General features: G+C 40.0%; 3 protein-coding genes across 6 annotated transcripts; 1 reads left to right on the plus strand and 2 right to left on the minus strand.

Annotated features, from left to right (window-relative positions):
* Positions 1-62,004: 62,004 nt before the first annotated feature.
* On the plus strand, positions 62,005-171,987 carry znfl2a (zinc finger-like gene 2a). Of its 3 annotated transcripts, none has more exons than XM_079876504.1 (3): positions 62,083-62,389; positions 106,460-106,531; positions 170,058-171,987. In XM_079876504.1, the coding sequence occupies exons 1-3, from the start codon at positions 62,140-62,142 to the stop codon at positions 170,843-170,845; spliced, it is 1,110 nt and encodes a 369-aa protein (XP_079732630.1). In that variant the 5' UTR covers positions 62,083-62,139; the 3' UTR covers positions 170,846-171,987. The 3 variants fall into 3 exon arrangements, with proteins under 3 accessions (XP_079732632.1, XP_079732630.1, XP_079732631.1); XM_079876505.1 differs by having other exon boundaries at positions 106,460-106,507; XM_079876506.1 differs by lacking the exon at positions 170,058-171,987 and having other exon boundaries at positions 62,005-62,389; positions 106,460-113,329.
* Positions 73,592-99,438, minus strand: LOC307161634 (uncharacterized protein). The gene is made up of 8 exons (XM_079876493.1): positions 99,365-99,438; positions 95,473-95,581; positions 89,727-95,241; positions 89,161-89,229; positions 86,480-88,469; positions 86,299-86,367; positions 84,768-84,896; positions 73,592-76,688 (listed from the first exon to the last, which is right to left on the minus strand). Exons 3-8 carry the CDS (start codon positions 89,763-89,765, stop codon positions 76,465-76,467), a joined length of 2,520 nt encoding a protein of 839 aa, XP_079732619.1. The 5' UTR covers positions 89,766-95,241; positions 95,473-95,581; positions 99,365-99,438; the 3' UTR covers positions 73,592-76,464.
* Positions 119,836-133,994, minus strand: LOC307161645 (tripartite motif-containing protein 16-like protein). 2 transcript variants are annotated; one of them, XM_079876515.1, is made up of 4 exons: positions 133,921-133,994; positions 127,292-127,489; positions 123,388-123,423; positions 119,836-123,190 (listed from the first exon to the last, which is right to left on the minus strand). In XM_079876515.1, exons 3-4 carry the CDS (start codon positions 123,419-123,421, stop codon positions 122,670-122,672), a joined length of 555 nt encoding a protein of 184 aa, XP_079732641.1. In that variant the 5' UTR covers positions 123,422-123,423; positions 127,292-127,489; positions 133,921-133,994; the 3' UTR covers positions 119,836-122,669. The 2 variants fall into 2 exon arrangements, with proteins under 2 accessions (XP_079732641.1, XP_079732640.1); XM_079876514.1 differs by having other exon boundaries at positions 127,292-127,486; positions 133,917-133,985.
* Positions 171,988-288,358: the final 116,371 nt, after the last annotated feature.

The following is a 288,358-nucleotide window of genomic DNA, read 5'->3' on the forward strand; positions in this document are numbered from 1 at the left end:
CAGGATCCAGAGGCAGCAGTGTTTTTATTAAATAAACTTGAATTATGACAAAGACTAAGAATAAACTTGAACAAAGACTAAGACTCCAGGGGCTCGTTCTTCGTACGTTGCTTAAAACATCCGAGATCAAATGAGACATCCAAGATGATTTCATTGTGCTAATCGTGATCCGGCTAATTAGGTTCTTCGAACACACTTGCCGGATATGATTAGTATCGCTGGATTGAGTTATCTGAGATAATTGCGCGTTCATGCGCTGGTTAAAAGGGGATATGTGTCGATAGTAGAAACATTGATCAGCAACGCTGCTATTGGCTGCTCAGTGTGGCCAAAGAGCGCGCTCAGTTTTTCTCCTCCGCAGAGCAAGAACTAATAGTCGAAGTTTATTCGGAATTTTAATGTTTAATCAAAACGCCAGGGAACACCTCATAGTCTGCAAAAGCCAGGAGAGAGGGCTGGCAAAAAGTAGCAGACAATTTAAATCCGTTAGAAGTGGCCATGTTAGATGTTTTTATCACTTATTAGCCTATATTTTTGTATTTTAATAATTGCATAATTACTTTGTTCATTGTAATGTCAGAGTCACCACACTAGAACATGGGAACAAATAAAAGTGAAGTACAAAAATATTCTACATAATGGTAATTTTTAGTTATATTATAGTCTCTTTTATAAAAGGCACTGTTAAATAAATGGTGTTCTGTTTATAAAAGCAACCAAGAAAAAGGCTGAGAAAAAAGAAAATATCTTAGTAGCCTACACTGTAAAATAATTTTTGCTGCATTAAATTAAGGCTGTATAGTCATTTCAACTGTTAAAGGTCCCATTCCATGGATTATTTTTATTATTTTATAATGTTTCCAGGGGTGCCCTTATAATGTTAGTATGTTTTTTAGATCAAAAATTGTTATAATTTAGAAATAAAAGGCATATTTCCTAGCCTGATTTCATTCCCTGGTTTGAACACTCTGTTTGAGGGGGCGTGTCTGCTGTGAGACTTCAGTGTAAACGCCCTCTGCTGTGATTGGCTGACATGCTTGCATATGAAATATCTGGCATTACATGTGGAACTATCTGGAAAACTTTTACTATTACAGCTATTATACGTTTTTACTATTACAGCTATCGGGATTAACGAATCGTGAGAAGTTTTTTAAGTATTTAGATCTATTCCCATCAGATAAAAGGTTGCAGTTATGAGCATTGAGCAGATGACAGCCTGTTGATCGCGTGAAAGATCTTATCATTGCAACACAGTTTCTGCACTCTCACTAATGATTTCACCAATGCAAACATGAGGCATATAAATACAGTAAGAGCTTCGTTGTGCAGTGTAACAGCGTCATTGATTTCATAACGAGTTTTGGCAAGTGTCCAGATAAACTTGCGCTGTGTGATTGACAGCAGGTTTGGCCGATTGGAAAGGGATTGTTCTTTGATCGCTTTCTGTATATTAATCACAGTTTAAGTAAGATTATTTTCATCCTACTAAGAGAAACGATGTGAAGTTGATCGCTACTTCCATATTAAATCACTATTTACCGCTTGCTGGAATATAGTTGAAATAGTCCCCTTCGTCAGTATGAAACGCTGAGAGAAGCCTGCTTGATATTATCCCAGGTTAGAAAAACAGTCCGTGGTGAAATGGACAGAGCAAACTAACAACTTCGAATTAAACTTTTGCGGTATCCGATTATAGATAAACATCAACCACGTCTGTTGACATTTCGCCATCAATACGCCTGTGTTCCTGTGGGCGGAGGTTACGGTTCTAGTGACATCATTAAAGCAGGAAGTAGAGGGGTGTAGTCCAATCCAGCCGTTTTTTGTAGGCGACTTCTGTTAAATAAAATATCTCGCTTGGCATTGAACTTTGAGCTTTATAATTTTACAGATATTATTTATACTCTAACAACAACATTACACACTAACTAAAGTTTGAAACATGGGATCACATAGAATGGGACCTTTAAATCTTGAGTAATGATGAATTGCTTTGACTTGTGAAAGTGAAAACTGATAAACTTATGTTAATGTAAAAATATTTTGCCATGAGTTATTGACCACATTTTTCCCGAGTGTAGTTCATTGTAATGACATTGTGCCCTATCTTGCACCCAGCGCAATTGACTTTGTACACCGACGCATGTATCATTCCTATTCCTTTTCCCTCCACAGAAGCACGTCGCTAAACTAAGGAATGAACTTGCGCTCCCTGGGCGGTTCAGCGCAAAAAAGGAGGCGTGTTCCGGCGCAAACGTTCCCTCATGCTATTTTGCAGGTTTAGAAAACAGTTGCGCCACTAACCAGGAAAAACTAGTCTAAAGTCAGTGGCGCGTTGCGCATGTTATTCATATGCTATTTTAAGGGCGCATGCTGGGCCATAATCAATGTAGTGTGTGCACAACGCGCATACACTTTGATTCTCTCATCTACACAGAAGCAGCAGTTTCCATTTTTGCAAATCATACATTATTACGATAGATAGATAGAGATAGATAGATAGATAGATAGATAGACAATTTATTATAAAAGCATACATCTAGCTTACACATTTACCCAAATTATCATACGCCTTTTTTACCGAAGTTAATTTGGGTGGGTTTCTCCATCCCCAACGTCCCTGACGAGAGCGTTGCTCTCCTCGGCTGTGAACCGATCCTGGCAAATCCGCCGTTATAATAGGAATCCGCTTTAGAACAAGCGCACCTGCTCTTAAAGGGAATGTGAGATGTTGCTCTGATTGGTTTATTTCACGTTACGCCCAAACCACACCTATGAGTAATGAAGCGACTTCAGACCAACCCCTTTTAGATTTGCGCCTGGCGCAAGAGTCATTTATCCCGCCGGGAAAATAGCAACAGAGCCGAGACCCGCCCACAAAGTTACTTGCGCTTTGCGCTTTGACACTTGCGTTTCAGATCGTTAAAATAGGGCCCATTGTGTTTTCCTCTTTTGTGCACTTTTACATAATACACCAACACTTGTATCTGTTCCCAAGAAAGTGGTGGCTGAAATATGTGCAGTAAGTGGACATTTTCTAACTCTCCAAAGGAAAGAAAGTATAAGACTTTGTAATGTCCATTTGTTTCCATTGCACTGGACAGTGAATAAACCCTCTCAGATAACTGTCATATGGAGGAACTAGCCTACCTGCAAGTGCATAAATAACTTTACTTCATTTATACTTGTATGCTTTATGGCTGCAATATAAGTTGCAGGATTCCACATCTACAGAAAGGCCTACAGAAGAGTCTGCCCAGACAGAGGAGACATAGGCCTACAGGTGGGCAGTGGATAGACAACTTTTCCTTTTTATTTTTTGCATGAGGCATGTGTCTAATATCTCTTGTTGCAGGCACTTGACCACTGGCTCTTCTTTACAAAGAACAACTGAAATAAAACTCAAGGAACTAAGCATATTTGTCTTTTATTATAAACATTTAATGAAAAGTGTTTTTTTTTTGGCAGTGTTGTGTAATATGGCACATGCAACAATGTCACAGGCCCTGTCAGGTGTGCAACCCTCAGACTTTTCAGACACTGAAATCTTCCCTTTAGTTAGCCAAAGTTCATTTCATTGTGTGCCCTTGTCCTGGCTAGAGCTGCATTGTAACATGCATTGCCCCAGGACAGAACAGGCAACATAACAACATCAAGAGCTCACCAAGACTGAACTAGCGACAGGGCTTAAATACAAAGACAAACAAGCTAAACAAGATAACAAGGGGGCGTGGCTAATCAGAGACACCTGGGAAGACTAATCAACATAATGGGAGACAGCTAAACATGAAAAGACAGAGGAACACATGACAGACAAGTACAAGACACAAACCCACACCGTGACAGTAACGAATTACAGTTTAAAATATATATTTATATTTATAATGAATTTTAACGGATTATAATTAATCATAAATTTTTTAGTTATTTTTAGAATTGACTGTAGAAGAAATAATAGCACAATTATTTAATCAGTTCATCCAATGAACAGAAAGCATAATCAATCATTAATTTGTATATTATCTTCCTGGCCCAGAAAGTTTAACCTTTTTCAGCTAAAGTAAATAAAGTTCTAGCAGGGTAATAGCGTAGGTATCGCTAGGTCAAGGTGTCTAAGTGACTTCAATATGTGGCAAACAGAGACAAGTAAGTGAGGATAGGAGCAGGCTTCACTCAATGCATATACTATTAAACTTTAAGAGTGCTGGCCTGGAAAGTAGGAGAGAGGCCGCACTATGCATAAATATACTTTAATTTGCACAGACGCGTTTCGACGCATGCCTTCTTCAGTGTGCAACAAGGTAACAATGTAGCCAATCTTATATGCCCACACCCATTGACACATCCATATTAACACCAGCCAATGATGTTAAAACTATTATCCAGTCCAATAATGTCACTAATGTGTCAAACAGTCCATTAATGAAAGACAACAACTGTTATACATACCAAAGAATCAACATATAATACACACATTAGTATTCTGTTTATAAGAAACAACTTAGTGACAGATCTTCATTCATCCCATTCGGGATACATGTGTTTAAGTTAAAAATATACCAAGCCTCTTGTGGCGGCGCCGTTTGTAAAGCGGCTCACGCTGAAAATAACAGCAACATTTTGTCACATTTAGCTTCAAACAATGTTTAAAAAACTGGTTTGAATTTTTGACGATCACTTTTTAGCACATTTACAACAATATTTGTCAACTTAGAGATATTTTAAATAGTTAAATCTAAATATTAAATGTTACACCTAAATGTTAAATGTTAAATCTAAATGCTAAATCTAAATGTTAAAAGTAGTACTTATGCTATACCATGTGTCAAAATGATTGTTGACTTCCGGTCCCGCCCACTAGATATGACATCTGGTCACCGCCCTTCCGGTTGTCCGTTGAGCTGTCCCGCCCTTTCTGGCGTGTATAGATATGGATATGGATTGTCCTATCGAGCGTTCGATCATGAGTTTTGACAGTTTTATCTACCGGTGTCTTTCCGGCATATGTTGTTATGGTTTGCCCTATTGTCCTAGCTAGTCGTAGATCATGTGGTTTTGACAGAAAGTTTTTGACCCTATTTGACCCTTTTTATCCGTAGATCATGTGGTTTTGGCAGAAAGTTTGAAGACTGTGTCACACAAGCATTATCTCTTGTGCACACAAGCTGGGTGTATTTTCTGTGTTTGTGATAGACATCTGTTTTGACAGAAAGTTTGAATTTGTTGTCCAGTTCAGTTATGTGTTTGTGTGTGTGTGTGTGTGTGTGTGTGTGTGTGTGTGTGTATGTGTGTCTGGCTATATGGCATCACAAGTGCTGTTAGGAAATGTGTCAGCATCTGATATGATCCCCTCCACATTCCTGAGGTAACAGCAAAAGTGAGAAAAAAAGAGAGTTGTCCCTAAACATGTTTTATATTTCACACAAATGATATACAATAATATCTTAGCAAAAATCTACTGAAACCATTTTAATTCAGTTTTAGAGAAACAAAAGAATAAAATGAATAAGGATTTTACTAAATACTAAAGCCTATCACAAAAAAAGTTGAAAACATACTGTTCTTTAAAAAGTATAAATGAAAAGATTATAAAATAATTTTAACCAAGGTTGAAAAAAACATACCGTTCTTTTAAAGTATAAATGAAAAGATTATAAAATAATATAACATAAATGTCAGTGTTTCTCTCTCTCTCTCCTCCTAGGTTTATTCAGCGATCAGAATGAGACAATAGTGCTAAATTTATTTCAAAGTTTAAATGATATCTTTATAAAATGTTGTTTTTATTTTATTTTATTTTTTTAATTAAATTTAATACATTTATTAAAAGTCGTAATAATGTTTTTAAATTCAATACATTATTAAAAGTTGTAAAACAAAAACACTGTTTTTTCTGAATGCCTCTCCAGCCAGAGTAGTGTGCCTGTGGGTGTGTGTGTGTGTGTGTGTGTGGGTGTGTGTGTGTGTGTGTGTGTGTGTGTGTCCTCTGACATGACCCCCTCCACATTCCTGAGGTAACAGTGAAAGTGAGAAAAAGAGAGTTACCCTAATCATGTTTTATATTTCACACAAATAATATGCAATAATATCTTACTAAAAATCTACTGAAACCAATTAATTCAGTTTTAGATAAACAAAAGAATAAAAAAATCATATTACATAAACATTCCGTTCTTTAGGCCTATAAGTGTATAAAATAAAATAGCTATCTTGCTAATTTAACTAAAGTTGAAAACCATTCAGTTCTTTATAAAAGTATATAATTAAATGCTTATAAAATAAATATCTTATTGATCCAATTGTTTTTGATAAACAAAAGAATAAAAATCATATTACATAAAAAAGGGTATACATTAAAATGGTTATCTTGCTAATTTAACTAAAGTTGAAAAACATTCTGTTCTTTAAAAGTATATAAAAAAATAAAAATCTACTGAAATTTCAGTTTTAGATAAAAATAAAATTCATCTAAGTCTGCTGACTGAAGATTTCATGAAGCACCAGACAAATGGTATGTTTGTGTGTGTGTGTGTGTGTGTGTGTGTGTGTGTGTGTGTGTGTGTGTGTGTGTGTGTGTGTGTGCGTACGTGTGTCTGTGACAGGTTCCGGTAAATTAGCGTGCCGTCATCTTTCTGAATTTATTTCAAAACATAATCGTAAAAGTTTAAATATGATCTTTTAAAATTAAAAGACTGTTTAAAAATATTTAAAGTTTGAATACATTCATATCTTCTATTTATCTTTTAGAAGATTACTGTAATGATTTTGTTTAATGGTGACCTAAAGTATAATTGTTATTAAACAATGTCTGTCTGTTCAAAAACTTTAGATTGTAGAAAAACTGTACTTTTTAGTCGTTTTAAATCTCATTTATATGAAAAGATTCAATCAGCATTTTTTTGTCCATGCGGGGTTTAAATTTTTATGGTGGGGGCTTTCCATAGCTATAATGAATTTTGTACCGTACACCTAAACACAGAAAACTACATTTGTACATTTTCAAAATGAAATAAATAAATAAATAAATCATTTAATATCATTTTGTGCACACACACGGTTCTAAAAAATAAACTAATCTCTATTTTAAATTAAATTATTATTAATAACATATGTTACTAAAATGTAAACAAAGTTTTAGCTAAATAAATATATAAACAAAAACACCCTACAGTCCCAGATCCTTCAAAGATAAACCACAGTGTGATCTGAAGCTTCAGGAAACAGGGTATCAGACCAGATGAGTCTCGGGGGACAATGTCACAGTAAATCTAGTCTGCTAACGCCTTTTACAGAGTACATCCAGAGTTTATACTAAATTCATTTAAAAGCATAATCATACAAGTTTAAATAAGGTATTTTAAAATTAAAAGAAATCTTTAAAGTTTTATTAAAATCATATCTTCTATTTATTTTCTTAGAAGATTACTGTAATGATTTTGTTTAACGGTAACCTAAAGTAGAATTTTTACTAAACAGCGTTTAGTTGTTGATTGTTGAAAAACTGTCCTTGGGCATCTTAGATCTTTTGTCCATACAACATGTTGTCATAGTTTGTCACAATGTTTTGTTGTTGTGTTGTTTTTAAGAAATCCGAGGACTCCACATTGCTCTTATTTAGACTAAGTTGTATCATCTGCAAAATCACTGATGCGGCATAAGTAAAGTTGGTCTTGAGCGAATATTTAATTTTATCAGTCATAATTCAAAGTATAAGTATACGATCGTATAAGATCATTTTAACTTGTATTCCCCGAACTATCCTTAATCAGTGTGGAATCACACAGGGTGAAACCCTTTACTGAGAATATACTATCGGTTATCTACTCAAAATATATGTAGAAGTGTAAAATCGGTGTTTAAAATCTGTCTGCTGGCCGCATGAATAGACTTTGGGGAGAGCTGATGATACTATCTATAGCAGGAAGCATACCCTTTGACCTCCTCCATTGTGGAGGCTTGTTGTTTTTTTTTTTTTGTTTTTTTTTGTTAAAGACCCAACTACAAGTTAGTTCTCCAAAAAGAATTTCTCCCATCTAGTGGTTCTCCCATCTACTCGCTTTTTCAAATGCGTGTTGCAACTGCGGTAGCCGTAATGTGTCAAGAAGCTATGACAACATGGCTTCCAATAGCGCTTCATTGAGTTTAACGATACATGTTTTTGTACTGTTATGGCAGCTATATAATGATTTACACAACCAAGCAATGAAAAAAGCTTGTAATTTAGACCATACCTTTGACTTGCCTGTCGAGAAGAAATCAGGCAACTTCCCTTTCAAAGTCTTTCTCCTTCATTAGATCTTTCCACATGGGGAAAAGCTATCCTGATATTTATTTACATACCGATAAATTAAATGTTAGCTTTTAGGCGATGAGGATTCCTTCTCCCGTGGCTCGGCATAAGTATGATCCTGCATTATAATGTACTGTGCAGTGCAGCCTTTCAAATTTGCCGGGGCAGTATCATTGCCTCCCATATGGTCTAGCGGTTAGGATTCCTGGCTTTCATCCAGGCTGCCCGGGTTCGACTCCCGGTATGGGAAGACAATTTTTTTTTTACATTGTCAACAAAATTCAAGTTATTCAATAATCATTTTTAGTAATTCATAGTCTTAGAGGCCTACACGAACTGCAGAAACAAGCAGTTTATTGAAGATTCGGTACTGAATCATTTTCACAAATACAATTATATAGAATTCAGAAAATTTCACTATGGAATATTTACTTTATCTATCATAATTTCAATTTAGTACATCATCATTTAAACTTTTCATCTCATAATTATGACGCATAGTCATAATTGTAATTTCAACTTTTTGTTATAATTATTACTTAATTCAGAATTACAATTTTTGTCAATGACGCCTTTTTAATGTAATACTTAAAACGTGTTTAAGTCATAATTTGGTGGTTGACTATAGTAGTGTTGATGATGAAACGTGTTGAGTTAGGCTAGCGCTTTTTGTCCCTCTCTGGTATTATAGTGTTTCAAGATGGCGGAACGACACGGAAGCCTCCTTGGTCCCATGCAAATAAAGATAAGAAATGATCTTTCTTAAAATCAGATCATTGGCACAGATCATTTTACACCCGTGAGGACTTATTTTATGAATACAGACAATGATTTTAGCTAATAAAATAAAATTTTTTCAACGAGCGAATCTAGGCCTTCAGAAGTCATAACTTCAGGGGTCAACGGTTTAGGCCCGTTGGTTTAGTGTTATGTGGGAGTGTTTTAATCTGTGTTTCGTTGCAGTTTCCCTGGTAGCTCACCTGCAATCATTGGGTTAATTGGTACCACCTGAAGGGAGCCACTTAAAATCTTGGACACATGCTCTCTCTCTCTCTCTCTCTCTCTCGTCTTGCAGCCAGCACTGCAGCAGTAGTGTTTCTGCTTCTACAGTCCCCTTTTTCTTTAATACTAAATAAACTTTATTTTGATTGGCAAACTTTTGTTGTCGTGTGCTTTATGTTGCATCCCTAGAGCCAGGGTTGTAACATAATGGGGGCTCGTCCAATTTGGTTGGTAAAAAACATTTGTTTCTTTTGATATTTTGGGGACTGTATTTGTTTATTCCCTTTGATTGAGATCATTTGGTGAGTATGGTTGTTTGAGTATTTTTGAGTATATGCATGAGTTTTCCCGGTTAGGAAGGGTGAGAGTTCCAGCTGGGTTGATTATTCGATCCTTCCATCGGTTCACTCTTTTGTTATTTTTCCTTTTTTGTTTTCGAGGTTATTCTGGGTGGAGACTTGTTCTCTGTCGGGGGTAAGCATTTCAGAACTGTGACCTTTGATTAAATGGCTCACAGTTGCTGAGTTTTTGCTTTTAAAGTCGCCTCGTGCCCGGTACACCTCAGAAGATAGATAGGAGTTAGAAGTGTTAGGCAGGTATCCGGGTGTATCTCATGTGTTTTATATTGTGTTTGAGCTCAGCAACCATGCTCACTTTTTGATGGAAGTGAAAGAGGAATACTTAAGTTAGGTGAGTTAAACATTTTTTGAGGTACTGTAGTGTTTATTTGGTCCATGATCCTAACTTTAGTGTGTTAGCAGTGTTTGTGTGAAGTTCCTTTGTGGACTTTTTGTGTAGACTAATGCCCAGTATTGCCTTTAGATATTCGTGATTGCTTGGGGTGAGTAATCTTCTGTGGTTGGGTTAGTTCTACTTCTGTTCAAGGCTTTAAAAGCTTTGTTTGAGAGCATTTTTGCTGCTATTTGTCATTTTTGTAGCTCTGTGCTATTGGACCTGTTGTGTTAGCTGAACTTCTGTGTAGGAAGTAGTGTTACTACTTAAGTGTAGTTAGTGTTGAGTTTAGTAATGGCTTCTTTAGAAGACTTCCTAAAGGAACCTTCAGAAGAGTTACTTGAGTTTTTCACAAAGGATCAACTTTTGCAGTTGTCCTCTCATTATGATATTCACATCACAAGTAGTGAGAAGCGACTGAAGGATAGTGTGAAGGAAATCATTAGAAGTGTTTTGATTGACAATGGTGTCTTGAAGGTTAAGCAGGTTCCCCCACAATCCATGACTGCTCCTTTGTCTGAAGCTGCAATTGACCTTAGGCTCCGAGAGCTAGCTTTCCAGGAGAAACAGCTAGAGGTTAATAGAAAATTAAGAGAGAGTGAACAAGAGGCTAGGGAGAAGGATAGAAAATTAAGAGAGAAAGAAATGCTTCTTGAACATGAACGGTCTCTTAAAGAGTTGGAATTAAAAGCGGCTGCTTTAACTCCAAGAGGTGATGTTTCTCCATTTGATGTTGGTAGACATATTAAGTTGGTACCTCCTTTTTCTGAGAAAGATGTTGAGAGATATTTTTCTCATTTTGAACGGGTGGCAACCACATCAAAGTGGCCTAGAACTATGTGGACTTTGCTTTTACAAAGTATCTTGGTAGGTAAAGCTCAGGAAGCTTATTCCGCTCTAAGCCTTGAGAAGAGTGCTAATTATGATGAGGTTAAAGCAGCTATATTGAAGGCATATGAGCTGGTTCCTGAAGCTTACCGCCAGCGCTTTCGAGGTTGTACAAAACTTGCTCACGACACTTATGTTGAGTTTGCAAAGCAGAAGGAGAATCTGTTTGATCGGTGGTGTACATCTCAGAAGGTGGAAAGTAAGGAACATCTTAGACAACTCATTTTGCTTGAGGAATTTAAAAACTGTCTGCCTGAGGTTGTTTCTGTTTATTTGAATGAGCAGAAGGCAGTGACTTTAGAACAAGCTGCAATCTTGGCAGATGAGTTTGTCTTAACCCATAAGGTACATTTTGGTGACAAACAGACTGAGTTTCAGAACCAGATTAAGTACAATAGGTCTCGGTTTGTAGAGTCTGTGCCCTTTGCCTCATCACCTCCCAATAAAATGACTAATGATGGTTTGATTTCAGAAAGGGCTTGTTTTTATTGTAAGAGACCAGGCCATCTTATCGCAGATTGTCCTGTTTTAAGTAAGAAACAGAAGTCCGCAAAGACTGTAGCATTTGTAAGCCCTGTGCCAAGCCTTCCTTTGGCATCTTCAGTTGCTAATGTTTCATGCAAGAAAGGTGAGTCAGCTGGCTCATCATCATTTCTGATGGATGGTTTTGTGTATCTGTCTTCTGACCCTGAACACAGGCAAGCTATCAAGATCTGGAGAGATACTGGAGCTTTTCAATCTGTGATTTTACGTGATGTCTTGTCCTTCAATGAAAAGTCAGCTCAAGGTTCAGAGGTAATTGTTAAAGGTTTTGGTGGGGGATTTTTGTCTATGCCTTTACATAGCATTAATCTCCAATCAGATTTAATCTCTGGTGATGTTGTTGTGGCACTTAGTTCCCAGATTCCCATAGATGGGGTGTCCTTTATTCTAGGGAATGATCTAGCTGGTGGGAAGGTGCTAGCTGTCCCTGAAGTAACCTCTACTGTCCTCAAGTCAGATGGTCCAGACGAACTTGAATTGGCATTTCCAGAAACTTTTCCTGTCTGTGCAACTACTCGTGCTATGTCTGCTAAGAGGCAAGTTGAAGACCAATCTTCCAGCAGTCAATCGGTGATACCACTTTATGATACTTTCATGGCCCAAGGTGACATGAACTTGGCAGGGAGTGGAAAGATGTTTCCATCCCGTGAACAGTTAATACTTGAGCAAAAACAAGACCCCACTTTGTCACCCATGTTTGAAGATTTAGTATCTGATGAAGTGCTATCAAATGTTGCTTCTGGCTATTTTCTTAGTAATGGTGTTTTGATGAGAAAGTGGACAGATCCAAAAATACCATGTGAGGATGACTGGAGTAGTGTGTTTCAAGTGGTGGTTCCAGATGTTTATCGATCTGACATATTGTATCTCGCCCATGATCATTGTCTGTCTGGCCATTTGGGGGTCAGGAAAACTTTGGATCGTGTGTTAAGGCATTTTTTCTGGCCTGGGGTGAGGTCCGATGTGGCTCAGTATTGTAAATCATGTCATGTTTGTCAGGTTGTAGGCAAACCTAACCAGTCTATTCCTACAGCTCCATTACATCCTATTCCTGCCATTGGAGAGCCATTTGAACATGTTTTGAGTGATTGTGTTGGACCTCTTCCTCATACCAAGTCAGGTATTAGTTCTGCATTGCAGGCTCAATATAGTGGACCGTATACCATTGATCGGAAAGTTGGTGAGTGTGACTACTTGGTTAAGACTCTGGGTCGTAAAGAGAAAGTCCGCATGTGCCATGTGAATTTACTCAAACCATACTTTGACCGTAATCAAGCAGGCTCTACAGAAGTCAAGGCCTTGGCTGCACTGAATGCTCCATCTGCTGAGACCGTAGAAGGTGTTGCTGTCTCTGAGATTGATCAGAGTAGTTTGCCAAATTTTAAAATCTCGGCTGATTTAGACATTCATTTGTCGGATCTAAATCTCTCTGAGCGCTCTCGTGTTATTCAGTTAATTGGTCAATATTTGGCCTTGTTTTCTGATGTTCCATCTTGTACAAATGTGCTTGAGTATGACATTGATGTAGGCCAAGCTAACCCTATTAAGCAACACCCATATAGATGGTTAGTGGTTAGTGGCATAGGTTAAAGTGATGGAGCCTGTTTTTGCAGGCAGGGGGGTGAGCTTTTCAGTCCGCCACATTCGTGGGAATTCGTTTGGCGGATGCTTTGTCAAGGTCGTAAGTGCTTGTTTAAATTTCATGTACTTGTTGACTTTGCCATAGGTTATTCTATAGCAATGTTTTAAGGGTGGGAGTGTTATGTGGGAGTGTTTTAATCTGTGTTTCGTTGCAGTTTCCCTGGTAGCTCACCTGCAATCATTGGGTTAATTGGTACCACCTGAAGGGAGCCACTTAAAATCTTGGACACATGCTCTCTCTCTCTCTCTCTCTCGTCTTGTAGCCAGCACTGCAGCAGTAGTGTTTCTGCTTCTACAGTCCCCTTTTTCTTTAATACTAAAACTTTATTTTGATTGGCAAACTTTTGTTGTCGTGTCCTTTATGTTGCATCCCTAGAGCCAGGGTTGTAACATTTAGGTATTTGTAAAAATCAAATACTGTATGACACTTTTCAAAGTTAGAATAACCTGTTGTGTTCTGACACAAGGCCATTAACCGGTTCTTTTTTGTTTTATAAATGTATTTTGCTTATTTCTACAAATATCGACCTGAAAAATGAAAATCAGGAAATAAGAAAAACAGTGTTTTAAAATACAACAAAACCATGATAATGTTTAGATGTGGATGATTAAGTTTTAGGCGTAGTGCAACCAGATTTCTCTAACATTGCGAGGTATCACGACACACAACGTTGTAAATAAACATTTTCAAAATGTAATTTAACCATATTTTATTAATATTATGTTAATTTAAAGTTTTTGTTATTAACAAATACCTTTTAACATCCGGCACAAAATTAAAGAGATCTCAGATCACAATCTACAGTTAGAAATTCTCCTACTTAGTATCTTTGGGTGTATTTTGTCACACCGTAGTGATGCAAAGTTCTACACTCTATGGACTAACTTATCAGACACTCACCACACTGATGTTAACATCACCATAAATTGTCTTTTCTACCATGATTGGAGCAACTATTGTCCCACCATTCTTTTGGTCAATTGTGAAGGTAAGCTGATTAGGGATCTGAATTAATAGCCGTCCGAATGATGTAGAATTATTATTATTATTAGTATTATTATGCTGTCGTTGTAGATGGTTGTTAGGCTGTTGGTTTGTCATGTTTCCAGAATGTGTTTGAATGCTCAGCGTCTGAACGTCACCATCTGTTAAAAAAAAAAATTAACAATTAAATACACAACCAAAACCATGTAAACGTTATAGTAAAACTTATTGAAGATTGAGAAACATATTCACTACTAACAAAGTAAAATGATAAATCTTTTCCTACATTTGATATTCTTTTTTCTGATTTTTTTCACTATAGACTTGATCCTTTTTAATGCTGTTTTCTCTCCATATTTATTCTGTAGTTCCTCTACTGTGTCTTCCAACCTCCCTGTTGTTCTTCTCCAACTGTGTTAACCAAAGATAAACAGTTAGAAGAATAAAATGTATGTACAATAGCAAAAATAAAGTTAACATAAAATAAACACATTCATACACCAGTTCAAAGTCAATGAACAAGCTGATGCTGCAGTGTTAGAGCACAAGATGGACGGTGAACAGACGCACAGCAGGTTAAACCAGAGCTAAAACAATAGTCTATGTTAGGACAAAAGTATCTGATAATAGCTGATAACGGTCATAAAGTGCTAGATAAGGTGCAAGTAGCTAAACTAAACATTTCATATTTGACAAATGTTTTGAGAAATGTTAAACAACTACAAAAATAATCAACTTGTTTCTAATTTCTTTTTTTTTCTAAATTGTGATTTAATGTGAGAGGAGAAGAAACACATAACATGTGTGCATGAATGAATGTGTACAATTTAATAAACGTATTTACCTAACACCCATAAAGTAAATTAAGGCTAAGTTCCTTTTTGTGGACAAAGTGAACTTTGGAGTGCTTACAGGGTCAAAAATAAGTGCCATTTGGAACTCTTTTATCAAAAAAATATATGTTGATAATGATTAGTTATGCCAAATGATAGTTTGGCATGCATGGGATTGGTTGTCCATAGTGAGAGAGAAATACTTTTATTATAGAAATGGCTATTTTTTATTCTATTCTTTAATCCACAAATAAAATAGGTTTTTATACCTGCTCAAGTACTTCTTGATGAGTTTCTTCTGTATTAAACAGCGAATCTTCTCAGTCAGATCGTCGCAAGATCTCAGGAATCCTCTCACACTGCTCGTGTTCACGCGTTCCATCGCTGCACTTGTGTGTATGACTCGAACGATTCAAACTTCTCTCTGGTGACATGTAGGACTTGTTGGTTATGCAGGAACTAGTTATTTATGGCTTTCCTGAGGCCAACCTCCATACATTCTACACAACAGGGTGGGTGGACCCCAGCCTGATAAATATTTCAGGACATTACACGCTCTACTCTAGCTCTACTAGCCTCGGACTGCTGCGCCACTGCAAAAAAAGTTGAAAGTCCTGTTTGTCTGAACCTGACGCAAACTTCTGACCCACAAACTTCTGCGCATTAACGCACGATTGTACCGCAAGGGAGATTCCAGGAACATTGCAGGAGATTCAGGAGACTCTTCGAAAAGCTGAAAAAATGGCGACGCAAAACCTAAAGGAGAGCGACTCCCCGTTGAGTTCTGGCGATACGGGGTACAATTATCCTCCGCCGTGTGAGTGTGCCACGGGCAAAGAGTGTCGTTTAAGAGCTATGCTGGACTCTATGTTTAAAGATTATTTTAGAGGCCAAATGGTTGGCTTGATGCACAGGATCATCGACGCTGCGTGTGATATGAAAAAAGATTGTGCGCAGGACACCAAACGTGTGACAAATCTCAAAAATGAAATGGATGACGTAAGAGGCTTGACAAAGCCATGGCCTGATGTAACGCCCATGTTTTTTGACGGCAAAGAGCCGAACGGCGTAATCCTCAGAAAAGTTATGGATGTGTTGCGTGAATGTTGTGACAAATTCGAAATCATTGAAATACTCGCTATATGGACATTTGTAACGGATCTCTGTGTGTCACTGGTGTCAAAAAATGCAAAAACTGACGTTGGGGAATTAGTTGAAAGTCTGGTCAACTATACCCTGGAGCAAAACATGATAGCCTGCAGAGATTTTCTATTCTGGTTAAACCATCTGTAAATGTCTTTCACTCAAATTTCTTCTTCAATGTATGAAAGTATAATGTTGAAATAAAAATTTCTGGTTAAAAAAATGTCTGAGCTCATTAAAATAGAATACATAAAAATAATAATATTTAGAATAATAAAAAATACTACACGATTTAAAAGATTAAATATTTAAATATTTGTATTCCTGAGGCGGCAACCATTTCCAAGATGTGAATACCTGAAATTGTGTGGTGATTTTTCAAATGATACAACTAAATTGCCCGCTGTGTACAGAACAGAAAAAGGACATTTTGTGTTGTTGAACAAAATTTGATTTTGTTCTTAGCATCGGGTCCTGCATCATAGACGGTATTTAAGCGTTTTTTATTTATTTAATTAAAAATTACTATCAGATTTAATGTTATACCTTGACAAACTATACATCATTAAAAAGATATAATACTCAAGTTTCAGTATTTGACCACTATTGTATTCTGAGAAACTCATAGTGACAGTTATGTCTTAATTTGTGTCAGGAGTTATGAAATGAAAAAATTAGTCGATACCTTTAATATGAATTATGCGCGTCAGCCGCTTTCATTCATAAAAAAATCCGTGCTGTCGTCATGACAGCGATACACAAAACAACGTCCCTCAGGGCTTTAGCTCAAAAATGTGCAAATTTGGAGAAATATTGATAGATTATTTTAGATTTACATCATATTTCTATAGACAGGAATAATATTTATTGAATTTATACCCAAATGCGTCAATGTAATCATTATAAATGCTTAGAATCTCTGATACTGTGTTTTCAATCCATACCAACAGCCTGAGGGCGCTATATGCACAATAATTGTCCATATATAGAACATGAAGAAGAGCCATGATCATGTGATTCCAGGACGTCACTGATACACACAAAGCTACAGAGTTCGCGCTGTAAAATGCAGATACAGATGTTTTGAAGATAATAAACATGATTGCAATGATATTTGAGTTACCTGTGTTCTTCAAGCCATGCCAGGTATTTTCATAATAATAGATTATATTTATAATGTAATGCTAATCTATATAGACTATCATTGTGCAGAACAGTATACAATAGTATATTTTCTGTCTGATTTTTTTATCTGAAGCCAAATTAGATCACAGAAGATTATTTAAAACACTCATCTTGCGTTTTAAAGTAAGTTTGGAGCACAAACATAGTTTTAATCTCATAAATTGTCGTGTATTGATGGTGTGCTAAGCTAACATGCTAGCTAGCCCTAGGTGCACCTGCAACCTAGAAGTTATACTTTTATGTTTTTTTGAATGCTTACTGAAAGTTTCTTTATTCAAGAATGTTCTTTATTCTTTATTTAAAATGTGAGGTGAACTTTGAGAAAAGAAATTAGGGATTGAAACCCTATGAATAGCATGTGAATAGCCAGTCGTTAGTAACTATAATGCAGACAAAAGAAATGCATATTTCGAGCCATAACCAGGCTGGAGAAGTGTGAATGTGTGCAGGGGGAGACTGAGACTGAATGGGGATCGTTTGCACCACAAAACAATAGAGACAATAAGACTGAATGGATGACTTAGAAGACGACTAAACATCAGCAGCATTTTAGTGTCAAATCAAAATAAAGTAATTTGACATGGTCTTGAAAAACATGTAACTAAATACAGAGTTTTGGACTTATTATCTTCAGATTTTAAATATAAAATGTTTAGACATGTGGCCTTAGCTGTAGTGCATTTCTAGATTGCTCCAGGGCCAACTTCAATTTTATTTTCATGAGGATGTTTCATAAAAATTAATTTCTAATAACTTTACAAAAAATTGAAGCTATTTATAACAATTTTTTTCATTATGACAATAATTAATTCTACATTTACAATAAACTGCCAGGTGTCAGCTTTCAAATGAGATCATACTTTTGCTTTTAGTACAAAGGGTTCATGAACTGTATCTGTTTCAGTTTGGGTATGTCATTTCTGGGGATTTTTCAAAAGTGGGGTTGCAGCTTAACAGGTTAATAAGATTATGTGTTCAGACGACTAGACACTAGTCATGGGATGTCCGGCAGAGAGAAGGGTTTGAGTGGTCACAATTTTATGTCTTCATCCAGAGCCTTCATCAAAAGTGCCTTTTCCCCGCTTCGCAATGTAAATGTTGGACTATATGTCCACACCCGTAACATCGACCACCACGGCATCCGTTTCAGGCCAAACAGAGGAGCGGGTGGGTTACATGGATATGTCTCACCAGGATATGTCTCACCAGCGCCCTCCGGCTTGTCACAATCTTGGCATGCGTCGGGAACAGGAACGCCTTGACACCTTTAAGAAATGGACTCCTGCTGCATTATCTCCGGCCGAGCTTGCCAAAGCTGGTTTCTACTACCTTGGCCAGGGCGACAGAGTGGCTTGCTTCAGTTGTGGAGGCCAGCTTAGCAACTGGGAACCGGGAGATCGTGCAGTATCAGAACACCAGAGGCATTACCCCAACTGCCGTTTCGTTCGAGGTGACTGTGCAGATAATGTACCTTTATCTAGCCCTTTCAATGTATCGGCAATGCAACGGTGTGAAGAAAGGTTGCTCACATTTGTCTACTGGCCCTCAAGAATAACTGTTCGACCAGAACAATTGGCTAAGGCTGGTTTTTACTATGTTGGTCGTAATGATGACGTGAAGTGCTTTTGTTGCGATGGTGTACTCGGATGTTGGGAGTCTGGTGATGATCCATGGGTAGAACATGCCAAGTGGTTTCCAAGATGTGAATACCTCTTGCAAGAAAAGGGCCAAGAGTTTGTTCATCAGATTCAAGCAAGATTGCCAAGACTATTTGAGCAGCTATTGACTAATGGAGACAGCGACTCAAGAGAATTTGTGAGAGAACAAGAGAACAATCCTGTGGTGAAGTCTGCTTTAGAGATGGAATTTGAGTGTGGCCCGACGCCCCAGACAAATGAAGCTGCATCCCCTAGTCAAGATCTTTCAGACTTGCCTATGGAGGAACAGTTAAAAAGACTTCAAGAGGAGCGCACATGCAAAGTTTGCATGGATAAGGAAGTGAACATTGTCTTCATCCCCTGTGGTCACCTAGTTGTGTGCAAAGAATGTGCACCTTCTCTGCGCAAGTGCCCCATATGTAGAGGATTGGTCAAAGGCGCTGTCCGTACTTTCCTATCCTAAAGTTTTCCTATCATTTGCATTTAACTTAATAAATAATAAAAACAAAGGAGAAGTTTATTATTTTCACTCAGTCCAGTAACAAAATTTGTTTAAACATTACACGTTTAAAACATATGGCTAAATTGTTCACCATAAGTTCTGTTACACACATTTAGAAAGTAGCTAGGATGCGCAGGCTTTAAGTTAATTTGACCAACAAGATGTTAAAGTTCATAGAGTATTGAGTTAAAATTAAAACGTGATAAATATCGCATCATAACTTCAATAGTTATCAAGCACCAGCTGATTTAAGTTTTTCTTCAAACAAAAGTAATTTGCTGATAAATCATCGTACACCTACATGTGTTTTGTTGTATGCACAGATTTTAAGGGTCGCTTATAGAAAGAGGTATCCTTGTCTTTATTTTTAAAAACACAGAACCAGAGAACAGAGAACCTTGTGCGGCATATCCGCATAAAGGGTTAAAATATACATTTTAGCGCTATTTAAAAACTAGGACGGTATAATGTAAATGTCTCAAGTGAAGATGATGGTTTAAAACATAATTTTATCAAATCAAGCCAATTCATGCGAATACTGTCGTATATGAACAAAGAGAAGACCTAGAGTTCACTAACATTACAGCTAACTGCAGGAAACAGATATCCGGGGTGAGTGTAAAGAAAACGGCATACAAAACATTACAATCCCAGCCGGCAATACGATAAGTGTTGCGATAGTGATGTTAAAAATTGTTGTTTCAGAAGAAATGCAAAGATGTGCTTTTTACGAGCGCCCGCTCGACACATGACGTCACATCTCCGCGCTGCTGTTTTGGTGCGCTTTATGGAAGTTTGAATCGTTCGAGTCATACACACACAACTGCAGCGATGGAGCTCGTGAACACAAGCAGTGTGAGAGGATTCCTGAGATCTTGCGACGATCTGACTGAGAAGATTCGCTGTTTAATACAGAAGAAACTCATCAAGAAGTACTTGAGCAGGTATAAAAACCTATTTTATTTGTGGATTAAAGAATAGAATAAAAAATAGCCATTTCTATAATAAAAGTATTTCTCTCTCACTATGGACAACCAATCCCATGCATGCCAAACTATCATTTGGCATAACTAATCATTATCAACATATATTTTTTTGATAAAAGAGTTCCAAATGGCACTTATTTTTGACCCCGTAAGCACTCCAAAGTTCACTTTGTCCACAAAAAGGAACTTAGCCTTAATTTACTTTATGGGTGTTAGGTAAATACGTTTATTAAATTGTACACATTCATTCATGCACACATGTTATGTGTTTCTTCTCCTCTCACATTAAATCACAATTTAGAAAAAAAAAGAAATTAGAAACAAGTTGATTATTTTTGTAGTTGTTTAACATTTCTCAAAACATTTGTCAAATATGAAATGTTTAGTTTAGCTACTTGCACCTTATCTAGCACTTTATGACCGTTATCAGCTATTATCAGATACTTTTGTCCTAACATAGACTATTGTTTTAGCTCTGGTTTAACCTGCTGTGCGTCTGTTCACCGTCCATCATGTGCTCTAACACTGCAGCATCAGCTTGTTCATTGACTTTGAACTGGTGTATGAATGTGTTTATTTTATGTTAACTTTATTTTTGCTATTGTACATACATTTTATTCTTCTAACTGTTTATCTTTGGTTAACACAGTTGGAGAAGAACAACAGGGAGGTTGGAAGACACAGTAGAGGAACTACAGAATAAATATGGAGAGAAAACAGCATTAAAAAGGATCAAGTCTATAGTGAAAAAAATCAGAAAAAAGAATATCAAACGTAGGAAAAGATTTATCATTTTACTTTGTTAGTAGTGAATATGTTTCTCAATCTTCAATAAGTTTTACTATAACGTTTACATGGTTTTGGTTGTGTATTTAATTGTTAAATTTTTTTTTTAACAGATGGTGACGTTCAGACGCTGAGCATTCAAACACATTCTGGAAACATGACAAACCAACAGCCTAACAACCATCTACAACGACAGCATAATAATACTAATAATAATAATAATTCTACATCATTCGGACGGCTATTAATTCAGATCCCTAATCAGCTTACCTTCACAATTGACCAAAAGAATGGTGGGACAATAGTTGCTCCAATCATGGTAGAAAAGACAATTTATGGTGATGTTAACATCAGTGTGGTGAGTGTCTGATAAGTTAGTCCATAGAGTGTAGAACTTTGCATCACTACGGTGTGACAAAATACACCCAAAGATACTAAGTAGGAGAATATCTAACTGTAGATTGTGATCTGAGATCTCTTTAATTTTGTGCCGGATGTTAAAAGGTATTTGTTAATAACAAAAACTTTAAATTAACATAATATTAATAAAATATGGTTAAATTACATTTTGAAAATGTTTATTTACAACGTTGTGTGTCGTGATACCTCGCAATGTTAGAGAAATCTGGTTGCACTACGCCTAAAACTTAATCATCCACATCTAAACATTATCATGGTTTTGTTGTATTTTAAAACACTGTTTTTCTTATTTCCTGATTTTCATTTTTCAGGTCGATATTTGTAGAAATAAGCAAAATACATTTATAAAACAAAAAAGAACCGGTTAATGGCCTTGTGTCAGAACACAACAGGTTATTCTAACTTTGAAAAGTGTCATACAGTATTTGATTTTTACAAATACCTAAACCAATGGGCCTAAACCGTTGACCCCTGAAGTTATGACTTCTGAAGGCCTAGATTCGCTCGTTGAAAAAATTGTATTTTATTAGCTAAAATCATTGTCTGTATTCATAAAATAAGTCCTCACGGGTGTAAAATGATCTGTGCCAATGATCTGATTTTAAGAAAGATCATTTCTTATCTTTATTTGCATGGGACCAAGGAGGCTTCCGTGTCGTTCCGCCATCTTGAAACACTATAATACCAGAGAGGGACAAAAAGCGCTAGCCTAACTCAACACGTTTCATCATCAACACTACTATAGTCAACCACCAAATTATGACTTAAACACGTTTTAAGTATTACATTAAAAAGGCGTCATTGACAAAAATTGTAATTCTGAATTAAGTAATAATTATAACAAAAAGTTGAAATTACAATTATGACTATGCGTCATAATTATGAGATGAAAAGTTTAAATGATGATGTACTAAATTGAAATTATGATAGATAAAGTAAATATTCCATAGTGAAATTTTCTGAATTCTATATAATTGTATTTGTGAAAATGATTCAGTACCGAATCTTCAATAAACTGCTTGTTTCTGCAGTTCGTGTAGGCCTCTAAGACTATGAATTACTAAAAATGATTATTGAATAACTTGAATTTTGTTGACAATGTAAAAAAAAAATTGTCTTCCCATACCGGGAGTCGAACCCGGGCAGCCTGGATGAAAGCCAGGAATCCTAACCGCTAGACCATATGGGAGGCAATGATACTGCCCCGGCAAATTTGAAAGGCTGCACTGCACAGTACATTATAATGCAGGATCATACTTATGCCGAGCCACGGGAGAAGGAATCCTCATCGCCTAAAAGCTAACATTTAATTTATCGGTATGTAAATAAATATCAGGATAGCTTTTCCCCATGTGGAAAGATCTAATGAAGGAGAAAGACTTTGAAAGGGAAGTTGCCTGATTTCTTCTCGACAGGCAAGTCAAAGGTATGGTCTAAATTACAAGCTTTTTTCATTGCTTGGTTGTGTAAATCATTATATAGCTGCCATAACAGTACAAAAACATGTATCGTTAAACTCAATGAAGCGCTATTGGAAGCCATGTTGTCATAGCTTCTTGACACATTACGGCTACCGCAGTTGCAACACGCATTTGAAAAAGCGAGTAGATGGGAGAACCACTAGATGGGAGAAATTCTTTTTGGAGAACTAACTTGTAGTTGGGTCTTTAACAAAAAAACAACAAAAAAAAAAACAACAAGCCTCCACAATGGAGGAGGTCAAAGGGTATGCTTCCTGCTATAGATAGTATCATCAGCTCTCCCCAAAGTCTATTCATGCGGCCAGCAGACAGATTTTAAACACCGATTTTACACTTCTACATATATTTTGAGTAGATAACCGATAGTATATTCTCAGTAAAGGGTTTCACCCTGTGTGATTCCACACTGATTAAGGATAGTTCGGGGAATACAAGTTAAAATGATCTTATACGATCGTATACTTATACTTTGAATTATGACTGATAAAATTAAATATTCGCTCAAGACCAACTTTACTTATGCCGCGTCAGTGATTTTGCAGATGATACAACTTAGTCTAAATAAGAGCAATGTGGAGTCCTCGGATTTCTTAAAAACAACACAACAACAAAACATTGTGACAAACTATGACAACATGTTGTATGGACAAAAGATCTAAGATGCCCAAGGACAGTTTTTCAACAATCAACAACTAAACGCTGTTTAGTAAAAATTCTACTTTAGGTTACCGTTAAACAAAATCATTACAGTAATCTTCTAAGAAAATAAATAGAAGATATGATTTTAATAAAACTTTAAAGATTTCTTTTAATTTTAAAATACCTTATTTAAACTTGTATGATTATGCTTTTAAATGAATTTAGTATAAACTCTGGATGTACTCTGTAAAAGGCGTTAGCAGACTAGATTTACTGTGACATTGTCCCCCGAGACTCATCTGGTCTGATACCCTGTTTCCTGAAGCTTCAGATCACACTGTGGTTTATCTCTGAAGGATCTGGGGCTGTAGGGTGTTTTTGTTTATATATTTATTTAGCTAAAACTTTGTTTACATTTTAGTAACATATGTTATTAATAATAATTTAATTTAAAATAGAGATTAGTTTATTTTTTAGAACTGTGTGTGTGCACAAAATGATATTAAATGATTTATTTATTTATTTATTTCATTTTGAAAATGTACAAATGTAGTTTTCTGTGTTTAGGTGTACGGTACAAAATTCATTATAGCTATGGAAAGCCCCCACCATAAAAATTTAAACCCCGCATGGACAAAAAAATGCTGATTGAATCTTTTCATATAAATGAGATTTAAAACGACTAAAAAGTACAGTTTTTCTACAATCTAAAGTTTTTGAACAGACAGACATTGTTTAATAACAATTATACTTTAGGTCACCATTAAACAAAATCATTACAGTAATCTTCTAAAAGATAAATAGAAGATATGAATGTATTCAAACTTTAAAGATTTTATTTAAACAGTCTTTTAATTTTAAAAGATCATATTTAAACTTTTACGATTATGTTTTGAAATAAATTCAGAAAGATGACGGCACGCTAATTTACTGGAACCTGTCACAGACACACGTACGCGCACACACACACACACACACACACACACACACACACACACACACACACACACACACACACACACACACACACACACAAACATACCATTTGTCTGGTGCTTCATGAAATCTTCAGTCAGCAGACTTAGATGAATTTTATTTTTATCTAAAACTGAAATTTCAGTAGATTTTTATTTTTTATTTTTTTATATACTTTTAAAGAACAGAATGTTTTTCAACTTTAGTTAAATTAGCAAGATAACCATTTTAATGTATACCCTTTTTTATGTAATATGATTTTTATTCTTTTGTTTATCAAAAACAATTGGATCAATAAGATATTTATTTTATAAGCATTTAATTATATACTTTTATAAAGAACTGAATGGTTTTCAACTTTAGTTAAATTAGCAAGATAGCTATTTTATTTTATACACTTATAGGCCTAAAGAACGGAATGTTTATGTAATATGATTTTTTTATTCTTTTGTTTATCTAAAACTGAATTAATTGGTTTCAGTAGATTTTTAGTAAGATATTATTGCATATTATTTGTGTGAAATATAAAACATGATTAGGGTAACTCTCTTTTTCTCACTTTCACTGTTACCTCAGGAATGTGGAGGGGGTCATGTCAGAGGACACACACACACACACACACACACACACACACACACACACACCCACACACACACACACACACACACCCACAGGCACACTACTCTGGCTGGAGAGGCATTCAGAAAAAACAGTGTTTTTGTTTTACAACTTTTAATAATGTATTGAATTTAAAAACATTATTACGACTTTTAATAAATGTATTAAATTTAATTAAAAAAATAAAATAAAATAAAAACAACATTTTATAAAGATATCATTTAAACTTTGAAATAAATTTAGCACTATTGTCTCATTCTGATCGCTGAATAAACCTAGGAGGAGAGAGAGAGAGAAACACTGACATTTATGTTATATTATTTTATAATCTTTTCATTTATACTTTAAAAGAACGGTATGTTTTTTTCAACCTTGGTTAAAATTATTTTATAATCTTTTCATTTATACTTTTTAAAGAACAGTATGTTTTCAACTTTTTTTGTGATAGGCTTTAGTATTTAGTAAAATCCTTATTCATTTTATTCTTTTGTTTCTCTAAAACTGAATTAAAATGGTTTCAGTAGATTTTTGCTAAGATATTATTGTATATCATTTGTGTGAAATATAAAACATGTTTAGGGACAACTCTCTTTTTTTCTCACTTTTGCTGTTACCTCAGGAATGTGGAGGGGATCATATCAGATGCTGACACATTTCCTAACAGCACTTGTGATGCCATATAGCCAGACACACATACACACACACACACACACACACACACACACACACAAACACATAACTGAACTGGACAACAAATTCAAACTTTCTGTCAAAACAGATGTCTATCACAAACACAGAAAATACACCCAGCTTGTGTGCACAAGAGATAATGTTTGTGTGACACAGTCTTCAAACTTTCTGCCAAAACCACATGATCTACGGATAAAAAGGGTCAAATAGGGTCAAAAACTTTCTGTCAAAACCACATGATCTACGACTAGCTAGGACAATAGGGCAAACCATAACAACATATGCCGGAAAGACACCGGTAGATAAAACTGTCAAAACTCATGATCGAACGCTCGATAGGACAATCCATATCCATATCTATACACGCCAGAAAGAGCGGGACAGCTCAACGGACAACCGGAAGGGCGGTGACCAGATGTCATATCTAGTGGGCGGGACCGGAAGTCATCAATCATTTTGACACATGGTATAGCATAAGTACTACTGTTAAATATAAATATAAATGTTAAATATAAATGTTAAATCTAAATATTAAATCTAAATCTAAATGTTAAATCTAAATCTAAATGTTAAATCTAAATATTAAATCTAAATCTAAATGTTAAATCTAAATGTTAAATCTAAATCTAAATGTTAAATGCTAAATCTAAATCTAAATGTTGAATCTAAATGTTTCGGGTGAAACTAAATATTTAACTAATATGCAAATTCAAAATGCCGGTAACCGGAAGTGACAAAATAAAAGCTCGAGGAGGTCAGTGTGTGTTTATAGCATGGTTTATAGTGTCAAATAACGAATAAAAACCATCTCATAATAATAACTATAATATAACGATAATAACTACCTAAAATAATAAACACGTTTGGAGAAACTGTTTCGTGATGAGAATGACAGAGTGATGACATGACATTCAGTCAAAGTGAGCCCCCTCGTGGCTGGCTATTATGGCTACAGCCTACAGGTCATAAGTCCCGCACTTTTCATAAAAGTGACACTAGCCTACTCTTCAAATACAGTTTCTCCAAACGTGTTTATTATTTTAGGTAGTTATTATCCCGATAATCCATGTCCAAGAGTCTATTTCCTCGGATGAGATGGTTTTTATTCGTTATTTGACACTATAAACCATGCTATAAACACACACTGACCTCCTCGAGCTTTTATTTTGGCACTTCCGGTTACCGGCATTTTGAATTTGCATATTAGTTAAATATTTAGTTTCACCCTAAACATTTATATTCAACATTTAGATTTAGATTTAACATTTAGATTTAGATTTAATATTTAGATTTAACATTTAGATTTAGATTTAGATTTAAGATTTAGATTTAACATTTAGATTTAACATTTAGATTTAGATTTAACATTTAGATTTAGATTTAACATTTAGATTTAACATTTAGATTTAGATTTAACATTTAGATTTAACATTTAGATTTAGATTTAATATTTAGATTTAACATTTAGATTTAGATTTAACATTTAGATTTAACATTTAGATTTATATTTAGATTTAACATTTAGATTTAGATCTTCTCTTTGGCTCTCAACGAAGGCGGTCGCATTTTCTTACCCTCCTCTCCCTTATCTCCCCTGCTTTGCTCCTCTCATCTCGTCTAGTCTACTGTCTTGTACTTTGAGAGACTCTCTCCGCACTGCTCTCCAAACTAAGAAATTATGGATTTGATCAACTGGTCTCTCAACTCAATTGACACCATCTTCTCGACGAGAAGCTTGGGTTCGGGGGAACCTGACTGCCCTGCCGGAACGTTCGCAGCTGGCTACACGATGGACGCGTGGGAGAGGTGGCGGGTCGTGTGTCTGGCGGCTCTTTCCGTGGAGGACATTGAAGATATCTATCTATTCGGAACCATGATAACAGGTTTTCTGCTGTTTGGATTAGGCATTGCCCTGGTTTATCGAGGAATTAAGAAGACGGTGACAGCTGTCCAAAACCCCACAAGGCTGCCCGTCATGATTGAAGCAGTGGGCAGAGCTGTCAGCACTCAGACTGTGACTTTGGTGACTATGAACAAAAATATTGATAACATCTTGGAGAAGCTTACAGCTTTGCAAAGGCAAATGGATCGTTTCAGAGACCCAAATGGACCAGGAGCTGTGTAAATTGGAATGCGGCTACTCGTTCCAAGACCAAACAATCCCAATCTTATCTGCTTTCGGCCCCCCTCTACCAGCACTGGCCTTGGCCTTGGCTGCTGCTGCAACAACAACTCCTCCGGATGAGCACTGCAGCAAGACGCTCTTGCGTTCCTTCCCCCACTCCCCACTGACACCTGCTGATTGTTGACTCTGCCTGGGACCTGATCAAGGTTGACTCCATGGCAACTGCTGTGTATCGCTATGACATCCTGCGGACTGAGGCACCTAGATTAGGATGCCAGGCGTAGCGACTCTCGAGGCCTACACATACACGGACTCTTACATATACACAGATATGCAATCACCCTCCCCCACCCCCCATCCCTCGCCTTCGACGCTTTGTACCCCCAGTCTGACAGGCGGGTCTGTGACCAGCGCCGAGAATGGCTGCAGGACCGGATGGCTGCTTGCCTGTGCTGGGTTACCTCCACCCCCCACTCCCCTCCCCTGTTGCAAGTCTTGTGTGTTCATGTTGTGTACTGATTATGTGCTAATGTTGCTGAGGTTTTTTTACTGTTCCCAAACTGTACTCCTTACAGGAGCATAGTCTGGGGGTTGCCTTTTTTTCTCCTCACCTCTCCTCATGTTATGCTGTATTTTTTCCTCAATGCTCTGTCTTCCTGTTCTGTCTACCCCCTTGTCATATTGTATGTATGTTTGTATGGACAGGTTGATGGCGGAATTTCGCTGGTACCTGTGACTAGTGACCAATAAAGCTACTACTACTACTACTAGATTTAGCATTTAGATTTAACATTTAACATTTAGGTGTAACATTTAATATTTAGATTTAACTATTTAAAATATCTCTAAGTTGACAAATATTGTTGTAAATGTGTTAAAAGTGACCGTCAAAAATTCATACCAGTTTTGTAAACATTGTTTGAAGCTAAATGTGACAAAATGTTGCTGTTATTTTCAGCGTGAGCCGCTTTACAAACGGCGCCCCATAGCCTCTCGCTGCAGGAGGCGGTTCTCATGGTCTCCCCCTTTTGGAGAACGATTGACAAGCTCTAAGCCCATGAATTTGAGCATATTGATATCATGTCCCGCAGAGTTAAAATACCTTGCGACTGATGATTTGTCATTTCGGGTTTTTAGTTGTCGCTTAGTTTTGCCCACATAAAGCACAACAAGGGCACGTCAGTAAATACACAATAAAAGTAGATAAACGTGATTCTGCCCTTTACTTTGTATATCCTGCCTGGTTTTGGATGTGTAAATACATTTTCTGTGAGCATGAAGTTACATGCTGCACAGTTAAAACACTTAAAATTGCCGTGTGGAATTTTAAAGGGAAAAGGCGACTGGGGAGGTGCAGGGAGGTGCGATCGCACTAACCGGTCTCTCAGGCTGGGTGTTCGTTTATAACAGCTGCGCGGCGGATCCTGGAAAGTGTGATCTATGTCCGGGTCACTGCTTAGAATGTGCCAGTGGCGATGCACAATGTTCTTCAAGCTATTTGAAATCTGACCATAAGTGGATACAAGTGTAACTGTAGTGTTGTTAGAGCTATTCTGATCGATACGTTTGGTCATCAAATCAGCACGTTGGATACTGCGCGCGTGCTCTAGACAATCACGCACCAAGTTATCTGAATATCCCCTGTAGCAGCCCTTGGATCCAAAAAGAGAGTCTCGACTGATGCATAAGGTGTTTCTTTATTTAGTTCGCCAAACCAGCATGACGTTCAACTTTCAATCCATCACCTCAGCACCGTGAAAACTGTATTAAAAAACATACATACAACAAACATTTCACACACTTGTTTTCACGGCTACAAACGTCATTACATGAACAAACATTCAAGGTGACAAACATTAATTACACAGCAAAATAAACCATACATATGTGCAAACAATTTTCTGAATTATATGAACGAAACATATCGTACCTCGCTGCGCTCACCAAGGAATGCCAAACAATATACGATAGTCCTTTCTTCCGTCATGAAACGGGCGTCGAGTTCAAGTTCATGAATAAACAAAATCTCAGATAAAATCCACATGTATGCTCAAACACAACTGCATACCATTCACACCCGCCAGCTACCTTTTAAAAGATCATCTTCTCCTGTGCAAACTACGGTGCCACAAAAGGAACTAATTTCAACATCACAGGTGCACAGAATTTCCGGTCAATCACATACAAATAACATTAAAGCGCATACAAAAGATAGAATTATTTGAATAAGTTACCAACATTTACACAAATATTTTACCAATAACCCAACCAATATTTCATTTAAAGGGTAAGTTCGGTATTTTACACTTAAAGCCCTGTTTACAGATCGTTTCTGATGAAATAGAACGGTTAAGATTAAAATGTGGACACATGCTGCTGGCCCGAGAATTTTAGGTTTATTTCGCTTCCCCCCCCACCTACACAATGGCAGCCTATGTGCACTGGAACAATCCTTCCTAAAACGCATTAAACTTTCGATTACAAAAACGTGAAACTCACCGAGTGGTCAGGGGTGTTCACTGATATGCTCACACAAAAATCGCTGCAAAAGAAAGCGAAAGAAACCTAAAATTCTCGTGCCAGCAGCATGTGTCCAAATTTTTATCATAACCGTTCTATTTCATCAGAAACGATCTGTAAACAGAGCTTTAAGTGTAAAATACCGAACTTGTCCTTTAATCAACAGCATACATTAAAACTCCAAAGTGGTCCTTTACATCCCCTGTCAAGGAATCTTTGACATAGTTCCCCTGCTTGTCGCTCAAATACCTCATCGTCATTACAGATCCGGCGCACTCTCAACAGTTGACTGTAAGGCAGGCTACGTTTGAGAGAGGGTGGATGGAAACTCTGGTAGTGCAGAAAGGAGTTACGATCCATTTATGATCCCTCCCATGAACAATTCGTCAGTTGAAACGTTCTGCCGGCTGGGAGAACAAGATGTTTTAGTACTAGGTGAGTTATAATCTGTCAAATATAATTCTTCTGAAGGAAATCAACTAATTTCAGGGCAGAAATAGCCTTTCAGTCAATAAGTAGAGGCTTCAATCACTTTCTGGCAGGTGAAATGCTGCATTATAATGGTTGTATTGGCCATCTAAAGGTATTTTAAGAGGTAAACAGTACTAGGTGAGTTATAATCTGTCAAATATAACCCTCATGAATATAGTCAACTAATTTCAGGGCAGAAATAACCTTTCAGTCAATAAGTAGAGGCTTCAATCACTTTTTAGCTTCAATCACTATTACCACGGACATAAGCTGATTTCTGCACCACTCCGAAGAAGTTAGTAGCATCCACTGACCCCTTGGCTGAATCTGCCACCATCAGATTTAATGTGTGGGCTGCACAAGGTACATAGAGAGCTCGAGGATTCTTCTTCAAAAGCCTGGCTGTGTCCCTTTATTTCGGCCTTTCATGTTGGCACCATTGTCATAAGATTGTCCCCTGCAGTCCTCAAAGGGGATGTTCAGCTCCTCTAGCCTTCTTAGAATCAGTGTGGATAAGCCGAGTCCAGTTGATTCATGGGACTCGGCTTGATTCATGTAACTGCACCCAGGACATTAAACAGTGGCTTTCTCAAAACTTCCTTCATTTAAATGAAGGTAAGACCGAGTACATACTGTTCACCCCAGACTCACCTTGCAGCTCTTACAGTTTTGGCCCTTTCACGCCCCAATTTGCATCCACTGTTCGTAACCTGGGTGTTGCTTTCGACAATAGATTGCATTTTGACAAACAAATTGGTGCAGTCGTTAAGATTGGCTTTTTCCAGCTAAGGCTTATTAGTAAGGTGAAATCATTCCTGTCCCGTGCTGATCTAGAAAAAGCCATTCATGCCTTTATCAGCTCAAGGCTAGATTACTGTAATGCCCTCTACACTGGGCTTAACCAATCACTTCTCAACCGTCTTCAGATGGTTCAAAACGCAGCAGCGCGTCTCCTTACCAATACCCATAAACATTCACACATCACCCCCGTCCTCTGCTCACTTCACTGGCTCCCGGTACGGTTTAGGGTGGAGTATAAGGTTCTGATGTTTGTTTTTAAGGCCATCAATGGTCTGGCCCCGGCATACCTTTCCGAGCTGGTCACTGTATACCAACCTGCCAGAACCCTCCGCTCCTCTCAGAACACCTCTTTGATTATCCCTAAGTTTAGATGCAAAAAGTTTGGAGGCGATTCCTTGAACTCTGACCTCACAATTGTAGAGGTTCGGAGCGCCATTGCCTCCCTAAAGAGTAATAAGGCGCCTGGTCCTGATGGACTTTCAGGGCAACTATACAAAACATTCAGTGAGAATTTATCCCCATACCTGTTGAAATTATACGAACATGCTCAAATGCAGGGTATTTTACCCCCCACCTTAACTGAGGCTGTGATCACATTAATTCACAAAAAAGGGAAGGACTCACAGGAAGTAGGCGCTTATCGTCCTATTTCCCTCCTTAAAGGGCACCTATTATGCAAAATTCACTTTTACATGGTGTTTTAACATAAATGTGTGTTGGCAATGTGTGAGCAAAACCACCCTAGAATGATAAAAATCCACCCAGTAGTTTTTTTACTATCTCAATAAATCATAAGCACTGTCTCAGAACACCCTGTTCTAGATTTTCCTCATTGTGACGTAGAAATGAGCTAAGCCCCACCGACGTGATTTGATTGACATCTGGTTTTGGCATAGACCCCGCCCTCGGTGATCTGCATCCTCCATTGTTTTCAACAACAGCCGGTAATGTCTCCTAAGAAGTGTAGGTGTTCTGTTGTGGGATGTAAGAATGGACATAGTAGTCTTCACTGACATCAGAGCCACTGAAAACACAGCAGATGGATTTTATTTATGAAGAAAAGGCACCACTTAAACTTCCTAAATACAAGAATCATTTTCTGACTGACTGTTTAGTGAACGAGGGTCAAAGTTAATCCTCAAGTGTGGATCGTTGCCTACTGTTCGCGATCCAACGTCACCTCCAGAAGAAGTAAGTGTATTTTATGATTTTTGAGCAAATAGTCATTTCAATCGATGTCAGCCAGTTCAACAACAAATGCGTCTAAAGCTATTTATTGTCGTTGTCATAGGATGTCTCAACAAACAACGTCAGGCAGTTTTATGTCACGTAGGCATTTTTTTGCAGCATTTACAAATGTAAATAAATTAAGGTCTGCTCTATCTCCATTGACAGTATGCTATATAAACGTCTATCTCCCTCCCCTTAAGAAATAAATAAATAAATCGTTTGTACTTAGCAAACGTTATCACAGTAGTGTGTGTGTGTGTGTAGTTTCAAAAAATTGCGCGAACGTTATCACAGTTCGTGTGTGTGTGTTGCACATCCATAATGGCAAAGGGGACGCGACTAAAACTTTGTAAGTACATAAATGTATCAAATAACCATTCCGAGACGTTTAGTCCATTTTCATTCGTGTTTATTCTGTGCCGGAGTCTCTTCATCATCTAGGTCCAGCAGGGCGGGGATATGCAGCTCATTTACATTTAAAGTGGTAGACGCCAAAACAGCTCTTTTTAAAACAGGCCCCAAAAATGACATTTTCAAATGGTTATAATAAATTAACTGTGGGGTATTTTGTGCTGAAACTTTACAAATACATTCTGGGGACACCCAAGACCAATATTACATCTTCTAAAAAGGGGCATAATAGGTGCCCTTTAATGTCGATGGGAAATTATTTGCCAAGATACTAGCTAACAGGCTGAATCCTTTATTGGGAAAGCTAGTTCATATGGACCAGACGGGTTTCATACCAAATAGGAGTGCTAATTTTAATCTTAGACGCCTTTTCAATATTATGTATACAAAGAGAGGACCACCCACTGATCTTGTCATACTTGCACTTGACGCCGAGAAGGCATTTGACCAGATTGAGTGGTGTTACTTATTTGAAGTTCTTAATAGGTTCAATTTTGGAAATAAATTCCTGTCACTAATCAAACTCATTTACAAGAATCCTACGGCTCAAATCCTAACGAACCGGACAATATCCTCCCCGTTTAGCTTACATAGAGGGACAAGGCAGGGGTGTCCACTATCCCCTTTAATTTTTGCGTTGGCTATCGAACCTTTAGCCCAATGTATTAGAATGGAACCCCAGATTTATGGTTACTCCACCAAAGACACAAATAATAAGATATCATTATACGCAGATGACATCCTTTTATATATAACGAGGCCTCAAATTACCATCCCTAATCATCTCGACAAAATCAACCTGTTTGGGACCTTTTCGGGTTATCATATTAATTGGTCAAAAAGCGTTTTAATGCCGGTCCAAATGAGTGACTTAACACACCTAGATCACTTTCCATTTACAGTCTCTCCAGACAGATTTACCTATTTGGGGATAGAAGTGACAAAACAGTATTCATCTCTATTCCAGGCAAACTTCCCCCCTCTAATAGAGCGATTACAGACTAGAATATCATTCTGGGACACGCTCCCAATTTCTTTAATTGGGAGAACTAATGTTATAAACAGGGGTGCACATAACATTTTTGGTCTTGTTCTCAGGGGAGAACCTGGGGTTGTTGCTTGGTCCTCACATTTTCAAATGCATTTTTTCCTTAACCCACCTCACGGGAGGAACAAATTAGAGGGATGCATAATATATTGTTAAATATTGTTATCTGACTATACCTACATCCAAATTAAAAAATAAATAAAAAATCGAGCACACTTTAAAATACTCAAACTTTTATCAGGCAGTAGGCTAATATGGCCTAGTCGAGTCTATGCAGACTGCTTGTTATTATCAGAGATGGCAACGCCGGCGAAGGAGGTAACTTTACGTGACAAACTCAAAAAAGGAGAATTAAAAACAAAGGCAATAGAAGGTCATCCATCCATTTTTTCCCCCAAAACGCTATAAATCCATCCTTTTTTTATATATATATATTTTTTAAATTGATGGTTTGTCTTTTTTTTTAAAAGTATTTTGTCATTTATGAGGAAAAAACAATCTTACGTGAGTGACAGTTCTCCATTACGGACGCGACCACTCTGAAAGCGCCGCGGCACTAAAAGACTTTCAAACTTTCACAGAGACCTCAAACAGAAAGCACAAAGCCTTTCTTTAAAGCGAATTTCGTTTTGTATTAATTGTATCTTAATTTTAATCCATGTTTCATTAACCAATTTCCTGGTTTTAATAAATAAAAAAAGTAAATAGGCTATCTTGATTGTTTAGGCTATTTTTTAATTATAGCCTAAGTGTAAAATATTAGGCTGTGTATACCGACATGGATCAATTATTAATATTAAATTTCATCTGTCTTTTGTAGGCATAGGCTAGCTGATGGCGCACCAACGAAAAATCCTAAATGATGTGCCAAAATGCGTTTTCTATTAGGCTACAATGAAAATATTGTACGGTCAGGTTTGCCGAAGTTCGTTTAATTTAGGCTATTTATTTATTTAAATCATTTATTTATTTTTGTCCATGTGCGCCGATCGGAGACGGAGTTCACTGCTGATATTCTGAGGTAAGAGAGTTTTCTAGTCTCGCGGCTGTCATCAGCAGCGCCTTGCATTGCCCAATCAGCAGATGGCGGGCGGGTGCGGTTTTGAAAATTGGTCAAAAACGTTGGTGCGGATGGATGGCGGACGGATGATGAGTTTTGCGATGCGGTTGTGGATGAAATAATAGCCCATCCGCGCATCTCTAGTTCTGAGGCCTATCCAACACCACAGATTGCGCACCTATCTATCCCCAAATCTTAGGTACGCAAATGAGGGTTGCGGCAATTCATCTGGTACGCATTGTTTAATTGGGTAGCGCATGCGCACCTGCGCACCACTTATGTGCATCCCTGGTTATAAAGATGATTTTCCTCCCGCAATTGCTATATCTTTTTCAAAACATAAAAATCTTTTTTTTAAAAACTTAGATTCTTTAATAGTTCCTTTTCTGTGGGGACATAAAGTTCACAGTATAGGTAAAAAACATCTCTGTAGGCCAAAGCCAGACGGGGGATTGGCACTTCCAGACTTTTTGCTATATTACTGGGCCTCAGCGATTAAGATGTTTACCTTTTGGTTTAACACATCAATACCAATGTCTGATTGGCTAATGCTGGAGCGGGAAGACTGCCACCCATATTCCATGGCCGCAGTCCTACTAGCTCCAGTCGCAGTTAATAAGTCCCTGTATAATAACAATCCCATCATTCATAGCATGATTCGTATCTGGAAACAAATCAAGACCACCTTTAATCTTAAACCAATCTCTCTTTTGTTACCCATCAATAGAAATCCCACATTTGCCCCCTCCAGTCTGGATGGAGCCTTTTCTACATGGAGTGAGAGGGGTGTCCACTGTATTGGTGATTTATACGTAGGAGGCGTCTTTGCTTCATTCACGCAACTACAGAGGAAGCATGAGCTGGGGAAAAACAATTTCCTTCGTTACCTTCAAGTTAGGGACTACGTTCGGAAATACTCGAGAGAATTTGAGACTGAACCACAATCTAAAATAGATGATTGTCTGAAATTGTCTCCTAACGAAAGTAAAATTATATCCTGTGTCTATAACAATCTCTTACTAATAAGCTCCCCGTCAACTGAAAAGTATAAAAGAAAGTGGAAAGAGGAATTTGGTGAATCTATTCCAGATGATTTATGGAAAGAAAGTCTTGAAAACATACATAATTGTTCAGTTAACACAAGACACTGTCTTGTCCAATTTAATATCATACATAGACTTCATTATTCAAAAGAGAAACTACATAACATATACCCAGAAGTGTCACCCATGTGTGATAAGTGCCACTCTTCCGTAGCAACACTTCTCCATAGTTTTGTTTTATGCCCAAGGGTTCAATTATTCTGGATTGATATATGTAACGTTATGTATGAGGTCATAAATACTTCAATCGAACCTGACCCCCTGTTTATCATTCTTGGAATATCGGAGACCTTCAGAAAACTGAGTGTGGCACAACAGCGTTTTCTCTCTTATTGCTTCATAATAGCAAAGAGATTAATCATCATCTTATGGAAGAGCGCAACCGTACCTACCTCTAAGATGTGGTTAGAGGATTTAACTAACACACTTCATTTAGAAAGGATAAGATATACACTGAGAAACAGGCTCAACTTATTCAATAAAACATGGAAACCCCTCATATCATACCTAAAAACTACAAATCCAGTACAACAGTCCGCATCCTAGCACACAATATAGGACAATGGTAATGGTTTTTGAGTGAAGGTCTCTATGGGGAAGGGTGGAGATAAATGGGGAGGGGTTAGTCGGGTGGATAGGGGGTTGGGATAGTGTGGGTGATTGTGGCCAGTGTTGTGTTTTTTTTTTTTTTTTTTTTTTTTTTTACTCTTACTTTTGTTACTCTTGTTTTGTTTTGCCTTTTGAATATACCACTTTAAGCTTACTGTTTGTTTTTATTTTTTATTGTCTTTGTTATTTTATTTTGAATTAGTTAAAAAAAGCTCTCAGAATGTACAAGTGAATTGTATGTCAAATCATATGCTTTAATAAAATACATTTGATAAAAAAAAAAAAAAAAAAAAAAAAAGTTTGGAGGCCGCTCTTTTGCCATCCAGGGACCTACTTTGTGGAATGCCTTACCTACTCCCCTTCGTAACGTAACTGTGTTTAGTGTTTTTAAATCGCAGTTAAAAACGTTTCTTTTCAGGAAGGCTTTCAACATGTAACCACTTGTTTTGTGTTTTTAGTCTTTGTGTTAGTTACTTTGTTTTAACTGCTTAAATTAGCTTTAATTTGCTATTTTTATATCCTGCTGCCTTTTTTATGTGTTTTATGGAAAGCGCTTTGTGCACCGTTCTGGTTGTTGTAAAGGCGCTATATAAATAAAAATTGATTGATTGATTGATTGATTGATGGGCTAATAGGAACCCCAGGAAGTGCTCTCTGATTTCTGGTGTGTTTTTTAGGTCGACTGTACGGATCACAACAGACATCTGCTCCTGGTGGCTGACATCTGGAGTGCAGTCCAAAATCAGGGAAAAATACTTTGACTCCTTGATTTGAACCACAATTGTACGGAGAATGCTGTCACTGATGCAAGCGATAAGCTCATTTTGTATTGTTTTCCCTAAGTATGTTGTGTGATTCGCCCACTGTCAATGCGTCGTACATGCTCTTTTAAAACAGTATCAAACTTCGCTAGTAATTCCACCTCTTTTAGGAAGTTACCATTATTGTTGGCATGTAACGGATCAACAGATCCTCTAAGACCCATGTTCCTCTCTGCTAGAGATTGTATGATTGACACAAGCCTAATGAGGACCTCTCTCCACCTGTTTCTCTCTGCCTCTAAGAGGGACAATTCAGTCTGATCTATTGTCTCCGCTTTTCGTAGACGGACTTCTAGCTCCTTCAAAGACAGCAAATTTTTAGCATGATCTGGGCTGTTTTCATGTTGCTTAAGTAATGTGCCAATATTGATCCAGTCTTGTTGACTCAGTACAGCTGAGCTTTGTTAATTTTTTTAAAAACAATTTACAACAAAAACAGTAGACAGCATTACTTTTCTGTGAATATGTTAACCAGCATCTCCTAACCTTTTCACCATTTGTGAGAGATCGAAACATGAAATGATAGTGAAATCTTCTATTGTCTGATTGTCCTTTTGGAAATGTGAAGTGGTGGTCAACATGTGCTGGTCCTCTGCTCACCAGATCAATGCGTACTTTGTCATTAATGACTGTTGGCCAGTCAGCTGGATCCAATGGAGGAGTAGAAAGAGAGCCAGGTGTGGTGGAAGGCATGGGGGTACTGCTCTCCACTTCAACAGGAGAAAGACCTAGGTGGAAGATTAACACAAAAAATTCTTAATTTTAGTAAGTTGACATATGTTGGATGTTAGTTTTCCTAGCAGTGAATAATTGTTAATTTATTGTCCATGTAGGACTTACCAGCATTGTCAGCTTGTTGGGTGACACCAGAGCTGGAGGTAGAGGTTGATGGGCCTGCTAATGAAAAAATTAAAATGAAATAAAATAATGAAATAAATTGACTGAATTGAAATTACTTGTGTTCTTAGCATCAAACCTAGAGAATCTTAAAATGCAAAACAATCTGCAAGAGTTTGATGCCATCTTCTTTTAAAAAGTTACTTTAGATCAAATGTCTTTTCAACATTAGCAGCTTTGGAGGAAACTCCATCATGTTGCTCAATAACCAGTCCTTAAAAACAGCTACTACACGCTCTCCTCATGACAGATTTCATTTATGAGCAAATGACAGGACACTACAACAAGTGGGGAATGTATCTATCTCTATAGGTTAAACTAAAGCACACTTACCAGCATTGTCAGCTTCTTGGGTGATATGACTGTGTTGTGAACCAGGAATAGAAGTGGTTGATGGAGCTGCAATGAAATAAAGAAAATAACTATACATAAAGTTAGACTTAATTTTTAAAATGCAGAAGGCTATCATTTTACAGCCCCTTTATACTCACCAACAGCTGGAGCTTTGCTTACTGGCAGCACATACTTTAATAGTGCTCCTGGAAAGGGGACATAAGGAGTAAATTAATGTTAGCCCTTTAGTGTAGAAGCCAAACTGGGTTTATATTGTTCTGTTAAATGCTTTAACATCACAGCATGTTATAAGCATGTAAACAACTGTAGCATAACGAAAGTTAATACAAGCACAATTTAGGCTAATGTTAATATAAGACTTTTAGTGCAGATTATCCATACAGGTATTGGAAAATTAAGCCTACAGGCTTATGTACCTTTATCTTCTTGCTTCTTCTCTTCTTCCAGCCTCTTCTTTTGTCGTTTTTCATGGCCAGAAAGATATTTTCGTTTCTTGTCAGACATCGTCGGAGTCACTGACCCTATCTTGACCCTGACTGACCCTATGACCCTAAAGAACTAAATAAATAACAACTGTGCTTATCATGATGCCTGATAAAGAGCCCTGTAGGCCCATTTCTTTTTATTTATTTATTTTATGTTACTTTTAATGTATGATTTTTTTCACCCACTAGCTAGCAGTGACTCTAGTGGGCCCTCTGCTGGCCACGGGGCCCTATGCAATTGCAAGGGTCGCTTAGTGGCTTGGCCGGCTCTGCAGCGAGCAAAAGCAGCAGGCGAGTATGGCAAGCCAAGTGGTTCAGAATTACGCTATAGAAATAACGCGCGCTCTGTGCAACCAAAACGCGTTTTTTACACCATCATATGGCGAGATGAACGGCGTGAAAAGCGGCGCTTTCCATGCACACTAAACGTTTGACGTTTGTATTTCGCACGTTTTTTACGCGTTAATTACAACGGTGTATTTTGCGCCATCAAATACGGTTTAAAACGCCGTATTTGATGCCGTTTGGCTGTAAACGCGATTAATCTATAGTGTAATTCTGAACCACTTGGAGATCAAGCGCGAGAGCATGGGGAATGATCATGCGCACACAAGAGCTTGTATTGCGTGCAGAGGAGATGTCATGCGCGCGCGCAGGGTTTGAATGAGCTCACGAGTTCCCGTTTCCTCGCGTGTAGATCTGTTATCCTCTCACGAATGTCATTTACTGCGCGTGCCAGCATCAGAGGTGCGCTCCGTTAATTTTCGCCATACTATTATCAAAGTTTAACAATAACTAAATCAGCTATTATGCACAGCTGAGTGAACAACACAGGTTTACTGTGTGTGTGTGTGTGTGTGTGTGTGTGTGTGTGTGTGTGTGTGTGTGTGTGAGTGACGCATAAGGTGATTTTCTGCTGCTTGCAAACGAACTCTTTTGAGGAGACAGAGGATTTCCATTCATTTGTTGTCCTGATTCCACACGCTATGCGCGAATACACTGCAGGCTCACTCTCGCTCGTATCCAAGGTCAATCATCAACACTATCATCCCTAACATTTGTTTAAAGCTGCAGTCGGCAAGTCTGGCAGATTGCGTCGACTTAGCCAAAATTTTGAATGTTTACAACTCTCATGCTCCTCCCCCACTACCAAGAGCACCCTCCCATAGAGGTCGTGTTCGTCAGTGCGTGTGTACCTGATTTTCTGTGAACGCGCACGTCTCTTCAGCATCGATCAACACCATGGACTCGGAGGTAGGCTGCCCTGGCTAATCTATCCATAGATAGCAATAACCGAGGAATTTGAAGCTTGTTAGTAGATTTTCTCTCCGCCATCACACTTCGTACAATCTTCAGGCGGACTTCAGGCGTGTCGTGTGCATGTGATATTGTAATGTGCGCGCCTGCGCGAGGGAGGGGGGATCTGTCTGTGGCGTGTGCACGACCTGTGATTGACAGTCAGATCTCACACCCCCCTGCGCTGATTGGACCCGATGATCCGGGAGCGGTGGATTTTTGCAAAACAAATAACACGCTCCAGGTGGAGTTAGAAGCTCGGGTTTTTTTCTAAAACCACTTTATTTATGTTGTTCTGTCGGATTATAGTGTATTATTATTTCACTGAATATGATCAAAAAAATGTTGCCGACGGCAGCTTTAATTTAAAGGTCCCGTATTATGCCCCTTTTCACAAGATGTAAAATGAGTCTCTGATGTCCCCAGAGTGTGTATGTGAAGTTTCAGCTCAAAATACCCAACAGATCATTTTTTACAGCATGTTTAAATTGTCATTTTTTGGGGCTCAGAAAAACGCGCTGTTTTAGTGTGTGCCCTTTAAATGCAAATAAGCTGCTGCTGGACGACACAGGGGGCGGAGCTTCACGAGCTCGCGCTCAGTCTCTCAGGACAATTTCATCTCACGGAATGATGATAATATCAGAAACTCTCAGTAACGGCGTTCATTTCGAGTCGGACAATAATGCCTACAGAGTCAGAGTGCTGTATAGAGATGAAACAGGTATAGTTTAGTAGTTTAATTACGGTTATTATAACGTATTTGTCATCTGCTTGTATGTATCCATTATTTATTAATAGCCTACAAGTCTGCTGTCTGAATGATGATCAAACATATACTGATGAGTATAATAAAGTTTATTGTACATCACACAAAAGATGAAGCGTCAGTTTTACTTCAGAAAATCACCGTAAGAGCTGAGTAAACACAGTAAGTTATAAGAAGTGCGCAAGTAGCCAGTAGAGTTGAGGGAGCATTCCTGTGGGCGGAGGTTAGTCAAAAAACGGTTCTTGTGACATCATTATAGAAGGAAGTAGAGGGATGTAGTCCAAACGAGCCGTTCACTGTAGTCGACTTCTGTTAAATAAAATATCTTGCTTGGCATTGAACTTTGAGCTTTATAATTTTACAGATATTATTTATGCTCTAACAGCAACATTACACACTAACTAAAGTTTGAAACATGGGATCACGAAGAATGGGACCTTTAACTAAATACATAACCATCAGCTGAAACGCATGGGCAGGATACTTTACTTCCTGAACAAGCTCGCACCCGAGTCCGGGAGCAACCGAACTCAGAGCGCCTCCTCCAGGTAGTCTCGGGTTCGGGACCCCAGTGTGCGCCCGGGTCCGCATGACAGCGTTCACATTAGCGATCTTTCATCAGTTCCGGACTAAACTGCCAGTGTGAAAGCACCCTTACAATCATGTGAGGAAGATACTGACGATTCTAATGATGAAAACATTCCCAAAATAAGTAAAGGAATAAACATTTTTATTTTAACAGAGGGGATAAAAACTGACAGCATACCATGAGGGGTATAGTGGATCACACACACACACACAGACACACACACACATACACACACACACACACACACTTTGTTCACTAATACCCAGGACATGCAGTCAAAAAGATTTATGACCTTTTATGACGTGACTTATGAGCAACAGGTGTGTGTGTGTGTGTGTGTGTTTATGACCCCATATGTTGTGTGATCAGGAAGTGCATGTTTTTCCAGGCTGTTTTTGTCTCTCTCTGGGTAACGTCCACAGGTCTGTGGATTTATGAGCAGAGGAGATATGGTGTGTGTGTGTGAGTGAGTGTGTGTGTGTGTGAGTGTGTGTGCGTGTGTGTAAGGTCAGCAGAATAAGATGTTTATTGCTGAGTCTTCAGGAAACAGTCAGGAGTCACACACGTGGTCAGGAAGCTCCTCTTCAAACACTCCTCTTCACTGAAACAGTGTTTTAAATAATCTCTTTGATCGTGTTTAATAGTTATCTCTCATCCATAACTAACACATTATTTAGATATGTCTGTCATATTACAGGTCTCGGTCACACACTTAGTCACACATTAACTTTCTGACAAGTCACGTTTACAAGCTTATACACACACACACATTCATAAGGGTTAATACCAGTTCTCTGTTGTAATAATGTGGCAGAGGATCATGGGACTCCACACGCAAACCTCATGCATTATATGACCTTAATCTCATTACTATCATGTTTCTAAGATGCTATGAATATAAGAAAATGCAAACATATAGAACATATTCACAAAGTGTGGTCCATTGTCTGAGCTGATTCTCCTGGGGATTCCCCATCCGACACTATTGCTGCCAACACTCAACCAAACGCCGGTTGAATTCTCTGGCTCTAGAAAGACTGCATGCCTGTCAGATAACAGTCAGATAACTGTCAGATAACAGTGTGCACTCAGTCTCCTCTGGTTGTCCCGCTGCGTCTGCTCTGGCATTTCCTAGAAACACAATCTTGTTTGTTAGTATGTGCTGCACATCTGCAAATAGAAATCCTGTCAGGGAACAAAATAGCATCCAGCAAATTGGCCAGTAAAGGCGGGCATACACTGTGCGATGTCTGTGCGATTTCAGCAAGGTTCATACTCACACTGAACGAGTAGATCGCATGCGATGTAAAGCCAAAGCTCAGGATTTATGTGCTCACACTATACGGTCCGAACGTCGAGCTGTGACTGCACTGCTCACACTATACGTGTGAAATATGCACGATAACCCGGGGTGCGCCAATAGACCATGATATCGTGTATCCAGAGATATTGTCAAAACAAGCATCAGCTATACATATTAAGATGATTTAGCATTTCCAATTTATGTATTAAATTATTATTAGTAGTATTGTATTATTAGGGAAGGCCAAGGCTATACTTTATTATTAAATTGATAGGCTATTAAAATTAAATTGCCACGCAATAATTGCATAACGCATCACCGCATAACCGACACGCTGCGAGTATAATACAAGATTACATAGAAGCTTACTCCTCCTTATTGAAAATTGTCTAAAACATTTAGGTCGATTACAATAAATTATAGGCATATATTTAATTATTAACAGTCTATAATATGTCCGAACACTGCAATAATTAATCAATGAAAATTAAAAACAGCTTTATTTTCAAAAAAATTGTTTAACAAATTAATAAAAGAGGCAGGGTGTCGCTACATCGCAGGTGGCTTGGAAGATGTGGGTATCGTTTATCCATTTTGCAACACGAACTGGAGATAAGCAACAGTCATTTGAAGTTTGCTTGTGTCACATCCACCGTCTGTCTTCCTCATCTGTGTGTGCACTACACTTCCCATGATCCTCCTTGGCGCACACCTGCATTCACTCTCCTCTAAGTAATTATCATCATCACCTGTACCTCGTCATCTCACCCCTTTATATTCAGCACTCAACCTTCAGTCATCATCTGGTCTCGTCTATACACGTCATTCCATGACACACAGACTCTCTTCATTACCTACCTGCATACCAACCGTTCCCGATCCTCTTCAGTCCATCTTCAGTCCATCTTCAGTCCATCTGCAAGAGAAAGAGAGACTTTGTTATCATTCAGTTAAGCCTCATCCAATTATCTACTTCCTGTTTACTCACCTTTCACGCTGTGTCCGATCCATTCTGCTATTAAAATATCAAACTTACCATCTTGCCTGCTTCGTTTGTACGAAACCTGACAGAAGACCAGATCAAGATGCAGAATCCTTCGGATTCCAGGATGAGTCAGCTTTCATTATTCTCCGCAGCCCCGTTCATCATCCGGTTGGTTCCTGCCGAGCCGGCATTCCAGTTCGGGTCCGGAACGCCACCATCTCCAGCCATCTTCACCACGCCACCCATCATCATCCGGAAGTCAGCCGAGCCTGGACTTCACGCCAGTCCAGCCGAGCCTGCACTTCACGCCAAAGCTGCCGAGACCAAGGCAGTATGTGTCGTGCCCGCTGCCCCTGAGACTGTGAGCTTCGTGCCCGCCAAGCCTATGTCCGAGGTTGATGACTTCAGCGATCTTCCTCTCATCGGCCCTGACGATCCAGAGCCATTCGCCTGCCCGCCAGAGTCTGTGAGCGTCGTTCTCCCCGAGCCAGAGCCAGAGTTTTCAAAGCCCTCTTCATCGCTGGTCCTGTCCAGCTCAGAGCCCTCTTCGCCGCTGGTCCTGTCCAGCTCAGAGCCCTCTTCGCCGCTGGTTCCGTCCAGCTCAGAGCCCTCTTCGCCGCTGGTCCTGTCCAGCTCAGAGCCCTCTTCGCCGCTGGTTCCGTCCAGCTCAGAGCCCTCTTCGCCGCTGGTTCCGTCCAGCTCAGAGCCCTCTTCGCCGCTGGTCCCGTCCAGCCCAGAGCCCTCTTCGCCGCTGGTCCTGCCCAGCTCAGAGCCCTCTTCGCCGCTGGTTCCGTCCAGCTCAGAGCCCTCTTCGCCGCTGGTCCCGTCCAGCTCAGAGCCCTCTTCGCCGCTGGTTCCGTCCAGCTCAGAGCCCTCTTCGCCGCTGGTTCCGTCCAGCTCAGAGCCCTCTTCGCCGCTGGTTCCGTCCAGCTCAGAGCCCTCTTCGCCGCTGGTCCCGTCCAGCCCAGAGCCCTCTTCGCCGCTGGTCCTGCCCAGCACAGAGCCCTCTTCGCCGCTGGTTCCGTCCAGCCCAGAGCCCTCTTCGCCGCTGGTCCTGTCCAGCTCAGAGCCCTCTTCGCCGCTGGTTCTGCCCAGCACAGAGCCCTCTTCGCCGCTGGTTCCGTCCAGCCCAGAGCCCTCTTCGCCGCTGGTCCTGTCCAGCTCAGAGCACTCTTCGCCGCTGGTTCCGTCCAGCTCAGAGCCCTCTTCGCCGCTGGTTCCGTCCAGCTCAGAGCCCTCTTCGCCGCTGGTCCTGTCCAGCTCAGAGCCCTCTTCGCCGCTGGTCCTGCCCAGCTCAGAGCCCTCTTCGCCGCTGGTTCCGTCCAGCTCAGAGCCCTCTTCGCCGCTGGTCCCGTCCAGCTCAGAGCCCTCTTCGCCGCTGGTCCTGTCCAGCTCAGAGCCCTCTTCGCCGCTGGTTCCGTCCAGCTCAGAGCCTTCTTCGCCGCTGGTCCTGTCCAGCTCAGAGCCCTCTTCGCCGCTGGTTCCGTCCAGCTCAGAGCCCTCTTCGCCGCTGGTCCTGTCCAGCTCAGAGCCCTCTTCGCCGCTGGTCCTGCCCAGCTCAGAGCCCTCTTCGCCGCTGGTTCCGTCCAGCTCAGAGCCCTCTTCGCCGCTGGTCCCGTCCAGCTCAGAGCCCTCTTCGCCGCTGGTCCTGTCCAGCTCAGAGCCCTCTTCGCCGCTGGTTCCGTCCAGCTCAGAGCCCTCTTCGCCGCTGGTCCTGTCCAGCTCAGAGCCCTCTTCACCGCTGGTCCTGTCCAGCTCAGAGCCCTCTTCGCCGCTGGTCCTGTCCAGCTCAGAGCCCTCTTCGCCGCTGGTTCCGTCCAGCTCAGAGCCCTCTTCGCCGCTGGTTCCGTCCAGCTCAAAGCCTTCTTCGCCGCTGGTCCTGCCCAGCTCAGAGCCCTCTTCGCCGCTGGTTCCGTCCAGCTCAGAGCCCTCTTCGCCGCTGGTTCCGTCCAGCTCAAAGCCTTCTTCGCCGCTGGTCCTGTCCAGCTCAGAGCCCTCTTCGCCGCTGGTTCCGTCCAGCTCAGAGCCTTCTTCGCCGCTGGTCCTGTCCAGCTCAGAGCCCTCTTCGCCGCTGGTTCCGTCCAGCTCAAAGCCTTCTTCGCCGCTGGTCCTGTCCAGCTCAGAGCCTTCTTCGCCGCTGGTTCCGTCCAGCTCAGAGCCCTCTTCGCCGCTGGTTCCGTCCAGCTCAGAGCCCTCTTCGCCGCTGGTTCCGTCCAGCTCAGAGCCCTCTTCGCCGCTGGTTCCGTCCAGCTCAAAGCCTTCTTCGCCGCTGGTCCTGTCCAGCTCAGAGCCCTCTTCGCCGCTGGTTCCGTCCAGCTCAGAGCACTCTTCGCCGCTGGTTCCGTCCAGCTCAGAGCCCTCTTCGCCGCTGGTTCCGTCCAGCTCAGAGCCCTCTTCGCCGCTGGTTCCGTCCAGCTCAGAGCCCTCTTCGCCGCTGGTTCCGTCCAGCTCAAAGCCTTCTTCGCCGCTGGTTCCGTCCAGCTCAGAGCCCTCTTCGCCGCTGGTTCCGTCCAGCTCAAAGCCTTCTTCGCCGCTGGTCCTGTCCAGCTCAGAGCCCTCTTCGCCGCTGGTCCTGTCCAGCTCAGAGCCCTCTTCGCCGCTGGTCCTGTCCAGCTCAGAGCCCTCTTCGCCGCTGGTCCTGTCCAGCTCAGAGCCCTCTTCACCGCTGGTCCTGTCCAGCTCAGAGCCCTCTTCACCGCTGGTTCCATCCAGCTCAGAGCCCTCTTCGCCGCTGGTTCCGTCCAGCTCAGAGCCCTCTTCGCCGCTGGTTCCGTCCAGCTCAAAGCCTTCTTCGCCGCTGGTTCCGTCCAGCTCAGAGCACTCTTCGCCGCTGGTCCTGTCCAGCTCAGAGCACTCTTCGCCGCTGGTTCCGTCCAGCTCAGAGCCCTCTTCGCCGCTGGTCCTGTCCAGCTCAGAGCCCTCTTCGCCGCTGGTCCTGTCCAGCTCAGAGCCCTCTTCGCCGCTGGTCCTGTCCAGCTCAGAGCCCTCTTCGCCGCTGGTTCCGTCCAGCTCAGAGCCCTCTTCGCCGCTGGTCCTGTCCAGCTCAGAGCCCTCTTCGCCGCTGGTCCTGTCCAGCTCAGAGCCCTCTTCGCCGCTGGTCCTGTCCAGCTCAGAGCCCTCTTCACCGCTGGTCCTGTCCAGCTCAGAGCCCTCTTCACCGCTGGTTCCATCCAGCTCAGAGCCCTCTTCGCCGCTGGTTCCGTCCAGCTCAGAGCCCTCTTCGCCGCTGGTTCCGTCCAGCTCAAAGCCTTCTTCGCCGCTGGTTCCGTCCAGCTCAGAGCACTCTTCGCCGCTGGTCCTGTCCAGCTCAGAGCACTCTTCGCCGCTGGTTCCGTCCAGCTCAGAGCCCTCTTCGCCGCTGGTCCTGTCCAGCTCAGAGCCCTCTTCGCCGCTGGTCCTGTCCAGCTCAGAGCCCTCTTCGCCGCTGGTCCTGTCCAGCTCAGAGCCCTCTTCGCCGCTGGTTCCGTCCAGCTCAGAGCCCTCTTCGCCGCTGGTCCCGTCCAGCTCAGAGCCCTCTTCGCCGCTGGTCCCGTCCAGCTCAGAGCCTTCTTCGCCGCTGGTCCCGTCCAGCTCAGAGCCCTCTTCGCCGCTGGTCCCGTCCAGCTCAGAGCCCTCTTCGCCGCTGGTCCCGTCCAGCTCAGAGCCCTCTTCGCCGCTGGTCCTGTCCAGCTCAGAGCCCTCTTCGCCACTGGTCCTGTCCAGCTCAGAGCCCTCTTCGCCGCTGGTCCTGTCCAGCTCAGAGCCCTCTTCGCCGCTGGTCCTGTCCAGCTCAGAGCCCTCTTCGCCGCTGGTCCTGTCCAGCTCAGAGCCCTCTTCGCCACTGGTCCTGTCCAGCTCAGAGCCCTCTTCGCCGCTGGTCCTGTCCAGCTCAGAGCCCTCTTCGCCGCTGGTCCTGTCCAGCTCAGAGCCCTCTTCGCCGCTGGTCCTGTCCAGCTCAGAGCCCTCTTCGCCGCTGGTCCTGTCCAGCTCAGAGCCCTCTTCGCCGCTGGTCCTGTCCAGCTCAGAGCCCTCTTCGCCACTGGTCCTGTCCAGCTCAGAGCCCTCTTCGCCGCTGGTCCTGTCCAGCTCAGAGCCCTCTTCGCCGCTGGTCCTGTCCAGCTCAGAGCCCTCTTCGCCGCTGGTCCTGTCCAGCTCAGAGCCCTCTTCGCCGCTGGTCCTGTCCAGCTCAGAGCCCTCTTCGCCGCTGGTCCTGTCCAGCTCAGAGCCCTCTTCACCGCTGGTCCTGTCCAGCTCAGAGCCCTCTTCACCGCTGGTTCCATCCAGCTCAGAGCCCTCTTCGCCGCTGGTTCCGTCCAGCTCAGAGCCCTCTTCGCCGCTGGTTCCGTCCAGCTCAAAGCCTTCTTCGCCGCTGGTTCCGTCCAGCTCAGAGCACTCTTCGCCGCTGATATGACGTGGGGTTAACTGCGGGTTGTGAACCAGTGACGATTGTTCCAAAGTGTGATTACAGACCGTGCCAACAACAACACGCCAGTGTTCCAGTCACTACATTAAGAGGGGATAATTGTGCATAACTCTCCTGTGCTTACATTATTTACATTAAATCTCATTTAATGTAATTTAAACTGTAATGCAGAGTTAAAGATAGAACAAATAGATACAAATGGTTGATTCATAAGACACTACTAGCTATAGAGTATTTAAAATGTATGTAAGCAACAAGGGCATAGTGTTTTGAATTACATATAACCTATGTATTATTATTATTATTATTTGTTTAATTTGTTTAATTTTGTCCTTTATGAATACAAATAGACTGAAAATATCTATAACTACTGTCTTTATTTTTTCCACTCATAGTCTGTCTTATATAGTCTTCTTTGTTATTTGTTTAATATTTCTGTAATGTAGCATTTATTCGTTCATGAATGACTCAAATATATTAATTTTCTCTCTCACTCGCTGTGCTATAGCCAACGTGACAGATTATAAGAGTTATACTAAATAAAATATGTGGATATACATCGTTTTTTAATACCATACCAGATTTAATAAATGAAGAGAAAGAAGAAAAGGGATCTTGCGTCTGGTATCCGATCTGATCCCAGTGTCCAACAAATCCACAAACTGTTGGGGACAATGTCAGGTAATAATATTAATATGATGAAAACAATTATATTTTTAAGCAAATTAAACCCCTAGAGATAGATCAACGTTCTAATGAGTGAAGACATTGTATATCTATTGATATAGCGTTGAATGCTCTACAAATAATAATTATTAGTTGATAACAAACGATATAGCGTATTAATTAGCCCACATTTAACTCAATCTCTATAGACTTTGTCCTTCTACATATTCTGAGATTGAGTGTGTAGCCTACAGTTAAACTTATGATCTCCGGTGTTGTTTTGAGTGTTTTAGACAATTATGAAAAGCAACTAAACATTTATTTGATTTGACTCATGTGAACCCATCTTTTCTTTAATTTTAATTGTCATTTTTATTGATGAGAATGTTTATATAAAAATCGATATACATAAAATGGATGGCATTATGTCTGTGGAAAATTACATGATGGATAAAAACAGACAAAGAGAAGTTTTTAAACTCAACTAACTAATCGTAATTGAAACCTACTACAGCGCATGCGTATTAACACGTCAACCACGTATTTGATATCAGTGACGTCAGCGAGGACTTTTGGAAAGGACTAGTCTTGGGCTGTGTTCGAAACCGCATCCTTGCCTACTATATAGTAGGGGAAAAGAGTAGGCGAGCGAAAAAAGTATGTACGAATCCTCTGTATTCATAAAAGAGTAGGCGAGAATTACCTGGGTGACGTACTAATTATCGCAAGATTCGGACGTATGTATACTTACAGTGCGCTCGAATATGCCTACTTTACTACTCTATAGTAGGAGAAAACAGTACGTGAAGGAAGCAGTATGTTCGAAACATCAGTATTCATAAAAGACCATTGCTTCCGGACAGATTTTCGAGTGATACTTTTCTATCCCAGTAGGGCACGTGAGAGGATACATCATAAAGAAAAAGAAGAAGAAGAAGAAGAAGAGGATACGTCATAAAGAAGAAGAAGAAAAAGAAGAAGGATACGTCATACTCGAACATGACGGAAAGGATGACGGATGAGAGTGTTTTCAAATGTGAGTATTACAAACCCAATGATCGCATGTGTTGAACTACTGTACAGTAAACTGTTGAGTTGTTGAAGGTGTAAAGACGCTATATAGTATGGTAAATTTGTGATTTTGCTGTAAATCACATTTTATTATGTATAGCTAACAGAGGAGCTCCAGTAAGGACACATACGTCTCCAAAGTGGATTTGCATACATTTTAAACCGTATACATCTTAAATACAATTACTAAATGTCTATTTAATATCTGGCAAAAAAAATCTTCTATAAGAATTGCAGATTACTATGTCTAATAGATATGAAATAGACATCTGAGTGGTGTATGTGTGCTGTTGTGTAGGAGAATTCACTGTTGTCAACACTGTTTTCATTAGACGAATGTTTAATACATTTACATAAAGTAACTAAACATAAGTAATCTATTTCATTTGTCCATTAGTGCTGTTGAGAAATTGTGGAACATTTATGATCAACATGTAAATGTAGTGTTGAGCTCATAAATCACAGAGGTCACGTGAATCTTATTATAATAAAATAAAAAATAAAAATCATTTTTGCAGGATCTGAAATGTCCGCAGACAGGGGTGAGCACTGAGGATGAGGAGGCCGGAGCTGATCCTGGAAGTGGAGCCATGGATGAGGCCCTCCATCACTCCATCTCTCCTCCATCACTCCTCCATCACTCCATCTCTCCTCCTGCCCTCGGTGCCTCATGTGGGCCGGATGTTGCTGTGGCCTCTTCATCCTCAGTGAGGCCAGAGCCATCAAGAGCCAGGAAAAGGCCTAAAGACATAAGCCGCTTTCCGACCGGAGGAACCTTTTCACAGTTCCTAGAACTATTGGCTAAAGTACCCGGATGTCGGCGTGTTCGCACCGCAGGAACTAGGAACGATTTTAGTTCTAGGAACTCCATTTGGAGGAACTAATTTAGGTCCTACTTCAGAGTAGGGTATAAACCAGCACTATAGGAACTACCCGTGACGTTAGTGTTCGCTGATGACCGAACGCACGCAGAACACCAGCACCCGCCATTTTTAAAACAGCTGTAATGTAAACACACAGATTATAGCCTATATATTTACTCCATAAACTAACTATACAAACATGGAAAACAGTGATAGATGGGTCTCTAAACCTTTATGCTGAAGAGAAAATCCAACGCAACTTTGAGGGGACCAAGCCAAACATGATTATGTTTATCTGCCCAGCTAGCAACACTGGACATCAACCACACGGCATAGGCTAATAACCTTTTTCATATACTGTCTACTTTCTATAACAGTTCTATCTAATAAGATATTAAACAGTACTGTTAGACAGATCGCTAACTAATAAACACAGAGAATGCGAGCATTGTTTGCTCTGGCGTTCTCAGCGCCGCCAAAATAAAGGTCCGTCGCTCCGTCAAAATAAAAGTCGCCGTGCTTGCGTCACTCCCTTACCCCTCCTACCAGTTCCTATGGCCACTTGGCCAGTGCGAACGCAAATAGCAAAACCGAGTTTGGGGGAGAGTAGTTCATAGAACTGTTTAGAAGTGGACAGTTCCTATAACTAAGTTCCTGTAACTACTTGGTCGGAAAGCGGCTATTGAGGATCTTATCCGGGAGATGGAGGAGCGAGAAGAGGAGAGAGAGCGAATAGCAGCTGAGAGGGAGGAGAGACTGTGGAGGAGAAGGAGGACCGAAGAGAACAGGAGAGACGAGAGAGAGAGGAAAGAGAAGAGAGAGAAGAGAGGTGGCACCGGGAGGCAAGCGAGAGAGAGGAAAGGAGAGAAAAAGAAACTAAAGAAAGGGATGAAAGATTTCTTAATGTCCTTGAAATCCTTGCCAAAAAATAAATTCTATGACAAAAACATCTTATGATCATTTACACATTTGGGTTAATGTGAATTAAATTATATATACACATACATACACAGTACTGTGCAACAACAACAAATGGTGGCCTAAGACTTACAATACTATAAAACAAACAATTTGTAGGCATTCACAGTACATTATAGACTTCTAGAAATGTAGTGATACTTTAAGATTGTGATCAAATTCATAAATTAAATATTTATGAAGTGATGAATAATTAGTGAATGTGTGGTGTAATGTAAAAAATAATAATAAAAAAACACTTTAAAACAAGTTTTATTGGAGTGTATTTATGACTTCTAACTGCACACAGAGCTCAAGGCAGGTCATGGAGGGTTCAGTCCAACACTCCTGTCTGTAATCTTCAAGTTCTCAGTTATTAATTGGTTTAAATTGATTCAGGTGTGGATAATTAGGGTTGGACAATAGCGCTCCATGACCTAAGCTGAACTTGAGACTGTTTACACAAACTACCTTAAAGGGTTAGTTCACCCAAAAATGAAAATTCTGTCAGTAATTACTCACCCTCATGTTGTTCCAACCGCGTAAAACCTTCGTTCATCTTCGGAACATAAATTAAGATATTTTTGATTAAATCTGAGAGCTGATCACTCCTCCATAGGCTTCTAAGTGATTGAAACTTGCTGGCCCAGAAAAGTTATTAAAGACATTGTTAATATAGTTCAAGTGACTCCAGTGGCTCAATCTTAAGTATATCAAGTGACGAGAATACTTTTTGTGTGCAAAAACAAACAAAAATACCGACTTTATTCCACTATTCATTTCCTTCTCTCTGGGCCTCTAGTTGGTTCATGTAGTGTTTTTGCGCTGCACGTCTGTGTTACACGTCATCACGCATCACACACATGACCAGCATCGACCAATAGTGAGCCTACGTGGTGACGTGTAACACAGACGCGCAGCGCTAAAACACTACGTGAACCAACTAGAGGCCCAGAGAGAAGGAAATGAATAGTGGAATAAAGTCGTTATTTTTGTTTGTTTTTGCGCACAAAAAGTATTCTCGTCGCTTGATATACTTAAGATTGAGCCACTGGAGTCACTTGAACTATATTAACAATGTCTTTAATAACTTTTCTGGGCCAGCAAGTTTCAATCACTTAGAAGCCTATGGAGGAGTGAGACATAGCTCAGATTTAATCAAAAATATCTTAATTTGTGTTGTGAAGATGAACGAAGGTCTTACGGGGTTGGAACAACATGAGGGTGAGTAATTACTGACAGAATTTTCATTTTTGGGTGAACTAACCCTTTAAGTTTTGCATTAACTACACACAGTAAAACAGTGACTAAAGGGTTAGTGAACACAAGCAAATAATCCAGTCATTATTTACTCACCTTCATGTTGTTTGATCCCTCTGTGTTTTTGTTTTGTTTTCCTGAACACAAAAGGTGATTTTGGTCAGGTTTGTACTGTTGGTTTAATACAATACCAGTCTTTCAGACATTCAGAAGCTTCTAAAGCATCATCTAATGCCAGTACGCTTCTGAAAGTTGGGCTCCAGTGACTGATATTGTATGAAACCAGCAGAACAAACTTGATGAAAATCCCCTTTTGTATTTAAACAATAAAACAGAGGGATCTAACAGCATGAAAGCACGTAAATAATGGCTGTATTTATATGTTGAGGTGAACTAACCCTTTCACCCACCAAATAGAAATTGTAGTAAATGTATGCATGCATTTTGTATTCTAGTAATACCTTGATGAAATAAGCAGCTTTGAGCATTTATGCACGAGACCCTTTCAAAAAAAGCTTTACAAAAATCAATCACATTTATGCATTTGCCAGATGTTTTTATCCAAAGTGACTAAATGCATTTATTACAGGGACACTGACCCTGGACCAGCCTGGAGTAAAGAGCCTCGCTGATCGACCATCTTCTGCTAACCAGTTCAGGGGTTTAGCCCACTACACCACAGAGGGAGTAAAGCTCTAACAAATATTTGCATGTAATTGTAAACCTATAAAATTACATTTGGCAAGAAACGTAATGCAGGTGGGCACGTGGTCCGCCGCTTCATCAGAGCCGCAGAACGGGAACAGCTCTGTTGAGATGGCAGTGAGATGTGGGGTTCACCGCCTGGAAACACATGATAGTTTGTTAGAACAATACGCTTGAATAAAGCAATGTTTCATGTGGTATTGACTTGTATAAGTATTTATTTATTGTGATGATTTCTTTTATTCATTCATTTACTTATTTTTATTCATGTTTCATATTGTTGTCAGTAAATAAAATATATTAATGAATTCATGCATTAATCATTGCTTGAATAAAAATGTCAGCTGCATTTGTCTGGTGTGTATTCATGCATAGCTATGTCATATGACAATACAACAGAATTAAGAAAATGTTATATAATTAAGTGTTGGTCAGCATTTGTCATTATTATTGTGTGTTGGGGTGGGCTAGTAATGCAATTCATTCTGGGGTAATCTTAATACTTGCTTTGCGTGAGTATAAATCATCAGTCTTCTCCACAGGCGAGATCTCCGAGAGCTGCCCGACGTCTCCTGTGTGCACACATTCGTCTAACTACTGCAGACAGGCCAACCGTTTCAGACGCGGATGAAACCCGCTCTGGTTAGGTGTACTGATGCAGTCAGATGTCATGCACCTGTTGCTCATAACTTTTAAATGGTTGCGCTTGTGATAACCATGGTTCGGATTACGTGGGAGCTGAGCTCCTATAGAGCGAGGATGAGCAGTAGAATCACACACCTGTGGGGGTCTCTAAACATCATCAGCACCATTATTTTAAATAAGACTTAAAAGATAGGACAAGATGCCAAACACATGGATCTCGGATCGTCATCATACTACATCCTTATGCTTCGCCTTCTGCCAGGACTCTTACTGACTTTTCTCAACTCACAGAAGTGACGTCGACGTCCGATCTAGTGTAACAGGTACAGAAAGTGTTCTGTTAAAACATATGTATTGGTTGTTATAATTCACACAAAATGGTTCTTCATATATCTGGTGTACCTGCCTGAATGAGCATCTTTCCCCTTTAATTGCTGTGATGTCATCATGAGCCTACATCATTTCCTGTTTTGTCTCCTCCTCTTCCTCATTGCGTTGTTAATGCACGGAAGAGGTGGGTTATTTTTGGCTCCTGTTAATCTTCATTAATCTTTATTTTAATTGTTGCTTTTATGTCTATATCTTCATTGCAATTTATGTGTATTATGTTATCTTACTTACCTGTGTGGTTATTTTTGTCAGTAGCATAACCCATCAGGCAAGTGTTATTTTAACATGGGCGTAGTTTCCCCACCACTTTTTGCTAAGGTCGATATTGTCCCCACCATTTTTGAAACAAGCTAGGACTTTTATTTTTTTATAACTTTCTGAATGTGTAGACAAAACGGCTAATATTTGAGATTTGGGGGGCTCTTATTTTGGAAGACAACATCAGAATGTCCCGAAACATTGGAGTTGACACCGTGAGAAGGTGTCCTCTCCATCTGAGGTCTGTGGAAGCTTTTTATGATTTTCTGAACGTGTAAACAAAACAGCTAATATTATATGAGTTTTGGGGGACTCTTATTTTGGAATTCAGCATATCATGCAGTGACAGGCTGTGAGGTGTGCTAAAATCTTTCTTTCTTTCTGACTGACAGAGAGACAGACATACAGACTAATGCTGAGTCCCAATTCGCATACTTTCCGTCCTAAATAGTATGCGAAACTAGAATTAGTACGTCTCAAATCGTAGTATGTTGAAATGAGTATTCCAAAGATACTCGGATGGTCTACTATTTCCGGTTAGAACTCGAAGTGCAGATCAATGCACACTCTAACGGCTAATATTTCCCACAACCCATTGCGTGCGGGAGGGAGGAGCTTTGTGGTGATGTAAACGTCTATGTAAACATGGCAGTCGGACGCAGCAGCGGAGATGAGCCCTCAGCTTTTAAGTGTAAGAATTCAAATGTTTAACCCTAATTAAAGTTATATTTTATTGTCTCGTAATATTAATGGGTTTATTTTGTACTAAAAAAGTACGGTGTTTATCTTGTAGGGTCCGATGAAGATACTGAGCGCCTCATTAACTGGCGCATTGCCAATGACGCCCTTTTCACTGGGAAAAGAAACACAGCAATCAAAGGTTTTGAGTAGCCTAAGTAGCGCTCATTGATATTTGTATGCTTTTGTAGATGCTGAAGTAATTGGTATTTTACTTTATTTGTTATGTGTCATAGGCTTATATATTTGCTGTTATATTGTGTATGTAGGAAAAGTCTGTCCCAATGTCTATCCCTCTGATTTGTTATAGAAATATTATAGTGAGTAATTAAATACATCCACTGTACAACTCCTGTAAAATGTTCCTCTGGGTTTTTTAGTCCAAAAGTGAAAAGTCTAGAAAGGAGTAAGTTAGTGTGAGAATTATTGGAGCTCTAAACACTCTCATTTAATGTCTGTTTTATTACTATTTTACGGTCTACAAGTGATACTCATAGGGTTTTAACTTAGTAACGCATGTTCTGTGTTTGCTTTATAAATTCAAAAACTTCCAATGATATTGTTGTGAATAACTTGTAAATGTGCTTGCTGTGTTCTCTTCTGGGTCCACAAGAGCCTTCGTTCATCAAAGCAAGGTTTCAGGGGCATGGGTGAAGAAAAAGTGGGAAAATCTTAAGCAAAAGTACAAAGTAAGTAAATGTGATGTTGTATGTTGTCTTCTATTTTTCCATAAATATAAATAATTGGTACTATACGGTTATCCGGACCACATGTGATGACCTACCCCAACCCCGCCCCTAAACCTGCCCGTCACTGGGGTTACGACCAACCAAGAGCGGTTGTGGTCACGTGTGGTCACGTGTGGTCCGGATAACCGTATAGTACCAAATAATTAGTTAAATAAAATGTAAGTAATTGTGAGTCTTTTTCCCACAAATGTTCTAGGATCTTAAGTGTCCACAGTCAGGGGTCAGCACAGCGGGAGGGGAACTGGAAGTGGTATGGGGTGACGGATGCTGCATTAGGCTCAAAGCCATCCATCCATCACCCCACCAGTGTTAATGCAGTCAGGTGACCAGGATGAGGCTGTGGGTTCCTCTCCCTCTGTTCCTGGCCCTTCTAACACTGGAGGCACACAAGGGAAGAGAGGGTCAGGAGAGAGTGAGCTTCTTTCCTATTCGAGAGAGCTGGAGGAAAGGGAGGCTAAGAGAGAGGAAGAAGCACAGCAGCGAGAGGAAAGAGGAGAAAGAGAGTTTGAAGAGAGGGAGAGAAGAAAAGAGAGAGAAGAGAGGGAGAGAAGAGAAGAGAGAGAAGAGAGGGAGAGAAGAGAAGAGAGAGAAGAGAGGGAGAGAAGAGAAGAGGAAGAGAGAAGAAGAAGAATTTAGAGTGAGAATGGAGATGAGGGATGAGGAGATAGCAGCTAGGGAAGAGAGGCTCCTTAATTTGATGGAGGTCCTGACAAAATCTTTAATTAATAAATAATTGTAATTAATTAATCAGTTTGTATAAAGAGTTAATCAGTTATTATAATGAATAAATAAATTAATCAAATTGTAAATTAAGACCATCTCTGGTATGATTTTTCATTCTGTTTGAGTGATTATGGTATTAATTCGTTCTGGCTTACATTATATTCCAGGAACAAAAATATGACCATTCTTTAATTCTACAGTAAATGTAAAATCCATTGATAATATACATTTTATATATACTTGTGCAAAATCAGTTTTGTGTGTGTGTTTCTAGTAATTGTTGGTTTGGTGTGTTTGAGAGCTCATTGTTACAATTACACAGCAAAAGTTCTGAGACATTTTTATTTGTGCATGGTAGAAAGCAAATACTGATCCTGACATAATGACATACAATAAATGTGGAAAACTGAGTAAAAATATAATATTCAGAAGTAAACAGTATAGCTGACTTAATGTTAAGCTGACAGAGTCTTTATGCCAGAATGTTTATTTTAAACCACTACCCTCTAAAAATGATATATTTAACCAAATCATTTGCATTTCTCATCCAAACAACGCCATCTCAAACTTGGCACTGCACTTACTCGTGCCCGTAGCGAGACACCTGGACTAACGGTTCGAGAGATATGCGGTTAACAGACAGACAGACGCTTCTGTGTATATATGACATATTTAGTTATACCCGCTGTCACAGTCCACCATAGTTAATATCAGTTAATTATGTCCATTGGAATGAATGCAGAATCTGAAAGGGTTAATATAAAAATTAATTGCCACTGTATTCAGTTGTTGACAATTGATTGAGTTTATGAAAATCAGTATAGCATTTATGAACAAATTTGATTGACACACTACACAGAGTATTGTTTTTCATATATAGTAGACATCTGAAATCAAGGGTTGAGTAGTGGTTGAGAAGCAGCCAGGACAGGAACATCACCACCTCTATGTCTTTTGACCATCCATGGTCAACCTGATAAGGCAGTGCCTCTGTGCGGTTGTTTATGGATGGTCTGGTCAGGGGCAGATAGGGGCGGAGGTCAGGCGCAGATAGGGGCGGAGGTCAGGGGCAGATGGGGCGGAGGTCAGGGGCAGATAGGGGCGGAGGTCAGGGGCAGATAGGGGCGGAGGTCAGGGGCAGATAGGGGCGGAGGTCAGATAGGGGCGGAGGTCAGGGGCAGATAGGGGCGGAGGGCAGATGGGGCGGAGGTCAGGCGCAGATAGGGGCGGAGGTCAGGGGCGGAGGTCAGGGGCGGAGGTCAGGCGCAGATAGGGGCGGAGGTCAGGGGCGGAGGTCAGGGGCGGAGGTCAGGCGCAGATAGGGGCGGAGGTCAGACTCCCTGTCCAGAAACATCCTCAGGATGGGGCCGCTGCATTCAGCTGACAGTATGGTGTGGGGTTATCAGGCTACAAAACAATAAATAAAAAGGCTCTAGTACAGTGTCATGCAAGTGTCTTTTTTTATGTATTTCTTTTGATGTTTCTGTCTTAGATTTATACCTTACTATAAACCCTTATGAAAATAAACACCTTTTACTACACTAACCATAGTTAAACCACACAGACTTATTTGTAGTAATACTGTGGCTGTACAAATGTCAACTTTATCAGTCCAACCAAAGAAACATGGTTACTACACTTTTACTATAGTAAAAGCATGGTTCATTTTCATCTGGGTATTTTTGAGTATTATACATAAGTATAAAATTAAGTATAAAATACGTTAAACAATAGTTACACTATAAACTTTAAATATTTTAACTTTAAAATAAGTAGCTTTCACACACTGCACATGAACGTCAGAACCAGCCGCCTCACAGACGACCTGCGTTTGGTTGATCTACGACGACGCCCTGCTTCACTCCTCAGTTTGGTAGAACACGACATTGTAAATGTATTGTGGAAAAAACGATGAGGAAAAAAGATGGGAATAGTAAATAAAATGATATTGGACATATAAGAATGAATGAAATGTAAAATGTTTTGTTAACAGTCTCGGTGTGCGTAACTAGGCAACCACGTTCTCGTTCACGTTGCATGACGTCATCGAAGTATGTCCCAGAACGTGCATACTCTTTTGCTACACACTCAAAAGTATGTACTTTTTCCTCACAAAAAAGTACATACTTTTAGGTCGTAGTATAAGTAGGCGAATTGGGACTCTGAGAATTGGGAATGTGAAATTGCCTTCGCCGGAATATTACCTGTTTTTAGTTCTGACGGTCTTACCGTAATAGGGTCATTCTACAGAAACGTCCACTTTTGGTATGGCAAGATGTCTTAAAATTGATTTCTTTTTCTAACATTTAAACTTACACCACATTATTAGATTACCCTTTGACTTTATGAATACACATAAATTACAGCTTAATGATTTTTTATATTTTTTGTACATTTATTTAAAGACCGCATGTACCATTTTTTTTGTCACTGGTGTTACCTTACTTCTTTGGCAATATTAAAGGTTTTTATGAAATATTAATTATTTTTTTTTTCAGCACACGTAGACAGAGTTAGCGAAAAATAATAATAATGCAACAGATAAGGAGATTATGTTTTATTTATTTTAATCAGGTTTGTTAAAAGTGTGCTTGAATGAGGTTAGTTCATCTGCACTACCATCTATTTACTATAATAATGAAAATATTTGAAAACCAGTTAAAATCAAGTAATGATGCAATCCTTTAAATCTTAACTTTTGAGTGTAGCAGAATAAAATGGACGTAACATTATTACTGTCACATGTGACATTGCATTTAATGTGAGAGAAAAAAAGACAGTAACACCAGTGACACAATAAAGTTTATCTATAAATGGGAGTCACCGGTGTTACTGGTGTTACCCATAAGAAAGGTGACACCAGTGACAATTTTCATGAAAAATTAATTTTACAAAATGGCTGCTGCAAGGTAACAAACCACATGTTGTCAATCATGGTATACTAACTAAATTAAGTAGTTTAATCCATTTGTATTCTAGTTTTTTTTTACAATTACCTAACAGTAAAGGAGGTCATACCAGTGACTTCAACTAAAAGCTTCATATGAAATCACGAGATAAATGAGAAGATTTCTGATAACTGAGAAGAGACAGTGGATCTACCATGGGCTTTTCTTCATAGATATGCAGGAAACTGGAAGAAGGAAGTAAAGTGATGTCATCAGTGTGATTTTTATTTCAAAATAAGAGATTTTTGTTTAACGGTAACACCAGTGACACAACTCCAGGGGACCACTACTTCCATTATACATTTTATAATATTTATTCTGCATTTTTTTTATATATATCATTTACATAATATATTTGATAGTTATGTATACATTATTGTATTTTAAATGGTGTAAAAATCTGTTATTGACCCCAAAATAAAGCATTTTCCCTCTGTACATGACTGTGGGGACGAGCACTTCTGAGGTGCTTGGAATTATATATAATTAATAAAAATCAAATATTGCCACATTGATGGCTCAAGAGGGTGTAATTGTTCAAATAACATATTGTTTTATTTTAAAATGTAAAGACATTGTAACCCTAAAGTGTTTTTTAAGTGTAATAATTCTGTAAAGGCTAGGGACAGAAAAATGGACATTTTCATAGAATGACCCAATAGCCAGTGTATACGCGCACCGCGAAATATAGGGGCGGCTAGTTTGACCGCAGTGTCAGCACACACTCTCTCTCCCACACTCTCTCTCTCTCACACACACACACACACACACACACACGGGGAAAGGACTAGTCTTGGTTTCCTCCCCCATCAGCACGCACACACACACACACACACACACACAATTCCAACGCTCCTCTAACACAGAGATTACAGAGCAGTGTTTGACTGATGACCGTCATTCCACACACACACACACACACACACACACACACACTTAAGCCCGGACAGTGTCCATTCATCAGAGCTTCAGTTCGTAGGTATAAACACAGATCAGATCCTCCTGATCACCACACACACACACACACACTGGAGAAGAAGAGCGAGTCTCCTGCTGCTGAGATGAAGATGGAGTTTGTTAAAGAGGAGTGTGAAGACATGAGTGAAGGAGTGAGAGATGAAGACACTGAGGAACAAAGAGGTTCGTGATCTTTCTTCAGTAGCGATAGTGACTGTGTGTGTGTGTGTGTGTGTGTGAGAGAGAGAGTGTGTGTTTACAGGGATTAAAGTTCTCCGTCGCTATGACGGATTTCCGTTTATTGCAGGGTTCCCGCCTGTCCTTATGTCTTAAATTCACTTTTCATAATTTTAAGGCCGTAAATATGCTTGCATTTCTCAAATGGTGTAATATTTTTCTCTCTGTTCTGTCCGTCCGTCCACACTGAGACGCGTTTCTGTTAATGAAAACGCACTCCAAAGTGGATACATTTGAAAACGCCGTCTTCGCGTTGTAGTCATAGACTGTATTAAGATAGGTTGTTGTAGTGAGGACTGAAACCGGTGTTACAATATATTCGGTTCATAAAAAAATATCTGGTTCCAGTGGGTGGAGCTATCGCGGATATCCTCGAGACCATAGCGTGGGCGGGGCGAGGGGGACAGAAGTTATCAGCGCGAGCGCTTCGTTTTGTTTTATGGAGTATTTATTTCAAACAGGTAATAAAGTTGAACGAAGTTAAGCTTAAACTAGCCTACTCGTATATATTTTTATAAATAATTCATCGTTTTGTAGCATGTGTTTCAGTACTCTGAGTTTACCTGAACTGTACAGACCTGATCCTGTAGGAAGCGTTGGAAGACCTTTTTTTATTTTATTTTATTTTAGTTAACGAAGCAAATACAAACAAATCAGGTACAATGTAAAAATCTTACTACGAACCTACAGTGCACATCTTAGAAAATAAATACATAAAAGAACAGAAGAACAAGGAGCATGTTATAAATGGCAAAAATAGCATTTACATATTCCAAAGAAAATGAATCAAAAAGGCAATTATTCAATAAGATGGTTTATAAAAGAAGCCATAGTTTCTCTGCATTCTTGTTATTAATCAATAATAAAGAGTTATAAAAAAAGTTTCAGCTCATTCCTCCATTTTGTCTTGAAAAAACGACATTTATGTATGAAATGTTTACTTAACAAAATTACATTGTTAATGCCAAAATCACTGTGATCATTGCGAAAAATACCAAATTTGATTTCATTAATTGTTAGATTCATCATCTGAAGTCCTTTGGAGACGAACAATTGTTGAAGGTCCTGCCAAAACCTTTGTACAACTTTACTCGAACAGAAAAGGTGATCCAAATCTCCGGGTTCATCTTCACAGAAGCTGCCGTTTCCTACATCCTTTTTAAATCGCTGTTTAAAGAAATCATTAGTTGGATAAATCCTATCCATAATTTTAAACTGCATTTCTTTCGTCTTTGGCGGGACTGGGAATTTTAAGTATTTACATCTAATCTTTTTTATTATCTCCTTTCCAAAGTGTTTGAGAATATAATCTGTTCTGAGAGAGCTTGCTTGGCAGTTCAGTAAACAGTTCCTCATAAACTTGCTGTTACATTTGTAATTCTGAAAATGAATGCCATTAATGTAAAGTTGTCTTAAGGAGTGACTTTTGAATATATTATATCCTGCTTAATCATACAAGTGCTACTGGGAGAGCTTTCACAGTCTGCTTAAACTTCATTTGGGTACAACTAATTAGAAATCTGTCACAGAATTCCACATGTTGTAAAACATTTCCTTCCACATCCATGAAGTGGGAAATAGCCCAGACACCTTTAGAGAACCATGCTGGAATAAAGAGAGATTTTCTATTTACCAATACCTATTATTCCAGATTGGTGTATTGTGTGGTGTGAAGTTATGCTTGAATATTAGTTTCCAACACAGAAGGACAGGTGGAAATCTGGAAGTTTCATAGGAAGTTTCTTAAAATCAAAATCACATTTTAGAAGAAAACTAATGCCGCCTACTTTTTCAAAACTCCGACTGGGGATATAAGACCACAGTGAATTTTGATTTTGAATATAGTTTTTCAACCATCTAATTTTCAACATACCATTCATACAATCAAAATCTATTGCATTACCACCTCCGTCCTCGTAAGCAGCCCCTTTAGGCACAGGATCAAGGGGTTAACCTTTGACCCGACAAGCCCTTGATCATGTAGTTTTGACAGAAAGTGTTGATCGTTTGAAGTTGTTGTTATAATAATAATAATTCATGGTATCTGACAAAGTGTTGAAGTCTTTTGAAGTTGGTATAATAATAAATAATTCATGGTTTGACAGTTAGTTTTGAAGCCTTTTGTTATCTGACAGGAAGTTATCGCAGGATACTCCTCCACATTCCTGAGCGCATCCGGGCTGTACTGTGACACTGATAAGGAAGAACTGTGGAAGTTTATCTCACACAAACGTTGAACAGCCATTCAGTTCTTTTAAAAGAACATAAAATAGCTTACTAAAACTCACACAAAAAGTTTAAATAAATTGGAGTTACAAATTGCAATGAGTCTCTCAAAGCGTGTGTGTGTGTGTGTGTGTGTGTGTGTGTGTGTGTCTGTGTGTGTGGAGATCAGACATCAGAGGAAACGTGACCATCTCTCTCTGTGTGTGTGTGTGTGTGTGTGTGTGTGAGAGAGCTGATGATACTATAGCAGGAAGCATGACACTGCTAGATGGGAGAAATCTTTAACAAAAAAGCCTCCAGAATGGAGGTCAGAGGTCATGCTTCCTGCTATAGCTCTCCCCAGAGTCTGTTCATGCGGCCACCAGACAGATTTTAAACACCGGATTTACACTTCTACATGTACTTTGAGTAGATAACCGATAGTATATCCTCAGTAAAGGGTTTCACCCTGTGTGTTTCCACACTGATTAAGGATAGTTTGGGAGATACAAGTAAAAATGATCTTATACGTGTAATAGATCATAGCTACCAGTAAGATCATGCTTTGAGTTAAGACGAGTAAAATTAAATATTCGCTCAATTCGCTGTGAATAGGATGTTGTATCAACTCCGAGCCACGAGGTGGCAACCATTTCCATCCCATGCCTGGATGCGCTGCGCCACGGACCACAGAGGCACGTCCCCTCTCTGAAACATGTGTGGGGATTTTCCAAATGATGCAGCTTAGTCTAAATAAGAGCAATGTGGAGTCCTCGATTTCTTAAAAACAACACACTGTGACAAACGTTGACAACATGTTGTATGGACAAAAGATCTAAGACGTCTGAGCACAGTTTTTCAACAATCTAAAGTTTTTGAACAGACGCTGTTTAGTAAAAATAATACTTTAGGTTAAATTTACGCAAAATCATTTATATCATACATGAGTCTTAGAAGATAAATAGAAGATATGAATGTATTCAAACTTTAAAGATTTCATTTAAACAGTCTTTTAATTTTAAAATATCTAATTTGAACTTTTAAATGTATTTAGTATAAACTCTGGATGTGCTCTGGAGCGCAGACTAGCTTTACTGTGACATTATCCCCCGAGGCTCGTCTGGTCTGTAACTCCTCTCGTCTCTGTATACGGGTCAGTTCACACTGTGGTTTATCCCTGAAGGATCTGGGGCTGTTTTGTTTATGACAACTGAAACTATTTGCTTTTTGGATTGTTTTTTATCATTGCATAAAGAACTACTTCACCTCTCTGGAAATGTAAGGTTTTTTATTTATATATTTATTTAGCTAAAACTTTGTTTACATTTTTTAAATACATTTTAGTAACATGTGTTATTTTTCATTGGTTATATATTTTATTAATAATTTAATTTAAAATAGAGATTAGTTAATTTTTTAGAACCGTGTGTGTGCGCGCACAAAACAGCTTAGAAATGATATTAAATTATTTATTTATTTATTTATTTCATTTTTGAAAATGTACAAATGTAGTTTTCTGTGATGGTCGTGTTTAGGTGTACGGGATAGCATATGCAGTTACGGTACAAAAATCATTACAGCTATGGAAAGCCATAAAAATTGAAACCCCGCATGGACAAAAAATGCTGATTGAATCTTTTCACATAAATGAGATTTAAGTCGACTAAGTACAGTTTTTCAACAATCTAAAGTTTTTGAACAGACATTGTTTAATAACAATTATACTTTAGGTCACCGTTAAACAAAATCATTACAGTAATCTTCTAAAAGATAAATAGAAGATATGAATGTATTAAAAACTTTAAATATTTAATTTAATCAATCTTTTGATCATATAAATAAGATCATCTTTAAACTTTTACGATTATGCTTTGAAATAAATTTAGTGTGAACAAAACTTTGCATACGCTCTGATTTTATTTTTTATTTTTGTTTATCTAAAACTAAAACAATTGGATCAATAAGATATTTATATTATATATTTTATATACTTAAAGAGAACTGAATGTTTTATGTTGTTTTAGGTGGTCCATCAGTGTACGCGTAGGGTCCCCGGGAAAAGGCTTGCTTCCCCGCTCTTCTCGTTAGGTCAGCCGACGGCCACACACGCTCTCGTGCCTCCGAATCCTCTTTGGGGAACATCTCCGCAAAGCTGATACCTTCCGTACCGCATACTGGCGAGTCTTTGGTTTTCAGCCATACTTCATCCTTCACATGTCTCAATGCAAACAGGATAATGACTTGCCTGGTGCGGTTATCCTCTCGTTCGCCAAGTCTATGAACAACATCCACCGCGCGCTCCATGGGCCAGTTTTCTTCCGTATGGGAATGATGGTCGCTCTGAGGTTTTCATCTTTCCTCTCCTTTAGCCCCCTCACTCGGAGACACGGCCTCATGCTATATCGCTTCTGTTCCATCACTTTCTTCTTCAAGTCTTTGTTTTCCTCCAGTAAATGGCTATTAGCCCTCTCCAATTCCAACACTCTCTTTTTAACCTCATTTAGCTCTTCCGAGTTGAACTGGTTAAACTAGCAATTTTAAAGTCTTACTTGGAGTTGGCGGCGTGGAGTCTGGTCCGCGTTCCCGCTTTGATTGCAGAGCTACATCCATTGCACAATACTTTTGCTCTCCGTCCTTTGGCTTTTCTGATATTATAGGATCTGAAGAGGTCGGCGGCTGCAGTATTGCTGGTTTAAGTATCTGCTGAATATTCATCGTTTTAATTCGGGTGGAGTAAATTAGTTTAGATCATGAAAATCTGCGGTCTTGAAGAGAGCTCTCAAAAACTCCGCCGCCATCTTGGTACCCGTTGGAAGACCTACAATAAAGGCATTTCTCCAGATTTCCCCAGATTAGTTGTTGCTGACATTCTATGATATAGAACTGTTCGTTTCTCATGAATGACAAAGGTTAAGATTTTTAAAGGTGTGTGTGATTGCCTTTTAAATAAATATTTACTAATATATTTTTGTTTTTATTCTGTCTCCCAAAGTTGTCTGCATAATATTAAAATAGCCTTTAAATTATAGGCTGATAGCTCAAGACAACATAAGAACTGAAAATCTTTTTCATACACAACCTTTACTTTATCAAAGGTTGTCATAAATGTTAAGCTTCAGATGCATTAACAGTTGCTTTCTCTAGCAACGCTTTAGAACGTTGGTCAAATTAAGTGATAATGACTAACCATTAATCATAAAAATAGGCCTACATCTGATCAGTTTAGTAATGTTATCATTCTTATGTAATCTTTTTGTAAACAAGTGAACACAAAAACACACTGGTGTAGAAGGCATGGGTATACCAACAAATTAAGGAAAGGTATATTTATAAATACATATTTTAATAATATAGTAAATATTTTATTAGTCCTGCTGTATTCATTTTGTCCTTGATCCCATGTTTTTCTCGTTTTTACAGATGAATATGAATAAAATATGTAATTTTAAGACACTATCTTACTATAAAAGTAATTTCAAGTTAATGAAAATAATTTTTACACAGAAATATGTTGAGGCAGATGTTTTTGTTTATCAATTTTAAACAGTCTAGATCATATTTAGGATAGGTAGATAAATTATATTATAAAAATGTTATATATATTATATTCTTTAAATGAGAATACTTTTTAATTATATGTCCATGACCCACCACACCTGAGAAACTTATTTTCTGACCTCTATTTCTGTGCAATTTACTATTGTACACAGCTTTGGCCAGTACATAATTGGTTCAGTATTGGTTCAGTACATATAGTTTGTGAAGCATTCAACATCCAATTAGCTATGGTGAGTCTCAACCACAATTCATATAAATAAACCTACCCATCTTTGATGAATTTGTCATTTTGGCTGTCACTATAGATAAGGAAATGTTTAAAACCTTGTATGAATTGAACACATCTGGAAAGGTTCCTCAGTGTTTCTAAAGAAATGAAAGATATGTCCTTCTTTGAAGGGCACAGAACTTCACAATGAGAGGCGAGTTAAGAAACACTTAGTGATTTCTCTGTCTCTTCATGATCAAAACTTCCTATTTTTAGATGAGGTCTTATACTATATTATACAGTAAGGTTTTTATTTGCCCTAGATGCAAACACCCTTTATTTTGTACTCCCATGCATGATATCAATGAAATAATATTTGAAATATGGCAGTGCCAAATAAAAAACAAAATTAAAGAATCAATTTGCTAGAGTTTTGTCTCTGTTTTATTACAATTAAGTGCACTTACCTTTGGAATGGTACATTCGAAACTACAAATTGCACAAACTGAGTATAACATTACTTTAGTTGGACCTTGCTATGTATACATCAATACAATTGAAATAATTATCACTTAATTTGACCAACGTTCTAAAGCATTGCTAGAGAAAACAACTGTTTAAGCAGCTGAAGCTTAACATTTATGAAAACCTTCGACAGTTGTGTATCAAAAAGATTTTCAGTTGAGTGTAAAGCAACATAGCATGCAACTCCAAGTAGCCTATGTTGACTTGAGCTATCATCCTGTAATATAAAAGCTATTTCATTAATAGCCTACAGACAACTTTGGGAGACAGAATCAAAACACAAGAATATATTTGTAAATATTTATTTAAAGGGGTCATATAATGCCATTTTTGTACAAGCTAATATGATTCTTTAGGGTCTAAATTAAAAGTTTGTAATATACTTTAATTAAAAATTCTCATTAGTATTGTAAGAAAACACTCTTTTTACCTGGTCAAAAACAGCTCTGTTTTCAGCACGCCGTTTCAGTGCATGTGTCTTTAAATGATAATGAGCTTTGCTGACTCCGCCCCTCTGTTCTGTGGAGCCCCGCCCCCCTGTTCTGTGCGGACACCGTTTTAATAACACAATAACCATAACGCGTTGTTTATTATAAACGTTGGATTATGAATTATATTGAGAACGTCGTACATAGAAAACATGCCGTAATGTACCCTGAGTGTAAATAGCCGCATTCATCGTGAAGCGTGCTAGCGATTTGCAAAGATTAATATAAAGATTAATATAAAGGTTAATAAAACGTTACACTCACTCACTTCTTCTGGAGGTGCAGCGGGAACACGAATAGTTGGTACCGATCCTTTTTTCAGGAGCAGCTGCTTAGTAAAACCAGCTTTACTGACCTCGTGTGTAAAGCAGTCTGGTGTGTGAAATGATTCGCGCAAACATGAAAGCATTGACGTTGATCGTGGGGAATATTCCCTTCGAAAACAAACTCAGCCACTGCGTCTTCAGGGGTTCGGATTTAGGAACATCAACATGATGCTGTGTCAGCAGCGGCTCGCCCATAGAGGGCGCTGGGGCGCCGACCTCCCTGCCAGTTTTTTATTTTTATTTAATTTTTTATTTAATAATAATAAGTTTTTAATAATCTCTCATTTAGAAAAATGATCTGTTTTAATGACATGCTATTAATGGTTTTACTTTAGAATGTCTTTAGAACCCTCCAGAATGATATTTGCATTCACTTCATGTTGGTGTAGTAGTAGCCAATAGGCTGTCTTCCCTGGGCTCCAGTTCGCTCAGCCCTACAGTGCTGGAATTTAAGCCAATGGTTCCCCTGTTGCTGCGCAAAAAAAGTTTATATTTTGCCAATCATCGTCATCGAATTTTATGGTTTGGGGGCTCTGAAAATATCGCCCGTAGTACCAAGATTAGAGCAGTGCACCTGCTGCGCGGGACATTTACCTCAGAGGAGTGCGAGTGCAGTATGGCAGCGCCGGCGACGTCGAGTAGCATTAGTTGAGTAAAGTTGGCAATAAATTCACAGATTCGAACTCCCCGGAACTAACTCGTGAGCTTAAACGTTGTTACTTCACAAATAGCACCTCTTTTTAATCGTAGTATGTAGACAAGCAGCTACAACCTAATTTTCCTCAAAACGAGCTTTCCCTCGCAGTGGACAAAACACATTGATCTCTGTGCGCAGGCGTCAGAGAGGCAGATCCGAAGGGACCGTCTGCAAAGTGCAAAACCCGAAAAGCATTACTACGAAAACAGTCAATAACTTCACCGTCACACACTATAGTGTCATCAAATTCAGTTCACACATCACTGCTGTTCTGATGGTTATACTACAACACTTATTTTGTATAAATATCTTTTTGCATAATTTTTATGATTATTATTTATGAAAAATATTCAATAACTGCACTGTAATTCACTGTATTGTTGCCAAAGTCAATTTACACATCACTGATGTCCTGATGGTTATACTACAACACTTATTTTGAAAAAAAAATTGGTTTAAAATTGTACATACAATTGTTGTCCAGAACTAGATTGTTGTATTCTCTATTATAATTTATCGTTATGCGTTTGCAGTTTTTCTATCTGGACACGTAGTATAATAAACATGCAACTTGTTCATTATAATTACCTGTGAAACTGTTGATTTCTACATGGCAGTTCAATTAATATTGTCTTTTTAGACCATAGGTATTGACTGGTTTGAGTTATTTTATTGGTATAAGCAAGGGACATGGGTGGCCTAAAATGCACCAGAATGCAGGAAATCACATCTATGAAATAAAAAAAATTCTGGGGGAGGAGCCCCCAGACCCCCGCAAAAACAGCCCCACCTAAAATATTTCTCACCAGCCGCCACTGTGCTGTGTTCATTATTACACCCAAGAACAGACACCACACTCGCTTAGACGCCATTATGCTCATACACAGTGCTCCAGGGTATCAACAATGACGCGCGGACTATGATGACAGCTCGCTCACGAGCGAGGGCGGGTCTGTGTTGAAACGCTGCTGTCAATCAACAATCGTGGGAGGGGCGTCCGACCGTGTGACGTCAGTCGAACAGCTTGATTAGAGAGAGGGGAAAACATATAAGAAGATTAAAACAAGTAATAAAAACTCAGTGAGTGTTTTAGCGCAATTTTCTCACCTCATGGGATCACAACACTAAAAGATAGTAAATCTTTTCCTGGATTTTTTTTGTGCGTTCCCGAGATTAGACCTTCCTTAACATAATGCCGAAAACCCGAAGTCTCTAGGTGGTCTGGTTGAGGAGTAGATAGAAGTGCAAGATTGGTGCGCACAGACGCACAGAACAGAAATCATGAGTTAACAATCGCAATTTGTCCGGTGGAAAATTGCGCTAAAAAACACTGGACGGATTTTTATCATTTTATGATGGTTGTGTACAGGCACTGCCAACACACACTTCAGTACAATCAACTTGTAGAAGTGCATGTACCATTATATGACCCCTTTAAACATGCAATAATAGACATTTAAAAAGCTTGATCTCAGTCAAACGAACAGTTAGGAGTAGTTTAGGACAAAATGCGATCTGAGGCGCTCACGCTAATAACTTCTGTCCCCTGGCTTGTGTTGGTCGCCCCGTCCACGCTATGGTCTCGTGGATATTCGTGATAGCTCCACCCACTGGAACCAGATATTTCAGGAACCGAATATATTGTAACACCGGTGGTGTTTAAACACGATGACGTAAGTTTAGTCATGTGACGCATATTGTACCAATAGATATTCATGTTTATACCAGTATTGTGCCTGTTATGTGCCGTTCACATAAAATATTCTACATTGCACACTCTTCATATCACAGTCCTGCAAAGATGACAGAGTTTACGCACATTTGCTGTCCTGCGGCAATACATGAGAGCAGTTTTAGACCAAACATATGGTGTCTGCGTGCGACCTGGACCGCATCAGTGAATGCTGAGATATTTTACTAAAAATGATCCTGTCAGGAGAATTGCGCAATAACTTCATTATTTATTTTTCCATCTGAATCATATCAGTGATGTTTTGTGGGGTTTTAAGCATGCGCAGTAAAGGTGAATTTAGCGTTTTTCATCCACACTGAAACGTTCAAAAACGCTAGTGTGGACCGAGAGCGTTTATAAACGAAAACGCCATTTTCAAATGTATCCGGATTAATGTAGACGTAGCATAGCCAGTATATAAACTGGACACAGCGACCCCATAGGATTCAACAGAGGAAAGTGAAGTCAAGTAGAAGCACTTCTTCCTGATGGCTGAGCGTAGCCTACCGCAAACTGAGCTTGACGACGTAGCTGTGCCGAGAGAAATCTGAATCATTCCCTTCCGAATCTTGCAGAGACGGAGAGTGTGAGTAGGAGGTGTCCATGAGCTGGAGCAGGAGAAACTTTTGCTATGTATTCTGATTCATTATTTTGTCATTTTGCCTCGACGTCCCCCCGATCGCCCGCGAGCTTCTCCTCCTGTCCATACGGTAATCTCTCTACTGTGCGACAGAGAGTCGCGTGGCTGTGACGCAATCGTTAGCCTATTTTTACAAAAACTGCTTCTACGGGGCCATAACGTAAGCTACAGAGTAATGGAGCCTTTTATACATTTTAGTGTTTCTTTAGAAATAAATAATGGACAAATGGAGTCTTCAAACGCCTCAGATGTAAAGTTATTCGCTGTCAAAGTAACGCCAAAATGAATGGGAGTCAATGGGATGCTAACAGCAGGTGGGGGTCGGCTAATCAATGGCAGCGCCTGGGGAAGCTTCAGTGTTTTATGAAACCCTGCCCCCCTGAGATGTAGCCTTAATAGGTCTTAAATCAGGGAAAGACGAGGTGTGTTCACCCTGCTGAGGGGATGTGATAAAGCCTGGAGTGGAGCGAAAGCACGGTCCTCTCTGAACTCTAAGCGCTCTGTAATCACTCCGCTCCGAGTCCACTCCGGGTCTTCCACTCACGGGAAAACTGATTTCAAAAGTTATTAATGTTTTTATTTTTTATATAGGCTATATATCATGAATGTCTTAATTTTAAAAGTTATTAATGATTTTATTTTTATATAGGCTATATATCATGAATGGTATATAGACTCGATTTCGATTCTCGATTCAATTTTTGATCTTGATTTGATTTTCTATACTCGATTCTCGATTCAACTCAATGAATATAGATTTAATACAAATACTATATTTATAAAAAAAGAATAGTGAACATAAGTTTACAAGTGGGTAGGCTAATTAATAAAAAGAAATTAAGAGTCACAAACCTGTATATTAAACACTTTTAATTTAGGTGCACTTGGGTACATTAAAACAGAACCCATCTCTAATTTTCAAATGCATACAATTATGTTAAATAAATACAATACAATTTTGATGCAAGATGAAAAATGTATGCTGAAAAAAGTCAGAACAGTCGCATTCCTTGATCAAACAGGATCAGGTTATTTCATTTTTAAGATTTTAAAATCTTACTAAATTAGCTGTAACATGGAGGCTGCAAGCCTATGAACAATGTAGGACAACTAGTACTGGCTTATTGGTGATAGTTCACCCCAAAAAAAAAAATTATGTCATCATTTATGTATGTATTCATCATGTATAATACATGAAGAATATGGGGAACCAAACTGTTTTTGGTCTCAAAATGACTTTTTTTTCAATATTATGGAAGTCAACTTTTGTGTTCAACAGAAGAAATTCATACATAATGAATGCATTCATGTCCAGCGCGCTGTTCCACCTGGTCACCACGTCAATTTTAAGTCTGCGACAGGGAAAGTTCAGTAGCGTCTGTTTTTCTTTGAAAACGTTGTTAGCGTTAGCGCTCCTGTGAAAGAATGACGCTACGCGCCTAACTCGACCCAGCAGCCGAGAGATGGCCGGAAGTTTCAGCGCAGCTGGTGACGCTAGATTTACTGTGTGAGCAAAGCAGCCGATATGGAGCAGCTCCATCATCTCCACGGCACGTATCATATTGGTAGCGTTGTCGGTCACAATGATCGGGTCTTTCTCAGTAAGCCCCCACTCTTCCAACGCATCTGAAAGCAATGCACATGTATTTGCCCCTGTGTGACTATCCTGCATAGCTCGGGTCTGCAACACGTTTGAAATGAGAACCCAGTCATCTAAATAGGGGCAGGTAATTGTGACAGGTGTCTTGATGTCTTGACGTCCACGTCACATGTGAGGGCCACTCTGTCCGCTGACTGTAGGGACAGACTAATGTTTTGCTTCACAAGGCAAATAAGAGGGTGACATCTAGTGGAGAAGACTAGTAATTAGATTAACGTTAATCTTATGTTCAATGTGTGCGGAAATAAATATGGAAAAAAAACTATTCATGGCCTTTGAGAATTGATTTTTGAATCGACCACATTTAAAAAAAAACGATTAATCGAAAAATCTGTTTTTTTTGCCCAGCCTTATTGCATTCCCACAAAGCAACCCGTTAATGAAGGTTCATCTCTTAATGGTTTCATTTAGGTTTTCCACAAGCCTGTTAGTGTGTGGATGGCATGGGGCACAGAGGCTTCTCTCCACATGGAGCGTGCCTATGTTCCCACAGCCTTATGTTCCCTAAACCTACCCATCACACACACACACACACACACACACACATACTGGTTTCCATGCTGGATGGGGACCAACTTTATGATCATCACTTGTGGGGACCACCCTTTCTAAAGGTTCTAGAGGTATGAAAAAAATTAGGGATACTTACCATAGCTTTGATAACTTATACACGCCTTCAGATATCTGAATTGATGAAGTAATGATTTGACCATGCGTTATGGGGACTTTTGAAAAATCGAGTGGACATGTCTTATAGGGACATACTTTGCATAATATTTGCATAATTCACACAACCTCCCAGTTGATTTGTGGGGACTTAATTTGCATAATTCACACAACTTCCCCTTTTGATTTGTGGGGACCTAGATATAACAAGAAGTATATTACTAATGACAAATAATAGGCATTTATACAAAGTAATTCCTCAGATTGCATTTGTCCATTTGCCCTTAATAAAAATGGGTTCAATCTACAACCAAGCTTCACTCTTGCATAGAACACCTATGGCCAGTTTCACAGACCAGGCTTAAGATAGTCTCAGACTAAAGTGTGCGTTTAAGCCGTTTTAACTGAAAGCACATCTTAAATTAAGTCCTTTGTGTCCATGTCCAAGTGCCATTGTTTTGTCTCAAGATGCACACCAGTAATGCTTATTTCTAAGACACGTTTATAAAAGCTACTTAAAATGTCCTAATTGAACTAAAGGCCTAATCCTGGTTTAATCTAAATCCTGTCTGTGAAACCAGGCCCTAGTGTTGTGCTTGTAATCATCTCCTCAACATGCAGAATATTTGTTTGGATCGATTGATTGTTCCTACAATTGATTGGAATATTAGTGTGATTGAAGTGGAATATATGTGAATGGAGAACTTTTTCACTGCAACATCAAAGGATTGCATACAAGTAGTGAATTATTGTCTGGATATTTTCCAACCCATTTCATACCCACAAGTCAAACATTTAAACCTTTCCACTTCAAACTATTCTTTCTATAATTGTAATTTTTTCAGCCAACCTCCCAGTATCAGCTGCTACTCATTCACCTGATACTTATAAAAAATAAAACAAAATCTACTACTAATTGAGCTTCAACACATTAATTCACATTACAATTGCTGAATTCAACTTTTATTGAGTTCAACTTCACAAAATAACTCAAATGAAGTCAAACCTCAAAAAGTCCTGAAATTAAAAGTATTTAAAAAATCATTAAAAAAAAAAAGTCACTTTCACACATGCTTCCTTTCACAGACATGTGAATTTAAACAAACTACAACTTTAGAACTACTTTGTTGTTCGACCAATGCTTTCCGACTGGTGGCCTTCATCACGGTCATCATAAAACATAGTGCAAACATTAAGTTATTCTATAGCCTACAAGTGTTGCTGTTGTTTTAAAGGGTTAGCAAACCCAAACATATTAACCCTTTAACATCTTTTAACAAAACCTGCCCTGACAGAGTTGCATCTTCACATTATTATTATTTGCACTGCAATTTCTTTTTGTAAGCTGTAATGCGATTATAAATGTAAAACTTTACGGTCTTCCAATTGCGGTTCTTCAGTGCTTCTGGTTCAGCTTTTAAACATTTGTCACAATCGCTCTTTGATGGTACAGTGAGCGATGTGATGAATCGCTTCATGTGCCTTTCCACCGCCTGCACCTCTGTCTGCTGCCAGGCGGTCTTCTTCTGGGAACTTTTACCTAAAAGTGGACAGAAAAAACAATTGAAATGATATAGTGTGTGTGCTGGAATTCCAATCCGAAGTTCTGAATCCTATTATCAGTATTTATTAGGTCTGCCCCCTATTTTTTTTTTTTTTTTTTTTTTTATTTAACCTTTATTTAACCAGAAAAAGCTCTCTGAGAATAAACATCTCTTTCACAGGAGTGTCCTGGCCAAAATGTGCAGCAGTACAATCAGTTCCATCACAGATAAACATCACACAGACAAATTAAAGGGACACTCCACCCATTTGCATTAAGCTTTGCATTGTTAGAAACCCAGTCATACTATTGAATGGTCGTGCAACACTCTCTCATTTTCCCCTGAGACGGGAGAAATCCGTTATTTACCTCTTACACTTCCTCCTACAATGACGCAAAAATCGTCATTTTGCGTCATTGTAGGAGGAAGTGTAAGAGGGAGGGATTTCTGTTGAGACTACAGACACTCGTTCCTCATCTTTCCCAGGGGGCGGGAACCGCTCACGCTAGACCTATTACAGATCAGTGGGTGGGACTTTACTCTCTGAAACTGAAAGCAATATCCTCCATCTTGTTTGAAGCTAAGCTAACAGGCGCTGTGGAGACAGATGTGAAGTTATGACAATAGCGGAGGAGAGTGCTCAATATGATATAGAAGAAGTGGATTTCGGAAGTCTGATGCTTGAATCAGGTGTTTGTGGCTACCTTTACAAGCCGCATTATAGCGAAGAGCAGCCGAGGCAGAAGACCTGCCTGCCGCGGACGAGGAGACCGGACTGGCTCGAGTTAGGGCGGACTGGTGGCGCCGGTGATCTCACTATGCAACTACGAACCGCTACGAACACAGAGATAGAGTCCGTCTGCGGCAAAGAATTTCAACAATGACAATTTCTCCTGGACGAAATCTCTGAATCAGACGAGGACACGGACGTTTGTGTTGAGAACTATCCTAGTTTCGCACCGCATATGTTCTGACTGAACATCCAGGTACCATGCAATAATTCACCTTTTCGAAAGAAATACAAACGAGGAGTAATGCTCTAATGAGTTCGCCAACTAAATAGACATTTTGTGTGAAATGAATATCAAGCTCTGGTGGTAGCTAGCCTTGTAGACGGAAGAGTGATTTCGCTTTCTGGATTAGTGGGAGTGGCTTGCGGAGCTGTGCAATGTGGTGCATTGTGGGAGTTGTTGTCTTTCATACAAATGCGTCCTGAAGTTATTTTTTGTCTTTCCTCGGTCACGAAGGCACCAAATTCAAAATTTATTTTACATTCCGACTACATATATGACCCACTTTAAATAAAAAACAATGTTCAAATGGGTGGAATGACCCTTTAAAAGACACTTAAAAGCAGTTGCATATTGTTAGATCAACTTCCATTTGCCGGATAACTGATTTGAAATGGTCTAGAGTCAGCAGATTTTCTCATTTTAATTTAGATTGGAGGAAATTCCAACCAAACGGCGCTGCGTACATAAAAGACTTCTTACCTAGCTCAGTTCGAGTAAAAGGAACAGAAAGAGTATAAAAGTTTTGCGAACGAAGAAAATAATTCTTGGTAATTTTCTGTTGCATAAAACAACAAAGATAAGAAGACAACAACCCCAAGATGGCTTTGTAAATAATTAAGTACCAGTGCATCTTTCTTCTGATAGACAGAGAAGGCCAACCTACTCTGTCATACAAAGTGCAATGATGAGTTGAAGATTTACAATCTGATATGAACCTTAGAGCACCATGATAAACGGCATCTAAGGAAGAAAGAAGATAAGAAGGTGCAAACTGATATACAACATCACCGTAATCAAGGACAGGGAGAAAAGTAGCAGAGACTAATTTCTTTTTTACATTAAAAGAAAAGCAAAACTTGTTCCTGAAATAAAACTCAAGCTTGATTTTCAGTTTATTCTTCAGTTGAGTGATATGAGAGCTAAAAGATAGTGCATCATCAACTATAATGCCTAGATATTTGTACTCTTTTACTAATTCAATCACTGTACCTTGAAGGGTCTGAAGAGATACTAAATTATTTTCAAGTTTTTTTGAGTTGGAAAATAACATATACCGTAAAACTTCAAATAATAGCCCGGGCTTTTATTTTCCCAAATCGCCGAACTGCACCGGCTTGTATTTGAGACAGGCGTCTATATGAGACAGGCCTTTAATTTAGTGTTGAGACTTCACCCTGTGCTGCAATATTCATTTAGTTTTACATTCATTTACAGAAATCAGCTGGTTGAATGAAAATTGCTTATGTTATCGGATTTTCAGGTGATATTCTCAATTCATTCAGTTAACGGACGCTTTGAGGTAAAGTGAATTCAGACTGCAGACTAAGCAACGATTGTATTTAATTCATTTAATGTATTTAATACAGTTCAATCATAACATAGTACAGACATGATCTTAATTCCATAATGTCCTTAAACACAACAATATTGCTGGCCATTAACTGACAAAGTGCGCGTCCGTTGTGCGATACCTCGAGTTGTCATAGACGTGACGCGGCGCTTCTCGTCCGGTGTGCGAAACCTCGAGTTGTCATAGACGCGACACGGCGCTAACACTCTCTGCCTGCCTTGCTTGCGCTAACAGCTCCGCCCAGATGCACAGGGCTCTCTTGTGCGCAATCTGCTCCATAGAACTGGCTTAAACAGACGATCTGACGGGTTTTAGAAGATTAAATACAACCCGAAACTAAAAAAAACAGACCAGGCCAGTATTTGAGACCGGCCTTTATTTATCCAAACCTGTAGCCACACCAGGCGTGTAAAAGAGACAGGCGTCTATTTGGGACTCGGCTATTATTTGAAGTTTTACGGTACTTGGTTTTATTAGTATTCAGAACAAGTTTTAAACTGTGAAGCCTTGACTGAATAATATTAAAGGCTGACTGAAGCTTAGACAAGGCTTGCTGTCCAGAGGAAGCGCTGCTATACACAACAGAATCATCAGCATAAAAATGAAAGTTGGCATCCTGAATGTCATAATCAAGGCTATTTATATAAATGGTGAATAAAAGGGGCCCCAGCACCGATCCTTGGGGAACACCTTTGGAAATCTCTAATAAATCAGATTGTTTACCTTCGGCTTGAACACACTGGGTTCTTCCGCTCAGATAGTTTTTAAACCAAGGAATAACGTAACTTGATAAACCAACAACCTTCAATCTGTGCAGCAATATTCCATGATCCACTGTATCGAAAGCCTTTGATAAATCAAAAAGCGAGGCACAAAATTCACCATTATCCATTGACCCTACAATATCATTTAAAACTTTCAAAATAGCCGTTGTAGTACTGTTTCGCCCGCGCGTTTTGCTGGATTTTCTTCACATTGTAGCACAATAAACTTAAATTTCTCCGTCATTTATGGTCATACAGAAAAAAGAAATATAAAAAAAGAATCTGTGATATTTCTACTTTTGTATGTGTCCACTTACAATCAAATCAAAACATTGTGCTTTTGTAAAATAAAGAAAATAAACAGGGTGTGCGTTCTGCCTCTCCGTCGCGGTGAACTTTTTTTTCTTGAGCACGTCTATAAACTGAAACAAAACTCAGCGAATACTTGTCACACATTTATGAGCCATATACCTTAATAAACATTTAAGTGTGTACTTTTAAATGATCTGATTCAAACTGAAAACAAATATTCTCTGTTTAAGTAATTTGTATAAAACCAACAAGATGTCCAGCTTCTCAAACGCTTCCTAATTACTTTTAATTTGAACATGCCCACTCGCGCAAAAGAGATTCACATGCAAATCTCCACATGGAACGCGATAGCGCTCATTAACTTTACCTCAAAAACAAAACACCAAAACACTTCACAAGTCTCTGCTTTTTCGTCGAGTTTGAAAGGCGCACTGTGAGCTTACATTGGATTTAGGCTACCTCAGAAGAAGAAAAATGCGATTTGAAGACAAGAAAGATACAGGTAAGAAATTCTTACATATTAGTTATTGTTGCATAAATTTCACATTGCAGTTGAACTGTTGCTAGATAAATGGTGAATATTATAATATTTAGACCCGTGTTTACCGTTACTGTGTTTGTGGATATCTGCTCAAACGTAGATATGTATATGGTAACCATAATGTTTTATATTTGAGAGCGATCGCATTTGAATGTATCATATTTGATACATTCGAAAAGCAAAACGCACCAAACGGCTTCATGTTTTTACTATTATCTCATTTCATATCATCATAACGAATGGAAACATTTGAAGTAACATGATAATCAATATATTTTTCTCTAGCTTAGTTATTATTATTTTAAGCAATTTTAACCAGAAAAATCTAAAATGTATTCCCAAAATCGTGCAGGCCTTTCTCTTGATATCAGTATGTTCAATTTTTTTTTTTTTCAGGGCCCAGATGCCACTGAGTCTTGCTGACTTCAACATTCACATGAGTCTCTGTACATGAACATGGTAAATTGAAAATCAAACACCTTGGAAATGAAAGGTATGTACAATGTTTTTAGGAATGGCACAAAGGTCTCTGTCTTTGGATTATGTTGTGTTGTAAATAAATCAAACAATCTAAAAGCCATTCTTTTTTAAATCTCCTCATTCTTTGTGAAAGGTTGCTCAGAATTATAGGGGCCTGATAGCTCCTAATAGGGCAGTTAGAGGAGGGTCTTTGTCTTTCTCAGGTGTGAAAAGCTTACATATTAATGAGCTCCCGCATAAAGTTTTGTGGCACAAAACACGTCGTAAAAATTTTAAATCAATATATTGTCTTCTCTGACTGAGCAGTCAGGGTGATTTTCACATAGTTTTAGAGCAAATATTCTAGGCTACGTCATACAATTTTCAAAAGTCTTGTGAAGAAATAATCAGTATGGGTTTCATGACCTTATTTCAGTGAGAATTTTTTTTTGTATTTTCACAAACCACGCATAAATGTCATTATCTCAAAACTACAAACTTTTACACACATGCTGCTGATATATTATTGTAGCAGAGTTTGTGCTGAATACAGTGTAATTAGACTGTAGCCATGAAAATGTCACAAGTAACAGAAATAAGCACAAATGTCAGAGCATGTCAGAACACCTCCAGGGCCCAGAAAACAGCTCAGACCCCAGAGGGTTAAAGCAATTGAGCATATGTTCTTTATCTGATACGCTAGTGGAATCCAATTTTATACATGAAGGAAAGCTAGACTTGTTTTTACTACCTGATATCAGTTTTATATTCAGCCAAAATTTCTTGGGATTATTTGAGTTAATAGTAGTATTTTCAATAAAATAATCAGCCTTTGCTTTTCTAATAGCGACTGTGCATTTATTCCGGAGCTGCCTAAAACGGATCCAATCGGAGCCAACATCAGAATGTCTAGCTTTTGCCCAAGCAACATCCCGCTCACGAATTAGAACAGAGAGGGCTTCTGAAAACCATGGATTATCCCTACCATTAACACGGAATTTTTTAAAAGGTGCATGCCTGTTGATGATTGATAAGAATCCATCATAAAAGTATTTCCAGGCAGACTCAACATCGGGAATAAGAAAAATCCTGTCCCAATCATAGCGTGCTACATCAAAAAGAAAGGCTTGTTCGTTAAAATGTCGTGTACATTGTCTAGTGATAATACGTGGTTTATGCTTGGGTAATTTGGTATCTCTGACTATGGCAACGACGCAGTGATCACTAACATCATTAGCATATACAGAGGCCAAAGAGTACTTGTGAGGCAAATTGCTAAAAATAAGATAAATTAATGTGGACTTTGTAATCCTTCAAGTTAGGTCTGGTAGGTGTCTCAACTAGCTGAAAGAGATTTAAAGAATCACAAATTGCTTTAAAACGATCAGATACTGACTGTAGCCAGTTCACATTAAAATCACAGAGAAGAACAAGCTCCTTGTAGTTCAAAGAAGTCACCGAGTGCATCAGGGAGGAAATGGCATCAGTACTAGCTGATGGAGGTCTGTAGCAACCGACTACAGTAAGATGTAAAGTCTTGGAGACGATAAGATTTAGAGCTAATAATTCATACATTTTAACTACTGACTCAGAGAGCAACACAGCAACTTCAAAACTGTCCTTAACATAAATTGCTACCCCCCCTCCCCTATTTGGTCTATCAGACCTATAAACAGTATAACCATCAATATCTATGGCATTATCTGAAACTTTTTTTAAGCCATGTTTCAGATATTACTATAACATCAGCACTGGTATTTTTTGCCCAGATACGCACCAAATCAAACTTAGGAAGCAGGCTTCTCACATTCATATGAATAAAAACCTAGTCCTGATCTAGATTTAGAATCAGCAGGAACTTTGAACGTTAGGGAAGTGTCATTAAAAGGACTAGGATTTGGTAATACATTTCCTGATATCAGTAACATGAGAACTATAAAACTCCGACGCCTTACTGTTTCACTTACATTTCCAGCAGAAAAATTCAAACAAGTGGAATAGTTGAAGACGCTGGGCTCCTTATTTGTTTGAACAGAAACTATAGAGTCCTCGTACACAAAGTTTGAAAGCAGTGACTTCAAACGGCAGTCTGAGAGGACATTAAAGTTTGTATATATATAATCAACCACAATTTTATTAGTCAGTTAGTCGCAGGACAAAAAAAAAACTCCACAGGAAGTGGAAATCACACAGGCTGTGACGGACAGATCAATAACGGCAGGAAATCCAAACATTCGCCTATCAGTCAATGACCTGGGGTGGGTGGAGGTGATTGTATGGGCTGTTTGGATGACGACACACATGCATTATATAATTGCTATATATTGCATTGCATAGAATGTGTGCTCGTCAACTAGTCTAAAATTAAGAAACCCCTACAACACAGTAAAATAAATAAATAAATAAAATAAATAAATAAAAAAGATAACATAGGAACATTGTGTACAATTAAGATAGGCTAATTAATTTATTTTCCAATATCCAAATATGATACTAAATACCACAGGGAAAAGGGCTTCTATTTGTGACGTGCTGTCTTTGCATTTAAACATTGTACATTTTAAACAGGACACGCATTAGCTGAATAAATGTTAGCCAATACAAACATATTTATAGAAAACAGTTGACAATGAATAGACAGGAGTCCAATAATAGCATAACGAATCACTTATTCTAAAAATAATATAAAGTATAAGTTCCGAATCCGACATATAATGAGGGCTGTGTTAACAGTAAAACGTCCGTCATTTAACGAATTTTAAAAACAGGGATGGATAATACAAAATGCTTTTTGACAAAAAAATCAAGCAAGAACAAAATTTAAACTTAGCCCGTCAATTTTCATTTTACAATTATCTTCTCTCTCTCTGTGTGCGCGCGTCGTGTTTTTTGTGAGAGCTTGCGCAGCACTGAGACATTGGTACTTTTTTTTATCCATAAGTAACTAACGCGCTAGTTTTCATACAAAATAAATATATGTAACAATTAACACAATAACGTAACATACGTTTCTCAACAAGCGATTTTAATAGCGATATCAAGATTTATAGTTCAGCATTACTTGAGCATTTTATTATTTGCATGACTGAATGATGTCTTCCTCTTTTCTGAGTGACCATGAATAACTTAACGGAGTATTTTAAGATAATCCATGCGATCTGTGTGATCATCGAATCCATAAGATTAAGTTAACTCAACAATCAACTTTCCACATCGAGCCCAGGCCGTTTACCTTCAGGAGTCAGAAGTACTGTACTGTCCTCACTTATGAAATCAGTCAGACGACGGCCGCGGGAGAGGAAGGGGGATCGAGCGGGAATCTTTATTGGTGTCGATTTTCAGTCTCTTTTTAATGATAGGCCTTACGCATCTGTCAATCATACCCGCTTGCTATTTGGGGATTGAACCCAGCGCTTTGATTGGTTGAACTCTTCTTCTTTTGCTGTTGCTTGATTTGAGGACAGCGCGTGCAGAGGCGTCACCAGGTTTTTGCATAGTTTAGAGTGTCAAAGCGTACCAGCGTACTTTGAAGTCAAAATGCGTATCCGCTACGCAAAATGCGTACAGGTTGGCAGGTCTGGTTAAAGTGCTCCTAAAGGGTCTAATTTAGTCTTAGAAATGTGTAAAGAGTTCACCTTTGGAAGAAGGCCTCACAGCACTGGCTCCTGTAGGCATCTCTTCATCTGATGGTGGTCTGGGTCTCTTGGGTGGTGGCGGCATGTCATTCCCCTCGGTAGGAGGAAGTGCCACCTCTGCCGATGGTTCTATGGAAAATAATCTAAGTTCAACATTTTCAGAAAGATATACACTTTACTATAGAATGCTGACAATACACAATATGTTATTTGTCACACTTATGCACTAATTATTTAAAATCATTAAAGTACAATAAACCCTAAACCTGTGCAATTGTTCATTATTGCAAGTATAATTGAACTACATCTTTCCAGCAGACATTTAATCAAACATAAGCTCAAGTAAACTGAGTATTTAACCATTTTATTTCATGTCTTAATCATCTGACATGATTCGTTTTGTGCCATGACACAACCAACACGAGAAGAGAGCGGATCAGCTAGTGTTTTACGACAAATTTACACGTTTCTCCTATGAAATAAAATTTTTATGGTAGTAAACTCACAAAACATATTCACTCCAGAATGAATGTTTAGTGTAAGACATGTTGAATAATAGCTTGGAGGCATTTGATTCATTACACAATGAGCCATTTCGTCAAAAAAGCATTTGGTTCAGCATACTGAAGCATCTCCTTTAAAGGGGTGGTATAACACGATTTCACTTTTCTTACTTTAGTTAGTGTGTAATGTTGCTGTTTGAGCATAAACAACATCTGCAAAGTTACAACTTTCAAAGTTTAAAGCAAAGGGAGATATTTGCTTTTAAAGAAATCAATTTCTAAGAACTACAAAAAACGGCCAAGTAGGGACTACACGACATTCCTGCGGGCTTGCTGACATCACTAAGCCCAATATTTACATAAACCCCTCCTCCGATGAAGGATTCGCACAACGGCTAGTCCTGAAACTTTAAAAACAAAAGCTGTTTACGGGCCACAACCTGTAAGTATGATTTATTTTTCGTACCTTTCAAACATACTTTTCTGAAACGTCCTTTAACAGCCGTTCTTGAACATGTTCTGCTCGATCCTCTCCACTAACATTCTCTGGGTCTGATTCGGGCTCAAACTGGTAACTTTTGGCAATATTGACGCCGTTGTTTACTGAAGCACAAACTACCGGTAAAGATAAGGGGGCGTGACGTTTCCGAACAACGTGCACTTGGCGCTTAACGAATCACAACACACTGGTCCAGCTAACCAATCTGAGCCCATTGCGTATTTTGAAGGGAGGGGGCTTCATAGAACGCGGAAATCATCCGACCGTTTTTACAAGGAGGGACAGAGCAGTGTAGAATAATGGTTAAATATGTGAAAAATAATGCAAATTTTTTAAAACGAAGCATGAACACGTTACAGTGCACCCCACAAACACAATCAAGCGTTCGAAAAAAGGCGTTTTACCACCCCTTTAATATTGGCTATGATGTTAGAACAATGTTTTTGTCTGTCAGGTCTTCACAAGTTACGTGACTGAAAACTATGAATAACTGCAAAATGTAGTAGTGTATTTTGACAGTAATACAAACCGTCAACAGTAGATGAACAGTGTCCCTCCTGTATGCTCCCGTCTTCCTCATCACAGTCAATAACTTTTTCTGTGGAAGTTCAAAGTACAGCTTAACAATGGTATATAATGGATCATAAACACGTGGTATATGAATAGATGGTAAACAGAAAATCAAACAAAAGTCAAATAAAATACCATACCATCAGGATCTATCCCAATTTCATCCAAGTTCTTGCCATGGAACTCAGCTAATCTTCCTTGCTCAAGAGCCATTAGAACTTTGCTGATCTTGGCAAGTTGCAGAGTCTTTTCAGGGAGTCGATAGAACTCACGATGGATTCTTATGTCGTGTCCAAGAAAGTTTGCCAGCTGGTCCATCTCGGTGTCAGTCATATTCAGCACTGTTGAAAGGGTTGCGGCATGCTTTCGCAGTCTTGTAGATGTCAGTGACTTGGGACACTTTGCGTCACACGCCTTTGCAAAGCCACGGAGGCAGTCTGACCCTCGAAAATGTGTCATGGCTTCTGGTCTTGCAAACAAATAGGAATTGTCTTTCAGAACCCCACAAGTCTCTCTCTGCTTAACAAGGAGTTCTAAGGCACATAGCATTTTTGAAGTCAGAAGAATTGGAACTGGTCGACCACGCTTTCCCCTTGTGATAACCCTTGTGAAGTGTCTGCAGAGTTTTTTTTCCACTTCAGAGAGTGCCCAGTCCACATCCTCATGTGGATCAGAAGTGTCTCTTGATAGAAATGCAGACAAAGGCATGCTCGAAACCTCTCCTTCCCTGCGGCGGTTAAAGAGAATCATCTGGGCTAGACACACCTTTGCCATCTCTATCCAGGCTTTGGTAGAGGGACTTTCAGAGAGTGTTTTGAACCACTTGTCTTGCACTTGATTGAGATATATATGCATTTTCTGGACGTCTTCAGTAAAGGGCATGATAGTGGGCACATTCCACTTTGCTTCACTGATGTTCCTCAATGCAGTAGCCGAGATCATCTCGTTCCACTTATTCGCATGAACTTCAAGAAACTCACTGGCATTCTTAACTAGCTGTTTGTCATTTGATATTAATCCCTGAGCTTTTAAGAGTTTGCTCACTTTAACCAGGGAATTCCCAAGCTTGTTTGCAAGCGATGGAATCATGAACTTGTCCGTTTCACTGTCATATCCACACGTATACTTGACAGCTTTGACAGTCTCCATGTACTTCTTTGGATTTACACAATCTTCCATCATTTTTAACGAGGTGACTCTCCTCGCCTTGTGAATCAACCTTCCCAATTCTCGCATCTTCTCCCGCACATACTGTTTATTTTTGGCTGATAGCCCTCCTTTGTTCAACAAGTGCTGCCCGATTGCAGTAATTACTCTGTCATTTTTTATTATATCTGTGATTGGGTCAGGATTCATGGCACTGATTACTCCCCACAGTTGTTTGGTCATGTTTGAAGGCACAGGCCCCGTGTATGTACACATGGACTGAACACGGTTTTTTCCTGGTTTGGGGGGGACTGACTGAGGTTTAAGTCTACAAGAACGCATATGTCGCCACAGGACCTTTCTTGTAAAAAGTCCTTGACAGTACGCACAATGCATGAAATCCTCTCCTTGCGCTTCTTTAGGTGGACGTTTAAATGGCACCAGTTCCCCCTTTCCTGATTCCATAACAGCAGCATTGTGGGCATAGTTCCCTTTGTTGCGGATATAATCCAGCTGTTTTTTTCTCTCCTTTGAACCCTTTGGAAAACTTAGAGCTCTAGCCACATCAGAATTATTTGCATGTGAACTTTCTAGATGCCTTGCCATCTTAGCGTAAGGTTTGGAGCAATACAAGCAGTAATGTCTCTTGTTGTACACTCTACTGCCATCTCTTTTTTGGTATGCATTAACAACTACGCAGTCTATTGTGTTCTGACTTGAACTGGGTTCTTCTCCTGTTCCAGATGCTTCAGACGCAAGGCTGTGCATTTTGTCTGACGTTGTTGTGTCACAGTCAGGGGAACTCGCTGATCCAGATTCATCAATATCCAGTTCATCAAGAAGCTGACGTTTTGTTGGGTTTAGTGTAAGGCTAACATCACTGTCATTGTCACTGTCAGAAGTGGTATCTGGAACATATTTATCTGAACTCTCTGGTGTAGAATCAAAGAGCTCACCAGAATCTTGAAGATCTGTGTCTTTCATCTTAAAAAAATAAATAAAATAAAAATAATAATAATTAGAAATAGGTAGAACTTCTGCATTTAATTAATTGATCAGTAAATTAACAGACATAAATTACCAACTATTGTGATAATCAGTGAACTGGTCAAGTATTTTGTCACATGTGATGATTTTCTGTTACTTACTGTATGTTATACTAAAGTTCTCAGTGTAATAAATCATTTTGGGCAGTTGCTCTGACAAAAATAAGGACATCTGATGGGTAATGGGTTTAAAGTAAAGGTGATGCAAATTTTTGATTCTCTGATATTTTGTAGTCAAAATGATTTATCACATAAGAATATATATTACATTTCACTGAGTAATTGATAATGAGAATAAAATGTTGATGGCAGCTCTAAGCAACATAACTAATCAATAAAAAATGGCAATGGCTACGTTTACATGCAACCAAATAATCCATTAGTAATCAGATTGATGGCTCGATCAGACTGAAAAGCCTTCATATGTAAACACCTTAATCACATGTAAAGAGTGAGCAGAGCGAGCTTCCATAGGAATAAATTCAAATTATGAATGCCTGTGCAGCCGTGCACATTTTACTTTCGCTTTCAAATTAGTGATTTAAAAGAGAGGAGCAAAAGAGGGAAAAACTCCAACTAGTGCATGTAAACATAGCCATTGAGTCTTTTGTTGTGACTTGAGTCCTTACCATCATACTTTTAGTCCGTCTCAGTCTTGGTACAAAAATGTCCTTTTCATTTCGGAGGTGTATCACAATCTGTAAAAAGAAAAGATAACAGTATAAACGACATTTTACATTATTATAGTATTTGAAAAATTAAAAATAAAAAAGCTGATCAGAGTTCAGAGAGAGAGAAAAAAAAAAAATTATTCCTGTCCAGCAAACCTCGCTCACACACATCTGGATTAAAACCGGCTTCATGGGGACCTTTCACACACAACGTTATAGTTCCTTATGGGGACTAGTTTCATCAAATTCAACACACAAGTTTTAACTCAAACACTGACTAAAAGTGTGTTGTGGGGACGTCGTGAGTGTCCATTTTAAAGCAACAATTAATCCAGAAAAAAATCCCTGTGAAGGATAAAACTGGCCCTAAATACTCCACTAGCACTAACCTACTGGACACATGTCGTTACACGGTTTAATTTACTAATTTACACCAGATACGCATCAAAATATGCTTAAAAATCACTAAACCATGACAAAGAGAGACATTAGACCTAAATCTTTAGTGATGAATGTGAACGTACCTGTTGAGGAGAGTTGATCTGAGCAGATTCATCATCCATCTGAGTCTCTGACTGGAGAGAAGGATCAGAAGCACTCGCTGCACTGGTTTTAATGGCAACGCTGGTTATCTGTAAGAGACAACATTCATAATGACAAGATATTAGAACATGGAAACACAAGAGAGAAATATGAAGCAGATACCACAGGATTTCAGAGAAATAGACAAATCAACTTCATCTAAAACATTTATTCCTGTCCAGTCAACCTCTGTCTGCGCTCACACACATCTGGATTAAAACCGGCTTCATGGGGACCTTTCACACACCTTCATGGGGACCTTTCACACACAACGTTATAGTTCCTTATGGGGACTAGTTTCATCAAATTCAACACACAAGTTTTAACTCAAACACTGACTGAAAGTGTGTTGTGGGGACGTCGTGACTGTCCATTTTAAAGCAACAATTAATCCAGAAAAAAATCCCTGTGAAGGATAAAACTGGCCCTAAATACTCCACTAGCACTAACCTACTGGACACATGTCGTTACATGGTTTAATTTACTAATTTACACCAGATACGCATCAAAATATGCTTAAAAATCACTAAACCATGACAAAGAGAGACAGTAGACCTAAATCTTTAGTGATGAATGTGAACGTACCTGTTGAGGAGAGTTGATCTGAGCAGATTCATCATCCATCTGAGTCTCTGACTGGAGAGAAGGATCAGAAGCACTCGCTGCACTGGTTTTAATGGCAACGCTGGTTATCTGTAAGAGACAACATTCATAATGACAAGATATTAGAACATGGAAACACAAGAGAGAAATATGAAGCAGATACCACAGGATTTCAGAGAAATAGACAAATCAACTTCATCTAAAACATTTATTCCTGTCCAGTCAACCTCTGTCTGCGCTCACACACATCTGGATTAAAACCGGCTTCATGGGGACCTTTCACACACCATGTTATAGTTCCTTATGGGGACTAGTTTCATCAAATTCAACACACAAGTTTTAACTCAAACACTGACTGAAAGTGTGTTGTGGGGACGTCGTGACTGTCCATTTTAAAGCAACAATTAATCCAGAAGAAAATCCCTGTGAAGGATAAAACTGGCCCTAAATACTCCACTAGCACTAACCTATTGGACACATGTCGTTACACGGTTTAATTTACTAATTTACACCAGATACGCATCAAAATATGCTTAAAAAAAATCACTAAACCATGACAAAGAGAGACAGTAGACCTAAATCTTTAGTGATGAATGTGAACGTACCTGTTGAGGAGAGTTGATCTGAGCAGATTCATCATCCATCTGAGTCTCTGACTGGAGAGAAGGATCAGAAGCACTCGCTGCACTGGTTTTAATGGCAACGCTGGTTATCTGTAAGAGACAACATTCATAATGACAAGATATTAGAACATGGAAACACAAGAGAGAAATCTGAAGCAGATACCACAGGATTTCAGAGAAATAGACAAATCAACTTCATCTAAAACATTTATTCCTGTCCAGTCAACCTCTGTCTGCGCTCACACACATCTGGATTAAAACCGGCTTCATGGGGACCTTTCACACACCTTCATGGGGACCTTTCACACACAACGTTATAGTTCCTTATGGGGACTAGTTTCATCAAATTCAACACACAAGTTTTAACTCAAACACTGACTGAAAGTGTGTTGTGGGGACGTCGTGACTGTCCATTTTAAAGCAACAATTAATCCAGAAAAAAATCCCTGTGAAGGATAAAACTGGCCCTAAATACTCCACTAGCACTAACCTACTGGACACATGTCGTTACACGGTTTAATTTACTAATTTACACCAGATACGCATCAAAATATGCTTAAAAATCACTAAACCATGACAAAGAGAGACAGTAGACCTAAATCTTTAGTGATGAATGTGAACGTACCTGTTGAGGAGAGTTGATCTGAGCAGATTCATCATCCATCTGAGTCTCTGACTGGAGAGAAGGATCAGAAGCACTCGCTACACTGGTTTTAATGGCAACGCTGGTTATCTGTAAGAGACAACATTCATAATGACAAGATATTAGAACATGGAAACACAAGAGAGAAATCTGAAGCAGATACCACAGGATTTCAGAGAAATAGACAAATCAACTTCATCTAAAACATTTATTCCTGTCCAGTCAACCTCTGTCTGCGCTCACACACATCTGGATTAAAACCGGCTTCATGGGGACCTTTCACACACCTTCATGGGGACCTTTCACACACAACGTTATAGTTCCTTATGGGGACTAGTTTCATCAAATTCAACACACAAGTTTTAACTCAAACACTGACTGAAAGTGTGTTGTGGGGACGTCGTGACTGTCCATTTTAAAGCAACAATTAATCCAGAAAAAAATCCCTGTGAAGGATAAAACTGGCCCTAAATACTCCACTAGCACTAACCTACTGGACACATGTCGTTACACGGTTTAATTTACTAATTTACACCAGATACGCATCAAAATATGCTTAAAAATCACTAAACCATGACAAAGAGAGACAGTAGACCTAAATCTTTAGTGATGAATGTGAACGTACCTGTTGAGGAGAGTTGATCTGAGCAGATTCATAATCCATCTGAGTCTCTGACTGGAGAGAAGGATCAGAAGCACTCGCTGCACTGGTTTTAATGGCAACGCTGGTTATCTGTAAGAGACAACATTCATAATGACAAGATATTAGAACATGGAAAAACAAGAGAGAAATATGAAGCAGATACCACAGGATTTCAGAGAAATAGACAAATCAACTTCATCTAAAACATTTATTCCTGTCCAGTCAACCTCTGTCTGCGCTCACACACATCTGGATTAAAACCGGCTTCATGGGGACCTTTCACACACCTTCATGGGGACCTTTCACACACAACGTTATAGTTCCTTATGGGGACTAGTTTCATCAAATTCAACACACAAGTTTTAACTCAAACACTGACTGAAAGTGTGTTGTGGGGACGTCGTGACTGTCCATTTTAAAGCAACAATTAATCCAGAAAAAAATCCCTGTGAAGGATAAAACTGGCCCTAAATACTCCACTAGCACTAACCTACTGGACACATGTCGTTACACGGTTTAATTTACTAATTTACACCAGATACGCATCAAAATATGCTTAAAAATCACTAAACCATGACAAAGAGAGACAGTAGACCTAAATCTTTAGTGATGAATGTGAACGTACCTGTTGAGGAGAGTTGATCTGAGCAGATTCATCATCCATCTGAGTCTCTGACTGGAGAGAAGGATCAGAAGCACTCGCTGCACTGGTTTTAATGGCAACGCTGGTTATCTGTAAGAGACAACATTCATAATGACAAGATATTAGAACATGGAAACACAAGAGAGAAATCTGAAGCAGATACCACAGGATTTCAGAGAAATAGACAAATCAACTTCATCTAAAACATTTATTCCTGTCCAGTCAACCTCTGTCTGCGCTCACACACATCTGGATTAAAACCGGCTTCATGGGGACCTTTCACACACAACGTTATAGTTCCTTATGGGGACTAGTTTCATCAAATTCAACACACAAGTTTTAACTCAAACACTGACTGAAAGTGTGTTGTGGGGACGTCGTGACTGTCCATTTTAAAGCAACAATTAATCCAGAAAAAAATCCCTGTGAAGGATAAAACTGGCCCTAAATACTCCACTAGCACTAACCTACTGGACACATGTCGTTACATGGTTTAATTTACTAATTTACACCAGATACGCATCAAAATATGCTTAAAAATCACTAAACCATGACAAAGAGAGACAGTAGACCTAAATCTTTAGTGATGAATGTGAACGTACCTGTTGAGGAGAGTTGATCTGAGCAGATTCATCATCCATCTGAGTCTCTGACTGGAGAGAAGGATCAGAAGCACTCGCTGCACTGGTTTTAATGGCAACGCTGGTTATCTGTAAGAGACAACATTCATAATGACAAGATATTAGAACATGGAAACACAAGAGAGAAATATGAAGCAGATACCACAGGATTTCAGAGAAATAGACAAATCAACTTCATCTAAAACATTTATTCCTGTCCAGTCAACCTCTGTCTGCGCTCACACACATCTGGATTAAAACCGGCTTCATGGGGACCTTTCACACACCTTCATGGGGACCTTTCACACACAACGTTATAGTTCCTTATGGGGACTAGTTTCATCAAATTCAACACACAAGTTTTAACTCAAACACTGACTGAAAGTGTGTTGTGGGGACGTCGTGACTGTCCATTTTAAAGCAACTAATTAATCCAGAAAAAAATCCCTGTGAAGGATAAAACTGGCCCTAAATACTCCACTAGCACTAACCTACTGGACACATGTCGTTACACGATTTAATTTACTAATTTACACCAGATACGCATCAAAATATGCTTAGAAATCACTAAACCATGACAAAGAGAGACAGTAGACCTAAATCTTTAGTGATGAATGTGAACCTACCTGTTGAGGAGAGTTGATCTGAGCAGATTCATCATCCATCCGAGTCTCTGACTGGAGAGAAGGATCAGAAGCACTCGCTGCACTGGTTTTAATGGCAACGCTGGTTATCTGTAAGAGACAACATTCATAATGACAAGATATTAGAACATGGAAACACAAGAGAGAAATCTGAAGCAGATACCACAGGATTTCAGCATTTAAAAAATATTTAAAAAGTAAAACATGTCTTCATTTTACATAGTTAATCATTAGTTTATTTTGTGATTACATTTCACCCATTAGTTGCAATAAGGCCATTGTATGCCACACATAACTTGGGGAAAGAAAAGTGGTCTAAGACTGTACCACCTCATTCTTTAAATGTATAAATTTTAGGAGTGGGGTAGAAACACTGACCTAAAAAGTAACTTAACTTGGATTGTAGCTTTCTGAGATTTGTACATCATTTATTGGAATAGACATAAATTAGATTCATAGATTTCTAATATATTCAAATTCTAATCTATTCAACCAACAACCTGCTTGACATGTTGCAACAATATGAGATATTCTGTACACAGTGTGCTTTGCAACATACTTGTGTTCTCCAAGGGTAGTCTTCTCCTCCATAATCATAGGCAATTTCTTCTCCTTCTTTAATGTCATCCAGGGCAAACAGACAAAGGTGAGGCTTTTCATTGACGTCAATTTTCTTCATCTTACAATTTGGATGTTTGTGGGCATCATTAACGATCCGCCCAAACGATCCATCTTCTCTTGAGGCATCAATACTTAAATATGAAAGCATGAGAAAAGGATGAATACAAGTATTACAATATACCACCACAAATCAGTGTCTTTTTTACTATAGTTTAGCATAAGGAATATAGCTTTGGTGCAACTTGACTTCTTACCACCATGTTTTCCCTCGCCACTTGAAATCAAACATAAATGCAGCACAGGATGCGTGGTAGCGTTTTCTTCTCCTCTGCAGTTCTGCATCATTTATCAGATCTCCCCTGTACTCAACGACAAAATCACCTTTGCAAAAGGCACCCTTTGCGAATAGACCACGTCCTGCAAAATACAGAAAAAAATTCTCACAAAAAATAAAATAAAATCTTATAGATAAAGGATGCCAAATACACAAAAAAGACATCAATAGTTGGCAGCAAATTTAAAATAAGCTGCAACCAGGGGTCTAATTAAATACCCAGAAGTTTTTCATTACATGTTCATAAGATTATGGTTAGGAGGACATGCATATGATGGTGAATATTGAATGAATATTGAATCACACCACCTTACCTTTCACTGCATTGATATACTTCACATCTAATTTGAATGTTTTGTCAGTCTTCGAAACAACATGATGCATGGCATCCTTAAGGGGGCTGATTCGTGGTGGCATTTCAAACTGAGAGAAACAAAATTGTAATAAATAACAGTGAGAAAATGGGGAGACATGCATAATTCAACTAGTAGGCCTATGTTCAATAAGTAGATAAGAATGTTATTGTAATGTAACACTGCACTACAATGATATCTTGTGTATCAATGTAAGACAAGAAATCAGAACTCAAGGATATAACATTTATTTACTGCTAGCCTTGAGGGCATAAACTCAACATTTTCAATTAGGCTCTAATCTCTCACAAAACCAACATCTATATAATCCCAGGTAGCCTTGGCAATTAACTACTCATTTGAACCTTAAACTAACTAGGGTAAACGTACCTATTAAGCTCAAGTACCCATTAAGCGCACTACCATCTTGGAGCTCAGATTATAAAAAGAAAAAGCAATGTATTATCCTATTTGATTTATTAACTAATTGATGTGTTTGTTACTACATACCTCCTGTAATTTTAAACCAATCAGACCATTGCACACTGATATATGTGTATATATGAAGAGCTCTTTTCCAAAACGGGATAAACGCCATTTAAAAAAAAAAAAATGAGTTTGTCATGTCATTTTGCTGTGTACTGGACCTATTTTGCTCCATCAACGTTTCATGACAAATCGCTATATTTACTTGTTTAAAATGTACTGCAAGATGCAGTTTCTTTCCAAAACGAGATAAGCGCCAAACCTATTTGTAGCCTAAACGGGATATATCCTCTCAACCAATCAGAATTCGGTGAGCGTTCTACACAATCCAAATAGGCGGCGATCTGAACAGAGGTTTGTTACTTTATGTTCATTCATTCCTCAAAATGAGTGCTTTAAACTGTAGTAACACTTTTGATGGCCTTGATGAGCCAGTGGGACCTACACCTGGGGGTAGAAAACGCAGACTGGACAAAGAAAATCACAAAAAAACAAACAAAAAAGAAGGTTCGTCACTCGGGTGGCGCGTTAATACCAACAGTGGGATGTCAACACAAAGCTGCCGCCAAAGGTTTCTGTCAGGCCAAGAGGCTGTCGCCGGACGATCTGATGGTAAATTTCAACTATTTTTATGAAAAACAAAACAAGGTTGACCAGGACCAGGCCATACTTCATCTCCTGGACATCACGCAAGTGACAAGGAAGCGTCCGAAATTCCAGGACATTAACAAACAAAAAGACCGGAACGTATCTGTTAAGTACAGTCTTTTGTGCAACAGACATCCGGAGAATGTGCCCGTTTGCAAGGCGACCTTCATAAAAGTGTTTGGTGAGTACAACTTTCGTTTCAGAATTGACTAGTATAATACTGTTTTGTAGGTTTCCCCCTCGCGATAAAGATATTTTCCTGTAAAGAAGCCTGCTAACGTGACATTAAAAGTACTGAATAGTTCTAATAGCCTAATAGCCTAAATGTGTTACTAAATGATTTGAATGTATTTTTAACATTGTTGTATTTAAGGACTGGTATTTGTATGTGTGTTATTTTTAAATTATTTGTTTTATGTGGTGGACAATATTAGAACATATCACTGGAAATATGTATTTTATTTTTACTATTTATTTTATTTTACTATTTATTTTATTTGGCTGTTATTTAATTTCATGCATTTGATTTTGCACTTATTTAATTTATATGCATTTATACTATGAGTACCTGATTATATGTTGCATGTTCTCTTGTTTGTTTTTTAAAAGACAAACCATCATTTTTTTTTTCAAAAATTGATGGATTTATAGCGTTTTGAAAAATAAATAAATTGTATATAAAAAACTTTGAATTTATCATCAACAATATTGTTGTTTGATTTAATAATCATTGTTCAACGTGTTCAGACTGAGCCAAAAAAAACATTTTAATTAGGATAAATTGAATATTCACAATGTGTGGGTCTAGGTAAAAAATGTAATTTTCCTGAAAACTACTGAAATGGATTTATCCCGTTTTGGAAAAGAGCTCCTCATATGTGTGCACACTGTCTGGTGGCCATTTTGAAAGCTGTCTGAAAACTTTCACCAGAAGAGGAGCCCTTCAAATGTGCATTTTTTGTATGTTTAAGCCTTTATTTTGGCTAAGTACATCTACTTATTGCAAAATTAAGAGATTAATGTTTAGTCTTTTGCATATTATAACCTGGAACCTGGATGTGGGAAATAATTACAGTTAGATCTAAAAGATAGTTTTAGCAACATAGCCCAGATGCTACGAACATAGCCAGCTTACTAGCTGTATAAGATTGTGTGCTACACTAATATATTACTTCACAGGCATTAATGGCTTGTACTTTTAAATCCATAATATTATACTTTTACATTTTATTGATAGTCTGTGGTTTTAAACTGCTGTAATTTTTAAATAATTCATATTATTGTTAGGTGAGCTTAAAGGGTGCACTACTGACAATCACACAGCTTTGCTGTGACATCAATTAGAAAAAGCATTTCATAGATATTGTCAATAATAGTTGTTCATATTAAAATTGGTATAAACTTAATACATTACCTAGATTATTAATTTAGCTAAATATTTTCCTTTAAATTTCATTTATTAATTAAAAATAGTTTTTGCTCCAATTAAGCACAGTGTGCTCCCTTTAAGCTCATCCACATTGAACGTCTATGTAAATACTTCATAATCAGACTTTAAATATTAACTGATGGTTATCACTATGTTAATCTTCAAAAAAAAAAAAGATTAATAAACTTATTTTCACAGTCTTAAGATGACAAAAGCTAGACAAAATGTTGCAATGAGTTTGGATGACACGTCACTATGAATAGGATAGGCTACCTGATCAAATTGAATGCCTTGTTGCTTGATATTAGTGTTCTGTTTTTTTTTTTGTGATTGACTCTGTACCTTCAAATAAAACTTTTTTCAATTATTCCTTAAAAAGGTTGTTTAAAATAAACAAGAATTTTTAATAAAACTTGTTGTGAGCTTATTGGGAACAGGGGTGTGCTTAAAGGGTACAAAATGTACCCATTAAGCACAGCCAGACTTTTTATATTTAATTATGTACATCTTAATTGAAATACTTTTGTCATTTAAAATAAAATGAAATATTATAGTTTGAGAGATCAATATTTTATTTTAAAATAACTTCTTGTACTAAAACCAATATCTTGTGCACTAAAAATGTCTCAATGTAGATTTTGGTGAGCTTAATAGGTACGTTTACCCTACTCTTTTGAACGATCTCACCATACAAACCCCAGTTTATTTTAACTACTGTCATAATCAAAACGAATTTTATTCATTTAAAGCTACTTACCATTTCAGTATTTTTATTTTTATTTTAGCCTACTTAATTTCTCTGTTAACGCACTTTGGTCAAGATCTGTGGCTTGTATATTTTGCCAATGAGTTCACTTAAATGTAAAAACAATTACTGAAATTTTATTCTTCATATCAATACTAAAAGTCAAACACAAGTGCGATAATCTTCCCCCTCATCCTGTCCTGACAAGTAATATAACATATCTTTAATTTAAAGTATAAAATAATCCACCGTCCAGCACTAACGCGAACTAGACAGAAACAAACTTAATAACCAAGTTCCTCCATTAGCAATCAGTCAGGCTAAACACCTGACGACACTTTTCAGTTGAAATGAAGTACTTAACATTAGCCTACATTGTATAATTTTGTGATAGCTAACATTACATTGATCGATTTTGTGATTGGAAAAACACAAGAAACATGTCAGGCCACACTTAGCCTCAACAATTAGCACTAACTAGCTAGCCCGCTGCCTAATCTAATTAACCTAATATAACTGGTTTCATACATATGTGCTTAACTTACCTTGAGCTTCACTTTTATCCTCTGCAGAAGTTTAGATCCTTAGTTGGCATCTCCAGTAAATAATCTTCTTCTTTGTCTTCCGTGTGAAGTATTTCATTTTGCTGTTGAATTCCTTCCTAACGAGGACCCGGAAGTGGGCGGTACTCAACCATAATTGGAAAATGTGTGTGTGGAGAAGTGAGTGCATTACCAGCCAAAAATGTTTGGGGGCGCAGCTGAGCACACACTTCACACACTCACACTACCTCATAATCGTGTGTTATGGGCCAATGCTGAAACTCCGCCCAGCACCTTCAGAATAGTTCCTCTATTCAATTCAATGGGTCATCCTTATGGGGACCTGATTTTTGGTCCCCACAACGCAAGAGGTCCCCATTACGTGACTGTGTAAACAGATTCTTGTCCCCACAACGTGATAAATACCAACTCACACACACACACACACACACACACACTAACCCGACCCCTAAACCTACCCATCACACACACACACACACACACACACACACACACACACACACACACACACACACACTAACCCGACCCCTAAACCTACCCAACACACATACACACACACACACACACACACTAAACCGACCCCTAAACCTACCCAACACACATACACACACACACACACACACACACACACACACATATACACACACACACACACACACTCACTCACTAACCCGACCCCTAAACCTACCCAACACACACACACACACACACACACACTAACCCGACCCCTAAACCTACCCAACACACATACACACACACACACACACACACACACACACACACACACACACACACACACACACACACACACACACACACACACACACTCACTCACTAACCCGACCCCTAAACCTACCCATCACACACACACACTAACCCGACCCCTAAACCTACCCAACACACACACACACACACACACACTGTGGCTGTGGGAACATAGGGCTGACCCCAGGCAGGGAGCTCTTCATTGATCTGTCTGCTAAACATACATTAACATTAATCTACAAAAAACAAAAACGTGTGAAACCATTACATTCTTGAATTTAGTTCATTCAACAAACTACAAACCTGGTTTACAAACTCAGTGCCTTGGTCAGTGAGTATTCTGTTTGGTGCTCCAAACCTGTAGGAAAAAGTAATAATGCAGCGCGAGACAACATCTGCAGATTTATGTGGAATTGCGTATGCCTCGGACCCTTTTGTGTTATAGTCAGCGAGGACACAGATGTACTCATTGATTTTGGTGACTTTCCCCACTAAATCCATGCCTAGCAGTTCCAGAGGCGTATCCACCTTTGAGTCAAAATAGCACAATCAACACATTTACATTATGTGAAGTCATGAAATACCAGTTTTAAAACCCATGCACATCTGTGGACAAGCTTACACATATTGGGATGTACTTGTGCTCCTGCTAAATTGGCATCCAGCACACTGCAAAACCTGATGTTCAGAAACAAGCACATGAGAAATGCATCTTAAAACATGATCCATTTGTATGTTTCACAGCAAAGTTAAAAGGGAATAATTTAGTATGTACCCATTTATCGATGTCCAGCCCCATCCCAGGCCAGCAGAACCTCGCTGAAATGGCCAGCTGTGTTGTTCCCGTTCCGCCGTGTGCTCCGGGGGGGCCGGTAGGGAACTCTGTGGATATTTGGTTGGCCTCTTTTTGTCCAACAACCTCTTTTTTTCTCAAACCCATAACATTTTTTGAGGAGATGTAGTAAAGTTGGCCATCTATTGAAATAGCTTTATTGTTAGTGAAATCTATAAAATAACATGCAAGGAGGTTCTGAAGGCCCAATGAAAGAAATTGGCTAACTGAAATTGGAGGATAGGATATTTATTTATTTATTTTATACTTTATTTTATAGTTTTATCACATACACACGACAAAAATAATAAAACAAACAAACCAACTAACAAAAATTCAAAAACCCATGAACAATCTGGAATGCCTTAACATTACAATTAGTTGAATGATACATCAATACTTCAGACCTCGTCCTGTCGTTGAGATGTAAATACAGTCCATTTCCCCCATTTATTTGCACATTGATCCTCTTGAACTCTCATCTCATGAGTCAGCCACTCCATTACACTTATTTCAGACACTAGTTTCAGCCATTCGTCTTGTCTGGCTGAAATGATCCCGGTTGTACAATGTGAAGATTTGTTTCATCTCTTGAAAACTTATAAAACTCCCGTCCTTCTTTACTGTACACAGTGCTGTTATTCCACTCGGTGTCCATTGTTGGAATCTCTGGTCAAGAGTATTTGGGGTGAAGTGTCTGTCATAAGCTACCCATCTAAGTAGAGGGAGATCTGCCTCTAATTTATATTTGCGTACTATGCTGTACCACAATTTTAGTGAAAACTGGGTGATAGCATCTATCTGTTTAAATAAATCCTTAGCTTCCCCTTCATCCCCAGTAAGACTTGAATTTCCCTCCCCTAACATTCAGCTCTAGGTTTTTCCATTTAGCCTCGTGATCCTTAGCACACCAGCAGACTACAGGTCTAAGTTGAGCTGCATGAAAGTATTCCTTAAGATTTGGTAGTGCCATACCTCCTTTGTTTTCCAAGCTGTAAAGTTTCATACTTGATTCTTGGCCTTTGACCACTCCATATAAACCTAGAGATTTATACCTTGATTCTCAGGTATCTCAGTAGGCAGTGATTGGAACAGGTAGAGGAGTCGAGGGAGGATATTCATGTTTATAGTCTCTATCCGGGAACTAAAGTCCAAAGAAAGGACATTCCACCTCTCTACATCATTTCTGATGGATTTATCCACTAACATAGTTGGCTTCATATAGATCATCCTTTCCTCTTGTTAAGGTTAACCCCAAGGTATTTCACTGTAGCTGCATTCCAGTTGAGATTATATTTTTTTGTTGTATATTTTTGGATGGTAGATAGTTAAATGGTAAGATCTGTGTTTTAGCCAAGATTAACTTGTATCCTGAATAGAAACCAAACGCCTCGAGTTGATTAATTAATATGGGAAGGCATGTGTCTGGGTCTTCTATGATGTGGTCTTCATTCCCAACCCTTATCTCTTTCAGATCTGTATTCTGCCTACTTGCTTGTGCCAGGGGCTCTATTAAAAATTGCGAACAATGTTGGTGATAGGCTGCAACCTTGTCTGGTAGATCTTTCTATCAGTTAGACTACCATTAATTCTTGTCCTTGCAGTCGGCTTTTGATAAAGTGTCTTAATGCATTGAACAGCTTTCTTATTCAATCCAAATTTCTTAAGTGTCTGGTAAAGAAATGCCAAATTAACGCAGTCAAATGCCTTTTCAACGTCAACACTTGAGGCTGCACTGGTATTGTTATGCTTAACATGTTCAATAATCAGGGCTCCAGACTGCGACCATTTTTCCTGCCGGTGCGACCAGATATTTATTTAGGTTGCGCTGGCGCGACCACAACGTTGCAGAGCAGCGAATGCAAAAAAAATGAAAGCGGAACGAAAATGCGCTACTTATTTATGCTTCACGGACCGTTTATTAGTTTGGACCAACAACAGACACCGCAGCGAACTTGCCAGTTGCGGGCCGATCTCGATCTCGCGACACTGTTACTTGGAGATCCAGACTCTGGAGATCCAGTGAAGAAATACAATGAATTCGCCTCAGAATTGATAACATCATCAAGACATAATTGAGAAAGACTCCGATTCGGTGCAGAGTTCTCTGTTCTAAACCATAGATATCAGATCAAACAGCGCTGACGTGGAAACCAGGAGAAACACTTACAGAAGGCTTTCAGTCCACAAATCAGCAACATTCACCATGGATTTAGGCTAATGTAGGAACTCTAACCATAACTATGGTATTATGACAGAAATAGTCAAACGCTTACAAGTACTACACATCTTTTTCCAGCACTTCAAAACTATATTATATGTTATTTTTAATGTGATGACCAACACATTTTTTGTTCATCCTTCAAAGATTGTCCTAAAAGTAAAAAAATTAAGATGTAGGAAAACTCTTTTTTTTTTTTTTACTCTTAAAAAATTACCATTGTAAACAGTAGGATGCTTATTGACTATTTTGACTCCCTAATAAAAAAAAAAATTCACTCGTTTTGCTGCTTAATTAATATTAAGACATTATTAATGATATTAAAGTTAATTTCATCTACACCCTAAATTAAGCTTAGTGCTTTATTGTCAGCCCCAGTGCCACCAGATACTCTCTGCAGAACTCAGTGTCTGCGGTGCCTCTGCCCTCAGATGCTAGTCTGGAGCCTGTGAACTTAAATGAAAACTGCACACTGTAATATCTGTACGTTAAGTCTATTTATTATTAAAGAATTTGTCAGTATTACAGTTATTTTGTGGGAAATTTGAATAATTGCATTGCAAGCTGATTTAAGGTGTGCCCCTAAATTTTCTGCTTGCGCTCCTACATTTTTTTTCAGGGGCTACGGCACTCCTAGTAAAATAAGTTAGTTTGGAGCCCTGATAATATGTAGGGTTCTTCTTATATTATCATGGGTTTGGCACCCCTCACCTCTCTTCTACACTCATGATGAAAAGAACTATAACATGTATTGTTATAACCAAACCTCTTAAGTTTCTCACATTCTTGCCCAGACAAATGTGTTTCTTGTAGATATATAATTTAAGGTTTGTCTTTAACCTGGACATTACCTTCCACCTTTTAATGGGATTATTAAGACCTTTAACATTCAATGACAGTATCTTAATGCTATTCTCTATCATTCCCACTGATGACAGATTGCAATCCAGACCTCAACATAACAAAGGTAAAGAAACCATTGAACATCAATTGAACACAGAAGTTTGCGACTTCCAAAAACAAGGATGGATTTTCTCATCCTCCATGGTCCCTGTTGGTGGGAGGAGGGAAAGGTGCCTCATTTTTGTAGGGGCCCACCTTAGTAATGATACTCATTTTCACTAGAAATGTCCAACATATAGCACTTAAGCCAGCTCCTCAGTCGGTTTCATAAACTGTTTGGATTAAGTCATGAGTCTTTTTTTCTTTTTTCTTCCAAATTGTAAATGGAAATAGTCAAAAACAAACAGAAAGGGAGTTTCCACAGGCCCATGGTAGCCTGCCTGAAAAACCTGCCCTGAATCAGATAATTAAAAGGCGTAGGCTATTTTGATAATATTTGTAGCCTCATGTATTCTTCCTCTGGGCCATACCTATCTTTCTAACTATGTAGTGGCAGGTCTCTTCTACACTCTGTAAGCCTCTCTCTTGCGCGTTGAGCTGCTCTGTCCGAAGTGTTGATGCGTTTCCACGGTGACAGCTCATTCAGACGTTCCTCTACAGCTCTTGCAGCGTTCCTCTTCGACGTGGTCATCGTCATCTGAAATCCACGTTTAATCAGGTCCTGGGCCGCTTCTTCTGCACTCCCGTAGATCCGCAGTCCTGAGTCCTAGGGCACTCGCATCTTCGTATAGGATGTCTGGAATCGGATCCCCCTCTCTTTCAGGGCTGCTTTGATTGGCCCGTATGCTTTGCGCTGTTCGACGATAAAGTAAACTTTTTGAATAAGTTTCAAAGTTTTGAATAGTTCACTTACAATAGTTCCGATTTTCCCTCTTTTACTTCTGGTACACCATACAATCGGATATTATTTCTTATAGAGCGACACTCCAAATCCACTATCTTGTCCTGCATCTCCGAGTTTCGTTTCGCGACTGTTATCAGTGTATCTTTTTTTTCCAAGCAGGCTAATTCCAGGTCCGCTATCCGTGTTTGAGCCTCTGTAATATTTGCGTTTTGACTCTGCAACTCTTGCAAAAGCTTTGAATTCAACGAGGTCATCCTTCATAGTTTACATGACATCATTTTTAAATTCACCCAGGTCCTGTCTCATTTCTTGCTTGAAGTCCTTTAGCTCTTTGGATAGCAGCGCCAGACTTTCGAGCAGAGGGTTTTGGTTAACAGTAACTTTAGCGTTAGTAGCATTACCTGAGGCTGCGTCTTCGCCGCCATCTTCGCCATGCCTAGTATCCACATCTGAGTTTACTTGATTTTTATTCATCTACTTGTCGCTCTTAACACTTCTTTGCATTCTCCGTCCTCTCATACTCGAGTTTAGATGATTTTAATGTTTTTTTCTAGTGATCGGAGGTATTTTTCTAAAATCGACTGTGAGGCACACACCACTACACGTCCATCTCGCTCTCTTGCGTCACCGGAAGTCAGGATAGGATAGGTTATTTTTGATGTTCTAGTTGCAGGCAAGTCAATTATAAGAAAGCTATAGTCCATGGACAAGTTTGGGCTTTTTGTTTGTATCACGTCTTGGTGTATCGCCTGTCTGTGGAGTTATCTCCACTGTCTAGAATAAATGTAATTTAGAATAGATTACTTGCCATCAATTTGGAATTTGGAGCAATGTCTGTGAATGACACATTTATGGTCTTTTTTTTTATGCCAAATGGGTATGTGCCTTGAGGTTTATAGTTCATGATTTCCTCATACATTTTTGAATTCATTGTTGGAATGTGCCAGCAAGAATAGAAATTCAGGTGAAAATGTTGTGTGGTGATCTCCCCAATTTATAAAACAATTTATTAACTTGATTAATTGATTGATTTAATTAGTGCCCTCTGAAATTGTGCGTCCACAACTTAACTATTCTGATTTCTCGAACACTTTTAAAGTATGGTTTTGTCCAGTTAACCCTTTTTTTACAGTACACTTTTTTTTTTGTCAGTTAACCCTTTCCTGAATGCCTAACTTCCCTGTTAGAAATAAAAGTTAAGTATGAAAAAAGCCTACTTTTCACATTCTGGGCTATCGGACCTCACAAATCACAAATCAAGCGGTTAAGATGAAACTGGTTTCAGTCTTCTAAGTGACCAATATATTTAGCTATAGGCATTATAAAATTAAAAGTTTTCAGACCGGAGAACCGCATCACTTGAATTCACAAACCTTGAAGAATCACATGTGTTGTTAGATAAATCAAGAATTTCTGCCTGAATTTCAAACTGCATGCTGGGGTCACTGATTTCATCTTCAATGTCAATTGAATTGAAATTCTGAAAAATTTTATTTAATTTGTTCCTTTCAGATTTGATTAAAGTGGAAGTGGAAAGTGAAGAACTGAGTGAAGTGGAAAGTGAAGAACTGAGTGAAGAGGAAAGTGAAGAGGAAAGTGAAGAACTGAGTGAAGAGGAAGAACATCAGAAATCTGAGAATATCACAACCAGAGGAACATCTTCTAGTCGCTCAAAGACCAAAAAGAATGTTTCACAGAAAACAACTCAAAGATCAAGAGCTAAAAGGCCATCATGCACCTGCCTTCAGTGTGGAAAGAGTTTCACATGTAAAGGAAGCCTTAGGGATCACACAAGGATTCACACTGGAGAAAGACCTTTCACATGCAGTTACTGTGGAATAGGGTTTAAACAAAGCGGATCTCTTACAGAACACGTAAGAATCCACACTGGAGAGAAGCCTTACACGTGCAGTCAATGTGGGAAGAGTTACAGGCAGAAAGGAAGCCTTGGGATGCACATGAGAACTCACGCTGAAGAGAAGCCTTTTACATGCCCGCAGTGTGGGAAATGTTTTACACAGAAACAAAACCTTAACCTTCACTTAAAAACTCACTCCGGTGAGAAGCCTTTCGTCTGTCCTCAGTGTGGAAAAGCTTTTAGTCAGCCATCACAGCTGAAAGTCCACGAGGTTGTTCACAGCGAAGTGAAGCCGTTTCACTGTGCTGAATGTGACAAGAGTTTCAGCCAAATGACTTGCCTTAAAAGACATTTAAAATCATTCATGCATAATAAATACAGGTCCCTGGAAAAATTCATGATCCCAGCTGTAGCCTCAGGTCATGGTTTTCCCTCGGGAGCAAATGTGTCCCAACAGAGCAATATAATAGGGTCGTCTACTAAAACACATTACCTGCAGTGAGAAAGGCAGTACAGGGGACATGAATGTATTAGTTCAGAATACAAACAAATCATTAAAACACGTCTGGTGTTGTGAAGGGATGCTTTTCTTTAATGTTCAGCAGTAAAAACACTTTTAACCCTCTGAGGTTGACAAACGCGCCGGCGCGTTTTGCTGGATTTTTTTCACATAGCAGCAACATAAACTTAAAAAAATCCGTCATTTGTGGTCATATAAATAAAATAAATACATGATTATAAACTATAGAGGGTCTTCTTTTTTTGTGTACACTCACATTAACATCAAAACCTTGTTTTTATTTTAAAATAAATAAAATAAACAGGGTGCGCTTTCAGCTCACTCTGTCTCCGCAAAAATCTTTCTGAAACAAGTCTGGAAAATGAACTGAAACTCAGCTAATACTTATCACACAACCATGAAACATGTGTCTAAAGAAAGCTTTAAATTTCTACTTTTAAATAAAACAATTCACATTCAAAACAAATATTCTCCTGCAATGTAATCTGTATGAAACTAAAGAGAAGTACAGTTTCTCCCGTCTCATCTAATTATCTGTAATGAGTTCACACCCACTCGCAGAGCGCGCTATTCATAAGATAATGTGCTGAGGTGATCTATGCAAAATAAGGTAAACGCCCCCTGAAATGCCTTAAAACCAGCAAGTTTCATTCATTCACTTTCCTGCGCTGTTGGAAGATGACACGATTCACTGGTGAAGAAGCCCTTGAGCTAGTCCTGGATAATGATGAAGAGTTCAAATTTTCCTCAGAAGAAGAGCGGGACTCTGACGACGAACGTTTGTATTTTGAGCGACAAACGTTGAGCGACTTGATCCAGCAGTGGATAATATTTCGGATGAGTAAGTCTTTTTAAATTTACTTGCATTAGTTGACAAGCTATTTTATATAAACGTAGGCTACATATTTTATTGGTTGGACCATTTCCATACTTGTCATTCAGAATTATTATGACCGCCGCTAGCATAGCTAGCGAAAGCGGTCATATAGGGATTGTCAAAGTTATTTTTTTTTTTTTTTTCGTCATCTACTGAATTTTTCGGCAACGATACCAGGGACACCGAAACACCGGGGAACATGAAATTTGGTGGGCATGTAGCCCCACTAGACTTTTACGGAAAAATTTCGTTTGGTCCCCGGGGGCCACTCCCCCCCCCCCCCCCGCACTGGGCCCCCCCAAACCCAAAAAATGCAGTTTTTCCTAAATAACTACCTGAACCGTGGCACCGAGGATGAAGAAATTTTTATGGTATGTTGCTCTTAAGGGCCCACATCAACCTAGCCCATAATCACTCATTTGTGATTTGCGCCCCTCCCATAAAAAATGAAAATGCAATATTATTCTGCTTTAATCGCCCCTATCTTCAGTTGAGATGTTCAGAACTGCACCATATTTCATGTGTATGATTAACTTGACATCCTCTGGGGGTATGCTAAGTTTCGTAGAATTTCATCCATGGGGGGGGTATAAAATAAATTAATTTATGTGCACATTTAGTGACTGTACACTCATCGGCCTGTAGATGGTGCTGTTGAGCGAAGGGTTGCTGGTTTAGGATGATACTGTCACACACACACATGCAGGAATACAAACAAACGCAAGCATGCACACACACTGACATCCACACGCACAGACACACACACACAAACACACACGCGCACACACATGTAAGCACGCATACATACACGCACAGACACACACATACACAAACACACACACATACACACACACACAGACAGACATGCACATACTACTACTTTTTTTAGGTATCAGCCATATACCCGATTTACCAATACCCAATGTGTTATGCTTGGGCAGTATACTAATGAGGTGGGTGGGACATGTTTCATGCCATGTTAGATCACATCCTGAGAGTCTACGCTTTCAGAAAATATATAGTTTATATAGTTGAATCAGTTTTCTCTACATGGTACAGACCAAAATGTATTATGTGTACACTTTCTTCACCTAAATCCATAAAATCCCATTAATTTCAATGGGACATTTACTTAAGTGTTCTACTAGGTACAGTGGGAATGAGTTTAATTTTGTTAACATTGTTTTTTTAAAACTCTGGGATCAGGGCTACAAGATAAAACCACTTTTTTGGGGGAAAAATGTTTTTTTATTTCAGTAAAACACAACAAACCCATGCCAAAGTCAGATAACTGACTTTTACCATCAACAGGCACCTCAACCGTTTGGTAGAGGTTTGTAGAAATTGAATGGGAGGGTCCTTTGAAAAAAAAATCACAGATTTTTCATACTTAGTATGTATAAGTATATTTTTTGTGGAAAGCCAGTGCAGGCCTGAGCGGCGGTCATATTTTGTACCGCCATGCGGTACATCTAGTTTATATTTAAATGGTCTAGGCTATTCTGTATAAAGTAGGAGAGAGGCTTCATGCAGTCTGTTTTCTTTCGTTTTTAATAGTTTTGTTTAAAATAACACATTTTGAGCTTTCTATATATTTCTCTGGTATTTTAGGCAAAGCTTATGAGTTTGGGTTCATTTATGAGACGAGCTCCAGCCAGTTCACATGCCGACTAGGGATCGACCGATATGGATTTTTTTAGTGCCGATGCCGATACCGATTTCTTTTCATCAGCCTTAGCCGATGACCGATACGGGCTGCCGATATTTGGAGCCGATACTGCTTTACTGCTGAGACTGAATTAATTCGTTTCAAACGTGTTTGAATTAATGATTCAAATTAGTTTTTTTTTATAAATAGACTGGAACATGTTATTCTGTGTAGTTGTCTGATATATGTAATCGTGATCTCCATTTTAAACAAAACAAAAACGATTTTAAACCAAATAGATTCTCAGTTTATTATGAATTAGGGACTGTTCACATATCGCGTCTAAAAAAAATGTGTGGAAAGCACGGCCGCGCAGCTTTCTCCTTTCTCCCGTGCCGTCTGTCGTTGCTATGCAACCATGAACTGCGATGTCCATGATGACGAGGAAGTAAGGATTAATTTATTTCTAGCCCTTTACAACTACATATATTTATGGAGATGAGAAATAAAAACCCGCCCTGTCCAGCTATGATCAGCTGTTCGGCCGAGCTTTCGATGTTGTCATGGAAAGGTCAGTTGTTTTTTCTCACATGACCTGCGTGCGCTTGCGGCATTCTGAAAAGTTTAAATGTTTTCATCTCACCACGGCGTAGGAGCGCCTGGACAAACGAGCGCACTGCATCGCATGCGTGCATAGACAAAGCATGCGTGTCGCAACCGCGTCGCTTCTTTTATGAGCACATGTCCAAATCTCAGCCAGGTGGTCACTGAATAAAACTCCCACAAATATCACGGAACAACGTCGGCATTATTTAATCCTATGACCAGTGTTCGTAACAGCTGCCGTATGCATATGGATAGCCTCAAACTTAGCTATTTGCAGCTCCCTAAATACAATGACAAGCAGTTCTATATATGAGGCATTTGGCATTTGCGTTTTCCATTTGGACCCACAAACTTGTTTAGCTATAGTTGCACGCACATATAGAGCAACGTGTTTCCACTTTCAAAGTGTATGGCAATATTTCAGCTAAGTCAAACAGTTAAAAGATGCTTTGAAAGTTTCAAACTTGCTGTTGTCTTGAAGAGGCTTCCAGCACTCTGCTAGTGTGGGAGGGGCAGTGCATGGGCTGCACGTGAACGGCAGCGTCTCCAGCAACACAGAGCTGCCCGCGCGGACGCCTGTCTGTAAATAATGGCGGGAAAAAACTATCGGCGAACGCAGCAGCCGCGTATCGGCCGATGCCGATACACGTAAAACCCGCAAATATCGGCCCGATATATCGGCCGACCGATATATCGGTCGATCACTAATGCCGACACGGAGCTCTATTGCCTGCTTTTTTTAATTCTTATGTATTAAATACAGGCAATTGGTTGATGAAACAACGATTAAAATTAAGATACAATTAATACAAAACGAAATTCACTTTAAAGAAAGGCTTTATACAAAAAATAAACTTAATGAAATGGTCAAAATCTTGTCTGCCCACTCCATTTGTCTCGCGATTGCGCATGATCTTACTCATGCTTTTCACTTTTCATATAATCAACATAAATTAAATAAAAAAAATAATGATTTTATTTAAACCTAAATATCAACTAAATTGTTTTATTTAATGACTAGGCTACAACACGTACGCCAATTAGCCTACAGTACAGAGAAATTAGTTGACAAGCTATTTTATATAAACGTAGGCTACAGATTTTACTGGTTGGACCATTTCCATACTTGCCATTCAGAGTAATTTATATTTAAATGGTCTAGAGTAGGCTATGCTGTATAAAGTAGGAGAGAGGCTTCATGCATAAATAAACTTATTTGCACAAACGCGTTTCGGCGCGTGCCTTCAGAAGACTTTATACAGCATAGCCTAGACATGCTGTATAATATGTACAACGATATGTTTAGATCATAGGCCTGTATAAAAGTTAGAATTTTGAAATTAATTTAGAAAATATTATGTATGTTTAGATTATATTTGGAAATGCCAGGCATGTAATGTTCACTTTTGCTTAGAGCCCGCATCAACGGGGCATTTACTGTGAGATACCTGCAAATTTAGAACATTTAGTTCCTCCACATAGAGGAATTACAATAAAACAGATTGAAAAACAAAACCTTTGAATCTCCTCTTCTTTGTTAAGGCTGCTTTACTTGATGGGCCATTGAGGGAGTGTCTATGTCACACCCCTGGTCTGAATCTCATTAATATTGATGGGCCATTACCCCTCCCATGCATAAACCTCTTCTGACAAAAAAACTGTTTTACAACATTTAAATCAATGTATTATTTTATGAGAACGATTGGGCGGGATGATTTTCACATCATTTTGAAGCCAGAACTCGAAGCGACAATTACATTAGTCAAAAGTCTTGTGGACACATATTTAGTATGTGTTTTGTGGTCTTATTTCAGCAACTTTCATTTATATTTTTTCAAATAACCACGCATAAACATTATTCTCTTAAAAATACAAACATTTACAAGCACGTTGATCAGATATTATGGTAGCCCTGTTTGTGCTATATAGAGTGAATTTACACCTTTGCCATTAATATGTTTATAAATAACTGAAAAAACAAACAAATGTCAGGGCATGTCAGAACACCTCCAGGGCCCAGAAAACCCCTCAGACCCCAGAGGGTTAAATGAATAAAAGTACGTGTATTGTACCATTCAAAAACAAGGTCTGTTAATTAATTCTACACTTTAGTAGTTTAATGTCTTAAATTAAACATGTTTGCACTGAGAATTGAGAATTTTCACTTGTAATTATATTAGGAGTCTAAAAGAGGATGCCATGATGTTGGAAAAGAAAATCAATCAAAACCAAAAATGTATTCATTTATATGCCTTTCTTATAGATTTTTACAATTGATAACAGTTTATGAAGAAATTCACTTTTCTCACAGCTATAAACACAGTCTGATAACTACACCCCAATTTGTACAAACCTCAGACTTCCATATTTCAGTCAAAAGCATATTCACTTGTAAGATCGTGACACACAAATACACAGACGACTCCACTGCCATATTTAAATATTTACTCCACTTGAAGCCTCAGTCATCAGTGTCCGAGCGTCCTGCATGTGTTTGGATTGTGTACTACAGTGTTGACTGGCTATGAGAAGAGAGCACTTGGGAGGCTACCGGCTCGACACAAAGGCTATAAAACCTAGCGAAAGTGTTTAGTGTGTTGCCCAGCCAGCAGCTCTTCAGATATATCTGTCAGGAACCTGACAATCTGGTCGTGCTTTCCCAAGGATTTTACGTCTACTGCATCGTGATGTGCGCCAATCGAGGCAACATACACTTTGAGGCTGGAGGGAGACAGCTTTCGCTCCAAGCCATCTTGGAGGAAGCAAGGCAAGGCAAGTTTATTTATATAGCACATTTCATACACAATGGCAATTCAAAGTGCTTTACATAGAAGAAATTAAAATAATAAAAAGAAATGAGAATAATTAAAACAGTTTAGAAAAATAAAAAAATAAAATACAGTACAGTACAGTACAGTCGGACGAACATTGGCACAGTGCTCATTCATTAAATGCATAGCTAAACAGATGTGTTTTGAGTCTGGATTTGAAAGTGACTACTGTAGGAGCACATCTGATTTCCTCTGGAAGCTGGTTCCAGCTGCGGCTGGCATAGTAGCTAAAAGCGGACTCGCCATGTTTAGAGTGAACCCTTGGCATTTCTAGCTGATATGATCCTAGTGATCTGAGTGATCTGTTGGGTTTATATTCAGTGAGCATATCTGCAATATATTGAGGTCCTAGGCCATTGAATGATTTATATACCAGTAATAATACTTTAAAATCAATCCTAAATTTAACTGGGAGCCAGTGTAAAGACCTGAGGACTGGTGTGATATGTTCATATTTTCTGGTTCTGCTCAGAATCCTGGCGGCAGCGTTCTGTATGAGCTGCAACTGTCTTATGGTCTTTTTGGGAAGGCCAGTGAGGAGTCCATTACAATAATCCACCCTGCTGGTGATGAAAGCATGCACAAGTTTCTCTAAGTCTTGTCTGGAAACAAAGCATCTAATTCTTGCAATATTTTTCAGATGATAGTATGCTGATTTAGTTATTGCTTTGACATGGCTACTGAAACTAAGGTCTGACTCTAGTGTCACACCAAGATTCCTAACTTGATGTTTAGTTGTTTAACCCCTAGAGTGAAGGTATGCGTTCACCTTGAGAACTTCATCTTTGTTTCCAAATACAATGACTTCAGTTTTGTCTTTGTTTAACTGAAGAAAGTTTTGACACATCCAACTGTTGACTTCATCAATGCATTGGCACAGGGAGTCAATGGTGCTGTAATCTTTAGGTGATAGGGCTAAGTAGAGCTGTGTGTCGTCAGCATAGCTGCGGTAAGAGATTTGGTTCTTTCTCATTATTTGGCTCATTGGGAGCATATACAGGTTGAACAGGAGTGGTGCAAGAATTGAGCCTTGAGGGACTCCGCATGTCATGGATGTCCACTCAGACTTATGGTCTCCTATACTCACATAATAACCTCTCCCATCTAAGTATGACCTGAACCATTTTAGGACTATCCCAGAAAGCCCCACCCAGTTTTCCAGCCTGTCAAGAAGTATGTTATGATCGACAGTGTCAAATGCAGCACTGAGGTCGAGTAGTACCAGCACTGATAATTTGCCTGAATCAGTATTTAAGCGAATATTGTTTATTATCTTTATGAGCGCTGTCTCTGTGCTGTGGTGTGGTCGGAAACCAGATTGAAAATTGTCAAAGTATCCATTCGAGCTTAAGAATTTGTTCAGCTGATTGAAGACAACTTTTTCAATGATCTTGCCTATGAAAGGAAGATTTGAAATCAGCCTATAGTTGCTTAATATTATTCAGATTGTTCTTTTTCAGGAGGGGCTTGACAACTGCAGTTTTCAGGGAGTTTGGAAAACTCCCAGAGAGAAGTGAGGCATTTACCAGTTCTAGAAGACCTGCTTCTAAACTGTTTAACACACTTTTGAAAAATGATGTGGGAAGCGTGTCAAGAGCGCAGGTTGATGTTTTAAGGTGCTGTACGGTTTCTTCCAAAATTTTGCCATCAATTTCTTTGAAATCAGACATAGTAACTACTTTCTCAGGTGGTCTGATCTGTCTGACCCCAGGGCAACTCAAGGATGTGCTGATCACCTTTCTGATATTATTGATTTTCTCAGAGAAGAAAGAAGCAAACTCACTGCACTTGTTGTCTGAGAGCATTTCACTGGGAATCTGACTTGGGGGGTTTGTCAGTCTCTCTACAGTAGCAAAAAGAGTGCGTGTGTTGTTTAAATTACTGTTTATAATATTTGAGAAGAAAGTCTGTCTAGCTTTGCCTAGTTCCATATTGAAAGCATGGATGCTGTCTTTGTAGATGTTATAATGGACTACAAGTTTTGTCTTCCGCCACATGCGCTCTGCTTTTCTGCATTGTCTTTTCATATTTTGCACTGTTGTTGAATTTCTCCAAGGTGCTTTTTGTCTGCCACTCTTCTTCCTGACTTTAACAGGAGCAATTTCATCAATTACACTTTTAACTTTTGAGTTAAAAGAATCAAGGAGAAAATCAACAGAGTCTGCAGATATGCTTGGTGTTAAGGATATAGCCTTCATAAATAGTAAACTAGTGTTCTCATTTAAGCATCTCTTCTTGACAGACACAGATCTAGCTTCAGTGGCAGGAGAGATCAATATATCAAAGAAAATACAGAAATGATCAGACAGTGCTACATCCTTAATAACAATCGATGAAATGTTTAGACCCTTACTGATAAGTAAATCTAGAGTGTGTCCATGATTGTGTGTGGGTCCATGTACATGCTGAGTCAAATCAAAAGTTTTTAAAACAGTTTTGATTTCTTTTGCCATATTGTTTTCTGCATTATCTATGTGAATGTTAAAATCCCCAGCAATGGCAAAACAATCAAACTCTGAGGTAATTGTTGATAACAGTTCTGTAAAGTCCTCAGCAAAGGCTGGAGAGTATTTTGGAGGCCTGTAAATAATGATAAGTAAAATGCGTGGAGCACCTTTTAACACAATACCCAGATATTCGAAAGACGGGTAATTCCCAAATGATGTTTGCTTACATTGATAGATATCTTTAAAAAGCGCAGCTAGACCACCACCTCTCTTAACAGCTCTGCAGACACTCATAAAAGTAAAGTTAAGAGGGGATGTTTCATTGAGGATTGTTGCACTGCAGCTGTCTTCTAGCCAGGTTTCATTTAGAAGCATAAAATCCAGGTTGTTTGTGGTTATTAAGTCGTTGACTAGAAGTGATTTATTTTTAAGTGAGCGAATGTTAAAAAGTGCTAACTTAACAGTCTTACTTTTCCCCACAGCAATATTAGTTTGACGTGTAATAGGCACCAGATTAGTTGGGTTTGCTGTACGGCTATTGAAGGCCTTTGACTTTCTATCATGTAATAGAACAGCAATAGAGAAAGATACAGGCACACTGGGTTCCCGCTTGTTTTGTAAACATTTGAGAAAGTTACTGTTATCAGAGCGGGGACCCGAAGGAAACCACAGTACTGACCAAACATCTTCAGGGGTCTTCTCGGTGAGAACAGCACTCAACGAACAGGTTCCACTTCAGAGCGTAAGCGTGCCTCGTAGAGGATGCTCTAGCGGAAGTGATGGTGTCTACGACTGCATGTGGTAGATCACCTAAGTCCTTCGTGTCCCGTCCAGGGACCAGACATGGAGTTTCCAGAGGTCTGGACGCGGGTGGCACACAGTGCCCCGTCTCTGAGAAAGCAGGTCCTTCCTCAGAGGAATGGGTCAGGGAGGGGCTGTCGAGAGGAGCATCAGTTCGGGGAACCAGGTCCGGTTTGGCCAGTAAGGCACGACTAGCAAAGACCTGCTCCTCGTGCTCCCTGACTTTGCACAGTGTCTGTTCGAGAAGGCTCAATGGGAAAAACGCAAACTTGCATAGGCCCCGGGGCAGCTGTGTGCCAGCGCATACTTGCTGAGGGTCCCCTCGGTCAGGGAATAGAACAACTGGCAACGGGTCCTGAGAGGCAAACAGATCTATCTGTGCGGCCCCGAAGTGGTCCCATACTCTGCCAGGGCCACAGGCTGTCGTGAGAGCTTGTCGGCGGCATGATTGAGCAGGCCGGGGATATAAGTGGCACGAAGTGACCTCAAATGCTTCTGACTCCATAAGAAGAGATGGCAGGCAAGTTGCGACATGCGAGGGATGCGTAGACCACCTTGATGGTTGATGTACGCAACGGTTGCAGTGTTGTCCGTACGGACCAGCACATGCTTGCTGAGCAGCGTCTTCTTGAGGCGGCTCAGAGCAAGGTGTACTGCTAGCAATTCGAGGCAGTTGATGTGCCAATGCAGTTGTGGGCCTGTCCAGATCCCCGCTACTACATGCCCATTGTACGAGGCCCCCCAGCTGGTGTTGGAGCCATTCGTGGTGAGCACAGCATGCCTGGACACTTGTTCTAGGGGCTCTCCTGCCTGGAGAAATGAAGGGTCTGACCATAGGCTGAGGGTTTTGCGACAGTGTAGGGTGATAGTCACACGGAGCATGCCGCTCTGCCACGCTCATCTCGGGACTTGGACGTGAAGCCAGTGCTGAAGCGGCCTCATATGAGCAAACTCAGCGGCATTACTGCAGCTGCCATTTGCTCCAGGAGCCTTTGAAAAAATGTCAGTGGGACTGCTGTCCTGCTCTTGATAGTATTCAAGCAGTTCAACACTGACCGGACACGTTCCTCTGTAAGGTGTTCTCTATCACACCCTTCACCAGTAGGAATGCGATCTCTGTCCGCATGACAGGGGCCTGTTCACTCAACACGGAAGTGTAGTGAATACCCCTGAACCTGGGCGGGCGCTGGATGAACTGAATCATAGTCTGATGGTACGGAGGAGCCAGCTGGACAGGTTGGGAGGCGCTGTCCATGCTTCCACAAACCGAGCCAGGGGACATGGGGCACCACAGACATACCTGCGGTGGGGCAGCGAGGTGGAAGACAGGGACCCGACTCGGAAGGTATAGCGGCCCGAAGTGGGGTCTGAGACCCCAATAAAGACATTGTTTATTGTTTAGGTATGAATAATAAAACAAACACTTGTGTGTTAACCCTCTGGGGTCGGCAAACGCCACATCAACTGGATAAAACACATCAAGTTTAATAAGAGTCATGTACTTTACGCTGTGAGGAATAATACTATCGTAATTATAATCCTGGGAAATTTACCTCACAAGTGCTGGTTTAGTTTCACTTCGAGGAGCAACAGATCCAGCTGAGGATTGTGAATGGTAAGTTCTTTATTCTTAAGTGCTTTGTTCTAATCGCGATATGGAACAGTGTCTGTAAACCGCAAAAAGACTTTAAATATGAAAAATACGCGTGTCTGTATGTGAATGAATGAATTTATGTGATTTCTGTGAAATAAAATGTTATTTTTACATGAACACATCTACTAGTTTAGTTTTTACCACACTATATTGCTATTCTGAGATGAGTAAAAATCGACTGAAATATGTTGAAATAAAATGTCTTTGTATAAGCAACGTATTAAACTGCAAATTAACATTTATATGCTAATATATCATAAAAACGATGTTACAGATGAAATATGAATGTGAAAGTATTTATGAGTAAATGAAAATATATCGTTGTTTAGTTTTTACTGTAAAAATGACTACTGCCACACCAAATAAGGTTTTTTTTATTTTTATATAGTATGGGATGTTTTGTCAAAACTAAAGTAGGTATATTGAATTATCAACTAAGATGTTATTTTAGTGTTTGTTTCAATATTCAAACTAATGAATCCTTAACTTTGAAATACGTATGATAAAATGTATACTTTTTACAAAAAAAGATTACACTTGAAATATTGTTAAAATTGTAATTGTTGTAATTGTAACCTTTTTAATAAAATAGCAAAAAATATATTTACAAGGTAGATGTAAACAAAACCTTAATAGGCCAATATAAACGTTCTCTTTAAATTATTTTTTATTGTGTTTTATTAGTGACAAATTTGGGAAAAATACAATATGAGAATTAACTGCACAATTACTAGAAATGTTTACCTTGGATATTATACAATTTGCATGCAAACAAAATTTGTGGAAAAAGACAAAAAAATTCAAGATGTTTCCAACTCTAACTTTGAACCAATTCTATAGAATATATATATATATATATATATATATATATATATATATATATATATATATATATATATATATATATATATATATATTTCTTTTGTTCTCGCATTCTTTCTTGTGGTTCCCTCTCAGTGACATACCTGACTGAAAGGCTCATTATGCAGCTCATTATGCGGGTCATTGTCTTCTCAGGTGTGAATCACAGCATTATTCATGATCATTCACGCCCCCACACATATTGCCTTTCCAAAAAAAATTCGTTCTTACAAAATTTAAATCAATGTATTGTTCTATGTGAATGATTAGGCAGGATGATTTCAGATAATTTTGAAGCAAAAACTCTAGGCGACAACATCCATTAGTCAAAAGTCTTGTGGACACATTTAGTATGTGTTTTGAGGCTTTATTTCAGAAACTTTATTTTTTTTTTAAAAATTCCAATAACCGTGCATAAACATTATTCTCTTAAAAATACAAACATGTACATATATGTTGCTCACATATTATGGTAGCCCTGTTTGTGCTAAATAGAGTGCAATGACACTTTTGCAATTAATATGTTCATAAGCAACTGAAAAAAGCACAAATGTCAGGGCATGTCAAAACATCTCAAGGACCCCAAAAACACCTCAGACCCCAGAGGGTTAAACAGCAAGCATAAATATTGAAAAGTATACTGCAAGCCAGTCCGGCAGAGGGCGCTAAAAGACTGTATTATCATTACTGCCTGAAAAAAACATTGCAAAGTCCTTTCATTTGTAGTGATGCGACGGGCAGAAGGAACTCAGGACTTTGAGTGTTGTTTGCAAAGTTAATCTTGCTTTGGTGGGTTTGTGCGTGCAAAATTATTGTGAGTTCGATCATATTTACGCACTATATATATTTATTACATGGCTTGGTTGAATTCTAATGTAGAATGTGGTGTGTTATGTCTTGATATCAGACCGCTGCTAAGTATAACACACCGTTGCCATGAAAAACAGAGTGTTGCTATGGACGCAGGATTCTAACCGTAGAGACGGAACGGACTATTTTCTTTAGCGGAAGCAATACAATCGTTTTTAAATCAATAATCTCCTTTTTAAATCAATATTTTGTCAAATTATTGATTTATTTGGTAGGTAGCCATGTAATAAGCGGGATAATGTAGAGCGAGGCGGTTGTTATACCGAATACAACCCCTTCAGAATGATTCAAGACCCTTGTATTCGCTATAACAACCGCCTCGCTCTACATTATCCCTTACTTGTTTGTGTGGATAAACAACTGTATTGTGGTTTCGGACCATTTACTGTTTGCCGTTGAAGGACTGAATGACTCAGCACTTTTTGTTTCGTCTGATTGCCACGCATACAGTTAATGCTAACATTTAGGTTTTGCATTGAAATTGTTGTTAAGTAGTTGCTTGCTCTATAAGGAGAATTGGAGTTGGAATTAAGGAGAATGTTTATGGAGAACAAAGACTTGTGCATTCTAACAGATGCACCACAGTGATCATAACTCCAAACTAGCAACACAATCTCACTCCTCCGCCATAATAAGGTTAGGAGGAAAACTATATATAGAAATAAATTATATAAAGAAAAGAGCCTTAAGATAAATGCTTCAGATAAATAAGGTTTTGAGCTGCAAATTATCTTTACATTCATTTGAAATTGCACTGTGACACCCATCCTATGATGTGATTCAAGAGAAAAGGCTAAAGGAACAAGAAAAAACTAAGATGACGTTGTTTAAGACAGAAGTCATTTCCACGATAAAATACATTATGCATATTTCTTGAACATTAAATTATATTACATTAGGGACATCTCTACAATTATTAACCCAGAAAAACAAACCAAAACTGTGCTTGACATGCGCAAGTTTTCACAATTCCTAATTACAATTAATAATTTTCAAGTACCAACTATCAAGATTCTTAATAAATGGAGACGGAACCTTTTTCGTACTCTACACAGATCATAAACCATTGAAATCATTTGATAAACCTTAACGTTATTGCGCTTTTTGTCCAGAAAAGCCACAGCTCCTCATTTACTTGTATTTGCTTATAGAGCGGTCTTGCCCGGATCAATATGGCGGTCTCGTTGACGAATCACAATTGTTTACACACAAATCCTGGTACTTGAGACACCATGACCACAACATGTAACTCATTCACCAACCCCCTGAACCAGTTCTGCTAAACTACAAGCACAATTCCTGCTTTACACTCTAACTGCAGTTCTAAAACACACTTTTCTCAAAACACTACACACAATTATCTGCTTTTGGCACAATTTTCATGCAGAAAATCTCTTGTTTTCACAAGGAACACACTGCCATTCAGATATGCACACTGACTCTTCACATGGGCAAACACCCGTCACACAGTTTTACAATTAGCAATCAGAGCTTTAGCATGAAAGGGCAACAGGGCAGCTCTTCAATGGAGCAATGGATGCCAACATTGGATTTTTTTTTTTTTTTACTGTAACTGTATACAGTCAATTCTTCTGTTGTTTTGTATGTAGACCACTGAATGTACTACTGTGTGTTGGTTGGGATGTACACTGTGTACATTGTTTTTGTGGAAAAAATAAAATATATTTGTTACCGTGTATTTGTGTGTTCTGAGTATAAAAACAATATTCTCAAATATTTTAATACACACTTCTGTATGTACTGTCTGTAGTAAGTGTAACACTGAACCAAAAAAAGGCCTAAGTCATTATGATGAATGGAGAAGAAGTGTTTTCCATTCATCATAGTGTTTTACATTGAGCACATCAGTGTTCAACTGGTTCTTATAAATGTCTATTCATATGATGGTTTGTGTGTGTCATTTGAAAACAAAATGCCATTTTGAGAAGAAATAACATTGTTTTGAATGTAAAGTTTCATTTTGCAGGAGAATTGAGGGGTTTTGCCCATTGTGTGTGTGTTTTTGGATTTGTGTGTAGAGTTCTGAGAATATGAGGCATGCTTTCAGAAAATGTGTGTAAACATATGTAACATATTTGAGTATTAGATTTATCTAATTGGAAAAAAAAAATATTGCAAGAGGAGAAGTGAAGTTTGATGTGAAAGACACTAAAAAGAGACTTTTAAATTGATTTATAATGTGTGACGCAGTTGTGGAGAAGCAGGCTTGTTGCATAGGACGTTGGCATATCAAAGAGTTGTTTATTGAGGAAACTGAGATCCATAATTAGAATTAATTTTTACGCGAAGGATGAGCAAAAGATTGAGATGTAACAGAGTTCTTCAGACCTAAAAAAGGATTATATGTTTAAGTTCATGGGGTCTTGGTCAGTTTTAGCGCCCCCTGTGGCCGGATTGGAGCATCTTGCTGGTGTCTTTCCTCTGAATGTATTAGGATTCGTTAGGTTTGATTAGCAGATACAGATCAATACATACACATGTTAATATCATTACAGTGCTTTGATGTATCATTTTTATTAATTTATTTATTGAAAGGAATAACTGGCAAAATAGTACAATAGTGTTGCAGCAGCTTCAGTGCTTGAACCTCTAAAATACACCTGGATTAAAATGTTTAACAAATCCCGATTCTACATAAATTATAAATGATTGATGTGACTCTATTATAAAACTAAATGAAGCTGATCTCCATCAACACTAGGATCTCTCTACAGTCTATTCAGATCCATCAACACAGTTTCACTGATGATCCAAGAAAAACATAAAACCCCGGATAGAGCGGCTGAGTGAATGTGGTCTGGACTCTGTGGATCAGGCTCATTTTGTCTCCGCTGACGCTGTAGAAGGACAGTATTCCTGCACTGTGATCCACATACACTCCTACTCTACGACTGGGCACTACAGGGAGTTTAGTCTCTATGTTATTGTGTATGAATGAGTAACCGGAGGGAGTGCAGTCCAAACTCCAGGACTGATCATTAAATCCAAACCCACACTTATCACCCCACCCCTTCCTGCTGATGCCCTTATATGACACTGATATAGACACACCACCACGCCACTCAATCTCCCAGTAAGAGCGTTCACACACACTCTCACTACACATCACCTGCTCATAACAATCAAATCTGTCTGGATGATCGGGATACGACTGAAGCTCTGTGAAGTTGCCAGTAATCACTCTGTTCTCCTCAGACAGACGGAGGTGTTTATTCACTGTGTTCAGATCCGGAGAGAGCTGACGGGAATCTGATGGAGATAAAACACATCACAATCAGGAATTATGAATCTGATCTTTCAGTGTATCTGAACTCTTCATGTCTCAGTGCAGTTTAATCATCATTCACATGATCAACTCTAAAGCTCTTCTGTCATGTTTTCTTTCAGCTTCTACAGGAAGAACATGAACACACTCAGTGAGTTTCTCTGCTTGTTTTCTGACTTACACTGAAGGAAGTCGCTCCTGGTCTTGGGAGCCATGACTGTGGAAATCAACAGACATGAAGAGTGTGATTATCATGTCAAGAGAAAATGATCCTGCATCCATTGCTAACACATGCAGAAATCCTCCAACATTATTTACAGAGCCCAAATCCTAACACAATCACTATTGAGGGTTTGGTAATATTGACATGTCACTATTGTAACAGTCTGAACGTTACCTGGTTTTTATTATTGTATTTCACTATTGCCTAAAAAAAGGTATCTGGGTCAAGTGTAATACCACTGGGAGCCGCTTGAGGGCGCTAGTGCATGGTGGCTACCGGGTATAAGCCTGGTAACCCATGAACAAGTCAGTTCATTTGGTAGAGGGAAACGCATGGCTGAACTAATGCGACCTGCCTACTCATCTGAAGTCCTGTTTTGAGGACTCGTAGAGTTTACGCTCAAACGTGAGTATTGGCTGACTATGCTAATGTCTTGGTGTATTTGTAATGAATAATGAGTGATGTTAGCTATTTTGCTTTCTTTTGTAGAAAGGACTTTTCATCATATATATCAGTTCACTTATATCACAAGACGCTTTGCTTTCAACTACAGAGCGATGTCACTAAATCACTTAATCCTATGTCTGAAAATGAACTAGTGCATGCAACGCTTGGCTTCACTGTTGAGGGGAACAGTAAAAACTGTTGATGATCTGGTTTGTCTCGGCACGCAAAGAGAGAAGGACTGGTCAGAGAGCAAGAGAAGATTGAGTCAAGGAAAAGATGAGGAGCAGAAGAAGAAATATTCAGGTCAACCTAATCGCCTCATCTTTATTGATCCCACTTTTAGCTCTCAGTGGAACAAAGTACTACAAGCTCCTATAATTTTCATTCATTCATACTTCAATGATACAGGAAGCACATTTTCTTTGTTGCAGCAAAAAGTATGGCAGAGATTGAGGAAGAGGGATGAGCAATTGACCAGAAGTGCTCAAACGTTCATGCTCGCTAATGGCCAGAGTCAGAAAACTCGTGGTAAAGCATTCTGGGAATGCATTTTATGTGATGGACGATGAAAACTTGTCTGTTCCTGTCATCTTGGGATTGGATTTCCTCAAAGAAGCCAAAATAACTATCGATTTTATTGTTTCACGTGCATACTTGCCTGATGCTAACTCTAGCCATCCTATGTTTTAATAAAATGCACGAGCACGCTGCTGTCCAATTTTATGCTGCAGAAGGAGAAGGCGGAATGATTCACGATGAGGAAAAGCTGATCGACCAAGCAGTGGAAAACTCACATGCTTCAACCAAGTGAAGAATCAATTTAAGAAGAGATTAAAGAGTTGCTTCAACTAAAAATCATTAAACCTTCTTCGTGTCCGTGGACTTCACCTGAGGTGGTCGTAGATAAGAAAGATGGAGGATCCCGGTTATGCATTGATGACCGTGGCCTTAACACAAAAACTCACCTTGACGCGTATCCGATGCCTCAGATCATGGATATTCTTGATTCTCTCCAAGAAGCCAAGGTGATAAGCACGTTGGACTTAAAGAGCGGATACTGGCAATTTGAAATGGATTCTGCAAGTATGGCAAAGATAACTTTCATTACTGCTTCAGGGCTATATGAATTCTTGTGTCTTCCCGTTGGCCTTAGAAACGCAGCAGCATCTTTCCAACGGCTGATTGTTCTCAGAGAGCACAAGAACAAATGTTGCATGGTCTATATCAATTACATTATTGTGTACTCCCCAGACATCCAAACACACTTGCACCATCTCAAACAAGGGTTTCATAGTCTGCACAAGGCTGGTCTCACTCTTAACCTCATGAAGTGTAAGTTCATATGTTCTTTGCTTGACTACTTAGGCCATACCATCACAGTGGATGGAGTCAAGGTGAATTCAGACGAAGTGGATGTAATCAGAACATTCCCAACTCCCAAGTCCTTATAAACAGGTACAACGATTTCTAGGCCTTGCGGCTTGGTACCATCGGTTTATTTCCGACTTCTCCACTAAAACAGCACCCTTACACACACTGAAGAGGAAAGAAGTGGACAGACGACTGCCAGCGTTCATTTAACCTCAAAGATGAACTCACCAGAGAACCTGTTTTAAGTACACCTAACTCTGATTCTTCTTTTAAAGTACAGACCGAGGCAAGTGATGTGGGCTAAGGAGCTGTATTGACACAGGAAGTGGATGGACAAGAGAGAGTAATGCATCCCGTTTGCATCCCGTTTGCTCTATTCAGCATCAGAAAAGGAATGTCTAGCAGTAGTATGGGCTGTAGAGAAGTGCCACCATTACCTAGAAGGCAGAGCTTTTGAGGTGATCACTGATCACGCATCCTTATTCTGGCTTTTCCATCATCCAAAGCCCTCATCCAGACTGGAAAGATGGATGATCAGACCAGGAGAGATGCGGCTGAATCACCGGCTGTGTTGTTACACACACCAGCTAGGCGTGGTTTTACTTCTGTCACTTGTGATCTGCTGTTGGACTTGTCTCAAATCGCGGATGAACAGAAAAAAGACCCAGAGTACCAAGAGATCCTGGTTAAAGCCAAGAGCCAGCAAACCAAAGATCTTTTGAGAACACACTACGTTTTTTAAAATGAGGTTTTATTTAGGAGTGTTCCAGACTCTAAAGAAGGCCAAAGATTTCAAATTGTAGTCCCTGCAAACCTGAAGGAAGTAATTTTGACTTGCACATGACAGCCCTCTGAGTGGTCACTTGGGTAAATTTAACACTCTTCTGCGACTTTTAGAATTTGCTTATTGGCCATCGATACGTAATGATGTATGGCAGCACTGCAAAGTGTGAGAAATGCCAACAGTATAAGCCCGCTAACTTAAACCCTGCAGGGGGGCTACAAGTGTGCCCATAGTCGAGCCTGGAAATATGCTTGGCATGGGCATCATGGGACCATTTCCACGAAGCACCCGCCAGCATAGTGGACTATTTCACTAAATGGGTAGAGGTTTTCCCCATGAGAGCTGCTAAGGCTACAACCATTGTGCAAATTCTTACAGAGGATACTTCCACAAGATGGGGAACACCAGCCTTCATCGTGTCTGACAGAGGGACACAATTCACCTCAAACCTCTTGGCCCAATTATGTAAGCAGTGGCAAGTAACACAAAAACTCACCTTCGCATACCATCCTCAGTCAAACCTCACTGAACGCGTCAATTGGAATTTAAAAACTATGATTGCCATGTACGTCGAACACAAGTAACACAGTCCGTCTGTCTGAGTGCTCATTGGCTGTGTGTTCATGTCTCATTTTGTGATTTGTTTTTACTGGCCATGTGCTTGTGTTTTAGTCATGTTTGTTGTCATGTTTGTTGAGAGCACATGGCTTGTCATGTGTGTGTCCTTGTGCTCTCCTGTCGATTGTCTAACCCTGCTCATCTTGTCACCTGATTATTGGTTCATTTGTCGTACCTGTCCTCCCTCGTTACCTGCCTTGTTTTCTCCCTATTTATCCTCCTTGTGTTTGCAGTCCTGTGCCAGATTGTCGTTGAATGTCTACCTGTCAAAACTCCCTCTGTGTGTGCTTTCCCCCTCGGGTTAGTTTTTGTTTGTGTTCTGTTTTATTTTTATAATTAATAAAAGCCTATTCTTCTGTATTATTGAGTCCTCGCTCCGTTCATCACTCCAACATAAGAATAGTAGCCTACATTTTACATTAACTGCATAATATACTCAGCGTCTTTAAGGACTATTTGTAACAACATGAACGATGGAAATATGTTAATATACAGTATATACAGTCAAATGGCAAACCCTTTACAAAATGTTACACATTTATTATTAGACACACCTGTTAGGAAATATGTCAATACAAACATTGACTGTGTGAATGAAGTAAATAGAGAGTAATTCAATTTTTTTATGCATATGACACTTACCTGAAGACGGTAGAGTGTCACTGGCTTCACTCACTCACACTTTACCCACTATCCTGTAGCGGATCGAGTACTGCTTTCCAGACTCCAATCCAGTCGGAGTAAGCTCGTCCTCAGCGGTGCTGATGATAGTCCACTGCTCCTCAGCGCCAGAATCTGCTTTCTCCGCTCTGAATGGCACAGTTTCTCCAGCTGGGACTCCTGCAGTTTCAGGGGCAGAGAGGCATGTGTCTCTGTTAATGATCAACTCAGACAAGCTCAAAGAGCATATTAAATATAACTTACGGTGAAATCAGAACAAAATATGGTGGTCATACCGTTGTTGACCCTGTTGTGTGTTAAATTAAAGGTTTAATATGTTGCATAAACTGTCTCGCTTTAAACACGTGATTGTGTCGTATTTCTATAAGAGGTACAGTATCTGAAGTATCAGGTTATGTCCTATGTTCATTTTCACAATTATGAGGAAGCTTGTTAATATTGATCTTAGTTTCATTTCATTCCGTTTGATGACACGAGTGGTTAATTCGCTGCTGCACAGACTGAAATGCGCGCCAGTAATCTGCGGTGCATTTTGGGTAATGTAGTTCATAAACAGTGCTTTTCATGTTTTACAGGTAGGTCTACCATTATTCTGATTAAATGAATACTTATTTTGATTCCAATTAAAATTTTGAATGTCATGTCAAGAAGTCTTGTTTTTATCAGTTAAAAAACATTTCCAAGGTGAGGCGGTTTCTGAATTTCAATGATACAGAGAAACGTATTCATGCTTTTATTTCTTCCAGCCTTGATTATTGTAATGCTTTTTTCTCTTCTTTGAACCATCGCACTGTATCGCGTTTATAATCAGTGCAGAACGTTGCAGCCACACTACTGACAAGAATAAAGTTATTTCATCATATTACACCTGCTTTAGCTTCTTCTCATTGGTTAACTGTTTATTTAAGGATCACTTTTAAATTTGTATTGTTGACATATGAAGCTTTAAATGGTTTGGCACCTACTTCTTTAACTGAGCTCCTGAAAGCTTGTGAATCAGGGAGATGTCTTAGCTCTTCTTGTAATAAGCTGCTGGCTGTTCCAGTGACTGGATGTGTAACTAAAGGGGACAGAGCGTTTGCAGTGAGGGCTCCACAACTGTGGAATATTAGATCATCTGAATGTGTGTTTGTTTTTAAATGTCATCTGAAAACTTACTTGTATAGCCGTGCTTTTAATATTTTGTGAAGTCTTCTGTGTATTTTGGGTCTTGATATTTTTTGTTTCTTTATGTACTGTGCATAGCTCTTCATTAATGTATTTTATTGATTGAGTTTTTATATTGTGCATATTTATATTTATATTTATATAGTTCACGTAAGGCATAACAGATTATGTCTGCTAGGATACTCATCAAGACGGACATGTTGATATGATTTTTGTGTGAGTTTGTCTGTTGAAGTGCAAGACTTGAAAGAGAACGTCTCGGTTACGTTAGTGAGAGATCTCTCGTGTTGCGTAAGGCTAGCTTACGCTACGGGAACCCCCTTCAAAGCGCTGTGCGTGCTTCACTTCGCTCCATACAGTAGCTCGAGGCAAGATGCCTGAGGCTGTAAAAGAGTAAAGTGTGAACCCAATAAGCCAGTCAGTGACGAGCTTCATATAGGGAAAAACAAGGAATGGGCCTAATGAGGGCCAAACTCTTATAATGTATATTATATACAGTATCTCACGAAAGTGAGTACACCCCTCACTTTTCACCAAACATTTTAGTAAATCTTCTCAAGGGACAGTAAGTAAAACTTGGATATATTTTAGAGTAGTCAATGTGCTGCTTGTTTAGCAGAATATATTTACTGTCCTCTGAAGATAACTCAACATGCAGCCATTATTGTCAAAATAGCTATATGAAAGGAGTTCTCCCATAGCGTAATAGCCTTACGCAATACGAGAGACCTCTCGAAAGGAAACTCAGTATTTGTGCACTGTCTGAGACGTGTGCGCGCTTCAGATGAGTGCAAACACACACACACACCTTCTCACAGCGTGCGCGAGTTCTCTTGCTCTTGAATGTTTAAATCAGCAAGTCTTAAATGAGTTTCTTTTAAACACAGCTTCAGATGAGTACACACACACACACACACACACACACACACACACGTGCCGTTCAGAGGGCTGTTTCATAAAAGACGCTAAGAAAAGCTGGGATTAAACTCTAACACCTGAACTGAATAATAATAATAATAATAATAACGTTTTATTTATATAGTGCCTTTCCAGGGCTCAAGGATGCTTTACAATGAACAAGCAACAATAATGGCAATGGACAATGATAACAAACAAAACAACAGTAGGTGGATGAGAGTAAAAGTACAGTGAAGGAGAATTATGTAGACGGGGCAGCACACAGCAGAACACAATCACACACAACCAAATGCAGTACAACTTAAGAAAGGTGACATTCAGAAAATGAGTGAGTTTTGAGCATAGTTTTAAATCCAGGAATAGTATTGACACCACAGAGCGATCGGGGGGGCGAGGTCCATAGTTTGGGTGCAGCACCACTGAATGATCTGCCCCCCCGCTGAAGCCAGGCGACGGCGAGGGCCACGAGGAGGCTGGAGTAGAGGACCGCGGAGAGCGAGTCGAGCTGACAGAGATAGGATAGGCGTGCAGTGTGCAAAGAACAGTGGCCCGACTACCGGCATCATCCAAAATCCTAAAGATAAATGATTATAGCTGGAAGATATTTCTGGTGTTATAAAATATCGCATATTATTTTTCCAAGCAAAATGTATATTTTAGTCTTTCTTATATTTTCTGCTCGTGCAGCAGCGCTCATCAATGTGGTCAAGCAGCAAAATGGAAACATTTGCACGACTTTCTAACATTCACGAATGGAGAATATTCCTGTGAAATGTAAGTTTTGCACTGAGGAAAACACCATGTCTCAAATGCATAAAACAGCACAAAACATGCGGTTTGATGTGGTGGATATCGATTTGAGCCATGATGGACGCTTAAGAAACACGTGCACACGCAGTTATCCAGACTAGATAAACCTGGATCAAATTAGTGGGATTGTGTGAACTTCAATTACCTTTTATGTAACCGCTTTAGCCCCAACTTATCTGTTAGGTTCAATTTTGTACGATCTTCACTGACTTCCAGTGGCTTATCTTATTAAATTCAAAATCCTCCGGCTCACTTTTAAATCTCTGCACAGTCTGCACAAATAAATACAAACCATCCAACAAATTGTATGTAACCTATAAACAAATACCAGATCTAGCATTAATGCCTATCTGTCTGTTATGATTGAGAGACACTTGGCACTTGGTAGCGCTCCACTCTCCGCTATAAGCTGAAAGCTCTGCCATCATAGGTTGCTTTTCACATTTTTGCTACATCGGACACCTGCGAAATGACCAAATTAGTGATTATGTCTACACTGAGCGAGTCCGTTTCTGTCGTTCTCCATGGATGATATGCTGAGAGAGAGACAGGAGTAGAGCTGCACGGTTCATCTTTACATCTGTAAGCTGAGACAATACGCCAGGCTACTTCTGTCCAGAACTCCTTCGCACAACTACAACCTTCAGTGAAGCATTTCCTTTAACATATCCTGTTTCTGTTTCATTTATTTCATTATTTATATACTTATTTAGTTAGGAATATGTGGATTTAGGTGATTATGTATTTGTACATTGTGTATTTATATATGTGACCCTGGACCACAAAACCAGTCTTATGTGTAATTTTTTTTAAATTGAGATTTATACATAATACATCTGAATCTGTATCTGAATACATAATCTTTCCATTGATGTGTGGTTTGTTAGGATAGGAAAATATTTGGCAGAGATACAACTATTGAAAATCTGGAATCTGAGGGTGCAAAAAAATCGAAATATTGAGAAAATCGCCTTTAAAGTTGTGCATTTCTGTTGGCGATAGTGCTGCATCCATTCACAAAAATAAATGTTTTATATATTTAAGGTGGGAAATTTACAAAATATCTTCATGGAACATGATCTTTACTTAATATCCTAATGATTTTTGGCATAAAAGAAAAATCTATAATTTTGACCCATACAATGTTTTGTTGGCTATTGCCACAGATATACCCGTGCAACATAAGACTGGTTTTGTGATCCAGGGTCACATATTTATTTATGTAGATTTTTTTTTGTGGACTTATTTATGTATTCATTAATTGCCGTATTTATTAATTAAAATAATAATAATAATACATTTGCCCATTATGTCTGATAACCGTAATTATACAGCTACAATCTGCACACACAATTATTAGGCTATAAACACAGAACAGCTTATGTCCTATAGACCAACTTTAGGCTACTGTAGTTTGTTTGTTTTTTTATTTAGCCCTATTTATTAATTAATTTGTGTAACAGCAGCATAGTAAACCAGTGAGCCGCGTTTCGTTTGTCTCCTGCTATTGCTTGGGTGTCAGCAGGTATGAGTTAGCCTACTGAACATTAAAGTATTCAGCCTATTGTTTAACTGCAGTAACGCAGGTTTTACTAGTGTAATGTGCCTTATAAAGCACACAGTCCTGGCTCCGCACGTCGGATGGCCGTGTCTCGTTCACATGTTGAATTAGGCTACCCTGCCATCATGAGCTGTATTTCTACTGTGGTAGTAGTTCTATATGGGGGACGAAACCTGTAAAAGCAATACATAAGCAGAGGTGGGCTGTGGGCTGATGGACCTGCCAGAATCTAAAATATATATATATATATATTTTATTTATTTATTTATTTATTTATTTATTTTTTTGTGAGGCTGAGCTGGATTTTCCATATGGCCCTGTCAGAATCTAAAATAAATTTTGTAATTTTTACGATTATATTTCCAGAGAGAATCTGGTTATTTTAGTGAGGCTGAGCTGGATCTTCCATACGTCATCTAAACGCACCACAGCACTGGTAGCGTGCGCAGTGATGAACACCGCGATGTGTCGCGCTAGCCCCCGCTGAGGTCATCAACCGTTAGAGAGTCTGGCGGGTTGTGGGCGATGTCAGTGATGTCCTTCGTGTGCCTTTTACAGCTCGTTTCAAAAGGAGGATTTACACCTGAGCTGGATGGGCTGACCAAGGCCGGAAAAGGGTTTGTGCGCACTGAGGGCGACTACGACCGCGCTGACTGGCTAACAGCTAGCACTGAGCGGAACAGGCTATTTTGCTAGCCGTGTTAGCTTTTTAACAGCAGTGAGGGAACATGGACCAAGGCGGCTCTCGTACTGAAGGCCCTGACTGAAACCCCACAGTATACCACTGTAAACAAACGGATATATAAATACGCAAATTAACGAATACATAAGTTAAATACATAAATATATAAATTAAAAAATTACAAATAAATACATAATTTAATTACCTAAATCCACATATTCCTAACTAACTAAATAATTAAATAAATTAACTAATTGTTGGGGAAACTAAATGGAAATGCTACACTGAAAGTTGCCCTCATAATGTGATTGTGCGAAGGAGTTCTGGACAGAAGTAGCCTGCCGTATTTTCTCTGCTCACAACAAACTTCATATTTGTGAAACAGAAATGTGAAATAAAGAGTGTCCTGTTTTTGATGTGGGACTCCGGGTGAGAAGGTCCGGCTGCTAACTCTCCGTGGCCAGTTTCATCTCCATGAATGTAAAGCCACTGATTCTAAGCCCAAGTTTAGGCTTTTCTGTGCTGATGTAAAGTTATCCCATGACTCTCTCTGCTAATCAGCGAACAAGAAACCCGCTAAAACTGCTGTTGTTTAAAAAAAGGTTTGATTATAAGTGACCTCCTGAATTCCTGAAGATGACAAAACATTTTTTTTTCGTTGTTTCATGTTATTTATTTCTGTTTAATCATGTATTGTATGTTTGATTTCTACTCCTTTAAATGTTTTATGAATACTTTTTTTAGTATACTATCTCTTACTGTATCTTGTTTGAAAATGTACTTTATTGCCTTGCTCTACCTCGAGTTCCTTGTGTGTGTGTGTGTGTGTGTGTGTGTGTGTGTGTGTGTGTGTGTGATACATGTGTCCCCTGTGATCTTTGTTCAGTTTAAAAATAATAATAGAATAAGTTGGCAGACGCGGACTGCGTTCATTGAGACGAGTGCATTTTGCAAAGTTACATTAAATAACCGGAACGCCATACACACACACACACACACACACACACACACACACACACACACACCGCGTGATGACGTCGTAAATGACTGTGTTCAAGCAAACGCAACTCGCACTGAACAAAGTTTACACAGAGTAATAGTTGTGTTCATGTTTTATGATGATCGCTGCTGTGATGTGTTATTATGGGGAGCCAGTATATCATCTCGCCGATCTCCTTCTTACAAAGTGAAAGTAGACAGAGAACGAGTCTTCTGCTATCATAACTCCTCAGAGATAGAGTCAGTGAATAAGATCGCTAGCACTTCTTTATCCTGACAGCTGTACATCACAGTCATCTTGTCAGATCTCACACTATTGTAATGATTTATAGACCTCCAAAGTCCTCTGCTCTGGCTACTTTTATTGACTGAACTTAACACATCTATGTACATCTTGTCTCCGCGAATATTATGTTAATGAGAGATGTGAATATTCAATACTATAGTACTCACCGACTGATCTTGTCAAGATGTTGAGGAAAGAATGTGTGACTGGATCAGCGCAGTTTTGCGTCACAGCTGTGAATGTTCATTCGGGATGACGAATCGCTCTTTTGAACCGGTTCTTTTTCCTGAACCGGTCGAACCGGTTCACCAGATCCGAGAACTGTGTGGCAAGCCGTTTTAGCATATAAAACTATGTTTTGACTATTCATATATTTTGGATAGTCATAAATGTATTGTGACGAGTCATAATTATAATTTGACTAGTCAGACTGATATTTAGAGATATCCACAAGAAATCTGATTTGAGATATCTTTAAATACATTGACTAGTCAAAACTCCATTTTAGATACCTGTAATGACGTCATAGATATCTTAGACTAAATTATATATTAGATATATATCATATTTCAGACTAAAAATGGCTATGGTTTGGGAATTTATATTTATGAGTATGGCCCTGTGATAAAAAGGTATACCCTGCCCTTATAATGTTAATAAAATTCAGCATTCTAAATATGATGATGTGTCTTAAAAATGTAAGTCATTCTTTCTATCAGAGAGAAGCGAAACCAGAGATGGTCTTATTATTTCTATTGATATGTTTCTACAGGTCAGTGTCTCTAACACAGCGAATTCTCCTGTTGACAAAACGGCTTGCCAAAGTGTCACACATACGCAAAGGTAATTAGTGATATATCTCTAAAAAAGATATCTTAATTGTGTTTGCTCCCAGTGGAATCTGCTGTTGTGTGAGTGAGGCTAGATTTACTCAGCTCCTCAGTGCTAATGCTCAGTGCTAATGCTCAGTAACGCTAGTCTGCTGACAGAAAAGCTACTGAGTTCATTTAATTACTTCAGCGATTATCAGCATAACATCTGGATGCATTCCTATGGTAAAAGGTCTCCAGCACGTATGTATTAAGAGCTGTGATTTTAATAGCATCATGTCGCAAAACTGACCAACTGAAGTGTTCAATAAAGATTGAGAACCGCAAACTCTTCGTCTGGATTTATTTATTAGATATTTTGAAAAGGCAAGAGTGAAGAACAATGAAATTATACACGAAAAATAGTACAAATAAACGTGTGATGGACAAGAATAATCTTCAGAATCAAGGCAGACCCAAGCAGAAAAGGTGAAGGCTGATTTAAAAAAGATAATTTATAAAATGTAGGCTATAAATCAAGTTTAAATGGCATTAACATGTACTAATGACATTGATCAGTACATTGTGTATGGATTGTGCTTTGTGTGTTGATGCAGGTTTACTCGTGTCATACAGTAATAATAACCCACAGGTGGGAGTGTTGTATTGTGTTATAGATCATATTTATTTAGTATATATCATATATATATTGTAGGAGCAGATACAAGCTCACACATCACTGACCTGCTGGCATAATTCACTCATCACCGACACGCGTGGATATTGGACATGTCCCCTTTAAGAAGAGTTCATGAGAGTTTGGGTGTGGGTTAATGCGCGTCTCTCTGACGCACGAGTTTAATAAGAAACACAACTGTTGTTGTTCTGACACTGCAATCCTGCCTCCGTGTGTTTCTGATAGCACAAAAGCTACAGTATCATATTTACTGTGCTGTGTTCAGTGATGAGCGCCAGTGCATTAAAAAGTTATTTTAAAATTATAGCAAGACATGAGGCCAAAACAAATGCTTACTGGTTTTAAATGTGTTTGTTGGGAAATAAAGGCTTACACGGTTTAATCCACAGCATGCACATCTCAACAGTGTTCCTCTCTAATATACAGAATTGGACAAAAGCCTTCTTGAGTCTTCTCTGCATAGTGTCTCTTTTACAGGGACATCCTAAAGCGCTTACCGTCAGGGCTTACTGTACTCAGACAGTGATATTAAAAGACCAAACTCAGTACACATCATATTAATAAACCATACTATATAAAAAATCCAATGAGCCCAGAATATGAACGCAACGCGTTTAATTACACGTTAAGCATTTTCCTCCAATATCCATTATAGAAAACACTCAGTGTGTCTGGACACCTCACTGATAAATGTGTGTGAGTAACAGAGTTAAAGCAATGAGCAACATTTCTAGCCTGGCTGGACCCTAACAAATTATATATATATATATATATTCACACACATATGAAAATGGTATACATTATCTATTCTATCTATATACACTGCGTGCATATTTATAGATTTCTGATCACATTTTTTTCCCCAAGCACATTTTACCAATTCCAAACCACATAAATTTTAATAACTACTATTCATTTTGTATTTAATCATTTTTAAGTGATATATAATTTATGAAAATACAGATAAATTGAGCCAAAAAAGAGATTTAAAAGGTGCTTGGGAAAAAATATTATCAGAAAATCAACTTGCATAATAATTAGGCACACAGCACAGAGTGTATATAGCCTGCCGCTATATATATATATATATATATATATATATATATATGAAGCAATAATATGTGGAATAATAATAATATATATGTGGGATAATAATAATAATAAAAAAAAAAAAAAAAAAAAAAAAAAATATATATATATATATATATATATAATAATACATTTTATTTAAAGGCGCCTTTCAAAACACCCAAGGTCACCGCACAAATAAAACAGGGTTTAAAATACATATCAGATAGCAAAAGCAGTTAACATACTAAAAGATACAAAAAGATACTCAAAAAGGATAAAAAATTTGGTTTAGTAAAAATAAATAAAAAAATCTGGAGAGCGTGACAGTCAGGGAGGGTAACATTGCAGAAAAAGGTGGGTTTTGAGATTTGATTTGAAAATTGTCAATGTATCAATGTTTCGGATGTTGGGTGGGAGGGAATTCCAGAGGCGGGGGGCGGAACAGCTGAAGGCTCTGGAACCCATGGTGGTCATACGGGCAGGGGGGACAGTGAGGCTGATGGATGAAGATGATCTAAGAGTCCGACTGGGTGTGTTGACGTGGAGAAGTTCAGTTATGTAAGGAGGGGCGAGGTTGTGGAGGGCTTTGAATGTTAATAGAAGGATTTTATAGGTGATGCGGTGTGTGATGGGAAGCCAGTGAAGCTGCTGGAGAACAGGGGTGATGTGATGAGAAGACGGGGTCCTGGTGATGATCCGGGCAGCAGCATTTTGAACAAGTTGTAGTTTACGGAGGGACTTGAGGGGGAGACCAGTGAGAAGGGAGTTGCAGTAATCCAGGCGGGAGGTGACGAGGGAATGGACCAGGATGGCGGTATTATCGGCAGTGAGGGACGGGCGGAGACGGTTGATATTGCGGAGATGGAAATATGCAGAACGGGTAATGTTGTTAATGTGAGAATGGAAAGACAAAGTGCCGTCCAGGACGACACCCAGACTCTTAACTTGAGGGGAGGGGGAGACAGAGGAGTTATCGATGGTGATGGTGAAACTGTTAGCTTTGGCGAGGGTGGATTTAGAACCAATGAGAAGAACCTCAGTTTTATCACTGTTCAGTTTGAGAAAGTTGGAGGAAAACCAAGTTTTGATTTCTTGGAGGCAGTCACAGAGGGAGGTGGGAGGGAGGGAGGAGTTGGGGTTAGAGGAAAGGTAGAGCTGGGTGTCGTCCGCATAGCAATGAAAGTGAATATTGTATTTATGGAATATGTGACCAAGGGGTAGAAGGTAAATGATGAAGAGGACTGGACCGAGGACAGAACCTTGTGGTACACCAGAGGAGATGGGAGATGGCTGGGATGCAAAAGTTTTTAGATGGATGAACTGAGTTCGGCCAGTGAGATAAGAGTGGAACCAGTCCAGGGGTGTGCCAGATAGTCCAATGGATGCCAGTCCATGGAGAAGGATGGAGTGGGAGATGGTGTCGAAAGCTGCGGTAAGGTCAAGGAGGATGAGAATGGTTAGGAGTCCAGAGTCTGCTGCCAGGAGGAGGTCGTTGGTTATTTTGAGTAGAGCTGTTTCAGTGCTGTGATGGGGACGAAAACCAGACTGGAACTGTTCATAAAGGTTATTGTCGGAAAGATGAGAGTGGAGTTGGGATGCAACTGTTTTTTTCCAGGATTTTCGAAAGGAATGGCAGATTGGAGATAGGCCGGAGGTTATTGAAGTTGCTGGGGTCTGAACCAGGTTTCTTGAGGATTGGAGTTACTGCAGCACATTTGAGAGATGGTGGAACAGAACCAGAGGTGAGGGAGGAGTGGATGATGTCGGTGATCAGAGGAGACATGTGGGGGAGACAGGCTTTGACCAGGGGTGTTGGAAGGGGGTCGAGTTGACAGGTGGACGGTTTTGATTTTCTGATGAGTTCCGATACATTGGCAACAGAGGGAAGGTGGAAATTCGAGAATGGTTGAAAGGAAGGGGGTCGGAGGGGAACAGGAGGGGATACATTGTAGGAAATGTGAGAGTCCAGTTGCTGATGAATAGTTTCAATTTTACCGTTAAAAAAGTTCATGAGTGAAACACATTGCTCAGCAGAGTAGAAGTGTTGGGGGAAGTTGTCCGGAGGGTGTAGGGAGTTGTTAAGTACAGAAAACAGAGTCCGCGTGTTCCCATCACCAGCGTTGATGAGACCTGCATAGTGTTGTGATTTGGCTGTGTTGATTGAGTCCTTATAATGGAGGATGTGGAGATGGTACATTTCCTTGTGAACGGTGAGACAGGATTTTTTGTAGAGGCGTTCCAGTTGTCGTCCTTTAGCTTTGAGGAGGCGGAGACGAGGTGTAAACCATGGAGCAGAGCGAGTGAATGATACAGTCCGGGTTTTTATGGGAGCAAGTGAAGTCAACAGTGAATGGAGACTGCTGTTGTAGTGGAGAACGAGTTCATCACATGTAGAAGGGGAGGTTATGCTGGGAAGTGATTCTATGGCAGTTGTAACGGTTGTAGGATTAATGTTCTTAATGTTACGGAAAGAGATTATACGTGAAGGTTTAGTTTTGGAAATGGACAGATTCAGATTAAATGATATGAACATATGATCAGAAATGGGGAGATGAGTAGAAGCGCAGTTTAAAAGGGTTACACCGGAGCAGCACACCAGATCAAGGATATGACCTTTGGAATGGGTGGGGAAATTTATATGTTGCTTAAAATCGAAACTGTCCAAGCATGATGTAAAATCCTTCGTGATAATATGATTGATGCTGTCCATGTGAATATTAAAATCACCAAGCACAATGGCATTAGGGGAGTGTGTGCAGAGGAGGGTGAGAAGAGAGGAAAATTCATCAATAAAATCCTTGTTGGGCTTGGGAGGACGATAGACAGCAGCTACTATAGTTGGTGTTGGTCCAGTAATTTGCAGAGCCACTGATTCAAACGATGAGTATGTAGGAAGAGAAATAGGCGACACACGCAATTTCTCATGATGAATTATCGCAAGACCTCCTCCTCGACCGGTGAGGCGGGGCTGACAAATGTAAACAAACCCAGGTGGAGTGGATTCGTTTAACTGAGAAAAGTCGTTCGGTTGCTGCCATGTCTCTGTCAAGCATAGAAAATCCAGCTTGGAATCGAGGAGGAGGTCCTGGAGAAGAAGTCCTTTGCCAGTGAGTGAGCGGATGTTGAATAGTCCGAAGTTGACATCACTGCAAACGGAGGTGGAGACATGGTTAGCCGACTTGGCTAGGTTGGCTAACATGCCGCAATTAGCTCGTCTGTTGGGTTTTCTGCGAGGACGGCGGGTTGTGGACCAAATGGAGTTGATGGCAGATGAGTGGTTGATGTGGAGTCTCAGGCGGGACCCGCGGTGGATATATTTCTGACGGGGGAGCCGAGCAATGTCCGGGAAAAGATGTAGCACCGGTGAAGGATCTGACAGGTGGATCCGCAGCTGAAGGAGCTGGGCAGCAGTGTACCGGTGAAGGGCTGTCGATGGACCTAGTAAGCTGGATAGGACAATCCAGACTAGGATAAACCATACTGTCAGTCCGTTATTCCACATGATGGACGAGTGGAGGTGGTAGCTAGTATGTAGCAGCAGCCAGATGAGGAGCGGGAGTCAACAACACGCCACAGGTAGCGTAGACAATATTCGGTCTGTCCGTTTACCAAAACGGGCAGATGAAACTGTTTTACAGACACTGCACCAGTATAAATCAAAGTTCATTAGGTCGCAAGACCATAATGACGATCAAATAAAAAGTTTAAAAAAGTTTAAAAAGTTACCGGCGAGCAGCGGCAGCTAGTCACGCCAGCGTTCACTCGACCGGACATGACATATATATGGAATAATAATATTTATGTGGAATAATAATAATTATATATATTGAACAATAATAATATATATGTGGAATAATAATAATTATATATATGGAATATAATATATATGTGGACTAATATTATAATATAGATTTTATATTTTTTTTTTATATTTAAAATGTAAAAACTTTTTTTTTTTTTTTTTTTTTTTTTTCTGGGGTATTTGCAACAGTTCACTCTCAATTTTATTGATCAGTGAAACCTGCACTTTTCCATTCACAGTGTTAGCACGTTTCAGATGTGTTGCCTCAGATGTGTTGCCTCAGATGTGTTGCCTCAGGAACAGCACATGAGGCATTTATGATAATCAGTGCAAGCAACATCTAACCGGTCAGCTGACTCTGTGCATTTAAGGTGGAACCAGCGTCTGCAGATAATGCTCAGGATGCAGTCCTCTCTGTGCTTTGGGTCCGCCTGACACGCTGAGGTTAAGCAGAGAGTCCAGTGTCTGCTGTTCGGGTGTAGTCTTTCCAGGGCACCAGTGTAATCTGCTTTGCTTATGTGGCGATATTATAAGCAAGGAGTTTAGGATCACACCTAAATTCGTACCAGACTACACCACCCTGGTGGAGGGCCAGGGAAATACTCCAAAAAAAAAAAAAAGACACACGGGTAAGTAGTACCCACTGAGGGCAAAGATATAACCCAGTGAGACAGGGGTCACAATACAAAATATACTTTATTTTAATAAAACGTCACAATCATTCTTAAAAACACACCACAGAAAAATACTTCTCCAGGGCCAGGCTTCACAGGAACAAGGCAGGCCGGGCACACGTAAGAGGTCGTCCAACCCTACTTAAATTCATCCCCAAATCAGACTGCAAAGCACTGCAAGACAATTGTGCCAATACACATCATACACTGAAGTACACACCTCTAGGTCAAGGCAACCGGCCTCCCCCGTTCCACGTCGAATCCCACTGGCTCCTGGAGACACACAGAAGACTGTTAGTTAGCTACTGATTAAACGAGACTGATTATACTACAGACACTCAATAAAACATACAAACACAAAAATGGCACATCCAGGGCGCTCCTGCCTCCTGACCGGACAGGGCTACGCAGAGAGCAGTGCCTGATTGGTCACCTACACAATCCAGCTCAAAACGATCACAATAAATTACACAAAGAAAACCATAGCCGAATATGAAGTAATGTTGAGGAAAATAACCCCCAAAAAAAACAACAAAACAAAATTACTACTAATAATAGCCAACATACAGATGTTGCAAAGAAATCCCACACAACAAAAGAAGAGTAAGCTGGAATTCCGAAACCAAAGAAAACAAAATAAATCAAAATAATAAACCCAGTAAGCAAAACAACAGCGGCATCTCTTTATAACGTCCTCCCACTAGATAGGGTTTCAGGTGGGGAAGTTCCTGTTCCCTTTAACAATAAAAACACCAAACGTTAAACTAAATCTATAAGATCCAAAATGAAAAAGGGATGAGATACTTACGATTTTAGATGAACACCGCCCAAACGCCCAGTGTAGTTATTCAATGCGCCGCAGCTCGATCCGCCAGCCAGCCAGCACTCACACACCCACTATCTTAACTGAGATCGCATACAGCCACCATTCCTCACAATGCCTACACACTAAAAACTCCTGGGTCAAAAATATCCCATTATGGGTTAATATGCCAGTATGCCTTATTTCAGAAAATAAAACTTTGTTTTAAATCTATATAAAAGAAACACACACTTGGACATATTTATTTTACTATTTATTTTAGTTCATACTGTAATAACAATATTAAGAGAGAAAAAAATAGAAAAATAAACAACTCTTAAACATTCTCTCTCAAACATTCGACAACATTCAATAACTGGACTGGACTTAAGGCTTTAAGTCTTCAAACATTAGTTGTGTCATTTACTGCAGCTTTAACACAATTAAAACTCATCAATTTACTGCAGCTTAGCACAATTAAACAGTTCTGCAATTAAGCAAGGAAGTCTTAAGAAATTTGACTGGTTTCGATTCAGGTCCCTCAATCTGATACACAACTTGCTGCAGAAACTCCCATGCGAGAGCACACTGCTTGGGGTAGTTGATATCAAGAACATAAAATGCCTTGAAGCACACGTCAACTGCCCCGAGCAGTGTGCTCTGAGGGAGTGCCTGACCAGCCAATATCACAAATGCCTGAGAGGCACATTGCTGGGGATCTCCCAGCGCCAGGACAGAGGGGAATGGCTTCGAATGATGGAGGTATTCCACCATATTTGTTCCAACCTAAAACAGACAGAGACAGAAAGATAGATAAAAGAAAGTGAATATTGTGTAGAAGGTGAATTGTAAGCAAGATAATAGACTACCAGTTTGTGTTATGCTGATACTAACTGTACAAGGAAGCCAAATGAGCTATGGTATTTAATTGGTGTGTTCATTTTGAGTGGGTCATGAATGTGTACAAGAAAAATGTGGGTTGAGAACCACTGAGTAATAAAACGTAACATCTTTAACTTCACTTTCTAGTCAGATTGCAACCTTGGATGGCATCGCCCAAAACTGAAATAATAATAATAATAATAAACATTTATTTGTATAGCACTTTTCATACATGGAATGCAACGCAAAGTGCTTCACAGTAGGGCTGGGCGATATGGACCAAAAGTCATATCCCGATATATTTAGGCTGAATATCGATATACGATATATATCCCGATAATTTTTCCGCAAAGTGAGAGCAAATGTTCAGTCAAAGTCAAAGCCAAATATGACATGTTAAAGGTAGTTTTATTGAAACCAGCTATTTCAGTGAACAGTTGCAAAATTAAATGAATAAATAATAAACAGGTTTCTTCACATTAGGGCTGCACGGTTATGACAAAAATCATAATTGCCGATTATTCCCTTCGAATTGTTATTTGCGATTTATTAATTATGATTATCAAAGTTTACATTGAATATATATAAACAAATTTTGTGTAAACATGTTATAATTTGCCTATATATATAGCCTACACACACACACACACACACATATATATATATATATATATATATATATATATATATATATATATATATATATATACACTTTTCCCCTTTACTTAACATGAATTGTAAGAATATGACTAATAGTAAAGACTAGTACTAATAAATAAACATTAGGCCTATGCTAAAGCTATTAAATAGCAGTCCCAAACTAGTTTTTGTTAATACAATGTTGGTATGAGCCACTACAGTCATTTAAAAATATAAAAAATAACACAAAGAAAAATAGTGGCATTTTGGGGTTAATATGGAAACGACAGTTGCCATGGTGAATACACACAAGAACTGTTAATGAAACTGAAACATGGAAACTGCTCCTGGTGAATAGAATGAAAATCATACCTGCATTACTTTTATTTCGTGTAATTTACAACGTAACGGCGTTGCATGCTCGTAGTTTCTTTTGTACTTGATCAGTGAGGCGATACACAGCGCGCGCCGCTGCATTTGCGCGTGCAATTGAGTGTGCGCTCCGAGCACTATAACCCAAAACATGGGTTACTCTTTGAAAAATAACCCAGAAACCCAAACAACCCAGGAACTGGGTCAAAATATTAGCCCTATAACCCAGAAAATGGTTACTCTCTGAAAAAATAACCCATAATTTTAACCCAACACAAATAACCCAGAAAATGGGTTGAAGAAATAACCCAGGAGTTTTTAGTGTGTATGCCACCAGTAATGCTACAAATCAAACTATAAATAGTACAGATTGCAAGAGAGCAGTCCACCTCATTACAAAATACTGCTAGCCTTAGCATAGCCCGGAATCAGCAAGCCACGTAAACAGCCAAAATAAAGGTCTTTAAATACTACAGGTGCTCCCACCTCATTGGTCTTCTACCCACCCTCTAATAAACCAATAAACGAGCTCCTTTACCCTGCCACATTCACATGCACTGTGTGTGTGGCTGCCTCATGTGTCTGTACTTCTGTTTTAAAGCAGTTTTTCGTGTGAGAGTCCCGCCCTTCTGACCTTTGGAGGCTCATACTTTTCAATAAGGGTATGAATCCACATTCTTGCCTCGACACTGTTGACTGGACCTAATGGTGTGCTGTCAATGATAGCGCCAGCATTCACTACAGCAAAGACACCGCAGTCTTACCCGTTTCCCTGTTGTGGAGTATTCCCCACATCTGAAGTTTGTCAGGAGCCTGAACGTTTGCTGTTGCTGAAGTGCACATGCAAGCTACTACTTTCATTAGTTTTGGAGCCGCATGCTTCACAGTTTTAAGACTGTGGATTGAATTGAACACTGAGATCTCTCGCTCTCTGAAATTTACAGTGGCGAGAACCCAGTGATAACCACGGCCAGTAATGTCAGTGTCGAAGGGAATTATGATTGGCAGTATTTCGAACTATCTGATTCGTTAGAGGGACTTTTCACGACAAACACTCTCAATGATGGATTTAGACTCTCCAGACCCATTTCAATGACTGTCTTGGCCAAAGATGTCTGAGAAGACAGAAGTGTAACTCCTTCAACTTTGCATGGCTCATTTTCTGTGTTGGTCTTGATCCTTTTGATAATTAAAAGGAAGAAAAGGGGGCATTTTCACATCCGTCATTGAGGTTCTGCTTCATTGCATAATTTCCCAAGCCACATTCAGTCCTCTGAAATTCAGATAAGACGTATGACTGCATGTAGTACAGTGAGAGCACCACTGCGTCCACTGGATGTTCTCGCCATTTTGATTTGATTTGATTTGATTTATTTGACAATAGAATTTAAAACAAGTACAATCAAGCCCAAAAGACCAATTCATACACATCTTTAAAAAGAAACTGTCGAGGATAAAATACACAAAAAAGCCATAGGCTTATTTCCATTGTGGTCCTCAGAAATCAAAAATGGACGAGCAGTTTGTAATGGGAATGAGATCAACACAACACACATCATCATACACATAATACCTCAAACATCGTTAAAAAGACATTTTTTAACTTCTCTTCTAAAAGGACCTTCTTCAGGAATTTGTTTTAAGCAATCAGGCAATTCATTCCAAGCAACAGCGCTAGAATACAAAAACGAATTCTTCCCATTTAAACTCTTATACCGACACAAGTATATATTGTTTATCCTTGACCTTGTAGAAAAACTATGAACATCTCTTATGAAAACATAATAGTCACACAAATACTTTGGAACATTTCTCTGTAATATTTTATACACCATCATCAACTTAAGAAAAATTACCCTCTTGTCCACTTTTAAAAACCCTATTTCCCTAAAATGATTAGTACTTAAATGCATTTGTGGATGAAGGCTTAGAATAATTCTACATATAATATACATATACATATACATTCTACAATAATTCTAATAATTGTTCTGAGCAGTCTGTAATTTAATTTTCACTCGTTTCGTAGAGCCACTATACCAGAAAGTTGCTGCATAATCAAAATGTGCTTGCACTAATGCACCTGCTAACATTTTTAAGGTTTGAGTATCTATAAGTAAGCAGCCTGTCTTGCTAAGAATTTTATTCGATTACATACTTTAGAATGAACTTGAACAGCCATACTATCCCCAGTTAGTTTATTATCCAAAGTACATCCTAAATATTTCACTTCTTGCTTAGCAGTAATCGTCAAATCTCCAACCCTCACTTCTAATTTGGAACATTTTCTCAATTTAGCCGCAGAACCAAATAAAATAGCTTCAGTTTTACCTAAATGTAAAAACAGCTTATTTTGAAAAAAAAAACAGTTGTAAACTTCCGCAATCTCTCTACTTAATTCACTTTCTATTATTTCTTTCTTCTCATCAGTAATAATTATTGTTGCATCATCAGCATATAATAGAAGGTGGCTAGAACAGGCCATTTTTAGATCATTTATATACATTAAAAAAAGTAAGGGTCCCAATACGCTACCTTGTGGTACTCCATCTGAAATCTGAAAACACTGCGTTTAAATCTACCATTTGACACCTATTTGAAAGATAAGAGGTAATCCATTTACATGCTTTAGAGTCAAAACCCATAGCATTTAATTTTAATAACAAAATATTATGGTCAACTGTGTCAAAGGCTTTCTGTAAATCTAGCAATACCATCCCACTTAATTTACCTTTATCCAATTCTTTCTTTATGTAATCTGTTAAATACAAAAGTGTTGTCTCAGTGGAGTGTATCCTCCTAAAGCCGGACTGAAATTCCTACAAAATATTAAATTTAAAAATATATTCTTCAATTTGGTCAAATAAAATCTTTTCAAACACTTTGGATAAGGAAGATAGAATTGACACAGGCCTATAATTATTACACTCAAACCTACTCCCTTTCTTAAAAAGGGGGAAAACTCTTGCTTGTTTTAATTCATCAGGTACCTTAGCTTGGCCTATAGAGAGATTTAAAATGTGAGTAACCACAGGGGTTATAAAATTAGCTGAATCTTTAATAAACCTTGCTGGAATATTATCTAAACATGTCGCTTTATTACATTTCAGATCTGTTAATTTCTTATAAACTGTAGTCTCATTTACCTTATTAAATGAAAAACCTCCTAAAGTGACACCACAATTAGCATAATACTCCTTAACTAATTTGTCATTATATAAACCAGTCTGGACTGGTAACTCCTTTATCGAATTGTCAGCAACAGTAGTAAAGAATCTATTTGAACAATTGGCTACTTCTTTCTGGTCTGTCAACAATTGATCATCAACTTTAAGACTAATTCTAGAACCTTTACTCTTAGCCCTTTTCCGACACCCTAAATCATTTAAAACTCACCATAACTTTTGAGAATCCTGCTTTACTTCACTAATCTTATTCTTAAAAAAACTTTTTTTAGCGTCTTTAATCTTACATTCATTTTGGGATTTTATCATTTTGTTGATGCTCTCACTTATATTGTTTGTTGGTGTTTTGTCTGTAAATGCACAGAATTGTTTGGTGTAGTATACAGCCATGTTTTCACAAATGTCTGCTTTAGATGGTCAAAGTAGCAGAGGAATCCTTCTGACCATCCTTTTGCGAAGGCATCATAGCGGGCATCAAACTCATTTGGACAGGAGAACTCAATGAGCTGCTCAACGTTCACATCATCCTTTCCCCCCGTGTCTTAACCCAATATTCCACATCTCGTAAGATGGGGTTGCGGCAGAACACTACACTTATATTGGTAAAGGCTTTTTCAAAGCACCTTTCTCCCTGACAACTGTCACTGGTGTCTTTTGGTATTTTCTGGAGTCCATTCCCAGCTTTCCAAAGATCTCAGTCAGACATTTCTCTTGGTGTTGCATGAGTTTACGTTCAGGTAACATGAAGCCAGCTGGATACACTGGGTCATTGACCAGTGCAGTGTTTCTCATAGCCAGCACAGGCACATGCGAATCCCCCTTTTGAAATGTTGTGCCATAACTTATCATTTGTGGATACTCAAATCTCACTGATTCCTCTAAGTTTGCACATGCCAAATCAACAATGTCTGTCATGCCGGCATAAACAAGAAGGTCCAGGAATGTCGTAATGTGCCATGTGAATCCGGGTAGTTGGTATGCCAATTCATGCAAACTAAACAGTTCATCTCGTGAGATTCGTTGGTTGCATCGTTGTGCATATACTGTGTTCTGGACTTGTTTCAGGTTTCGTGGGGTGTTTACTGCCATGTGCTCCAGATTACCACTGCATGTTTTAGCAAGGACAGTTCTGTAGGTGTTTGAAGGGGCTTGACCGTGGTCATTTAGAAGTATGTCAGAGAAAACTTCTTTTTTGGAGGGAATAAACACAGTCCATTTTGGCATTTCCATGCTTTCGTGGTACAAATATACGGTCTCATTTCCCAGGTAATGGATCAAATAGTAATATGTTGCCAAATTTTTGCCATCATTAACCAGAGAGTACATGCACTTCCTGAGTTCTGAGGTGCCTTTTCCACATTCACCAGCTCTAATGTGACAGTAGCGTTTGAAACCATACTTTCTAATGTTGTGATAATTTGAACCTTTCTGCTTCCACATCATTTGATTAAATCTAAAGTCCATGTTACTATGTTATATGTTTATATGTTACTCCTTGTATTTTTCAACGTCATCTAGAATTTCTTCTGCTTCTTTAAGTGTAAACTGACTGTTTTTGCATTAAAGTCGTTTTTTTTTCTATTCACTTGTGTCTATGTGAATATACAACAAAGGGGAAAAAAAGACAAAACAATGTAATACAACAAAATATAATATAATATAATATAATATAATATAATATAATATAATATAATATATGTATATTAAGAATACCCTGGTAATTAGTATGACACCAGTGAAAATGAGTTGTAGCCTTTAAAAGGCTTTTTATAAAGAAATTTCGATTCCAGAAATCTGAATCCAACTGAATGACGGAAAGAGCTATACAGCGACTCCAGCAAGTTGTGCCACTGACAGTGTCTTATATACACCTACAGATGACAGTTACATGCATTTCAAAAGATTACATTGTGTGGTGATTGAACGATTCAAAAACAAAGATTTGTGATTGGTTGTAGGCAACCATGTGCTCTAAAAAGGGGTGTGTTCACAAAAGGGAGATGAAGAGGAAAAGTTTTTTTTTACTCCACAGCGTTTTCTTATAATGGTTTTCTATGGGAGGAAAATGCTTAATGTGTAATTAAACGCGTTGCATTCATATTCTGGGCTCATCTGATTTTTTATATTATGGTTTATTACTATGATGTGTACTGAGTTTGGTCTTTTAATATCACTGTCTTACAGTAAGCCGCGTTAAGCGTTTTAGAATGTCCCCTTTTACACGTACCTCAGATACTTTTATTGTCATACTTTTGAATTACTTCTGTATAAAGCAGATTTAAAGGACCCAAAGACACAGGAGCTTAATTATACAATTCCTTAAATATACAAAATGAGTGTGTGGAGGCTGCAGACCAGGGGCCTCGTTTATCACCGCTGCGTCGCACAGAACAGGCCCTGAGAGAGGCGGACGACACTTCCGACGCATAAGATGTAATTTATAGAAACAATTTTGACGGGAAGATGTGCGCATCTGCACGCAAACTGTGACCCTTGTGTGCGAACGTTTTGGAGACGGAGCAGTTTGGCGACACCGATGGTGAGCTGGAGTTAAATGTCGTTTTGGTCGCTTTTAGACAGAACATTTTAAGAAAATTATACAAATACAGAGAGATAATACAACTATAATTTCACTCACCAAGCCTATCGCATGAAGCAAACATCCATCCAGTCCTACATGTCCGCGCCAGCGAGCGCGCTGGGCCGTTTAGTGAAACTGACGCATTATCCTATATCTAACGGCAGATGAAGGACAACCGCTAATCTTCATTATGAGCCATAATCATAAATACAGTGCATGTTCACAATAACAGTTTAAATAAATAAAAGAATGATTTAAACTATGTTCTACTTCTGATATACACATTTATGCCATTCTCATTAATGGAGTTAAACACTTAAATTACATGAAATCATTACTGAGAAGTTACAACAGTTTTTTATATTCAATAAATATAAATACTTGTAGTGGATGCGATGCACTTTTCCTGTGGCATGTTGTGTTTTAATGTGTAACAGCAGATTGTCTGAGAAAATATTTTTGTGCAAATAATGGCTATCTGTTTCATTTAAAAATATAAATCAATTCAAAATACTATTTTGCCAGTGGAAAAGATTGAGAAAAACTTTATCTGAAAAGTATTTTACACTATTTGATTTATTTATTCAAAAACAAGGCAAGGATAGGCTACTAAATAATTTTTAGCAATGTAATGTGACGCACATCCGTGTCTCATATTTTCCTAATGTCTTCTACCGTTAAACATGGTATGAATAATCATATGCAGATTATATGCAGATGAGGATGGTAAAACGAGGCGTTGTAAGCTCATATATGGTTATTTCGTAAAATCTGTTTACGACAAGCATCTCTATAGCTAACTTTAGCATGCTACAGGCCAATAAACAAGCTATCGTCTAGCATCTAAGTTGTTGTTTTCTTTTTTATTGCTGGTGTGTTTAGAGCTTTCAAGAAGAGAGTCTTGTGGGATCTGATATTGACTACGAGCCCGTGCCCTGTTCATTAGTGATGTGACATTTGAACCGAGGCGTCGGAGCGTGTGTCGAGAAAAAGTGGGCGTGCCAGATGAAGCCGCGATTCGAGGCTTGTGTTGTTAACGTGAAAATCACGTGACTAATGACAAACGAGGCCTCGGTTTGTGTAAATACGTCATCGGTTCGGTCTGAGTGTTGCTTCCGGATAAAAGGCGGTTCGAAACTCGCGCCACCTTGTGGGTGTTGTCAGGAGTTGTAGTGTCAGAGTCAGAGAGTTAGAAAACTATCATTGTTATTGTGTCATATATGTGAGGGCTGTAGGCTATATTATTACATTATCAGGTTAGAATAGTTATAGTAGCCTATATTATTATTATAGTAGGCCTAGCTATATTATAGTCTTCTTGTTATATTAATTTGATAAGATTTTTTGGATTGCTCTAGATTTTTTGACCTGGACTGGACTGCTTTTTGATTTGGATTGCCCTTTTGGATTTGTTTGCTTTTTGTGACTCTTCCTTTTTCCTGGTAATGGAGCCAGCAAGAAAGAGGGAATCCTCCCCTGTCTGGGCTCAACAGAAGCATCAGTATCCTCATTTGTACCACTGCCATCTTTATGTTCCCCTGCATCCTCTGTTCCTTGTGAAAGGATCTTTTCCAAGGCTAGAGAGATTTTGTCCAAGAAGAGGAATCATCTAAACCCCAACACACTTGAAATAATTCTGTTTCTCAATAAAAATCTATTGTAATCCTTCCTTCCGGACTATTCTGTTGCAGTTTACTTTAATCTGTTATCTACAATCTGCTAAATGAATAAATGTACTTTATTACACTCCCTCTAACATAAGCACTGCACTCAACACAGTTTCACTGATGTTGTTCATACTGTCACTATCCAAACAATTTATGAATAATTAATTAACTGTGTGTGTGACTCTGGACAAGTAAATTCAGACAGAGAAAGATACTTTATATTATACACAGTAATGGACAAATGTCTGATCATGTCTTTTTATTTTTGCAAATGAAATGTTACAGACATCAACAGTGAGTACAAAATAAATAAATATTTTTATTTATAAAAGTATTTTTTATAAAATATACATTTTTTTTATAAAAAAATAAATTTGATATAAAATAAAGGAGGGAGGGACGGAGGGAGGGCGCGCCCGCGACACTGGTTCAGAATGAATTAATTTGTCTGCTATTTCTTTGCACAGTAGCTAGGTGTCACTAGTGAGCAATGCTGAATGAAGCTTCGAGTAATGAACCTTCGGACCACACAACTGCACATCACTGTTGCCACACATGGAGCTGTACATCTTGCAGGAAGGTGTGCTGAGACGGGCCAGGCGAGTCTGGGATGACCTTAGGGCAGAGGTGGACATCCAGGAGACGGGAGAAAGCCACAGACAGTTCGGCTATGCTGCATATAGGAACTTTGTTGTCAGGCAATATGGTGTTCTGGGACCAGGATGTAGAATTGTTATAGCTTCATGCTGTGTGTGGAAAATTAGAGATCATTTCCCGGATCCTAATGGCAATTACGTAGGCTTTATTCCGGCCAGAGTGTAAACCTATTGTGTACTCACAGTAAATCTTCTTTATTGGACTTTATTCTAAGCTCAGGAGCCACACTTGCACACTATAATAAGATGGATCAATACATGTGTGTATTTGACACTACAGTTTTGTACCATTTACTTTATGTGATATGTTGATAATAAAGTCTCTTCCAAACATATTGTTTTTTCATGTACTTCAAATGAGTTTCCCATACTTCTATAAAATATTTGTAAGTGGCTTTAGAAAATTCACAAAGGACAATAGTCCATGTAGGCTTGTATGTGATAACTGTTTAGAACTTACATGTACAAATATAAATACAATTTACCCCTTAGAAAACCATAATTACGAATAAATGTTTTGCACATTTTGTATTTTATTTGCTCTAATGTATAAATTATATACTGTTCTTTTATACATGGCATACATTCACCAGAGAATGTTTGATATGGCACATTATGTACAGGGGAAAAGAAAAAAGCATAGATATGGCCCCCTTTATATGTAGATAAACTTCCAAAGTCACATTCTCTTCAAGCACCACATCTACTGACAGGTCATGGGTGAGATGGTTGACCTGTAAAAAAAAAAACATAGGTTTACATATTATCAGGACTTTTTAGGTATAAAAAGATATACCTTTTTAAATTAATTCTATCCTATGTAACAGCAGTGTACACTGTAGAGGATTTAATTCAACAAAATAAGGCACTTGACTTGAATACAACTCACCTAGCCCTCGGCGGGCTTTCTTTTCCTTCAATTCGTGTACTGTAGGGGCAGGCCCACCAGACAACAGCCCCAGCCTTCGTGGATCATCAAGAGCAAGAGGCTGCTTTCCGGTCATCCCCCTAGGAGCCAACAGTCTTGAGTGGAGAATGGCGCTCTGTAGATCTGGGATGTACTTGTAGGTTTTTGGATTCTTGATGGTGTACGGCCGCCACATCTTAGATATTTTGTTAAAAATTCTGCCATACCTTGGAGGAGTAAACAAAAACATGTCAATATTGCCATTGTGTGCATTGAATAAATTATGGAGTGTAGGTAAACAGTTATAAGAAACTTACTGATGTGAGCCATCTGCATTTGTTTGTGCTCCTCGGTTTAGGTGGTAGGTATAATCCAGCCCTGCCAACAGGGTCCGAGCATAGTACACGAAGAACACGAGACCTGTGAACCCCCGCTGACCTGGATGAAGCAGAAGACCTGGATCCTCAAATTTGCATTAGGTATGTGTATTATTATTATTTTATCATTTTGTAATGGAAAATATTTTGATGCTTGCAAGTTTTGTTTAATATGTTGTATGATTTTCATTGGGGTAAACCTTACTGTTGCATTTCCAAAAGACCTTCTTCCTGCAATCAGTCTCCGAAAGCAATACAGACGCAACTGCTAGGGCTATCATCTGTATGTAAAAACCCTTTGTAGGTGTTGGTGTTGGAAAGGTCTTTCTGACATTCCGGGCGGTGTCTCCAACACATGGAAATTTAATGTCTCTGTCTCCAACATCCTATTGAATTGTAATAGCTCTGTATTGTTCCAGGCCATCCCATGCTGAGCCATTGGAATGCGTGGAAAGCTGCCGGACTAATGTTAATTAGCACCTGAGTGGCTGGCAGAAGCTTTTCTTTTCCGGGTGATGGTTCCCTCTGTGTAATTGTTTGTATTATTTAATGGATCTTAAGTCAAAGCTGAGCATGATGATGCATCACTAGTTTTCATTAGTCTAGAATAGTGCACTGCACACAGCTGGAGTGGGCAAAATAGTGCCGTTTTATTCTATTGCATACATCTTAAACCCAGGCAATAGGCCTAAATATGCTTACTCTAACTGTTCAGCACTTGAGAGCCACGGCGAGTTTACGAAACGTAGGCTGGTCAGATTTGTACTCTCAAGTCCATCACAAAATTCCCCCAAACAGCTAAGACTAATCTAAACAAGATCTAAACAGGTTATGAAATTGTGAACTTGGAATATAAATCTGAAGACACGCACATATAGCGCTTTTCTTAGTAGGCTATGTTGGATTGACTTTGTTTACTTCTGTTGTAAAGACGATCAAAACAGACTAGCCGACAGTCTGCCATGAACGTGAGATGACGTTTCACGGCCAAATCAAATAACCAATCGGAGAAGAGCCCTTCTAGCCAATCAAAGGCGAAAAGGGCGGTACCTTCCCCTACCATCCTGGGAAAAAAATATCGCGTGCGGCACGCTTGGTTTCCTCCGTCACCAGCACACACACACACACACGCTGGAGAAGAAGAGCGAGTCCAGGAGCAACAGCTGAGTCTCCTGCTGAAATGATGATGGAGTTTGTTAAAGAGGAGTGTGAAGACATGAGTGAAGGAGTGAGAGATGAAGACACTGAGGAACAAAGAGGTTCGTGATCTTTCTTCAGTAGCGATAGTGTAACTGCGAGCATAACTCTCTCTCTCTCTCTGTCTGTGTGTGTGTGTGTGTGTGTGTGTGTGTGTGTGTGTGTGAGAGAGAGAGAGAGAGAGTGAGAGTGAGTGAGTGAGAGAGAGAGAGAGAGAGAGAGAGAGAGTTTGCACTAGAATGATAGTAGCGCATTAATATCATTAATATGATCTAAAAACGAGATCCGTCTTCATGATCTGTGAATTTAGTGACGATCCTCCGGTCGAAATCTGTGTTTCTACACGAACATCTATTTACAATAAACACGAATCCCGCATTAATATTATACAAACACGTGTTTAGATTGAGCATGATTAATGCCGCGTTCCAGGCAACCTGTAAACAGTGTTTTTCCTCGTAACTGGGAGTACATCGATCTAGTACACGGGTGGGAAGTCACGGGTTTGACTGCCGTTCCAGTGCACTTTCACGGGTATAAGGTTGGAAAAACACGGGTTACAGGTTGCCTGGAACACGGCATTATGAACACTTTCACAATCGCCTTTGATCAGTTATATTGTTTCTCTCTGCTTTCTCCTCTCTTTCTTAATTAAATACAGGCTGTGCCAATGAACAACGATCCAAGCCATTAGATAAATCAGCTTATTTTAAAAGTTAAAATAGTCATCTAGTCTAGTACATAGGCTACTAGGCTTGGTCGGTTAACCCTATAAACCAACACGTGCTTCTCTGAGTAAATATCTGTTTTTAGAGAGGGTCATAGGCATCAACATATGTTTAAACCAATAGCCGCGTTTCCACTGTCGGGCCAGGGCCGGGCCAGGGCTTTAAACGGGCCGTGCCGGGCTAATAGCCTCGGGCCAATAGCACCGGGCCTGCGTTTCCACTGTCGGGCCAGAAGCTCCACAGCGCTTCACTAAAACACGCCCGTAACACGCCTCTCTGGAACAACGTCACACTAACCCATCCTTTCACCAACAAATGGAAGTTTTATAGACCAACGCTACTTTTGCGTCATCGAAGGGTAACGCCCCTTTTTGGGGGAAAACAAACGGATTCCCCTAAGAACAGAACTCGCTCGCTCTAGACCTGCAAAGTTTCTTGATAGCAAAAATCGCACAAACATACACTCTCTTTGCCGGCCGAGGACCGTGAGCGGTATTTAAAGAAGCTACTGGATAGGGAGTTACAGAGGTGTCCCTTTGAAATGGTCGAAAACTGGATTAATGACCCCACGCAGTGGCCAAATATGGACTATTATTCAGACATCTACCACTATCTCGTGGAATCACCAAGTAAGTAACGTTAGCCTATTTATTTATTTTTTGTCATTAACACACTCACAGTATGACAAACTAGACGATTGAGGCCATGTCAAGAGGAGTCGGTGGTTTACTTGGATCATATTTCACTTGATTTAAGCTATTGACAGTTTTGTTGTCGACTAGCTATACTAGTAAGAAACCCTCAAACACTGTACAGAACATGTCAGATGCTAAAAACATAAATAGTCCGTACCTTAAGTGGGGTAGAGACAATGAAAAACATGCCCCATACATAGGTCCCATACATATTTTGCCGTACACTGTAAACCTTTTTACAACTTTTAAAGTCCTTGCACTTTCTAGACACTTAGCAGAAACCAGCCAAGTCCACTTTAGTCCTAGCCTGCCACTATTTCAACAGTAAAATCAGTTAACAGCCAAGGTAGCGTGCCTAGTGAGAGCTAACGTTAATCACGTAGCTGCTAGCAGCTTCGTCTTTCTAACTAGTAAGTTATAGCTAGTCGACAACAAAACTATGTCAATAGCTTAAATCAAGTGAAATATGATCCAAGTAAACCACCGACTCCTCTTGACATGGCCTCATCGTCTAGTTTGTCATACTGTGAGTGTGTTAATAATAAAAAAAAATAGGCTACTTACTTGGTGATTCCACGAGATAGTGATAGATGTCTGAATAGTCCAAAGAGAGTGTATGTTTGTGCGATTTTTGCTATCAAGAAACTTTGCAGGTCTAGAGCGAGCGAGTTCTGTTCTTAGGGGAATCCGTTTGTTTTCCCCCAAAAAGGGGCGTTACCCTTCGATGACGCAAAAGTAGCGTTGGTCTATCAGAAAACTAATCAGAAATCACTGGAAACAGCGTTGAAAACAAACACGATAAAAGCGGCCGTTTGCTAGCATTTTTTTTGTTTGTTTAACGTTACTTGAATATTAAAAACCCAAGCATCGATGTTTTACCACAGATTTACAATAAAAAGTGATACATTGATAATAATTAATTAATTTATGTCAAAATTGCACATTAGTCACTCAGAAATAAATTACCGTTAAGTTAGGTCTATTTCACAAAAGAAAGAGGACACACTTACTTTTTCAGTCGCGTCTGTTTCTTTATCATATTTACATCACATTTAGAAAAAAAATGATAATTTCTACAACTTTATGCCACGACCTGAGGAGCTTTAGCAATCTCTCGACTCCCATACAGATATTTCAGTCAGAGAAACAGAGGAAGCTCCCGAAAAAAAAGTTACTTTATTTTATGATAGTCCGGTTTAAAGAGACGAGACGTAGGCTATGACAGATAAAATAAAAACATGACTGTCATAGCCTTTAAGATTGGTCTGATTTATTCAAGCGTTCGCTATGTTTTTTTTTATATGCGTATCTTCAAGCGTTTAGCCTACTATGTTTACTATGGTAACGGTTAGCGCGCATAGTCTTTTGCATCACAAACAGAAGGCATTCAAACATGAACGCGAGTTAAATTATTTTATTTTTAAGTCTTTAATGCTGACAGAATCATCCGGCGCTGGTAAACTCCTCCTCTGTTGGTAACCACTCCTCTAGCCCGAGCTGGCCCGCTTTGGCCCAAGGTATTCGACGGGCCAGAAATCCTGGCCGTTGGCCTCGAGTAAGCCCCGATCCAGCCCCGGAAGTGACAGTGGAAACGCGACTGGCCCTGGCACGCACTAGCACGGCCCGGCCCTGGCCCGACAGTGGAAACGCGGCTAATGAGTCTATATTAGGGCTGGGTATCGATTCAGATGTTCCAATTCGATTCGATTCTCGATTTTTCGATTCTAAATTCGATTTTGATTCCACTCAATGAATATAGATTTAATACAAATCCTATATTTATAAAAAAAAAAGAAAAAGAAAAAAAAACAGTGAGCATAGGTTTACAAGTGGTTAATTAATAAAAATAAATTAAGAGCTACAAACCTGTATATTAAACTTTTATTTTATTTTAGGTACACTTGGGTACATTAAAACAGAACCCAACTCTATATTTCAAATGCATACAATGAATAGACAGGATTTTAATGCAAGATGAAAAATTTATGCTGAAAATTGGACAAGTCAGAACAGTCACATGCCTTGATCAAACAGGTTAACAATCCTCACATAAACCCATAAAATAAAATAAAAACTCGCATATCATATTTACCTGTGCTCTTCCTGTCTAACAGGGAGGACATACAGAAATTGAATAAAGTTATCAAACAGTCTGCGCTCATTAATTATAAATTATATATAGACTAATCCTTATTAAAGTTACAAAAGTTCTTTAGTCAAGAGCAGTGAGTGTTGTTCTCTGTTCCCTTTGTTCTTTCATTAACTTTAACGACAGAGATAATCAGTGGCTACTGTGTACTGTCCTTTTAAGAGCAGCCGCTGCTGACGCGGATCTCACACGCGCCTCATTCTCTCACGAGTCACAACTCTTCACGTTCATAAGACTGCTCTTATGTTATGAAGATACTCGATAAAAATACATTTTGGCATAATTGTGTGTGTTATTGTTCGTTCAAGCGTGAAAGAGAAGTGTATTCTGGGCTGTCATGTGCGCACGATATCAGCGCGAGTCTTTCTGTGCGTCACTGTCAGGACATTCACAGGCAGCGCGCTCTCTTTTGTCTTGTCGCGCATGAATGGTTTAAAAACATTTGCATGAATAAGAGCGGGATCATGTAACACTAGCCAAAGGATGATAACAATTAACAGATGCTGCATTAATTGCGTTAACAGCACAAATTTGTTTATTTCACATAATATCACAGCATTTTGAGTCATATAATTACGTAGGCTTGACAGCGATTGCGATATGATTAATCGTGCAGCACTAGTTGAGGTTATTTTATGATTAAGATAAAACAAACATAAAATCTCACAGCATGGAGTTTGCAAGCCTATGAACAGTGGAGGAAAACTAATACTGGCTTTTGGGTAATAGATAAATAAATATGGAAAAAATCGATTCGTGGCTTTTGAGAATCAATTTTGAATCGACCACATTTTAAAAAACGATTAATCGAAAAATCTTTTTTTTTTTGCCCAGCCCTAATATATATATATATATATATATATATATATATATATATATACATATATGTATGTATGTCTAATGTGGAAACATCAAACCATGAACCCCGTAGCAGGAATCAGTGGAAGAAAAGCATAGAAAAGTCCTTGGTTGAGCATTAAACAGAATGTTTGTTTGACCAAGGCGGTCGGCCATGCTTTCATAATCAAGCTAATTTCTTCTACTGCTCACCTGCTGCTTTATCTAAGCATATACTGCATATTCCTTAAATATTAACTAGGCCTATATGTAGTGCTGGGCGGTGTACCGGTTCATACCGAATACCAGTGTTTATTTTTGTTATGATATGAATTTTTAAAATGCCGCAATACCGGTGTATGTCGCTTTAATAACGATCGGAACGCGGCGCGACGCGACACTGTTTGAGAGGGTCCTTTTTCACTGTTGCACTGTGGTGATGCACGCGTTACTAAGCGTGACTTTGAAGGTGGATATAGGTTAAACTATAATTGATAGCTGTCAAATTATATTACAGTGTTTCCCGTACATTGGTTCACAATATCAACACAGCCTTTTGGAAAATCTATTTGTGGTTGACATTGACATCGTTGAATAAACATGAGCACTGCACGTTTCAAAATCAAAACGCGGCGCGGGTGTTTTTATATGAATGTATCTGAAGTGAACTGACGGTCTTTAGAAAAGTTTCTTTGTTATTACGATTGAATCTTTCTTTATCTTTCCTGATAAAGCAGCGTTTATGAGCGTTGCTGCTTTGTGTACAGCCGTTACCGGGGAAACCGCTATTTCTGCCGCTCCTAAAGCGCCTCCTGCTGGCACCTCTTTGTAAACAGCCTTGCAAACCTGTATTAATACTAGTGTGGATTTTTTTCTACAATATTCACTCATGACAGTAGAATAGGGCATTCTAATGCTGCGTTCCAGTCCAAAATTGTCATGCCCTTCACTCGCTAACTTCCCTCCGTCTCGTTCACTCGGATGTACGTCACTGCTTACGCTGCACGAGTGCCCACTACTGGCGGAAACTGCAATGGGCTGAACTGGAACGTCCTAAGCCCTTGATCACTTGGAATCAGCTATGGAGTTGATTTATTATTTACATTTTTTTCCTTTAAGAATTTGTTTAATGCAGCATCCAAATGTTTATGTGTGTTTGGGTTGTTTTAAATAAAATAAAAAATATAATTAATATATCATAGAGTTTTCTGTTGTGGTGGTGATTAGATGAGATATGTGGTGACGTCACAGTCATACTGCATTGTGGGACATATAGGTGCCTGAAGTGTACATTTTAAGTAGACTCGCTCCCTCGGTCAAGATCGAGGGAACGAGGGTCTGTCCATATAAACTTCCCTCGTCCACTTCACGAAGTGGAACGCACTTCAAAATGGTGGCAGAGATTCCCCCGAGGGGAAGTGCTTAGGGAAGTTCTCAAGTGCGTGTCTAAAAGTGGACTGGAACGCAGCACAGGTCAATCTACTGCAGTATTTCCTCTCTCACTCAGTGAAAAATGTGTTTTACATCCAGTCATGCTTGGAAAAAAAAATACCGTCATATACCGTGAAACCGGTGTAATTTAGAAAAATACCGTGATGTGGATTTTTGGTTATACTGCCCAGCACTACCTATATGTAAATATTCCAGGCTGCAACGCATTAACAGTTAATAATTGCATTAACACCAGATATGAGGTAAAAGTTCAACAACTTTTGAGCATACAACTACCTTAAGGAGTTTACTTTTAAAATAGTTTAATTCGTGTTTTCACTGTTATACAGTAGCAGGGTTTTTCCTGGGTCAAAATTGGTCTTCGGTGGTGGCTGACCGACATGGTCATCCACACACAGCAAAGAGTACCCTAGTACCCACATGATCCGCAAGCCCAATATTGACAATAAATGTTAAATTTAAAATAAATACAAAGAAACAGTTTGTGTTTTTTTTTTTTTTTTTTAGTTTTTTTCTTATCCTATTTATTCATGAAAAAACGATCACTGTCAGGCTAGATAGTAAAAGAAAGCGATCACAACTTATTTTACATGTAAACATCATCGATACCAAAGTATATTTGAAATGTGATCTATTTGATTTGAAATTTATCTATTTACAAATATCACAGCCTGCAGATGAACATTTAACTCGTCTTGATTTGTGCTTTGATCTAGTTTCATCTCACTCCAGTCTAACTTTAAACTAAATGATTGTATAGGTAATTTACTACACATTGTCATAGGTCTATACACTCTGTGGATTATTAAGGCTAAATTTTACTAAACACTCTTGCTAAATGAGGTAAGCACACTTACTTTCTCATTTCAGATGTGTATGTTCTTCTAAGTAATGATTTGTTATACACCGATTCAGACACTGACGGGCAGACCAATTGCTTTAACCATCCATTATAATGAATCGGCTCAAAGGAATCATTAGGTCGCGAATCGGACTTTAGCGGACGTGTTGTGTGGGAATCCTGGCTGTTAGGACATCACGAAAGATTTGTCAACACACACACAAAAAAAACACTTCAAACTGGATAGATTTTTTTTTTTTTTGCGTTTATTTAAAGTTATGTCAGCTGCATGTGCGGAATGCTTGTCACAAGTTGTAAGAGAAGATAAGGCAACTTTTTTTTGACTGCAATTCACACCCAGCGCTAATTCAGCAAAAATATTCTCCGAGTGCACCACGTGAAACATGGATTCGGTCTTCCAACCTTTTAGAGCCCGACCGATATGGATTTTTGGGGGCCGATGCCGATATTAACTCAAAAAGAGCCGATTTATAAGCCGATATTTCGATTTTGAAAATAAACTGGATATTAGACCCATTTCTTATAAAGTGCACTTACACAACATTCAATAGCAAAATATCTGCCTGTTCTATGTATGTGGGCTGTAAACCATTTTCCAGAAGGGATTATGTTAAAAAAAAGCCTTAGACTCAGCCTTACTAAAATAATATAATGCAGTTTAAAAATAAATTTATTTTTTTTAAAATTAACTTTATTGTCACAACAGAAAAGAATATATTAAAGTTCTGATAAATATAATGTATATTAAAAATACAAACTTAAGATATGAAACTTAAAGTCCTTTGAACAAAAAAAATCAACTATTATTATTAATATTGACAGTAATAATTTTTAAAAAATCAATGATGATGATATTATTATTATCATCATCATCATTTGTATTATTATTAAACAAGACAAAGGTCACTCCTAATTCTATCCATCTATTCCATCAAGCTACAACAAACCATTTTCAATCATCATTTGCTGCCTGCCTTCTAAAATCTACTACTTAGTGATGCACTAAATACATTATGTGAGGTAATTAACACATGGTTACCGAGTCGATCGTTCCCTGGGATGCGTTTTCATGAAAATCGAATGTAAAGAGTTTTATCTCTAAAAACAGATAATCTTATAACGCTAGTGTATGGGGCACAGAGTAAGTTAAAGTAAATCGCTAGTTAATACCACTAACAAGGCTCAAAATAGCCTCACACTAACACGGTAGCATAATGAGGGTCCCTACATGCAAACCGAAGCATTGAGAACTTTGTAAGTGTACAGACAGTTTAATAAGAAGATACTTTATAAAGACACTACATTACACGTTTACAGGCATCATCATCTAGGAAAACAGTCTCGACTAATCGAGTCACGAACGCCGTGCTACGTTAGATTTCACAAACGTAATTCCTATCGACCACCTCACTTAGCGCGGCGTTCGTGACTCGCGTGACTCGCAGGGTATTTCGTCCGCTTTTATTTTATTTTTTTAAGTATTCATTTATCGGCCGTTATAAATGCCGATAACGCAGGGTGAGCGTTCGTGACTCGCGTGACTCGGCGTTCGCGAGTTCGTGACTCGCAGGGTGTTTCGTCCGCTTTTATTTTATTTTTTTAAATATTCATTTATCGGCCGTTATAAATGCCGATACCGATAGTTTGGAAAATGCCTAATATCGGCCGATAATATTGGCCCGCCAATATATCGGTCGGGCTCTACAACCTTTAGGATCACTTGATTTTGATGCGAGGGAGAGAGCAAAGACAGAACTGAAGATGGAGAGTGCCCGTGCGGGGGTGGGGCGCTGTGATCGTTCTCTCCGTCACTCCGTCAGTAGCTGCTTCACTCACAAAACCCAATTACAGATCAAATAAGGCTTTGGCGGGACAAAAATAGTTTTGGCACCTGCCAAAAAATTTTCAATGTAGGAAAAACCCTGGGTAGAGGGGCGTTATTACACATCGTCTGAAAGAGTACAGAATCTCCTGATCAAAACACAGATGAAGAAGCAGCAGGAAAAAGCAATATTGTAAAATAATGTGGTTAACAATATATAAATCAAAACTGTCTAATGTTACTGAATGAAATGTCGACCCAGGACAAGATATAGGACTGAAGCTTTGAGGTGTTGATGAACTTGATCTACTCCATCTGAGTTTGATCATCAAAAAACTACATCCAGGTCGTCGAGCTGGTTCCCCAGTGTCCACTGAATTCCATTTATCCTCCCTGCTGTTGCCGTCTTCAGGATCCAGGCAATTGCCAGGAGAAATAGGAATGGTGACAACAGGCAGCCTTGCCTGACTCCCGTTCTAACCGCGAAGTTCTTTGTAAAATGGCCGCCATGGGCCACCCTGCAGGTCATTCCTTCGTAGGAGTTCTTGATCAGGCTCGTTAGCTTGATTGGTATCCCGTAGTGCCGAAGTAACTGCCTGAGACTTTCTCGGTGGCGAACACCTTCTCATAGTCAGCAAAAATGTTTGTACAGGGACGAACTCCATTCCGTAGACTGTTATAAAATGAGACGCAATGTTGCAATCTGGCCGGTGCATGATCTTTCGTTTGGGAATCCTGCTTGTTTGTCTCTCAGCCGATGGTCCACTGCATCTTTTATTCTGTCTAAGATTATCCTGTTGTAGATTTTGCCTGGGACTGATAGTAGTGTGATTCACCTGTAGTTTGCACAGTTGCTCAAGTCACCCTTCTTTGGTCTCTTAAGGAGGTAGCCCTCTTTCCAATCTGCTGGTATGTCCTCCTCCTCCCAGATCTTCTCAAAGGGAGGGAACAGCATCTCAACAGTGGTTTCAGTGTCTGCCTTCAGTGCTTCTGCCGGGATGTCATCAGGGCCCGCAGCTTTACCACTCTTTACCACACTTTGTTTGCAATAGGTCCCTGGTTGGTTTGCAGTCTATCGGTAGGTCAACATGAGCTGCCTGGATATTGGGAGGGCTTTCCGGTGCTGGTCAGTTCAGCAGCTCTTCAAAATGTTCTGTCCACCTGCTCAGTTGCTGCTCTATCCCCATGATGACCTGTCCCTCCTTATCCTTGACTGGTCTTTCTGGTCTACTGTATTTACCAGTTAGTTTCTTGGTAGTGTTGTATAGTTGTTTCATGTTGCCTGTCACTGCAGCTTGCTCTTCCTCCTCTGCTAGGTTGTCAATATAGCTCTGCTTGTCCTCACACTTCACTTTACCTCTTGGTGGGCTTCTGTGTATTAAGCGTGTGCTGCTGCCTTTGCTGCTCTTGTGCGGCTAATGTTGAGGGCTTCTTTCTTCTGTTTTCTCACTTGTATTTTGTGCATGGTGCCTGCTGTCTTCCAGTCTTCCTGTTGGGGCTTCTTTGGTCCTCTTACTTCCTGGCAGGTTAAGGTTAGGGCATTTTTCACTCCATTCCACATGGTGTGGAGGTCTGTTTCCTCCTCATACAGCTCTTGCTGCACTTGGAACTTATTTGTCAACGTGAGCTGGTAGTCTTTCTGGATCGTTGGATCTTTCAGGAAACCAACGTTGAATTTCTGTCTTTTGGTTTGTGTGTCTGTGAAGTTCTTTTTTTTTACTAGTAGATGGTGATCGGTTGCAGCATCTGCACCCCTCTTCACTCGGACATCTTGGAGTGATCTACTGAACTTTTTGGAGATACATGGGTGGTTTTCCGTGGCGTGGTCCGGAGACGCCCACGTGGCCTTGCGGATCCTTTTGTGTGCGAAGATGCTGCCCCCGATGAACTTGTTGTTCAGTGCACAGATGTCCGCAAATTTCTCTCGATTTACGTTTATTTCACCAAGCGTGTGTGGGCCCATCACTGCCATTTAATGCCATTTTGGCATTAAAGACCCTCATCAGGATGTTCACATCTTTGCCCTTCCTTCTGTCCAATACAGCTTGAAGTCTACATAGGAAGTGGTCTTTTGTGTCCTTGCCTTCTGTGCCTCTCTGGACAGCATAAGTGCCACGTCTTCTGTATGTGCAGCACTGTCTTCTTCATGTCCTGAATACAGCAGCAGTTCCCCTGTTTACAGTCTCAGTTGTCCTGACTGCAGCCATCGGGTCTCGCTGAGCCCTAGAACTGCTAAACTGTGCATCTCAGCTGCTACTTGCGCTGTTTTCCCTGCCTCCTACATTGTCCTGATGTTCCAGGATCCGATGGTTAAAGCAACACTAAGAAACATTTTTTACCTTAAAAATAATGTTTCCAAAATCGTATCAGTGGTCGTAACAGGGTGAAAGGCACTTCTGGATTTGCTTTGCAGCCCCATATCTGCTATAACCACACTATGCAAGTTTGCCATCGCGGGTCACGATATTTCAAAGATGGCGCCGTTGTATGTGGCTTGCCGTCTATTGCCTTCTCTCTCACTCCTTAAATTCGTGATTTTATGTTTGTTTCTATGTTTGTCGCTACTAACTTTGGACTGCAATATGTCATATGTATATGATCGTCAAACATTATTAAACATCCGCATGGCTATCGATATTACCGAGGGTAATGTTGAGGAGTGCTGCCGATTTCCCCCACCTGTGTATCAGCACCTTTTTGTACAACAGCGTTGGTATCCCGCTGACCCTTCCTGGAGGCGACGGCGTCGGAGAAAGCGTGGAAAGCGGGGTGGAGTTGCTGCTCGATTGAAGTCTCTTACGCGGTCCTCGGTTGTGTGTGTTGGTCCTGTGCTAACCCGCGAGCGCCGTCTCGTCGGGACTTTTACATGGTCCTTCCCTTCTCATCGGTGGCTTCGACCCGTTGTTGGATGTCTTTTGCCCGACCCTTCGTGCATCGTCTCCCCAAGCTTTCGACGTCGTGGAGTGAATCATCGTAATCTTCGTTTACCAACTCGAACAACACAGCTGGAGGTAGCTGCACCATCCCTTAAAGTGGCCCTGATCAACGCCCGGTCAGTGGTGAACAAGACATTTTTAATAAACAATTTCTTCACGATGCAGGACCTGGATATTTTATTTATCACTGAGACATGGATTAAACCGGATGAGCTAAGTCCTTTCACAGAACTAGTTCCTCAGGATTGTTTTTTCCTTAATTCACCGCGGCTATCTGGCCGCGGAGGGGGACTAGCGTCACTGTTTAAAAAACAATATCCCTGCCGTGGTCTAACAACTAGCCCTCGCCATACTTTCGAAGTACAACTTGTGCAACCGACATCAACCAACTCTCAGGTATTTGCCCTGGTTTATCGTCCACCTCAACCGAATAAGGATTTTTTAAATGAATTTGCAGAGTTTGTGGGGGATCTGGTCACCAGATTTGACAGAATTTTAATCTTGGGTGATTTTAATATTCATGTGTGCTGTGATACTAAGCCACTTTCTAAAGAGTTTCTGAATCTTATTGTCTCTTTTGACCTGGATCAATGGGTGTCTGGACACACTCATATTCAGGGACATACTCTAGATTTAATTCTATCACGTGGTTTATTGGTATCAGACATTAACATCAGTAATACTGGTATGTCGGATCATTTTCCGATTCTGTTTTCTCTGCCTAATAATGACACCAGACATAAACTTCATTCTTGCACACGGACAACCCGATTTTTTAATGAACGTACTAAGGAGGACTTTGTGGCATTATACCCGGGTTTAGTTACGGAACAAGCCACTGCTCCATCATTGAGCTCCTTAGATGCTGAAGATCACTTGAACTTTTTTAATTCTGTCTGCTCAAACGCTCTAAATGCTGTTGCCCCAATTAAGGAAAAGAGAAAGAAAATTAATCATGTTTCAAAACCATGGATCAATGATAATGTTCGTTCTCTTAGACAGACCTGTAGAAGGGCTGAACGCAAGTGGAATAAGGACAGACTACATGTTTCTTATGAAATTTTGAAGAATTCCCTCGCTGCATTCCAGCAAGCTGCTAAAGCTGCTAAAAATCACTACTTTTCTGAGCTGATTGGAATCAACAGTAACAGGCCTAAAGTTTTATTTTCAATAATTGATTCTGCTCTAAATCCCACCACCAATCCTTTACCAGAGATTTCTGACTCTCTCTGCGAAGATTTTGCAATATTCTTTAATGAGAAGATCTCAATGATCAGATCACAAATGTCTCTGTCCATTTATATGACACTTGAAGTCCCCATATGTTCTTCTACATGGTCCGTCTTTGAACCTGTTTCCCTTGACTCTCTGGTTGAGATTGTTTCAACTTTAAAAACTACTAGCTGCTTTCAAGATGTGATTCCTACCAAATTTTTTAAGCAGGTTGTTTGTGTTATAGGTTCTGATCTGTTGTCTATTATCAATAAATGTCTCTACACCGGGGTGGTTCCTAACAGCCTGAAACATGCCTCGGTCTTGCCGAAACTTAAAAGAGCTGGCTTGGACCCTTCAGTTCTAAGTAACTACCGCCCCATTTCAAATTTACCCTTTATTTCTAAAATTTTAGAAAAAGTGGTTCTGAGCCAACTCCAGTCTTTTTTAACTGATAGTCTGATCTATGAGAAATTTCAGTCTGGTTTTAAATTATGTCACAGTACAGAATCTGCACTTTTACGAGTCATGAATGATGTTCTACTCAGTACTGACACAGGGCAATCTGTAGCTCTCGTCCTTTTAGACCTTAGCTCTGCTTTTGACCTGGTCGACCATGATATTTTAATCTCTCGTCTTGAAGCATATACAGGCTTTAGGGGCATGGTGTTGAAATGGTTCCGCTCATATCTGTCTAACAGAAGCTACTCTGTTCGTATCGGGAAACAGTGCTCATCTAAAATGAAACTTGGGTTTGGCGTTCCGCAGGGTTCTATCCTTGGGCCAGAACTATTTAATTTGTATATGTTACCTTTAGGTTCTATTTTAACTAAACATGGGATTTCTTTTCACCTGTATGCCGATGATACACAAATTTACATGCCTTTAAAGCGTGACGACAAGTCTGCTTTAAAGCCACTACTGGATTGCTTAGAGGACCTGAAATTATGGCTTGCTGGTAACTTTTTGAGTCTGAATGAAAATAAGACGGAAATTATCGTATTTGGACCCAGTGATCGTAGTACACATGTTTGTGACCTCAAAACGTTGTCACCCTACAGCACCACCTGTATTCGGAATCTGGGGGTCTGGATTGATAACAACATTACGCTTGAAAAGCAGATAAGTGCGGTGGTAAAGTCCTGCTTCTTTCACCTCCGTCTCTTAGCTAAGGTTAAACCATTTTTGTCTGGTAAGCACTTTGAGATAGCTATGCATGCTTTTGTAACATCCAGATTGGACTATTGTAATTCTTTATATATCGGGATTCCTCAGAAACACATCACCCGTTTACAAATAGTCCAAAATGCAGCTGCACGCCTTCTCAAAGGAAAACGTAAATTTGAACATATTACACCGGTTCTGATCTCGCTTCATTGGTTACCGATTAAGTTTCGAATAGATTTTAAAGTCTTGCTCTTTGTTTTTAAATCTTTACAGAATTTAGCTCCCCAGTATCTAACTGAACTGCTTCATCCAGAAATTAAGTCCAGATCACTAAGATCGGGGGACTCGAACTTGCTCTCTGTCCCTAGGACCAGATTAAAAAATAGGGGTGACCGTGCTTTCGCAGCCTATGGACCCAAGCTATGGAATAGCCTACCCCCAAATATCAGATCTGCCCAAACTCTAACACTTTTTAAAACTTCTTTGAAAACGCATTTCTTTTCGCTAGCTTTTAATATTCCCTGATGTGTCTGACTTTTTCTCTTTGATGTGTATCTTTTGCTGGTTTCTGTGCTTGTATTGTCTACCCTTATTGGCCTTGTTAAGCACTTTGGTCAACGCCAGTTGTTTTTAAATGTGCTATACAAATAAAATTGTATTGTATTGTATTGTATTGTTTCTGTAGTTCGAATGAGACATAAGAAAACTACAAATTTGACTTGCTTTATGTCAAGCATTACAATAGTAATTATTTAGCAATACAATACATCATACTTTCATTAAATCATGCAACATACTCTACCTTGTCTGTGGACATTGTTCATTCCAAGGCCGGTGCTGGATAAACAGTGAGTGTGCGTGCGACAATCGGCTGCGGGCGGCGAAATTATTTACGACAGCGGTAATGGACAATTCCACTTTCAACCTGTAGGGCGACTGAAGAGGAAACGTTCCTTAGTGTTTTCCTGGTTGATAAAAGGGTGGTTGGCATTGTGGCTTCCTTTCGGCTTTCACCACAAGACGTCATACGTTCTTGAGACAAGAGCCCTTTCTCTTCCAGGAGCAGAGTTTGATGAATTGTTGTCGACGTTTCTGTAACAAGATGGGTGTTTTTTTTTTTACGGATAGGGTTGTTAGTCCTAAGCCAACCTCTTTATCCTCGAGGAGAGGTGGTCCAAGTTGGTCTGATCTCTATCCTTTGACCTGTCCAGCATGGGTGGCCCCACCAGGAGCACAAGCTCCAGCTGGCTTAGGCACTACTTGGGATTTAATCAAATTGGCCACATTTATTGTAAAGTTCAGATTCTAAGCTTTCAAGTGACACCTATTTTGTGTTGATCATTTATGATTTACATGATTTACTAGTACTAGTTTTGATAAATATGATTATGGATTTTTGCGTAGCTAGGTGGCACCCGCGGGTGTTACACTCCGGTTTAGAGGGAATACTCAGCACTCGTTAAGAGTTGATCATAATGGTTACATGTATTAAAAAGCTGAATTTCTGTCTTCACTATTTTGATTTGTGAAAGGTTTCACTGTACAATTGCAATCTGTTAACCCTTCCCTGAGTCTTTTACTTCAATATTCTGATTTGTGTAATCTATCACAGTACAGTTTTGGCATGTTAACCCTCTCTTGAGTCCATAACTTTATATTCTGATTTGTGAAATTTCTCACAGTACAGTTATGGCCAGTTAACCCTTTCCTGGGTGCCTAACTTCCCTATTAGAAAAAAATAGTTAATAATGAAGAATGCTTACCTTTCACATTCTTGACTAGCAGACTTAAAAAGAGTTTGATGCTTTGCTGTGAAAAAAATTCACATATTAAGCAGGTCAAGATGAAACCACTTTCAGCCTTCGTTTTGAGCTAAAGGCATTATAAAATTAAGAGTCACTATGAACAATTTAAAACGCTGATTTCGGGCAGAAGGACCGCGTCACTTTCACAATTTCACAAATTTTGAAGAATCACATGCGATATTAGATAAATCAAGAATTTCTGCCTGAATTTCAAACTGGGTAAACTGGGGTCACTCATTTCATCTTTATTCATCTTCAATTGAATTTAAATTTTGAAAATGGGGATTTAATTAATTTGTTCCTTTTTAGATCTTATTAAAGTGGAAGAGGAAAGTGAAGTGGAAAGTGAAGAACTGAGTGAAGAGGAAGAACATCAGAAATCTCAGAAGATCACCACTAGAGGAACATCTTCTAGTCGCTCAAAGACCAAAAAGAATGTTTCACAGAAAATAACTCAAAGATCAAGAGCTAAAAGGCCATCATGCACCTGCCTTCAGTGTGGAAAGAGTTTCACATGTAAAGGAAGCCTTAGGGATCACACAAGGATTCACACTGGAGAAAGACCTTTCACATGCAGTTACTGTGGAATAGGGTTTAAACAAAGCGGAAGCCTTACAGAACACGTAAGAATCCACACTGGAGAGAAGCCGTACACATGCAGTCAATGTGGGAAGAGTTACAGGCAGAAAGGAAGCCTTAGGATGCACATGAGAACTCACGCTGAAGAGAAGCCTTTTACATGCCCGCAGTGTGGGAAATGTTTTACACAGAAGCAAAACCTTAACCTTCACTTAAAAACTCACTCCGGTGAGAAGCCTTTCGTCTGTCCTCAGTGTGGAAAAGCTTTTAGTCAGGTGTCAACCCTTAAAACGCACCAGGTCGTTCACAGCGAAGTGAAGCCGTTTCACTGCGCACCCTGTGGAAGGAGTTTCAACGAAATGTCTGTCCTTAAAAGACATTTAAAATCATTCATGCATAATAAATACAGGTCCCTGGAAAAATTCATGATCCCAGCTGTAGCCTCAGGTCACGGTTTTCCCTCGGGAGCAAATGTGTCCCAACAGAGCAATATAATAGGGTCGTCTACTAAAACACATTACCTGCAGTGAGAAAGGCAGTACAGGGGACATGAATGTATTAGTTCAGAATACAAACAAATAATTAAAGCACGTCTGGTGTTGTGAAGGGATGCTTTTCTTTAATGTTCAGCAGTAAAAACAATTTTAAATGAATAAAAGTACATGTGTGGTACCATTCAAAAACAAGGTCTGTTAATTAATTCTACACCTTAGTAGTTTAATGTCTTAAATTAATCATGTTTGCACTGAGAATTGAGAATATTCACTTGTATATTAGAAGTCTAAAAGAGGATGCCATGATGTTGGAAAAGAAAATCGGTAACACTTTACAGTAAGGTTCATTTGTTAACATTAGTTAATGTATTAACTAGCATGAACTAACCATGAGCAATTCATTTGTTACTGTATTTAATATTTGTTAATGTTAGTTAATAGAAGTATTGCTGTTCATTGTTTATTCATGTTAGTTCACAGTGCATCAACTAATGTTAACAATATTTTAATGAAGTAGTAGTAAATGTTGAAATGAACATGAACAAAGATTAATAAATGCAGTATAAGTGTAGTTCATTATTAATTCATGATAACTAATGTAGTTAACTAATGAACCTTATTGTAAAGTGTTACCATAAAATCAGTCAAAACCAAAAATGTATTCATTTATATGCCTTTCTTATAGATTTTTACAATTGATAACAGTTTATGAAGAAATGTACTTTTCTCACAGCTATAAACACAATCTGATAACTACACCCCAATCTGTACAAACCTCAGACTCCCATATTTCAGTCAAAAGCATATTCACTTGTAGGATCGTGACACACAAATACACAGACGACCCCACTGCCATATTTAAACATTTACTCCACTTGAACACAAGCCTCAGTCATCAGTGTCCGAGTGTCCTGTGTTTGGATTGTGGGGAAACTGGAGCACATGGAGGAAACTCAAACTGCAATCTCCACACAGAATGAGCTGCTGGCTCAGCCGGGACTCCAAGCAGCGATCGTTCTGCCGTGTGGAGACATCTCGAGTCTTCATGTTCCTCTTGAGGTCATGGTCATATATATATAAATTCTCATCAAACATCATTGATCTGCATTAAGACATTTGTTTTATTTTTGCAACAGGATGTTTTCTATGCTATAATGTATTTCTATAATAAAAACATATATCTTACCTGTGGTGATTAGTTGTTTTTCCTCTTATTGTCCCCTAGATGGCAGTAGTACCAAACAGAGCCGGATTATCCATAAGGGCACTTGGGCCAGTGCCCAGGGGCACCAACCATTCACAACCACTAGGGGGGCACCACATGACACAAGCTTTAAAAATATTTTTCGTAAATTGTTATATAATTAACTTGAAATTCTTGAAAGACCATACATAACTCAATTATGAACACTAATTTAACAATAACAATAATAATATAAATAATAATATAAATAAATAAAGATTACATGACCACTATCACTCCCCCCCTCCCTCCCTCCCTCCCTCCCTCCCCAATCTGTCAGAGTTGAGTTGGTCCACAACAAGTATGCGCAAATGTGTCATTTTTTTTCAAGGACTACAAAAAATGAATCTAAATCCAAAATGGACAGACGTCAATTGAGTGGTTTTGCAAAAAGAAAGTTAAAGAAAGACAAGGACGCTAGTCGCTAGACGTTTAGCTACAATTCAAAATGTTCCAGGGATCGAAAGTTTTTTTTTTTTGTGAGAACATCACTATAGCAGCGAAGCCGGAGCTAACTGTGGAGACGGTACTAGCATCTCAGACGGTACCGCCGTCAAATAATGCATTCGGGCGCCGCATGATTAACCTTTTGAGCGGTATGGTCTCATATGGGATTTTTATGTCTGTGCCCCTGAGAGTACGGTGCCACATTTATAACAAAGAGTATAGAAGCCCAAGAGGCAAAACTCTGTTGTGTTATGGGTAACAGTCTGTAGATGGCGCTGCGGAGGCGCGTCCGCCATTATGGACTGAAAGCTGCTGAAATCGTTAGCGCCAGTCAATGGCAAAATCCATTTTAGTAGGTGTTTATAGTTCATGTGTGCACTTGCTAGATTGCACATCTTTTTTGTACCTTTCCGCCTGTAATAGGACATTCACAGATTGTTTTTGTTCTTGCCATTGAAACGTTCACTGTGTGCACTTTCACTGAAGATGTTGAAAAAACAAGTTAATATTTTTGTGATATTCTATGTAAAAGAAAAGTCTTTAGAAATGTTCATTTATAATGTTCTTTATTTATTTATTTTTCCAAATCATATATATGGTGATGTTCACTAATTTCAAAATCAACATTTGAATAAATATCTAATTACTGTGTGTCTGCCTATATATTATTTCATGAATTTCTGTTATTCATATAACAAGGAAAATGCATAATAGAACATAAATATTGATAGATTAAAGGTTTGCAGTAATTTTATAATTGTATCTTTGCAAACCGTAAGTGGTAGGCTAATGAAGCCGATTCGGTGGGGGACATACACTTACGAAAAAGTACTATAGGAATCTTATAGTATTTGGGACAAAATATTATAGTAATCTTATAGGAATACTATAGTAATTTGGGACATACTACAGAAGTACGATAAGACTACTATATAAATACTATAGCAGCTTAAAAATTATTATAGAGGTATTACAGAACATCACAGAAGTATGTTATGTTCTGTAATACCTCTATAATATCTAGAGCCGCTATAGTATTTCTATAGTAGTCTTATAGTACTTCTATAGTAATATTTTGTGCCAAAATACTATTTTCCTAAGGGTAATTAGGCCATGCATAACCAACACATCTAGACGTAACATTTTCTGTCATTTAACGTCATTTAACGTCGGTCATCCTCATTAATGTATTTTAAATTGTTTTCATATTTAGATATGACGGCCAGAAAAAAATAAGTTATGTTAAGTTTTTGTTATGTTAAGTTTTTCAGTGCCATTGACTCCCATTATTTTTCGGCGTTTTCCTTCAGTTTTCAGTCCATAATGGCGGCCGCGCCATCACGTCATGGGGGCAACTGTTGCTATGGAGCGTTCTATTGAGTTTCGCCTCTTGGGCTTCTATTCACCTTATTTTCGAACGCGGAAGTAAACATGGGTCCAATTTCCGGTTTTTGTGCGGCACTTCCGTTTCCTCGCTTCCCTGGGCTAACTAATGATATCGATCGCGAAGGATTATGCAGAGTTGACAGAAAAATGTTACACATGCCGTAGCAGATGAATACAACAAAGAGCTAAAGCCCCGCCGCACCCAGTTCGGGTACCGGACCTGGTTGAAACACTCATGCATCTAGCTGGCAGACTGCCAAAACTTCGCCGGCGCCTTCAGCCCCGCCCTAAACACGGTCGAGCCAACGCTGGACTAGTATATCTATGGAGGTATTTTGTCATGTCAAATAATAATGCCATCAGAATGCAACCAAAGCACAGCATAGCAATAAGTAGATGGCTGGTTATAAATAATTGTAAATCATACAAAATAAATGCCATGATCATGATCATGCCATGATGACTAGATTTTATACAGGGGTTAATGATTTTGTTTCTCCTTGGAGTTTTTATTGAGACTTCGTAGCCCAGCCACTTTCCTGGTATCGGGTGGTCTTCTGTAGGTCAATTGTGTTCACGAAATAAAAAGAAGAAACATACGGTCGTTTCGGTGGTTTCTTCAAATGTAAAGCTTTTAACCACAGGCGAAGGGATTCCTCAGGCCGGTGACACACTGGCTGCGTGGCGTGTCCGTTTTTATTTCGGCTCCCATGTTATTAATGTTAACAGGTTAGAGCTTGCACACTGCCTGTGTGACACGCGCGTCTAAAACGCGTGCATGCTAGAAATAGAATCGACGCCTATTTTTCACGCGACACGCAAGCGTTTTGGAAGCGTTTCCAGGCAAAATAGAATAGGAAAATATGTTTGTATGTCATTTTGACACGAATACATATTAATAAATGACATTTTTATGTTTGAAAGTTTAGGTTTTGACATAAATGCAGATATAAATGTAATTAAAAATTTATATATTATCGATTTTCAAATATTACACCTGTCAATACAGAACGAAATTCTGTAGCCTATTTTGCCGTCAACACACAACGTTGTCTTTGCTGCTATATTTTTGTTAACGAAGTATAGGCCTTCCACAACTCTCTCCCCATATGTCGAATATATCACCAATGAGGCTTATCATATGTCACCTAGCAGCAGCGCCGCGTCAGACACGTTTCTGGTGTGCAGAGACATGGAAAACGCCACGCTCACCCCACGCAGCCAGTGTGTCGCCGGTCGTAGAGCGCTTGATGATTAAAATGTCAATGATTTCGATTATTAAAACACTCCTGCTCCAAGTAACTCTTTTTGTACCAGTTATTATGACAACATCTAACTGCACAAACAATCCTGGTCTTCCTCGAAGCCATAACTATGAGTTAGTTGTTACGAACAGTTGTTTGATTAACCGCTATGCTGAAAAGTGAGTTAGCGCGCCAGTGACCGGAAGTGTCTGACCGGAAGTCTCGCACAAAATACCGTCAACTGGCTGCGTCCGTATTTCCGTTAAAAATAAGGTGAATACTCTGTTTATAATGTTCAGTGACGTCGCATCACTGCCAGATTCAAACTGTGCTTTCGCGCGTTGGCTGGCGCTGAGCCAGAGTACGCGTTCAGCGCTGTCATATATCACAACTAAGCAGTGTTTTCACCCTCATAATGTTTATTTTAGGTTTCAGATATTTAAATACACATAAGCACGAGTAAAACAATACATTTGGAGTTTGTAAAAGACACACTGATATCTGTGGAAGCAAATATATATTAAAATATAATTTGCCGACATGTGTTATTCATATAAGACAAAACATAGTGGAAGTAACTATAAAGTTTACTCTATTCTTCTCGGTTCACCGGCCACTTTCTTGCATTTATTTCGGGAGAAACTGATGAATTCATGTGCTGTAAATCTGACTGACAGGACAACATTGTGGCGCCCATCTCATGTTAGTTCAAGATTATTTATAAAGGTTTTTAAACGACCAAACACACTCACTTACACATATTTGAGAATCGGAATATCAGATAGGCTAGTTGATGACATGGTAAGCAAGTCTGTGAATATTTTGAATAAAAAAGGAAAAGCGAAATAAAAGCGACACATCTGTCATACAGTATTATTGTGGCTGCGGTGTATCGCGTTCGCCATGGAAACATTAAAGGGAACGTTCGCCTTGAAAAAACTCACTCTGGGGGTGGGGGTGTCAGAATATTTTAAACTTACGCGTGAAAGGGTTAAAGAAAAGATCGAAAATAAATATTTGTGTGTGCTGTAAAGTGGTTAGAAAAAAATTAAATCGGAATTGGCTAAAATCGGTATCATCAGGTCAAACTCAATGAAAAATTGGAAATCGGAATCGGCCTAGAAAATTGTAATCGGTGCATCTCTAAATAAAACAGCACAAAATATTCTCAAAATTATGCCACTTTCCTTTCCTGTTAAAAGACAAATGTCAAAATTTTGAAAAAGAGAGAGAAAGTATTTTTACACAAGTAAAATACTTTTTTTTATTATTATTTTTGGGCAAACATGAATTGACGCTGTGAATTGATAATTGATTGGGGGGGGGGGGGGGGGGGGGGTACAAGTTGCACATTACCAAAGTTATAGGGGTAAATAAATGTATATTAGAGTTTTTCAGACTGTTTATTCAATGAACACCACATGTTAACAGGAGTACACTGTCTTGTGATACAGCAGAGTATAGATATTTGTAATTTATAACATTTGGAAAGAAAACAATTTGTTATGTTTGGGGTCAATTTGATCATTACCATCAGAACATCAGGAAGGAACACATGACAGTTCATTAACAAGAAAGAAATATTTACAAAACCACCTATAAAAAGTAAATTTGAGCATTGTGTCAGGAAATGTTTTATGAGACTTTAAGTGCTTTATGCAAATATATGAGTTTGACAGAATATGAACGGCATATATATTTATCCTACAGCCCACCTGAAGGTACGTTACAGCCTTTCGTCTGCACTACTTTGTCCATTCACATCAGTGATGTTGAAGAAAATGACAAGGTGCCAACGGGCAGTCATCGGCAGCTGAAGGTGGCTGTGACCTTGTCCAAATGATCAACCCTTCCCTTTGTCTCATTGTAGTCCGGGACCATTTGTGGTTTTCTCTGGTGCATCTTTGTGCATAGTGCTCATTAGCAGGACATTTCTCCCTTTCTTGGGGCAATAGGAGACGACAGTGGCTTTTTCAGTGAAGGCAAACATTAAAGATGATAAGCACTAAGTCTACCCTGTCGTTCAAGTGGTGAGCGGGACCATAAGAACTTTCCATTTTTGGAAGGTTGTAACCGTCCAACTGAGAACTCTCAGAAGGGCGCATCACAAATAAATTTATAAGGGAGACATTGACTATAATGGATTTAACCAGACTCAGAAACACTCAAACCAAGTACAAACACAAAAGTAATTGCAGAAGTGTTAATATCAAATATGTCACACAAAACCATCAAAACAGTGAGTCAACAATTGAAGATATGCATGTATTGGCGCTTTTCCACTGCATGGTATGGTACGGTACGGCTCGCTTTAAATGGTACCACCTCTGTTGAGGTTCCAAGCGTACCGTACCGATACTAAAATGTGACGTGAAAACACTGCAGATCACTGATTGGTCAGACAGAATCATCTCTACCAGCGTCTTTGTATTTACGACACGAGACACTAAACCCGCTAGATTTAAATAGCCAGTAGACAACAGCCAACGCTGTAGCACCTGTTTTAAAAGTATTTGCTTCAAAAAAAAGAAATGTCTGAATCGTGGTCAGTGGACGAGGTGCAGATGTTCCTCTCGTTGGTTGCCGAGGAGCGGATGGGGCAACACGTAATTAAAAATTTGCATTTAATATGATGATGTCATGGCAGTAGAGACGGCAACTATAACGATCAGTCCCACCCACCTTGAAGCGGTACTAACTGCAGTGGAAAAGCAACCGAGCTAAAGCGAACCAAACCGTGCCGTACCGAGTCCAGTCGTACCACACAGTGGAAAAGCGAAGCGAGCCGAACCGTTCCGCGCCGAGTCGAACCGTACCGAGCCGAACCGAGCCGTACCATGCAGTGGAAAAGCGCCATATGTTTTCTAAGTTGTCATAGTGAAAAAAGATATAAGAAACCGAGCTTATTGGGTCATTGTCCATGAAATGGCTTTCCTTGAAAGGTCTTTGCGCAAGGTACAGGTGAAGATAGGGGTTTGTCAAACAAGAAAAGAGCAAAAAGTCCAGTAGTTCATTTCAAATTCTAGCTTCAGTTTAGGGTATGTTGCAATAACAGTGTCCTTGCAGCACTCAAACATCCCAGATCTCAGTTGATTCAATTTATCCAATGATGATATTGGCATGACTAAGTAGAATCCCCACAAGGAACAGTACAGCATAGGATGGAAGAATTCTCAATCCCGTAGACAGTGGCGCCTCCAGAAATTGTTCATAGGGGTGGCCAGATGGGGCCACTTAAAATCTTGGGGTGGCACACCAAAACTATAAACTATAATTTAAGAATTTTATTCTACTGTTGTAGTTAACCAGCCTGTAGAAAACTATCGGAAAGACTTAAGGAAATTCCTACTGATATACTTTGGTTTATTGTGTTATATTTAATGTTACTATTGATATAATGTGCATAGACTAGTAACAGTACAGTTAACATTTTGAGTTGCACAACAATTCTGTTTTATTTTGCAATTATATTTGGCATAAGGTGTACATTTATTGCAAACAAAACAGTTACTGGGGAAAAGCAGATACTGGCAGATACAAATATATTGTATTGTATTTATATATTAATGTCAAGAATTCAGAAGTGTATATATTTATATAGCCTACACTACAAAGAAATAATATACAATTAAATTATGCTTATTTTAAATGTATTGTGCAGGCTAGGTATAAAAAATATAGGCTTTTAATAATCTTTCAGTGCGCAAAACCATGATAATATGAAACGCTTCAAAACAGAGCGCACAAAGCTCTTATGCGCATCGCGGGTGCAGAATGATGTGCTCAAAGCAACATGGAGTCACAGTGTTCAGCGCTGCGCAAGTGCACATTTAAAAGTTCATGGCACAAAGCGAAGAAATGACGAGCGCACAAATCCTAGTGTCTATCTGTCCAACAGTTTATTGATCATTTGTTTCTTCACAGTTTTAAATTCCAGTTATTGTGCGTTTGATGCCGATTCATAGTCCTTGTGATGTGTGTGATCTAACACTGTTAGTAACAGGCACACGGTAGCGAGTCGTTTAAAAACAGCAACAAACTCCAACAAAATAAAGTCATTTTATGCAAATCCACAACCTTTTATCTACAGATAATGCATTATAATGTGAATATATCATATTGGAGAGAGTTTTACCGTGCATCCAGCCGGAAGAGGCGCGCGCGCTGTTTGAATACTGAATGGAGAATGATTGACAGCCGCAGAGGAGGGAAAACGAGTTTCCGTATACTTTATTGATGTAAATAGACTTCTGTCCCTCACATTAAGCTATGGAATGACTTCAGATGACTTTGTCACCCGAACTGACGTGAAAAAAGTGGGAGGGACCGAAAAGCGCGCTGTTTGCATCCCTGCTTGTCAAAACATGTCAAAGACACATCAGAAAGCTGCTGTAAAAACAACAGTTTCTCAACCCGGACTCTACACATAATGGCTAGTTCACACTACAGGATTTTAAGCCCGATTTGCAAGTTAAAGGGTTAGTTCACCCAAAAAATAACATTCTGTCTGTAATTACTCACCCTCATGTTGTTCCAACCCCGTAAGACCTTTGTTCATCTTCGGAACACAAATTAAGATATTTTTGATTAATACATTTTCTGGGCCAGCAAGTTCCAATCCCTTAGAAGCCTATGGAGGAGTGATCCAGCTCTCAGATTTAATCAAAAATATCTTAATTTGTGTTCCGAAGATGAACGAAGGTCTTACGGGGTTGGAACAACATGAGGGTGAGTAATTACTGACAGAATGTTATTTTTGGGTGAACTAACCTTTTAACGAGCTTGCCGACAGGTCGGGCTGTAATCGCATGCAATTCTATGGGTGATCCGCGCTTGCCAATCTTTAAGTGTGAAATACTAAACGACGCATCAAAAACGCTCGCTGACACATCGCCGACGCGTCGCCAACGCCAGACAAATATCTAGCATGCCAAATATCTGGAGCTGTCGGCCGACTCGATAGCCTGTGGTGTCACGTGTCGCGACGAGCAATGACATTACAAAAGCCGTTTGTATTTGTAACCATCGTTGCCAAACCACAACAGGCAGCTGCTTTTTCATAATAATGTTTTACTCACTTCCAACTCTCTCTGACAGACAATCCCTGCTGCCCGCGTGTGCTTATCCATCCTTTCACCCATATTCTTTTTTTTTTTCGGGGTTCTAAACAGATCATTGCGCAAGCAATATATATATATATATATACTAGGGCTGTGGGAATTAACGTGTTAATCTTTGCGATTAATTTGAAATTCTTAACGCGTTAAAAAAACGCCTCTCCGTGTTCGGCGATCAGGTTTCATTCTCGCACAGCTTTCATGAGCAGGTCTTTTCCGCTCCGCGCGTGTGCGTGCGTGCGTGCGTGTGCGTGCGTGTGCGTGTGTGTGTGTGTGTGTGTATCGGCGCGCTGCGCTCTCTGCTCAATCTTCCGCTCGGTGTTTGCGCTGCGCATTCTGCTCTGTCGTTAGCGGCCCAAACGCTCCAATCATGGACCGATCACTCACTGGAAAAGCAAAGTCCGCTCAAATAACGTGACATTTCTCAGTAGTAGACTTCTGTTTGCTGTGCTGGTATAGTCATGCTGGGCAACAATGGTAAAATGACCTGCTCTGATCACATGCTCTGGTAATAATAGCTTTGTAGTACTATATTTTATTTTTATAATTATTTTAAAAAAAAAAGTGTTAAATTGATTATGTTTATTGTAAAAGAATAATATATTGATAAATTGATGTTTAATATTATTTTAATATAGGGCTATTTTCTGTTCCTTTTTTTCCCTGTGTTGTTTAATTTAATTAGGTTATTCTAAGTTTAAATATTGATGATTACAAGCTTGGGGGAAAGGCAATTAATTGCAATTAATTACAGCAAATTGTGCAATTAATTAGTTAATTTTTTTTAATCGATTCCCAGCCTTAATATATATATATATATATATATATATATATATATATATATATATATATATATATATATATATGTGTGTGTGTATATATATATATAATTATTATTTTTTTACCACCAATTTTGTCCCGCCGTCCATTTTCAAATAGACAATGCGCCATTTCCCATTCCAATTCTTGCGCATGTTTTCGTGACAGTTGTTGTCAGCTCGTGTAGTGTGTAACCCCCTGTTGAAGATAATTTATGTAGTGTCACATAGTGTGAACACCACAACGACTTCAAGACTCCAGAGCAAGTCATGTAGTCTAACAGCACAGCGATCTGCCGACGTTTAAAGTTGTGTAGTGTGAACTAGGCATTAGGTTAGCAGAAGGAGGCCATGCTTCTCTCCAACCAAACATACTCCAACTCTACTTCTCCCTGCATTTTATCCAGAGGAAGAGTAGTCTGGAGAGCCCCCTAGAGCATGGTAGTGAACCATATAGACAAAGTGTAGATGATGAAGGAGAACCTTCCGATTCTCCGTCTGAATCTGACTATTCAGATTCTGACCCAGAGGGGGAGAGCAGAAGTAAGAAAAAGCTCTCTCCTCTTAAACCACAAGTAGATTTGTCTCTTGTGGCAGCCATTGCAAGGCAAGAAAGGGGAAGAGTAGAATCGGAATCAGAGGATGAAGATATGACTCCAAAACCTAGGCATGGTCCGTCGAGACAGGCCAAAGGCGATAGCATCACTTCAATTCAGCTGTTATAGAATATGAGATTCCCAGGGGCAAAAGACAATAAAATGATAAAAGCAAAAATGGTAGCTGATTCGGGGAAAACCATAAGTGCCTCAACCAGCCTGATCGAACAAATGATTAAATATCATACAGGATTATCCTTAAAACTGGAAATCCTAAATGCCCATCACTCACAAGTGATAGGGACAGACGAAGAAGACGAATTCAGGAAAGAATTAGAAATTGTAAGATCTATAGGGCATTGGCCATATCTTTCTGAAAAAGCCAGCCAAGGCTGGACTGAAATGAAAATGTTGGCCAAATTAACAAAGCTAGCCCCAGAACTGCCAGGCTGCAGGGAGATAGCAAGCTGGGGGTCAGAGACTGATTGGTCCGAACTGTCTAAATTTGCAGCAAGATATGACAGGGAAACTAACAGAAGAAGTAGGATGAAGGAAAACTAGGGCCAAGACAGGAGTTGACCAGCAGAGGGGGTTAGAGTCAAACAAAAAGCTAGCTTTAAAAAATGAAACATCAGACCCAATGATAGAAATAAAATAAGGCCAAGCAGATATGAACCTTCACAAAACTTAGATCAAAAACCTAAACTGCAGGCCAGACCAGCACAGAATAAGAAGCCTGAAAGAAAAAGTACATTTATAGAATCAGAAGTATGGGCAAAAATGACAGAAGAACAGAGAAAAGCCCATATGAATAAGAGAAATAAAAAAGCAGAACCAAAAAGAGAGCGGGCACACGCAGTCAAATCTAATAAAACAGAGAGAGAGAATAAACAATAGGACAATAAAACTCCAGGAAAAGCGACCATCGCCTCTGATCTGGTTGATGAAACCAATGAGCAGGAATTTTTAATAAATTATAAGGGTATTAGATTCCTTTTGGACACAGGCACCAAAGTGACGAACGTAATCAAATATGGCTTTAGTAATGAAATGAAGCCAGTATTCAGAGATAGATATTTGTGGGAGGGATTGCACTGTATAGTGGACAGCTCCAATTTGATGTGTCTAAAAGATGCTATTTTAATTAAAGAAATGAAGGAAAAAGATCCTGATAATGATAAAACAATCAGATGGCTTAAAAAGGTCGACCTGGAGTCAGAGATTAATAGGGTTATAAACGAGACCCTATTGCCAAAGGACGAGTTAAGAAAATTACTCGAAAAATATAAGAATAACTGCGCAAAAAGCAAAAATGATTGTGGAAAACTATCAGATAAATATGAGTACACCACAATGGGAGGAATTCCAGTACCGCAAAGACAGTACCCGCTAAATAAATCCGTGTATGGAGAGATAAAAGAAACAATAAGTGAATTATCTCGCAAAGGGGTAATAAGTGTAGAGGAAAATTGTCCAACAAATTCCCCAATCCAAGCCGGACGGTAGTTGGAGACTAGTCACAAACAGCATTAAACAAGGTAACAGTGCCTGATACCAGATATTTAATTAATGCAAGGGACGCGACGAATGGTTTGAATGATGGTAAGATATTATCTAAAATCGACTTAGCAAACGGATTCTGGTCAGTACCATTAGTAAAGGAAAGTTGACCAATACATTCAGGTGCGGTTATCAATAAAAGCGAGAGGAACTTGCAGGAACTGCATGACAAACTGAATCACACTTCAACAACGTATGTTGCAAAATACTGTCAGCAGATGGGCCTGCACTGTTCAGTTTTACTTCAGCTTACAAAGACAGTTCTGTAAGTAATAGAAAGAGCATTATAGTATATCTTGCAAGACCAAGGACAACGAAGGATCCAGGAGAGATTCTGCTGGAGGGTAAGTATGAGTTTGATCAATAGGCCTAGTTGTCAATGATTGTTATTGTTGCACGAAGGGACACACCTAGATTTACTGGTATAGGCTAAACAAGGTAATGAGGATTTAATCCTATTCTGACCTGACAGCAAAAGACCACCTAGCTACTTCTATACTAGGGGTTCTTCAGGAGATGAGATAAATACCAGATCTACCAGATCACAGAGTTTTCTTTAAGGTCCTGTCGGAACCAGTTTCCATTTCAGGTTCTTGATATTCATTTGATGATGATGTGATCAGCTCATAAAATTCATCTTCTGTTTCCTAGGTGAAAAGGTAAATTGTGCTTTTTTGGACATATGTAATATATTTAAATTATACTGTACTAAGTGCATATTAAATGTATTATTTTGAAATAACAGTATATTAAGTGTATTTCAAGATATGCTTAAGATCAATTTTAAGATATTTGCAATATATTTTAATATATTAAATTGTGCTAAAATGGAACCACTTCAAGTACATTTAGTGCATTTAAGTGTATTTCTTTATAGTTCATTTAAAATATTCTTTCATATTTCTTAAACTACAGTTATCATATATTTGAGGCTTAATTTTAATGTACTTCAAGAACATTTCAATAGCATTTCAGCTCATTAGAAATATATTAGCATTACACTAATAGTTTATTATAAAGCTGTTTTAATCAGTATTCAAAATGATATATTAAAAGTGCAAAAATAATTAAATATAAATGTGAAGACATACACACACTTTGAAATCAAGAAAACTTTAATATACTATCTTGTTGTGTATATTGCAAATAAATACCTAGAGTACATTAAAAAAGTACAGCAGCAGATATAATCTCTTGAACAAAATACATTATAATAAAGATCAGTGAAATGCTATGGCAGAGCTATATTATACACTTTTGTAGAACATTTCTGTTATACCTGTATTACTGAAGAGTACACTATGAATATTACATCACTAAATAAATAATCCATCTGAGTTTAATCATCATTCTGAATATGATCTGGATGAAGTCTGACATAAACATGATTTTCTCAGCTTTTTGCTCAAAATGTTTTTTGTTTTTTTATTAAACTTTCCCACATTCAAGTATAGTTAAATAGAAAAACTTTCTTTTGATATATTAAATGTTCAGATATTCATACAACAAAATATTCTGTGGCCCTTGAAGCTTTAGTGAAAATGAGCAAAAACAGGGAAAGAGTTATAAACGCTGAGTGAACTTTAAAAATGAAAGCATCAGATATAAAGCGTTTTCAGATTACTTCAGTCGTCGTAGTTGAGCCGAACCGTTTGTGAAAGTTAGACTGGTTTTTCACTCAAACCACCATTGTTAGTTAATTGTGTCTTTAAGGTAATTACAGTTGCACACGTTGGATCAAATAGTTTGTCTGTAATCTCAGGCATTTCCTACATTAGATCCACAAGCTTTAAGATGTGTGTTTTTACAGTGTGTGCAGTGAATGAAGAGCTCTTTAAACACGGCAGTGGAAACTTGTGAAACATCTGTCAGTCTGTGTGTTGCTCAAACTTCTGCTTTGACCTGCAGACGAAACACACAATCCTGTCAGTAACGTAAGTTCTTCAAGATTTATTCCTAGTTTAATAAACCATTGTACACTTGCAGCTGTGCTGGACTGAATATTCAGAACAACAGCATTCTTGCTTCTGTGATATTGTTCAAATGGAGGATTTCCAAACTTGAATCTTACATTTCACGTATTTCAAGCTTTCTAACATTACACACATCTCCTCTAAAGAACATGTAAAGCAAACTGAGGAAACTTTATTTCAACAATCACACAGAAAACAAGTTATGTCATATATTTTTCCCTAATGTTTTTAATAAAGTAGTAAATAGTAAATGAATGAATGTTTTTTAAACTAATGACTGGTTTGTTATTTAGTGTTGCCTGTCAAGATTTCATGAAACAATGGCAGAACAAAACACCAGCAGCAACAGATCAAGTGAAGATTATTATATCAACGGATCAAGTGAAGATTATTATTATATCAATGCCAGCAGCAACAGATCAAGTGAAGATTATTATATCAACGGATCAAGTGAAGATTATTATTATATCAATGCCAGCAGCAACGGATCAAGTGGAGTAGATTATGACGAAGAAAGGAGACGTCAGATGGAGGAATTTTACTTGAAACTTCATTCTACAGACTCATTAATTATCAGTATAATTTCAGCCATTGAGATTCCAATCATGATCTTAACTCTGTTTGCGTTGTGTGCTCTTATCAAATCTAATCGCTCCACTCCAGTGTTTGTTATTCATTTGATTCTTTCAGATCTCATTCAGATCATTTGTACATTAACACACACAATCACATGGTCATTGGATGTGCATATGGCATATTATTATAGTTTGATTGTGGGTCTGTATTTTATGGCATGTGTTGCTTTTGAACGATATCTTCTGGTTTCTCATCCTATCTGGTACAGATCTCATCATTCACTAAAAGTCTGCTGTGCCGTTTCTGTGATCATCTGGTTTGTTCCTCTGATCTTTGCAGACGTTAACTCTGATTGGCTGTTTAGACCTCTGTCTCTATCGATCGCCTGTTTAATCCCCTACCCGATAATCATTCTGTGTTTTGTTGGCACTTGTCGCGGTCTTTCGCGTGTATCACTTACTTCTCTAAAGCGCAAGAAAATTTTGGGCAGTTTGTTCCTGGTGCTTCTGACTTACACTTTTCTCATTCTCCCCTACATAATCATGAGTTTTATTAGTAATAATTTTTACAGTTACAGCTATATATTGTGTGGTATATTTTGGTATTTGTCTAGTTATCTCCTGTTTCTGAACCCACTGACTGACTGTTTATTGTACATGTTCTTGAGGCCTGATGTTGGAGGGTTAATGAAGTCTGTTCACTGCTGTTGTAGAACTGACACACATCAGAGTTCGACACACAGCCGGGACGAACACTCTCGAGACAGTAGTGCAGCGTTTGCCTGCTGTGTTTCAATGCAAAAGCCTGCGTCTCATTCACAGACCGCCTGCAGTTCAGTTTAAACATCTGCACTCAATAAATGAAGTCAATGTCATTCTTTTCACTGCACACACCCTTCCTTTCTGTGACATTTAGGTTTATTAGAGATAACTCTTGATTCATAAAACTCAAAACTCAATAGTTGTTATTCGATCTACGTCATCAATGTTCGCGGCGCCCATGTTGTTGACATAGAAACCACGGTGTTGTAACCTTTCTAGTTATTTCGGATCGAACCACACAGACACCAGATTTAACTTCTTCCATCCTTTATCTCTGCTTTTGTGCGTAATGACGTTGATGACGTCACATCAATACACAACATCCCCCCTCTACTTGAATATGAACTTACCCCATCTAAACAAGTTCTCATTCACATGTTCTTACAACTTAAGACAGTTCCGAACATTCAAAGTACATGTAACATTGTACATCTTAACCCTCTGGGGACCAAGCTGTTTTTGGGGTCCTTGAGATGTTCTGACATGCCTTGATATTTGTGCTTTTTTCAGTTATTTATAAACATGTTAATGGCAAAGGTGTAAATTCACTCTATATAGCACAAACAGGGCTACCATAATATGCGAGCAAAGTGTATGTAGATGTTTGTATTTTTAAGAGAATAATGTTTATGCGTGGTTATTGGAAAAAAATAAAATGAAAGTTGCTGATTTAAGAACACAAAACACATATTAAATATGTGTCCACAAGACTTTTGACTAATTGATGTTGTCCCTTTGAGTTCTAGCTTCAAAAGTATGTGAAAATCATCCTGCCTAATTATAAAACATAAAACACTACATTGATTTAAACATTGTAAAACAGTTTTTTTGTCAGAAGAGGTTTATGCGTGGGAGTGGTAATGGGTCATCAATATTAATGAGATTCAGACCAGGGGTGTGACATAGACGCTCCTAGAAGTGCTAATGGGCCATCAGGTGAGGCAGCCTGAACAAAGAATGAGGAGATTCAAATGTTTTGTTTTTCAATCTGTTTTATTGTAATTTTGTAAAAACAAAAGTAAAGGCAGGTATCTCACAGTAAATGCTTATGCCCCGTTGATGCGAGCTCTAAGCAAATCAAATGTGACCAAAATAAATAATCAGTCGGCTATAGCGATAAATAAACAAAAGTAAAAGGCAGGTATCTCACAGTAAATGCTTATGCCCCATTGATGCAAGCTCTAAGCAAATCAAATGTGACCAAAATAAATAATCAGTCGGCTATAGCGATTATGAACGAGAGTGAACAAGCTACATTCCTTTTAAAAAAAGTTACAAAACATATGTAACATCAACCAATCTCCAAAAATAAATAATAAAGTCATACAGGCTCATATTATTAACACTAAGTATAAACAAAATTGAACTAACATCTGTAAAATAGTGGGTAAATATGTACTTACTCTTTCTGATTTCTGACTGTGTTGCTAAGCGCACTCCGAGTTGCAGGCGGAGGTAGTGATGAAGCTACATTCCTTTTAAAAAAGTTGAAGAATATTATTACATAAATATAACTATAGTAGCATTAGTCTATAATGAATAACTGATGTAAATCATTTTAGACGCGTGCAATAAGCCTATATGCGTGTCAATGGGCCATTACCGGAGAGGCACACCGCAAACATTAGCCTAACACATTTGTGCACTTCATTAACTGGGTATATTTACACATTTCAGCACATTTACACACATTTACAACTGATATTTGCGAGCATGCATCGTTAATGATAATGAGGCAGCATTTATATAGTCAAAATATAATCTAAACACCTACTAGGCCTACTTTCTAAAATAATTTCTAAATTCTATCTTTCATACATAATGATCTAAACATATCATTTAGGCTACACATACAAATACAAATTTCCTAACCAAGGGGTGTAGCATATGTACACAAAAAAACAAAACAAAACATTTTTGACGTTGAAATGGTACGAGATATTAAATTCATGGTATAGATATGCACTTTCATTAGATCGTGTTGAATATAGGTAGATATCAAATGTCAATACTCTGGATGGCAAGTCCACCCAGTATAATATGTAAGCTCATGTTTTGAATAGCTTGTCAACTAATGCAAGTAAGAATAAATACTTACTCATCCGAAATTCTATCCACGGCTGCATCAAGTCGCTCTTCAAAATACAAACGGTCGTCATCAGAGTAGTCGCGCTCCTCTTCTGATGAAAATCTGGACTCTTCGTCGCTAGTATCCAGGACGAACTAAAGGGCTTCCGCACCGGTGTCCCGTGTCATCTTCCCAACGCGCAGGTGACGAAATGATGAAACTTGAAGCGTTTAATGCATTTGCTTGGGGGCGTTTACCTGTTTTGCATAGATGGCTTAGCACATTATCTTGTGAATAGCGCGCTCCGTGAGTAGGCGTGAACGAATTAAAGTCAATGAGCTCGTAATGAGCTCGACTGGAATCGCTCTCTTTTTATACAGATTACAGAAGCTGATAATATTTGTTTTTTATATAAATGACTTCATTTAAAAGATGCGATCTCAAGCTTTATGCCCGTGGGTCTGTTTGCCTGTTTGACTGAATTTTCGCGGAGTTATAGATCATTTTCGAACGCGTTTCAAATGGGAGTTTACTGACAGAGAGAAGGCAGAAATCGCATCATGTTAAAGTTTCTTTATTTGTCAAAAAGCAAAACACTTTATTTTTATTGTGAGTATACAGAAAAAAAAATAGAAACTGAACAGGATCGATTGATGTATAACACGAAAATTAAAGATCAAAATTAACAGAGCATTTTGTGTTTATTTTTCATTGCTAAAAAAAAAAACGAGCAAAACGCGCCGGCGCGTTTTTGGTCCCCAGAGGGTTAATAGAACATCAGCAATACTTTCTGAACAGGTGCACCTCACCACAACATAACTCTTAATCTGATTTTTACTTGTTTTCCTCCTTACATAACCTAGCCTTTATCAGTCACTCAACAACATAGTCTCTAAACCTTTCAGGCAATCTGATTAGTCTCTGGGGTCTGCAAGGTTTAGGAATGTGTTCCCCTCTCTGAAATGTTTCACAGTTCTCTTTGCATTCTTCTGAATGTTCCCGGTTACTTAACTGTAACCTTGTTCCCTGAGAAAGTGGAACGAGATGCTGCGCTGCTCAGCGCATTGGGAACGTCTTTAGTCGTGACCAGCTGTGAATTTTGTGTGTAACACGTCGATAGAATTGACCCGGAGGTAATATAGCCTCGGTCGATGACGTCATCGGCGCGCACCCGCAACACGAGGCTATAAATAGATGAGCCACAGGTGCATCATCAGGATATTTTGTCTGAAGAGCAGTCCTGGGACATCTTTCAGCACGGCAAAGTAGTGCAGCATCTCGTTCCGCTTTCTCAGGGAACAAGGTTACAGTTAAGTAACCGGGAACGTTCCCTTTCGAAAGCTACAATCGATGCTGCGCTGCTCAGCGCATTGGGAACGAGAATACCCACGCCGCCGTGCTTGAAAATGTCTGGATCCCTACGGTTGTGCATGTGCTCACAAGAAGGCAAGAAGGCCTCAGACATTAGCTTGTGATGTTGACTCAAGGACATGAGAGCCCGGAGTGGCATGAACATCCAAACTATAAAATCTTATGAATGTGTGCGGAGAGGACCAACCTGCCACATCACAAACATGTTGTAGGGGGGCACCCCTTGCCAAAGCACTAGAGGAGGCGACCCCCCTGGTGGAGTGGGCCCTAAGACCTGTAGGCGAAGCCTGTCCGCGCGCCTCATAAGCAAGAGCAATAGCATCCCTGACCCAATGAGACATGGTCTGCTTGGTGGCAGCTGCTCCTCTGTTACTACCACCATAACAGACGAAGAGTTGCTCTGACTTACGCCACTGGCTAGTGCGGTGGATGTAAGCTTGAAGAGCACGGACTGGACACAGTCTATGAGATTTCTCCTGCTCCGGCGTTGTGAACAGTGGAGGACAGAAGGCCTCTAGAATGACCAGATGTACAGCCGAAAATGGAACCTTAGGCAGGTAATCAGGATGAGGATGCAAAATCACTTTCACCATTCCTGGGGCAAAGTCTAAGCAGGATGGAGAGATAGTCAGAGCCTGCATATCCCCAATTCTCTTCAAGGAAGTTATTGCCATGAGAAAAAACATTTTTAGAGTCAGAAGTTTATCAGACGCTGATTCTATAGGTTCAAAGGGGGTTTCAACCAGACCCTCGAGAACTATAGCTAAGTCCCATGAAGGGATCTTGGTTTTTACTGGAGGCCTCAGTCGCCTGGCCCCACGAAGGAAGCGAGAGAGCAGAGGGTGTCTCCCGAGTGGCGCCCCGTCTACCAAGGCGTGGCAAGCCGAAATAGCGGCCACATAAACCTTAAGAGTAGCAGGGCATGTGCCTGTTGATACTTTCTCTTGCATGAAGTCCAAAACTGAAGCAATCTGGCAGTTGACTGGATCTACATTGTGTACAACACACCATCTTTCAAAAACACCCCATTTACTGGCATAACTTTGTCTAGTGGAGGAAGCCACTATGGTCTCAATAACGGCAGGCGAAAGCCCAGTGTCCCTCAGCTGGTTCCCATCAGGGGCCAAATCCACAGGTCGGGCCTGGGATGGAATATCGTGCCCTCCGCCTGAGACAGAAGGTCCCTCCTCTCCGGAATCGCCCATGGCGAGCCGTCGAGGAGAGATATTATCTCCGAGAACCACACTCTGTTCGGCCAACGTGGCGCTATCAGTAAGAGGCAAGACCCTTGCTAGCGAACTCTGGCTAGAACTCCCGGGAGCAGAGAAACTGGAGGAAACGCATACAGGCGCATCTTGGGCCATGTGTGCGCCATCGCATCCAGACCCAGGGGGGCTGGGTGACTCAGAGAGAAGTAGAGGGGACATTGTGCTGTCTGTTGTGAGGCGAAGAGGTCCACCTCCGCTTTGTAAAATTTGGTCCAAATCTGTTTCACTACTTCCGGGTGGAGTTTCCATTCCCCCGTTGGTAGTGTCTGTCTGGACAGTAAATCTGCTCCCACATTCAAATGCCCTGGAATGTATACTGCCCTGAGTGACAGGAACTTGTCCTGGGCCCAGAGAAAAATCTGCCTCGCTATTCTGTTCAGATTGTGTGAGCGCAGACCTCCCTGGTGATTTATATAAGAGACTGCTGCTGTGTTGTCCACCCGCACCAGGACATGACAGCCCCTCAATTGATGGAGAAAATATTTCAGAGCCAGAAATACGACCATCAGCTTGAGGCAATTGATGTGCCAATCGAGCTGATGGCCCTCCCATTCCCCTTGAGCTGGACGGCCATCTAAGACCGCTCCCCAGCCCATCAGGGAGGAGTCCGTCGTTAGCAGTCTGCGACGACACGGTGCCCCTAGAGTGGGACCCAAGGCGAGGAACCGGGGTCTGAGCCACGGAGATAGTGTACGAAGCCCGCAGCGCGTCACTTTTATTTGCCTTTGAGGATTGGCTCTTGGATGAAATCCTCTGGCTTTTAGCCACAACTGAAACGGTCTCATGTGCAACAGCCCCAGAGGAATCACCGTGGATGCTGACGCCATGAAACCTAACATTTTTTGGTACTGACGAACAGTACGTTCTTGGCCTAGCCTGACTTTGCTCATGGTCTGCCGAATGGTCTCGATTCGAGCGGGAGACAGTTGTGCCCGCAATGTGATCAAATCCCAAACGATCCCGAGATAAGTCATTCTCTGAGCAGGAGAAAGAACACTTTTCTTGGTGTTGAGTCTCAACCCTAGAGAAACTAGATGAGCCAACACAATGTCTCTGTGTTGGAGCGCCATCTCTCGCGATTGTGCTAATATTAACCAATCGTCGATGTAATTCAAAATGCGAATGCCCTGGAGTCGTAATGGAGCCAGTGCTGCATCCATGCATTTTGTGTATGTGCGGGGTGACAAGGCTAGGCCGAATGGAAGAACCCGAAATTGGTAAGCGAAAGCGAACCTCAGGAATTTCTTGTGTTGTGGCAATATTTCTATGTGAAAATATGCGTCCTTCAGATCGATCGTGACGGACCAATCGAGATGTTGAATTTGCGTCACGACCATCTTGACGGTTAACATCTTGAACTTGAGCGCTTTGACTGTACGGTTTAAGCCTCGAAGGTCTAAGATTGGACGCACCCCCCCCCCATCCTTTTTGGGAACCAGGAAGTATCTGCTATAATAGCCCGACTCTCTCTCTGGAAGAGGAACATGTTCTATGGCCTCTTTGCTCAGAAGAGTTTGCAGCTCTTGTGGCAGTACGTGCATCAGCTCCGGTTTCACGGAAGTGAAAACCACGCCGTTGAAACGCGGAGGACGACGAATAAATTGGATTCTGTATCCTATCTGTACTGTGCTTAATACCCACGCAGAAATGCCTGGCAGAAGTTTCCACGCTGCCAGACTCTCTGAGAGTGGTATTAATTTTAATACTTCCTTTTGAGGGGATGTTAGATGTTCCACGTCCGGAATGACAGCCGGAAACAACGGAACATCTAACATTTCGCTGGAAACCGCTGCCCCCCGAGGCACGAGAGGTGGCGGGGATGGAGAGGTTTTGTGAGGGTAGCGGGAAGGGGCGAAAAGATCTTGAACGCGCCCCATCCCGCGGGGGACTACCCCGACCAGACTGGGCGCCAGACCATCAGGACTTTCTCTTTTTATTAATAATAGTCCTGAGGTCTGGCTTGGGAGGTTGCTGAGCGCGGCGAACCTTTCCCCAATCCCTGCGAGGGGGAGCACGGTCTGCTACGCTCTGCTTTTTTACCTCCCTGGCTTTTGAAGGACCGGGGCGGGGCTGGGTGGCAGACGGCCCCTCCCCTTGAGTGCGGCAAGGAAGAAACTGAACAAACGCTTCCTCGTGTTTCTTGACTTCCTTAAAGCGGGTGACAACGGTGTTCACTGAGTCACCAAACAGCCCAGATGGAGAAATAGGAGAGTCAATCAGAAACAAACGATCTTTTTCCTTAATCCCTGTCAGATTAAGCCACAGATGCCTCTCCGTGCTGACTAAAGCAGACACGGAGAGACAGATCTGTGGCACGACGAAGCTCAGCGAATGATTCTTTGTCGATCGTACTGCCCGCACTCAAATCCTTCAACAGGTCAGCCTGGTACGCCTGTAACACTGCCATAGTGTGCAGCGCAGCACCAGCCTGACCTGCAGCTTGATAAGCTTTTCCCACTAAAGATTATGTTATACGACAGGGTTTAGTGGGGAGGGTAGGTTTCTTTATCGAAGATGCCAATTCGGGTGAGAGATAGCTCGCGAGCGTCTCTTCAACCCGAGGCATCTCTGTATACCCCCGCGCCTTCGCACCCACTATAGTCGAAAAAGTCGACGTCGAGGCCACAAAAACGCGAGAAGTATAAGGTTTACTCCATGACTTAGACAGCTCATCATGGAGGTCCTCTCCCCTTCCACCGGACAGAAACCTATCCTCAAGCTTACTGCGTTTGGGGGTCTCTTGTTCGCGTGGCCAGTCAAGCTGTAACCTGGCCACCGCGCGAGTAACCACCTCTAGCAATTCCTCGACAGATCTCTTTTCGCGAGAGGAATGCTCAGAGGCTGGCTGCTCGTGATCTGAAGAACCAAGAGATATATCATCCCCCTCGTGAACCAAAGAAGCACCGGAGCGCGCTTCGAGATCACGAGATCTGGATCTGGTGACGCAGCAAGCGAAAGGGACGGACCCGTCTCTTGCTCGTCATGCAGATCCATACGAGAGCCCCACGATGGTAATGTGGGTGCGGACTGGAAATAGTTGAGACGAGTGCGAAGCATCTTAACAGTGAGACGCTCACAATGCTCGCACTCGCCTCTCTCTAAAGCCAGTACCGCGTGCTCTTCCCCCAAACACACAAAGCAATAATCGTGTGTATCCAGGTCAGACATGGGACGGGAGCATGGAGGAACACAGCGCTTATTGCTTTGTTGGCTCATTTCATTTCTTTTTAAACTCTTAGATGTAACGAGAGAGAAAAAGATTTTGGAAATGAGAAATTCTGCACACTGCCTGAGTAAACTAACTCCTAACAATAGATCTGTATCAGAACAAAGGTAGAGAGAGAGTTCTTGACGCACACATGCACAGTAATGGTCTGAAGACAAAAGACCTGATGATGCACCTGTGGCTCATCTATTTACAGCATCGTGTTACGGGTGCGCGCCGATGACGTCATCGACTGAGGCTATATTACCTCTGGGTCAATTCTATCGACGTGTTACACACAATATTCACAGCTGGTCACGACTAAAGACGTTCCCAATGCGCTGAGCAGCGCAGCATCGATTGTAGCTTTCGAAAGGGAACTTCCCTTTTGCTCTTTATCATAAAAAAAAGCCTGAAACAGACTGGACTTGAATTGTGGGCCACAATCTGACCTGATTGTTAGAGGAAGTCCGTGCCGACTGAAAATGTCTTCCAAACGGTCGATCACTTTTTCCGCCGTTGTTGACTTGAGGATTGCATATTCATAGTACCTGCTGTAATAGTCGACAACAACCAGAATCCGGTAAAGGACCAAGTAAATCTGTGGCTAAGTTTTGCCACGGCCCTTCAGGCATCACTGTGGGCGACAGTGGTTCAGGAACATCTGGTTTCGCTACCAACTGACAACCGTGACATGTCCTCACAAGTCTTTCTGCGGCCCTGTCCATTCCGGGCCACCAAACCTTTGTTCTCAGGTGTTGTTTTGTTCCTACCACACCAAGATGACCCTCATGTGCCAACTGTAATGCTCTTCCTCGCAGCGACTGTGGCAAAACAATTCTTGTTCCCCTGAGTATTATTTGGCCAATGACACATAGCTCACCTGCAATATGTCTGTATGCAGGGCAGTCATCAAAACAACCTGTTTGAATAGCAGTTCTCAGTCTCTGTAATTCCACATCATTTGCTGAGATCTGCTCGACTTCCTTGGTGGTGAGGGCGCTGGGTGTCGCACAAACTGCTATAAACCGCACATATTCCTCTGCTTTATGTGTGTGCATCTCACCTTTGGCTGATGGGCCCAGCAGACGTGACAGAGGATCTGCAATGTTGTGTGTTCCAGGTATATGAATCACCCGGAAGTCATTAGGCTGTAATCTCAAGACTCACCTTTCGATTCGTGCACATGGTTTTGAGCGAAGGCTATAAATTGCTTCCAATGCTTTGTGGTCTGTGACGAGATCAAACTTCCGACCATAAACATAAGGGTGCAATCGTTCACATGCCCAGACCAGAGCAAGTGCTTCGCGCTCAGTTTGTGAATACCTTTGTTCGCACTCTGTCAAGCTCCTGCTCACATAGCAGACAGGAACCATTCCTTCACGTTGTTCCTGAACCAGTACTGCTCCAACGCCTTTTGGTCCAGCATCAGCAATGACTTTTGTTGGTGCATCCTTGTCGAAGTAAGCCAGTGTTGTTGCCTCGGCCAACTTATCTTTGAGAGTTTTGAAAGCTTTCTTCTGATCAGTTCCAAAATGGAATTTGGTGTCTTTCTTTGTCAGTCTGTGCAGAGGTTCTGAGATGCTCGCAAACTGAGGTATGAAACGGCTACTATAGTCAGCTAAACCGAGGAAACTTCTCACCTCTGAAACGTTTTCAGGCTCTCTTGCCTCCACAACTGCTCTCACCCTCTCTGCCGTCGGGCCTATGCCTTTCACTGACAGCAGCATGCCCATAAACACCAATTTGTCCATGTTAAACTGGCACTTCTCTACATTCAGAGTCATGCCGCAGCTTTCCAGTCTCTTAAGTACTGCATGCATTCTTTTCTCATGAGACTCTTTGTCAGGTGCATGGATGATGATGTCATCTGATATGTTCTCTACTCCTTCGATGCCAGCCAGAACAGTGGCTATTTCATGCTGGTACTGCTCACTTGCTGACGACACTCCAAACAGCAGTCTTTTGAACCTGTATATACCATTATGAACGGCGAACGTGGTGATGTCTCTTGATTCTGGGGTCAATTCCAGCTGATGGTACCCCCATTTCAGGTCTAGTTTGCTGAAAACGACTGACCCATTCATTCCTTGCAACAGTTCATCCACTGTGGGGATCGGGAACCGCCCGCGAATGATTGCAGTGTTTACTTGTCTCATGTCCAAACACATCCTTATTTCCCCATTCGCTTTGGGTACAATGACAACTGGGTTTACCCACGGGGTTGCTCCATTGACTTTCTCGATAATGTCCATGTGGAGCAGCTCATTTATCTTTTCCTCAACAGCCTCTCTGAGGTGGAACGGAACGCGCCTAAGGGGCTGTGCAACTGACGCTGTGCAACTGACACATAGACACTTAGTGACACATAGACACTGTGCTGTCATAGACACTTAGTGACACATAGACACTGTGCTGTCTATGTGTAGGCTAATTTGTTTTGTATTTAGTTTGCCTACTCCACAGAACAATTTGGGGTATTTCTTTCGTATCATGGACTTCACATCACTCACCACTGCAACATTAGCTCCAATCCTCAGCACTCCTAATTTAACTGCTGTGTCTTTTCCGAGCAATGGCTCCCCTCTCCCACAAATAACTGTGAATTCAGCTGTTGTGCTGCGTTTTCCGATTCCGACATCACACCAGAAAATTCCTTTCACTGGTAGGGGTTCACTTGATGAGTATGCATACAGTTTTTTGTCTGATTTGGCAGAACTGCATTTGATCTTTTTTCCTTTAAGCATATCCCATGTTCCTTCATCCACTATGTTGCTTGTTGCTCCTGAGTCAACTAACATGGGTAGTCTGACACCTCCAACTGAGAACGTTATTCTGTCCATGTTGCTCTCTTCTCTTACAACAAATGCAAAGTCTTGATTTTTCACGTCTGATTCAACTCTTTTCACTGTCTGTCTCACACTTTCCTTTGTTTTACACATTTTTGCAAAATGATCTCTTCCATTGCACTTTCTGCATGATTTTCCACGTGCGGGACATTTATAATCTTTTGCAAAATGACCTGTCTGTCCGCATCTGTAGCAGGTTCTGTTTGAATCAGCATTACCTTTATTACATTGCATTCGTTTTTTCTGATCTCTCACTCCTTTTCTGGATACCAGACTCACCGTCTCTTTCACTTCCGTCTATGGAGAAATGTGCAACGCCGCCATCTGCAGTTCAACACGTTCGCACTGCGCTGCGATTTCTAGAGTACAAGCCAGTGTCAAAGCCGTTCCTTCCTCCAGCAATTTTCTACGCACATACTCAGAGCTGCACCGACTCAGAACAGCATCCTTTATTTGATTGTCTTTATCAGCTCCAAAATCACAATCTTTTGCCGCTTGTCTTAAACATGTGGTAAACTGTTGCACGGTCTGTCCCGTTTTCTGCTTTAGCTGATAAACGTCTTGCAAACGCGTGTTTACCTGAGGCACAAAGTATGCGTTCAGTGCTGTTACTGCCTGCGCGTAGTCTGTTGGCCCTCCTGTGTCAGCGAGTGTGGAGAAAATATCCTGCACATCTATCCCAGCGTGATGTAAGAGCAAGGCTCTCCGTCTTTGCTTTGTAGCGTCGGGTGCATCGTCAGTCAGGATCAAACCCTTTTCATCGGCAAAAAGTTAAAATGCATTTAACCATCTTGTCCACCGCGGACCCAACGTGGCTGGATCGCTGTAGCAGTCGAACTTGGGAACAGTACCGTCCATCTCTAACGCGCGCCGCCTATCTCCACTAAACTTTTCAGTTAACTGAGATAAAATAATCGGCGTGACGCACGTCTAACTCACTTTCAGATTTAACTAACGAGTGAGTCCTTGTTGCAACATCCTCGTCGCCAATGTTGTAACCTTTCTAGTTATTTCGGATCGAACCACACAGACGGCAGATTTAACTTCTTCCATCCTTTATCTCTGCTTTTGTGCGTAATGACGTTGATGACGTCACATCAATACACAACACACGGCAACTGTCAGTCTGTCAATTGACAAGCGAGGCAGCGTCGGTATTATCCATGATATTATCGCTGTATTATTTTTTAAAAAATAATGTGTTGTGTAATACACGGCTGTTCTAACAACAGCAATAAGAACCCCGGAGTTAGTTTTTATGCGATACTGACTGTCAGAAAATGTGAAGGGAAGGAGACAGAGGAGTTGAGCCAGCGCAGGAGAGACTTGTGGCTAGCTAGGATAAATATAGGCTAAACTTTCAGCCAACTCCCCACAGCAAAGTCTGTTCCCATCATTTTATCACATGTTAGGGGGGATTGGGGGGATGTAAAAAAATGATTGCATCACAATAAGTGTATTGTGATTGTCAAACCATTTCAGTAACTAAACTGAATTTTATTAGGTTTAGTGACAACATGTTACAATGTTTACATGGTACAATTTCTGGTAAGCTACGCTTTTTATTATTTCAATTCAATTCAATTATTGTGATTTGATTTAATATTGACTCATTTGGATAAATATTAGGTAGGCTACACAAGATAGGCATTCATTTTTCTCAAGAAAAAACAACTCACCTAATGCTGTAAACATAACGTTACAGAGAGAGATATAATGCGTTTTTTTTTATTATAATAACAACTTTATTTAATGATATAAGTAAAAATATAATAAATATGTAATATAGTACACATATTTAGCAAAATACTCTCTATAGGTCTTTTTTTCTAGCCAACTAATGTGCTATAGCCTATATTATGTTCATTAAATGGCTTTCCTGAGGTAAATGTGTGACATAATTGTTCTCCAGCTGTTTTATTGACCCCTTTGTTTGATTGATTGATTGGTCGATATTATGTATGAAGAATGTACATTTAGGTAAGTTGTACTGTATCTTTCAACATTGTTCATTCGTGTTTATTTACTATTAGCTAGAGATGATCGGTTCGCGTGCCGCTAGGGATCTGTCGCGTCACATTTACAGCGGCAAAACGGTATTTATTGTTTGAATTTCATAATAAAAGTGACAGAACCTGAGAGCTGAGATTTTTTTATATCATAACTAACCTGCTCTATCTAGTCTGTCGGTCTCCATGTCCTCTTTGCTTCACGATTTTTCTGTGCGTGAGAAAATGTATGTGGCGTGAGAGCGTGTGAAAAGTGTCAATTGCGTGAGTCTCACTGTGAATGCGTGAGAGTTGGCAGCTCTGATTATTAATAAATATCTGGATAAGTTACGGCTGGCAATAAGGACGGATCTTTACTTAAGGCTATGGTCTATTTGATATGGGTCCACACCAAACAAGCTTATCTTATCTTGATACCGACGAGATGAAGCCATTAGGCTGCTGCTCCCCTCAACTCAAATCTGCGTGCGGCTAGGGGCAGGACAGATGTCATGTCAACAACATGGCCGAAGTTAGCTACTTCCAGTGTTTGCAAATAAGGCCTATTGCTCTGTTTGCACTCCATTAAACACATACGGTAAACAGAGTTTTATTAAAGATGTATTGATGTGCCGTTGATGCTTCTGCTGACGTTCTGTATCAGCAGGACTTTATCATACGATGGAGAGGAGGGTTGTATAAAGCACGGTTTATTCTCATTAATTCCCCCGATAGACTGACAGATCAACAACATCAAGTAGTTTAATGTCATAGTCTTGCTTGTGTTCCTAATGCATGTACATTATACTCTTTTACCAAATGACTACTATTCACGCTATTATTCACAGCACTTGAATATTGTTAGTTTAACTTCTATTGTTCTCCTCATTTGTAAATCGCTTTGGATTAAAGCGTCTGCTAAATGATTCAATGTAAGTGTATTAAAAAGATGGTTCACTCAAAAATGAAAATTGACATAATGTACATATGCCCTCATGTCGACCAAAAGCTGGATAACTTTCTTTCTTCTGTGGAACATAAAAGACAATATTTAGAGATTTCTTTGTCCATACATTAGAAGTCAGTGGACAGTTTCGGGTGAACTATCCCTAAAAAGTTGGAAGTCACCTTTAGAAACCTGTCAACTTTATTGCCATGACAACAAGCTGAATATTACAGTAGTGAAGAAAACACCTGTTCCTGCGTTTGTGTTCCTGTTTAAATTTCAAAGAGCAAGTGTATCTGCCATTGCAATTTTTACATTATATTAAAAAAAAAATTGTTATTTAAATCAATATAAAAAATGTATCCTACTGTCACACAAAAGACTGGCTTATAAAGTATAATATATACATACATACATATATATATATATATATATATATATATATATATATATATATATATATATATATATATATATATATGGGGGGAAAGGTGGTTTATAAATGTATTTATTCATTATTTGCTGTGTGTGTGAATTTCAGTTAATTTTACATTAAACTATAACACAAACACAAATAATTGCACGATTTTTAACTTTCTGTTATATTTATTAATTGTTCTATTGGCACCTTGCCACTGTCTCTCTCTCTCTCTCTCTCTCTCTCTCTCTCTCTCTCTCTCTCTCTCTCTCTCTTCTAGCTCCTAATCTGAATGACGCACTTTGCCAGCTTTCTTATGTGTGTGTCTCTGTTGTTGCATTCCTGCCTATATAAGTGTAGCTGTGTCATAATGCGAAGGCTGCATTCTTCGAAGGACGCACCATCATGTAGCCTTCGTAGGATTTCCTAATTGTGCAACCAGGTGTTCCTGATCACCGCTCCTGGCGCCAAGCACCGGTGTGAGAGGACAGCTGCCATCCTGATAATTCATTTGATATAAATGAGTAAACAGCTGTGGAGCCAGAATTGGCTATTGTAATTTTTCTGTTTTATATTTTACTGGAGGACATGTTGAGGATGTTTCAGCCCCGTGTGTTCATGTGTTCTCGGTTTAGCCCTGTTTTTTTTTGTTTTTTTTTCATATATTTTATTGGAAACAGCATTCAAACAATATTTGCAAAATAATACAATACAAGTCTCCATTTTATATTTTCAGAATAAACAATTCTTCAAAACCAAAGTCCTTTTATGGTTTTATCCCATATCCCTCCCCAACACCCACCCTCATGATAGCCAGTCAGACATACAAACAAAACCAAATAAGTAGGATAGGAAGACTAAGTAAACTTAAAATAAATAGATGATAAAAAATTTTTTTTTATTTAATAATAGTAATAAAAAAAAAAAAAAAAATTAAGTTAGAGGTAAGTTGCCGACACCCAGGACACTGTGCCAGGTTGCTAGGATTCATGGATCAGCAGGAATCATGAGGGCTATGAATCAATTTCCCATATAATGTAGCTTATGGTGTGGTGGGCAGACAGTGAGTCATAACGAGGTAGGAACCAATGCAGATACATACTAAATATGCCACTACTGTGACATTTCCCTGACGGAAAGCTGGTTTACATAATTTAATAGTGGTTTCCAATGAGAATAAAATCTGTCCGTAGCGCCTCTGAGTGTAAACTTTATCTTCTCAAGTTTTAAGAAAAACAACGTGTCACATAGCCAGGCTTTAAACGACGGTGGTAAGGGTGACTTCCATAGAGTCAGAATTTTCCGACGAGCAATTAGAGAAGTAAAAGCTATTACATTTATTTGAATTGTTGTCAAATTAAGTTCGTCCGGAGGTCTGCCAAAAATCGCTATATGGGGGGAAGGACAGATCTTCAAAGCCAGAATCTTTGAGATTGCATCAAAATATAACTGCCAAAAGTTGAATAATTTGGGGCATGACCAGAACATATGGGTCAAGTCGCAAGGGGTCTGAGAACATCTATTACATCCCTCATCCGAGCCACCCGGATAAATCTGGGCAAGCCTGGCCTTGCTGAAGTGAATCCTATGCACCACTTTAAATTGAACTAGATGTACCGCATGGCGGTACAAAATATGACCGCCGCTCAGGCCTGCACTGGCTTTCCACAAAAATAAATGACGTGGAGCAATTTGGCTGTATTGCGTGTTTATGTATATAAGTTGTATATTTTAAAAGACTGTCTGGAGTATTCCTGTGGATCATGGATAATTTAGAGTTTTGTAATTATTTGCCATTACTATTTAAGTTTTATATCAAAAGTCATTAGTTTAGACACTTAAGATCCATAATGTGAAAACGTCACATCCATAACAGTGGTTTTCCCTACATAATGTATTACAAAAATGAGTTTCAAAAACACACTTATTGTGTTCAAGCCATAGACTGTAAAAAATAGGTTCAAGCAAGTCTTTTTCATGCTACATCGGCAGTTTGTTTAATAATTCACAGAGTTTGTAGGACACTTGTAAAGTGTGTGTATTTCATGTTATGTCCATAACGCTGATGATATGTATTCATAGTGTGTGTCTGTGTGTGTGTGTGTGTGCGTGTATGTATGCGTGCGTACTTGTGTGTGCGCGTGTGTTTGTTTGTGTGTGTGTGTCTGTGCATGTGGATTTGTATGTGTGTGTGTCTGTGCGTGTGGATGTCAGTGTGTGTGCATGCTTGCGTTTGTTTGTATTCCTGCATGTGTGTGTGTGACAGTATCATCCTAAACCACTAACCCTTCGCTCAACACCACCATCTACAGGCCGATGAGTGTACAGTCACTAAATGTGCACATAAATTAATTTATTTTATACCCCCCCATGTATGAAATTCTACAAAACTTAGCATACCCCCAGATGATGTCAAGTTAATCATACACATGAAATATGGTGCAGTTCTGAACATCTCAACTGAAGATAGGGGCGATTAAAGCAGAATAATATTGCATTTAAATTTTTTATGGGAGGGGCGCAAATCACAAATGAGTGACCAAAACGAATGGGACCAAACGAATTTTTTCCGTAAAAGACTAGTGGGGCTACATGCCCACCAAATTTCATGTTCCCCGGTGTTTCGGTGTCCCTGGTATCGTTGACGAAAAATTCAGATGACGAAAAAAAAAAAAAAAAAAAACTTTGACAATCAATTATGGGCTAGGTTGATGTGGGCCCTTAAGACCAACATACCATAACAATTTCTTCATCCTCGGTGCCACGGTTCAGGTAGTTATTTAGGAAAAACTGCATTTTTTGGGTTTGGGGGGGCCCAGCGCGGGGGGGGGGAGTGGCCACCGGGGACCAAACGAAATTTTTCCGTAAAATCTATAGTGGGGCTACATGCCCACCAAATTTCATGTTCCCCGGTGTTTCGGTGTCCCTGGTATCGTTGACAAAAAATTCACGGGGGGCCCAGCGCGGGGGGGGGGGGGGGGGGGAGTGGCCCCCGGGGACCAAACCAAATTTTTCCGTAAAAGTCTAGTAGACCAACATACCATAAAAATGTCTTCATCCTCGGTGCCACGGTTCAGGTAGTTATTTAGGAAAAACTGCATTTTTTGGGTTTGGGGGGGCCCAGCGCGGGGGGGGAGTGGCCCCCGGGGACCAAACGAAATTTTTCCTTAGAAGTCTAGTGGGGCTACACACCATAAAAAATTCTTCATCCTCGGTGCCACGGTTCAGGTAGTTATTTAGGAAAAACTGCAATTTTTGGGTTTGGGGGGGCCCAGCGCGGGGGAGGGAGTGGCCCCCGGGGACCAAACGAAATTTTTCCGTGAAAGTCTAGTGGGGCTACAAGCCCACCAAATTTCATGTTCCCCGGTGTTTCGGTGTCCCTGGTATCGTTGACGAAAAATTCACGGGGGGCCCAGCGCGGGGGGGGGGGGGGGAGTTGTCCCCGGGGACCAAACGAAATTTTTCCGTAAAATCTATAGTGGGGCTACATGCCCACCAAATTTCATGTTCCCCGGTGTTTCGGTGTCCCTGGTATCGTTGACGAAAAATTCACGGGGGGCCCAGCGCGGGGGGGGAGTGGCCCCCGGGGACCAAACTAAATTTTTCTGTAAAAGTCTAGTAGACCAACATACCATAAAAAAATTCTTCATCCTCGGTGCCACGGTTCAGGTAGTTATTTAGGAAAAACTGCATTTTTTGGGGTTTGGGGGGGCCCAGCGCGGGGGGGGAGTGGCCCCCGGGGACCAAACGAAATTTTTCCCCATAAGTCTAGTGGGGCTACATGCCCACCAAATTTAATTTTCCACGGTGTTTCGGTGTCCCTGGTATCGTTGACGAAAAATTCACGGGGCCCCAGCGCGGGGGGGGGGAGTGGCCCCCGGGGACCAAACGGAATTTTTCCGTAAAAGTCTAGTAGACCAACATACCATAAAAAATTCTTCATCCTCGGTGCCACGGTTCAGGTAGTTATTTAGGAAAAACTGCATTTTTTTGGGTTTGGGGGGGCCCAGCGCGGGGGGGGGGGGGAGTGGCCCCCGGGGACCAAACGAAATTTTTCCGTAAAAGTCTAGTAGACCAACATACCATAAAAATTTCTTCATTCTCGGTGCCACGGTTCAGGTAGTTATTTAGGAAAAACTGCATTTTTTGGGGTTTGGGGGGGCCCAGCGCGGGGGGGGAGTGGCCCCCGGGGACCAAACGAAATTTTTCCTTAGAAGTCTAGTGGGGCTACATGCCCACCAAATTTCATGTTCCCCGGTGCTTCGGTGTCCCTGGTATCGTTGACGAAAAATTTACGGGGGCCCCAGCGCAGGGGGGAAAGTGGCCCCCGGGGACCAAACGAAATTTTTCCGTAAAAGTCTAGTAGACCAACATACCATAAAAATTTCTTCATCCTCGGTGCCACGTTTCAGGTAGTTATTTAGGAAAAACTGTATTTTTTTGGGTTGGGGGGGGGCCCAGCGCGGGGGGGGAGTGGCCCCCGGGGACCAAACGAAATTTTTCCTTAGAAGTCTAGTGGGGCTACATGCCCACCAAATTTCATGTTCCCCGGTGCTTCGGTGTCCCTGGTATCGTTGACGAATAATTTACGGGGGCCCCAGCGCGGGGGGGGGAAGTGGCCCCCGGGGACCAAACGAAATTTTTCCGTAAAAGTCTAGTAGACCAACATACCATAAAAATGTCTTCATCCTCGGTGCCACGGTTCAGGTAGTTATTTAGGAAAAACTGCATTTTTTGGGGTTTGGGGGGGCCCAGCGCGGGGGGGGGAGTGGCCCCCGGGGACCAAACGAAATTTTTCCTTAGAAGTCTAGTGGGGCTACATGCCCACCAAATTTCATGTTCCCCGGTGCTTCGGTGTCCCTGGTATCGTTGACGAAAAATTTACGGGGGCCCCAGCGCAGGGGGGGGAAGTGGCCCCCGGGGACCAAACGAAATTTTTCCGTAAAAGTCTATTAGACCAACATACCATAAAAATGTCTTCATCCTCGGTGCCACGGTTCAGGTAGTTATTTAGGAAAAACTGCATTTTTTTGGGTTTGGGGGGGCCCAGCTCGGGGGGGGAGTGGCCCCCGGGGACCAAACGAAATTTTTCCTTAGAAGTCTAGTGGGGCTACATGCCCACCAAATTTCATGTTCCCCGGTGCTTCGGTGTCCCTGGTATCGTTGACGAAAAATTTACGGGGGCCCCAGCGCGGGGGGGGGGGAAGTGGCCCCCGGGGACCAAACGAAATTTTTCCGTAAAAGTCTATTAGACCAACATACCATAAAAATTTCTTCATCCTCGGTGCCACGGTTCAGGTAGTTATTTAGGAAAAACTGCATTTTTTGGGTTTGGGGGGGCCCAGCTCGGGGGGGGGAGTGGCCCCCGGGGACCAAACAAAATTTTTCCTTAGAAGTCTAGTGGGGCTACATGCCCACCAAATTTCATGTTCCCCGGTGCTTCGGTGTCCCTGGTATCGTTGACGAAAAATTTACGGGGGCCCCAGCGCGGGGGGGGGAGTGGCCCCCGGGGACCAAACGAAATTTTTCCGTAAAAGTCTATTAGACCAACATACCATAAAAATTTCTTCATCCTCGGTGCCACGGTTCAGGTAGTTATTTAGGAAAAACTGCATTTTTTTGGGTTTGGGGGGGCCCAGCTCGGGGGGGGAGTGGCCCCCGGGGACCAAACGAAATTTTTCCTTAGAAGTCTAGTGGGGCTACATGCCCACCAAATTTCGTGTTCCCCGATGCTTCTGTGTCCCTGGTATCGTTGACGAAAAATTCAGTAAGGTGACGGGAAAAAAAAAAAAAAAAAACTTTGACAATCCCTATATGACCGCTTTCGCTAGCTACGCTAGCGGCGGTCATAATGAGACTAAACCTAGCACAACTGGAGGAAGAATTAACTGCTCGAAGGGCTTTTCCCCAAAAGTCATCAGACAGGGAAATCTGCAGTTCGTTCTCCCAGCTGGTCCTAATTTTGTTTACAGCAGAATCAAAAAATGGGGAAAGTAGGTTATAGAAGTAAGATATATGGCCTTTTGACAAAGTCTCAGCCTTAATAATTAGATCAATGCCACTTGGCGGTGGGATTTGAGGGAATTGAGGGGAGTGAGTCCTAGCGAAATCCTGTAACTGAAAGTATCTTAAAAAGTCAGAACCGCTGAAATTAAAAGTTATGCGCAATTGCTCAAAGCTAGCAAAACAGTTGTTAACATACATATCGCTGAAACATCGGAGGCCATTCCTAGCAAAAAACTTGAATCTAGGGTCAATTTTAGCAGGAAGGAATAGATGGTTATTGCAAATAGGTGTTGTCTGAGGAAGGGTGAGCCAGCCAGAGTTACGTCTAATTTGTGCCCAGATTTTCAGAGTGCCAGTTACTACAGGATTAGATGTATAAAGTGACAGGGAAAAAGGAAGGCTACTGCAAACTAGAGCCTGGAGCGAAGAAGAGGAGCATGACTTGGCCTCGATTTGACACCAATTGCTCTGAGCCGAGGTAGACCAAAGCATAATCTTATGAGCATTTGCCGCCCAGTAATAACCAATAAGACTAGGCAGGCCAAGACCCCCAAGGGATCTACTCCTCTGCAATAGTGATCTACTGGCTCTGGCGTGTTTGCCAGCCCAAATAAATGAGGAAATAATACTTTCTATGGCAGTAAAAAATGACCTAGGTAAGAAGACAGGCAGACATTGGAAAAAATATAGGTATCTGGGAAGTATATTCATCTTAACAGACTGTACTCTTCCGGCCAGGGATAGCGGTAGACGGTTCCACCTCTGAAGATCGGACTTGACTGTTGCCGTTAAGGCAGTGAAGTTCTGTTCTCGCAATGCTCGGACGGATCTTGTGATTGCAATGCCTAAATATTTGAATCCTGAATTAGATATTCTAAAGGGGACTGAAGACGGGGGTAGCTCCACAGCTAATTGGTTAATAGCATAGCACTCGCTTTTTGAGATGTTTAATTTATAACCGGAGAACTCGCTAAAGGATTTTAAAACCGAGAGAGCAGGTGAGATGCTGGACTGAGGGTCACGGATGTACAATAAAAGGTCGTCGGTGTATAACGATACCTTGTGGTCTGTGCCCCATCTCTGAATCGCCTTAATTCCCTCCTCTGCCTTCAAGGCAATTGACAGTGGCTCAATAGCAGCCGCAAATAGGAGTGGAGAAAGCGGACATCCCTGTCGAGTCCCACGGAAGAGAGGAAAGTACCCAGAGCGCTGGGTGTTAGTACAAACTGATGCGCAGGGGGAGGAGTAGAGTAACCTAATCCAAGAAATAAGACCTTCCCCAAAACCAAACTGTTGAAGGGTGGAAAACAGGTAGGGCCACTCCACCCTATCAAAAGCCTTCTCAGCGTCAAGAGCTATAACAACCTCCGGTTCTGAAGGGGAATGCGGTGTATGAATGATACTGAGAAGTCTTCTGACATTAGAGAACGAGTGCCTCCCCCTTATAAATCCTGCCTGGTCTTCTGCTATAACTGAGGGCATAACCGACTCCATTCTGCGGGCCAGAGCCTTTGCAAGTATTTTAACGTCTACGGATAAGAGCGAAATTGGGCGGTACGACGTACAATTCAGGGGGTCTTTGCCTTTTTTATGAATCAGAGAAATAGCAGCCTGTGTAAGGGTGGGCGGCAGGGAGCCCAGGCTGTATGAATGATTGAACATTTCTAATAATAATGGAGCTAGTTGGTCTGAAAATTTCTTATAAAATTCGACCGGATACCCATCGGGTCCGGGGGATTTACCATTATTCATTGATTGTATTGCCTTTTTGATTTCAGAAAGCTGCAAGGGAGCGTTTAACATCTCACGATCGCAATCAGATATTTTGGGCATGGTCAATTTTTCAAAAAACTGAGACAACTGAGCTTCGTCATAGGAACATTCTGACTTATATAACTGGGAGTAGAACTTCCTAAAAATACCATTGATCGTTTCTGGTTCAGATGTAAGGGAGCCCGTTTCGTCTTTTATCTGTGAAATTTGATTTGAGGACATTTTGGCCTTTAGTTGATGGGCCAAGAGGCGACTGGCTTTATCCCCATGCTCATACATGTATCCCCGCGCACAAAGGAGATTTTGTTCAGCTTCCTTTGTCAAGAGGAGGTCGAGCTCAGTATGAAGTACCATCCTCTCTTTGTACAAGTCAGGTGATTGGTTGGTAGAAAGTGAGATGTCCAAGTCTGCGATAGCTTTCTCTAGTTCTACTCGTCGAGCCTTACGAGCTCTATTTGTATAAGAAGTAAATGATATAATTTTGCCTCTAACAAAAGCCTTCAGGGTTTCCCAGAGAAGGGAAGGTGAAGTCTCATCATTTTGATTGGTGTCTAGGAAAAGTTTAATAGTCTCTAACATATACTTGCAAAAGTCCGCCTCAGCTAACAAAAGAGGATCCAGGCGCCAAAATTTGAATCCCTTTGGCTTGTAGTCGAATTGGAGGTCCAAAATAACAGTTGAGTGGTCCGAAACCGTTATCGGTGAATATTGGGTGGAGGAAATTGATGGGATAAATGTCCTGTCTACTATTAGGTAATCTATACGTGAATATGTACGGTGCACATGGGAGAAAAAAGAGTATTGTCTGGTAGAGGGGTGTGAGAGCCTCCAGGGGTCAACATAACCATACCGGTCCATGAAGGCGGAGAGAGTTGCTGCCATTTTTGAAAGCGGGACAGGTTTCGGGTTAGATCTGTCTAGTACCGGATCCATGACGCAGTTAATATCCCCTCCTAGCACCAGTAAGTGAGAATTCAAGTTTGGAATAGAAGACAAAAATGATTTCATAAAAGAATCATCGTCCCAATTAGGGGCATAAACAGATGCTAAGATAATTGGTTTTTGGTAGAGTGTGCCCGAGACGATAACATAACGGCCATTCGAATCTGTAATTGTGGTATCGGGTACAAAGTCAATCCTAGATCTTAACAATATTGCTGTACCCCTTGTTTTCAGATTAAATTTGGAGTGAAAGATCTGTCCGATCCAGGGCCTTTTTAATTTTTGGTGGTCAGAATCACACAAGTGTGTTTCCTGCAGAAGCATTATATCGGCGTTCAAATCTTTAACATGCGTCATGATCTTAGTACGTTTCGTCGAAGCGTTCAACCCACCAGTATTTAGTGAAATAATCCTCACTGTCTGCCCACCATTTGCCCCCTTTTTAGTCACTCCAGCCATGGCGTAGAGAACAATTGCAACGTATCAGAGACGCCCTAGGATATGAGCAACAAATAGAGAAAAGACAAAGAATTATCTGTGCAAGAACAAACTTCAGAATAATACAAATAATTAAAACAGTCCTCACAAATAATAAACATATAAATAAAGGTTCCCCAAACTGAAAAACACTGGCTCTCCCACATTGCTTCATTCCTCCCACCCAGATCGAAGTGCAAGAGAAATCTAGGTCCCCCCCTTGACCCACCCCAGCATTTCTCCCCGCCCACCTCATCCATTCCATACTTACTCTACCCATAGGCACTTCCCTTTCCATATCAGATCTTCTTTTCTTTTCCTCTCAAACCCACATCTCTAATTACTAATTAAAACCCCAATAACCAAAATAAAAGATACAAATAAAATGTCAGCCATTGTGTACTTTATACTATATCAGCGAGCGGCAGAGCTTGCTCCAGGAATATCCTATAACTGTGTAAACGAATATATACACAATACAATTATAAGACTAAGAAGTCATAAAAATTAAGAGGAGCCTGGATTGGATTTATGAACTCATCCAAAAGTGCATATGAATATATATATATATAAAAAAAAAAAAAAAAGATAAAATAAAATAAAATAAATAAATAAATAAAAATCAAAAGAAAGTGATTCTGCAGAGTGTGGTGCAGGTGACTAAACTATGGTAACTGTAATATGATGATAACATAAGATATCGTCACCTTTGAGATTGTTAACATTAACCCACAACTAAAAATAATAATAATAATAAAAAAAAAATAATAAAAAAAAATTAAATAATAATAATAAATAATAAAAAATTAAAAAAATTAAAAAATAAATTAAAAATAAATAAATAAATAAAAATCAAATCAAACCGAAAATAAATAAATATATAAGCCTTAATTAACAACCTAAAGTGTCGGAGTGCACTACAGACTCAGTTAACGCTGTCTCCGGTTCAGCATCTGAAAGGGGCCTATAATATGACATGTCAATCGCCACATTAGTGATTGTAAACAATAGCCCGCGGCTAGAAGAAGAGAGAAAAAAAAAAAAAAAAAAACCCCACACAACATCAGTTCAACACCATTAATAATTTAAAGGAAAAGAAAATGCAGACTTGGCCATATACAGTGTCCGAGTGAAATATAAACTCAGTTTACTGTGCCTCTGGTCCAGCATCTTCAAAGTTTACGTTACCCTTCCAAAGTTATGGAATGTCATCCACTGGGCCACAGACCTTTAGCCTGCTAAATAGCTGCTATTTGACTCAAAAACTAACTGGGGGCTCACCTGTTCAACATTGTCAGTCCAGGCTCAGGTTCTATAACCCGCATTAAGGCGGAGTAGATCTGTCACAGAAAAAGGCTAGTCAACACAGTTAACATTAGTGCAGCCAGCCGATGGCCCCGCTGGAGTCAGTTAGTTGGCCTCCGTGTCTGGTCTCTGCTGGTAGTTTGACACAAAAGTCGCGGCTTCCTCAGGTGAAGCTAGCTTCTTCTTAGCTCCGTTGGGTAACATAATCTGCAAGCGGGCCGGGAATAAAAGAGATGGTCTGAGGCCCAGGTTGTATAACGTTGACATGGCGTCACGGTACTTAGCACGTTGCTCGAGGACCTCCGGCGTGTAGTCTTCATAAATGTGTATCGGCGACCCTCGGTATTGGAGATCGCCTCGTCTCTTGCGTGCCTCCCGTACAATCATCTCCTTTATCTGGTACCGATGGAGACGAATAATTACCGGCCGCGACCCCGGTTGTGGCTTAGCAGTGAGCGCCCGGTGAGCTCGGTCCAGTTCAGGCGGTGATGAAAGGGTCTGTTGGCCGAGCAATTCGACGAGGAGTTCTGCAAAAAAGGTTGTAGGCCGCGGCCCTTCAATAGATTCCGGGAGTCCGATTATCCTAATGTTGTTTCTGTGGCTGCGGCTTTCGAGATCTGACGTCTTCATCCTTAGCCTAGCATTACTCTCGGCTAATTCCGCACCTGTCCTCCAGAGCCTGAATTCTCTGGTCCTGCAGTTCAGTTCCAGACTCCAAAGAGTCAATTCGTTGACCGTGCTCCGTCACCACAGCCTGTGTGCAGTCCAATTTCGCCTCTAAAGCGGCGGATATGCTAGCTCTGTGGTCCTCCAGTAAGCTCGCGATGCTAGTAACGCAGGTGTTGTTGCATGCGGCTGAGGCTTCTCCTTCGGTGTTCTTTTTAACATTCTTCCCTGATTTTGACATCGTGCCAGCTTGTATTAACTTAAAATAGTACACTATGTTGTTTTAGACTATTGGGGTTAATGAAAAAGTAAACTTTTAGAATAAATTTGTGGGAAGGCGAGACCACCCTACTGTTCACATGCTCATCTAACCGGAAGTCGGTTTAGCCCTGTTTGAATATAAAACCCAATTGAATATAAAAAAGTCCAGTATTTCTCGCGCTCGTTATTGGCAGCTGTCACAGTTGCTAGGCGACAAGAACAATCCTCTGTAGGCTAGACCGGTCCGAGCGCTTCAGATGCGCCCTTTGAAATGGGACGCAGCTGTAGTTAGCAACAATTTGTTAATATTGTGACAATAGGCCTACATTTTGTTACTTTAATTTTCGGAACTGCATATTTCGTTAAGTATTCACGTTCAAATGTGAAGTAACCTACTGAAGTACCTTTTTTCCCCTCACATATGATTATACATTAAACTACACAAAAGTATATAATGTAACAACCTTGTTGTGGCTGGATGTTATCGCCCGCCTTCTTCATCTTCAAGTGAGGTATGTACTTTACTTGCAGATTTCTTTCACGACTGGACTAAACATGAACTGATCATACTTAGTTGGGGGCCTTAAGCACATAAATAGGTATTTTCGCGCTAATTCATCTAAAAGCGCCAAATTTGGCACAGATGTAGCTCAGGTCATACCGAAATGATTTAGCTAGGGCGCCGGAGCCAGCGACCCTCGGGGCCAAGATGGCGGCCAAATCCAATATGGCCGCCGCCCGAAAAGGGTTCCGGCTTTAACTTTTGAACCACATGAGTTACAAATACAAACTTGATATGTTTTTCAGCTTAATTGATCATGAGAAACACATAGGAATGTTTATATTTATGACCCAGTATTTCTGGACCCCTCGATCCTCCAATTCCAATATGGCTGCTGTCCAAAAAAGCAGTTTGGGCTGTAGTATGGGGCCTTACACACCATTGTTCGCGCAAATTCATCTACAAGCACCAAATTTGGCACAGATGTAGCTGAGGGGATACTGAAATGATTTAGCTAGGGCGCCCGAGCCAATGGTCCCTGAGACCAAGAAAGGTCTCCGCCTGAAATGGCCGCCGCCTGAAAGGGTTTCGGCTATAGCTTTTGAGCCAGATGAGATACAAATACAAACTTGATGTCTATTTTACCTTCTTTGACCATGGGAAACCCATAGGAATACTTACATTTATGATTGGGTATATCAGGACCCCCCAAATTCCCTAAATTCAATATGGCTGCTGTCCGTGGTTTTGACTACAAATTTTGAACCAAATGCGCTACAAATGAGGATGTGGTGTCTATTTTATGTTTATTGACCACAGGAAGTCCATTGGCATATTTATATTTATGCTTGTGTAAGTCTGGAACCTGTATTCTTTTCAAGACTGTGGTTGAAAATCCTTTTTTTTACCACAACTTTGAAGGTTATTCTCAATGTTGATTCATTTCCTTATAAAAGTGAAATGGTTTTCAGTTTACCACAGGTGAATACATTTCAAAGCGTAATCATATAAGAAAGAATAAGACAATTATTATTGCAAGGCAATATTTATGCAATATTTATATTATGTCAAATTGTTAAAATAATAATATAGTCAATTTTTCCAAAACTCTTAAAGGTTTGCTTAGCATAACAAAAAAACAGCAATAACATAAAAAACAACAGTGAATTCTCATGGTCTCTCACATGAATTATCATTATCACTCACAATCACCGGATCTCTCATTGTCTTCACCATCATTGTTTGTACAAGCACCCTCACATGCACATATAGAAGTGCAACGAACTCCGGCTTTACAGCACTTACAGTGCCCTCTACATGCTGTCTTGCAGCCACAGTGGAGGAGAATGGTGCAGGCTTTACTGGCGTCTCCGAGATTAGTCCAGTAAGGTTTCCAAGTCTTGCTCGTAGAGTCCCGATACCATCCCCATGCATTGAACTCTGGGATATCTTGCTGGACAGCGGTTGCCTGATTCCAGTAGAAGCTGGCCTGCAGCAGTGCTCTTTTGATGTGCTGAATCAATGCAGCTTGGGTTGGTGGCAGGTTCTCGAGATACTTGGTACCATTTGAGAAAAGGTGATGTCTAGCTTCATCTACACGGCTGGAACCACAGCTCTTGCTGTACATGATGATGACCATACGCTCCAGTCTTTGGACATGGACGTCATTGTTGATCTGTTCAGGCTCCAAGGTGAGGGTAACCAGAGATTCTGTGAGATCTGGTGTTGCCTCCCAAGCTGCCCATGCACTCTTTTTCCCATGGCACAGGAAGGCTGAGGTCGTGTCACAGCCTGTTAAAGCGTGGAAGAGTGGTAAGGCTAGTGACTTCTGGGGACCAAGATCCTTGCTGATTTCATGAGCAGGAATGTCCCTATAGTTTTTTCCACCTGCAAAGCCGATCCAGAGCTCTGTAAGGCCGAGTGTGTTGAAGAAGCGGATGGCAAGGATGACAACATCGCTGTCGACAGTCCGGACAAATGCCTTTTTATGGCCATTGGCCCCAGCATGCGCAAGATGCAGGATTATTCTTGTATCTGCTTCTGGATGATTACAAGGCTGAAGGGCAGACATGTCATACCCTGGTCTGTTGGAGAGTACAACATCTTTCTTGGTGGAAAGGAGGAGTTTACCTGACATGCCATGCTTGGTTATCTCTTCACTGATATATCCAAATAGTTAGATATATAACAATATATCCAGTATATATATAATAGATATATCCAGTTACGTTTTGGAATTGGAGTTCTCCCATCTACTTTAGTTCTTGATCCGGTTCCTCTGCGTTGGTGAGTTTGTGTTTTAAGTTTCTCCTCTGGATATGTATCAAACACAATATCCAGTCACGTGACAGATTCATAGCTTATGTGTGACCTCACAAACCCAGCAATATTGGTGTTAACGTAGTCATGGAATGTTTTTTCAGTAGTTGGCCGGACCATTTGGACCATGAGCTATGAATCTGTCACATGAGCTCATCATGTACAGCAAGAGCTGTGGTTCCAGCCGTGTAGATGAAGCTAGACATCACCTTTTCTCGAATGGTACCAAGTCTCTCGAGAACCTGCCACCCACCCAAGCTGCATTGATTCAGCACATCAAAAGAGCACTGCTGCAGGCCAGCTTCTACTGGAATCAGGCAACCGCTGTCCAGTAAGATATCCCAGAGTTTAATGCATGGGGTTGGTTTCGGGACTCTACGAGCAAGACTTGGGAACCTTACTGGACTAATCTCGGAGACGCCAGTAAAGCCTGCACCATTCTCCTCCACTGTGGCTGCAAGACAGCATGTAGAGGGCACTGTAAGTGCTGTAAAGCCGGAGTTCGTTGCACTTCTATATGTGCATGTGAGGGTGCTTGTACAAACAATGATGGTGAAGACAATGAGAGATCCGGTGATTGTGAGTGATAATGATAATTCATGTGAGAGACCATGAGAATTCACTGTTGTTTTTTATGTTATTGCTGTTTTTTTGTTATGCTAAGCAAACCTTTAAGAGTTTTGGAAAAATTGACTATATTATTATTTTAATAATTTAACATAATATAAATATTGCCTTGCAATAATAATTGTGTCTTATTCTTTCTTATGGAAATTAATCAACATTGAGAATAACCTTCAAAGTTGTGGTAAAAAAAAAGGATTTTCAACCACAGTCTTGAAAAGAATACAGGTTCCAGACTTACACAAGCATAAATATAAATATGCCAATGGACTTCCTGTGGTCAATAAACATAAAATAGACACCACATCCTCATTTGTAACGCATTTGGTTCAAAATTTGTTGACAAAACCGTTTTTCGGACAGCAGCCATATTGAATTTAGGGAATTTGGGGGGTCCTGATATACCCAATCATAAATGTAAGTATTCCTATGGGTTTCCCATGGTAAAAGAAGGTAAAATAGACATCAAGTTTGTATTTGTATCTCATCTGGCTCAAAAGCTATAGCCGAAACCCTTTCAGGCGGCGGCCATATTGGATTTGGCCGCCATCTTGGTCTCAGGGACCATTGGCTCGGGCGCCCTAGCTAAATCATTTCAGTATCCCCTCAGCTACATCTGTGCCAAATTTGGTGCTTGTAGATGAATTTGCGTGAACAATGGTGTGTAAGGCCCCATACTACAGCCCAAACTGCTTTTTTGGACAGCGGCCATATTGGAATTGGAGGATCGAGGGGTCCAGATATACTGGGTCATAAATATAAACATTCCTATGTGTTTCTCATGATCAATTAAGCTGAAAAACATATCAAGTTTGTATTTGTAACTCATGTGGTTCAAAAGTTAAAGCCGGAACCCTTTCGGGCGGCGGCCATATTGGATTTGGCCGCCATCTTGGCCCCGAGGGTCGCTGGCTCCGGCGCCCTAGCTAAATCATTTCGGTATGACCTGAGCTACATCTGTGCCAAATTTGGCGCTTTTAGATGAATTTGCGCGAAAATGTGCTTAAGGCCCCCAACTAACTTGGCAATTTCAATTGGGACTGGCTGTTGTCATCTTCTGATCTTTTTAAAGAGACCTGTGACTCTCTTTGCTTGGTACAGTTGATTAATTCAACAACCAGGATGAATCAAAAGGATACAGACAGATCCACGTTACTGGATTTAATTTTAACTAATGCTTCCCATAGATACTCATCATTAGGTGTTTTTTGCAATGATATTAGTGATCACTGTGCAGTTGTCACAGAAATTGTAAAACTCTCAGAACTTCACTGCGTTATATTTATAAAAGATTTTTTAAGCATTCTAATGATCAAGCTTTCCTACGCGATCTCTACCATAGTGATTTAGGTGTTGTTTCATGCATGCCAGATGCTATTCTGGCTTGGGATTATTTTAAATCGACATTCACATCCATATGTGATAAACACTTAGGATAGACTTAGGATAAGTGGTAAAAATAACCCTTGGTTCAATGACACTGTTTCTACCTTTATAAAACAGAGGAATGCTGCTTGGGCTAAGGCAAAGAACTCAAACAATCCTTTAGACTGGATTTCCTATAGAGCATTACGAAATAAATGCACAAAATTAATCAAAAGTGCAAAACGTGATTATTATCTGTCTGCGATAAATGAAAATTTAAATAATCCCACAGTTACTTCAGCATCAAATCTGTCATTTAAATTTCCAGACCATCTTAAAGTTAATCATATTGTGGTTAAGGGCAAAGAAGCTATTGCAGATAATCTTAATAGTTATTTTATTTCAGTTGGCTCCACTTCTGAGTCTATTAATTCGGGTGTTAATACTTGTAAAGAATCTACAGAACCTATCCAATATTGCCTTTCACAATCATTTAATTTTGTGCCTATTACTACCGCACAGGTTCACAAAGCTCTAATGAAACTAGATCCAAAAAAAAAGGCAGGAATCGATCAAATTGAGCCCTATCTCCAAAAACTGGCAGCTGATCTCGTAGCAGAACCTATAGCCTCTTTATTTAATTTAAGTCTGGTCTCCAATACTATCCCAAAAATATTGAAATCGGCAATGGTTAATCCTTTATTAAAGGGCAGAGATCCTGAAGATCCAAACAATTACCGTCCTATATCTAGATTGCCAGTTTTAGCGAAAGTTTTCGAATCATTAATAAACGACCAATTAAAACAATATCTGTCAATATTCTTCACGATTATCAGTCTGGATTCAGAACAGGACACAGTACCATTACTGCAGCCATGTCAGTGTCAAATGATAGTATAACCTCTCTAGATAGCAAAAAGTCATATGCTGCTTTATTTGTCGATTTATCAAAAGCCTTCGATTCTGTAGATCATAAATTATTGTTACAGAGACCTAGTGAAGCTTACTGGCCTTAGTGAAGCAGCTTTAAATTGGTTCGAAAACTATCTTTCAGGTCGTACTCAATGTGTGTCCGTGGAAAACTACTGGGGTTCCTCAAGGATCTGTTTTAGACCCTCTTTTATTTTCTATTTACATCAACGATCTTGGTCATGGAATAGATTCGGCTAAATTACACTTGTATGCAGACGATACAATTATTTATACAACAGCATCTTTTTTAAACCAAGCAATGAAGCAACTACAGAACGCTTTTCAAGCACTGCAGCACTCACTGACGCAGTTAAAATTGGTTCTAAATTCTAAAAAGACAAAATATATGATTTTTATCATTTTTATCCGGGGTCGCTCTAAAGTAACATTTCATTTATAACTTCAAATGATATACCATTAGAAAGAGTGAGTTCTTATAAATATTTAGGTATATGGATGGACGAAAGATTAGCATTCGATGTACATATTGATCATTTGTTGAAGAAGCTTAGGCCAAAATTAGGTTTCTTTTATCGCTTAAAAAACTGTTTCCCCTATGAGGCCCGAAAGAAAATAGTAGAGAGTGCTTTTTTATCTATAATTGACTATGGTGATCTTCTTTATATGCATGCAGCTACATCTCTACTTAGAAAGCTAGATTCTGTGTATCATGCAGCTTTGCGTTTTGTCTCCGGTGCAGAGTCACGGACGCATCATTGTATTTTATATGATTCTTTATCTTGGTCATCTTTATATCAAAGGAGAAAGCTACACATGTATTTATTTATCGCAAAAGCTCTTTTAGGTAAATTACCCTTTTATATATCAAATCTTTTAATTTATTATACAAATAATTATTGTACTAGGTCAGGTTCCCACATTCGGCTAAAAGTCCCAAGGGTTTTGTCAGAATTTGGCAAAAGTGCATTTTCCTTTTATGCTCCTTTGGCTTGGAATGAATTGCAAAATGTTCTTAATTTAGACGCACTTCCAACCTTAAGCACTTTTAAACGTCTTTTGCAAAATGTTCTACAGCAGGGTTTCTCAACCGGTGGGTCGTGACCCACAAGTGGGTCGTTGATAATTCTATAGGGGGTCGCAAGACTTCTGTGTTCACTAGCACAGCTAATAAATGAGCTTCACAATAGGCTACGTTTACATGCAACAAAATAATCCGCTAGTAAACGCATCGGCGGCTCAATCGGACAAAAAAGCCTTAAAGGGATAGTTCACTTTGAAATTAAATTTTGGTATGTTTTAGTTTACCTCAAGGGCATCCAAGATGCCACATTTCCACAGTAGTTTCAATTTTGATATATTTAGGTCAAACCGTTCTTGTCTGACAGTCATATCATGCAGGTCAAGTCAAGTCAAGTCAAGTCATCTTCATTTATATAGCGCTTTTAACAATGTAGATTGTTTCAAAGCAGCTTTTCAGAGATAAACGTATAATTTATGGTAACAGAGATTGTTTTGGCTTTATAGCGGTTCTTTAGTAAAGTTATTTTCCAGCTAAGGTTAGTTATGATTGATTCGCTTCCGTCGCAACGATCATTTGTTATTAAATTAGAGGCCGCCAAGACGACACAATTCTCTCTACACAAACTTTAAAAGCGAACCTGTGAGAAACGCTGATGGCGTTCACATGCACATTAAGAATTGGTTCTATAGTTATGTGCATTTGAATATATGTACGCAGGTTTGTAATTCCCTACAAACCAAGCCTAAACAAAGTACTGGTGTTTCCTTATAATTTTTGATACAGAATTTTATTTTATTTCATCAATTCGGGTAGATACGCAAATTGAGTTTCCCGACGACGCTTTATCTGTAGAGTGGTAAAGGGATCCTCCATAGGGAGAGACTAGTTGGCACTTCAGCACTGCGTTGTCATCGGGTCCAGGCGAAGGGCCTTCGTCAGATCTGGATACGGCCTGGATCCGGCAGGCTGCGGGAAAACCTTGGGATAAACAAAGACACTAAAATTAGCGTAGATGCCATTCTTCTCATGATGTAACGAGTACATCAGGATTTATGGGAAGTGTTCCCGGTTCCAGCTGACCTAATCTATGCAGCCTAACATTGAATTATATAAGTCTATAATGTATTATGTGAACGCTAGGTCAAAGAGATGTGTCTTTAATCTGGCTTTGAACTGACAGAGTGTGTCTGCTTCCCGGACAATGGTAGGAAGGCTGTTCCAAAGTTTTGGTGCTAAATAGGAGAAGGATCTACCGCCAGCAGTCGATTTTGATATTCTAGGTATTATCAACTGGCCGGAATTTTGAGATCGCAATAGACGTGAAGGACTATAATGCGTTAAGAGCTCGCTCAAGTACTGCGGAGCTAAACCATTTAGTGCTTTGTACGTGATCAGCAATATTTTAAAATTGATGCGATGTTTAATAGGCAGCCAGTGCAGTTTTGACAGAACCGGGCTAATATGGTCATACTTCCTGGTTCTGGTAAGAACTCGAGCTGCTGCGTTTTGAACTAGCTGTAGTTTGTTTATTAAGCGTGCAGGACAACCACCCAGTAGAGCATTACAATAATCTAGCCTTGAGGTCATGAATGCATGAACTAATTGTTCCGCATTTGTCAATGAGAGCATATGACGTAATTTAGATATATTTTTAAGATGGAAAAATGCAGTTTTACAGATACTGGACACGTGACTTTCAAATTAAAGATTGGTATCAAAGAGCACACACACACACACACACACCCAGGTTCCTAACCGACGACGAAGACTTGACAGAGCAGCCATCAAGTGTTAGACAGTATTCTAGGTTATTACGTGAGGACGTTTTTTGTCCAATAATTAGAATCTCTGTTTTTTCAGAATTTAGAAGTAGGAAATTACGAGTCATCCAATTTTTTATATCCGCTATGCATTCCGTTAATTTTGTGAATTGGTAAGTTTCGTTAGGTTTTGAAGAAATATAGAGCTGAGTATCGTCGGCATAACAGTGAAAGCTAATGCCATGTTTCCTAATGATATCTCCTAATGGTAGCATGTACAGAGTGAACAGCAGCGGTCCTAGTACTGAGCCTTGTGGTATGCCATACTGAACTTGTGATCGATGAGACATCTCTTCATTTACTGCTACATACTGATAACGGTCAGATAAGTATGATTTAAACCATGCTAGTGCAATTCCCCTAATGCCAACATAATTTTCGAGTCTATTTAAAAGAATGTTGTGGTCGATAGTATCAAATGCAGCACTAAGATCGAGTAACACTAATAGAGAGATACAACCACGATCGGATGATAAGAGCAAATCATTTGTGACTCTAACGAGAGCAGTCTCAGTACTATGGTACGGTCTAAATCCGGACTGGAAATCCTCGCAGATATCATTTCTTTCAAGAAAGGAACACAGTTGTGAAGATACTGCCTTTTCTAGTATCTTTGACAGAAAAGGTAGATTCGAGATCGGCCTGTAATTGACTAATTCTGTAGGATCAAGTTGCGGTTTTTTAACAAGCGGTTTAATCATAGCCAGTTTAAAGGTTTTTGGTACGTATCCTAGAGACAAAGATGAATTAATGATATTAAGAAGAGGATCTATGACCTCTGGAAGTATTTCTTTCAGTAGCTTAGTCGGTATAGGGTCTAACATACATGTTGTAGATTTAGATGATTTAACGAGTTTAGTAAATTCTTCCTCTCCTATAGCAACGAATGAATAAAATTTTTCCTCCGGGAGACTACAATGCACTGCCTGATGCGATACTGTAGTAGACGGTTGCATAGTTATAATTTTCTCCCTGATATTATCAATCTTATAAGTGAAGAAGTTCATAAAGTCATTACTGCTGTGTTGCTTGGAAACTTTGGTGCTTGAAGCTTTCTTTTTCGTTAGTTTAGCCACCGTTTCAAATAAATACCTAGGATTATGTTTATTTTCTTCTAATAGGTTTGAAAAATAAGCAGATCTAGCAGCTTTTAAGGCCTCTCTTTAAGCAATCGAGCTCTCTTTCCATGAAATGCGAAATACCTCTAGTTTTGTTTTCTTCCAGTTGCGCTCCATTTTTCTGGCTGCTCTCTTAAGGGCCCGAGTGTGCTCGTTGTACCACGGCGTTGGACTATTTTCTTTAATCTTCTTTAAGCGCAACGGAGCAACTGTGTCTAAAGTGCTGGAAAAGAGAGAGTTAAAAGTTTCTGTTGCAATATCGAGTTCTTCTAAGCTATCTGGGATGCTGAGATGATTAAACTGATCAGGAAGATTATTAATAAAGCAATCTTTAGTGGCAGAAGTAATAGGTCTAACATATTTGAAACACGGAGTCGGCTTTGCAGCCTTGGCTAAATGTAATTTACACAAGACTAGATAATGATCTGAGATGCCATCGCTCTGCTGCAGAATTTCAACGGCATCAACATCTATTCCATGTGATAATATTAGATCTAGAGTATGATTACGACAATGAGTAGGTCCTGACACGTGTTGTCTAACTCCAATTGAGTTTACAATGTCTTTAAATGCCAATCCCAATGCATCTTTTTCATTATCTATGTGTATATTAAAATCACCAACAATTAGTACTTTATCTGCAGTCAATATTAATTCTGATAGAAAGTCCGCAAATTCTTTGATAAAATCTTTATGGTGCCCTGGTGGCCTGTATACAGTAGCCAGCACAAATCTCAAACGTGATTTATCATTTATACTATATATTTTTACATTAAGCACCAATGCTTCAAAAGAATTATATTTAAAACTTGATTTCTTAGTGGTTTTGAAAATATTACTATAGATTACAGCAACTCCACCCCCTTTGCGTTTCAGACGAGGCTCATGTTTATAACAGTAATCTTGTGGGGTGGACTCATTTAAAGTAATGTAATCGTTTGGTTTTAGCCAGGTTTCTGTCAAACACAGCACATCTAGGTTATTATCTGAAATCATATCATTAACAATGAGTGCTTTTGAAGTAAGCGATCGAATATTCAGCAACCCAAGCTTTAGCATTTGCTCGTCTGTATTATAGCTGTTTTTTATTTGTTGAACATCAATTCAATTTTTAACCTTAGATGGGTTTAAACGTTTTTTGGATTTCCAAATTCGGGGAACAGACACAGTCTCTATATGATGATAGCTAGGTGAAAGAGGCTCTATGTGATAGGATTTATCTGACCTTGGTGACGCGAGGCTGCTAGCAGACAGTCGGTTAAGCCAGTCTGTCTGCTTCCTGACCTGAGCCCCAGATTGTCATGTTTGAGCTCTAAGACTATGAGCCATATTACTAGAGAGAAGAGCAGCACCATCCCAGGAGGGATGAATACCATCTCTTTTCAACAGGTCAGGTTTGCCCCAAAAACTTTTCCATCATCATCATCATCTTCCTCCGCTTATCCGGGGCCGGGTCGCGGGGGCAGCAGTCTAAGCAAAGATGCCCAGACTTCCCTCTCCCCGGACACTTCCTCCAGCTCTTCCGGGGGGACACCGAGGCGTTCCCAGGCCAGCCGGGAGACATAGTCTCTCCAGCGTGACCTAGGTCTTCCCCGGGGTCTCCTCCCAGTGGGACGCGCCCGGAACACCTTCCCGGGAAGGCGTCCAGGAGGCATCCGAAACAGATGCAACAAGCCACCTCAGCTGACCCCTCTCGATGTGGAGAAGCAGCGGCTCTACTCTGAGCTCCTCCCGAGTGACCGAGCTTCTCACCCTATCTCTAAGGGATCGCCCAGCCACCCTGCGGAGAAAGCTCATTTCGGCCGCCTGTATCCGGGATCTTGTCCTTTCGGTCATGACCCAAAGCTCATGACCATAGGTGAGAGTAGGAACGTAGATTGACCGGTAAATCGAGAGCTTCGCCTTGCGGCTCAGCTCTTTCTTCACCACGACAGACCGGTACATCGACCGCATTACTGCAGAAGCTGCACCGATCCGTCTGTCAATCTCCCGTTCCATCATTCCCTCACTCGTGAACAAAACCCCAAGATACTTAAACTCCTCCACTTGAGGCAGGAACTCTCCACCAACCTGAAGTGAGCATGCCACCCTTTTCCGACTGAGGACCATGGCCTCGGATTTGGAGGTGCTGATTCTCATCCCAGCTGCTTCACACTCAGCTGCAAACCGTCCCAGTGCATGCTGCCCTTTGTCGCCGGTTCTGTTCATAATTTTTATGGACAGAATTTCTAGGCGCAGCCAGGGGCCGGAGGGTGTCAGGTTTGGTGACAACACGATTTCATCTCTGCTCTTTGCGGATGATGTTGTCGTGTTGACCTCATCAAATCAGGAAAACTTTTCCAATTGTCTATAAATTCTATATTATGTTGCGGACACCACTTAGACAGCCAACCGTTAAGCGAACACAATCTACTAACTATCTCATCACTCCTGCGAACAGGAAGGGGGCCAGAGCAAATTACAGTGCTTGACATCGTACTTGCGAGTTCACACACCTCTTTAATATTAATTTTGGTGATCTCCGACTGGCGGAGTCGAACATCATTAGTGCCGACGTGAATAATGATCTTAGAGAATTTACGATTAGCATTAGCCAGCACTTTTAAATTTACTTTGATGTCAGGCGCTCTGGCTCCCGGCAAACATGTGACTATGGTGGTTGGTGTCTCTATTTTCACGTCCCGTGTAATAGAATCGCCAATAACTAGGGCACAATCATTCTCAGTGGGTGTTTCACTGAGCGTGGCAAATCGATTTGTTATGGTAATCGGAACGGAAGAGTGGTTTTTTGATCCGCGACTAGAGCGATCCCTCACTGTCACCCATTTGCCTGGCTGCGCAGGCTCTACTTCAGCTGGAACCGAATCATGTAAAGAGTTCACTATGCTAGGCGCATCCAAAATAGTATCTAAAGCTCTAGCACTCTTACTATCCTCAATTAAAGTTTGGATGCGTGTTTCTAATTCTGAAATCTTCTCTGTCAACCTAACTGTCTCCTTACATTTATCACATATAAATCCTATATTGCCATCAGAGAAGGCTATACTAAACATGTGACATGAAGTGCAGGTGACAATAACAGGACAAGACATTACTCACCGTGTTTGTTGAGTGATTCTTACTCACCTGAGCTTTTATGAACTCAAAGGCGCGAGAGAAAAATAAATAAATAAAAATAGCTGAGCGCACGGGTGGCGCGTTAACAGGCTAGCGAATTACTAGTGTGTTGTGCTAGTAGTAACGGAAGCTAGCGATGTCAGGTTAATCTGAGATGTTGGGTAAGCTGTATTTAGTAGTAGTATAAACAACTAGAAATTGTAGTAAATGATGGTTCAAAACAAGGAAATACGAGGCTAAGACGGAGCTTACAGCACCGAAGCAAACACACTCACAGCAGGCAGCGAGGCAGACAGGAGCAATCGATCAGACAGGTCTGTGGTCACTGTCTCAAAGAGCATGCACAGAGACCAAATTAAAACAATTCCCCATCGTCCAAATTAAACAATTCCCCATCGTAAGTACACATTGATGGCCTAAGACACGAAACGAGCGGTTTGTGTGAGAAAACGAACAGTATTTATATCGTTTTTAGCTCTTATAACACAGCCACGTCCAAGTGATCTGAGGGCGCGAACACATCCTGGTGTGTGACGTGTGCGCAGACTGGTGCATTGGCTACGGCAGTTCATTGGAACGAATGTCTTTAATGCGACATCTAGTGTATATATATCTATGCACCAGTCTGCGCACACGTCACACAGCAGGAAGCGCCCGCGCCCTCAGATCACTTGGACGTGGCTGTGTTATAAGAAATTATAACACAACCTGGAAATTATGTCAAAAATAAAATAAACAATGTCCAAAACAATTCATTCATAAAAATAATGTACAGATTTTTTCTTTCCTTTTAAAAAATAAAAGTGAAAAAAACTTAAACAAGAATATGTAGAAAATATATATATATATTTTCAATCATTCTCTCAAGAAGAGAAAACAGCCTGTCCATCCTCTCCCTACTCTCCTGTGCTCTCCTCGCCTCTGCCTCCCTCTCTAGTTGCCCTTTGTCTCGCCGCCTTCGTGCTGGAGCTGCTGCTGCTGGTGCAGGTGCTGCTGGTGGTGCTCCTGCTGGAGCTGCTGCTGGTGCTGCTGCTGGTGGTGCTGCTGCTGGTGCTGCTGCTGCTGGTGCGGGTGCGGGTGGTGCTGCTGCTGCTGGTGCTGGTGCTGCTGCTGCTGCTGGTGGTGCCCCTGCTGGTGCTGCTGGTGGTGCCCCTGCTGGTGCGGGTGCTGGTGGTGCTGCTGCGGGTGCTGCTGGTGCTGCTGCTTCTGGTGCTGGTGCTGCTACGGGTGCTGCTGGTGCTGGTGGTGCTGCTGCTGCTGGTGCGGGTGCTGCTGGTGCTGCTGCTGCTGCTGCTGCTGGTGCTGCTGGTGGTGCTCCTGCTGGAGCTGCTGCTGCTGCTGCTGCTGGTGCTGGTGCTGCCCCTGCTTGAGCTGCTGCTGCTGCTGCTGGTGGTGCCCCTGCTGGTGCTGCTGGTGCGGGTGCTGCTGGTGCGGGTGCTGCTGCTGCTGGTGGTGCTGGTGCTGCTGCTGGTGCTGCTGGTGCGGGTGCTGCTGCTGCTGGTGCTGGTGCTGGTGGTGCTGCTGCTGCTGGTGCTGCTGGGGCTGCTGCTGCTGCTGCTGCTGGAGCAATCGGAGTTATATTAAAAAAAAATTCTGTCTTTTCCAAGCTTTATGATGTCAGTGAATGGTTGTTTCTGTTTTGAAAGTCCATAAAAGTACATCAATCAATCATAAAAGTGCTCCACATGGATCTGGGGGGTTAATAAAGGCTTTCTGAAGCGAAGCCATGCGTTTGTGTAAGAAAAATATTCATATTCAAGTTGCGTTTTAGATTTAAGTCGAATCTGTATGTTCGTTTGGCTGAAAGCTAGTTATTTTACTTTATAATATATTTTTAATATATTATATTTACTTTACACGAACGCATGGCTTCGCTTCAGAAGGCCTTTTTTAACCCCCCAGAGAGCACTTTTATGATGAATGGAAGCACTTTCATGAACTTTCAAAACAGAAACAACCCTTCACTGCCATTATAAAGCTAGGAAGAGCCAGAACATTTTTTAATATAACTCTGATTGTATTCGTCTGAAAGAAGAATGTCATATACACCGAGGATGGATTGAGGGTGAGTAAATCATGGTCTAATTTTCATTTTTGGGTGAACTATCCCTTTAAGTGTGCACAGCTGTAAATTATACAAAAACATACAAGATGAAGTGAACTTGAGGATTGAGTTAGGTAAAAGAATTACAAGTGACCAACAACAACTAAAATAACAAGAAACTGCATGACTTGCAGCTGTAGTTGGACATACTTTAAAACTTGACTGGGATGACTTTGAGGGGGTACTGGAACCTGGCGAAGATTGGACTGAAAAAGACATGACACACAAACACGTATGACAAAACCTGTTAGCCACAGCACCAATAAAGATGAGCAGACAGTGTAAGAGAGAAATTGTAAAAGAAAATTCTGTTGAAATAACAACAACCACCTTTTTTTTTATTTTTTTTTACTTTTAGATTTTAAAACTTTGTTAACATTGTACTAAAATGGCTAATACTTACAGAAAACTCATTCCCAGGCTGCAAATATTAATTGGCCCACACTGTAGAGCTGTAAGAAATCAAAATACATTTTATTCAGTTAACTGTTATGTGCTTGTTGAGGACATATATTTCATACACTCCAACAATAGGCCTACATTTAGTTTAATAAAAAATGTATATATTTTAACTTCTTTGGCATACATTTTACTTATTGTTGTTGCCTAATAGATCATTATTAACTCTGATAAAGTTTTTTTTTTTTTTTTTTTTTTTTTTTTTTTTTACAATTTACACCTTTATTCATATTTTTAGTTATTATAATAATTATTATTTGTCATTACAAATCACAATGCTACAGAACTGGGTCTCCCCAAACATAAATGAAGTAAGGCTATACTGGTACCAATAGCCAATCTATCTAAGCCCAAATCATCCATTTGCATTGCAAATAAAGTTCAGTATTTTTAAGCCTTGTTTTTACGTGTTTTTGTGTCTAAACGACTAACGTTATTCAAATTGGTCCAGTATTGACCGCGACCGCTGCATACGTCATCCGGGAAACGGACTGCAAATCATTTTAGCAGTTTGAGCACAATCTATGTAACGTTACGTCTATTATAAGTGCTTGTTTTTACCACTGACAGACTCGGATCGGATGTTATGGAAATGATCCCTACAGAGATAACAGTTAACTTAGACATTTTTCATCGTAAGATCCTTCAAACCTAACATGTGCGGAAATTTTATCTCGCAGACCATCGTAAAACACATTTAATTAAAAATTAACAAAATAAAACTCACAAAACCCATCTCGATTTGTCTTACCACCGTTCCAGCAATCACCAAGCCTGGTTTGGTCGAAATAAATCGTACGGTAATGTTACACTTTTAAGAAGGATGCGATGTCACTTCCTAGGGCAACACATTTATTTCTGTAGAAAATACATGAAAAACACAGGTCAAACAAGGAGCACTTTTCTCTGCATGTACACCGCACCAGAGCCCGTCTACGGAGAGCCTTGGCACTTCCTAAACGCACATAACTATAGAACCCATTCTAAATGCGCATGTGAACGCCATCAGTGTTTCTCACAGGTTCGCGTTTAAAGTCTGTGTAGAGGGAATGGTGTCGTCTTAGCGGCCCCTAATCCTCAGCGCAGACTGAATGGGAGTCTATGGAGCTTGATGGCTAAATGTATCTCTTTCTCCTGCTTGTCGTTGAATCAACGTAGATTTTATTGTTGATTCCGCAAGTTCAATATAGTTTATAGTCCAAAAGTCGAATGAATGAGTACTTATGTCCTTTCGATTTCTTACAGGTTGGGCCGTTGTTGACCGGAACATGCTAGCATTCTGCTAATGAATGCTGATTGGTCAGTGACGGACTTGCGACTGATTACGACCAGAGACCCCATTTAATGGCACCTGAAGCTAAAGCAGAATCAGAAACATTATCTTAAGGAGGACTTTCTGTCGAAGTTAATTTTTGTGTACTGTATTTATATTTTCTTGCGGGCACTTTTATTTTCATATCGTTATATATGTATTGTAAAAAGTACATGGGTATAAATGGAATTTGAGTGTTTTTTCTATTCTTGTGTTCAATGTTCAATGTGTTTATATACATGGTACGGTATGACAACCTTAAATAATCCAGTCAATATCCCGCTCAATAACATTTCATTGATCATAGCATAAATTAGAAATAAAGATTGAAAATGCCTCGTAGGTGTGCAACAATACATTGTTCCAACAGTGGGAATGGATGGTCCTTCTTTTCATTCCCCAAGGACAAAAAAAGGTAATGTTCTTTCTTGCTCCTGTATAAATGAAATTGACTCAGAAATTGCCGTAAAGCAGCACCTCTGGCAGTACGAAAATATGTGACATCATCACATTTTTTGAACGGATTTTTAGAACAGATAAGTGAACTTAAAAATGCAATTTTCAGCTGAGTGTATTATCTTAGCCCCCCCTTTTGAATGCAACTTGACAAAAAATTACATCCTGAGAAAAGTGGATTCTGGAGGTGAAACCCCATAGATTCCCATTCATTCTGCACTCGCCTGAGAGCGCCCCCGCATGGACAGAGACAGCCAGTCCAGAAACCGGAAGTAACCAGAGAGTGCCAATTCTCTTCCTATTAGGCATTCTCTGACCGCACTTCATCACGAACTGAATGCTATTTCTATTCTGTTAGTCAGCTACTGATGCGTAGTGTAACTCTTGGGTGCCCCCTGCTGACGAACCTGAGTTTAACCAAAATGAACACAGTGCAATCCAGTATACAAATAAATGTAACAATAATGTCTTTACCAAGTTCAAAATTTAAAGGGGGTGCAATTTTATTTGTCCCTTTTGACATCCACAGTGCTACAGTAACTTTAAAGGGTTAGTTCACCCAAAAATGAAAATTATGTCATTAATGACTCACCCTCATGTCGTTCCAAGCCCGTAAGACCTCCGTTCATCTTCGGAACACAATTTAAGAATATTTTAGATTTAGTCCGAGAGCTTTCTGTCCCTCCATTGAAAATGTATGTACGGTATACTGTCCATGTCCAGAAGGGTAATAAAGACATCATCAAAGTAGTCCATGTGACATCAGTGGGTTAAATTTTTTGAAGCATCGAAAATACATTTTGGTCCAAAAATAACAAAAACTACGACTTTATTCAGCATTGTATTCTCTTCCGGGTCTGTTGTCAATCCACGTTCGCGACTCCGCAGTGACGCTGCTGACGTAAGACGCTGCTGACGTGTTATCTGGTGATGCACTTTTACGTCGCCGTGGTTGTTTTTGGCGATTAGGACATCCGTGACATGCACACTTACGCACCATTTTAAAAAATATAACAATACCAAAATACAAACAATGTAGAATAGCTTGAATACAGCGTGCGTCTCCCTCAGACTGTAAACGAAGCTCGGTCGCACCAGATAACACGTCAGCAGCGTCTTACGTCAGCAGCGTCACTGCGGAGTCATGAATGCGGATTGACAACAGACCCTGAAGAGAATACAATGCTGAATAAAGTCGTAGTTTTTGTTATTTTTGGACCAAAATGTATTTTCGATGCTTCAAAAAATGTAACCCACTGATGTCACATGGACTACTTTGATGATGTCTTTATTACCCTTCTGGACATGGACAGTATACCGTACATACATTTTCAATGGAGGGACAGAAAGCTCTCGGACTAAATCTAAAATATCTTAAACTGTGTTCCGAAGATGAACGGAGGTCTTACGGGCTTGGAACGACATGAGGGTGAGTCATTAATGACATCATTTTCATTTTTGGGTGAAGTAACCCTTTAATTCACTGCGTTAAGACTTGAAAATGTCGGTAACGTAAAGCAGCGGGGCAGAGAGCAGATCCAACTATAACTGTGTTTTTAAAACGTTCGCTGTCTAAACTTACACTGTCGTTTCACACTAAAAGCTATGTACACTATAGCGTAAAATCCTAAAACCTAATTATAAAAGTAAAACTTAACTTACCAATCTTCCAGATATCAGCAGAGTGAGACGTCCATATACCCAGTGAGTGTCCAGCCGCCTGCAGTTGTGCTCTGACGTCAGTTAGGCGGCGCGCATGCTCTCTGTTTACAGCAACCCTGTATTATTGCCTGGCATATTACAGCCAGGTTACAGGAACACTAAAATATACTGTAGAATGTTCCCGCTCAAACAAAATTACCCAGAATGCAATGCAAATTACGGTAGTTTACTGTAATATAAAAATGCAGCAATGTACTGTAGGTTTTTACAGTACTGTGCTGCTAAATCTACAGCGACATTTAACAGTGCAGGCTTAATGAGGAACAGAAAAAAAGGCTTTCATGTAATCTTCCAATCCATACATATTTTGATCCATCTCCATAGACATAATATATGAGTCACGCTGCACACGTTTGCATGGTTGTTTCTCCTTCTGCTGCTTTTCTTAGCGGTTGGTTTTTGTGCTCTTAAGTTCACAATATGAATGTATTGCGCATTAACATGATTGTCTTCATCCTTCTGGCACACACTTCTGAATTACATGCATGCCCTCAATAACACACATCTTCCCAGGACTGCATTTTCATAATTACCATCTTTTGTAGTCTCATCAATTGCAATGACCCTGAGCAACTACACAGATTTTCACGTCCACAGTAGCCAGAGCTATCACATACATTCATGGAAACAGGAACAAAATAATTGGTGGATCCGCTTTTGTGCCAAATGAGTTGGCTGTACAACACAGGACCTCATAGGACCACCTCATCAATACAAGACAGTGGCTTCAGTAACTAGATTGGTAGATCTACTACTGTTAAAAAAATATTTGCTCAACATTCCTAAAGTAAAACATTTTAAACATAAGCACGCTGTATAATCCATGTTGGGATTATACCAATTATACCAAACCAAAATATAAGATATAAAACAGATTTAGATATATTTATTATAAAATCTGAGTATGTGTCATGTAACGTGGTAGCAAGCACACAAAGACGAGGAGGAACAGGAAACAGGATCTTTTAATAACAAAAACTCAGGAAACATAACGCGCTATAACATAGATGAGAACGGATAAAGAATGAGAGAGAACACAGGCTATAAATGCAAGGGCACACAAAGAAACTTAATCAGGTAATTAACTGGACACATGTGAATGAAATGACTAATTACACTGACTGGGGAAAACTAGGTCACAGGGACTAAACCAGAAACACAATGAAGGGGGAAACACAGAACATGCATGTTACATTTTGAATAACTGAATTGCTTTCAATTATTGTTTACGGATATCATAGAAATAAACGAGCCATAAAGTGAACACTTGTTTCAAAATTCTGTGGCTTCTCTTTTAAAACAGAATTTATTCCATTGTAAACTCCAAATATAACTCGCTACAAAGTAAATGGTTAATGGTAAGCATTCTGAAGATGAGTGTACCGGCTCTCAGTTCATAAAATGATCAGCTGTTTCCTTTCTTTTCCTGAGTACTGAACTCAGCTTTCTGAAGAATCTCCTTAATTGACATCCGTTCAAAAAAAGTCATGCCGTTCTAACATAACCATGTAAAAATATGTCGAACATAATCATATCCTGCCAAATAGGCTAGTAAGTTGATATTGTTACACACCCCAGTTGATTTTCACCCACATTTGACCAGTGTGTCTGTTCTCTGCCATGCATGTGCATTGATCAATTATATTTTCATTAAAGCACATTACAGTAATGCTCTTTAACCTCGAGCACAAGCAACTGTAAGACACGGCTGGTACAAAGCATCTGGGTTAGCCAAACACTCAAGCTTGATTATATTGAACTAGCACACTGTCTGCAGGCTAATTGACCTTTTTCAGTAGCCTTCGGCAGGCTTTTCCTATAAGCATCGTAAGCCTAAGTAGATCACAGAGACCACTGGTGCCAATTGATTATTGATGCTTTTGGGAAACACAGACCATATTCCATTTGAATTGTTTCTGAATTAATTTAGCAACTCTTCTTCAATTTAAATGACTTAAATTACATAATTCAAATACTGATTCCTGGATTTTATGGCTTATGTCAAGATCTTTCGGTATCACTGGATCTTCAAGCCTGACTAGGTCGTCTGCCTGATGATAATGTCTAGGGTTGGACCTGAGCTCCGTCACACATTAGTGATCGCAGGGTTCTCAAGTTTTATCAAAAGCTTGGAGTGAGATCACATGCGGTTAGGGGAGGAGCCCTAATGGAGCCCCGCCCCCGCCCCCCAATTTTACCCATTGTTCATAATTAACCAGCACAAATTGAAATAACAATTGGTAAATCTGATACATGACAGAGCAATTCATACTCTTTAATGTTATATTTCAAAATTACAAAAATATAACTCTTCCACTGTCTCTCCTACTAACTTCACTTGGTGTCTTCTCCAGCGTCTCTGCCATCACCTCTTCCACTGTCTCCTCCTCTAATATGGCAACCTTTTTAGGGGGCTTACCCTTTGCTGCCCAGAATGATAAAATATCTTGTTGCTTTTTCCCTGACATCTTTGAAAAATACAAATGCAATGGCAATGATTAAGGATATAAAATATTACCCAGAGCACTCTGCTTTAAGCCTCTGAGGTCGGCAAACGCGCGGGCGCGTTTTGCTGGATTTTCTCCACATTGTAGCACTATAACTTAAATTACTCCGTCATTTATGGTCATACAGAAAAAATAAATATAAAAAAAGAATCTGTGATATTTCTACTTTTGTATGTGTCCACTTACAATCAAATCAAAACAGTGTGCTTTTGTAAAATAAAGAAAATAAACAGGGTGTGCGTTCTGCCTCTCCGTCGCGGTGAACTTTTTTTTCTTGAGCAGGTCTATAAACTGAAACAAAACTCAGCGAATACTTGTCACACATTTATGAGCCATACACCTTTATAAACATTTAAGTGTGTACTTTTAAATGATCGGGTTCAAAACGAAAACAAATATTTTCTGTTTAAGTAATTTGTATAAAACCAACAAGATGTCCAGCTTCTCAAACGCTTGCTCATTACAGTTAATTTGGCCACGCCCACTCGCGCAGAAGATATTCACATGCAAATCTCCACATGGAACGCGAACGCGCTCGTTACCTCAACAACTAAACACCAAAACACTTCACTTCACTTTTCGTCGAGTTTGAAAGACGCGCCTGAGCTTACATTGGATTTAGGCTACCTCAGAAGAAGAAGAACGCGATTTGAAGACAAGAAAGATGTAAGGTAAGAAATTCTTACATGTTTGTTATTGTTGCATAAATGTCACATTGCAGTTGAACTGTTGCTAGATATATGGGGAATATTATAATATTTAGACCCGTGTTTACTGTTAGGCCTACTGTGTTTGTGGATATCTGGTCAAACGTGGTAACCATAATGTTTTATATTTGAGCGCGATCGCGTTTGAATGTATCAGATTTTGCAGCGCGATCGCGTTTGAATGTATCATTTGAAAATTTGAAAAGCAAAACACACCAAACGGCTTCATGTTTTTACTATTATCTCATTTCATATCATCATAACGAATGGAAACATTTGAAGTAACATGATAATCAATATATTTTTCTCTAGCTTGGTTGTTACTGAAATATTTTGGAAGATTTATACTGCTATCTATTGTTATTATTATTTTACCCAGCACTGCCATAGCCTATGCCTACAAGGCACAACAAACCTGGTGTTCATTATATTATATATTGTTGGAAACATTTGTGTGTGTGTGTGTGTGTGTGTGTGTATTTTGTGAATTTTAAAAAGCAATTTTAACCAGAAAAATCTAATATTTATTTCCAAAATCGTGCAGGCCTTTCTCTTGATATCAGTATGTTCACTTTTTTTTCAGGGCCCAGATGCCACTGAGTCCTGCCGACTTCAACATTCACATGAGTCTCTGGAACATGAACATGGTAAAGTGAAAATCAAACACCTTGGAAATGAAAGGTATGTACAATGTTTTTAGGAATGGCACAAAGGTCTCTGTCTTTCAATAAGTGCTTTTTTGCCATTTGTTGTGTCTATTTGGATTATGTTGTGTAAATAAATCCAAACAATCTAAAAGCCATTATTTTTTAAATCTCCTCATTTACAGTATTGTGCAAGGTTGCTCAGAATGATAGGGGCCTGATAGCTCCTAATAGGGCCGTTAGGGGAGTGTCTTTGTCTTTCTCAGGTGAGAAAAGCCATACATATTAATGAGCTCTCGCATAAGGCTTATTCACACAAAACACTTCGTAAAAATTTTAAATCAATATATTGTCTTCTCTGAATGAGCAGTCAGGGTGATTTTCACATAGTTTTGCAGCAAATATTCTAGGCTACGTCATACAATTTTCAAAAGTCTTGTGAAGAAATAATCAGTATGGGTTTCATGGCCTTATTTCAGTGAGAATTTTTTTTTGTATTTTCACAAACCACGCATAAATGTCATTATCTCAAAACTACAAACTTTTACATACATGCTGTTGATATATTATTGTAGCAGAGTTTGTGCTGAATACAGTGTAATTAGACTTTAGCCATGAAAATGTCACAAGTAACAGAAATAACCAGAAATGTCAGAGCATGTCAGAACACCTCCAGGGCCCAGAAAACAGCTCAGACCTCAGAGGGTTAATACATGTAGCCTTAATGTAACTAGAAAGACTATTAATACAGTATAATATATAATTTTAAATAAAATGAAGAAATACACCTTCATTCCTTCCCATACCCACTAACATTTCCCTTTCAGATAACGTAAGCTAGCCAAACTGAGCCAAAGCTTCTGGCCTGGTTGCAAAGTAGTTGTAGCGCGTAGAGTTGCCTTTTCAGCATGAGAAATACACGGTGTGGCGTGTGAGTGTGTGAACTGGTTGAATTGCGTGTGTCTCATGGCCAATGTGTGAGACTTGAGAACCCTGTGACCGTCAGCAGTTGTGGAGACATGAGGAGAAAGAGTGTGAAAACTCAGTAGACCAGAGGATCCAACATCCCCCACCAGAAATTCACACATTACCACATGACAGCTGAGCACGAAAACACCAATCAACCACAAGAGCAGTCCGTGAAGAGCTCGACCGTTGCAAGTGGACTCTAAAAACCACTCAGTTGCAGCACTACTTCAATAACACACTTCTTCCCAGGACTGCATTTTCATAATTACCATCCTTTGTAGTCCCATCAATTGCAAGTGACTCTGAGCAACTACATTGCAAGATTTTCACGTCCACAGTAGCCAGAGCTGTCACATACATTCATGTAAACAGGAACAAAATAATTGGTGGATCCGCTTTTGTGCCAAACGAGTTGGCTGTACAACACAGGACCTCATAGGACCACCTCATCAATACGAGACAGTGGCTTCAGTAACTAGATTGGTAGATCTACTACTGTTAAAAAATGATTTGCTCAACATTCCTAAAGTAAACCATTTTAAACATAAGCATGCTGTATAATCCATGTTGGGATTATACCAATTATACCAAACCAAAATATAAGATATAAAACAGATTTAGATATATTTATTATAAAATCTGAGTATGTGTCATGTAACGTGGTAGCAAGCACACAAAGACGAGGAGGAACAGGAAACAGGATCTTTTAATAACAAAAACTCAGGAAACATAACGCGCTATAACATAGATGAGAACGGATAAAGAATGAGAGAGAACACAGGCTATAAATGCAAGGGCACACAAAGAAACTTAATCAGGTAATTAACTGGACACATGTGAATGAAATGACTAATTACACTGACTGGGGAAAACTAGGTCACAGGGACTAAACCAGAAACACAATGAAGGGGGAAACACAGAACATACATGTTACATTTTGAATAACTGAATTGCTTTCAATTATTGTTTACGGATATCATAGAAATAAACGAGCCATAAAGTGAACACTTGTTGCAAAATTCTGTGGCTTCTCTTTTAAAACAGAATTTATTCCATTGTAAACTCCAAATATAACTCGCTACAAAGTAAATGGTTAATGGTAAGCATTCTGAAGATGAGTGTACCGGCTCTCAGTTCATAAAATGATCAGCTGTTTCCTTTCTTTTCCTGAGTACTGAACTCAGCTTTCTGAAGAATCTCCTTAATTGACATCCGTTCAAAAACATTCGTGCCGTTCTAACAAAGCCATGTAAAAATATGTCGAACATAATCATATCCTGCCAAATAGGCTAGTAAGTTGATATTGTTACACACCCCAGTTGATTTTCACCCACATTTGTCAGGTTGGCGGGTGTTAATTTCAGTCCCAGGACATAAAACTGATAAGATATTTAGCTATGTCTGTGTCACGGGGTGACGAAGGCGGGAACCTTTTTTTTTTAGAACTTATTTCCCCCGGGGAGCGTTTCCGCTGGGACACCAGGACGGTTCCGGTTTCCCACGTGAGTGTCATGGCGGCGGGCGAGGCTTGATGAGGGAAACTCGCGGCAGGTGTGAGAGGAGAGGATACAGGATGGTGATTGGGACATGGAGGAGGAAGGTGGCTCATAAAAGGACACTTTGGCGGTGAGGTGGGGGAGCGCGGAAGGATCGCGGGGGGCGCGCGCACACCCGCGGCAGGCGGCAGGAGGCAGGAGGCAGGAGAGATCGGCGAGAGAGGTGAGAGAGGCCGCGGATGCGGATGGAGGTCGCGGGAGAGAGAGAAAGAGAGAGAGACAGAGATAGAAGACTTCGGCTGGATTGCGGGTGTAAGCTGTTGTTTGCACCGTGAGTCTGTTGAATTGGAGTTTTATTATGGAAATGAGCACGAGTGAAACCTTGCGGTGTGTGGTGAATATACAAGTGTGGGAATTGTGTTTCTGCTGTTCACTCGCAGTCACAGCTGTCTATTAACCTCTTCTCTGCCTGAGCCCTGTGAGTGTACAGCCGCGCTGGTGAGTTACACGTATCCTCCACTCTCTGTCTGAGGCTAGTGAAGAGCCTGCTAATGCTGTGAGTTACACGTATCCTCCAATCTCTATCTGAGGCTAGTGAAGAGCCTACTAATGCTGTGAGTTACACGTATCCTCCACTCTCTGTCTGAGGCTAGTGAAGAGCCTGCTAATGCTGTGAGTTATACGTATTCTCCACTCTCTGTCTGAGGCTAGTGAAGAGCCTGCTAATGCTGTGAGTTACACGTATCCTCCACTCTCTGCCTGAGTCCAGTGAAGAACCTGCTAATGCTGGAAGAGCCTGCTAATGCTGTGAGTTATATGTATTCTCCACTCTCTGTCTGAGGCTAGTGAAGAGCCTGCTAATGCTGTGAGTTACACGTATCCTCCACTCTCTGCCTGAGTCCAGTGAAGAGCCTGCTAATGCTGGTGAAGGGCCTGCTAATGCTTGAAGAGCCTGCTAATGCTGTGAGTTACACGTATCCTCACTCTCTGCCCGAGGCTAGTGAAGAGCCTGCTAATGCTGGAAGAGCCTGCTAATGCTGGAAGAGCCTGTTAATGCTGGAAGAGCCTACTAATGCTGAAGAGCCTGCTAATGCTGTGAGTTACACGTATCCTCCACTCTCTGCCTGAGGCTAGTGAAGAGCCTGCTAATGCTGGAAGAGCCTGTTAATGCTGAAAGAGCCTGCTAATGCGGGAAGGGCCTGCTAATGCTAGTGAAGAGCCTGCTAATGCTGTGAGTTATACGTATTCTCCACTCTCTGTCTGAGGCTAGTGAAGAGCCTGCTAATGCTGTGAGTTATACGTTTCCTCCACTCTCCAAGTCCAGTGAAGAGCCCGCTAGTGCTGTGAGAAGAAATAAAGCTAGCGCAAGTTCTGCCAGGGAGACTCAATCATTTACGTCACTAATTGCCTTTTCAACTACCCTATCATTTCCTTGCTGTAGTATAAAAGGGCAGCACTTACTCATATCTGAGTCCGCAGATGCTGTTGCTCCAGCCAAACCAGTTGTTAGCACCAGCAGCAGACCTAACTATGTCTCAAGACACGCAATCCATTTGCGATTACTCTGATTCAGATGATGCCGTTCAGCCATCCCCTTCAGTTACACGCCGCAGTACCCGTATCCAAAGCCGATCTTCTGCTTGGACCAGCCGGCCTTCTGAATACATCTATAACGCTCTCGGAGACGCGGGCATTCCTGTAAGCGATGATATACAAAGGGAGGATCTTATACTGTTGGCCCAGAACACGCTGGGTAACCCAACAACTTCCTCTCCTCCACACTCCAACATCGCCCCAGCTCCCGCACAACCAAAGAAAGCCGGCAGGAAAAGAGCAGCAAAATCTTCACCTCGTCCAGCCAAAAGAACACCGACAACACCTCCTTCACAACTCGCCGATCCTTCGGACACTAATCAGCTGCTCTTTTCTGCAGTCCAAAATCTAACCCAGACCGTTAAAGGATTACAGGCAAAAATGACGAATATCGAAAACTCTTTCGTCAACCCCAACTCCAGCTCAGATCACTTTTCAGCTCAACATTCCTCCACTAGTAATTTTCCAGCGAACTTACCTTCTACTTCAACCTCATTGCCAGTCTCCACGCTGATGTCTCAGTCACCATTTCAAAATGTCCCCGCTCCACCGGCTTCTCCGATCTTTAACCTCACCACGGCAACACCAGCTCAAGCATTCGGTAGGCGGTTTGTTCCACCCGCCGCAGCTACAGTATCACCACATCTCAGATCTAACATTATCCAAGGTAAGGACATCAACCTGGCTTCCTTACTCCTCCCTTCACCGGCCGCCGATAGGAAAATGGTGGATTGTGGTGACGTGGCGGTCCTACTCAAAACATCAGACCCACGCTTGCTTCGCAGTCTTTCGTTCGGCGAGTTTGCTATCGCATTTAGCGTTTATAGGGACACGCTATGCCAAGTTTTTCCAGAAAGGAGGGAAGAACTAGACCTTTATCTTTCAATGATGGCAGACTTTAATCAAAGGTACGGGGGAACCTTATTTTACGAGTATCACAAATCCTTCTCCGCTAAAGCAGCGTCTTATATCACTCTCTATAATTCAAGACTGGACTGGGCTGTCACTGATACCGAACTGTTAGTTCGTCATTTCGGTGGACAAAGAAGCCTGTCGTGTTCTATCTGCAGCGCTCACGGTCATTCAGCTGCTTTCTGCCCGAAAGCTTTCTCTAGCAACAGCTCGGGTGCTATCTGCGGTCCTGAAAATGTAAGACGGAGCTCCTACAGCAGAGGTCGCCCCGGCGCAGAACTTATCGAAAGTCCTATTTGCAATTTGTTTAATGAAGCTGTATGTACTCTTAATAACTGCCGTTTTGCTCACATTTGTAGCTTGTGCAAGGATCCACACCCAAAATCAGTCTGCCCACGCCGGTGCAAATTTCAAACCAAAAGGAAACCCCCTTTTCAGAGGAAATTCTAAGCAATCATCCATCTACTCCCATCAACATTTCAAACCTATCCAGCTACCTCTCTTCTCACCCTGATCCATCATTTGTTGACTATCTTATCACCGGCTTGTCCCAAGGGTTTCGGGTGGGGATACTTTCGCACCTTACTTCATCTTTCTCAGCAAAAAACCTGCAATCAGCCATGATCGAACCCGATGTTGTCTCTTTACTGCTTGAGAAAGAAGTTAATAAAGGCTATGTTATCGGACCTTTCGCTTCCCCCCCTTTTTCTCCTTTCAGGATTAACTCGATCGGAGTTGCTACTCGTAAATACTCCGGTAAAAAACGCCTCATATTCGACATGTCCTCTCCCCATTCAAGTAAAATAGCAAGCGTTAACGAATGCATTCCGCTCGAACCTTTTTCCCTTCATTACGCTTCGGTAGACAACGCTATTCATTTAATCAAACTTGCAGGTCAAGGAGCTTGGCTGGCTAAAGCGGACATAACTGATGCGTTCAAAACCATGCCAATACACCCTACCGACTGGCCACTTTTTGGTGTTAAATGGGATTCTCAATACTACTTTGCAGTGAGGCTCACCTTCGGGTGTAGAAGCAGCCTCCATATTTTCAACAATCTCTCGGAAGCTCTGTGCTGGATCCTGTTGAACGTCTGCAAGCTTCCATTCGTTTTGCACTTACTCGATGATTTCTTATTAATCGATTTTCCTTCACCCCATTCCCCAGTCCTCGACATATTAAAACAGGTCTTTAGCGACGTCGGCGTTCCCCTCTCCCATGAGAAAACTCTCGGCCCCTCCACTAATCTCGAATTCTTAGGTATCTCCCTCGATACGGTCAAAATGCAGGCCTCTCTTCCGCTCGAAAAGCTCATTAGAATCCGATCTTTTCTGGATAATTTTTCCTCAATTCATGTCGTTTCTAAGCGCGATTTATTGTCTCTGCTGGGCCACCTAAATTTCGCTATGAGTATCATCCCGCAAGGCAGAGCTTTCATATCTCGTCTCCTTACGTCGGCTCATTCCGTGCCCGATTTATGTAATCCGGTCCAGTTAGACGAAGGTTGTTGGTCTGACATTTCGTTTTGGTCTCGCTTACTAAATGATTGGAACGGTATTTCTTTCTTTTATAACGAGGCTTTCGAATCTTCCGCCGATTTACAATTATTCACTGACGCAGCCCCGTCCGTTGGCTTCGGGGGTTATTTCCAAGGGCACTGGTTCGCAGAGAGATGGTCGAGCGAATTTCCTAAATCAACATCTAAACCGCTCTCTTCAGCGCTATATGAACTCTATCCCCTAGTCGTCGCTAGTGTAATCTGGGGTCCAGATTGGTCGAGGAAACGCATTCTCATGTTCTGCGACAACGAAGCCGTCGTAGCTATTATTAACAAAGGCAGATCATCTTGCCCAATGATTATGCCTTTTCTGCGTCGGCTAATCTGGCAATCCGTCACCCACAACTTCATCATTAAAGCTGCTCACATTCCGGGGCACTACAATGTCATTGCTGACGCACTCTCTCGCTTTCGCTTTCAGACATTCAGACGGCTCTGCCCAACAGCCGACAAGGATTCAACGCCCTGCCCCCCCCTGTCAGCCACAACATTATACTAGGAGATTTACTTCGTTCAGCCAGATATTACATGTCTAAAGGCGTTGCTTCATCCACCCTTAAAGCTTATACTTCTGCCTGGTATTCATTTGCAATGTTTTGTTTTTCTTTACAAATTCCGTTATTTCCCATTTTAATTTCGACCGTTTGCTCGTTTCTCGTTTTTAATTATGACAAACGTCATCAAAAAATTTCTTCAATTCGTAGACTGCTCGCAGGCATTCAGTTTTATGCCAAATACCACAACCCTGATTTTCCTAGCCTATTCACCGCTTCTCCTATTCGCTTAATGATCAAAGGTATAGCTAAATCCTCCGTAGCGGTCCCCGACAAAAGGCTGCCTTTGACTCTACCCTTAATTCATAGGCTAATCATTTCTGTTCGCAATGGCCTTTTTTCCACGTATGTTAACACCTTGCTAGAAGCAGTATTTTTAACCGCTTTCTACGGTTTCATGCGCCCAGGAGAATTCACCTCTCCAACATGCCAATTTGATCCAGCCCGTGGTCTTTCCTTTTCAGACATAAATTTTTTTCCAAAATTCTTCACTCTTTTTCTCAAACATTCTAAGAACGACTCCAAAGGATCCGGTACTACCTTGACTATTTCAAAAATTAGTAGTGATTTTTGCCCATTCTCCTCTATGCTCAATTTTCTTAAAATTCGCCCTAGACTCCCCGCTATTTCTCCCCTTTTCATCCTTCCAAACGGAGTACCTATCTCTCAAACCTGGTTCAGGTCTCATCTTACTTCCGCTCTTAAAAGCTGCAGCCTATCTCCCTCTCAGTTCACTGGGCATTCCTTCAGGATAGGAGCCGCTACCACAGCGGCCGAGCGAGGTTTCTCTCCAGCAGCCATCAAAATCCTGGGCAGATGGTCCTCTTCAGCATTCGAGTCCTACATAAGACCAGATCTTAAATTCATCCTCGAAGCTCAGCAAGCTCTCCAGTAACTGTTAAGGTAAAAACCTTATCTAACTTCTGGTGGTGGTGTTGTTGCCTCATGGCTCGATACGTCTAAATAGCATAATCTCCTTATAGCCAGATGGCTAAATGTCTGCCAAATTCAGGCGTTGCATGCTGTAAATTCAAGTAGATACAGCCCAAACCGCCCGTTCCGCTAAAGCGCTATCAAAGATTATCATAGGCTTCCGTTCCGCCAAAGATGGCTGTGGCCTATATGTCTGCATCAAAAGATGGCCCGTGGCCCATGTGTCCGTATCAAAAAGATGGCCTGTGGCCCATGTGTCCGTATCAAAAGATGGTCTGTGGCCCATGTGTCCGTATTAACCCTCTGAGGTCTGAGCTGTTTTCTGGGCCCTGGAGGTGTTCTGACATGCTCTGACATTTGTGGTTATTTCTGTTACTTGTGACATTTTCATGGCTAAAGTCTAATTACACTGTATTCAGCACAAACTCTGCTACAATAATATATCAGCAGCATGTATGTAAAAGTTTGTAGTTTTGAGATAATGACATTTATGCGTGGTTTGTGAAAATACAAAAATAAATTCTCACTGAAATAAGGTCATGAAACCCATACTGATTATTTCTTCACAAGACTTTTGAAAATTGTATGACGTAGCCTAGAATATTTGCTCTAAAACTATGTGAGAATCACCCTGACTGCTCATTCAGAGAAGACAATATATTGATTTAAAAATTTTACGACGTGTTTTGTGTGATAAAGCAATATGCGAAGGGGCGGATCATCTCATTAATATGAAAGCTTTCCACACCTGAGAAAGACAAAGAACCTCCCTAATGGCCCTATTAGGAGCTTATCAGGGCCCATCATTCTGACCACCCTTGCACAAAGAATGAGGAGATTTAAAAAAGAATGGCTTTTAAAATTGTTTGGATTTATTTACAACACAACATAATCCAAAGATACACAACAAAAAAGTGCCATGTTCATGTACAGAGACATGTACTGTGAACGTTGAAGTCAGCAGGACTCTGGCATCTAGGCCCTGAAAAAAAAAAAAAAAAAAAGTGAACATACTGATATCAAGAGAAAGGCCTGCACGATTTTGGGAATACATTTTAGATTTTTCTTGTTAAAATTGCTTTTTAAAATTCAAAGAATACACACACACACTCACACAAATGTTTCCAACAATATATTATATAATGAACACCAGGTTTGTTGTGCCTTGTAGGTATAGGCTATGCGCAGTGCTGCATAAAATAATAACAATATAGCAGCCTATATATATTTTCAAAAAGATTTCAGTAACAACTAAGGTAGAGAAAAATATATTGATTATCATGTTACTTCAAATGTTTCCATCCGTTATGATGATATGAAATGAGATAATAATAAAAACATGAAGCCGTTTGGTGCGTTTTGCTTTCATCCAAAATATGATGTGTACATTCAAACGCGATCGCGCAGGAAAATATGATGCATTCAAACGCGATCGCTATCAAAAATATGATACATTCAAACGCGATCGCGCTCAAATATAAAACATTATGGTTACCATATACATATCTACGTTTGAGCAGATATCCACAAACACAGTAACAGTAAACACGGGTCTAAATATTACTATTCCCCATATATCTAGCAACAGTTCAACTGCAACGTGACATTTATGCAACAATAACAAACTAATATGTAAGAATTTCTTACCTTACACCTTTCTTGTCTTCAAATCGCGTTCTTTTTCTTCTGAGGTAGCCTAAATCCAATGTAAGCTCAGGCACGTCTTTCAAACTCGACGAAAAGTGAAGTGAAGTGTTTTGTTGTTGAGGTAATGAGCGAGACGCGTTCCATGTGGAGATTTGCATGTGAATATCTTTTGCGCGAGTGGGCGTGGCCAAATTAACTGTAATGAGGAAGCGTTTGAGAAGCTGGACATCTTGTTGATTTTATACAAATTACTTAAACAGAGAATATTTGTTTTCGTTTTGAACCCGATCATTTAAAAGTACACACTTAAATGTTTATAAAGGTGTATGGCTCATAAATGTGTGACAAGTATTCGCTGAGTTTTGTTTCAGTTTATAGACGTGCTCAAGAAAAAAAAGTTCACCGCGACGGAGAAGCAGAACGCACACCCTGTTTATTTTCTTTATTTTACAAAAGCACAATGTTTTGATTTGATTGTAAGTGGACACATACAAAAGGAGAAATATCACAGATTCTTTTTTTATATTTCTTTTTTCTGTATGACTATAAATGACTGAGTAATTTAAGTTTATAGTGCTACAATGTGGAGAAAATCCAGCAAAACGCGCCCGCGCGTTTGTCGACCTCAGAGGGTTAAAAGATGGCCTGTGGCCCATGTGTCCGTATCAAAAGATGGCCTGTGGCCCACGTGTCCGTATCAAAAGATGGCCTGTGGCCCATGTGTCCGTATCAAAAGATGGCCTGTGGCCCACGTGTCCGGATCAAAAGATGGCCTGTGGCCCATGTGTCCGTATCAAAAGATGGCCTGTGGCCATGTGTCCGTATCAAAAGATGGCCTGTGGCTCATGTGTCCGGATCAAAAGTTGGCTGCGGCCATGCGGCCGTATTACAAGATGTTCTGCGGCCTATATAACTATAAGCGACGGTAGCATAAACCTACGTCCAAATCCGCGTTAGCTGATGGTCCGTTCACGTCTCTGCCCAAAGAGTTCGGTCTTAAATTCTAATTTTTTTTTTTCTTTTTCTCTTCTCTTTCATTAGGAATTTCAGGATTCAGGACTGGTAAGTCACCTCATCAAACCGGTTTTGGGGGGCCCCGTTCTGACGGATCCTCCATCCACCTATTTTTGGGGGTGAGCGGCGCCCCTGCCTTCATCTTCAGTCAGCAGTCGCTGATTCAATACCCCTGGAATTCGAGTCATGAACGGGGCCTCCGCCAAAGAATTTGATTGCTTGCTGAGCTTATTAATAAATGTCTATGCTACAGCATTAATTCTCCCGAGTCTTTCTGGCAGAAATAAAGCTAGCGCAAGTTCTGCCAGGGAGACTCAATCATTTACGTCACTAATTGCCTTTTCAACTACCCTATCATTTCCTTGCTGTAGTATAAAAGGGCAGCACTTACTCATATCTGAGTCCGCAGATGCTGTTGCTCCAGCCACCACCTTCCTCCCCACCACCACTAAGACGGATCTTCTCCTCCATCCCCCCCATCACGACCACCCAGGTGTCCACCTTCACCATCCCTAACATCACTAGATGGGCTCTTCTCTCCAACCTGAAGTCTTCAAGACGCCCTCCCTTCCATCCACCCCACCACCACCAGAGGGCCCCCTTCATCGCCTCGAGGGGTGAGCGGCGCCCCTGCCTTCATCTTCAGTCAGCAGTCGCTGATTCAATACCCCTGGAATTCGAGTCATGAACGGGGCCTCCGCCAAAGAATTTGATTGCTTGCTGAGCTTATTAATAAATGTCTATGCTACAGCATTAATTCTCCCGAGTCTTTCTGGCAGAACCTGCTAATGCTGTGAGATATACGTATCCTCCACTCTCCGAGTCCAGTGAAGAACCTGTTAGCGCTGTGAGAAGAACCTGCTAATGCTGTGAGATATACGTATCCTCTACTCTCTGTCTGAGTCCAGTGAAGAACCTGCTCTCCAAAAGAAGAGAATGCTGAAGAGACTTTTAAGAAACTTTTTATTTATTTAATAAAGAACATTTATTTTGAATTCTGTGTCTGTCTCCTTTGTGTCCACGGTCAGCTCCTCAGGGGCGGCACGCAAGCGAAGGGGTGGGCGGCCCGCTGGCGCTCCACCCCGACCTGTGACATAATTTGGCGTAGTCGGCAGGATTGCCGCCCTGAGTTGAGCGACCATGGGCCGAGGGTATGGCGACCAGTTTTTTTCTTTTCTTTTTTTTTTTCTTTTGTTTTTGTGTTTGTTTTGTCTTTTTTTTTTTTTTTTTTTTTTCTCCCTTTTCTTCAGCACCCTGGAGCGGATTGGTGGGGGAGGATGTCACGGGGTGACGAAGGCGGGAACCTTTTTTTTTAGAACTTGTTTCCCCCGGGGAGCGTTTCCGCTGGGACACCAGGACGGTTCCGGTTTCCCACGTGAGTGTCATGGCGGCGGGCGAGGCTTGATGAGGGAAACTCGCGGCAGGTGTGAGAGGAGAGGATACAGGATGGTGATTGGGACATGGAGGAGGAAGGTGGCTCATAAAAGGACACTTTGGCGGTGAGGTGGGGGGAGCGCGGAAGGATCGCGGGGGCGCACGCCCGCGGCAGGCGGCAGGAGGCAGGAGAGATCGGCGAGAGAGGCCGCGGATGCGGATGGAGGTCGCGGGAGAGAGAGAAAGAGAGAGAGACAGAGATAGAAGACTTCGGCTAGATTGCGGGTGTAAGCTGTTGTTTGCACCGTGAGTCTGTTGAATTGCAGTTTTATTATGGAAATGAGCACGAGTGAAACCTTGCGGTGTGTGGTGAATATACAAGTGTGGGAATTGTGTTTCTGCTGTTCACTCGCAGTCACAGCTGTCTATTAACCTCTTCTCTGCCTGAGCCCTGTGAGTGTACAGCCGCGCTGGTGAGTTACACGTATCCTCCACTCTCTGTTTGAGGCTAGTGAAGAGCCTGCTAATGCTGTGAGTTACACGTATCCTCCAATCTCTATCTGAGGCTAGTGAAGAGCCTGCTAATGCTGTGAGTTACACGTATCCTCCAATCTCTGTCTGAGGCTAGTGAAGAGCCTGCTAATGCTGTGAGTTACACGTATCCTCCACTCTCTGTCTGAGGCTAGTGAAGAGCCTGCTAATGCTGTGAGTTATACGTATTCTCCACTCTCTGTCTGAGGCTAGTGAAGAGCCTGCTAATGCTGTGAGTTACACGTATCCTCCACTCTCTGCCTGAGTCCAGTGAAGAGCCTGCTAATGCTGTGAGTTATACGTATTCTCCACTCTCTGTCTGAGGCTAGTGAAGAGCCTGCTAATGCTGTGAGTTACACGTATCCTCCACTCTCTGTCTGAGGCTAGTGAAGAGCCTGCTAATGCTGTGAGTTACACGTATCCTCCACTCTCTGTCTGAGGCTAGTGAAGAGCCTGCTAATGCTGTGAGTTATACGTATTCTCCACTCTCTGTCTGAGGCTAGTGAAGAGCCTGCTAATGCTGTGAGTTACACGTATCCTCCACTCTCTGTCTGAGTCCAGTGAAGAGCCTGCTAATGCTGTGAGTTATACGTATCCTCCACTCTCTGTCTGAGGCTAGTGAAGAGCCTGCTAATGCTGTGAGTTACACGTATCCTCCACTCTCTGCCTGAGTCCAGTGAAGAGCCTGCTAATGCTGGTGAAGGGCCTGCTAATGCTTGAAGAGCCTGCTAATGCTGTGAGTTACACGTATCCTCACTCTCTGCCCGAGGCTAGTGAAGAGCCTGCTAATGCTGGAAGAGCCTGCTAATGTGGAAGAGCCTACTAATGCTGAAGAGCCTGCTAATGCTGTGAGTTACACGTATCTTCCACTCTCTGCCTGAGGCTAGTGAAGAGCCTGCTAATACTGTGAGTTACACGTATCCTCCACTCTTTGTCTGAGGCTAGTGAAGAGCCTGCTAATGCTGGAAGAGCCTGTTAATGCTGGAAGAGCCTGCTAATGCGGGAAGGGCCTGCTAATGCTAGTGAAGAGCCTGCTAATGCTGTGAGTTATACGTATTCTCCACTCTCTGTCTGAGGCTAGTGAAGAGCCTGCTAATGCTGGAAGAGCCTGTTAATGCTGGAAGAGCCTGCTAATGCGGGAAGGGCCTGCTAATGCTAGTGAAGAGCCTGCTAATGCTGTGAGATATACGTATCCTCCACTCTCCGAGTCCAGTGAAGAACCTGTTAGTGCTGTGAGAAGAACCTGCTAATGCTGTGAGATATACGTATCCTCTACTCTCTGTCTGAGTCCAGTGAAGAACCTGCTCTCCAAAAGAAGAGAACGCTGAAGAGACTTTTAAGAAACTTTTTATTTATTTAATAAAGAACATTTATTTTTAATTCTGAGTCTGTCTCCTTTGTGTCCACGGTCAGCTCCTCAGGGGCGGCACGCAAGCGAAGGGGTGGGCGGCCCGCTGGCGCTCCACCCCGACCTGTGACATCTGTAGCAATTAACAGTTTGTTTAGCTTGCTAACTAGCCGAAACACAAAAAGGGTATGTGCCAACTTTGGACCAGTGTGTCTGTTCTCTGCCATGCATGTGCATTGATCAATTATATTTCCATTAAAGCACATTACATTAATGCTCATTAACCTCGAGCACAAGCAACTGTAAGACACGGCTGGTACAAAGCATCTGGGTTAGCCAAACACTCAAGCTTGATTATATTGAACTAGCACACTGTCGACAGGCTAATTGACCTTTTTGCATTATTCTGAATCTTCCTAATCTTCCTCAATCTCTCTAATGATTCAATCATTCTTAATAAGGCAAAAGATTCATCATCAGCCATAAAATGATCTACTTTCTCTCCTTGCATATAAACAGCTGTCCAGAAATCAGATCATCAATATTAAAAACGGGAATGTCTTTGCACAATAAAAAAAGCAGCATTTTTAGTACATTTCTATTATTTCTGGTGAAATTAAAAATAATAATAATAATGTAATAGGCTACTGATTCATTTAATTGTGTGAATTGATCAGGGCTGCTTTTCCCATGAGCATGGTAAGCCTAAGTAGATCACAGAGACCACTGGTGCCAATTGATTATTGATGCTTTTGGGAAACACAGACCATATTCCATTTGAATTGTTTCTGAATTAATTTAGCAACTCTTCTTCAATTTAAATGACTTAAATTGCATAAATCAAATACTGATTCCTGGATTTTATGGCTTATAAAATGTCAAGATCTTCATGTCTGACTAGGTCGTCTGCCTGATGATAATGTCTAGGGTTGGACCTGAGCTCCGTCACACATTAGTGATCGCAGGGTTCTCAAGTTTTATCAAAAGCTTGGAGTGAGATCACATGCGGTTAGGGGAGGAGCCCTAATGGAGCCCCGCCCCCGCCCCCCAATTTTACCCATTGTTCATAATTAACCAGCACAAATTGAAATAACAATTGGTAAATCTGATACATGACAGAGCAATTCATACTCTTTAATGTTATATTTCAAAATGACAAAAATATAACTCTTCCACTGTCTCTCCTACTAACTTCACTTGGTGTCTTCTCCAGCGTCTCTGCCATCACCTCTTCCACTGTCTCCTCCTCTAATCTGGCAACCTTTTTAGGGGGCTTACCCTTTGGTGCCCAGAATGATCAAATATCTTGTTGCTTTTTCCCTGACATCTTTGAAAAATACAAATGCAATGGCAATGATTAAGGATATAAAATATTACCCAGAGCACTCTGCTTTAATACATGTAGCCTTAATGTAACTAGAAAGACTATTAATACAGTATAATATATAATTTTAAATAAAATGAAGAAATTCATCTTCATTCCTTCCCATACCCACTAATATTTCCCTTTTTTTCAGATAACGTAAGCTAGCCAAACTGAGCCAAAGCTTCTGGCCTGGTTGCAAAGTAGTTGTAGAGCGTAGAGTTGCCTTTTCAGCGTGAAAAATACACGGTGTGGCATGTGAGCAGGGCTGGACTGGCCATCGGGCATACCGGCACTTTCCCGGTGGGCCCACGTGCTTTTTGGGCCGATACATCTCATACTCAAACATAATTTTTATTATTATTATATTTTCTTTTTTTTTAACGGCCGATAAAACTCGTACATCGGCGGCCCATTCGTTTTGTTTTGTTTTGCTTAATTGGCGGCGCTGGGTTTGTGCCGGTGTAATGCATTGGTCAAAAAAAGTCAGCGTTAGTTTTTTTTTACTGTCAGACCAGCCCATGAAACACGTAGATCAGCCCATTGGTTCTTTTCTTGATTGACACTGGGCTGGCCCAATCACAACTTTAAACGAGTGAGCGAGCGTGCAGCAGTGTCAGTGTGTATCTGTCAAAATAGTCAGCGAGATGGAGAAGAAACGCAAGGAATGTGCAGAGAAATAGCGTGAAAAAATAGAACCAGGCCCTTAAAGCAGACACTGTAAACTGTGTCAACATATATGTTTTCTGCCCTTCATCAGCTCCTGTGATGATGATGATAGGAGGATCAGGAGAGAGTGAGAAAGTGTAGAGTCCGCAGTAAGCAGAACTACTTTCATAACACTTAGGCTCTGTCATGAGTGTAGGAACCCATAACCCAGTTACAGATCTGCACATCTGCATAGTTGACGATTACCGCAATTCACTAGAAATTTAATAAGAGGCGTTTGTAAACCATGTTTTCCGCCAAAATAAAAGATCATGTACTTATCTCTTTCATAACTAATTATGAAAGTTTCCTTTATTTTTTAGTGCATTTGTTTTACAAAATATGGCTATTACTGTCATGGGATTAATATTATAACTATTATTATGTAGTAGGTGTAATGTAAATAGACACTGTTACTAAAAGAGGTTTGAATTTTTCTTTGTTTAATTTGCACACTGAATATGGGTTGGAGCTTTTAATTTTGAACTCTCAAAGTGCTCCAGAATGATGAATTTAACATTAAAATGCACAAAATTTTCTCACGGGGGGGGGGGGTTATGCCCCCAAACCCCCTAGAAAGACCGAGGTCCACCCACCACAGATTTAACACAAATCCTGTAAGAAACACTGGTATTGCTATGCCAATGCAGCTTATAGCTTGTTTTAGGATTCTTCACTGTGGAGTATAGTTCAACTGTATTAATAAATGTCAATATTTTACTTATTTCATCTGTTAACTCTCACTCGTTCCTATACTCACTCATTACATGGCATTAGTGGTTTTAAGGAATAGGAGATGGTATGCATATATTTAAGGGCGTGCAAAGATGGGTGGTGTTTATGATCATATAGTGGGCCAGTCTGGGCCAAAATGCCAGGGCTGATTTTTTGTCCCAGTCCAGCCCTGCGTGTGAGCGTGTGAACTGGTTGAATTGCATGTGTCTCACAGCCAATGTGCAAGACTTGAGAAACCTGTGATCGTCAGCAGTTGTGGAGACGCGAGGAGAAAGAGTGTGAAAACTCAGTAGACCAGAGGATCCAACATCCCCTACCAGAAATTCACACATTACCACATGACAGCTGAGCACGAAAACACCAATCAACCACAAAAGCAGTCCGTGAAGAGCTCGACCGTTGCAAGTGGACTCTAAAATCCACTCAGTTGCAGACTATAAAAAGCCATTATCAATGGAGTGCAGATATTATGAGTCACCATGGCAACAGCGCCAGACAAAAAGAGGTCTGCATATTTCTCACCAGCAGAACTGGATGAGCTTCTGCAAGCATATGGAGAGTACCAACACATATTATTATTATTTTTTTAAATATCGGCTCCAGCAGGACAGAGAGTTAGCTAGGGAGAAAATAGTTGCTCAAGTCAGTGAGAAAGTTTACATTTTAATTACTGTTATACCGTGATGGGTGTAATTAATTACCAAGTAATCTAAATACTGTACTTTAATTAAAGGGCCTTACTTTTAATTCTTCTGTAATTGCATTAGACTATAGAACAATTCTGTATATTTAACATACATTTTTAAAAGGTATATTTTTAATGTAACCTTCTCCCTCTACACACTTTGGTCAATTCAATAATAATTCATGCAATTGTATAATGTTTATTTGAAAGCATTAAATTGCAGTTTCTTGTCTCTCCTTGTATTGTTCAAGTGGTTGAGGTTGATATGAGATTTAGTAATTAGTAATAAGTAGACCAATACTTTCTAAAGATAGTCATTATTACATTAATCTAATTACACTGTTGAAGATGTCATTTGTAGTTAGTAATTAATAAGTATTTTAGAGTAACTTACCCAAAAACTGAAACTGGAAGAACAGTATATTGTTCAACCTAATTTTAATTTTCATGTAGGTGCAATCCTGCAGGAATTAAAAGAACATAGCAGCAGCTGCTGAAAATTAAATATAAAAACATAATTCAATCAGGTAAGGCTTGAGCATATCATGGGTGTAGGCTACCTGACTTTACACACATTTGACATATTAAAATATTAAATAGCATCCAGAGTCTAGCAGTGCAGCAGCAGTTTCGGCTGAGGGAATTCCTGGAGGGACTTCAGAGCCAGTCACTCCCGAAGATCCAAGGGCCTTCATAAAATGTAAGAGGTTTACATATGTGTTATTTTTTATATAGGCTATTTTTGATATTTCCATTTATTTTACTTTGAGTTGGGTTTTTTTGTTGGTCCCAACAGATTCTGATGGTAATATCTGTCTTTTGGAGCCTCCTGTCCCAACAGAACCCCAGGCAGTCGTAAGTAGCCGACTCAATACACAAGAAATGATGTCAAATAGTGTTATAAAGTGCAATCGACCAAATGCTCAACTTCACAGGACGATGGGGATAAAGAGTTTCTGCTGCCACAGAGAGGCCTACAGAGGTAATGTTAATATTATGTGTCTACACATCAAACAATCTACACATTCAGATTTTTCACATTTTTATGTGGAGTAGCCTATAGAATCTAAGCCTATAGAAGCCTGTATGAGCCTATAGAATCTAAGTTTAAATCTAAGTATAAACAGGTATTCTTATCTCTCCCCGCGCCCCCAGAGTGTGGAAGAACAGCAGGAGGACGGTCCAGCAACTTCTGGTGCACAGACGAACAGTTCAGTGATTTCCAGTAAATGCCAGAGTTTAATTCTGTAGAATTTGCTTAGAACTACATTATGTAACTCTAATCTACTACTGTATTTTCAGTTGCCAGATAAGGAGTTATATAGACTTCATCTTATTAAAAAAATAGAAAAAAACAGCAGTAAAAATAGGAATATTTTATTTATTATAATTTTATTAATAAAAATGTACTGAAAGAAAGAATGAGGTGTTTAAACACCGCTTCCTCTTTTTAAAAGGGGAGGAGACCAAAAGAAACTGTGGGTTTACCGAAGAAAACCTGCTCCCGACCAGGTTAGGTTCACAGAGTAAGTTGCCATGGTAACTGACTCTGAGTATAAGTTACCTCTCTTTCAGGAACGGGCTTGACTTACTCTGCTTTCTCAGGTTTAACATACCTCCCATTCTGAAACATTCTGAGTTCCCTCATTTCAGGGTTAACATACTCAGAGTTTTCACTAAACCTACTTTCTGAAACAGGCCCCTGATGAATCGTTTATCGGAGGGATGTAAATCTCTCAGGTTTCATTAAAATATGTCAGTTTTTTACCCAGCTTCTTCACGTTTGCATGGCGTGTGACATTTGGAACCTCATTATATTGTGATTCTAGGTAAGATTTGTATTACATTAACGTTACTTGTCTGTGCCAGTGTTACGGATCAACTGCGTGCACGCAGATAGTTTTACCTGGATTTCCAGCAGATGTTAGACGGCTACAGATTCGTCACAGCCATTTTACACGGATCAATGATTAAAAACGTATGTTTCACCAGTTGTATACACACTGGTATGCATAATAAAGCGATTTGTTTTTGAAGTGTATATTCCTGCGTATTTGACGCAGTTTCAATGAAGTTTAACATACTTTAGTGTCAAGCTCAGAAACCACGCCTATGTTAACATGGGGCATTCGGTTTCATTGGATAAACAGACTTGTCAGCGCACTTCAGAAGACGCGTAAGAATCTTCTTCTCAACATTAGTGTATCATATTTTCTGTAGTGTGTTGTCATGAGAACATTTACATTTTTTCAACAAGTTGCATTTATTGATCTGCATATCGCCTAATTTTATAATGGATCTATTATTTTTCTATAAAAACACTTATCAGCTTATTTTACTCTGCTGATTATATTAAGATCTCTTTTCTGTACAACCAGCTCTGACGCCTCCGTATCCTTTTCCCTGGACATAAAGCAGCTGCTTATAGAGTCATGAAGTTAATTATCTCATGTACTTGTAACATTTTCAACAGATTTATAAAATAAATAAATTAAAAAAATAAAAACTAATTTTGACTCTTCTTCTTTCAGAACAATTCTGTATGTAATACTGCATCTTCTTAGAATCATAATTATTATAATTAAGTGAATTTTATATAGTAATATTGAATTGTACATTGTATCAAGCTTTCCTGTAGCTCTAACAGAAGTGCGTTGGTGCTTGCAATGCCATGGTCATGGGTTCGATCCCAGGGAAAGCAAGAACTGATAAGAATGTAAATGTGTACCTTGAAATGCAATGTAAGTCACTTTGGATAAAAGTGTCTGCCAAATGTGTAAATGTACATTATGCTCAGTAGGAGCATGAACTTGAATGTTGTGTATCTAATGTCTTGTATTGGACATGTAGAGAATACTTTGTCTTTAGTGATTAAAGTCCTGTGAAAAACACTGACAGGCAACCACAAATTGTATTACTGAAATAAGCAAAACATATGAGATAGTGAAAATGATTACAAATATATACTGATATTCTCTATGGCTAATATTTACATAGGCCTATCATTTGTCACCTCACACGAATAGCATGCCCCTCTCTAAAACAATAGGAAATGCTTTATTGTTTACTTTTTTGCTGACCTCTTTAACAAAAAAAATATGACACAATGGTCTATCAGTTTTATAAATAAAATGTAATGGGTGTGGGCCTCTTTTTATGTAATATAAATTTAAATTATGCCAGTTCTCTTCATTTGACTGGTACCATGAATCTCATTAACATATTCTCTTTACTTGTTATTCATCACATCATGTGCTTTCATTGTTATCGTCTGCTAACTGTTAGGAACAGATTAAAAGGTCTATAAATGAAGTGTCATTGTTGTTAGGCCATATACTGCCACAGCAAATGGATGCAATTAAAGTTAGACAAATCCAAAACTTTGCAGGATAACCAATATCCCGATCGCTGCTCAAGAAAGGAGCGTGATTATATAAAGAGGAGATGTGAAAATTTCACAATGAAGGGTGATGGTGTGTTAAATTGGTCTTAAAAAGATAATACAACTGTGACATTTATTTACTAATATAACATGATTACATTAGATGGAGAGCATAGGTGTAGTAAATGGCATGCATTAGACAAGGTTGTCCAGTAGAGGGCGGCATGGGTTTACTTATGTTACCTTTTCTCCTGATGAGTGTTGTTCGGGTGTCAGTCTGTCATCTGCTGAGGCGGTGTGTTAAGATGCGTTGTCCACTCTGCACCTGTTAATAAAGATTAAGTCAATTATCTTCATGTCTCCACATTTGTGATGTCTCAAAGGATATTACAATAGGTATGAAGGCCAAACTGGCCAATGGGTAAGAAAAATGTATACATATACATTGCAAAACAAGTAACTGTTCTTCATTAAAATGTAACGTAGTCTATAGTTTGATCTTCCTTCCTTAGATTGAATGTTCAGAATGTGGAAGGTGGGACTGTGTGGTCAGATCTTCCACTGTTGGCAAATACAGCTGTCCTGCATACATGCACATTTACCTTTTTTTCTTCTTCCTTTTGTTATTGTTGCTTTCATACCTGTTAGCTAATGAATGTGTTTGTTGGACATTCCCCTGATGGTAGTAATGCTGTGGGTAATTCACTGGATCCATAAGCTATGGCTTCTCAATTTTCAACACTCTAGGAACATTTATGGAGTGTAGCCTACTGTATGCTTTATGCTTTAACTCATTCCTCAGTAACATTAAAATAAATAATAAATAAATGCTTGACATCCCTTTAACCCTCTGATGGTCTTTATTTATGTCTACACTCGAGTTTTTTGGGGGCTCTAGAGACCCCAGACAATAACATTTAATTTTGTAACAAGATAATAGTTTTTTTTTTTTACAAATGTAATTTTATTCTGTTTGTTAATGTTTTTACTCAACATTTGTGCAGTTTTTGGAGAATTTATGATATTTTTTAAATTTCTATAAATAAATAAATAAATATTTAAATAGCCTTTTTACAAAAAAACAGCATTTGATGTAAAATTCACTTTATAAAAGACCCAGATTTCTAACTTTAATTCATGGGGATAACATGGATAATTTTAAATGGTTTAATGTAACATTTTTGCCCATTTTTTGGAAAATGCAGTTTTAAAATAAAAAATAATAATTTTAACCACTAGATGGCTATAGAGCTCCAGTATATGCTATTTGCTATTAGACTACCTGAAAGATATCTTTTCACAAGTTGAATTCAGTTGGATTCATATCTAAATATTATAAAATCACAATTATAACAAAAATAAAATATTTTTGTCAAAGTTTAGCATTTTTTGTACCAAAAAAACCCCCAGTTTTTCAATAATGTTACATTATGATTAGAATCAAACCTGAACAAAATGTTACAAAGAGAAATGTTGGAGTCTTAAGATTTTATCATTTCTTTCAATCATTTATTTTTAATCTAATTCTAGATTCTAGACACACACAATTGTGTGTGTGTGTGTGTGTGTGTGTGTGTGTGTGTGTGTGTGTGTGTGTGTGTGTGTGTGTGTGTGTCTGAGAGATAAAGAGAGAGAGAGTGTGTGAGTACACATTATCGATGTGCCAGTGTCACCACACCACTTTATATTTGTGTTGGTTCTGCATTTTGGATGATTTTATTTGACAAATTATAGCCTTACAAATGTGTGTGTGTGTGTGTGTGTGTGTGTGTGTGTGTGCACATTTTCAGTGTGTCAGTGTCACCAATTTATTTTTGTGGTGGTACTGCATTGTGGATGATTTTATTTGACAAATTATAACCTTACAAATGTTCCTGTGTGTGTGTGTGTGTGTGTGTGTGTGTGTGTGTGAGAGAGAGAGTGTGTGAGTACACATTGTCGGTGTCAGTGTCACCACTTTATATTTGTGTTGGTTCTGCATTTTGGATGATTTTATTTGACAACTTATAGCCTTACAAATGTGTGTGTGTGTGTGTGTGTGTGTGTGTGTGCACATTTTCAATGTGTCAGTGTCACCAATTTATTTTTGTGGTGGTACTGCATTTTGGATGATTTTATTTGACAAATTATAGCCTTACAAATGTGTGTGTGTGTGTGTGTGTGTGTGTGTGTGTGTGTGTGTGTGCACATTTTCAGTGTGTCAGTGTCACCAATTTATTTTTGTGGTGGTACTGCATTTTGGATGATTTTATTTGACAAATTATAGCCTTACAAATGTTCCTGTGTGTGTGTGTGTGTGTGTGTGTGTGTGTGTGTGTGTGTGTGTGTGTGTGTGTGTGTGTGTGAGAGAGAGAGAGTGTGTGAGTACACATTGTCGGTGTCAGTGTCACCACTTTATATTTGTGTTGGTTCTGCATTTTGGATGATTTTATTTGACAAATTATAGCCTTACAAATGTGTGTGTGTGTGTGTGTGTGTGTGTGTGTGTGTGTGTGTGTGCACATTTTCAATGTGTCAGTGTCACCAATTTATTTTTGTGGTGGTACTGCATTTTGGATGATTTTATTTTACAAATGATAAGAGAACAGTTTTTATAGTCTCAAAAATGTATTCCTCTATATGTGTGTGTGTGTGTGTGTGTGTGTGTGTGTGTGTGTGTGTACACGCGTGTTGTGAGCAATATAATTTAGCATTGTGGATGTTTTTTGCATTGGTGGAAGTGTGCCACTTTATTTCTGTCATTTCTGTCGATGTGTTCTGCGTTGTTTCTGATTTTGATGATGAATTTTGTCTATTTTGATTGCGGGGTCTCCAGAGACCCCGAAGACCACGAGTGTCACAATTTTTGTCACGCTAACATAAAAACAGATATCATTCCAATTTTTTTTTTTTTTTTTTTGTAGATCTAGAAAGTGTTAAGAGCCGTAGAAGGTTTCATACCATTTGGACAAAGGGAAACATTTTTTTAATTTGAGCAAAAGTCATTTGGGGTCAAAAAGACCCCGTAAACCATCAGAGGGTTAACCACAGCAGTATTGCTGCTCATTTTAAATTAAGCCACAAATTGGCATCATAACAATAATCGGTAACACTTTAGAATACTGTTCCTTCATTAATGAATAACTACACAGGACAAAATGAGTAATGCATTAGTAACACTCTAGTAACTACTATTAACTAACAAGAAACTCTGATTAACGAATGAGTAAGTAATAGCGCTCAGTCGGATGTGGTAGTTCACTATTAGCTAATCAATAACTACTATTTTTCATACCTCACTGAAGACTATAAGAACTACTATATACAGGTTAATAAATATTTATAATGCATAATGTTTAATATAAGGTAATGGTAGCCCATTAGTAATGAATCAAGTGTTACTTCATCCTTCTAAAGGAACTATTAATTATTTGGATCAGTATTCTAAAGTGAAAAACATGATAACTACCTAATATTGGCTGAAGTCATTGTAAGCTTTTAAGGCTTTTGTAAGGTTTTGGATAGTAATGAATCAAGTGTTACTACATCTTTCTAAAGGAACTACTAATAATTTGGATCAGTATTCTAAAGTGAAGATCATGGGAACACACTAGTAATGACTAAAGTGTTACCAAATCCATCGGAAGGAATTACTATTCAAAATCTTACAAAAATCTCAAAAGCTTACAATGACTTCAGTCAATATTAGGTAGTTATCATGTTGTTCACTTTAGATACTGATCCAAATAATTAGTAGTTCCTTTAGAATGATGTAGTAATACTTGAGTCATTACTAGTGGGTTACCATTACCTTTTATTATAAATGATGCATTATTCATGTTAATTATGAACCTGTAGATAGTAGTTCTCTGGGAGGTATGAAAAAAATAGTAGTTCTTGATTAGCTAATAGTGAACTACTACATTCATCTGAGCGCTATTACTTACTAATTTGTTAATCAGAGTTTCTTGTTAGTTAATAGTAGTTACTAGAATGTTAATAATACGTTACTCGCTTGTTCCTGTGTAATTATTCATTAACGAAGGAACAGTATTCTAAAGTGTTACCCAATAATCTGTGAATACACACGCACTGCAAAAGACACAATGTCAATAGCATAATTTATTTAATCAGATAATCAGTTGTCATCAGATATTCAATTTCATTGAAACAAATGTAACAAAATAATGTGGGCGTGGTCTGTGTGTCGTGAAATTAAAACACATTAAAACTTCCCTTAAAGGCGTCTGAAACGAATCTGTCACCGTTTAAAGGTATAGCGGAGGATTTTCTTTTTCCGGGTGGATCATCAAGACTATTGGTCCTCCTAAGTGTCAATCATTCTGGTGATATGTTTACGTAAGGCCATCGTACGTGCTCGTGCACACGATTCACACGATGGCGTGCGCTCAAAACACAGGTTGGGCTTCCCACTGATGCCTCAGTCGCAAAGTTTCTTGACAGGTAAAGTTTGGCATGCTATTTGGAGAAATCCATTTAAAATCACTGCTAGTAAAAGTTAATGTAAGCTATGATTAGCTTGTGCACACGTTTAATAGGCGTTCCCTCTCGGAAGCAGGTAGAGTGTTGCGCATGTGCATTTTTTCAAAAAGTGGAGAGGGCGGTTCTTTTCTAAAATTCGGGAAAATCCTCCGCTATACCTTTAACATCTGCTGGAAATCCAGGTTAAACTATCTGCGTGCATGCGCGCATCCCCAGTTAACATGATCCCCAGTTGATCCGTAACACCAGTTGTATTTTTGACACAAAGTGTAACAGCACGTCTTTTTCAGTTCAGCTACATTCAGTTTGACCAATCAGAGCCAAGCTTTTCAAGTCGAAGTCGAGATGAAGATCTGCCCTCAGAAGTTACTGGTAAGTTTTAGTTGCTGTTTGCATAAATAAATCGCTCACGGTTTAGTTTTCTCCTAGGTGGACAGGTCTGCTATGCATTTGCTAATATGACTAACACGTGAATACTGACATTAACCGCTGTAACATGATGCTGACACTGATTTCTAGCGACTTCAGCAGTGTGTATATAGTCAACGTCTGAAGTCTTTGATAAATCTGTTTAAAATCTATGTGGAGACATTTGTCTGTCTTAACACAACTATAAAACATTGTCCAATGCATCTGCAAAAAACAGAATTAGTCATTATAACATATACAACATTACATTATTATTATTAACTGTGTATTTATTTCTGATTTCCTGAACAATTTGGCTTCATTGTTATGATGGTAAATGGTAAATGGACTGCATTTATATAGCGCTTTCACAGACCACCAAAGCGTCTTAGCCTCACATTCACTCACTCATACACCGACGGCGGTGTCAGCCATGCAAGCCGCCATCCAGCTCGTCGGGAGCAGCTGGGGTTAGGTGTCTTGCTCATGGACACCTCGACACTTGGATGATGTAAATGATCTTTGAAAAGTTTGATTGGTGTTTATATTTGTTCAAGCTTGACAACCTTATTGCCTTTTGATTACTTTCTCATACATCATTGTTAAAAGGGATGTTTAAAAAAGAGCATACATCTGAAACTGTCATTCTTAAAAAGAAAACAAGTCATTCATCATAATTTCCCTGCCTTATATGTGTGTGTATATATATATATATATATATATATATATATATATATAGTTACAATATATATATGTGTATGTGTGTGTGTGTGTGTATAAAATCTCTCTTTTTTCGTATTAATATTAGCTGTTTTTCAGACCATCTGCTATAGAAGAAGAACTGAAGTCTGAGTGCAGAGACGAGCGAAGAAGAGAGTAGTAAGTCTGGTTTAATCTCATATCAACTCTGTTACAGAGATTTTTGAGGCCTATTGAAAGGTGATTGACAGTCAGGAAAATGTTAGCAACATGTCCATTTCAGGTGTCTAATTTGTGCTGCCTTTGAGTCATTCATGTAAAAATCTGTTTATTTGATTGTTTTTTTGGTAAAGCTGCAAGTCCTAGTTGTCCTGGCATACAATATTTTGCACAACTTCTAATTTCCTTAAATCTCTGCAACAGAGGTGAAGAGAGAGCACGTTAGCATGAGCACAATAGACACATTCATGAGGAATACCCTAGGTTTAAATAAACCACAATTATCAATATTATATTAATTATCAATATTATCCCTCTCCTGAGTACTGATCACACACACCTGCACGGAATCAATTCAGCAATTACCTCCAGCACTTAAGCACCTCTCTCACTCTCAGTCATTGTCCGGTATCGTTTGCATCAAGACACTAATGCTGTGCTTACCTCCAGGACTCCTATGCTACTTACCTGGTCCTTTGTCACCTCTCCAAGTCTTCCTCGTTGTTCCTCGTCTCCAGTGTGTGTGCTCCAGGGTCTTCTCCGGTTCTGTTTGTCTCCTTCCGATCTCCATCTGCAAGAAAACAAACTGAGTCATTCAAGTCTACATCATCTGGATATCTTCACATCCACTCACCTTCATCTGCACTGCCGATCACTCATCTGGTTGTTCAAAATAAACTCTCATTACCTTTATCCGTGTGTCTGCCCCTTCTGTCTTGTAACACTAATACTCACAGTTTGCTTTATTACTGATAATAACTATATCTGTGAGTTTTTGATGGAACTCTGCTCACTGTAAGTTGTGTTGGGCTTCTTCTATTCATGGGTACAAAAATGTTAATCATTGGTTAATTTTATATAAATTCTTCTTCCTTTCACAGACCCTGTGATAAAGCAGTCTTCAACACTACAGTGTCTGAAACACAAGCCCTCAGTTGTGGAAAATGAGTCGAACTCAGAGAAGTGATCCTCCACTTGAAGATGAAGATGTGACACTCAAACTCTTCTGTTTCTTTGGTTCAGCTGTTTGTAGGCCTGAGTTTGTAACTAATGCATTATGCACTTCTGCACATTGTTTTTCTGTAACTTTTATTTTTATTTTTTCAGAAAATTGCATTGTGATGCAGATGCTTATTTATTTAGTGATGTAATATTCATAGTGTACTCTTCAGTAATACAGGTATAACAGAAATGTTCTACAAAAGTGTATAATATAGCTCTGCCATAGCATTTCACTGATCTTTCATGTATTATAATGTATTTCGTTCAAGAGATTATATCTGCTGCTGTACTTTTTTTTATGTACTCTAGGTATTTATTTTGTAATGTACACGATAAGATACTATATTAAAGTTTTCTTGATTTCAAAGTCTGTGTATGTCTTAACATTTATATTTAATTATTTTTGCACTTATAATATACCATTTATTTTAAATACTGAATAAAACATCTTTATAATAAACTATTAGTGTAATGCTAATAAATGTTTAATGCTATTGTCATGATCCTGCCTCTTTCTCTGTCTCCCTCTGCTGGTCACATACACACACACACAATTCACCATCACGCTCTCACTTTCATTACTGACAGCTGTTTTCACTTTCCATTACGCTCATTCCTCTCCACCTGTTCCTTATCTCCTCTCATTATCTTGGCTTCTTCTAACCCTCTCTTTCCCTGTCTTGTTGTCAGATTGTTTGATGTCTCAGATGCACATTGACCAGAGTTTTCACAGTCCTGTCCTGTCCTGTCCGTGTGTTCTACGGAATAACTTCTACTGCTGGAATTACTCTGTGCTCGTCATTGTACATCCACAGAACCTTACCTGCTTAAGGCTGAAGCTAATTACCTGCTCGGTGCTCGCCGCCTGTATCCAGCTCCATCTGTTTCTCCGTGAGTTACGAGAACCACTGCTTTCTGTTCATCCCTGCCACAGAGGAGATTTGTGTTCACGTTATATTACCAGTCTACTGGTTTCTTCGGTTTGCTGTTTATTATTGAACTTTTAGTTTGGATTACCTGTGGTCAGACTTTTGATTCTATTAAAGAACTGTAATTGTCACTCTCGCTTTTGAGTCCTCTCTAACCGCATCACAGCTATTTAAATGTTCCTGAAGTACATTAAAATTAAGCTTCAAGTATATTATAACTGTAGTTTAAGACATATGAAAGTATATTTCTAATGAACTGTAAAGAAATACACTTAAATGCACTTGAAGTGGTTCCATTTTAGCACAATTTAATATATAAAAATATAGTACAAATAGCTTAATAGTATATTGCTTGTATGTTTCGAAGACACTCATAATGAATTTGTAATGTACTTGTAACACAAATAAAGTACACTTTAATATCACTATAAGCATGTAATTAGTCCCTTCACAGGCATATACTGAAAGTATACTAAGTATACTTAAAGCAGGGACGTGAGGTCAGGGTAGGCAGTGCCTCACCAAAGGAAATGTTGACATTACATTTATTAATTCCAAGAACTTTATTAATTCACCATTTTATTAATTGCATTTATTTTATTCCAAATATTAATTTTTGTAACAAAAATCTTCAGGAATACACATGTAATATACTCATTATGCCATTGTTTTCTCCTAAAACCATTGTTTCATGCAGGAAATTCAAGCCATGGCCATTGAGGCAGAGGTTAGCAGTGCCTCTTTGGTCCATAGAACGTAGTTTACGTAGGTTTGCGCATGCGCAGTCAGTTCTCATGCTGTCTTGAATTACATTGAGGCAGAGACCGAGCTTGCTTCATGTCACGCGATCCACTCGCTCTCACTCAATCCGCGCTTCCCGATCTAGCGGCGCCTAGTGTTGGCTGTCAACAGGTGGGTAATCTGGAGAATTCCCGGTGGGCCGCTTCACTTTTGGGCCGGTCGAGGATTTTTAAATTTTTTTTCACATTTGTCACGTTAGTTACATTAGGCTACACACGTTCGGATGTTCCGCATTCTGACACCGCAGCGCGCAGCCTCTGCATAGGTTGTACCATGTGAGGGAGTTCTCCCCTCCCCTCCTATAGAGTTGGTTGGGTCCATAGCCCGTCTTTTCCAAAACGTTTTCTCAGGTAGGCTACCGCGGCACCGCCGGCGCCTACCGATAGCTGGGCCGGCCCTACCGTAACGGTACACGTCAGGGAGGATGGATGGGAGGAAGAGGCCAGGAGGTATGGAAGCTTGTTTCCGCCACAGAATAAAACATTTTAAAAGATAATTGCGACTTTTTATCTCACAATTGCGAGTTTACATCTCGCAATTCTGTCTCAGAATTGCGTGAAATAAAGTCGCAATTGTGTGTTATTAAGTCAGAATTGCGAGATATAAAGTCAGAATTGCGTGAAATAAAGTCGCAATTGCATGTTATAAAGTCAGAATTGCAAGATATAAAGTCAGAATTGTGTGAGATAAAGTCGCAATTGCTTCTTATAAAGTCTAAGTGAATTATTTTTTAACCTTTACATTATTTGTTGAACCATGGCATTAATACAAACTACAATAGTGACTAGGCTGCTTGTCGGTTCGCTGACACCGCGCCGCCTCCCTCTCTTACTGTGTCCCGCATAAAACATTTGTTTGTTGTATAAGTCATAAGATAGATGTGTCCATTAATTTGATTATTAGATTTGATTGTGCATTAGCCTCACATATGACTGACTTTGCTGTATGCAGGCAGCGATGTGATGATGCCTGATATGAACTTGGGTTGCTACATTAACTGAATGAATATATGAACATATATGCCACATTGATAGGTCACAGCCTACCCATGACAAGATTTCACCGCACGTTACTGACTTAAAGTAAATGGGCCCTATCTTACACCCAGCGCAATTGACTTTGCACCGACGCATGTATCATTCCTATTTTGCACCCGCGCACAGCAGACTTTTCCCTCCACAGACGCACGTCGGTTAACTAAGAAATACACTTGCGCTCCCGAGGCGGTTCAGCGCAAAGAGGAGGCGTGTTCCGGCGCAAACGTTCCCTCATGCTATTTTGCAGGTTTAGAAAACAATTCCGCCTCTGACAGAAAAAACCTAGTTTAAAGTCAGTGGCGCGTTGCGCATGTTATTCAGATGCTATTTTAAGGGCGCATGCTTGGCCATAATCAATGTAGCGTGTGCACAACGCACATACACTTTGATTCTCTCATCTACACAGAAGCAGCAGTTTTCATTTTTGCAAATCATACATTATTACGATAGATAGATAGATAGATAGATAGATAGATAGTTTATTATAAAAGCATAGATCTAGCTTACACATTTACCCAAATTATCATACGCCTGTTTAACCGAAGGAGTGGGTTTCTCCATCCCCAACGTCCCTGACGAGAAAGTCGGTCTCCTCGGCTGTGAACCGCTCCTGGCGTGCGCCTGGCAAATCCGCCGTTATAATAGCAATCCGCCATGGAACAAGCGCGCCTGCTCTTAAAGGGAATGTGAGATGTCGCTCTGATTGGTTTATTTCATGTTACGCCCAAACCACACCTATGAATAATGAAGCGACTTCAGACCAACACATTTTAGATTTGCGTCGGGTCGGGATTTTTCCCGAGATCCGCCCACAAAGTTACTTGCGTTTTGCGCTTGATACTTGCGTTTTAGATCGTTAAAATCGGGCCCGTTAAGTGCTTTATGTGTGAGCGGAGGCTATTGCCACCTAAGATATAGAATATGTTTTGTAAATGCTCCCAACTACAGGGTTTCCAAATAAATGGAAAGAACAAACAGAGATGTGTACAATCTTTATTTGACACCCAAGAAGAAGTAAAAGTATAATTATACAAACATTTTAGGAAAAAAATACACAAGTTACAAATACAATAACATTCACACAAAAGGAAAATAATAAGTCATAAAGTGGCCACCTGTAAAATCGGATCTTGAACAGTCAATATCAATATCCCATGGGATAATTCACATTTGGGAAAGAGAAAGAAAAAAATTAAAACAAAAAGATCCAATTAAATTAATTTCAAACAACCTCAGTTCACACCTTCATGCAAATTTATAACCAAAAATCACAATCCACACAATAAACAAACAAAAGTATAAATAGATTAAATAAATCCTCCCAATCCCAGCAGCTAATAGCCCATGGTGGTTGTAAAGTAATTGACAGTAGATTAAAGCGGTGGCAATAACCACCCACAGTACTCAAGAACACAATTAACAAGCCACAAAAAAAAATGAAATATCAAATGAAAGAAAATACAATTAAATCAACCAATATAACAAATAAATAATTCAATACCCAATCATATCAGCGCACGCACACACTTCCATACACACAAACACCACCACAAACACACGTTCACACCGAGCTCGCTCGCCTCAACACACACTCATATAAAGACTCGTTCACATAAAACGTGCTCACACAAACATGCGCTCGCACAGTTCACACCGAGCTCACTCAAACACGCGCTCGCCTCAACACACACTCATATAAAAAAGTATATAAAAGGGTCACCCCATTACATATGCAAATATATGAGTTTGACAGAATATGAACAGCATATTTGTTATTATCCTACAGCCCACCAGTTCCAGCCTTTCGTCTGCACTACTTTGTCCGCTCACATCAACGATGTTGAAGAAAATGACAAGGTGCCAACGGGCAGCCATCGGCATCTGAAGGTGGCTGTGACCTTGTCCAAATGATCAACCCTTCCCTTTGTCTCATTGTAGTCCGGGACCATTTGTGGTTTGAGGTCTGCTCTGGTGCATCTTTGTGCATAGTGCTCATTAGCAAGACATGTTTCCCTTTCTTGGGGCAATAGGAGACGACAGTGGCAAAGCAGTGAAGATGACAAGCACTAAGGCTACATCTACATTAATCCGGATACATTTGAAAACGGCGTTTTCGTTTATAAACGCTCTCCGTCCACACTAGCGTTTTCGGACGTTTCAATGTGGATGAGAAACTTTTGAAAAAACGCCTGAAAACGCTAAATTCACCTTTACTGCGCATGCGTAAAACCCCACAAAAGATCACTGATATGATTCAGATGGAAAAATAAATAATGAAGTTATCGCGCAATTCTTCTGACAGGATCATTTTATTTAGTAAAATATCTCAGCATTCACTGATGCAGTCCAGGTCGCACGCCATATGTTTGGTCTAAAACTGCTCTCATGTATTATCACAGGACAGCAAATGTGCGTAAATTCTGTCTTCTTTGCAGGACTGTGATATGAAGAGTGTGCAATGTAGAATATTTTTAGCAACAGTGAATAGCACATAACAGGCACAATACTGGTATAAACATGAATATCTATTGGTACAATATGCGTCACATGACTAAACTTACGTCATCGTTTTTAAATACCACCGGTTTCTCAGTCCACACTTCAACGCGGACACGCCGGTTTAAAATGTATCCATTTTGGAGTGCGTTTTCAAAAAGCTTTGTTTTCATTAATAAAAACGCCGTCTCAGTGTTGATGGAAGGACAAAACGGAGAGAAAAATATACGTTTTCAAACGGAAACGTATTAGTGTGGACAAGGTCTTTGTCTACCCTGTCATTCAAGTGGTGAGCGGGACCATAAGAACTTTCCATTTTTGAAAGGTAACGCTGGTGGTTGAGAGACAACAGGAGGGTCAACACTAGGAGTCTCATTCTCAAATTTTTGGCCCATGGAATTGCGTTACGCCATTGGGCACGAATGCCGTTTTAAAGAAAAACAAACTGTTATTTAATTCATTCAGCTTAAACAAACATTGATAGACATGTTGAGATAGTAAACAATCTATCAACCACTTATAATGAATTTTCAGTTGATATGCTGAAAGAAGAAGTTCACTTTTAAAATGAAAATTCTGTCATCATATACTCACCCTCATGTTGTTTCAAACCTGTATGAATTTCTTTCTTCTGCTGAACAGAAAGGAAGATAATTAGAAGATTATCAGTAACCAGACAGTTTTTGGGTCCCAATGACTTCCATAGTATTTTTTTTCCTACTACTACAATCCCACTGCAGTCTGGAATGGAGGGAGGGAGGGAGCTCCATACTGATGCTTGCATGTGACACACATCCTGATGTCAGAGCTCAAAAAATAACCCTCATAAATTCCATTATATCAAAGTTCAAATATTAAACAATGGATCCCTTATACTCACAAATCCTATTATTCAATTACACACAAGGTCACAGCTAGGGCAAGGTCAGTTCAAGGGCAGGTCAAGGTCAACCCAAGGGCAGGGGGGAGGGGCAAGGTTAAAAGTTCAACCCATCAATCATCATTAATTAAAAAGCCATCAATCATTTTTGACATATGGTGGATCTTAACCCTCTGGGGTCTGGGGTGTTTTTGGGGTCCTTGAGATGTTCTGACATGCCCTGACATTTGTGCTTTTTTCAGTTGCTTATAAACATATTAATGGCAAAGGTGTAAATTCACTCTATATAGCACAAACAGGACTTCCATAATATGTGAGCCACATGTATGTACATGTTTTCATTTTTGAGAGAATAATGTTTATGCATGGTTATCGAAAAAAATAAAAATTAAAGTTTCTGAAATAAGGCCACAAAACACATACTAAATATGTGGCAATAAGACTTTTGACTAATGGATTTCATCGCCTAGTGTTTTTTCTTCAAAATGATATGAAAATCATCCTGCCTAATCATTCACATAAAAACGATACATTGATTTTAGTTTTGTGAAACACTTTTAGTTTGGAAAGCCAATATGCGGATGGGGCGTAAACGCTCCAACAGCATCATGCATATTTAGTAGTTCACACCTGGTGAGACTACGTCCCTGCATACTTAATGAGCCATTCATTCAGGTGTGTCACCTATAGCTAACTTAAATATACAAGCTTCATAAAAATGATCATTCTAGGAGAAAATTTCAGATGGCATTTAGAGGCTTTTTCATCTGAACTCTTCATATATACACACACACATATATATATGCATGCACATACATACTTTATAATCTTTTCAAAACTAGTCAACGTCTTTCAAAACTAAAGTATACATTTTATCATACGTATTTCAAAGTAAAGGATTCATTAGTTAGTTGATGACTTTATTTTTGACAAAACACATACAGTATATATTCCTCATCTCAGTATAGCAATAGAGTTTGCTAAAAGCTGTTCATTCAATACAGCAGTATTTGAAAATCGATCATATTTTGTAAAATTACATTTATATTTGCATTTATGTCAAAAACCTAGACACTTTTAAACATCAAAAGGACATTTATTAATATGTATTCGGGTCAAAATGACAAATAAACAGATTTTCCTATTCAATTTTGCATGGAAACGCTTCCAAGACGCTTGCGTGTCGCGTGAAAAATAGGCGTCGGTTCTATTTCTAGAATGCACGCGTTTTCCACGCGGCTCGTGCCGCGCCTGAGACGCGCGTCTCACACAGGCAGTGTGCAAACTCTAAACTGTTAACATGGATGGGAGCCGAAATAAAAACGGACACGCCACGCAGCTGAGACGCTTACGCCACGCATCCAGTGTTTCACCGGCCTTATCCAGCGGATGTGGGCGTTTCACAGGTTTGTTTGGATCGCCTCACATTTGCGTTTGAATAGCGCGGTCTCCGTAGGCGGAGTCACATTAAAACTTAATTAGCTGAGATGAGAACGACTGACATCTCTCTCTTTACATACATATTATATAAACTGTGAATATTTGTTTTTTATAAAAATTACTTCATTTGAAAGAAGAGAATTCAAGCTTCATGCCTGTGTGACTGTATGCCTGTTTGACTGAGTATTCGCTGAGTTACAGTTCATTTTCGGACGCGTTTCAGAATTGACTTCACTGACGGAGAGTAGGCAGAACTCGCATCATGTTTATTTTTCTTTATTTGGCGAAAAGCACAACACTTTGTTTTTATTATGAGCATACACAAAAAAAATACACACTAAACAGGATCGATTGATGTATAACACAAGCATATAAGATAAAAATTTTGGCAATTTCTTCGCTGTTTTCTCGCTTTTTGCGCGCGGGTTTCTCTATAGAGCTCCCCCTACAGCTTCGGAATAGATATTTGACAACACTGTTGTCAAAACTTGTTGGCGACTCGCCCCCTCCCATCTTCTCCCTCCTGTCATGTGCATTTGTTTTCAAAGAAGCCGGCGAACGCACAGAGCCATGTCCACTGAGGTATGTATGATACACAGAAGACTAGCATATAAATGTTTAGATAGTGTATTTGGCAGTGCCGTAAAGCAATTCATTACATCGCGAGACCTGATATCACGCGATACTTCCTGACGCTGAAAAGACGGCCCAAAGTTGCAAGGGTGTTTTTTCTGCTCAAAGGCGCTAGGGGGGTGCGAGAAGACCACCATTCAACCTGAAAAAAGTTCATGCATAGTTCACCTTTAATACTACTGCTGCCGTCACCTCGCTTTTGTTCACCGTAATTTGTTTCAAAATCAAACAACGACTAAATTCATGCTAGTCGGGATTTAAGTTCACATAAGCATATACAACTCACAGATAGTCACAGATATTCTGCAGATACTTTCAGTAGGAAACAGTTAACATTTGTGTTATATTAGAGATGGTTTGTGGCATTATTCATAATGAATTAATGCTGATGGGAAATGAGGAAATGTGCAATCATACTGAATCTCTTACTGACAAGCTTTCAGGAATCAAGCTTTTGAAAATTGAGGAAAAAATCACTCACATCCACTCAATAGGGAAGTGTTTTCTAATGGCAGAAACCAAATCAATTACGATACTCAGCAGAAGTGCTTCAAGTTAAATCTTTCATGACTGACACTTTAAATGGGTCATGAACTGGATTTAAAAAAAAAATTATATTGTTGTCTGAGGTCAACTTATGACGTTGGCTTGGTTTTCACATTCAAAAACATCAAAATGAATAAGTAATAGGCTATTGTCTACCCTGGTTTTGAGCCTAGCTCCTGAAACGCTCGTTTTTTTATGGGGGTTCCACATTGAAGACTTGGAAGTAAACGCCCACTGCTATGACGTCTGTATGTTTTACTGACGTCTTTCCATGGTTGAAACACTGATTGAGCGATTCCATGTGACATGATACGGATTTCGATAAGTTGTACTCTATCATTTAACACACTTTCAGATGCTCATTCATGTTTATTTCACGCTGTAACTGGTGTTATTAAGGCGGAAGAGAAGATCATGTGCTTCTCTAGAGCTGAGCCAGAGCGATCTCATGCCACAGCGACAAAATGCTATTTATGTTTTTGAATTTCATAAGAAAATGGACGTAATTTGAAATCTGAGACTTTGTTTCATATCAATAGTATGTGTTGTGTACCGTACTGTGAAAAAGTCTAATGTTCACAATATCTGAACATGAATTAGCTTTTCACCAATATTAACCTTTATGCCTTATTATATATTTTACGACGTTGAGTGCATTAAGGGACAAAAATGTCCACTCTAAACACTGCCATAAAACTATTATATATTATTTTTTTTTCCACTTTCACTGAGTTAAATATTTTAACCAACATCAGTCCTGAAAATAACTACCAAATATTTATTTAATTTTCAGAATTTTAACCCCTTAAATGCCATTTGTTTACATGATGCCACTGTTTTTATCGATGAAAAAAAAAAATTAAAAACAATTGTGTACTACATGCTAGGTGGATTTCTTGGGAGGGAATTATCACAGCCTGGTATATGTCCATGATTAGCAGCAACATTGATTTTTACGCTTTTTTTTTTTTGTGTTATGTCAGATTTAAAAAAAAAAAATCACACTTAGCGCGTTAAGGACCAGCAATGGTCACATATTAAACTCTGCCTAAAATATTATATATTATTATTATTTTCCACTTTTACTGAGTAAAATCTTTTAACCAGCATCAGTCCTCATCATAACTACCAAATATTTATTTAATTTCAGGATTTTATCCCTTTAAATTCCAGTTTTGGTGACGATACCATCAATTTGTATGAGAGGAAAAAACACAAAAATGTAATTATTTTCCATATACTAAATGCAAAGTGAAAACCTTGGCTTTGGATTACCACAGTCTTGAATATGTCAAAGATTAGCAGCAACATTATTTTTGGTGCATTTTTATTTTTTGTGCTATGTCAGATTTAAAAAAAAAAAAATCACACATAGCACATTAAGGACAAATTTGATCCTATTTAAACCCATTAAAATATCAATTTTTGAACCCACTGCCATAATATCATAAAATCGTAATTTCTATTCAAATACCCTGTCATTACCAAGCCTTGGGGTAAAATATTTACTTTTTACTGTTTTCCACCAGTTGGTACCATTTTTCATATAATTGACATACTGCAAACATCTGCAGTATTGCAAACAGTTTCCTGATTTCTACTAGGTGACTATAACCTGTCCCTGTCTCCCTACACATCAAAATTTGCTCTAGAAAGAAAGCAAAAGTACAAGATAACCATGAACATGAATTTTTATTTTTCTAAATTCTATAAACATATCAAACATATCAACAACTTCAAAACAAAATGGGGTCATTGTTCAGCCAAATCAAACCGAAATAAAACAATGCAGTGAGAAGCGCTTTCTCTTGCTAAATGCACACATACCGACACGCCTACACACACATCCTACGCCACCGACACACACACACACACACACAGAGAGAGAGAGAGAGAGAGAGAGAGAGAGAGAGAGAGAGAGAGAGAGAGAGAGAGAGAGTATAGACAGAAAGGGTAAAATATGACCTTCAGGATATTATGATTATAATATAATATAATATAATATAATATAATATAATATAATATAATATAATATAATATGAGTATTATATTACTGCCACCATACCGTGGTGGAGGGGTTTGAGTACCCGAATGACCCTAGGAGCTATGTTGTCTGGGGCTATATGCCCCTGGTAGGATCTCCCAAGGCAAACAGCTCCTAAGTGACGGGTCAGACTAAGAGCAGTTCAAAAACCCTTTATGATGCCAATAAATTCGAGGACCGTAACGTCGCCCGGCATGGCGCAGCCGGGGCCCCACCCTGGAGCCAGGCCCGGGGTTGGGGCTCATATGCGAGTGCCTGGTGGTCGGGCCTCCTCCCACGGGGTCCGGCTGGGCTCAGCCCGAAGGAGCGACGTGGGGCCACCCTCCCGTGGATCCACCACCTACAGGAGGGACCGTAAGGGGCCGGTGCTTAGTGGATCGGGCGGCAGTCGAAGGCGGGGGCCTCGACAACCCGATCCCTGGACTCGGAAACTAGCTCTAGGGACATGGAATGTCACCTCGCTGGCGGGGAAGGAGCCTGAGATTGTGCATGAGGTTCAGAGATTCCGACTAGAGATAGTCGGGGTCACCTCCACGCACGGCTTGGGCTCTAGAGATAGACACACATACCGACATGCCTACACACACATCCTACGCCACCGACACACACACACACACACAGAGAGAGAGAGAGAGAGTATAGACAGAAAGGGTCAAATATGACCTTCAGGATATTATGATTATTATTAGAGATAGTCGGGATCACCTCCACGCACGGCTTGGGCTCTGGAACCACACTCCTTGAGAGAGGATGGACTCTTCACCACTCTGGAGTTGCCCATGGTGAGAGGCGGCGGGCTGGTGTGGGTTTGCTTATAGCCCCCCAGCTCAGCCGCCATGTGTTGGAGTTTACCCCGGTGAACGAGAGGGTCGCTTCCCTGCGCCTTCGAGTCGGGGATAGGTCTCTCACTGTCGTGTGCGCCTATGGGCCAAACGGCAGTGGAGAGTACCCGGCCTTCTTGGAGTCTCTGGGAGGGGTGCTGGAAAGTGCTCCGACTGGGGACTCCATCGTTCTGCTGGGGGACTTCAACGCCCACTTGGGCAGCGACAGTGACACCTGGAGGGGCGTGATTGGGAGGAACGGCCCCCCTGATCTGAACCCGAGTGGTGTTCTGTTATTGGACTTCTGTGCTAGTTACAGCTTGTCCATAACGAACACCATGTTCAAGCATAAGGGTGTCCATCAGTGCACGTGGCACCAGGACACCCTAGGCCGGAGGTCGATGATCGACTTTGTGGTCGTTTCATCTGACCTCCGGCTGTATGTCTTGGACACTTGGGTGAAGAGAGGGGCGGAGCTGTCAACTGATCACCACCTGGTGGTGAGTTGGATCCGATGGCGAGGGAGGAAGCTGGACAGACTCGGCAGACCCAAACGTACTGTGAGGGTCTGTTGGGAACGTTTGGCCAAATCCCCTGTCAGAGAGATCTTCAACTCCCACCTCCGGCGGAGCTTCGACCGGATCCCGAAGGAGGCTGGAGATATTGAGTCCGAGTGGACCATGTTCTCCACCTCCATTGTCGACGCGGCCACTCGGAGCTGTGGAACCATAAACTTTATGTGCTTCCATAAAGCTGAAGAAGGAGTCCTATTGGGTCTGGCTGGCTTGTGGGACTCCTGAGGCAGCTGACGGGTACCGACAGGCCAAGCGAACTGCAGCACGGGTGGTTGTGGAGGCAAAAAATCGGGTCTGGGAGGAGTTCGGTGAGGCCATGGAGCAGTGGCGGAGCCAGGATTTTTTCATAGGGGTGGCCAGGCAAGGGCCAGCAACCAGTCTGGGGTGGCACAGAAATCTTAATTATTTTATCATAAAAAATAATTTGACTATAATGTATTGGACTGTTTTAGTGCCTACACAACTGAATAAAGTTATTTTGTACTTAATTGTAATTGAGATAGTAGTGAATTAGGAATACATGAGTGATTTTTTTATTACCCACCACCTCATGTTAAAATTAATTAAATAGTAATAAAAGGGCACACACTATAGCTAAAGTTCAACTTGCTCAGTTAGCTTGGTTCTGGTTCTCAAAATCTCTAATAGCTTGTTCTACATTGTTGCATCTTCATGGATGAGATAACATGCAGATAATACTGTAGTCCAAATATTATTCAACCTTCAATACGTTTTATATAATCAATGAACTCTTCAACCAATTCTGATTTTGTCAAAAAAATGTTTAACTTTCTATATTAGTTGTCAAAATAAATAATTGCAACAGTTCTATCATACCTAAATTAAAAAGGAATACTAAAGTTCTCTTTTGAATCCCCATGTGCAAGAATGTGAACAAGGCGGAAGTCAACAGCACATAATGTAAAATGTTATGTTTTTCATAATGTAATGTTGCCAGAATGTAAAATTAAGTTATTTTATGGATTTAAAAATTATCCATTTTTGTTTGTCCTTTACAAATGAATGCAAAATGAATGCCTATCGCACAGTGCTCACATTTAATTAAAACATTACATATCCATTTGTGCCTTATATTGTGATCTCACATAGCAGAATATTTTAATCCAGACACATGTGACACATGTGTAACAAATACATGCATGCAGTTTTGATCGCTTTAGGGCCTGCTCACATGTCGCGTCTTTTGCGCGCGCAAGTTCGTTATTTCAAATGTAGCCGCGCGGTATGCGCGCTCATAATGGAAGCGACGCAGTTGCGGTGCGACGCGCTCGTTTTTTCCAAGCGCGTCCACGCCGCATCGAGATAAAAACATCTCAACTTTTCAGAATGCCGCAAGCGCACCGCAGGTCACGTGACAAGAACCAAGCTTAGCAACGACAGACGCCTCCGAAGCGCAACCACCTCGAGCGCTTTGGAAAAAGGAGAACGCAGCGCGCCTAGCGTTTTCGACGCGTTTTTATGCGCGATATGTGAGCGCCGCCTTAATCGCCGTTTTGATTCTTACATGAGTTAATTGACGACAGAACTACGGCTACAGCGCGCCGCATTTGTGCGTGATGTGCGTACCGCAAGCACAGTACAACTTTCAGCCGTTTGACAGGAAAGTTCGTTAGTTTTACTGACATTTGGCCTGACAACATCTCATCTTACCGAAGATAGCCAACTGAATAAAGACAATGCGCTTTTCTCAGCATATGACAGAAGTGTCACAAGCTTTCACACGTTTTCTAAAATAAAAGTAGCATCAGAAAAAAAGAGAATTACGTTTGTTGTTGACTGCACACTATTCGACTTACTCAAAACGGTCTTGTAACCCACCAGTTGAGAAAGATTGACTCTATATTTACTATGTGCATATCACTGTCTGATGTTCTGCTGAAGCTCATTCGGCACTTGCACATTTCCGCACTCGTTTGGCTCACGCCTGGCGCTGAGGTGAAGTTGGAGTGTGTGTCTGAAAAGTCTCACGTTTTTTGTGGTCTTAAAGAGACGGTTCAGCGTTTTAAAAAACGCGATTTTTGTCAATAAAAAAAAGGGACAGAAACAGCAGTTGTGAGAGGGGTGGCCAAAGGGGTGGCCAAGCTTAGACCAAGGGTGGCCACGGCCACCCCTGGCCACCCCCTAGCTCCGCCCCTGCCATGGAGAAGGACTACCGGTCGGCCTCGAAGAGATTCTGGCAAACCGTCCGGTGCGAGAGGGAGGAGACCCCGGGGAAGACCTAGGACACGCTGGAGGGATTATGTCGCCCGGCTGGCCTGGGAACGCCTCGGTGTCCCCCCGAAAGAGCTGGAGGAAGTGTCTAGGGAGAGGGAAGTCTGGGAATCCCTGCTTAGACTGCTGCCCCCGCGACCCGGCCCCGGATAAGCGGAAGAAGATGGATGGATGGATGGATGGATGGATGGATATTATGATTTTTGTCACTCGCCTAAACACCATGTATTATATTTAGGCCCTACACACACACACACTTTTGTCAACGCAGACACACATTGCTCTCAGACATCCACACATACTCAGAAACATCATTTTAGATCATTGAGCCATTAAAATGCGTCATAACACAGTCAATAGTGCCCCTAGTGGAAACCAGAAAAATAATGTGTATTTCCCCCCATAGGGAATACCTATGTAGTGACGTCATCTGGTGGATACACTATATAATGCAAATATAATGCTTTTGCTTCAAAATGAAAGGATGTTTCAACATATATTTGTAACCGGGTGGTAAATGCCTTTAAAGTTTGTTTTTCTCCCTTATGTTAAAGTCTTTTATTTAAATATTATTTTCCATGTTTAAAAACAGAGACTACCTGTATTTCTTTGGAGTCATCAGCGGGTGGCGCTTTGTGTGTTGCGCACGACAACGCGTTTGCGCTCTTGCCTCATGGCATCCATAGTATATTTTGTTGGTGAGATGTGCAGCGGGCAGTGCAAGAGAGTCTGCACTCTCGCGCACTCTCAAGATGTTGTCGGCAATTTGAGTCATCCATGGTGTGCACCATAGTGTTGGAGATTTCAGCCCTTCGTGAAGTGAAAGTGTTGGTGTGTAAAAGCTGATTATTATTATTCCCACTGCCGTATTGTATTGTATCGAAAAGTTTTGATACTCTTATTTTTTATTTTTCTTTTCTTTTCTTTCTTTGCATTTTAAACGGTTGTATTATTGCATTGCCGTGTTTAAGAGTCTTGTGTCTATCATACACAAGTGGACTGTGATATTCGGCTGGTTTTAATTGTCACCAGCTCTGTGAACCTCATCATTTAATTTTGTTTTTTTTCTGCTCTTTTCTGTTTATTTTGTGAACATTTAAGAACCGGAACTGTTTCTTATCAATTAAATTGATAAAGCACAAAATTGAAAGTCAGTAGTTTTTATTTTATATCATTAAAGGAATAAACTTAAAGTAGATAGAACCCCCCAAACGTGTTCCTGGTGGTAAACCTAAATCCCCGGTCACACATTTTGGTACCAGGAGTGGGGTTGTTTATTCGATCTGATTAGTTTTTTTTGTCGAGCGGTATAGTTGGGTTAGACAATACGGCAGTGGTGAATATTTTTCAGATGCTGAGGACGTCTGGAGTGTGGAGGATCGCGGTTGCGAACGAGATGGCCAGCGTTGGACTGATCGTGTTTCCAGTGTGTTTCCAGGCGTGACGGCTGCTTAGGAGACTGGTCCAGCTCGACGGGGTTCCTGTTGTCGACGTGTTAGCCCCCAGGATCTCACGGCCGCATCCAGAAACTGTGCACCAGCACGAGGGGGTGTTTGAGCTACTAAAGAGGACAGCAAAGGCTGAAGTTTGCGCCAGAAACATTTATCTTGAACTGGGTTGAGTTAATTCTTACTCTTCATACTTGTGTCAAAAATGTCTGACTCTGAAGAAATGCCTGAAGAGGAGATGCACGTCCCTGTCGTAGGGGCGGTGGGAAATGACGTTATAGAGCAGTTAACCTGTTAAGCTGCAACCCCACTTTTGAAAAATCCCCAGAAATGACATACCCAAACTGAAACAGATACAGTTCATGAACCCTTTGCACTAAAAGCACAAGTATGATCTCATTTGAAAGCTGACACCTGGTAGTTTATTGTAAATGTAGAATTAATTATTGTCATAATGATTTTTTTTTTTTTAAATAGCTTCAAAGCTTTGTAAAGTTATTAGAATTTTTTTTTATGAAACATATTAATGAAAATAAAATTGAAGTTGGCACTGGAGCAATCTAGAAATGCACTACAGCTAAAGCCACATGTCTGACCATGTTATATTTAAAATATGAAGATAATAAGTCTAAAACTCTGTATTTAGTTAAATGTTTTTCAAGATCATGTCATGACTTTATTTTGATTAGGCTACTCTAAAATGCTACTGATGTTTAGTCATCGTCTAAGCATCCATTCAGTCTTTTGTCTCTATTGTTTTGTGGTGCAAACGAGCCCCATTCAGTCTCAGTCTCCCCCTGCACACATTCACACCTCTCCAGACTGGTTATGGCTCGAAATATGCATTTCTTTTGTCTGCTATAATGCACTGGCTATAATTACTAACGACTGGCTATTCACAGGGTTTCAATCCCTAATTTCTTTTATCAAAGTTCTCACTTCACATTTGAAGTGCACTAAATAGTGGTCAAATGCACTAAAACATATCAGTAAGCATTCTTATTTAGAACAAAATTCATAAAAGAATAACCCCTGGTGGCAGGTGCACCTGGGCTAGCTAGCATGTTAGCTTAGCACACCATCAATACACGACCATTTATGAGATTAAAACCATGTTTGTGCTCCAAACTTACTTCATAATGCAATCGAGTGTTTTAAATAATCTTCTGTGATATAATTTGGCTTCAGATAAAAAAAAAAAATCAGACAGAAAACATTATTTATAGTTTTATGCACGATGATAAAGTCTATATCGATTAGCATTACATTATAAATATAATCTATTATTATGAAAATACCTGGCATGGCTTGAAGAACACAGGCAAATCAAATATCATAGCAAACATGTTTATTGTCTTCAAAACATCTTTTATCTGCATATTACAGCGGGATCTCTGTAGCTTTGTGTGTAGCAGTGACGTCCTGGAATGTCACATGATTATGGCTCTTCTTCATGTTCCATATATGGATTATTTTTTGTGCATATAGCGCCCTCAGGCTATTGGTATGAATTGAAAACACTGCACATCTCAGTAAGAAGCGATCATAATGATTACATCGACACATTTGGGTATAAATTCAATAAATATTATTCCTGTCTTTAGAAATATGACGTGAATCTATGAGAATATATCAATATTTCTCCAAGTTTGCACATTTTTGAGCTAAAGCCCTGAAGGACGTTGTTTTGTGTATCGCTGTCATGACGACAGCACGGGAGTTTTTTATGAATGAAAGCGGCTGACGCGCATAATTCATATTAAAGGTATCGACTCATTTTTTCATTTCATAACTCCTGACACAAATTAAGACATAACTGTCACTATAAGTAAGTTTCTCAGAATACAATAGTGGTCAAATACTGAAACTTGAGTATTATATCTTTTTAATGATGTATAGTTTGTCAAGGTATAACATTAAATCTGATAGTAACTTTGAACTATATAAATAAAAAAACGCTTCAGTGCGCCCACGCACTGGTGAAGCTTAACAGGTTAAAGGGTCAGATTCAAGAGTTAAGTGACTGGAGGAACGATACTCTGGCGAGTAGGGCTGTTAAGGGAGGTAAATCGACCCGCTCCTACATTTATGTTCCTCGTGAACGCCAGGTTCAACCTTTTAGCGGGGAGTATAACAAAGATGGACGGTCTGTAGAGGAGTTTATTGAGGAAGTGGAAAGGGTCCTACGGGCCAGAGACCAGACACAAGATGAACAGCTTGACTTTATCATCTCTCTTTTGAGAGGGCCTGCACTGGAAGAGGTGCGTTTATGTGTTGGAAACCAGTCCAGACAGGCCAGTGATTTGTTTACTTTCCTGCGGGAGGCGTTTGGGGAACGGCGTAGCGGGACTCAATTGTTGCAAACGTTTTACAACCGCAAACAATTGGATGGGGAAGATCTTCGAAATTACTCTCATGCGCTCTCTCGCCTTTTAAGCTCTGCAGCAAAGCAATCCTCAGGTGGCTTGGCAAACGAGGAGGGAATTTTGCGTGATCAGTTTGTGGAGGGTGTGCGGGATCCTGCGTTAAGGCGAGAGCTGCGTAAACTAATCAGAGATAAGCCCCACTTGACCCTGCTTGAGGTTCGCAATGAGGCAGTTCTTTGGTCCATGGAGGAAAGCAGGCCGACCAGAGTAGCAAATAGTCGACCAGTCCATTCAGAATTGCTTGGTCAACCGAGTGATACTTCTGTCGGGTCTGAGAAACAAACTTCTACTCTGTTGAATGATATTTTACAGGTGATTTCCCGGCAGGACAAGCGAATAAGTGAGCAAGAGCAAACTATTTCCGAGCTCACCAAGGCAGTCAAGGAGTTAACTGTGCAGCGTTCAGTGTCTGTTCCGCAGAATTATGCCCCTGTATCAAAGTCACCTCCCAGGTTTACAGAAGAGGGAGAGCCTATCTGTTTTAGATGTAATGGGGTTGGGCATATCGCTAGACATTGCACCGTGAGACGAGGTGGGAGACCCAGGAGTGCTGCCAGGACTACTGAAGGGCCAGAAAAACAAGGTCCTTCTGTTGCAGGCTGTCAGGCTGCACAAGGGGTAGTATCTGGTTCACCACCTCAGGGAACTAGTCGGGACAGGTTCCTTGAACGGGCTGTTGGAACGTGCCCAATGGTGGATTTGAAAATCAAGGGTGTGCCAGTGTCGTGCTTGTTAGACACTGGTAGTCAGGTCAGTACTATTACTGAGGGGTTTTTCCGAGAGCATCTATTTGGGGATGATAGTGATGTGTTGTCTACCTCAGGTTGGCTGAAGATCACGGCAGCAAACGGTTTAGACATTCCCTATTTGGGTTACATGGAGCTGGATGTGGAAGTTATGGGGATGACCCTGCCTGAATGTGGTTTCTTGGTCGTTAAAGAAACTCCTAGTCCGTCGTCTGTAGCCGTGCTCATCGGAATGAACATCATCAGCAAGTGTCGACAGATTGTTCATGCTGAGTTTGACACCACGCTGGGAGGTAGCCTGGATTCTGACTGGAGGGCAGTTTTCCAGCAGGCACAATCAGTTGAGTTAGTTGAGCGTGTTTCATTTGCACGGGTCGTGGGTAAGACTTCTGCTCATGTGCCTGCGTGGTCTGCGGCTACTGTCCTGATTAAGGGTATGGAATCCAGTAAAAAGGATGGTTCAGCGTGGTTGGTAGAACCAGCAAATACGCCCTTACCAGGAGGTTTAGTTGTAGTACCTACCTTGATTACATCAGAGTTACCCGTGTGTCCAGTGAGAGTACTTAACTTGTCTCAGGAAGATCTTTGGCTTCAGCCTAGGGCCCGTCTAGGTATGTTGTCTCCAGTCGATGGGTATAGTGTGGGTTCGTCCTGTGAAGTGAGGTTCTAGCGAATTTCTGCAGACACAGAACAGGTCACTATGGGTGAAGGTCATGGTTCTGAGCCTCAGGCCCAGTCAGTCTTGGATCACATTGACATGGGAGGCACACCTGAACAGCAGGTTCAGTTAAAAGCTGTGCTGGGCAAGTATTCAAGCGTGTTTGCCCTGGAGGATGATGATTTGGGTTATACAGATAAGGTTCAGCATGAGATACATCTGACTGATGACGTACCAGTGAATCAGCCATACCGGCGAATTCCACCAAATCAGTACCAGGAGGTCAGAGAGCACATCACCAAGTTGCTGAAAAAGGGTGTAATTCAGGAGAGTGGGAGTGCTTACGCCTCGCCTGTGGTACTTGTGCGCAAAACTGATGGGTCGCTACGGTTGTGCGTAGATTATCGAAAGCTCAATGCCAAGACGAGGCGTGACGCATTTCCACTACCCAGAATTGATGAGAGCTTCGATGCCCTCAGGGGAGCGAAGTTCTTTTCAACGGTGGACTTGGCCTCTGGGTATCATCAGATTGCGGTGTGTGACCGGGATAGGGCCAAGACGGCATTCACCACACCTTTTGGTTTATTTGAGTACCGGAGAATGCTGTTTGGGGTCTGCAACGGACCATCTACCTTTTAGCGGCTCATGCAGTCTGTTATGAGCGATCTGATCTTTCAGGTGTTGATTGTGTACCTAGATGACATTTTGCTGTTTTCACAGACCTTTGAGGAACACCTGGAAAGACTAGAGATGGTGCTGAAACGGTTGTCAGACACCGGTTTAAAAGTCAAGTTGGGGAAGTGCCGTTTTCTCCAAGACTCTGTGCGATTTCTTGGCCACCAGGTTTCGGCACAAGGGATTTCTCCTGACCCAGACAAGGTTGTTGCAGTCAGTAATTGGAAGACCCCAGAAACGGTCAAGGAGCTGAGGTCATTTCTAGGGTTCTGCAGCTATTATAGGAAGTTTATTGAGGGCTTCTCGAAGATAGCTGGACCCTTACATGATCTGGTAAATGCATGTTTGCGTGAAGGCAGGTGTGCAAAGAGTGGTCGTCACTTTAGGTCTGGTTGGTCTAATGAGTGTGATCATGCATTCAGTCAGTTGAAGTGGAAGTTAACAACGGCACCTGTGCTTGGTTTTGCAGACTTCACTTGCCCTTTCATACTCGAGACTGATGCGAGCCAGAATGGCTTAGGGGCCATTCTGTACCAGGTACAGGATGACAAGAAGCGGGTCATTGCATACGCAAGCAGAAGGTTGCGTAACGCAGAGAGAAACGATCGCAATTACAGTAGCATGAAGCTCGAACTACTGGCCCTTAAGTGGGCTGTAGTTGAGAAGTTTCGTGGCTATTTACTTGGGTCTTGGTTTGAGGTGATTACAGATAACAATCCGCTTTGTCACTTGCAAACTGCGAAGTTAGGAGCGATCGAACAGAGATGGGTAGCTCAGCTGTCTGTCTTCAACTTTGAGGTGAAGTACAGGCCAGGCAAGAGTAACGCTGCAGCTGATGCTCTGTCTAGGCAGGAGTTTGCAGGGGAGCCTGAATCTGATCCTGACGTTGACTGGGATGAGTGTGTAGCGATTTGCAGTGTTTTTAGTCGAGGTACAGCCTTGGAACCTGAACTCGCTCTGAAGGGACTTGAGTGCTGTAGGTTAAGGCAAATCCGTGTGTTGGAGGCCGGAGAAGCGGTCACTAGTCTCCAAGGTAACACTCATACGCTTCCCGGTTACACTAGGGAACAGCTGATTGAGTTTCAGAAAAGCGACCCTGTTCTACGGGAATTTATAGAGTTTTGGGACAGGAAAAAGAGACCAGTTCATCTGGAAAGAAAATCTCTGTCCAGGTCTGTGAAGTGCCTTCTGAAGCAGTGGAGCCTCATAAGAGAACGAAATGGGTTGCTGTATCGAGAAGTAGACGGTCCTTCTGAGGAGTGCTTCTGGCAACTGTTGTTACCGGGTTGTTTAAAGAAACAAGTGCTGCAGAGAGTGCACAATGATATGGGGCACCAGGGCATTGAGCGGACATTGGGGTTGTTGAAGCAGAGGTGTTTTTGGTCCGGTATGTATGAGGATGTGGAGGAATGGGTAAAGAAGTGCCAGCGTTGTATCCTTACCAAGATGCCTCAGCCCAAAGTCCGTGCCCCTATGAGAGCATTCTTGGCTTCCAGACCCCTGGAAGTGATTGCGGTGGACTTTACAGTCCTAGAGCCTGCTTCTGATGGGCGTGAAAATGTTTTGGTCGTTACTGACGTTTTCACAAAGTTCACACAGGCGTTTCCCACTAGAGACCAAAAGGCGGATACCACAGCAAAAACCTTGTTGAAAGAGTGGTTTATGAAGTACGGAGTTCCTGAGAGGTTGCACTCCGATCAAGGTCGTAATTTCGAAAGCGAGGTAATTGCTGAGCTGTGCAGACTCTATGGTGTGAAGAAGACCCGAACCACCCCTTATAGGCCGCAGGGAAATGCCCAGTGTGAACGGTACAACCGAACACTTCACAATCTGCTACGTACATTACCACCAGAACGTAAACGGCGTTGGCCTGAGTACTTGCCAGAGTTAGTCCATGCTTATAATGTTACTCCGCATGCTACTACAGGGTTTTCCCCGTATTATTTACTTTTTGGGGTACAACCACATCTGCCCATTGATGCATTGTTGGGTAGCGAGGAGGTCTCAGAGAGGAAACAAGACTGGTTGTCTGTCCATCAAGAGAGGCTGAGATATGCTCATGAGAAAGCTAAGGAGTATTCAGAGGAAAAAGCTCTGGAGAGAGTGACTCGTCTAAATGAAAAGATATTTCAGACTTCTGAGCCAGATTTTGTGGTAGTAGAGGAGCAACCCTTTGTGAGAGGGGCTGCACACCCTTCAATGCGCTCAGAGGCACTGGGTACTTCAGGGTTGAGAGGTGACAGCTCTCGAGGTGGCCAGGTACAAGTATCAGCGGATACGGATGGAGACCCTGCAGAGTCTGACGGTGTGGTCCTGAATGCAGAAACTCCAGTTGAGCGTGTCCAATCGGAGGAGCTAGAGACTGGTGAAGTGCGTAACCCAGTCCAGAGAGAATTGCCAGTTCCAGCTGTGCGCAGAAGCAAGCGAGCAACTGCGGGTATTCACACTAATCCTTTTCATGCACCCAGGTCCGCTTGTCATGCAGTGAACGTCAGCACGGATATGGTGTCTCAAGTATTGGCCAGTATTGGTACTGCATTGTTTGAAAAGGCATTACAGGGTGCTATGAATGCCGAAATGGGTGATTAAGGGAGTCATCGAGGACGCTGACTTGTAGCAGGGGAGGATGTAACCGGGTGGTAAATGCCTTTAAAGTTTGTTTTTCTCCCTTATGTTAAAGTCTTTTATTTAATTATTATTTTCCATGTTTAAATATAAAAACAGAGACTACCTGTATTTCTTTGGAGTCATCAGCGGGTGGCGCTTTGTGTGTTGCACAAAGCCTGTCTGCCTCGCTGCCTGCTGTGAGTGTGTTTGTTTGCTTCGGTGCTGTAAGCTCCATCTTAGCATTATATTTCTTTGTTTTGAACCATCATTTTACTACCATTTCTAGTTGTTTATACTACTACATTTTACCCAACATCTCAGATTAACCTGACATCGCTAGCTTTTGTTATTAGTACTACTAGCACAAAACGCTAGTAATTCGCTATCCTGTTAACGCGCCACCCGTGCGCTCAGCTATTTTTATTTATTTATTTTTCTCTCGCGCGTCCGCGCCTTTGAGTTCATAAAAAGCTCAGGTGAGTAAGAATCAGTCAACAAACACGGTGAGTAATGTCTTGTCCTGTTATTGTCACCTGCACTTCATGTCACATGTTTAGTATAGCCTTCTCTGTCGGCAATATAGGATTTATATGTGATAAATGTAAGGAGACAGTTAGGTTGACAGAGAAGATTTCAGAATTAGAAACACGCATCCAAACTTTAATTGAGGATAGTAAGAGTGCTAGTGCTTTAGATGTTTTGGATGTGCATAGCATAGTGAACACTTTACATGAGTCGGTTCCGGCTGAAGTAGAGCCTGTGCAGCCGGGCAAATGGGTGACAGTGAGGGATCGCTCTAGTCGCGGATCAAAAAACCACTCTTCCATTCCGATTAGCATAACAAATCGATTTGCCCCGCTCAGTGAAACACCCACTGAGAATGATTGTGCCCTAGTTATTGGCGATTCTATTACACGGAACGTGAAAATAGAGACACCAACAACCATAGTCACATGTTTGCCGGGAGCCAGAGCGCCTGACATCAAAGCAAATTTAAAAGTGCTGGCTAATGCTAATCGTAAATTCTCTAAGATCATTATTCATGTCGGCACTAATGATGTTCGACTCCGCCAGTCGGAGATCACCAAAATTAATATTAAAGAGGTGTGTGAACTTGCAAGTACGATGTCAAGGACTGTAATTTGCTCTGGCCCCCTTCCTGTTCGCAGGAGTGATGAGATAGTTAGTAGATTGTGTTCGCTTAACGGTTGGCTGTCTAGGTGGTGTCCGCTTAATAATATAGAATTCATAGACAATTGGAAAAGTTTTTGGGGCAAACCTGACCTGTTGAAAAGAGATGGTATTCATCCCTCCTGGGATGGTGCTGCTCTTCTCTCTAGTAATATAGCTCATAGTCTTAGAGCTCAAACATGACAATCTGGGGCTCAGGTCAGGAAGCAGACAGACTGGCTAAACCGACCGTCTGCTAGCGGCCTCGCGTCACCAAGGTCAGATAAATCCTATCACATAGAGCCTCTTTCACCTAGCTATCATCATATAGAGACTGTGTCTGTTCCCCGAATTTGGAAATCCAAAAAACTTTTAAACCCATCTAAGGTTAAAAATTTAATTGATGTTCAACAAATAAAAAACAGCTATATTACAGATGAGCAAATGCTAAAGCTTGGGTTGCTGAATATTCGATCGCTTACTTCTAAAGCACTCGTTGTTAACGATATGATTTCAGATAATAACCTAGATGTGCTGTGTTTGACAGAAACCTGGCTAAAACCAAACGATTACATTACTTTAAATGAATCAACGCCGCAAGATTTCTGTTATAAACATGAGCCTCGTCTGAAACGCAAAGGGGGTGGTGTTGCTGTAATTTATAGTAATAGTTTCAAAACCACTAAGAAATCAAGTTTTAAATATAATTCTTTTGAAGCATTGGTGCTTAATGTAAAAATATATAGTGTAAACGATAAATCACGTTTGAGATTTATGCTGGCTACTTTATACAGGCCACCAGGGCACCATACAGACTTTATCAAAGAATTTGCGGACTTTCTATCAGAATTAATATTGACTGCAGATAAAGTACTAATTGTTGGTGATTTTAATATACACATCGATAATGAAAAAGATGCATTGGGATTGGCATTTAAAGACATTGTAAATTCAATTGGAGTTAGACAACACGTGTCAGGACCTACTCATCGTCGTAATCATACTCTAGATCTAATATTATCACACGGAATAGATGTTGATGCCGTTGAAATTCTGCAGCAGAGCGATGACATCTCAGATCATTACCTAGTTTCGTGTAATTTGCATTTAGCCAAGGCTGCAAAGCCGACTCCGTGTTTCAAATATGTGAGACCTATCACTTCTGCCACTAAAGATTGCTTTATTAATAATCTTCCTGATCAGTTTCATCATCTCAGCATCCCGGATAGCTTAGAAGAACTAGATATTGCAACAGAAACTTTTAACTCTCTCTTTTCCAGCACTTTAGACACAGTTGCTCCGTTGCGCTTAAAGAAGATTAAAGAAAATAGTCCAACGCCGTGGTACAACGAGCACACTCGGGCCCTTAAGAGAGCAGCCAGGAAAATGGAGCGCAACTGGAAGAAAACAAAACTAGAGGTATTTCGCATTTCATGGAAGGAGAGCTCAATTACTTACAGAGAGGCTTTAAAAGCTGCTAGATCTGCTTATTTTTCAACCCTATTAGAAGAAAATAAACATAATCCTAGGTATTTATTTGAAATGGTGGCTAAACTAACGAAAAATAAAGCTTCAAGCACCGAAGTTTCCAAGCAACACAGCAGTAATGATTTTATGAATTTCTTCACTTATAAGATTGATAATATCAGGGACAAAATTATAACTATGCAACCGTCTACTACAGTATCGCATCAGGCAGTGCATTGTAGTCTCCCTGAG

Source organism: Squalius cephalus (assembly GCF_949319135.1).
Source record: "Squalius cephalus genome assembly, chromosome: 7".
NCBI lineage: Eukaryota > Metazoa > Chordata > Actinopteri > Cypriniformes > Leuciscidae > Squalius > Squalius cephalus.

Bases quoted from the DNA above. Each gene is read 5' to 3' on its own strand.
- znfl2a (XM_079876504.1), top strand. From the start codon at position 62,140: ATGACCGTCATTCCACACACACACACACACACACACACACACACACTT. The intron at 62,390-106,459 runs GTTCGTGATCTT...TGTTCCTTTCAG, and splicing joins AGACACTGAGGAACAAAGAG to ATTTGATTAAAGTGGAAGTG. The intron at 106,532-170,057 runs GTGAAGAGGAAA...ATCTTATTAAAG, and splicing joins AGAACTGAGTGAAGAGGAAA to TGGAAGAGGAAAGTGAAGTG.
- LOC307161634 (XM_079876493.1), bottom strand. From the start codon at position 89,765: ATGGATGATGAATCTGCTCAGATCAACTCTCCTCAACAG. The intron at 86,368-86,479 runs GTATGGTATTTT...GAACTTCCACAG, and splicing joins AATTGGGATAGATCCTGATG to AAAAAGTTATTGACTGTGAT. The intron at 76,689-84,767 runs GTGAACTCTTTA...GTCCACTTTTAG, and splicing joins TGTGAGGCCTTCTTCCAAAG to GTAAAAGTTCCCAGAAGAAG.
- LOC307161645 (XM_079876515.1), bottom strand. From the start codon at position 123,421: ATGGCTCCCAAGACCAGGAGCGACTTCCTTCAGT. The intron at 123,191-123,387 runs GTAAGTCAGAAA...TATCTCCATCAG, and splicing joins CAGGAGCGACTTCCTTCAGT to ATTCCCGTCAGCTCTCTCCG.